Source organism: Thermothelomyces thermophilus, chromosome 4, assembly GCF_000226095.1.
Source record: "Thermothelomyces thermophilus ATCC 42464 chromosome 4, complete sequence".
In the NCBI taxonomy this organism is placed as follows: Eukaryota; Fungi; Ascomycota; class Sordariomycetes; order Sordariales; family Chaetomiaceae; genus Thermothelomyces; species Thermothelomyces thermophilus.
Genome location: NC_016475.1, coordinates 1,274,813 through 1,542,600, shown reverse-complemented (window position 1 = coordinate 1,542,600; position 267,788 = coordinate 1,274,813). Strand labels below are relative to the sequence as shown.

The window sequence follows — 267,788 nt, the reverse complement described above, 5'->3', positions numbered from 1 at the left end:
TTGACCCAGAAATCGGTCGATCACTTAAAGATTGGTTCCTGCATCTGCCCCTTGAGAATCCATCACGGGGTTGCATTCCTTGGCTTCGCTAGGCCCCTCTGTAGAACCCGAGTTTTTGGCATGCGCATGCAAGCGCTGAAGGTTCTCTTAAATAAGTGGGTCTGCGCCACGCGGGGCTGAGGTTCTCGACGCGCTCTTCGCGTCGCCCGTTCCCAAGCAACCGATTCCATTTGTTGACCTGCGGAAATTTAACCGTTGCATCAGCCTCCGCTCCGAATTCATCGAAGCCCAACAACTCTCGGACCACTGAGCACCAACCAACGACCTACAATTGTAACGAACAGTTGAGTGCTTTTTCATGGCGAAGCGCACCTGACGACTTCTGTCACTTCTGTCCTTGTCCTCTTTTCCATTTTTGCTTCCATTCTTCTCCGTCAGCAGGTTGTTTTTCTTCCTTGCGACGGTTGCCCCTCGTTCCCAGCCGCTGCCAACGCATAACCCCCACCCCCCATCCGGCACCGCCAACCCCCCGTCCCCGAGAGAGTGAAACCGCCGGGAATTCTGCACCGCAGCCGCCGGGGTTTCTGAGGCTTAGCGTTGTATTTCGACCGACCCAAATCTCCCGACCAATCGACCGATTGACCCAATCGTTTGGACATTCACCGTTGCGTCAACAGCCATGGAAAACTACCAGAAACTCGAAAAAGTCGGAGAAGGTAGGGCTTGCCATCTCCTTTCCCCTTCTGACCTTGTTTGTTATTGTTAACGTGTGTTCCCCTTATAGGAACGTACGGTGTGGTATACAAGGCTCGCGACCTCAACAATGGCGGTCGCATCGTGGCCCTGAAGAAGATCCGCCTCGAAGCCGAGGACGAGGGCGTTCCATCCACCGCCATCCGGGAGATTTCGCTGCTCAAGGAGATGCGGGACCCGGCCATCGTGCGCCTCTACAACATTGTCCATGCCGACGGCCACAAGCTGTACCTTGTCTTTGAGTTTCTCGACCTGGACCTCAAGAAGTACATGGAGGCGCTGCCCGTCAGCGAAGGCGGACGGGGTAAGGCGCTTCCGGAGGGGACCGGCGCCCAGCTGCAAGGCATGGGTCTCGGCGCGGCCATGATCAAGAAGTTCATGCGCCAGCTCTGCTCGGGTGTGCGCTACTGCCATAGCCATCGCATCCTGCATCGTGATCTCAAGCCGCAGAACCTGCTGATTGACCGCGAGGGGAACCTGAAGCTGGCCGACTTCGGCTTGGCTCGCGCGTTTGGCGTGCCGCTCCGTACCTACACACATGAGGTCGTCACCCTGTGGTACCGCGCCCCCGAGATCCTGCTCGGCGGGCGCCAGTATTCGACCGGAGTGGACATGTGGTCCGTCGGATGCATCTTTGCCGAGATGTGCACCCGCAAGCCCTTGTTCCCAGGCGACTCGGAGATTGACGAGATCTTCAAGATCTTCCGGTGCGTATCGGTCTTTTGATTTCGGCGCTACCCAACCACATGCTAACATCTAGTCCTTTTTTTTCACCCTTTCCCTCATATTTACAGCCTCCTCGGCACTCCGACTGAAGACATCTGGCCCGGCGTGACCAGCTACCCCGACTTCAAGTCCTCCTTCCCGAAGTGGGTGCGTGACCACTCGGTACCGCTGTGCGCCAACCTGGACGAGGCGGGCCTGGACCTCCTGGAGATGATGCTCGTCTACGACCCCGCCGGCCGGATCTCGGCCAAGCAGGCCTGCAATCACCCGTACTTTGAGGACCTCGAGCCGGACCCGCGCACCGCCCAGTACAACTACCACTAGGACCGGGAGTTGGGCTGCATGGGTATCAAGACGGTCCATCCTGCGGCTCGCCGGCGGATGGTGCCCGCCCCAAGCCACAACCTCTAGAGGGGTTCAGCCGGGTCGAGCGAATCGCCGCCACCGGCTACGGCGTTCCTCGGCCAACCTAGCCATAGCCTGAAGCATACGATAACGCGCTCGAGTTCAGGATACTTGTCGACCATGGGCACTATCTCTTCCTCCAAGAGCATCTTACAGCGGCGTTGCAGTGGGTTTGAGGCTGCTCAGCATGGATAGGCAAGGCTCGTAGGCGTATGATGTTTGGGGATGGCATACGGGGGGGAGAGAGAGAGGATGGGGTTGTTCATTAGAAAAGGAACCGTGTGGCGGAGAGAGAGTTTCTTCTGGGGGGGTTTGCTCACATCGCTGGGCTCCAGCCGCCGTTTGGCAGACCAAATCTGAGACTTTGACCTTTGGCCATTCTTAGCTTGCTGTCCGACTTGGATCAGCCAGCTTCCTTTGTTCTTAGATTTATTGCCGTGGCATGGCGCATGACTTGATGTACCGAGTAGCGACAAAGGATTGCGTAGGTACGAACTCGATAAATTGTCTTCCTCTGGACCCAAGGGCATATCTTTCCATGTGAAGGAACAAAAATTTGCCTACCTGAAAGAGTGTCGGAAGATGATCAATAGAACCGACGAGCGATGTCCTTGTGGTGGATTTTGACTAGCAGCAGAGTCGATGGACACATGGAGGTTCTCCTGATGAGGACAAACAGTGCAGTGCTTTTTAGACCTCATAAGCCTCCATAGGTATGAAGAGCAAGCGCTCTTCGTTCCTCCGTTGGTGCCAACCAGTCCCAAGAGACCTTCTGTTGACTTGCCCGGCACGTATCAGGACTTATCACGTTGGAGCTCAAGGTCGAGGAGCAGTTTGGCCATTGCAATGTTCAACCCCATAGCGAACAGCACGTAGTATACTAATCTGTCAGAGCGACATGGACACACACTGTTTGATGAAACCTCCTCACTCTTTCTTCCTCCCTTCCCCCACGATTTGCCGTGAGATGGGTATACATATGTACGTGTGGCACAGCACGATTGTGGTTTTGGTCTTGATATCGGACACCATGCACTCACTCGCCACTAAGCATCCATCTGAGGCGCTACATGGCCGCTGATACCATGCAAGACGATGGCGCGGTGGGTGTCCTTGTCGCTATACCTTGCTTATGTGTGCGGTTCTGAGCTCAACAAATCCTGTCCTCATCATCCGTTCACCGTCCGTACTTTGGGGTCCCGGGGCAGTGGATTCAGAACAAAATATCTCGTACTCCGTAGTAAACCGAGTTGACGAAAGAAGGGTGAAAAGGGGGGGTAGGGGGTGGTTAGGGGGTGTGGGGTTGTTCAGCGCGCGCTCGGGGCACTCTTCTGGGAGCCGTGTTTGCTCAAACAGGTCTCGACTTTTGATTCTCTTTCCCAAAGAAAGAAACAAAAAAAAATTAATGTCAACTGGCTGTCTCACTTGGCACCAACCGATCACTCATTTTTTTGTCGATCTGGTTCTTGGAGCAACTGAATCAAGAGCGAGCAAACACGGGACATTGCGGCCCATGGGTTGGTGAAGGACAATCCGTGCCATCTTGATGCCTACCCAAGCGTGTTTTGACCGGTCTCGGCGTAAAATAACTGCTTCGCGAGCGTAGACCCCCACGGGCAGGAAAATGGGAGAGGCTCAACCGCGTTAGTTCAGCCCTGGGAGACGGTCCGCCGTCGCACACCGAGTCCCTCCCGCAGGCCATAATTGGAACATCAACCTCTGCGGCTCACGACGATGCTGCTGTCCGCTGGCACGGTAAACAAGTTTGTTTTGAGACATGCAGGCTGCCGATACACATACCAAGTAATCCGCGCTATTGACGTCGGATGATTGCAATGTTCCCGTACTGGTAGAGCGGCTGGGCCAGAGAGAAACCGGGTCAATCCCTGCTTAACGGTTCTGGCGCGACTTGGGTCGTAACAATAACTAAGTTATTGCCAATCACAAAGCGGGAAAGAGCATCAAAATTAGCATCGCGGGTCGTTAGCACAGCCAATTGGAACTCGGAGCGAAAACCTTAAAAGGAACTCAAACTTCTCAAGGCGCCAAGGCGCAGTCGCCGCCAGAGGGCTCTGCTGCTGGAGTTTTTAGTTTTTTGCTGCTAAGCGCCGCTGGGCCTTCTTGCCGCGCCTGTCTCTTTGCCTGGCGGCGGCAAAGACGGGCGCTTGCACTTTCCCCTGCGGCCGCGCCATACATTGTTCTCTGGCGAAGAACATCTCGCGTCGTTACCTGATCTAGTGTAGTGTAATCTGTCCTGCGGGCTACTGACCATTGCGTCAACGAGCGTTTTGCGGCACGAGTGTTGCAGTTCGCTTCGCTCTTGAGCAACGCCCTTGATCTGTTGTTTTTCTTCCAGTTAACATGGTTGTCTCGCCACCCTCGGATTCGCTTGCCGCCTTCAAGGCCATATTTAGAGCTTGGAAACACTTGTAACTTCAATTACGGAGGTAAGACGGGTCCTGTTTTGCGGCCACCTTGTCTTTCATCGTCATCTGATAGTCAGGCCCTCGGTGGCACGGCCGCGGCTACTGGACCTGTCGCCCGTTACGCAGGCGGAAGCTGCCGAACCTGCAAGGGTGTGTGTTTGTTCAACTACATGGTACTGAATGATGCCGAAAAGTGGTTTGCATTACGAAGTAAGGAGGAGTTGTATACGGGATATTCGGTCTCGGATTCGGTTCGCCCTTTGGAACCTCGCCAGGAACGCGCGGCAGTTCCACTGTTCAGCTTGAGGAGAGTGGCTGGCAGTGTCGGACGCTCCAGTTATTTGGTTTAGCAACAAGCCACGCGCTGTTGAGCCCGGGAGCTTTGTCATCGTCGGATGACGCCGACTAATCCCGATGACGTAGTTCCCTCTCAGCCACAGCCAAGTGTTTGCCAAGACCAAGATCAGCCCTTAACAGTTTAGGCTTTGAGCACACCTGCCTTTTGCTAGCACAGGCACATTGCGCGTGAGCCTCCACGAGCATGGAGTCATCCCCGCTAGCACATGGAGCTTCTCGCACCTACTGGACCGTATTCCGGCGCTCTTGCTCGAGCTCAGCCATTTCACAGTGGCGTTATCCGGATCGGCCTCGATTAGCAACCGAGGTATCCTAGAAACAGCAGGTCCATTAAAAAAAACATCGTCGGCGATGGGAACTTCCACAAGCGACACACCGATGCACGGCAGTGCTGAGGTGGCTTCGGCCCGACGGACACGCCGTCGTCGCCCCTGACACCTCTCCCTCTGCTAGCGCAAGCGCGAGCCCGAGCAGCGGATTGTTTCTTCTTCTTCCCAATGATGTGTGCAGGTGCAACGTTACCGGGCAAGCGAAAAGCTTTTCCCGCGTACTGTGGTAGTTGGTGTGTGAACACACATACATTACGAAGTAGTGCCATTACGAAGTACGGCCCAAAGTTGCTTTGCGCAGTCCCTGTAGCGCGATTGGACCGCGAAGCAAATTTTCCCAGCACAACTTGGGTGCAGCCCAATCACGGAGCCCGGTGATGCCGTCGCGGAGCTGGAAGAGGTCGGCGGCGCCGAACCCAACCACCTACCGCGCCCAACTGGCCATGTTCTCGGTCCTGGCGACGAGATTCGGAAGCGACGTAGAGCGGTCCTGCCGGTCGGGCCCCTACCGTTTTGTTCCCTCTCCCCCGCTCCTTTCTCGGGCCATGTCTCCGCGCCAAGGGCGAGGGAAGAAGGATGCCGATGAAGGATGGGCGGTGTGTCTGGCAACTCGGTCCCTTATTACTGTCCTGTGCAAGACGGATGATGCGGGGACGGGAGCAACGCGGAGACGCGGGGTATCAACAGACGTTATTCGCCGCTCGCTGACCGCCCCGTCGGTCAATAGCGGCTACTTCAGATGCACGATCCAGGGGGAGGGGATGCTTTTGAAAATCGCCACCGGCTGAGAGTGTTTTTGACGTCTCGATACCGCCATTTCAAGTTTGGCTTCTGCAGTTGAGTGTATGGATATACTGTTAGCTGTTCTTTTGAACGGATTATACGGTGCTCAAGTACGCGGTCAGTATTTTTTTTTTTTTGGGGGGGGGGGGGGGGGCAACGGGTACCTGCAGCGATTTGAAACTCGACGTGAATGTTTGGTTGCAATGGTTCAACCAGCCTGGGTGAGGCTTGTGCGAGTCTCACTTCCAAAGCTTGCTTGATGGCTTTTGCATTTTTGTCTCCTCTTGTAAAAGACGCTACTCCTCCTAATCCAGCTCGGGCAAAAAAGCACCTGCCTCAGACCGTACACACGCTAACACTCGTAGTCGTAGCGTTGTTGTCCACAATCTCCTGATGTGTGCATCACGCTCGTGGAGTGCAGAGGCAAGGAAGGCATGTGGCCCCTGTCTCGGTCGTCGTTTCCCCACATGACACAGGTCCCCGCGTTCACAAGCAATGTCTCGATGTCTGTGCACAAGCCCTGAATCTCTTCAAATATCTAGATTTGGCATCAGGATCGGGTACAAGCAACCGAGTGTTTGAACCAAACGCCGTCAGCGTTGTTTCGTCTGTTTCGTTTCATCGCCCTTGCTCTGTCACCTTGCAGACTCTTGGCAACCCGGGGTGCGTGCCAGGATTGCGAGGGTACGGAGTACGGATTACTTTCAGGCGTTGAGGCAACGTTTTGCAATTGCAAAACACCACTCGCGTGTTTCAAGTTTTGGTTGACACCCCGCCAATGGCAGCCAGAGGTGGCTGAATTGCTGGCACACCAACACGCCGCGTGCCATGGGTTAGAAGAGCTAGCAGCCATTCAGCAACCTTGTTATGCACCCTCTCGGATGCTGCACTGGATCAAAATGCAAACTAACACCCACACTCATATCAGGGTGGCACAGTGCGAAAGCGCAGACTTGGACGCGCGGGTGAATGTCGACTTGCCAGCGTTGAGGAGATGGGTTGCGCGTTGTGCTGTGTGCTGTGTGCTGGCGGTGGCCACGTCGCGTGCGACCCCATCTGTCGAGGAAATGGTGTTCATGATAAAGACACATGCTTCGGGATTGTGATCATTCCTCCCTTGACGCGGCAGCCAGACCGCTGGAGATCTCCCACCCGACGTTGCATTGTAGTGGGTTGCTACCCTGTAAAAGTCAAGTTACCAAACTCGGTAAACCCTTCCCTGGGATAACACTCCGTGCTCCGTTGATCTGATACATTTGCGAACGACCTGGTATGTGCGAAGTGCCAGCGACGGGAAAGGGGCATATTGGACAAGATTGATCTATCACCGCGATTTTGCGCGATCTTCTTCTCTGTTCGTTTGCTCTCTCTTTCTCTCTCTCTCTCTCACTCTCCCCCTTCTCCCTCGGTAGCACGTCTCTTCGTGCAAGTCGCCAGTTTCAATATTCTTTTTCTTCTTTTTTCTGCCCCTTGTCAGGGGATTGCAACCCAAGAATCTGCTTTACCAGAAACGACCGCCGGCCGCTTGTTTTAAAAGGCGCAGTATCACCACAAGCTGTTTGCAGACCGCTTAAGAAAATCCGCTTGGGCCGATACCCGCAACCCCCTCGGGTGAATCCTTGGACTCACCGCCGGCAAATCGACTAGAACCCACCATAGTGTATTTTGGATCGCAGGGCCCATTTCCAGTCTACCGACAAGATACCACCAATCTTGGCCCATTTCATTGGCTCAGAGGAATTCCTAGCACAAACGTCTCAACCTCGAGACACCTCTTCAGTTTCTTTTGCTGTCCTTATCGAAGGCAGCCCCACTCCGCTTCGCCCCCCTTTTGCAGCTGCAACAGGAGAGCGAATCATTCTCGAAACGCCGACTTGCGGGTTGCACTGGGCGACTCCTCGAACACGTTTGCGCTTCTCAACTGGCGCAACGCAGCTCCAGCCGACGCCCGTCCTCATTTTTAGCGCGCGACTGAGAACCCCCGGCCAACTTCACCGCGCTCCTGCATCTCATTGCCGTATTAAACCTTCCTAGAGCCCTCAAAGGCCGGATCCAAGATTCTTGACAAGTCGCAGCATTGCAACTTCCACGGCAGCGCCGATTCTTCTTTTGTTTGCGACTTTCTCTTCCGCTGGATCGGATTCTGACGCTGTAACGTTAATTCTCGGCATCGTCGACCGATCCCGACCGCATCGACTCGACGATTTGAAGATCCGGGCCTGCCAATGCGCTAGTGCACAGACCAGAACCCGCTGAATTACGAAGCTACCTACGGAGTACACCTACTATACTTCGCGCCCCAAGTTTGGCTTCTGACTCGACCCCCGAATCAAGACTTCGCAGCCCTGCGACGAGATCAACCCATCGTGTGGCCGTTCTCAGCGCGATTGACTCTGCGGTTGCCACCTTTTGCTGCTCCCCAACCGCCTCTGAGGCCTGATCTGTCTCGCACGCAAATTCGGAGCGCTAGACCCGCTTTTCCCGGATCGCCACCGCTCCGACCTGCTCGTTCCTTGGCGCGTTCGTCTTCCGGACCCTACGCGTAGCATCTGTTGCGGGTTGTGGGGAAACCGGCAAGTGCACTTTACTCTGTTAGTACGAAGTACGTCGAGCAGAGGAGCCCAAGCTTGGGACATTTCCGCGCAGCTCTTTTGCCAGCCCATCTCTTGCCCGAGGCATTACCAAGGCATTTCTCGCTCGAAGCCGGAGTTGTCCGCCAGGACCTGCGGCTCCCTCGCGGGTTATTGGCCAAATTTTGCTTGTCATAGTTGCAGCTGCCAAGTTGCAAATTTCACTCGCCCTCCACCTCCCCAAAAAGAATAGCCTGGACTCGCTGATCGCGCAACCCGGCCAGCGGCGACCAACACTGCGGGCCAGCGCAACACTGCCAGATTGTCCGGCAATCCCTGCAAACCCCCACCCCCTCCACCCCTGTCCGTCTAGGCGGCCACCCCTGAACGCCTACTGCGCTCAGCCTCGTGGACGGGCACACCTTGCCTTTTTGCAAGGAAAAGCCACCGAGACACGCATCCAAGAGGACGCCCATCAGCCTTCTGGCCGCTCCGCCGAGCCCGCCGATTCGGCCTCCACCCCCGGCTTTTTGCCAAGCGACTTGCCCACCTGAGCTCCGCCGCGACAGGGCATCTCGTGTAAGCTCTTCAACTTGTTGATGCACACCCTTGTGTTCATCACTTCCCCTTCTCCACATCAACTAGCGTGGTGCCCCTTTGGGAACCTCCTATAACTCTTGGGGCATTTCCCTGATCTCAACCCAAGTCTTGAAACCCGTCAACTTTCTACCCGTATACCCGCATACAACCTCACAGGAGAGAGGCAGTCCGGCACTTCTCTCCCTCCTGTCAGCGGCACTACCAACCATATATCCCTAATCATCACTCAATCGCCATCAACCAAGAGCCCCACCCCACCTCACCTGCGGCACTCCGCACAAGGGTCTCTCTCTCATTCACCACCTCAACGACATGGACTCGATGACACCCGATGTCAACATGGACGGCATAACCTTGCTCAGCCCAGCTGAGCTCAATGTCCTGGCCATGGAAAGGTTCATCTACAAGCGCGTGGATGAAGACATGGTGAAGTACCTGGCAGAAGCCGCCGCTGGTGTCATCCAATGCGATTCAGACATGATGCCTCCGCCGACGCAAGTATCACGACGAGGATATCCGACGAGAGCTGTCAGGAGCACCAACACCCCGCTTCCCTCTCTCGAGCAGTTCATCTGGCAGCTGGTCGATTCCTCCAACGTGCAGGTGCCCACCCTCATGTCCACCTTGGTCTACCTCCGCCGCCTCAAGTCTCGCCTCCAGCCCATGGCGAAGGGCCTCCGCTGTACCACGCACCGCATCTTCCTGGCCTCGCTCATCCTCGCGGCCAAGTACCTGAACGACAGCAGCCCCAAGAACAAGCACTGGGCCCACTACAGCGTCGTGTCAACAAAGGATTACATTTTCGGCTTCAGCCGCACCGAAGTCAACCTGATGGAGAAGCAGCTCCTCCACCTGTTGGACTGGGATCTGCGCATCACCGAGGAAGACCTCTGCCGGGAGTTTGAGCGCTTCCTGGCCCCGCTCCGCATCGAGATCCAGGACGAGCACATCGAGATGCAGAAGGAGCAGAGGCGGAGACGCCAGAAGAGGGAGCAGGAGATGCGCGAGCGCAAGTTAGAGGAGGAGCGCCTCGCCCGCCAGCGCGAGCGCGAGATGGAGGCCGATCTCTGGCGACCTCTTGCCCAGTCCCAGGCGGCCTGGGTGGCTTCTCGGGAACACACCGCCTACGTCACGCCCCCATCCTCACGCGGCACTTCGCGCTCTCGCCAGGCGACTTACACCCCGTCTCACTCCCGGGGAAGCAGCCGCGACGTGTCGCCGCCGGGCCTCGAGTCGAGCGGCTCGTCCTATGCCGGCTCGACCACCTCGCGCGCGACCACCCCGCTCAGCGAGGCCGACATCACCACCGCCCACCAGCCGTCCATCTTTGACGGCCACGAATACGGCGCCGGCGGCGTCTACGACTCGCCGATGGACGTCCAGGAAGTCTTCGACGAGAGGCCGCCCAGCGTGCCCGAGAAGGACGTCGTCTACCTCCAGCAACAACAGAGCCGCGGCAGGATGCACCACCACCACCACCACCACCACCACCACCAACCCCAGGTGGCGGCCAAACAGCCACAGATGCTGCCGTTCGAGATTACGGCGGACCAGCTGAGGGATCTGGAGCAGTCGGGCAGGAACGCATCTGCCAAGAAGTTCAAGGAGATCTTTGGACGTGTGTTTGGTACCGCACGGTGATCCAGCTCTTTTGCGAGCGGATGGATGATGATGATGATGATGAATGACATGAGCGGGGCGCTTTGGCACCCTTTTCTGTCTTGTCTGTTTATTTATTTTTTTTTTTTTTTTATATTTTTTTGGGTCGCATACGGGACGTTGGCAGCCTTCTGCATTCCTGGTGAATGCATTTGTCTGCTCTAACATGCCCGACACGGAGTTCGGCGGTCACCTCGGTTCTCATTACTCGGCGCGCTTTGCTATGTTGTGTTTTCTTTTACACTCAGCTTTGCTTGCGTGCAAAGGCGAGATGCTACACTTTACTACGTCGGCGGTGCATCATCATAACGGGTAGATCTGGATAGATCTGGCTTTTGGGCGTGGATATGTCTGGTATCGACCGGAGGGTTCGGTCTGGCGTTCTCGTGTCACACAGCATCATTCATCAGAGCATCATAGCATGGGCATCTTGGGGACATTTGGGGCGGGCCATGATGGTTTGGGTCGGAAACCTAATCACGAAGAATGTCTGCTTTTATTCGGCTACATTTACGAATAGCTATGAAAGTGGCGGAACGGCAATAGCTGTAATAGTGTAATGATCACATGCATTTCGAGATGCCACCTTTTTTTTTTTTTTGGACTCTTGGCTTTTTGGATCATTGTGATAACCCCCTGGATGGCTTGGCGAGGTGGCGATGGTACTCTGTGGGTACCTCCCGACCTTAGCTGTCGGCGTCAACCAAGAGAGCCCCCGCCGCTCAGGCAGCCCCCATGATCCCCCCCCCCCCCCCCAAACTTCTCCTTCCCCTCTTCGGCTTCACGAAGAGAACGCTTTGGTTGCGCGATGCGCGGGGTCGGGCTGCATTTTGGGTCTGTTTCTCCTACGTGTAGGCACGGAGGGAATGTGTTTTGTGCCTTACATGTTTATTTACGTACAGTACATACGTATGGACGGAACAGAACGCACTGGATTCTGTGCATCTCCCTCCGCGTGCCACGTTTCCCATGCGCGATTTACACGACAAAGAGTCCATGGGCAAATGGACTCTCCTGCGAAAAGGTCAACATTACAATTTTTTTTTCACCTTTGTTGATCACTCAATCAACACATTCGTATTGTGTTGCCACAGACCGGCTGCTTTCCCCGCCTTGTTGCTGTTGCTATCACCAAGTACTCCGTACCTTGCTCTATTCGCCTTTAGGCTGAGCTAGCGACTACACTACGCTACGAGCTAGGTACTAGTTGATGGATGTACTGTGCTGTATTAGTATGTATGTATGTACGGACGGACGTACAATACTAATATAGTTACTCCGCAGAAGGCGAACCCCGCAGTGCGGGTCGGCTCCGCCTCTGGGGCTGCTGTTCCGGATCCGCTTGCCCGACAACTGATTCAGTGCGCCTTTTCATTCTCACCGCCATGTGAGGTGACAACTGACTAAACCACTTGGTTTAGACGTGAAATGTTGTATGATTGACGGGGAAAAGAGCCGGGGCCCTTGTTTGGTCTTCGTTTCGCCACCGCTCTGCAACTTTGGTTATTTCCCCCCCCCCCCCCCCGCTTTTTTCCGCTTTTTCCCCCGCGTGGTTTGTTTTGTTTTGGAATCCTCTGCCTGGGGTGCTGCTGTCATCGTCAACGCATTGTGATGAGCTATGGTTGATGGGCCCCTGATAAGCGTCGGATTAGCTGGCGTTGATCCGCAGTGGCCTCCCCGGAGCGACCTGGTCAGGCTGGCGGGCCCGCTGGCTGGTTGGGCCGGACGGGATGGGCCGCCGTTGATGCGGCCTGGTGGATGGTGAGATGTCGCGCGTGTTACAGAGTTATAGAGCGTGTCGGCGGTGGTTGGAGGGAAGATGGGTGAGTTTGCGGTGGTTTTGGGCCGGTCCGGGCGGTCGGGGGGGCTGGTTGGGTGCCGGGGTCACCCGGGCCGGTGCCGGTGCCGGTGCCGGACAATGCAGGGAGTCGTTGTTCGGACGGGGTTTAAGCCATTGCCGTGCATGCAGATTTCGCATACACTCGTTTCCCACCTAGCACACGGAGTCAGCCTGTGACAGCTCCTGCATCTCACATATGCAGCTAGATTAACTGCAGATTGACCGAACCGTTACTCACCTATTACTCGGTCTTCGGCAAGCCCAGGCTGAAAGGGGCTGCGCCTGATGACAGAAATAGAAGGATGAGCGAGGCTCAATTGAGCGCCAGGCGGAATGTATCTTAGAGTGTATGTATGCGTCAGCGGCATCTCTGATCCGAATGCTACATTATTAGTGTGTTAGGCCTTCCCCGGATTTGCATCACCGTTGCGCGGGTTTGACCGCGAGGCACAGTGCTGCGCCGTCATCTTGCTGCTCAGAAGGGTTGCCCGTTTCGGCAAGTAGCCAAGGGCCACGGGCTTCCCGCGACCGACCTAACTGCTCGATAAAGGTACACTGCACTAAGCAACGAGGCTTGGGTTGCGCAACCGTTGTGTCAGCTGAAACTGGCTCCCCTCCCCCCAACAAAAAGACTGGCAACTTTCAAAACCAACGGGTCCGGCGCCAGCTCCGGTGCTACCGAAGACGAGCGGGAAGAAGCGGCCGTGATTGGCTTGGCCGTGCTCGGGTTGCACAGGAACGACTGGCTGTCAGAGGTCCGGGTCAAAACAAACTTCAGGTGGCCTGCTTTTTCAGTTCTCTCCTTCCAACTCAACAAGCCAAGCCTCGGGCGGACCGCTGGGTGGACCTGGTGCGATGGGACGCCTGGCTTCTCCAGCGACTCGGGTGCACTGCCTCAACTTCCCGAGAGTCCGAGACTTTGCAGGAGCATGATATGGAGGCATGATTCAATGCACGCGCTAGCTCAAAGCGCAGTATCGCCATGTGTTGTTGAGCGATGAATCAGTTTTGAGGGGGTCCCTAGTCGACACTGGGCCGGGTGTCGTGGCCTCGCGACGATGAATATCGGTTTGGAGCGATTGATGAAATGGAGATCTTGTCGCTTTGTTCCCGGGATGTGGCCAGTTGATCGATCAGTGGAGTTGGATGACAAGCCAGGCATAACCCTAACCCACTCATTCCCGAAAACTCCTCCAGCAGAAGGCATTAATACCATGTACGTTCTCTTCCCTCTCTGGCGGCATCAGCCTAAGATATCGAGACACGAACGAATATTGTTTGCTCTTCAGTGCCGCTTCTTTGTACTCGGTTTTCTTGTTCCTAGGAAATTGCCGGACTTGATCTATTTAGGAAACAGGCGAGGACAGGGCAAAAGAGCAGATAATTAAGTGAAGAAAGGGGCCAGATAGGGAGTTCAGGTAATTAGAAGTAAAATCCTTTTGTTCAAGACATTGACAAAAAAGCAAAGCGACACGAGAGAGCCTCCCGCTTGCTTGGTAAATACCTACCTATATAGAAACTAAGGTAAAAGATCCTTTTATTTGGTTACTATCATCTACCTGATGCCAATAACGTACTCGCTTAACCAAGGTAAATTGTGTAAGAGTCGCCTTATCTGGAACAGGGTACATTGAGTATGGCATCAACCCGCAAATAATTAAATCAAACGCCGTCGCTTGCCAGCAACGCCCAGAACATGGACCCGGCTTGAGGCTTGACAGGGGCCGTCTCTGATGTCGCCGCATCCTATTTTCCCATTCCCTAACTGGGCCACTTCATAAAAGCGTACCTATCTTCCCCGAGCCATGTACGGAGTAATTAATGGATTGAATTGGGGAAGCTCAGGTAGGGATATGGATAGCTAATTACTACCTGTATATCTTGGGTGGGTCTGAGACTCTGACTTATACAGCCTTTTTTTTTTCCTCTTTTGTCCCACAGCTTAGGTACCCGAGCCGTGGCCCTACATAATGCGGAGGCGGAGAGGAATATACGAGTTCTAGGATTGGGGATTTTGAGGTCAAGTAGATATAATTAAAGCCGGTGGCGGAGTGGAGGCAGGACAGCCGATGTCATGATACATGGGAGCGCGCAGGGGCTGTTCTGAGCGGAAGAATTGGCGCTTTTTTAAAGACATATTAATAATTACTCTCTTGCTGCTTTACTTTTCGTCCTCCATGTCAGATCCCCGAGATGTTCAAATCCAGCCAAATTCTCCCGTCCAATTGACAGAAGAGTGCACAGTCTGACTGACAACATCAAAGGATTTTAGGACTGCGGAGGGACTAATAAAGGGCGTCCAACACTCGGAGGTTTGTCAAAACTCGTCATAGGTGTAGCACAGGATTCCGTTTTCGATGTCGAGAACGTCGCGGACCTTCATGTCGGGTATCAAGCCATATCCCTTCAGTACCGTGTCTAGGGTGAGCTCCACACATTTGCCAGGGACCGGGGAAGGCTCGGAGCAGCCGGAAACTGTGTGACACGAAAGGTATTAGTCAGGATGTTCTCTCACACATAGGTCTTCCTTTTTCCCCCCCTTAATTTCACTAAATTTTAAAGATTTCCCGCATGGAAACAGGAAATCAGACTTACTTGTGGTCTTGCGGCTGGATTCGACGTTCTGCCAGCGCGCCCACTGCCAGTCGACGAAACCGTGGTGGAGGTAGAAGACGGGGTCGCTCGGGGAGGCGCTGATGCTTTCCATTGCGCCGCCGACGGCCCGGTGCGTGGAGGAATGGATGGTGGCCTCAACGCAGCGACGGTGCCTCTCGTACTTGGTGTCTCTGTCGCCTTGGCACAGGTCCAGGGCGGCCGTCGTCACCTCGGCGGCGATTCTCTTATCCTCGCCCCGGGCGAGGCAAGTCGGAGCGCCGGGCCCGAGAAGGACCGTGGTGTTGGCAAACCACTTTCAAGGTTGTTACCGGGGATCGATTAATTAATTAGCGGATGCCGAGTGGTTATGCTTGAAAGTACCAGAGAAGAAGAGAGGGAAGAAAAGAGAAAGAAACAAGTATAATCAAAGAGGATATCTTATACTTACGCCGTCGGTAATGCATGTGGTCTTACCGTCTTCCGTCCGGGGGGGTAGCGAGCCGAAGTAGTTGGGCGAAAACAGATTGGCCCCGGCCAAGTTGCCGGTGTCGTCGGTCTCGCGCCACCAGGGGATGGGCCCCCGGTAGGAGCAGTGCTTGCTGAGGAGCGTCTCGAGCATGTAGATGTAGTAGCGGTGCCAGGGCAGGAAGTTGTCGGTCTCGTGGATGTTCCATTTGGCCTCGTTGTGCGCCCATGCCATCTCGTCCCAGATGCTCGTCGCCTTGGACCAGACGCCGACCGGCTTCGTGTCCATCAGGCACTTGACCGCCCCCAGGTACGCAAACTTTTCCGACTCTTTCAGCTTCTTCCACTCGACCCGGACCTTGGGCTTCCCGCAGGAGGACGCGTGGGGGACGTAGGCGGGGGGGTAGGCGGGCTTGGTCTTGTTGCTGTAGTTGTTGACCGAGACCCTGTTGTTGTCGGGACCGCGACCGCTACCGCTGCTGCTGCTGCTGCTGCTGCCGCCGCCCTCGTCATTCCCCGTCATGATGGCCACAGCCTCGTCCCACGATAACACTGGGAACGCGTCCATGTCCTCTTCACCCATGCGATGAGCCAGATTCTTGACAATGTCGAGATTCCCGGCTGCCGGGACTGAGGCCGCTGCTGCCAACACGGCTGCCGACAGCACCGGGGCATACCTGGTGAGCCTCATGGTTGGCGATCCGGCTGATACCTTGGGAGGGAATGGAGGGGAATCCGTATGGTGTCCTCTTGCCACGTTCTGGGACCGGGAAAGGCTGTGGGAATCGACTTGTTATTTATGCCCCCGGATTCTCCTTATTCGCCCCGACCCAGAGAGAGCAAACAACCCGGTGATGGGTGAATCACCAGGGGGTCGACCGTACACGACCGGTCGGGAGCACTCTCTCATGGCCTGCCGGGTTAGCCTGAGTCTAGACCGCACCATGACGGCGTGGCATCGAATTCGGGCAGACACGAGGTTACACGAGGTTACCGTGTTCGGATGATCTGCCTGCCTTAACCTGATAAGGTTCGGTTCTATACAAGGGGCTCTGAGACACTTGGCGGGCCCGGGCTTGTTGGGAGCAAACGCTTTTCCACGCTGATTTGCGAATTACAGCAACCGTATTCGGGCGGGACACCAACATAACGTTAAAGCCGAAAAGAAATTGCCGTGCTTGGGTCATCGTGGGCGCGTCCGAGACAACTTGACGGAGCCTTGACACAAGGTTGACAGGAGCATCAAGTGAAGTCGCCTCGTGCGCTTCCCAGCGGTCGCTCTCTTTTTTTTATCGACTCAAACTCAAAATAGGAACCTTTAGCTACGGCCCCCATTTGGTCTGTATGTCTGTTTGCACCATCGCGCTTCGCGCTGATTGCTACTCGCGGGCGGATCGAGGCGGATTAAGTCAGTGTTGCCTCAACCAGCTCCCGTTCGCACTTTTATCTATCATTTGATGATAATGGAAACACGGTCGCATGATCATGGAAGCCCAAACTTGTACCGCATCAGGAGAGTATTTTTCTAATGTAATTGCTCCGTGAAATGTGCTCATTTCTCGCCTGTTCACTATAATATCTGGAAGATATCTTCAAGATATCTTCGTGTAATCAGGTACCTAAGGTAGTCCTGGTGGTAGAACTGCGCAAGAATTTCCACATCACCAGGTCGGTCCTCATCAGGCGTCTAAACTCGACTAATCAGGTATAGTTGTGGTATGGCACTCGAAGGGAGGCACCTGAAGGAAATGGCCTCCTGATCGTCCAATAATTAGCTGATCATAATTACCTACTTACACTATTAACTACTATTCCTTGATGGCGAAGATCTTGTACGAGCCTGTCAAGAATAGGTTAGCCAGCTCGACCGCCCCAGCACCCGTTTTTCTTTTCCTTTGGATCCCACCTACCGACAAACTCGTTCAGGTCCGTCTTGCCCGGCACCACGACAGGGGCAGGGGCAGGGGCAGTCTCGGACCCCGCACCGCAGCACGCTCTAGCAGCGGCGGCGGGAGCCGGCGCACAACAACTCTCGGCTGCCTTCCTCTTCCCGTCCTGGTCTGTCTCCAGGTAAACATTCACATCCGCCACGGTATCGACAATTGTGACATCTGATTACCTACCGTCAGCATGGAAGGAAGGAAAACAAGCGCGCCGAGAAGAAGAGGAAGATAAACAAAGTATTAAAGAACAAAGAGAGGGGAGGTGGGGATAAAAAGAAAACAAGAAGAGAACGAAATCTTACCGCGGAACCCGGCTGCCTCCATCCAGGCCTGATACTCGGCAACCTGCGCGGCCCCGGCGATGCAGCCGACGTACATGGCCAGGTCGGCGCGCAGGCGCTCCGGCAGCGGGCGCTTGGCCAGGATGTCGGACAGGGCGACGCGGGCGCGGGCGCGGGCGCCCGGGCGGAGGAGGCGGTACATCTCGGCGAAGACGGCGGGCTTGTCGGCGTGCGGGACCAGGTTGACGACGCAGTTGGAGATGATGCAGTCGGCCGTGCCGTCCGGCAGGGGCACCCCCGAGGTGATGTTGGCCTTGAGGAAGGTGATGTTGCCGTTGTCGCCGCCGTCGTTTGCCCGGGAGGAGGCCAGGATCTGGTTGGCGCGGGCGAGCATGTCCTATTATAATAATAAAGGTGTGTTTAGTTTGGTATGATCTTATGAGAGGGAAAGAAAAGACAAGAAAAGAAAAGAAAAGTGGTGACTCATTCCCAGCTCAGAAAAGCATCCTACAGTTATGTAGTGTGGCAGGTATGCGTTATCAGGAGAATAAAACTAGGGAGGGACTTACCTCGTTCATATCGATGCCGATGGCCCGGCCCGAAGGCCCTACTTTCTTGGAGGCCAGAAAGACGTCGAAGCCGGCACCACAGCCAAAGTCCAATACCGTTTCCCCCTGGGAACAAACAAAACAGAGAGAAAGAAAATCAATGTCAGCTATTGTTGAGAGATCAAGCTAACAGAATGACAGGGACAATCTTTCACTTGCCTCTTTCAGACTGGCAATGGCCAGGGGGTTGCCGCAGCTGAGGCCCAGGTTGGCGGCTTGCGGGATGCTGGCCAGCTCGTCGGCACTATAGCCGAAGGATTTGGCCACGGCCTCGCTGTACTTGACGCTGGTGCCACGTGAGGCAGCGCTGTAGTGCTCACGGACTTTATCGTAGAGGTTTTCGGCTGAGTCCATGATGATAAGGTAGCTGTGGTGATAATAGTAGGTTCAGCTCAAGTAATTAACTGAATCAATGCGCCTTGTTAGTGAGCGCCAATCTGGTGTGATGATGGCAGTGGTTTGATTGATTTGGGCTGCCCCAATAATTAATCAAAAAAAGAGAAACATTGACGATGAAAAGTTAAAGAGAAATATAGAGGATTTGGGCCTATTTATCCTCACTTCTGAGGGCTGGGCGGATATCATGCACCCTCAGCTTCTGGAATCTAATTTGTGTAGGTATTCTACTTGTACTGTTAACGTGGTTGTCTGCGAGTTGTCATCGAACGCTTTCCTGATCAGGTTATTCCAGGGTTTCCCTGGCCTGCCGCAGCGGAGCGAACGAGCTAACCAAATGAAGCATGAAATCGGTTCGTCATCGAAATATTTCCGCCTGTAGGCAGTCCCGTTCCTTCTAATTACGCCCTGGCTCCCATCTATCTGCAAGTCTCATATCACCTATGATCCAAGTAGGTCTATTTCTTAGTCATAGCTCTCTGTTCCTTTATTATTCTGTTGACGTATGGACGCCGTGAACATAATATGGATTCCAGAGCGTTCCGCTCCCATATCCGCAGGTTCTCGTGCAAACCGCCGGGTCATGACGCAGCTCGCCAGCGGGAAAACCAGCGACGGCACCGCGCCAGAGTCAAGAGCCGGATCGCCGAGCTCGAAGCTGCGCTTTCAGACGCACAAGCGAGGCTCGATGAAGCACTACAAAGGATCGATGCTCTGACCACCGAGGTCCAGAGGCTGCGTGCTCTCAGCCCGAGCTCGCTCACCGCACCGCAGCCGGCGGACCGGGCAAGGCTAGGCGATGCTGCCGCCAAATCGGAGCTCCCGGAGAGCCCCGGGTGTTGTCTCTGCTCCCAGGCCGCGGGTAGTCTCACTGCCAATGCCGCCCCGGACTCGCGCGACATGTTCAGAACGGGACGAGCGAGCAACGAGGTCAGCACTCCACAGCCGAAAGGCCAAGCCGAAACCGTCGACGCCACCGCTCCTCCAGCAATGCGCAGCACGGAGCCGGTGATTACGGGAGGAACCCGCGGCGCCGCCGAGCCGGCAGCGGAAATCGACCTGGAGGATCTCAATGACGACTGCGCGCTCCTCCCGGCGCCGGGCGAGGGGGAGTCGACAATCCCCTGCCGCGAGGCCTACTCCATCATCAAGGAGTGGAGCGCGTCATCGGAGTTCGATCTCGCCGTCGCCAACGAGTGGCTGAGGCCGGGCTTCCGCAGGGCCATTGCGCCCGGGACGGGATGTCGTGTCCAGACGCACATCTTGTTTGCCTTTGTCGACCATCTCACGCCCGGCTAGTTACGCCCGTAATTAGAACTTATCATCGGTAGACGAATCAGATGTCTGTGAATCGCCACTATCTTTTATTCCAATTTATTTTCTGTCTTGTTTCTTTTGTTCTTCTTGATTTGTTCGTCTCTCGGCACAGCTTCAATCCAATTAGCTTTTTGTTACCCGTAAGCAGCGAGTCATGAACTGATTGTCGCCGGCCTCGGTGTTTAATAATTAATGGATAATTAATTAGCACCTTAAAGGCTGGCCGAGCATCCTCTTGCGGTGAACTTTTCGTTGGAATGCTCAATTCGCTCACCCGGAGGCCGAATTCTGTAGGCTTAGTGTTGTAGGAAGTCCCGACGGAGAAAGAGCGCTTCTCTTAACTTACAACGGTCACTCCCTCGGTGTAAATGGAGGTATGAGGCCGGCTCAAGGCTCCCCTACCACCAGCATTGTCCGGGCTGCCTCAAAATCAGATGTCCGCATTCTCAATTTTGGGCTGAGCCAAATGTTTTGGACGGGGTCGTCGTTTGGCCGGTTCCATGTGAAACAAAGTTCCATTAGGGTGCCCGGTGTGATGAATCATATAACAGTAACCCGCGTTCCAACCCTACCCAGCTAGGAAGCCACCTGCAGATTGTTGAACTGGCTCTGGCGTGCCGTGCTTCAAGCAATAATTTTGATGTAGCCCACGGAATCTTGATCTTGGTTCTTAGGTCTTGCACTGCTATAAATAATTACGGCAAGGTAGCGTAGCAGGCTCGGTTCTGGTGAGGTCTGCTGCGGCGGAACAACATCCCGGGCGACCCGGTTGGTGGCCCGGGCTCGGCCGACCCCCTCTCTCTGAACCCAGCCATTAATGCGTTTTCTGGAAGGCTTGCGTTACCAGCTTGGTTGCCTGTGCCGTCGTCCGGTTTCGCGGTGCGCCCTGCATAAGAACTGCCGGAAGTCCTGCGCTGCCAGGATTGAAGAGGCCCCCGCGTCTTGAATGCCGTTTGGACTCTCGCCGCAGGCTCCAGTTCATGTCGGCTCCTGCTCGTTTCTGGCCGATGCGAAAGTGTGTACCTGATATCTTAACCCTGGGGAATTTTTTTTTTCAATAGTTTGGATTCCATTCCGACATTCTTCAGCAGGACACAGACCTCAAAGACTGACATTCGAGGTGTCATCCAAGAACCCCGCAACCAGACCCTTTGTGGAATGTTGAGCAATTGCCACCCAGAAGTCAACGGAGAGCGCAGAGTAGCATACCCTGCAGCGAGATCAGGGCCTGTGCAACCCCTGTTCAGCGTCGCCAATTTGCTTCCGGTTGGTTCAACCAAAGTTGGTCCAAGCTTGCAGCTCTTGGATCCCCGTCAAGACTGAGGTACGGAGTACTGATCCGACCTTGAAGATCCAGCACTCCTGCTGTTTGTCTTTGTTTGGGCCTCAGATTGGGACACAGAGCCCAATCGTGTATCTCCGGAGACCAGACCGGCTGCAGCTCGACTGACGACCCATTGCGATCTGCCAAGGCTCGCTCTCTGGTCTTTTCCTGACGGTGAGTTGCCGCCAACTTGTTCCCCGCGGGACCTGGGAATGGCTAGCGTCACAGTTCCCCATCCCGCCCCAAAGTCGAGGTCTCGCGCAGTTGCAGCAACCGCGGCGCCTACAGTTCCCTCGCGTTTCAAACTCGTCATCTCCCGCCCGTCTTCGCACGAGTCAAACTGACCGCTGTGTTAACAGGACCAGGGTCGTCTGTCTGACCAGCTTGAAAGCGGAGGTCGGCTTCGGGACCGACCAGCGTTGCGCGTGACAAGCAGAGGCACGCAACACAGCCGATTCCCGTTACCCTCCAGGGGGCGAAAATGATTTGAGACGGCTAACCGCAACAACCGGCTCAGCTCGCACCCTTCCTTCAACCCGATTCCCATCTTTTCCCCTCCGCCAGAGCACCATTTCCAGCCGTGACATCGCGGCGCACACCTGCGCGACGCTTGCCGATTCTCCCAGCACCGAGCACGACTCACCGTGCCGCGCCGACGGCGTCATGCCGATGATGGACGAATCATTAGAAAGACACACGGGCTCGGATGCAGGCTTTGCTGCATCAACCGGCGGAGCCGCGCCTCCGTTCTCGTCGGGCCTGCTTGCCTCGGTCGAGACGATTTCGCGGGCAACTTCTCCGGGACTCCCATGCGGTGAGCACCAGCCAGAAGATGACAAGAAGCGCTACCGCCCCCGCACCTTCAGCTATTTCCGCCTGCTCCCGTTCGATGTCGAGGACGACGCGCGACGGGATGCGGCCCTCCGCGGCATCCTCAAGAACCTCTACATCTCCATCATGGCCGAGGACTTTTCTCCCGGCGCCCTCCACTGGACCCGCGAGCTCCAGGGTTGGCTGAATCTCAAGTTTGAGATGACCCGGGAGCTGCGCGCTCGTCTCGCTCATCTCTACTATCACCTTGCGCTGGCGCCGGGTTTGGATCACAATACAGCTGACCGGTTCTCCCGCATGGCCATCACTCTGTCAAAGTTCGTTAGACGTCCCCCGCCTGCTCCTTGCTTCCCTCGTCCCTCCCTCCCCCAATACTCTATCTACTAGGAGATACTGAACCTAGAAAATTCACTAACCCCTTCGGCTTTTTTTTTTATTTATTTCCCTGCAGGAAAAAGCACTACCTAAAACCGGGCGAGGATCTCATATTCGATTGGCGGCCGATGTGGAAAGAACTGAAAGCGCTCGTTCTACCGTCAGAAACCGCTTCGCATCAGGGTTCGCGGAGGAGGTCTTCGAAGCACCTTCTGAAGCTCTGTCTCCACGCGAGCTCGTACTTTGACCCCCGAGAGCGCCGGGCGATCCTCGAGGAGCTATTGCCTTACTTTAGCACCTCGGCCATGTCGAACGCATATATCGTTGCTGCCGCGCTTAACGCCATGCTGCCCACCAGCCCCGCGCCCCCGAGCGCGCCCCAGTCGCAGCCGTCAGACATCTTCCCGACCTTCTTCCACCTCTGGTCGCTCATGAACAGGTCGAAGGCCTTTGACGTCTGTTTCATCGACATCTTTTCCCGCATGGCTCGGGACCACCTTGGCTGCACCCACGTTCCTTTCACAGAACACGGCATCTTCGCTCGCGAGCAGGCAGACCTCATCTTCACCGCCATCCTCCGGCTGACCGAGATCCCGGTCGGGCAGGCCAACTCGCCATACACCTCACTGGACTACGGCGCCGGCTTGGGAGTGCACTTGGAGAAGGACAAATCAAAGTACCCCGTCCCGTATATGGTCGCGCGCTGGATTGTACACTCCTTGTCCCCGCTCTGTCTCGACCGGGAGAGCTCCATCCTCGCCAACCTCGAGGGTCTGATGGAGTCTATCGACACCTTCTTCCACCCGTCGAATCAGGGGACCTGGACCGGCTTCCTGGCCCAGCTCACCTACTTCCTCACTGACATCTTTGTCTCCCGCTGGAACCGCGAACAGAGTGGCGAGCTCGAGGTACCCCCCGAACGCCGGATCAATGGTGAGCTGAAGAAGCGTTTCGTCCTCGCCTTGAAGGAGGTGACCTTCATGGGCATCTTCTCAAAAAGCTCCAAGGTCGTCAACTACTACTACTCGGCCCTCCAAGGTCTCGCCTACCTGGAGCCGGACCTGATGCTGCCCGGCGCCCTTCAGCGGTTCTACCCGAGCTTACAGGGGCTTGTCGAGGTCCATCGCACCACGTCGAGTCTTTGCGGGCTGCAGATGATCGCCAACATCATGGCGAAGCAGAAGGGTTACCGCTGCCACATCACCGCGCTGCTGGCACTTGCCCTGCCCGGCATCGATGCCAACGACCTTGGCAAGACGCAGTACACCCTCAACTTCATCCAGAGCGTGGCCTACAGCATCCCGTTCGTGCCCCTGGCCAACCAGGACGACAAGATTCACGACACGAGCCTCGCTATGAACTGGGTGCAGGCAGAGATGGAGAGGATGGAGCGCGAAGGGCAGGACGTCAAGATCTGCTACGACAAGGAGCTGACAGACGAGGACGAGGCTAACATATTACGCTCGTCCACGGCCGGTCTCGGCGAGTTCGTCCTGGCCTTGCTAGGCAAGGTCTTCGCGCTGCTGGAGAACCTTCCCGATGCGAGCCACCTCCGCTCGGGCTCACCCGAGGACAATGTCATCAATACGCTGCCGGCAGCCCTCACGCCCCTCTTCGCATCGCTCTCCCCGGAGCTCTTCGACATGGCGCTCGATAAGCTGGCCGCCTTTGTCTCGAGCCATGTCCTCCACCAGGCTCGCGATGCCATGGCGTGGATCTGCAATGCTCTGTGCAAGGTCAACCCGGAGAAGACCCTGAAGGTCTTGATCCCGATGTTGATTGTCAACATCAAGAACGAGATCGAGTACAACGGCGCGGCGTCGGATCGGAGCAGCGGCACCGAGGTTCTTCCCCGGGATCGCGCGCTCGTCTGGCACGTCAGCATGCTGAGCATGTGCGTCGTCCACGTCGGAGCCGAGGTGTTGAAGTACAAGGACGAGCTCTTCGGCATTGCCGAGTACATGCAGGAAAGGTGCCGCGGGTTGCCCACCATTCACATCTCTAACTACATCCATCATCTCCTCCTCAACCTGACGCACACCTACCCCATCGATAACGCTCTCTATGAGCCTGACCGCATTGCCCGGGGCCTGGACGTCGACGACTGGGGGCGCACGACCCCCCCTTCCGAGCTCACCATCAAGTGGCATCGTCCATCGCATGCCGAAATTGTCTTCGCCCTGGAGCTCTTCGAGAGCCAAGCCAAGAGCGCTGCTCGGCGAATCGAACAACTAATGAGCGACGATCCTCCAGTCAGCAGGAAGGGAAAGAACAAGGAGTGGTCGGACGAGCTGTCACGGAGCCTGACGGCGCTCCGGTTGATCATTTCGGGTGTCGCCACCCTGTTTGACCCCGCCCGTGCCTCCGGGAAACGGGGCGGTCGGGGCGCCAACGGACGCGTCAAGAATGACGCAGATGGCGATGCCATGATGGAGGAAGACAATGACCCGCTCGCCGAGGTGGCCGACGACGACGAGCTGGAGCGCCAGTTCCACTATCCGGCCGGGTACCTGCTGAGTCCCAAAGATCCGGTTTACGAACGCATCCACAGCCTGCGCGAGGATATCGGGAGGTTGCTCTCCCGCACGCATGCCTTCTTGAACGCGAACCAGGAGGACGACGTCGCATGCTTCACGGCCCTGTATGCCACCTATAGGACGTGGATCACGGACGTGGGCATCGAGCGGTCGGCCCATCCGCTAGAACGCCTTGTGCGCCTCTACAAGGCCGACATATCTCCGTTTAGGATCAGCGGGCTCCGGAAGGTCTACCCCCGGCCGCTGCTGATCAAGCGCGCGGACGCGTACCAGCTCCAGCGCGTCAAGTACAACTCGGCCTATCGCAAGAAGAGCGAGCTCGACAAGCAACTGCTTCTCGACCTCGCCGAGTCATGCACCTCCTCATACTCGGACGTGCGTCGCGTGGCCCAGGGCGCCCAGGACTCGTCCCTCAAGGTGCTGCTCGGGGGAAGGCCGCTCGTCATCCCCGTTGTCCTGGATCGGCTGCGCAAGGCACTGGAAGAGAACGACCATGACCGCATCAAGGGCGCAATGTATACGCTCCTCTTCACGACCCTGATCAAGACCGCCATCCGTGATTGGCGTTTCGCTCCCGACTTGATGCGCCTCTACATCGAGACGGCCAGCGTCGACAAGGCGTCGATCCAGAACCTCGGCTCCTCTGCCCTCTATCCGCTCTTCGAGTTTGGCAAGCCGCTCGAGCGCATGATCATCTTTGACCGGGATGTCGTCGAGGCCATCCGGCCCGATGAGGATTGCTCGGCCACCATCAAGCGCCGCCACGCCTTCATCAAGGAGCGCCGCACCAAGGTCGAGGCCAAGAAGGCCGCGCTCGGCTTGGAACTGACCGAGAAGGCCCGCGACTCCCACTGGAAGGTCGCAAATCGGTGCATCGTGTTTGCCCTGAACTGCACTCTCCGCTTCGACAGCCTTGGAAACCCGGCCTTCGTGGACCTCATCGCCAATGGCGCCAACGATCAGCACCCGAGCATGCGGATGAATTATCTGTCCGCCTTCTCGGCGCTCTTCACTGCTATCGACATGCGAGCCGTCTACGGCCACGACTACCGAAACTACCTCATCGAGAAGGAGTATGACGAGAACAAGACTCAAATAGCCGTCCCGACCGACGATCCTAACGTGACGGAGAAATTCCTCGCCCAGTTCGAGAACTACGATGATGTCAACTACTTTGTTGACTGCGACCATCCCGGCTGGCTGGTGTGGGGGAAGGAGCTCACCGTGTGCCGCGCCGATCCGAAGCCGTTCTTGGCTTACGACGAGGTCGAGAACCGGGTGAGGGAGCAGATCGGAAAGATCATCACCAGGGACTGGTTCAAGAAGTGCTTCGAGTACCTCAAACAGGAGCCCAGAGATGCCGGGTCGGACCGCTTCCGCATGCAAAACGCCGTGCTGCTCATGAACGTCTTCGACCTCATGCATTACGGAAAGACGGCCGCCACGTTCGAGGACGTCATGGAGTTGGTCAAGGAGGTCTACGGCGACGGGGGTGACAAGCACCAGCACCGCGCGACCGCCGAGATCCTGGGCGCGCTGCTCACGGGGAGTGTTGACGACCCAAAGGAGATCCGGGACAAGGTCTGGAAGTTTGCAGCCCCGATGATGCTCAAGATCATCGCGGACGATCTGACGCCCGACACGCTGTCGTACTGGGTGTCGTGCCTCCACGTCATCATTGACGGCAAGGACCCCAGGCGGTTTCGGGAGCTGATCGAGGCTCTGGCGGCGTTCAGGCTGGACCTGAACTCTAATGCCGCGTTCAAGGAGTCTGCCAAACTCCAGCTCATCGATCTGATCATAAGCGATGCCGGTTGGCATTTCCGGCACGAGAAGCCCATACTCGAAGACTGCCTCGCCCATATCGACCATCCGTACAAGGCGGTTCGCGAGTCGATCGGTAGGCTCATCGCCTCCATCTTCCGCACTCAGTACCACGAGTCTTTCAAGGACGTCACGACGCTGCTGGAGCAGAACAAGGCCGAGTCCGCCATCGGCGTCCGCGCATACCGGCCATCCCAGCAGTTCGCCGACACCATCCGAGACGTCTTTGCCCGCATCGAGAAATGGCGCCACGAGCGGACTCCCGGCCAGCACACCCCTTCCAGCTACACCTCGGGCTCTAAGACGGTCCTCATCTGGCTCGACTGCATGCTCACGTCACAGGAGTGCATCCAGTTGGTGCCCTTCTTCCCGGACCCCTTCATCGACCAGCTCCTGCACATGATGGACGTCAAGGAAGACCCGGAGCTGATGAAGCTCGCCTACCACGTCTACCGCCACCTGCCCAACATTCCCTTCCGCTCGGGCGAGGACGACGCCTTCATCGCGGCGCTCATCCGCGTCGGCAAGACGGCCACGTCGTGGCACCAGCGCCTGCGCGCCCTCGTCAACATGCAGGTCGTCTACTTCCGCCGCCTCTTCCTCACCCAGCCCGCCCAGCGCCGCATGCTCTTCGACGCCGTCGGCGACATGCTCACCGACCCGCAGCTCGAGGTCCGCGACTGCGCCAGCGCCACCCTGGCCGGCATGATCCGCTGCTCGCCCGCCAAGATCCGCAACCCGATCATCTACCAGCTCAAGGAGCGCTTCGAGCGCGAGCTGCGCCTCAACCCCATGCCCAAGAAGAAGGTGCCCGGCACCGACACCCCCGTCGACGCCCAGCGGCAGATTGTGCGCCGCCACGCCGCCGTGCTGGGGCTGGGCGCGCTCATCGAGGCGTTCCCGTACGCCACCCCGCCGCCCAAGTGGATGCCCGAGGTGCTGGCCGGGCTGGCCACGCGCGCTGCGAGCGACCCGGGCGTCGTGGGGAAGGCGACCAAGGCGATCTTGGCAGAGTTCAAAAAGACGAGGCAGGATAGCTGGAGTGTTGATCAAAAGGTTGGTTTTCTTTTTTCTCGTCTTTTTTTCCCTCCCTTTCCCATACTTCCCCTTCTCCTTTTTTATTCCTTGGCTTCTAGCATGCTGACGTTCTCAATTCTTTAGTATTTCACGAGTGAGCAGCTGGAGGATCTGGAGGGCGTGCTTTGGAAGAGCTACTTTGCTTAACAATGCGGGGGCCAAATAGAAGGTTTGAATGATTATAAAGAGGATGGCCTAGGCAGAGGACTGCGTCACCCGGGTGGTTAGATAGGGAGGATGAAACTGGGATTAGCGCTCTATCAGCGGACGAGATGGTTAGCATTTGGCATCGAACGGGGGTGCTTTGGGAAACAAAGACATCGGATATGGGCAGAGGATGGAGGAACACGGTTGGTCTGTATAGCCTGTAATTCTCGAGTTTGGAGCATGACCAGATAAAAGAAGCGTAATGCTGTTGTTGAGCGTCCGTGGAGCGTCGAAAGTTAAGAGGGGGCGGCAATTGATGGGAGCAAAAAGTTCTGATCGACCCAGGGATCGAACCTGGCACCTTCTCGGTGGGATGAACCCCAGTTTATTCAACTTTGTGAACGAGACGTGATAACCACTACACCAGTCGACCATCTTTTCATTGGTGGAGAATGGGAAACAAGCCGAATTTTGAGAGTGCCAAACGTTGTTCGGAGCATCTTGGCAGGTCACTATAAGAAATGACTTCAGCGCCCATTCTGGGGTGGTGTATGCCTTGGGAATCCCGGGGGGAAAGAGAGGAGGGTGCGACTTTAATAGTACCGCAAGATGGCGGAGCCATGGTCTCTCGGAGGGAACTTGTGTTGCCGAAACTGGATACCCCTTGGCAGGCATCACGACAACATCACCAGAAGCTGTCTGAACTCAGCTGGTCGTCAGAAGTAACCTGGACAGAGACGACGGTCCTTGCTGTTGACGAAGAGCAGAAGAACCGGATGGCGTGGAGGATGATGACTCGGACGAAGAGCAACGATTGATGGAGAAGACTAACTGGTAGAGACGAGAGAGATGCATGCAAAGTTGGAACGACGAGTTGTCGAGAAAGGAGAGAGAAAAGAGGTAAGGAGATGGAGAGAGGGTAAGTACGTTTACCAAGTCACCCAAATCGTAAGATATCTATGCGAGACGAACAAACAAGCTCAAGCGGGTTATGGATTAGTTAAGAGGACAGACAGGACGACCATAACGGCATTGCTTGCCTACTACACGTCGGTTAGGGAGCTCTGCCAGCAAAATATCTGGAACCAGACTCGAGATTTTGGCCCGTCATGGCCAACGTCATTTCTCATTTTTTTTTCTTTTCTTTTTTTCCTTCTCTAGACCATTATCATGTATATCCAAAACGGTGCTCGTCTGCGCCCTGCTGCCTGACCGTCCGCGCGTGACCAGCGGTTGCATAAACGAAGAACGACCTGCGAACCCTTGTTGTCCGCCAAACGCCTTGGTGATATCTTCCTTTTTTCGTCTAATCCTCTTTCCGATTCATATGTCCATGGCCATCCCACTCTCACGCCTACCTTTGTTTCCCGGCAGCAACCTCAGCCCAGCTCTGAGCCGTCGGCAACCGTGGCACCCTCACGCCCGCTCGCACGGTAGCCTCCATGGAAGCATGCGTCGTCCTCGGCGATGACAGCACCGATCCGCTCGGCGCCGAACTTAGCGCCCGCGGCGATGAGGGAGTAGCAGCGGCAGCAGCGGCCGCCGCCGAAGAACTGATCACGCTCGCCGTATCCCGTACACTCTCGTCTCCGCCTCCTCCCGTGCCAGCACTGGCAATACTCTCCCGCCGCTCCAGGTCAGTAAGGCCCAGCCCCAGACCGTGCGGAGGCTCCTCGGGCGATAACGGCGAATGTTGACCCGGTTCTCCGTGGCGCGGACTCGAGGGTGACGCGTTCTGGTTTGCAGCTTTCTGTGTGTCCACCATGGCCGGGCTGTGGGTTGAGGGTGTTCCGGCGACGCTGGTCCCGGCGAGCGAGGCCTTGGACAAGCTCAAACGGCTGAAGACGGAGTCGCTCATGCTGTACTGGGTGCTGTCAGTCGACGAGAGATCGCCGTTGAGGACGGGTGTGTTGGAGCGGATGGGCGTGGTGGGATTGATAGCACGGGGAAGCCGCGAGCCAGAGTTACGGGACCGGAGCGGGAAACCTGGTTGGTCGGGATTTGAGCTGTGGGGGGGAATGGCGCTTGGAGAAGGCGATGGGATGAGCGAGTCGCGTCTAGGCTTTGCGGTCACCGTTGCAGCTTGGGGAGTGGCGGCGCCTTTGACACATTGAGAGTAGCTCGGCCGGGGACCCTGTCCCACTGATGGTGCAGGACGCGGTTGCTGCACCGGGGTCGCCTGTGGTCGCTGTTGAGGAACGGCATGAGCGGGCAGTTGCGGTTTTGGTTGCGCTTGGGGACTGGAGGTGCCGGAAGTGCCGGAGGTGGGTTGACGGACGGCGGATGGCCGGGGGAGAACAGGACGGTGTTGCTTTCGGCTTTGCTGCATTTCGGCAAGGAGGGTTTCCAGTCTCTGCCGCTCCGCCCGCTCCTTGTCCAGCTGAGCTTGCAATTTGACTAGGTTATCGGCATGGGCTTTCCGCTCGTTCCGCAGGCGGTGCTCATATGTTTCGTCCTTAGCTTCAAGGATCTGTAGGCGTTTGGCCATTTGGCCATGCTCCGCTCGCAATCGGTCTCGCTCCTCTGTCACGGCTATGAGCTTGGCGTTCATGCGCTCTGTCAGATACCGACTGCTCCGTTTGCAGCATTTGGAGTGGTAGATCTGGTCGAGGCCGCCAAGCTCAACGAGCTCCGAATCGACTTGGAAGATGACCGGCCGTGAGGATGGATCCTGGGACACCATTCGAGCAGCGAGGCCGATGATGTGTTTCGGGCTGAACGTCGCCGCGTTAGCATCATCCACTTCCCGCGAAGCCAGTACCAGGCGCTCGAGCTTCGGCAGATACTCGTCGAGTTTCATGGCTCTGCCGTCCGCGGAGACGTCTTCCAATATGGCTTCGAACTCGTTCAAAGGTGCGTTGTAGATGACGGTGAAGATGTTGAGCAATATTAACCCGAGAGAGTAGACATCAGCTGCCTTCATGGACCAGTCAGCATTGTGCTGTTGCACCTCTGGGGCCCTCCATTTTGGCGTCCCTTGGACCCCGATTGTCATGGTGTTGTCCCGATCGTGGACATCTTTTGCAATGCCAAAGTCGGCGAGGTAGACGCGGCCTGGGTTCAGAAGAATATTGGAAGGTTTGAGATCCAGGTGCCGAACATTAGAGCCGTGGCAGTACGCAACAGCCCTCGTGATACAGCCCATGACTTGGCGGAGGTACTCGAGCGGGCAGCTATCCCGACCGGCAGGGTTTCGCACGGCGGGCGCCGGTCCTTCAATGGCACTCAGATCTTTGAGGTCCAGCGCATGCAGCCTGCTGATGATGTCCTCGCGATCGCCATGATTTGTCCTCAGGCAGTCTATGTCGTTAAGCAGGATATCGAGATTGCAGACAGCGACAGGCCACAAGAGAAAGTAGAGACTGCTCTGAATGCAGTACGTCCCGACCAGCTTCACGATATGGTCGTGATCCAGATTCTCCATCACATGGGCCTCTTCGCGCAGTTTGTCCATGGGATACCTGCGGTATGGCGGCCGGACCTCTTTGCGCGCCAGGCATATTGACCGGTTGTTGCAGTGGAACTTGACTTTCTGGACAACGCCAAAACTTCCCCAGCCGAGTGGGGTGTCGCAATCGAGCTTGAACCGATCGTGGAACTTTTTAGCTTCGGCGAGATCGTTCACCGGCAGGTGTTTGCCTCTGAGGAGCGAATGCGAATGTTAACCTCTGCGACGGCAGTTCGTCAAGGTTTGGCATGTTCGCGCCGATTGGATTGACTTACATGCCGGACCAGTGCCGGTGGTGTCCCGAGGCTTCCCAGTCGCGCAGGATCTTGAGCTCGAATTCCTCCAATTGCGAATAAGGGAGCCGCTTTATCCCGGCGTGGGATGTCGGCATCACGGTTTGCCATCCGTCACCGGGGTCGCCCATGACTGCGGATGCGGGTCCCCGTGGGGAAGGCGTCGAAGAAGGGACGAGCCGTTGTATGTATGTATACGCGTAGATACGGGATAAAGGAGTTATCGGGTGGTAAGAACGTTGGCCATGACAGTTCAATCAGGGGAACAGAGGGACAAAACAGTCGGAGTCGGTATTGATTGCCAACGGCATGGGGTTTGGGAGGAGGGGTTTGGTATCCCTCCTGGGCGGGATACGGAGAACAGAGCAGAGGGATCGACTTTTCTCGCAGCTCGAGCGGTGGAGTTGAACGTGCCGGACGGAGCACAGCCCTGCTCGGCGCGGCTTAGCTCCCGCAGGAAAGCGGAGATGTGGGCCGACGTACGGAGTACTCCGTAGTTAGCACTGCAATTGAAAACCCGTTGAGTGCTCGCAATACTCCATACCTACCTAGTGCTGACATGCCCCACTACGGAGTACGGAGCAGCCAATGCTTGATTGCGAGGCCGCCAGATCAGCGCCATGTTGAGTGGGTTAGGGTTGAGAAGCTACTTCGATCGAGCATGGATTAATTATCAGTTAGTGGCCTGAACAAGAGTCGGGGACGGACTCGGAACGAAAACATTGCAATTTCGTACAGTAGAAATAGAGCTCACGCGGCTTTAGGTACTGGGTTGTTGTGACGTTGATGCAAAGCTGACGAAGCACCATACAAAGTTGGGCTCATTCGTGTGATTGGGAATCGAGCCCCAGAATGCTGAGAAATGCGGATGGTGAAGAGGATGACAAATATGGTTTAGCTCAACTCAACGCAGCCCCGCCTCTACGAAGTACAGCACATGCCAGCAGCAACCTCTCATCGCAGACTAGCGAGCGCAGGCCTAGAAGCCAGCGTATTTAGTTGCAAAATGTTAGTGGCGACTTCTCCCACGAGTAAGCGTGATCCTGGCCACCTCCCCAACATCGCATTACAAGTACACTAGGCGGGCAGACGTGGAAGTCATTCCATCCGAGATCGTTCATTTTATGAACTGGCTTCTCCAAAGCGCGCGAAATTGAGTCCCCTAACAATATTGCGTATAAGGGCCGAGGATCGGCGTCCAGGAGTCGCCGTGTCTTGCGCCTCGATATACGGATACACATACTGATTACACCGACCAAGCTCGCCGAGGCGCTGAACGAGAGGTCACGGCGTGGATTTAGTAATCTGGGCACCAAAGGACACGCCGCTTTGGAATCAGACACAATGCGGTACTCCGAGGGCGACCTCCCAATCCTCAACGCTGAGGTTTATCACGAAAGCCCCGCCTTCGGCTCGCCGAGGCGACTAGCGCAGTCACGGAAGAAGCAGGCGTCTTCCTCGCTACCCCGCGGCTCCGAGGAAGGCCCACGGAAACGAGCCCGAACTCAGGCCGTGGGAGTTCCTGGTCATGGCGATGAGACAAAGAGAGCAAGAGGCCGTCCCCGTATAGACACCAGGGACGAGATTGCCGCTGATGTGAGTTGACTTGAGCCTGCATCATCTATCATTATCATCTATTGCCCGTTCTTCAGAGCCGGATAGCACCGTGTTATCCTCCCGCAGGCACATCAGAACCACTCCTTGATCCACTCTCGCGTCTGACTTCTGGTTGCAGCGGCGGCGGACGCAGATCCGACTTGCGCAGCGGGCGTATCGCGACCGCAAGGAAAACGCTATTCAGACGCTGGAGAAGAAGGTCCGGACCCTCAAGTACGCCAACGAGGAGATGAGCAACGCCTTCATGCAGCTCCACGACTTCGCATTAAGCAGTGGATTGCTCGACAGACTACCCGACTTTGGCCACCAGCTACGTCAAACGACTGAGAGGTTCCTCTCGCTTGCTCGAGAAGTAAGCGATGACGATGCAGATGATGACCAGCGGAATGGAATTGCCAGCCAGACGAGGAGGGAGCCGAATAGCCATCGTGCTCAGCCTGGTTCCCCACGACAACCCGACGCCGTGGCATCGTCGCTGTCGGCGACAAGCTCGCCAGAGTCCGCTGCTGAAGGGGGTCCAGTCGCCCTTTTCGGAGAGCCGAACATCCCCTTAAACACGGTTACCCAGGCGGACCTCACTCCGCCACTTACACTCGCCCAACAACAACAACAACAGCAACAACAACAACAACAACCCCTTTTGGCCCTCCCACCGCCTGAAGAGCCCCCGAATTTTGCCTATGAAATCCTCACCCAGCCCACCTTAGAAAATGCGAGCTTTCCCTTCCAGCCCGCGCCCTTCGCGTGCTCTTCCCACGATCTCTCGCTCCCGCCCCTCATCGAATCCCCGCCAGTTCCCCAAACCTACACCAACCTCGAAGCCACCTTTGGCCGGCGCCTGCAACGCTACTCGCTCGAGCAAGTTCTCGCCTTGCTGAGCATGCCCGACCCGCCCCAGCGCCTCGTCAAGCGCATCTTCGGCTTCTGCCTGCTGCTCGAGTCCACCGAGACCATCCGGCGCCGCCTGCGACGCATGCTCCTTCGCGAGCCCCAACAGTCGCTTTTCAACTGGCAGTACCCTTTCTTCCATCTCGGCGGCGCCGGCACCCACTTTGATGTTTCCGCGTCCTCGTTCTCGATTCCCACCACCACCACCACCACCACCACATCGTCCTCCTCCTCCGCCCCCGCCCCCGCCCCCGCCCCCTCCTCTTCCTCTCTCCCCACGACGACCGCGCCCGGAAAGCCGCACAGGGTCGGCAACCAGGGCACGGTGGACGTGCTTAAACCCCAGGAGACGGCCGGCTTCGCGATGGGCCCGTTCTCGGCCGAGGTCAACTCCGTGCGGGACCAGGAGCTGGACGAGGACATGCGCATTATCCTGGACGGGTTTGCCGGCGAGTATTACGACTGCGACGAGGCCGAGCTGTATCTGTACCAGCGCGGCGTGGTCATCCCGCCCGGGGCAGACCTCGTGACGGTCGACGTAGACCTGTCGCAGATGGAGAGCTACAAGGAACGCGGGTGGCGCGTGGAGACGGTTGACCCGCTGCTTGGCGACGGCTCCTCCTCCTCCTCCTCGTCGTCGTCGCAGTCCCGGGGTCTGCTTTTGGATGGAACCAGCAGCCCCGGGAGCGGCCGTTCGCTGGCCCAGCAAGGGGCGGGCGCCCGGTCGTGGTCGATGGGCGACGGTGGTGGCATGGCTGAGCCGGCTCTGGCGAGCGTGTTCCCTCCAGGAGATTCCTTTTTACCGGCCACGACCGTGGCTGAGTCTTTGGCGGCCCGTAGAGGCGATATGCTTCCTTTCGGATTCCTGCCACCGAGCGAGTTGGGGGATTCTTCTGGGTACCTTCCGAACTGTCAGCGAGTGGTGGTGGAAGTGATGACACTTTTGAGACGTAAGCGGGCCATTCTTTTTTTTTTTTCCCTATCGGATTTCCTTTTGCTGACGGTTACGCTCTCCAGAAATCACCAAGCGCGGGATATGTCTGGGCCGAACACCCGGGTTCAAGGCGTGTGACATTGATGATGCGTTTTGGGAGTCGGTAAAGGCTAGCTTGATGTAAGCGCTGGAAGGGTGGAAAGACGGGATTCCCAGGTTGTACGCGTCATTGAGATGCTTCCATTTTTCAGTTAATTTTGTCACCGCCACCTCTGCAGTGAGAGGGAGGGGATTGTTTTGAAACGTGTACATCCGCGGTGTTTGCTTCATCCGCACCACTCTCCACTTCCGGGACAACAGTTTGTGGCTCATTCCTCTAAACTGATGCACCATGAATCTTCAATAGAATGGATTCCTAGGACCCAGCTCCTGATGTGCCAAAGAGCAGGTGATGTCAGGCACCAGTGTTGTGAGGGCACGGTGCTCACTGCTCTCTGCCTCTCGTAGCTACCGCGAGGTTGTATTAGCCTGCTCCAACAGCATGCTGCCGCCACCTTTCCCAACGTTCCTTACTGACCCTTGGGGGCCGTCAAGGCAACGTTTGATGCTCCTATCCCTGCCGATTGGGCGATCTATTTCGCTTGTTTCGGCCTCTCCCCAGTCCTCTCATCCACTATCGCTCCTCAGACGAGGTCTTGGTTCCTTTTTTCTTGTTCTTTCTTGTTCTGATCAGAGCCCCCATTGCGGGCCCTCCTCCTCATACCTGATGGCTCGAAGCTTTGCGCCGTGGCTCCTCCGCTCCCTTTCCCTCTTTCGCGAGCCCCTCCTTCTCCTCCTTCAACGCCATCTCCTGCTCGGCCAGTACGATCTGCCACAGGGCCTTCGCCCTCGCAACCGAGTCCTCCCTATCCCTGTTCAGCGACTCCAGCGTGAGCGTCACGGCCTCCGACAGCGAGTCCCTGTACGTCTTTTCTTCCTTATATGCCCCGCCGGGCTGCTGCCCGTTCTCCGCCAGCATCTTGGCAACCAGCCTCTCCCATTCGTCTTCGTCGCTGGCGTCGATCATGCCCTCGTTCTGCATCTCCATGATCTTGATCGCCTTCTTGGCCCTGCGCTCCACCTTCTGCCGGATGACCCGCTCGAGGAACCGCGGCTGCGGCTTCTTGAGCCGCAGGAACGGTACGGCCGTGGCCGCTGCCAGCGTCGGCGGCTTGCGCACGCCGCTCTTGAACGACGAGAGCGGGCGCGGCGGGCCCGTCGGCACGTACACGGGCGGCTCGCCCTCGGCCGACACCTTGGTGATGATCGGGGTGCGGCCGGGGATCGGGGCCGTGGAGATGCGCTTGGCGGCCTCCTCGGCGGCTTTGGCCTTCACCGCGAGCACGCGGGCCTCGTTCTCGCGGAGGAAGGCCAGGACCGAGGCGTGTTCGGGCGTGGATGCGTCGGCGGCGCGCGAGAGGAGGGCGAGGAAGCGATAGCCGTTCTTAAGGGCCGACACGGCTAGGCGTGGGGACGTGTCCCGCTTGTTGCGGCGGAAGCCGTTGCGGATAAGGGTTCGGATGGGGTTGGCTGGCCCCAATGGGGAGTCTTTGGAGAGCTCATCGGGAAGCGGGACCCGAAGGCCCTGCCGGATGAGGGAGCGGTAGAGAGCGAAGCCTTGAAGGGGGAGGGGAGAGGCGTTTAGGAGATAGGGGTCAGCAGCGGGTCTAAATTGCTATTATGGAGTTGCGCGGCATTCTTACATGCTAATCGGTGCCGCGACGAGCGGGCGGGAACGAAAAAAGACGGCATTCCATTTGGTGGCGGATGTGGCGTGCCCAAAGGAGCTGCTGATCCGACATTGGCTCAAAAGGTGCAAGGTGCCCAAAATTTCGGGATCGACAGGAACGCGACCGGAGACAGGTCCGCTCCGCGAGGTCACGTGCGCCATTTAACAGACCAAGGCGTTGCCCATGAAGCATTTGGCAAAACTGATGTGTTCATTCAGTGACATCTTGTGCAAGATGCTAAAAATGTCGCGGAAACGACCTCGGTGCTAGTCTTCAGTACTGTCCGCGATGCTTGGCGTGACGGGTGTGCCTCTTCCTGTCCTCTCCTCTCTGCTCTAGTTCGTCATATGCGTCAGGCTAATCATCCCTTGCCCCCTTCCCAAATACTTAGTTGTTGTAGATCGGGTATTTAGATCCCTCCGGCGGCTGCGGCAGCTTCTTGTGCTCGTCCATGTACCTGGCGTTGGGTCAACATCCGCTTTCCCCTGTATGCCGCTTTCATCTATATGTACGCCAACAGTTTCTGCTTACTTTCGTATCGCGATGAGAGCGGCCTCCAAGCTCAGGGGGTCTTCCTTTGGCCGGGCATTCTTGGAAAGCTCAGCAGCAATCCTGGTCCAGTCCCGCAGGATGCCAACAGCATTCTTGTCCACCTTTCCATCGGTCGGGCTCACACCGGGGAGGTTGATCTGGCTGACGAAGTGAATCTCAGGAGGCTCTTTGGGGTAGTTAGGGCCGCACTCCATCTTGAGCTCGTAGATCCGGTTCTCGTGGTTTCCCTACGTCGCGTGGTGGCGTCGCGTGGTGGTCAGCGTGGGTTCGAAGACAGGCAATCGCGGGGGTTGCCGGTGCGTGACATACATGCGGAGGACCCCAGATAGTTCCTCGCCAGTGTGTCATGTAGATGTCCTCAGGATCCTCCAAACCATACGAACATGCACCTATACAGCGCGAAACTTCCCGTCAGCAGCTGCAGTCAACGCTGAAAGCGCAGCGGGACTGCGATTAGGCAACCCACCGGCACCCAGGCCCTTCTCGCCCTTTTCCAGCTCCGCAAGGAGCTTGAAGTTCCGCGGGACCTGAGCCGCCATGGTTTCGATGCTGCAAAAGGTGTCTCGCGGTTGTGTGGTGAGAGAGTCGGAGGCCCGCTGTCGGTTAGAGAACGTAAGTGGCAGTCACAGAATAGGTTATAGGTAGTGTATGTTCGTAGGTTCCTTTGGAGCTACCGTCGTTTGGGCAACCGCGGCCGAATGAGCGAAGGTGGGGGCGGGGACCCCTGTCATGCCCGACCCCTCGGGATGTGGCAGGGTTAGTCATCAACGAAAGCACTTGGCTTAGGTGCACGCACGCACCTGAGCAGTGGCTCCCGGGTTCCAGGCTTGCCGTTCCGTACCACTTTCCAACGAACGAATCGCAGTCCTGGGCCAGCTCCCGCGACACGTCTTCAATACTGTCCCGTCTTCGATTGAAGTCACAAGCACGAAATTGCGATGAGGTGACGAGTTTCCAGGGCCATTTTCCATGAGATGCAAATATGACCACTCAGCTGTTGGCGTCAGAACTCGCCAACCTGATTCAAGAGAGCAAACGGAAACACAATGACTTGCGCCAGGTGAGTATTGCGCTGCTCCACGCACTGTGCCACGTCTGCACCCAGCCGGGTCACCTTCATCCTCATTCCTCGCTCGACCGGCCCAGGCTCACACCGAGCTCAGGCTGCCGAGAAGTCCCTGGACGAATTGAAGAACCTGAGGGCCTCCACTGAAGTACAGGCCTCAGAAGGTACGTCGAGCTCACAGCATTCGGGCGCCATTGCATCTCGCTTATACAGTGCTAGAACTCGCCCAGCGCCCAAACTTTGTCAATCCTTTTATCATTGCTTGCGGCACAAAGAATGTCAAGTTCACGGGGATTGCCATTGTCTGTCTCCAACGGCTTATTGTGTCTCGGGCCTTACCGCGAGCCAGATTGAGTCAAGTCTTGGAGGCATTGCAGCAGGCAACCTCCGCCGGCCTTGATGTCCAGCTCAAGATTCTCCAGGCTCTCCCAGCTTTGCTGTCCAATTACTCGGCTGACGTGAAGGGCGACCTCCTGGTTACTGCACTAAACGTTTGCTTTATCCTACAGTCTAGCAAGAATGCCATTGTCAACAACACTTCGGCTGCCACTTTGCAGCAGCTGGTAGTCTCTGTTTTCGACAAGGTTGTTGCTGAGGATAGTAAGTGGTTCTCTTATCCTCGGAACGTTCAATGAATGTATCAGGGATGCTAAAACAACTGTAGAGTCTGGGACTGGCCACCCTCCAGTTGGCGAAGTCCCGGGTAGAGATGGCAACATCCCGCTCCCGGCCGCGGCCCTGGATGCGTACAGGGTAATTCTGTCCCCTTATCCCGGATATTGGACTCCCACTCATCTGTCCAGGTGTTCAACGATATCTGCCTCCTGACTGAAGGTCAGCGACCCGAATATCTCCGAGTCTCCAGCCTCTTCCAAACGTTTGGGCTCGAGTTGATCGAGTCGGTCTTGACCAACCATGCCGCCATCTTCACAACGCACCCAGAGCAGGCAGATATCCTCCGGATGCGAGTGATGCCCTTCATCACCAGCGCTCTCCGTGGTCGGCCAAACTTTGCAACAAGCGTCCGTCTTGTGCGCATTCTGTACACGCTCCTCCGGCGCCATCTTGCAATCCTGCCGACCGAGAGCGGGGACGCACTCGAGATCCTGACCCACCTCTTGGACCAGGACACTACCCTGTGGAAACGAGCGCTTTGCATGGAGGTGTTCCGAGGCATCTTCGCAGAACATGCCTTGCTTCGCCGCATCTTCATGCTCTACGATGCCGAAGAAGGTCAGAAGAACATCCTGAAGAACCTGACAGCCACGTTCGTCCGCGTTAGCACGGAAAAGCCATCCGTCATTGGACTGGGCCATCAATCTACCATCCCGGTCGCCGCCTCAAACACCGGCGCTTCCAGCGACCAGGTGATGCTTGAGGCGAGCGGCGTGACTGGCATCATCTCCAGCTCGGTGGGTCCCGACGGCAACAATACGGGAATCAGCTCACAATGGAGCACCATGCGGGTGCCCTGCATCGACCAACTCGATAAGGCGGACGCTCCCACCATTCCAGAATCTTACATCTATAGCCTTACTCTGTCTTGCATCACGTCTCTGTCAGAGGGCCTCGCTAAGTTCATCCTTCCCCTCACTGTATCGAGTGAGGGGAGGAGAAAGCGCGTCCCAAAGCCCGAACAGGGACGCAACTCACCCGCTCCCCAGTCTGACGAGACTCCTGACAAGCTGGATCGAACTGCGTCGTTCAAACGGAATCCTGTCCCGGTCAACCCGCTTACCCTGGAGAACCATCCGCTCTACGCAGAGATTAAGATTTGCGCTGCGTTTATCGAGGAGTGTTGGCCCGCCGTCCTTGCAACTTGCTCTACCTTCCTCTACGCCGCTTTGGACTCGGACTACTACCATGGCCTTGTCCGGGCCTTCCAGAAATTTGCCCACGTCGCCGGCCTGTTGCAGCTCGCTACGCCCCGTGATGCCTTCTTGACGACCCTGGGCAAAGCCGCCGTGCCACCGAACGTTCTAACCGCATGCATGAACGCTGCTGGCCCAGCCCGGCCGCCACCGAGCCCGGTTGCTGTGGAGGGATCTGGTAACATATTCAGCAACGCCAGAGGGCTCCTCAGTGTCGACAGTCTTGTCAGCCCTTCGCTTCTCTCATCAGAGAAACAGAGGCAGCCTTCAATGGACGCTAGCGGCGCCACGCTCAACACGCGAAACCTGCTGTGCCTGAGAGCACTGCTGAACCTCGGTATCGCCCTGGGTCCAACGCTCGCATCATCCTGGAGCATAGTACTAGAGACTCTTCAGCAGGCCGATTTGGTCATGTTCTCGTCCGGTAAGGCCGCGGGGAGGACGCCATTGGCAGCCAAGGGTCCCGACCCCCAAGCTGAACAAGAGGCCAGTGCCCTCCTCGCCAACTTCAATACCGAAATTCGAGCTGTCGAGACGGCCGCATCGCGTCTGTTTGAGAGCACTGTTGATTTCCCAAATTCCGCTTTTGTTGAGATTGTTGGGGCTGTCTGCAACCTGCTGGAACATGTTGAACCACCCTCGGAGCCGAGCAGTCGTCCACAGTCGCCCCCCTCTACCGGCAGCCTTAAGACACCTCCACTTCCCTCGAAACGAGTCATGAGCATCTCGGTTCCTTCCTCGGCGGCGCCGAACCAAGAGAACCAGTTTGGTTTGTCGAAGCTTGGTGACCTCGCTTCCATCAATATCGAGCGCTTGCTAGCTTATCCACCGGACGAGTCTGGCTGGACGCGCTTGGTGACCGAGCTCATCGATGTCCTGGGCTCTGTGTCAAATACGGCGCCCGTAAGAGCCCGAGCGGCAGAAACGTTGGTCCGCATTCTGCTAGAGGAAGCAAGCGCCGTCGCTTCCCAGCCAGATGAAGTTCGGGGCCAGATCCAGCATCGCCTCCTTGAGACCTTCCGTAACTCTCTGGCTCCCCTCCAGGCGACCGAACGCCAGGTGTCTTTAGCAAAGCACGCTGTCGATGTTGACATTCATAAAATCATCCTCGAAGGGCTCAAGAGTCTCCTGGAGAACTGCGGCGAATCGCTCATCAGCGGCTGGGAGCTCATATTCGAGATCATCGACACCGTCTTCATCGAACGCAACATCAGCGCCACCGGGGCAGAGGACAATAATCGGCCCAGCCTGCGGCCGAACCTTCTCACCCGCGCTGTTAAGCTAATCCGGCCATCGTTTGCTTCTCTTCAGCTAATCTGCTCCGACTTTCTGCCTTCCTTGCCTAATGCCTGCTTTCTTAACCTTGTCGATACTCTCTACAAATTTTGCACGCAAGATGACGAACTTAATGTGGCCTTAACGGTAGGTAAATGCTTATTTTTCTTCGTGGGTGAACTCGCGCTGACATTTGACAGACTGTTACCTTTTTCTGGGCTATCTCGGATTTCCTCTCCGCCAACAGAGAGTCGACGTCGATTACGGAAGACATGATTTCCGCCTCTGGAGAACAGTCGCTAATCAAGCTCGCCGTTGAGCCTGTAGGGGAGGGCTCGGGCGCGGCATTATGGATGCTTCTACTCCTTCGGCTCACATCCGTCGCGACCGATCAGAGACTAGAGCTACGAAATAGTGGGTGGTGACCCCGGCGCTCAAGCTTAGGATATACTGACCTAGTAGGCGCTATTCAAACCTTGATGCGAATAATGTCAGCATATGGCGAGAGCCTGAGCCCGGAGGCTTGGTCCGTATGTATGAGGGCAGTCATTTTCAGTCTTCTCTCCTCAGTTGAGCGCGAGCTGCGCGCCGTTGACAAGCCTTCTGCGAAGGAAAACGGCCCCGAGGAATGGAGGGAGACAGCGACTGTCGTTATCAAAGGCGTATCTGACCTGTTCGGCTCCTACCTGTCCCTCCTGACTTCGCACCAAAGCTTCTCGGAGATCTGGCGGAACCTCATTGGCCATTTCCAGGCCCTCATAGACCTTGAAATGCTTGACATCAATTCCGCGACCTACAGCGCCGTCCGAGACATCCTTCACAGGTGTACCGAGCAAGAAAGACTAGGCATTGGAAAGGAGAGCCTGGACTTGGCATGGGAACTGTGGTCCCAGGGGATTCCCGTTCCTAAACACGAGACAGACGGCAAAACCTCGGATAACCAGAAGTGTTTGCTGGTATGGGTCGAGGCACTGCTACCACTTTACGAGTTGATCCGAGAGGATTTCACGGTGGAGCGAGTTCGTCGCATGCTTATCTTGTTCCGCGATGCCATGCAGCACGCGACTCCGGGAGCTTATGCCAGCGACATCGAGTATGTCACGCCCCTTCAGGGTAAAATTCTGGAAGTTTTCCGCATGGTACGTACGGATCTACAAGGCGTTCCGTCCGCGATGGTTGCACAGGTGGCAGAGTTCGTCTCCCTCGCCTTCAATCAGGAGGATGTGGCCAAGGCGACCTCCGAGAAGCGCACGTATGTCGCCATGTCGAAAGAAAGCATGACGATCTTGCAGTCGTTGATTGTCAAAAACGCCGGAGAAAGAGACATATACGAAACCGGCGCGTTTGCCAACGCTTTGTCTGCCCTCAGCCGGCCAGTCATCCTCAAGTATCAGTTCAGGATCGTTACCAAGTCGGTCCAGCCGTGGAGGGTTGCGACGCAGTCGGCCCTGGAAGTGCTCAAGGCAGCACTTCCTCGTCTCGCTAGCATGGAGTTTCCGCGAGAAACGGTGCAGAACATTTGGCGGACCATAGTCTCGATCGCCAACGGCATCATCAGCGCTGATCTGAGCGAACCCACGGCGGCGACCGCGGATATTGCGGGCGACCAAGCATTCGACATTGCGTCATACCGCCAACTGCGCGGGCTTATCATCCCCGCACTCGGTTCCGAGGTTGTCCTTGACGAGACAAGAAGAGCATTCGCCGAGGGCCTGTTTCGCACTTCGATAATACACAGTCCCTCGCCGGCCGAGGCGGCCATCATCTACGGCAAGCCTGGAAGCGACCCTGTAGGGCTCAGCTCCTTCCTCAAGCCGCGCAACGGGCGCACCATTGACCCGGCCCCGACGAAGCGCAGCCTGATGAGTGAAGTCTGCCTCGACGAGCTATTCGCGTTGGTGGAGGTTCATGACGACGAGGAAACGTCGTCGACCGCTGGGACCGCTGGGACCGCTGGGACCGCTGAATCCACCCACGATCGGCACGTCCGACTAGCCCGCACAGTAGCGCCGTACCTCATCCTCCGTTGCGCTTTGACGCTCCGCGGCTACGTGGCCGACCAGCCGCTCCGAGGGCGGATGCCACAGCCGATGTCGCAGCGCAAGGAGCTGAGTCGCATCTTGCGGTGTCTCGTTGACTTGCGTTCCGAGCCGGGCTCGATACCGGACGCGCCCAACGTAGATAGTGAGACGAGGAAGCACCTGCTGAGGGTGTATCCGCTGCTGGTTAGTGCCGTGCAGGTTGCGGGAACAGCGGGAGACGTCGAGGTGCTAGGGTTGATTCGGCAGGCACTGGATGTCGTGGGCCAGGAATTCGGTCTGTGACACAACAACGAGGATTTTCAAGTCGGCAGTCGACATGATCTTGTGGATTTGGAGTGTTTGGTAGAATACATTGAGCGGTTCATCAAAATGGTTCCCTATCCGACGCCATGCCAACGCATTCCCCTCTTTAGTAAAAGCTCCAAGCCGAATGGGGATCGGAAAATGATATACAGAGTCAGATGTTGTCCCCTCCCCCCCTTTTTTTTTCTTCCCCCTTTCCGTCCATTCCTGGGACAACTTGCTGCTTATGCTGCCTTGATTGTCCCTTCCCCAATTTCCTATGCGCGCCAGGTCCTCTTCCATCACCTTACCCTTCTTACGCACTCTTCTCCGGTGCCGGAGCGGACTGCGAAGCGGAATCTGCTCTCCCCTCGGTGGTGGTAGTGGTAGAAGTAGTAGAGGAGGCCACCGCGGGCGTCTCGGCATCGATAATCCCGCCCTTGGCCAACAATTCTTTGGCCATGGTCCTGGCCTGCGCATCGCCCACCTTTCCGTACACGCTCAGGGCGGTGGCGATCATGCCGCCGATATCGCCGACGTTGCCGGGCACGACGACGGCGGTGCCCTCCTTGGCCAGCTTGGCAAAGGCGTCGACGTACTTCTCGGCGACCGAGAGGCTGACGGCGCCCTGGGCGGCGTCCTTGCCCTCTGCGATGGCGCGGGCGACGGCCTCGATGCCGGCGGCGGTGGCGCGGGCGCGCAGCAGGATGGCCTCGGCCTCGCCGGCGGCGCGGTTGATCTTCTCGGCGCGCTCGGCCTCGCTGGCCAGGATGGCGCTCTGCTTCCTGCCCTCGGCGATGTTGATGGCGCTCTGGCGCTGGCCCTCCGAGTCGAGGATCTCGGCGCGCTTGGAGCGCTCGGCCGTGACCTGGCGGTGCATGGCCTCGACGACGGGCTTGGGCGCGTGGATGTCGCGGATCTCGTAGCGCAGGCAGGTGACGCCCCAGGCCTGGGCCGCCTCGTTGATGGCCGCCGTGATGTTGGTGTTGAGCGCCGCCCGCTCCTTGAGCACGTGGTCCAGCGTCAGCTGCCCGATCTCGGACCGCATCGTCGTCTGCGCCAGCTGCGAGATGGCGTACTCGGCGTCTTCGACCCCGTAGCTATATGTACACAAGAAAAATGGAGATATGCCATTAGCCATTATTCATTCCCTTTTAACGATGGCACCGACAAGCCGAACGGTTAGGTATGGGGAAAGGGCAAAGGGTAAGCTTTACCTCGCCTTGTAGGCGTCAAACACGCGGGTGTAGAGGACGCCGTCCAGCTCGAGGGTGACATTGTCGGCGGTGATGGCGCTCTGGGAGGGGATCTCGATGGCGACCTCCTTGAGCGACTTGACGTAGGCGATGCGGTCGATGAAGGGGATCAGGATGGCGAGACCCGGCTGCAGGATGCGGTTGAACTTGCCCATGCGCTCGACGATCCAGGCCGTTTGCTGCGGGACGAAGCGGATGATGGTGTTCATGGGCAGCGAGCTGGATTTCTGGAAGTAGGTCGGCGGCATCAGGCCCGAGCCCATGTTGCTGGGAAGGCCATTCCGTCGTGTGCTGTGGAAGGGGCGAGTTTGCGGCCGCGGGCCCCGTGTCTGTTGGAGTTGTCGGCTCGGTAATCGGCTGCTGATGCTGCTGCTGCCGCCGCCGCCGCTGCTTGACGATGCGACGACGGACGCGAGAGCTCTCCAGGTCCCGGTCGACGGGGACAAGCCGGCCCGGATTGCGGGCATGAGCGCCCTCTGTGTGGTTGTAAGGGGCATTGTCGGCGACAAAGCTCACATCTGCCCTCTGGTCGGCGTGGGAGGTGCGAGATTCCAGTGACTGATGTGGTCAGGGTTCGGCGCCGGAGCTGCAGAAAGTTGAGGCGATCCCGAGAGCAGCCGCAGCAGCAGCAGCAGGGTCGACGTCAGTGCTTGCAGCTGTTGGACCCACTCGCAGGCCCAGTCACTGGAAGCTTCTTTTTCCTGCGTAGCGTTCTTGAATAAGCGGGGCCCCTCAGTGTTTTGTTTGTGCCTATCTGTATGTACGTCCGTACAGTACGGATTACGGATTACAAATCTTATTACGCCTTCATCGGTCAACCTAGGCTTCCGACTCCGAATTCTGTTCCTTGTTGACCACAACTGTTTGCCCCTTCCCTTGATTCTGCCTAGCACTTCTCTGTTTCCTTTTCTCTTCCGTTCTTCCTTCACATAATGGAAATAGTTTTCAAAATGTATGGCGCTCTTCCCAAGCATGCTTCCGTACAATCTTCGAACCATTTAACAAGCAATTCTCGTGTCACACCTTAACCTCTCGGCTTGGCTTGGTTTGGCTGCGTTTTATGAAAAGCCGTAGTCACCGGATCGGGCGTTCTTCTAGAAAATCTCTGATGGCAGATATCTTAGTCCTGGTAAACTGTCGCCGCGGTGACGGTTGAAGTGGTCAACCGTTTCATAATTAATTATCCTCTTCGTTCTTCATTGCTCTCCACCCACCCTCAAGATTTGCAGGGTTATGAACAGGAGTAACTCTGCACAAAAGCTGGGTGAGGCGTGGATGGGAATTAATAAGACTAAGCTTACGACATGGCCGATATTCTCACCATGATTGTGAAAAGGGTTCCGATTTGCGAATTTTCGTGGCAATGAGGGTTGCACGAAGTTTAAATCGAGCCAGTCATTGCCATTGTCTAAGGCTCCTCAAGCCGAAGCCTGCAACGTCACGAGGAAGTGATTCGGATAGATATTTCCGAAGGATGTGATGGCAACCGCTTTTGTCTGCCACCAAGGGAGTTCTAATTACCTCAACAACTTGCCTCTGATTTATGCCGGACAGGAGCTATCTCTTTCATCCTTCTGAATACTGACACTCTGCGGGGTCGCTGATCATCCCTTTCCCCCGCATCGTCATCTGTCATATTGCCGAAGGCCTTATATCCGAACCAAAGCGTGAAGACCAGGCCCAAGGAACTACTCATTACTCCAGTTTGAGAAGTTGCAGTTAAGTCGTTCACTCAATGTCTCTTAAGATGTTGCAAGTTCTTTGCTCCGCTACGTCACTCGTGCTGCTCGCTACCGCCCTGGTGCTGGCGATACGGAGAGTCTTCTTTCGCGGCCTTTGGTCCGTCCCGGGACCGTTTGTTGCCCGGTTCACGGATCTGTGGTATGCTTACCGTGTCTTTCGTGGCCGGTTTGAGAAGGACAACGTTGAGCTGCATCGGAAATATGGTACGCTCGTCCCTGCCTGGAGCTTCATCGGCGATGGATGGGCTACATGGCCTGCCTACTGAAGGTCAGTGAAGCTGACACCGCCTGGCAAGGCCCCGTAGTGCGGTACGGCGTCAACCGGTACAGCATCGCCGACCCCCTGGCAGCCAATGCCATCTACGGCCCGGGGAGCAAGTTCACAAAGTCCTCCTGGTATCAGCCCTGGTCTTCCCCCTCTCCTCAAGACTGGACCTTGTTTGCAGATCAAGATGCCAAGCGGCACGCGTCCAACCGACGCCAGTACCAAAACACGTATAACATGTCCGCGCTCGTCCACTACGAGGCATACGTCGACGAGTGTGTGGAGCTCCTGTGTCAGAGGCTGTCCGGAATGGGCGCCAACGCGTGGAGCCAGCCCGTGGACATGGGCCACTGGCTGCAGTGCTACGCCTTCGATGTCATCAGCCTGGTGACGTACTCGAGGAGGATCGGCTTCCTCGACGCCGGCCAGGACGTCGGCAATGTGATCCAGAATATCGACGACGCTCTGGCCTACGCCAGCGTCGTCGGGGTCTACCCGTGGCTTCACCCCATCCTTTTCAGGGTGCGCAATTGGCTGGCCGGGTCGCGCGGAAAGGGAAGGCAGTACATCATCAATTTCACCAAGGAATGTATGGCGGTTCATCAGGAGAAGCCCAGCGGACAACCGGTTGCCGAAAAGAACAGCAACTCTTCCGAGGACCAGTGGCAGCAGCAGCAGCCAACGACGATGGACTTCCTCAGCAAGTTCCTCCAGAAACACACGGAGACGCCCTCCGCATTTACCCGGTACCACGTCCTCGCGGGGTGCGTGTCCAACATGATGGCGGGCTCCGACACCACGTCCATAAGCCTCAGCGCGATACTGTACCACGCCCTGCGGAACCCGGCCGTTTTCCGACGGCTGCGCGAGGAGGTCGACCAGCTCTGCCCCCGCGACCACGACGAGAACGCGGCGTCGGCTCGCGTCACGTTCGCACAAAGCCAGGACATGCCCTACCTCCAAGCGGTCATCAAGGAGGCGCTGCGCGTCCATCCGGCCACCGGTCTGCCCCTCGAGAGGGTGGTTCCGGAGGAGGGGCTGACCTTCAATGGGATCTTCTTCCCGGCAGGGGTAAGTCTCCCCCCCCCCCCCCTTTCTCCCTTCCTTGGTTTTTGTCCCCCCTCCCTCTCGGTTCCGGGAGCCGCTGGCTGCGAGAGTTACTAAGAGGAGAGACTACAACCGCCAGACCATCGTCGGCATCAACAGCTGGGTTGAGCACAGCAATAAAGGGATATTTGGTGACGACGCAGATGTCTTCAACCCAGACAGATGGCTCCATGGAGACAAGGAGAAGATCCGTGTCATGAACCGGCACTGGATGCCGGTAAGTTTTCCCTTTGTTTTTCTCCCTCCTGTCCCTCCTGGACTATTATTTGTAGGTAATTACACCCCATGTTTGACCTCGAGCTGACGGAGAAACTCTCCTCAGTTTGGGCTGGGCTCTCGCACCTGCATCGGGCGCCACATTTCCATGCTGGAAATGTGCAAGCTGGTGCCGAGGCTGGTTCGGGATTTCGATTTCGAGCTCTGCGACGAACAGGAATGGCGGACCCGGAACCATTGGTTCGTGAAGCCGGAGAACTTTAAGGTGCTAGTTCGGCAAAGGGTGGCCCGGGGTTGATTAGATATTAATTATCAGTTAGCGGAAGAGAGGCTCACAGCTAGGTAGTTAAGGTAGTCAAAGCTCCGCGGGCCGTTTATTGTGTTCTTCTGTTGTCGACTACTGTTGCCTGGCATCGAGAACGAACCCCGAAGAGAATTTGATTATTCGAACATGCATCAACAAGAGCAATACAATAATAGTAGTTACGGAAGACTGTTCCGCCGCCGAACGGGAGCTTGAGTATGAAACATTTGTCCCCGCGCTGGAAATTACCTATTAATTATATTCTGTTTTGACCTGAATCGAGCCCAATGTCAGTTGGATGGCTGGCTAAGGGGAACTCTTCTACCAACACTTAAAAAATAAATAAATAAATAAATAAATAAAAAGGCCCGTGCAAGGCACAGCCAGAAGAATTGACTCTACTCACGGGATCACAAACGGCGGGTTCCAATGAGTAATTAATTAAATACTCACACGACAACACCGGCACCGTGATGGAGCGCCACAAACACCAGCCCCCGGTCCCGACCGCCCGTATCCTCAGCGGTCGCCTGCCCCTTGCCCCTCCGCAGCTCCCTCGCGAACCTCACCCCCTGCTTCCGGCAGGCCCACTCCAGGGCGCCCAGCGTCCTCAGGACCTCCTCGGGGTCCGGGACGAACGTGCCCCAGTGCATGGCAACGGCGACCGCGCCATCGCCGCCGCCGCTGCCGCTACCTGCCTCGTCACTGACATTGCCCCCGTCACTGTCCCCGACACCACCACCACCACCATCATCATCATCATTGCCATCATCCGGCCGCCCCTCCCCCCCTTTTCTGCTCCGCCTCCTCTGGCGACGACGACGACGACGCGGCGGAGGCCCGGCCATGACGCGCAAGACGCGGACAGCGTCCCAGGGGGCCAAGTGGTTGGCGGCGGTGACGCCGGCGCTGTGGCGCGGGAAGGGGTTGAAGCGGGTGTAGGAGGAGGAGGAGGAGGAGGAGGGGAAGGAGGAGGCGAGCCCGAGGGGAAAGGAGGCGAAGAAGCTGCGCAGGTAGGAGAAGGTGGCGCCGACGGAGACGGGGAGGAGCAGGAGCTGCGGGGCGCCGATGCGGGCGCGGATCTGCGCGAAGGCCGGGCAGGCCGGGGACGGCCCTCCCTCCTCGTCCTCGTCCTCGTCCTCCTCCTCCTCCTCCTCCTTGTCCTTGTCTTCGTGGTCGTGGTATTCACTGCCGCCCGGGTTGTTGGGGGACGGCGGCCAGGAAGGGTCCGGGTGGAACTGGTAGCCCGTGTCGCCGGCGAAGAAGACACGGTAGGGTTGTTGTTGTTGCTCCTGTTGGTGGCGGTGGTGATGCTGATGGTGGTGGTGGTGGTGGTGGTGGTGGTGGTGGTGGTGATGGTGGGTGGCCGGGGAGAGTTCGAGGAGCCAACTCGACCAGAGGGCCGTGTTGGTGTCGCCGAAGGAGCGGGAGCTGTTGTGCTGGGCCGGGGTGCAGTGGACTCGGAGCATGTTGCTATTGGTACTGCTACTACTACTACTACTGCTGCTGCTGTTGTTGTTTTTGTTGTTGTCGTTGTTGCTGTCGTTTCCGGCCGGGGTTGGAAGACCGCATGTGAAGTCGGCCGAGTCCCACCAGTCCAACTCGACGACGCGGTCGGCAGGGATGCCCCATCCGAGGAGACACTTTGCGTTCCCGAGGGGCACGAAGAAGCGGGCCGAGTCCCGGCTGTGGTCCCAGACGGACAGGATGGAGCCGGCATCCATGTGGTCGAAGTGGTTGTGCGAGATGAGGACGAGGTCGATCGGGGGAAGGTCCTGCACCCGGCACGGCGGAGGGTACGAGCGGACCGGGCCGGCGAACCGACTGGGCGAGCACCGGTCCCCGAACAACGGGTCGAAGAGGGCGCGCACCGGACGGCCGAGCTTGGCGTCGTCGAGCGGTGGCAGTTGGACCAGGACACCAGCGTGACCCAACCAGGTCGTCTTGGCCGTGGTGCCCGGCGGAAACGAGAAGTCGGGCGTCTCTACGCGCAGCAGGCGGGCCGCCTTGGCCCCTACGGAGTCCGGCCCTTCGCGGGCGTCGGCGAAAGAAGGCCGCATGCTCTTGGGCGGGTCCTGCGGCTGTGCCGGGTCATCGTCGGCGTCGGCGTCGGCGCGATCGGGCAGATGGGATGCGGCCAGCTCGACGCAGCCGTCGCCGTCCCCGTCCTCGCCCCATCGGAAGCTGTTCCACGTCTCGGCCAAGGTCGGCCGGTGCCAGGACGGCCAGGGATTGCGGAAACCGGCCACCCTGGCCTCGCTCAGCGACGGACGGCTGCCACCGGGAGAAGGGGACCATGACGGGACGTACGAGGCCCATCCCGACGCTGCCTCGGCGCTGCCGGCCGCGGCGACATGGTGCTCGGGGAGTTTGGTCGCGGACTTGGACCTTGTTATCCTGTCGAGTTTGAGCATGGTGAGGACACACTACCTATTGTAGTTGGGCATTATAAATAGAGACAAATCATTCGGTTTGGTAGGGGATTACCAAGTTATTTGTGCTTGAGGGAGGTAGGTAGTACTATTTTGATCTCTGGCTTGGACATAATAATTAAAGGACTGAAAAAGGTGGTTTAAAACGGCGATCCAGGTACACACTACTATACATCCGTACAGTAATCAATCCGTATGAGCCTCAAGTGTTTCCATACGGCCAACATTACCTTTGCCTGATACACACACCAGTAATCCGTACGGATTACAGTGGGGCGATCTGGGTGTTCTATCTGCTTACCAACCGTGACGTCAATACAGGTACTGTGTAGTTCAGTTTCGGTACAGCTTCCCTGCTCTAGAAGCCAGCTGCCCGTGTCAGATGGTTAATCCTTTTCTTATTCAGATTGTTGAAGTTCCTTCTCGACACCGTCTCTCTCTAGTGGAAGCAGGCATTGGTGCACCACCTGTAGATAACCCCCCTATGACCGTCATCGCATTGGGAATAACGCGGGAATGGCAGTAAACCAAAGCCGCGCCTCTACTGATATTATTGCTTGCACCAACGAAAAAGAGGAAAGAGACATGCGTGAACTTTCCGAAACATTGTGCCGCGTCCATTTGCTACCTTGCCACAGAAAAAAAAAAAAAAAAAAAAGAAGTACATCCCCATAACTCAGCCCACATAGGACTCTTCCCGTCTATCTCTTGCGCAGACCTACTACTTTGCTCCAAACTGAGTAATAACAAAGAATAACTGGAACAGACCACCGTGCGGGCGCTCGAAGTGGCCGGCGCACTTAGGCCGGGCTCGAGGCGCACTCACCGCCGCCCAGGGCGTTGACGCAGAGCCTAGTGCAACCGGCGCTCCCCAGGTCCTTCTCAAGATTGTAGCACTTGCCTGTTTTCACAAAAGAAGAGGGGAAAAAAATTAAGTCAGCCCATTCGCACTCGTCCAAGGGTGGGGATGGCGGAGGAGAGAGCAAGGGGGCGGTGGCACATTATGTGCTGTTTTGGGCGAGTCACGCCCAGATGATGGATGGGGGAAAGTTGGATAACGGAGGAAAAGGGATCGTGTAAAGTAAAATAAGAGTAGAACAAAAACTTCAGAGTATGCAAAGCATCCAAGTCTGACATACCGTTGTCGAGCCTGAGGATGAGGTCGCCCTGGCAGTTCTTGCCATCGTTGCGCTGGTACGAGTACCAGACGTCCATGATGGAGTCGCTCTTGATGGCCACAGCCTCCTTGGGAATCGGGGCGTCGCCGGTGCTAAAGCCGTTGTATACCTTCTTGCCAATCTCGTGCTCGCTGTGAAGCCGGAACAGAAGGGTCGAGGAAGACTGTATTAGCCAGAAGTTTATCGGGGTGCAGAGTGAAAGGAGAGAAAAGGGGGGGTGAGGGTAGATGATGATCGAGTAGGTAGGTAAGATAAATCATTACGTACCACTTGTCATCGGAGTAGAACTTGGTAGCAGCGCCAAGTGCGGTGCTGGCCAGGGAGGCGATGAAGAGGACGGTGGCGGTGGCACGCATGTTGTCGGTTGTTAGATAAGAATCGGGTAACGAGACAATGAATAGCTGGCTGGTCAAGTTATGCCAAAGTTGAATCAGAACTGTCTTCGTTGCTGCAATGCTGATGCTGTTCTCTGAACTGCTGTCATTCGGGAAGAAGGAGCCGGCCAATTTATGCTCTGCGCCGATGTCATCCAACTTGCTCTTTCCACTGGTTTGCGAGACCTTCCTTGGGGCCTCGAGCTGGCCGTAACCAGCTCCAAAAAACCATCGCGCCGCGGATTGATGTTGTTGTTTCGTTTCGACCGGGCGGGCCGGCCCAGCCATTTCCAGAATGGTCCGCACAGGGCGCCAACCGGACTTCCGAAAACAACAGCCGGCCTGCATCGTGCCATTTACCCAATCCGAAACATTAGACTTGTTGTGCCGAGCAATGAGAAGATCGGATGGCGAGCGGCGCAGAGCCTCAGGTCCGGCTAAGGAGATCGGTTTCGGCCAAAAAGGGAGGCCATCACTGTATTCCTTAGAGGATCCGAGAAAGCCCAAGATTGCAACCAGCCTTGAATCAACGGCCAGCAGACATATTACAAAGGAGCCACAATCAAATGTTACCATGAATGTGACAAGTTCGCTGCCGTGCTGCCTCCATGTCGACAAGCAAATGCGACGCCGCAATTGCCCGCCAGCAATTGCACCTTAAGTATGGGTATTCTGACCATCCAAAACTGCGTGGTTCCTCACTCACTTGATTAGGTAATCAACAGTAATAACCAATAATAAAATAATATAATTAAAATAACCCAAAAAAAAGACATGGCACAAGGATAGGAAAAAGGAAGACGTTAAAGAACAAGGATCCAAGGCCGGAAGGCTAATCCGAGTCGAGTGTCGAACCCTCCATTGTTTGACCACTCAATGCGGTGTGGGTGAGTTGATTAAAAAAGCCTATATGTAACTTCCTTTTCCATGTAATTACAGAACATAATGTTTCCCAACGCATGCATTCCGAAGGATTCAAGATTGGGCCATATGGGGAAAGAGTTGGCCACATTGTTTCCCTGACGCGATGTCTTCTATTATACCGACAAATCGTTTATTCCTTTCTTCTTCCCTTAGTATCTTGAAGGCCCGACCTACCATTCGTACATGGCATGATTGGCAATTTGGCGCCTTCTAGATCACTTGAGATGGCAGAACATGCAATGGAACAGCAATGGCGCGATTCTCTTGAGTGATATTTTGATTCATCTTATATAACCTGTTATTATCTTGTTTTTTTCTCTTTCATTCCCTTCTTCGTTTCCCCCCTCGCTTTTGCAATTAGCATTCGGCGGCGGAAAGGGGAGTTGCTGGAGAAACTTGGCTAAAGTGGGCTGATTTGTATAGCGTCCCTCTGGTAAGAACTCGTGGAAGGCATGATACGTACCTTACACGCAGGCCGGGGGCGGCTTCGATGCATTTTGTCCATCGCCTGCTTATACTCCATCGCAATTGCTCTTAAGAAGTAGACTCGTCCCCTCAGATGCTCCGGTCTGAACCCACCGGGAATCTGCAGGCCTGAATAAGCAGCACAAAACACACACGCTGCGGCGACTCGGCTTCCGACCCATGGTCATGATGTTCCTGCTCTCCTCTCCTTGCTGTCTTAGACAACGGGTAAGGAGCCCCTTTCATTGGCCGTGTTCTTTCCGAAATTGTTTCACCACAAACACGTTGGGCAAAAAGGGCTTAACATCGGAAGCTACGAACCGCGCCGAGCGGGGATCCCTTCACTGAACACAACAGCATTGAGAGCAGTCTTACACGGAATATAAATAGTGCCCCTCGAAGGATGGCGCATACGTTTCCTCTTCCCCCTTCTTTTCTCCTGTAGTTGCTAAAAAAACAAGAAAAACCGGACTTCTTTCTTTCGACCAAAGGCCACTCATACAAGTCACCAGCAAAGTGCAAAGGAGAGAAACCGAAAGGAAAGAATCAATGACGGCCACATCCAAGCCCGTTACTGCCTCCGGCACGGCCCAAGACCAAGCCCAAGAGGCCGCGTCGGCGTCGTCGTCCGCGCCAATCTCCGACCTCCCGCAGCCGACTCGCTTCATCACGACCCACAACGAGGCCGGGCAGGCCGTGGTGCACTCGGAGACGAAATTTTCGTGGGCGCCGTACGACGAGGGGAACCTGGCGTTCGCCGTGCCGTACACGACGTCGGCCTTCCCGCCGGAACTGAACGGGGAGGCGGACGTGGCGGAGCACGAGCGGGTGGTGGCGTCGGGGACGCTGGGGCTGGTGCGCCCGGGCGGCACGGTGCTGCGGTTCGTGGACTTCGCGCCGGGCTACGCCTGCGGCATGCACCGCACGCTCAGCCTCGACTACGGCGTCGTGCTCGAGGGCGAGGTCGACATGGTGCTCGACAGCGGCGACCGCCGCACCCTCCGCCGCGGCGACGTGGCCGTGCAGCGCGCCACCCAACACCAGTGGGTCAACCGCAGCCAGACCCAGTGGGCGCGCATGCTGTTCGTCCTGCAGCACTGCAAGCCGCTCGTTGTCGCAGGCCAGGATGTGGGCGAGGACCTGCCGCCCGAAAGCGGCTTGCCGCCTAGCGGGAACACGGGGGAGTGAAAAGTGGAGGAGGGGGGAGCGGAAGAGAGATGTAAGGTGTGAGGGAGAAAGGGGATGGAGAGCGGGAGTATGAGTGCTGACGTGGGCCGACAAGAAAGTGCATGCGAAGGTCATGAAGGGGGATCCTATGATCACAAACAGAGAACGCCCCTGAGCTCCCCGATGGATGTGTAAGCAGCAGTTACACGATGATAGAATCGAACCATCAAAACACCCTGACTCTCGTTATGAATATTATACCTACTGGCTAAAGTCATGATACATATCCTCACCTGGATATATGCTGAAGAAATAACCCCCTTAGATAGAGTTTGGAAAACTTCCCAAAACAGGGGGGATATTTCGTCAGTCCCCCCCTTCCATAACACGTCATCCTCACCCTGCAAGCCCCCAATCACTCTTCTGTTGCCTTCCTCAACTCCCAATACAACTAGTAAATGGCATACATGATTATACGGAACACACTCCGGTGATAGGGGTGGACGTAAAAATATTGCAAACCATGCCGTCGAACTAATTAGACTCCCCTCCCCTCATATGTCGATCCCCTGCACCTGCGCTTCTCGATAATTCCTTAGTGCCGCCCAGTGACGCGCATCCAGAGCTCCGAGTGATAGAAAATGTTGAAGTTCAATTCGCGCCAAGGCCGCTTGGGGTAGAGGATCTCGAAATCGAAGCGTCGCAGGAGCTATGATTCAAGTCGTTAGTCCCCTGCTGTAGCTGATATAAGGCAAAGAGAAAGAGAAGAGAAAACGAAGGGCACAAGAGATGGAGAAGATGAGAGATCGGAGCAGAAAGTCAAGAAAGAGAAGATGGAATGATAAGCGTGAAAGATTACTAATAGAAAATGGGAAAGAAGAAAATTAACACATACCTCGACAAAGACCTTGTTCAGCTCAATAAAGGCGACGGGCTTGCCGAGGCAGCTCCACCGGCCGTAGCCAAAAACGAGCTCGGTTGTCTGGACCATGAGCTGCTTCTGCTCCGGCGAAACACCCAACCAGCGTTCCGGGCGGAAGACGTCGACGTCCTGGCCAAAGATCTCGGGCCGGCGCATGATGGCCAGCGTGTTGTGCGCAATGCGGCTGCCGCCAGGCACGAAAACGCCGTTGATGGTGTCCCCCTCCGGCGGCACCTCCTTCATGAGCAGGCCGGAGAAGGGGATCTGGACGCGGATTCCTTCGTAGATGACGGCCTGTTAAGATTCGTGTAATTAGCAACATGGTTAACGTTAGTGTTCAGGCATCCTTCTAACCACACTCCTTCCTTTTTTTTTCCTTGTTCTTTCTTTCTTTTTTTCTGTTTGGTGGTGGTGGGGGGCAAAGGGTCCCGGGGGGAGAGAGGGGTCTGTGTTTGATTTCTGAGACAACACAGCACTCACCTGAAGATATTCGAGCTTCATTGCCTCCTCGACCGTAACCGGGCTGGAGATGCGACCCTCGGCCACAGCGCGGTCAATCTCATCCCGGAGTTTGTTGTACGCGTGCCGGGTGGTGGCCAGATGAAGCATGGTGCCGCGGATTGCCGACGCGGTCGTGTCACTTCCGGCGACCAGAATGAAGGGGGTGTTGACCTCGCACTGTTGCTGCGTGACTCCGTGGCGAATGAAGGAACCCATCATGTCCATCTCGTCCTTTGCGTCATGGCGGAAGCGCTTGGCGACCACTTCCTCGGCCGTCCTGCATACACAGATCTTGAATTAGCATCAGTAATGAAACCCAACCCCCCACCCTTTGATTGATTTCCCGAGAGAGAGAGAGAGAGAACCGTGGAACGAAGGAAGGAAAAGGGTAAAACAAAAAGCGACTCACCCCAAGATTCGGCCCAGTCCGCCCGCGTTGGTCTTCTTCGGGCCGAGATTCTTCAAGACCCAAGGCTGGCTAAAGATGCGCCCAATCAGGGGCATCTCGCTCTTCAGCACCTGAAGCTGCAACGGGCCCTCAGAACTGTGGATCAGGTTGTATACGTCCGAGTCGGTCTCTAGAAAGCCGAGCTGCTTGCCGAAAACGAGCTTGGTGATGACGTCCATGGTGAAGTACTGGGCCGTGATGGCCATGTCGAAGGGGCACGTCACCCCGTTCTCGTCCGACAGGTATTTTGACCGGATCAGGTGCACGAGCAAGTCCACCTGCGCGTCGATGTCACCCTCCACGTCCGGGAGCTCCTTGCCGCCGAAGCCAAAGGACATCTTGGCGCGCAGGAGGTCGTGCTCCGCCGTGTCCGCCATGCTGAACAAGTCCTCCTGGTACGGGTCCAGGCGCATGGCCGAGTACCAGGAGCTACGCCGGTAGGGGCTGCGGGCCGCGTTCATGCGCCGCACCACGGCCGGGTCGTCGATGATGAGCTCGTTGGGGCCGATGCGCGCGAGCGAGCCATACTTGGCGTTGATGTGCGCGTACCGCGCCGACTGCTCGCCCGACCGGGCGATGCGCAGCATCCAGAGGTAGGAGAGCGAGGCAAGAGGGGGTCCAGGAATGTGCGACAAGCGCCGCCACGAGAGGCCGTACCAGATGACGAGGAAAACAAAGAGCAGGAGGGAGGCGAGAGCCGGAACCTGGTAGGGCCCGGGTATGAAGGAGAAGGCTTCGGGGAGCATTTCGTTCTTTTTTTTTCCCTTTTGGTTCTTGCGATCGGCGGTCTGTATGTGTCTCTGAAACGTTGATGATGTTTTCGTGATGACTCAAGGTCGATGGTCGATGGCCTCCAGCTGGTCTGCCGTCTGCCTTCTCCCTTGGCTCAGATTTCGCTCCCTTTATGTGTCGCTACGACTCGCATAAATACGGGTCAATTTGAAGCAATATCACTAGGGCGCCTGTTTATGGGGGGCGATGAACCTTGGAGGGGTTCGCTCCTCCGTGTTCGTGAATCTGACGTACATCTGGCGTCGGCAACACCTTGCCACGCCGATGTCCTCCCTCCATTGCGAACCGCATCACCCATCTTCATCTGAGTTAATTGCATCTAGATGATAGGATTTGTCAGCGCCAGAAAACTCGAGCTCTTCATTGGGAATGCAAAACGCTTCGAAACACAGATGGTAGGCGCGCTGGCACTAAGCTGCACTGCAACAGCGGGCACTAATGTGTTCGAGACATGCATGATGAGTCGACGGCCCGTGATCTCTGCCAGGCTTTCCAGATCCTACCACGCTGATCAGGACATAATGTATTTGTTGTAAGGTAGGTATGAGTGGTGGTTCTGGAATACCCAGCATGCAGGGCGGTTCGGCAGTCGGATGAGGGTGGTCGACCACGATGTTCCCAGTGCGCTGGAACGATGTCTAGGTAGGCAGGTAATTAGGAGATGCTCGCCTTTGTTGAAGTTCCCTTGAAGCAAGCCTGTCGACTCTGGCAGCTTCAGCCAGCCTCTAACCTCACAACGAAAGCACTGCTCGTATACATGGCCTCCCACCAGCCAGTAGGAGTCAGCGTGACCTGCCGCCGGGGGTTAGCGCTGGAAACTTGATTGTCGTTTGGGAAGTTTCGAGACCTGCCGACAAAGGTTTGGGTATAATATGAATGGCGGAGGAAACCACTGATTGGCGCCATTGCTTCCCCGCTAATGCCCGTCATCCGGCCGAAGTTGCATCCCGCAGTTGCAGTCTCGGGCCGGCAGGTTCCACCCAAGGTGCCTTGCCCGACCTCGGTTGCGATTAAGTTCTGAGAGAGAAAGGAATGACGAACTAAATACACTATTTACGTGTTCCAGGCATGGGGACAAGCCAATGTGACCAAACACGCGTACTGTGCATATACCTATACGTGCATAGTTAGATTTGGAAACCTTGAATCCACACATTCGATTGATAATGTTGGAAGTCGGCCGAGGAATAATGGTGGTGAGTTCTGTGCTGTTCTTTCCCAAACACAAAAAACAGCCGAAGACCGCCAAGCGATGCAAGGTAATTAGGTACCTGCAGGAAACCGAAGACAATGCTCGCCTGCATCAAGCTGAGGTTATCGACCCCGAAGCGAGCATTACAAGGATTATTAATCATTGCCGAATACATGTAGTATAGACAGGTATTATGTAGTTGGTGTAGTGTACGAACACAGGTACCTGATGATCACGACTGCCTCTTTTACTCCACCATTTCGGTGGGTTCGGGTCAATTTCGATCGTCTGCTCACTTGCTCGGGGCTCTGGTGTTTCGTTGTCCAGCATCTTCGATTTTGTCACATCAAGTTCGATGGTATTGTCGTGCAGTTCCAGTTGTTGCTTGGATCGGCGGGGAACTTCTCCTCCGTATTACAAACTCGGGTATCATGACCGTCTCGGCGCCTTGATTTCGTATGGACCGTTTATTGCTCTATATTCAGTGATTGAACCATCCAAAAGCAAATGAAGGCAAAACTGCGTTCCTAGGGTTTGACTTGGTGGATTAAATGCGCTTGGTGATGCAGCTCCGCAATGATGCATAATTAGTACGGAGGAGCAATCCGTAGTCCGTAATATACTAAGACGCGTATGTATGTAATCCGTATGTACATACAGCGTGAATCCTGATAGGCTGAATCTCACCTTAGCTATGTCGTCAACGCTCTCAAAACTCATCGCTAGCCGAGGAAGCTCTACTGTCGGAGGTCTTCTGCGGCAACAGGGCGCCGAAGGAGCTGTGGGGAGCATAGGATAGCTTGCGTTTGCTCTAATTACTTCTTTCTGGTCGTTGTTGCGGCGCGCTTTGGGGCACGGCTCGGTGGTTTGGCCCCGAGGACCGAAGTGTGGCCCACTCACACACTGCTTTTGCAGAGTGGCCGAAATTGCGACTTACCGTCGACAGTGGGCCTTTACACCACCTACCTATTTACAAAACCAAGGGGAGAATGTGAGTTTATCAGGTTGCTCTGTTCCTTTTTTTTTTTTTTCGGGATAAAGTATCCGCTTTTGAGATGACTAGGGCTCGCAATAATGCATCCTCGCTGATAGTGGTGGCTCCCAAACCGAGCTTTCGACAATTCCAAAACACCCTTCTCGGGTGTGGTGTAATGGCCAACATCGTTGACTCTCATTGCTCAGCAGTGAATTTCCTCAACAGCTCCGGGTTCGATTCCCGGCATCCGAGTCACTTTTTGGAAATCCCTTCACTCGGGCGAATTAAGATCGCCCCAAGAAAGCGGCCTGTACTTTGAGAGTGTACGCTATTCCTTTTTGCCAGTGTTTTTCTGTATTCTCTTCTGTTTTGCCTATGCAGGTTTTGTCACCGCATGCCCAACGCAGGCAGAGCGACAGCAGCCAATCATCTTCGCAGTTCAGTCCCGTACGCTTCATAATTAATCCGCACCAAAACCTCCGTTACCATTCAGGTTATGACGAGACGCATAATTACTCCAAGCGGATGCCCGACTCGAAGATGCCATGGTAAGCCAAGAGGCCTTGATGACCGCCGCGTTGTTCGAATCTTTTATACACCTCGCGCTCCCTCTACATCCGTAGAAGGTACTCCAGGTTGTTATAGTCGAAGGGCGCCTTGAGAACAGTATTTGTCAGAAGCTATAAAGCTTCTAAGAGTATTAGCCACATACATGCTATAGCTATATAAGGCTGTTCAACATATTGGCCAATTCCTTTGTCTATAAATATCAGTCATTTTATCTTCTTTATAGATAGTTTAATAAGGCACTCTTTTCCTTCGTATAGCTACCTACTATAGACTGCTTTTAACGCTCCCAGAAGCTCATTTGTCACGAGCCAACCATATACCGCGACCCGGTGGGGCGCAGAGGGCTGAATGAGCCACCAATCAAGAAGGGCACGAAGCAAGGCTGACACAGATCGCCAGGGAGCGCAGGCTACCACGGGCAAATAAATTGCCAAAAAGGGAAAGATAGCAGAGGATAGCTAGCTACCAAAGGCGATCCAAGGACAGGATCGAAGAGGGCTATAAGCAGCCAGAAGGAATATATATATATGTAGATAGTCATTCGTTATAATAGACTCCAGGAGTTCACCAGTGGTAACAATCACAATTACAGTACTTATACCAAGTATTGCTAATTACTATAAGAGATAACTCTAGTATTATTATAAACCCTTTAGCTTTACCAAATCCCTTAGACGACCTGCCTACTTGTCCTACCCAATCTACCTCCGTCTAGACCCTTTTAGAAGAAGTCTAAGTTAGATTCGTTACACGTTATTACTACTCCCTTTGTTCTATCATGGTTTAGAACAGAGGTGACTTCGACCTCGATATCGACATGGCTACCAACGTCACGGCCGAATAGCTGCTCGCTTAGCTTAGTTAACTCTAGTAGCAGATCTAGGAGTTAGACTAGAGAGATAAGGCTGCTTAAGCTCGAATTAAGGAACTCGAGAACTGTGAAAAGTACTTGTAGAAGTTGGTTAACGAGGCCTACGCTAGAATCAAGGTACTCGAGGGCGCTAAAGCAAAGCGTATTAAGATCGAATTACCTAGCAAATATAGAGGAACTAAGGAGGATCTTGTAGGATTCCTAATAAACCTCTAATCCTACTTCTAGCTTAATGACGACAAGTTTCCGGACAATAAAGCTAAAGTCCTCTATATAGCTATAAGACTAGAGGGCAAGGTACTTAGATAGTTTAAGCCTATGTAGAACGACTATTTTACTAAGGAAGATAAAGATAAATAAGATATATTTATATAGATAGTCTTCCGATCTTATAACCGTTTTAAAGAAGAGCTTTGGAAAGTTTTTGGCGATAAAGATAAGAAGATTTATATATAAGAAAGACTTGCTAATCTCTGATAGACTAAGTTAGTAGCCTCCTATGCTATATAGTTTAGATAGGATATGCTTAAGTCTTAGCTTAATAATAAGGTATTAATATAATTGTTCTATATTAGCCTAAAGGAAAAGGTTAAGGATAAGCTATATAAGTATAATCGGCCTAAGACTCTAGATAAATATATTGTATAGGCTATTAGGATTAATGATTGACTCTATATATAAGAGTAATAGAAATAAGGTCAAATAAATAGAACTATAGTTAAGGCTAACAATAAGAAAAAGCGAGTATACGTTAGTACCTTATATAGGACATACCCTAGAGCTATAGATATAGATATAGCGTAGAAGTAGGATTAGAAGAAGACGACTAGAGACAAGTCTAATGTTACCTACTATAACTACAGAAAGAAAGAGCACTATAAGCAAGAATGCCGAAGCCTAAAGAAAGAATGGAAACTAACCCCTAGAAAGGAAATTACAACTATTAACGAAACTACTAAGGACATTATTAAAGTAGTAGCTACAAGCTACGAAGACAAGGGCAGTAATATAGATAGTCTTGGACACGATAGTAATAGTAAAGACAAACAAGCACTATACTCCGAACTAGTCACTATAGACCTAGAGATAGGTCTTGCCAAATAGGATATAGTAGGAGAATATACACCGCCAGTTTCGATTCTCCTAGCCTTAAGGCAATAGGGTCTTATAGTTACATAGAGGTGGGATGGATCGTAGATAACTAATACCTAAGGAATCGAAAGACCTAGACCTAATGCTCTATTCCTCTAGGAATAGATTAAATAGTACTATAACGAAGTTTTCTAACTTAATATAGAATTGTGTAAATAGGATAAATGTTTGACTTGACTTGCCTAGTAGAGTATTAAGATAAGGGACGAAATAAGGGAACTCTAATATATTATAGAAACTATCAAAGGAGAACCGCCTATAACATATAATAGACCTAATAGCTATACCAAGTATCTTAACGATTAGTAACTTAGTAATGACATATAGAACCTAGAATACTAGTTTATACAAGCGAACCATAGGAAAGATAAGCGTATATAGGAAAGCTACTAGAAGAAATACTCCTATACTAGCACTAGAGTACCTATAGTCTACGTATAATAGGAAGGATTTAGGAAAGAATTCTAATACCTCCTAGGCAATGCTACGTAACTATACCCTTAATACGAGGTATATACGCAAGTGCCCTAGTTCTAGTATATGGTATATAAATGCCGATACCACTTCCACGACAAATTCGAAAACAATCACTAGCCGACCTGACAAGGAAATAAGGACAGAAGCTTACGCCCTGTGGAATAGGTCTACGATATAGGAAATAGAGCGGCCGAATTGCTCTAGAAGATCGAAACTTATAATCTAGAAGGTATTACGGTAGTTCCAAGACAAGCCTAGCCTAGGTACTATGGAACCGGATGAGATATATAGGACTCGTGCTAGAGTAACGATTACCTCTATCATATAGACGAAAAGAAATTACGAATTTGGGAGCTTCAGACAAAGCTATAGTATATATAATAGAAAGCAGAATAGACCTAATAGTAGGAAGCCGTAAGCACCTAATAGCTTATAGAAATAAGCACGATTGACAAAGCTGCTATTAGCTAAATAACTAGAGAGGTTAGTACTAACCTAGGAAACAGGTTAGGGCCCTTTGAGGGGCCCAGAAACCATTAACGCCCGTGTAGCGGCAAGTGGTAGCGTAGTATAGGAGGAACTAGCGTAAGAGACCACTATACCAAGACCTCCCGGCAGAAACATAGGAAATCGCTATAATCTTTGGATAATAGTAGTAAGACAAGTAACTATAGATAATAGCACAATGGAAACAGCACGAAATGCTTGTACTAGTGGATAGTGGAGCAGAGATAAACCTGATTTCGCCGACGCTTGTAAATTAGCTATAGATACCCTAGAGAATAAAGCGAAAGTATAGTATAGTCAAAGGGCCATTTCTAATGTAATAGGTATATAGAGAGACCGAACCGATTGATATCACTATAGTAGGAAAGACTATAGTAGTTGTATTTAGCATTATAGATATAGGCAATAATAAAGATATAATATTAGGGTTACTATAGTATGAAGATTATAACCCGGACATTAGCTAGAAGAATAGTAGCTACCTACGACCCTAAATAGAGTTATATTTGACTAGTAAGATAGGGAGTATACAAGGATTACGAGCAGACAATGCTTAGAGAAAGGTATATCCTATAGATCTACTATAAGAGACGGACAGTGGTAGGCAGACTACTATAGACTCTAGAAGAGGTAATATAACAATATCGATATTATAATAGGAGGAACAAGCTAAATCGCCAATAGCTATTCTCTCTATTAACGAATGCGGAGCACTATAATTAGAGTAGTAGGTCGAGATAGGAGAAATCGCTAGTATCACTATAGACAGAACCAAGTTTATATACTATTAGAAAACCGAAAGACAAGACAAGACTAGGGAAGTACTAAAGGAGTACGAGGGACACCTAGCATTCGAACCGAAGCATCTAGAAGGATTACCAGAATACAGCCTATAGGATCACAAGATTAAGCTCAAAGAAGGAGCATGACTAAAGTTCTTTAAGATTTACTATATAAGCTAGACATAGAACGAAGAACTTAAGCAATATTTAGAAGAGAACCTTCGAAGAGGATATATCTGCCTATTGACATTACTAGCAGGCTACCTAATCCTATTTGTGCCTAAGAAAGACGGAAAGCTACGGTTATATGTCGACTATCGGTAACTTAACGAACAGACTATGAAAAATCGATACCTGTTACTACTAATCTTATAGCTCCGAGATCAGTTAATAGGAGCCTAATATTTTACATGTCTTGACTTACCATTGGCCTATAACTATATATAGATCAAAGAAGGCGATAAGTAGAAGACAGCCTTTAGGACACCTTATAGCCACTATAAGTACCTTGTCATGCCATTCGGACTTACGAATACACTGGTAACGTTCTAAGCCCTAATTAATTAAGCTATCTAACCCTTTCTTAACAAATTTATAGTATATTATCTTGACGATATACTTATCTTCTCTAAGACAATAGACGAACATTAGAAATACGTAAAAGTAGTATTAGACGTGCTATATATATATAAGCTATTAGTTAACAAGGAAAAGAGTAAATTCTATATTAGGAAGATAGTCTTTTTAGGATACAAAATATCCCTAGGACAAATCTAGATAGAACCTTTAAAGGTTAAAGCTATTAAGGATTGGCTACAACCGACGTTAGTTATAGAAGTACGAAGCTTTATTAGATTTACAAACTTCTATCAAATGTTTATTAGGAACTTTAGAGCGATCATACGACCTTTATATAAACTTACCAAGAAGAATACTAAATTCTAATAGGAAGAGCGATATAAGCAAGCATTTATACAGATCTATAATGCCATCACTAAAGATCTAGTACTAGTACTACCAGACCCTAAGAAGCTATTTAAGGTGGAAACGGACGCTTCAGACTACGCTATCAGAGGATAATTAGGATAACGAGACAAACAAGGGAAGTTATATCCTATAGCCTTCTTTTCAAAGAAGCTTGATAGACTATATCTTAATTATCCAATCTATAATAAGGAACTACTTACAATTGTCAAAGCTTTCAAGGAATAGCGACTATACCTTAGTAGCACGATTAAACCAATACAAGTATATATAGATTATAAGAATTTACGATACTTTATAATAACGAAGGAGCTTAACAGACAACAAATATAATAGGCAGAATTCCTTACGGAATTTAACTTTAAGATCTGCTATAAGAAGGGCAAAGAGAACGTACGAGCGGACATCTTAAGCCGACGAACGGATTACACGAAAGGACGAACGGGAACAACACCACTATTGTTTAAGGAATAAACAGACAGAACGCTATATTACGAAACGTAGATACCCGTAGAAGATAATCTACTTAACTCGTTCCTCGAATGCTACGTAATCTTTCGAGAGGAAAGGATTAATAAGGTATAATATTAAGTAGCACCTAGACTAGTAGTACCTAACGAAGTAGAAGAGAAAGATAGGAAACTCTAGTACCGAGGCAAAGTATACATCTATAACAAAGACTAATAACTACGAATGATTCGAGAACTCTACGAGTCAAAACTCGGAGGATATAAGGGAGTTACAAAGACTGTCGCATAAGTCAAGAGACATTACGACTTTCTATAGTTAACGGTATAAGTTAAGGAAGTCGTACGGAGCTACGACATCTATAATCGAAGCAAAACGGTACAATACAAGCTATATAGGCTACTTTAGCCACTGCCAATAGCTGACAAACTATAGAGTTTAGTTACGATAGACTTTATTATAAAGCTACCAGAATCTAAGGACACGGCCACAAGAGTAATCTATAATAGTATTCTTACTATAGTAGATCGCCTAACTAAATAGGCATACTTCTTTCCCTACAAGGAGTCCTAGATAGCTAAATAGCTAGCAGATGTAATCTATTGGCAAGTTGCATTAGTACATGCTTGGCCACAAGAATGGATCACCGATAGAGATACCAAGTTCGTATTGAAGTTCTGGCAAGCGTTAATGTAACGATTAGGCATTAATAGCAAGCTGTCAACGGCATATCACCTACAGACCAACGGACAAACAGAGCAACTAAACCAAGTTATTAAGTAATATCTCTATTCTTACGTCAATTACTAGCAAGACGACTAGGTCATGCTATTACTAATAGTATAACTTGCCTATAATACGATGCCGACAGAAATAACTAAAGTTATACCGTTCTTCGCAAACTACGGATATAAAGCAGACCTTAGGCAAGGACTAGAGGTCACAGTGCCGAGAGCAGCAGTCAAAGTAGAACAAATATATACACTATATAAAAAGCTTAAAAAGGAACTTAAGTTTGTTAAAACTAGAATGAAGAACTACTATGACAAATATAGGCTCGAGGGACCTTACTTAGAGAGGGGAGACAAAGTCTACCTAATCGTACGAAACTTATAAACCAAACGACTAAGTATAAAGCTAGACTTTAAGAAGGTTAGACCCTTTGTTATTAAAGAACGAATTTCGATATCTAACTACCAACTATCATTACCGTCATCTATACACTTACAGATAGATATTTTCCATATTTTACTTCTCGAACTAGTACCAAAAAACGCTAAGGTTGCTACGTATATCGAAGCAGAAGACAAGGAAGAAGAATAGGACGTCAAAGAAATTCTAGATTTATATATCATTAATAGAGAACTATAATATCTAGTTAAATAGCTTAATTTTAGACTAGAAGATAACTTATAGGAACCCGTTAAGAACCTAAATTGCCCTGAGAAACTAGAGTAGTTCTACTAGCAGAATCCTAACCGGCTATAAGAACCAGCTCTAAAGCCTACTCCCCGACAGAAAAAGAGGGGAACCCGCCAGAATTAGGACTAGGATCCAACCCGATCGACTCCTAATCAAGCATATCAAAAGTACCTAACGCCTGAGCCTAACCCGTAAAGGTCTATGCCTCTGACATCGGCAGAGGAGTATCTGGTTCTTCCTCCTCTTCTAGACAAGCTATGCCATGACGAAAAACTTCGGTACCACGATCGTGTAGGGATTACTATAAATGACGTAATCGACTTAAATGGCTTAGTGTTTAAGTAAGTAACGCCTTAGTCTTAGTAATCTCTTTTGAAACCTTCTCCTGCTCTAATAAATTCGAAAGGACTAAGACAGTTAGTAACCCAAGACTATAAAGGAAAATAATAAGGAACCTATAGGCATCTGTGACGTTCGGACTACTATACTTCTTACCTATACAAATATAATTTTGACACTTATTTAAACCCTCTATTATTATATAACGCTTCTACAGCTTTATATTCTAATAACGCTTATAAGGTATGGCGACTTTGTAACCCTCTCGCTTAATCTTGATCGTAATAGCGTGTCGTTCGTATTTAAGATTACGACGATTCCTAGAAATACGATCAGCCATAACAAAAGGAAGTTAGCGGAAGAAGGATATTACCTATTAAGAAAAGAGGGGGTATTAGTAGTATTTAAAACAAGTCATAAGAAGCTTTCAGGTCGAAAGCCCTAAAGAGGGGGCATCGTATTACAAGCCAACCATATACCGCGACCCGGTGGGGCGCAGAGGGCTAAATGAGCTACTAATCAAGAAGGGCACGAAGCGAGGCTAACACGGATCGCCAGGGAGCGTAGGCTACCACAGGCGAACAAATTGCCAAAAAGGGAAAGATAACAGAGGATAGCTAGCTACCAAAGGCAATCTAAGGACAGGATCGAAGAGGGCTATAAGCGGCTAGAAGGAGTATATATATATGTAGATAGTCATTTATTATAGTGGACTCCGGGAGTTTACCAGTGGTAACAATCACAATTATAGTACTTATACCAAGTATTGCTGATTACTGTGAGAGATAACTCTAGTGTTGTTGTGAACCCTTTGGCTTCACCGAATCCCTTAGACGACCTGCCTGCTTGTCCTGCCCAATCTACCTCTGTCTGGACCCTTTTAGAAGAAGTCTGAGTTGGATTTGTCATATCATTACTACGTTTGGCAGTTATAAGCCTGGTGCCTTAACTACTTCTCTACCGATATATCTTTAATAATAGTAGTAGCTTCTTCTATTACGAACTTTCTTACTTTGCTTTAATACGCTTTCGATGATATGTCTATTATATTCGAGATCCTAGTCAAGACTTCTATATGCCTTATAGGGCCTAGTTCCTAGAACTTGTAGTATATCGAACTATAATTATAGGCTAAATTCGCTAGTATATAGGGATTCGTTAACCCTGATAGCGATTATAAGCTAGATCTAGAAGTTCTATAGTACTTAACCTATAAGTAAGCTAGAGATAACCTTATCCTAGCTTCTTAGGAGTAACTTTTAGAAGGATTATTACCTTTAATATCTATAGATTTAATGCCTTCTAATATAGCCGTTATAGCTAAATTTATATAATTATAAGACTCCTTTTATAAAGATATTATATATACTATAGATATTAGTAAGTAGATAAAATGGTTATAATGTTAGCTAGTATATACTATAGATCCTAAACTTTATAAAGCTATAAAAGTATATAAGAAGAAGAATATTAACCTTATTAGGGAGATTATCTAGGTGCTTTACTTTATATTTATACTATTTATTATAATGTTCTATATAGTAGTTACTATATAATATATAGCTAGTCTTAATATAGCTAAGCGTTTAGGAGTTAATCTATAGTGCTAGATTTATAACTTTAATATTACCTTCTAATGAGCTATCTAATATAATATCTTAGAAGTATAAGGTATATAAGGACTTTATACCTTTCTTAACGTTATTACTATATATATCTTATTAATCTAGGTAGCAAATAAGAGGATAGAAATCGAGTTTACTAATAGTATAGGATAACTACTTCTAGAGCTTAGTACCTTTATTACGATAGCCGAAATCCTGATTAATAACAACGTATAATCTAGAGTCTCTCGGAAGTATAGAATCTTCTTAATAACTTATATACTAATACTTCCTATAGCTTAAAAGAGTGGTAAGGAGAGAGGTAGAGACTTGTATACTTAGTAGTATAATATAAGATGTCCCTATAAGTATCTAGAATATCTATAGGATCTAGTAGATTACTATACGCTTAAGCAAGCTATCTATGGTAATAAGTAACGTTTATACCTTTCTAATAAGGAGTATAAGAGGATTTACTGGGAGCTTGATAAGCTAAAGTAGGCTAGACTGAAAAATTAACTTATTATTAAGTAAGGGGAGCTATCTTATTCTAGGTAGTTAGGGGTAAGATACCCTAGTTCTCTTAATATATTAATTATTAGCCTTTAGCTACTTAGTAAGCTCTTGACTTACTATAGGGCATTTAATATAGTTACTCTATAACGTTATCCTCTTTTGGAAAGCACTTTATTAAACTTATATAGCATGACCTACTTAGTTAATGATAAGAAGTTCCTTTTACCTAAGACATTTATTAAGGTAGATAATCCTAAGTTCGTTAAAGTAGATATAACGACCTTTTCTATTAGTAAGAAGGGTACTTAGGTGATCGAGAACGTTCTAGATAGACTATATAGACTATATACTAAGAACCTAACGCTTAAGGATATCGCTATTATCAAAGGATTCTGTATTAATATTGTCTTAGAAGCTCCATTACTTAAGGTAGGCGCTTAGTACTATAGCTTAGATTACTTACTACATTTCGGAACATTAGAAAATAACGTTATTCTTGATAAGCTAGAATATAAGTATAATCTTACCTTCTTAGAATATAAGCTACTTTCCTATCATTTAAGCCTCCTAGACTACGTTTAAATTAGTAGAGCAGGTACTATAAATGTTTATATATCCTTATAGAATATATTTACCATATATAGTGGAAGGTCCTAGATATAAGTATTACCTACCATAAGAGAGGACACTAAGGATCTTTAGTACTTAAGAGCTAGTTACCTCGGACTAGAAGCATTAAAAGTGCTTATTAATAATACTAGAAATGTCTATATTAAGGGGATAGCGTATATTAAGTGTAAGAGTTACACTTATACTTATATAAGTAAAGTTATCTCTAGTAAAATACTACCTAAGTAGAAGTCTATATACCTATTCTAGCGAATAGCCTAGGATCTATTTGACTATCCTAAAGTGATTAATAGATCACGATAGCTACTTATAATTGTTAATAAGTATAGTAAGAAGCTCTTCCCTTTTCTTTTAATAATAAAGTCACTAGATTAAATTATAGAAGTTATCCAGAATTTCAAGCGCTAGGTAAGATACTAATATAGGCTTACTATCTATAAGATTAGGTAGGATAATAATATTATAACGATTAGTTTAGCAAGGCATATACTAATATATTACTAGATTTAGGCTATAGAAAGCGATATTAATTTTAAACTCTTACCTTTATATACCTATAAGCCTAATGAACTAGTAAAGCAAGTAAGGTAAGAATTAATCTTATACCTAATTAAGATACTTATTAGTGTAAATCTGCCTATAAAGCTCTAATTAAAAAGTATATAAGCGATAATATACTTATATACGATAAGCCTAAGCTATACTTACTTATTTAGAACTTCTAATAAAGTACTCTATAGCTAGTTTAAATAGTATTTTTACTAGTACAAACCTAGCTTGACAATTACATTAATTAGTAACTTATACCTAGACTAAAGTAATATCTTTATATATAGATACTAGGTATATATCCTCTATAAGGATAGGGAAGCTAAGTAACGTATAAAGGACTTTAAGATACTACTATATAGGCTAATAGGGTATCTTATAAGATATTATATATTCAATATCTATTATGTTTAGATACCTAAGCTTAATAAGGTCATTATAACTCGTAACGTTTGCTTCGATAAGAAGACTTTCTACTATCTAGATAAAAAGTAGCCGATAGAGTCATCGCTAGCGGTAGCAAGCTAGGAAGTTAAAGTTCGATCTTAGCAAAGATTCCTAGGATAGCGATTTTCTCTAGGAAGCGTTATAATAGACCTAGTAACTAATAGAAGACTCTATTATAGTGGCTTAGCTACCTCTATTGTAAGAGAGTCCGGCAGTAGACCGACCTCTCTAATAGGGTTAAGACTTAGGGGTAAGAGAGCTCTCTAATATATAGCCTATAAGCGAGCAATTAGTTCTAGAGACTCTTCTAGTAGAGATGCAAGTAACAACCGAACTTACCGAATGGATAGGGAGCTTTAGAGGACTCTTAACCCCTAAATATACGCCTAAGCCTTTAGTAACTTACCTTATACTAGCTAGAAAAGGGGATGTCTACTAGGAAGTAGGAAGGTTTAAATTAGGGCCTTCCTAGTCACTAGCTAGCTAACTAGATACTAAGGAGAGTAAGGGAGCCGTCGGATCTAACGGAGAAATGTCTTCTATAAAAGAGTCAAGTATATATAGTATATTAATAGAAGAGCTAGGAGCTAGGGATAGTACTACTAATATATTATACCTTGCTATGGAATAGGAGGAATAGGGTATTAAGCAAAGTCTAGATTAGCTAATATATCTTTTAGAATATAAGAGCAAAGGAGAAGCTATTTGGTAACCTCCTATAAGGAGAGGCAGAGGTAGGAGGAGAGCTTACAAGCCTAGGGACCTTATCTGGTCAAGCAGAAGGCTATAAAATAAAGAGAGAGTTAATTACTATTACTCCTTTATCTATATAACTGAGGAACTTTAGTAATAGTTCTATAAGACTTATCTATCTAATTAATAGGAAGCTTATTTAGAGGACTGGAGTATAAGAACAATATATATAGTATTTACTACTACTATATAATAAAGGGATATTATATACCTTAGAATAGCCCTAAATAAGCTATATTAATATATTAATGATCTTACTTACGTTCTTACTAATTAGTAAGACCTATATAACCACCTATTGGAATAATAGTTTAAAGATATAGCTTACAAGGAGATATATAACTTAGAGAGCAAGGGAATGTAAAAGATCGTACTATATAAGTAGGCGAAAGTGCGACCTATCCTACTAAAATAGGTCTTCGTATATGAGTTTAATAAGGACGGTTTCTTAGAGAAATACAAGGTAAGGATCTATATATAAGGAGATCTATAAGATATTAGCTTAGTAAAAAGTACGTATATAACTACTTTAGTAGTATAGTCATTCTATATAATAATAGCGATCGCTATATACTTTGACTTGGAAGTTAAGTAGTTCGATATAGCGTAAGCGTTCCTTAACGCCGAACGACCGGAAGACGATCCTATCGTCCATAAATTACTAGAAGGATTTGAATAGCTAAGAAAATATATAGAGTTATAAAGAGCTCTATATAGCTTAAGAGACTTGCTACTCTTATGGTATAAGGGGTTCTATAAAACGTTATTAGATCTAGGTATAGAACCATTAGGGGAAGAGAAGTAGCTCTTCCTAAGCTATAATGAATAATTTATTCTAATCTTCCATATTAATGACTTCTTAGTCTTCTTCTATAAAAGTAATACTATAGCGGCTAAGTATATAATAGAAGGAATTAAAGCTTAATATAATATCCATAAGTAGAGTAATATTAATTAGTTCCTTGGCATTAAGGTAATTTAAGACCGACCTATATATAAGATATAGTTAGTCTATAACTATAATATTAGAAAGGTAGTAAGAAGATATAGGCTAGATATACTTACTATATATAAGCTAACTCCCTTAAGCTATAAAGAACTTAAGAAGTTCAAAGGGAACGCTACTAGTATATAGATTAAAGAGTATTAGGAGCTTATTAGATTAATCCCATACTATATAGTTATACTATATCTGGATATTATATATACCTATTTAGTACTATCTTAATATCTAACTAACCTAGGACTAGACTACTTATTAAAGGTATAGCAAGTAGTAAGATATCTATTTAAGAGCTCTTACCTATTAATCTAGTATAGAGGCAAGCAAGCGTTAAAAGGTCTAATGTTTATAATCGTTAGGGACGCTTTATATATAGATAATCTAGATACGTAGTATTTATTATGAGGATATATCTTCTTCCTATTTAGAGGTCCTATTATATAGAAAGTGTCGTATTAGGATACTATTATAATGTTAAATACTAAAGTAAAACTTCTAATGCTCTCTCTTTACCACAGAAATATATATACAGATGCCGCCTAAGCCATCGGCACAAACAGGCTAATCAAGTCAAAGGAACGAAAGGACCAATTACAACATAAGAAGCATAGTAATCACTACGCTTACCAGTGATCAGGGTGATTATCACTATACAATCACTCATAATTACCATGATCAGGAATGATCACTAGGATTATATATATATATAGATAGTCACTCGTTAGGTAGACTCTAAGAGTTTACCAATGATAGTAACCTATCTATAATTACAATACTTATACTAAGTATTACTAATTACTATAAGAGATAACTCTAGTATTATTATAAACCCTTTAGCTTTACCAAATCCCTTAGACGACCTGCCCGCTTGTCCCGCTTAATCTACCTTCATCTAAACCCTTTTAGAAGAAGTCTAAGTTAGGTTCGTTACACGTTGCTATCACTCTCTTTGTTCTATCATGGTTTAGAACAAAGGTAACTTCGACCTCGATATCGATATAGCTACTAACGTTATAGCCGAATAGCTGCTTGCCTAGCTTGGTTAACTCTATTAGCGAATCTAGGAGTTAGACTAAAGAGATAAGGCTACTTAAGCTCGAATTAAGGAACTCGAGAATAGCGAAAAGCACTCGTAGAAACTGGTTAACGAGGCCTATGCCAAAATCAAGGTACTTAAGGGTGCTAAAGCGAGCTATATCAAGATCGAACTACCTAACAAATATAGAGGAACTAAGGAGGATCTTGTAGGATTCCTAATAAACCTCCGATCCTACTTCCGGCTTAATGATAACAAGTTTCTGGATAATAAAGCTAAAGTCCTCTATATAGCTATAAGACTAGAGGGTAAGGTACTTAGATAGTTTAAGCCTATATAGAATGACTATCTTACTAAGGAAGATAAAGACGACCGAGACGTATTTATATAGGTAGTCTTTTAATCTTACGACCGTTTTGAAGAAGAGCTTCGAAAGGTTTTTAGTGACAAAGATAAGAAGATTTATATATAAGAAAGACTTGCTAATCTCTAATAGACTAAATTAATAGCCTCTTATGCTATATAGTTTAGATAGGATATACTTAAGTCTTAGCTTAACGATAAGGTATTAATATAATTATTCTATAACGGCTTAAAGGAAAAGGTTAAAGATAAGTTATATAAGTATAATCGGCTTAAGACCTTAGATAAATATATTATATAGGCCATTAGAATCGATAATTAACTCTATATATGAAAGTAATAGAAATAAGGTCAAATAAATAGAACTATAATTAAAACTAATGATAAGAAAAAACGAATATACGTTAGTACCTTATATAAGATATACCCTGGAGCTATAGATATACATATAGCGTAGAAGTAAGACTAGAAGAAGACGACTAAAGACAAGTCTAATATTATCTACTATAACTATAAAAAGAAAGGGCACTATAAGCAAGAATGTTAAAGCCTAAAGAAAGAGTAAAAGATAGTCCCTAGAAAGGAAATTATAGCTATCAATAAAACTACTAAGGACATTATCGAAGTAGCGGCTATAGGCTACAAAGATAAGGGCAGTAATATAGACAGTCTCGGACACGATAGCAACGGTGAAAACGAATAAGCACCGTACTCTAAACTGGTCACTATGGACCTAGAGACAGGTCTTGCCAAATAGGATATGGTAGGAGAGTATATACTGCTAATTTCGATTCTCCTAGCCTTAAGGCAGTAGGGTTTTATGGTTATATAGAGGCAGGATAGATCGTAAACAACTAATATCTAAGGAATCGAAAGACTTAGACCTAATGTTCTATTCCTCTAGGAATAAATCGAATAGTACTATAATAAAGTTTTCTGACTTAATACGGAACTATACGAACGGGATAGATGCTTAACTTGACTTGCCTAATAGAGTGATAAGATGAAAGATAAGATAAGGGAGCTCTAATGTATTGTAGAAACTATTAAAGGAAAATAGCCTATAATATATAATAGGCCTAATAGTCATACTAAGTACTTTGATAATTAGTAACTTAGTAATGATATATAGAACCTAGAATACTAGTTTATATATACAAACTATGGAAGAGATAAGTATATATAGGAAAGTTACTAAAAGAAATACTCCTACCTTAGTATTAGGGTACCTACGGTCTATATATAATAGGAAGGATTTAGGAAAGAATTCTAATACCTCCTAGGTGACGCTATACGACTATACCTTCAATATAAGGTATATACGTAAGTGCTCTAGTTCTAGTATATAGTATACGGATGCCGATATCACTTCCGCGACAAATTCGAAAACAATTACTAGCCGACCTAATAAGGAAATAAGGACGGAAGCTTATACCCTATAGAATAGGTCTATAATATAGGAAATAGAGCGGCCGAATTACTCTAGAAGATCGAAGCCCGTGATTTAGAAGGTATTATAATAGTTCTAAGACAAGCCTAGCCTAGGTATTATAGAATAGGACAAGATATATAGAACTTGTACTAAAGTAACGACTACCTCTATTATACAGACGAAAAAAAATCGCGAATTTGGGAGCTTTAGATAAAGCTATAGTATATATAACGAAAAGCAGAGCAGACTTAATAATAGGAAGCTATAAGTATTTAATGGCTTATAGAAATGAGCACGATCGATAAAGCCGCTATTAGCTAAATAATTAAAGAGGTTAGCACTAACCTAGGAAACAGGTCAGGGCCCTTCAAAGGGCCTAGAAACCATTAACGCCTATATAGCGGCGAGTAGTAGCATAGTACAGGAGGAACTAGCATAAGAGACCACTATATCGAGACCTCCCGGCAGAAATATAGGAAATCACCGTAATCTTTAGACGATAGTAGCAAGATAAGCGACTATGGATAATAGTATAATAGAAATAGTATAAAATGCTTGTACTAGTAGATAGTAGAATAGAGATAAACCTGATTTCGCCGACGCTTATAAATTAGCTATAAATACCCTAGAGAATAAAGCAGAAGTATAGTATAGTCAAAGGGCCATTTCCGACGTAATAGGTACGTAGGAAGACTAAACCGATCAATATCACTATAGTAAGGAAGACTATAGTAGTCATATTTAGTATTATAGATATAAGTAATAATAAAGATATAATATTAGGGTTATTATAGTATGAAGATCATGACCTAGACATTAGCTAGAAGAATAATAGCTACCTATAACCCCGAACGGAGTCGTATTCGACTAGCGAGATGGAGAGTATATAAGGATCGTAAGCAGATGATGCTTAGGGGAAAGCATGTCCTATAGATCTACCGTAAGAGACAGACAGTAGTAGGCAGACCACTACAGACTCTAGAAGAAGCGGTATAACGATACCGACGTTACAATAAGAGGAACAAGCTAAACCGCTAATAGCTATTCTCTCTATTAACAAATACGGAGCACTATAATTAGAGTAGTAGATTAAGACAGGAGAAATCGCTAGTATCGCTATAGATAGAACCAAGTTTATATACTATCAGAAGACCGAGAGACAAGACAAGACTAGGGAAGTACCGAAGGAATACAAAGGACACCTAGCATTCGAACCAAAGCATCTAGAAGAATTACCAGAGTATAGCCTATAGGATTATAAGATTAAGCTTAAGGAAGGAGCATAACTAAAGTTCTTTAAGATTTACTATACGAGCTAGATATAGAACGAAAAACTTAAGCGATATTTGGAGGAGAACCTTTAAAAAGGATATATCTACCTATTGACATCGCTAGTAGGCTACCTAATCCTGTTTATGCCTAAGAAAGACGGAAAGCTATAGTTATATATCGACTATTAGTAACTTAACGAATAGACTATAAAAAACTAATATCTATTACTACTAATCTTATAGCTCTAAGATTGGTTAGTAAGAGCCTAATATTTTACGCGTCTTGACTTGCCATTAGCCTATAACTATATATAGATTAAAGAAGGTAATAAGTGGAAAACGGCCTTTAGGATACCCTATAGCTATTACAAGTACCTCGTCATGCTATTCGGACTTATAAACACGCTAGTAACGTTCCAAGCCCTAATTAATCAAGCTATCTACCCCTTTCTTGACAAATTTACAGTATATTATCTTGACAATATACTTATCTTCTCTAAAATGATAGATAAACATCAGAAGTATATAAAAGTAATGCTAGACGTGCTATATATATATAAACTATTAGTTAATAAGGAAAAGAGCGAATTCTATGTTAGGAAAACGGTGTTTTTATGATATAAGATATCCCTAAGACAAATTTAGATAGAACCTTTAAAGGTTAAAGTTATTAAGAATTAGCTATAACCGACATCAGTTACGGAAGTACGAAGCTTTATCAGATTTGCAAACTTCTACTAGATATTTATTAGAAACTTTAGAGCGATTGTATGACCTTTATACAAACTTACTAAGAAGAATGCTAAATTCTAATAGGAAGAATAACACGAGCAAGCATTTATATAGATCTACGATGCTATTACCAAAGATCTAGTACTAGTACTACTAGACTCTAAGAAGCCATTTAAGGTAGAAACGGACGCTTTAGACTATGCCATTAGAGAATAATTAAGACAATAAGACAGACAAGGAAAGCTATATCCTATAGCCTTCTTTTTAAAGAAGCTCGATAGACTATATCTTAACTATCTAATCTATAATAAGGAACTACTTATAATTATTAAAGCTTTTAAGGAATAGTAACTATACCTTAGTGGTATAATTAAACTAGTATAAGTATATATAGATCATAAGAATTTACAATACTTTACGACGATAAAGGAGCTTAACAGACGATAAATATAATAGGCAGAATTCCTTATAGAATTTAACTTCGAGATCTGCTATAAGAAGGGCAAAGAGAACGTATAAGCAGATATCTTAAGCTAATAAACAGATCATATAGAAGGATAAACGGAAATAACACTACCGTTGTTCAAGGAACGAACAGACGGAACGCTACATCACGAAACGTAGATACCTATAGAAGATAATCTACTTGACTTGTTCCTAGAGTATTATATAATCTTTCAAGAAGAAAGGATTAACGAGGTATAGTATTAAGCAATACCTAGACTACTAGTATCTGATAGAGTGGAAGAAAGAGATGGGAAACTCTAGTATTAAGGTAAAGCATATATCTACGACAGGGATTAATAGCTACAAATGATTCGAGAACTCTACGAGTTGAAACTCGGAGGATATAAAGGAGTTACGAAGACTATTATATAAGTCAAGAAACACTATGACTTTCTATAGTTAACGGTACAAGTTAAGGAAGTTATATAGAACTATAATATCCATAATTAAAGTAAAATAGTATAATATAAGCTATATAGGCTACTTTAGCTACTACTAATAGCTAATAAACTATAGAGTTTAGTTATAATGGACTTTATTACAAAGCTACTAGAATCTAAGAATATAGTTATAGAAGTAACCTACGATAGTATTCTTACTATAGTAGATTACCTAACTAAATAGGTATACTTCTTTCCCTATAAGGAGTCCTAGATAGCTAAATAGTTAGTAGACGTGATCTATCGGTAAGTTACATTAGTATATGCTTAGCCGTAAGAATAGATTACCAATAGAGACACTAAGTTCGTATCGAAGTTCTAGTAAGCGTTAATATAACGATTAGACATTAATAGTAAGCTATTAATAGCATATTACCTACAGACTAACAGACAAACGGAGCGACTAAACCAAGTTATTAAGCAATACCTCTACTCTTATATTAACTACTAGCAAGATAACTAAGTTATACTATTACTAATAATATAACTTGCTTATAATATAACGCCAATAGAAACAACTAAAGTTATACCGTTCTTCGCGAATTATAGATATAAAGCAGACCTTAGGCAAGGACTAGAGGTCATAGTGCTAAGAGTAGTAGTCAAAGCGGAATAAATATACGTACTATATAAAAAGCTTAAAAAGGAACTCGAGTTTGTTAAGACTAGAATAAAGAACTACTACGACAAACACAGGCTCGAGGGACCTTGCCTAGAGAGGGGAGATAAAGTCTACCTGATCGTATAAAACTTACAAACCAAATGACCAAGCACAAAGCTAGACTTTAAGAAGGTTAGACCCTTCGTTATCAAAGAACGAATTTCGATATCTAACTACCAATTATTGTTACCGTCATCTATATAACTATAGATAGATGTTTTTTATATTTTACTTCTCGAACTAGCACCGAAAAACGTTAAGGTTGCTATATATATCAAAGCAAAGGATAAAGAGGAAGAATAGGATATCAAAGAAATTTTAGATTTACGTACCATTAATAGGGAACTATAATACCTAGTTAAATAGCTTAATTTCGGACTAGAAGATAACTTATAGGAACCTATTAAGAATTTAAACTGCGCTAAGAAACTAGAATAGTTCTATCGGTAGAACCCGGATTAGCTAAAGGCAAACCTAGAACAGAACCGAAAATAACGCCCTAGTTAATAATATTAATGCTACCGTTAAGTTATATAACAGCCCCTAATTCCTGCTATTCTACTGCCTCTAATTCGTCTAGATTCGACAAACCCTATATAACTATGTCTGCCCCCTTCTCTACTAGGAACTCTCGTTATTCATAGACCCGAGTTAGATAGGCCAATGCCTTAGAAGCTTTATATTAATATTCTCGTAATAAGGCTTTGGCCTCTTTCTCTTTAGCCTTTAAATGACGTTGCTTGTATATAATACGATCTACTACGTTACGATTAGAGACGTACCCTTATAAGGAAATAGGAACTTATAAGAAGAAACTAGAACGCTAGAACTATTATAAGTATAACCCTGACGTATATAAGCCTTGTAGCGATAAGATTTTTTAATCATTTTATATACTTGGTTATAGTCTATATAATAGGAATATACTATCATTACAAACCTATAATCGGAAATGAACTAAGCTAAACGCTTATAATAAATAGATACTAGGGATCTATATATATTAGATAGTATAATTAATAGTATGAAGGGTAATAAGGGGCTAAGGAGAAAAATATATATAAGGAATATAAGGGATGTTAGCGCTATTTAAGACGACCTAAAGAGGGCTTTTAGGTCGAAAGCCTTAGAGGGAGGGCATCGTGTCACAGAAATATATATACAGATGCTGCCTAAGCCATCGGCACAAACGGGCTAATTAAGTCAAAGGAACAAAAGGACTAATTATAATATAAGAAGCATAGTAATCACTACGCTTACCAGCGATTAGGGTAATCACTACCATATAATCACTTACGATTACCATGATTAGGAATGATTATTAGGATTATATATATATATAGATAGTCACTCGTTAGGTGGACTCTGAGAGTTTACTAGTGATAGTAACCTGTCTATAATCACAGTACTTATACTAAGTATTGCTAATTACTATGAGAGATAACTCTAGTGTTGTTATAAACCCTTTGGCTTCACCGAATCCCTTAGACGACCTGCCTGCTTGTCTTGCTCAATCTACCTTCGTCTGAACCCTTTTAGAAGAAGTCTGAGTTGGGTTTGTTACACTCTTATAGCAAAAGAGGCTATAGCATTTAAAAGGCTATTTATAAATATCGATCTTAAGCTTAGAGAACCCTAGAATATCTATTATAATAATTAGTAAATAATAAGACTAGTAATAGCTAAGAACGAATATATTAATACTTGCTTATAGTATATAGATATCTATAATATATAGTTATATTAAGAAGTAGTAAAAGAAACATTTAAAGCTATATATTTACTAATTAGTTAGATACTAGTAGATAGACTTACTAAATAATTTAGCTAATAAGCCTTTAAGCGCTAGAAGGTTTTTTTTAATCTTTAAGATATTGGTTATAGGCTTATATAATTAAGGGGTAGAAAATAAGTCAAATTTACCAAATAAAATACTACCTAATACTCCTTATCTACTATTATTAGCTATTGCTAGGATTAATAGCCTTACCCTTGCCTTTATCCTAGCTAGGTAACAATATAGCATCTAATGTATTATTAGATATGCTAATATAAGCATTATAAGCCTTCTTAATCTTACCTAACTGGTAGAAGATATTATATATAGAGCAGGTAATCTTTATAAAATACGTAAGTTTAGCTTTATTAACCTTATACTCCTCTATATCATCTATACTAACGCGTTTAAGGTTATTCCGAAGAACTATATATAACTTTTTAAGATCCTATATATAACTATTAGCGATTTGCCTATATATCAAAGGTAAAGGTTTAGGATCCAGGGACTTATAGAAGCCTTAGCTCTATCTAATAAAGCCTTTATTAAATTCTTTACTAACCTAATATGAGAAGTAAGACTACTATTATGATTAATATAAGTATTATAAAAGCTATTAGATATATAAGTAATTAGTATATATATCCTTATACTTATAGGAACTATAGGTATAATAGTAATATTAAGAGCTAGTACTAGAATAATCGTAATATTTACTAAAAGAACATCTTACTAGAGCTAACTATATATATATTCTATAAGGCACCTTATAAAGCTTACTAGCTTTAATATTACTATATTTAGTTAGCTCAAATAATTCTAATACGACTAGTAAGGCACTAGAAAACCATAAAACTAGCAATAACATTAATTAAATAGAGACAATAAAAATACTTATAGTATAAAAGCTTTAGTACGCTTATACTTTCAAGGCATTATAAGAGTAAGAGTCGATCTATTAGTAGTTATAATATTTATAATAGGTATACCTAACAAGTTATCCATTAATTCGAATATAAAAGATATTATCCTATTATTACTATAATTAAAACTAATAATACTATTACTACTATAGTTATAATAGCTATATTTAATTTATAGCATTAAAGGAATCGCTCTATTATACTTGACTCTTTCAGACTTCCAAATATAGAAGGTAGGCTCCTAAAGGAGCCATCGAGGTAAGAGTAACAAAGGATATAACACTAAGAATAGTATCACCATAAAGCGTAGTTAAACAATTATCGCGTTTAACTAGGGGGTGTGTCAGAAGCTATAGAGCTTCTAAGAGTATTAGCCATATATATACCACAGCTATATAAGGCTGTTTAACGCATTGGCCAGTTCCTTTGTCTATAAATATCAGTCGTTTTGTCTCCTTTGTAGATAGTTCAATAAGGCACTCTTTTCCTTCGTACAGCCACCTACTGTAGACTGCTTTCAACGCTCCCGGAAGCTCATCACTGCGTTCGGCAGTATTAGAGGACTTGTCGAGGACACGAGGCCGGTCGTTCCCTAGCCGACGACGTCGTGTAAACTGGATCCCGCGGGATATCGGATCTTGTCCTCTGTAGCAATGCTCGGCATCAGTGCTTGCTCTCGAAGAGTCCAGCTACGTTAATTAGGCTGGCGAAGTCCGAATAATATATTAAGCTTGAAAATCGGCGAATACGGCGTCATGACGACCGCTTGGGCAGCGGAAGAGATTCGAGAGGTTAGCCAGTTTAGAGGTCGTCTCAGGGTCGGCCATCTACATTTTGCGGGGCCGCAGAATGAATCACTGAGATCAAGGCGTCCTGTTCTAACTAGGTCGTTAAAACACGGGAGAGGCGCGTCTTGCGGCACTCTGGCTGCTTACACCAGCCACAATGGCCACTTCAACGGGATGTATGTACAGAAATTACCTCAGGTATTGTACATACATACATATATCCCATTACCCAGTCCAACCAACAGAATTGTTAGGTCGGTTATCGCCTATCCCAAGCGATGGCCTCGTTTGGTTTATTTAATACTTGTTTTTGAGACCGTCGTGGTCCACGATGTGTTTAAGCCGTGGCGTTCAATGACCCTTATCACAAATAAGCCTGAGTCTTATCAACTTCATGGAACAAGGAGCTCTTCGCGCTTTTGCTTTGGTTATCGGTTAACACAGTTCTTGCCAACTCTGGACATTGCTCCCAGACGTCTCAATGGAAAAGGCGTCAGTCTGGACATGCCAATTTTTCCAATGCACTCTTGCGACACGTTCAACATTCGGAGCCATCCCATCAGCGTTACCAGCCTCAGCCTCTGTCAGGGCACCCTCGCAACAGGACACATCCCGACAGCGATATGCACCAAGCTATTGATCTCGTAAACTCTATCACTTTCTGGAACGTAATTAGGGTCCATCCTTCAAACATGCCCCACTATTTCGGCGGACAGAAGCACTTGCTGAGCTCTGGTAGAGACCTGGTTCCTTGTACGAATTTCCATGAATGACAACTTCTGGTTATATTACATACCACCGACAAGAGACGTGCATGTGGGCCCCTTCATCAGGCTTAGGTATGTACGGATTACATATAACTACCTTATGCGTGTACGGATACACTGCATGATTACCTTGCCTGAGGCATTAGGCATTCGAAATGGGTTGTGGATCACTGATTGTTCACCTCGCCTCTGTAGCACCTACCTTAACATTCGATCTTTTGAAAACATTTACTGAGAACTGCCACATCAACCAATGGCCAATTAGTGACCATGGCTGTCGTTTCTTTTCTTTATCGTTTGGCCATGGCGTCTTGATCACGGCGAGACAATTGTCTCCCCACTGTTAATACCCTTCCAAACCCAACCCCCCCAACCTCTCTTCCTTCCAAATTTCATGGAATGTTCTGGCCTTGGTCATGAAACACTGAGGACCACTCTTCTCGGAAACCACGGTAGTGTAACAAGTGCTCCATGTATGTACCTTCCTGGCACTCACTACCCGACCCGGGAGGCATCCTCCGTGGTATGATGCGCCTGACGATCCTCAGGTGTCCCTCACCAGTGACCACGTTTCAGCAACCGGGCTCGGCACCCCCACTCGCGCAAGGTACTCTGTTTTGGGGAATGCCAGCGACCACCACTTGACACCACCAAAAGAAGCAACGCCATCTTGCTGACGAGCCTCGGCAGCTATCCACTTGGCACACGGCTACAAACTCGTTGATCTAGTTGTAAGGTATGCAAATCTAGTCTAAAGTATACAACGGCACGACGCCAAGAGCTGCACCCCGCAAAAGCCACCTGTTGAAGACTGCGGGATACCTTACCTTAGGTAGTTAGTCTAGATTGGGTTGAGTGTCTTCCAACGGAAGACCTCGTACTTAATCACGATCCAAGTATGTATGTATCTAGCAGTGGATGGATCGTGCTGAGTGGCATCCGCTAACCGGGGTTCCCCGGATCCTGCGGCGGTACCTGGTCAGTGGGACGGAGAGATGTTACAGTATATTTAGCGCGTCTCAGGAGATCCGAGGCTCCCCCGATCGAAGGAGGGGCCGAACCGCCGAGCCCAACCAGATTTGCGTCTTGAGCCTCACCAGCGAACCCTTGGCCGGCGCTTGACCCCCAAAACGGAAATGCTTGCGGTGACCTCGGCATTTGAATCCGAGAATACGGCGCTCTGAGGAGGCAATGGGGATGCCCAGAGGCTAGGCGTGGTGCCTGTGTTTCCTGCACCAGACGCACCGCCATGAGATGGACCTTCGTGATGGTTGACGGGCACCTCTTGGGGCCCTCGGGTTCAGGTATAAGTTAGATGTCGAAACCCTGTTCGAAATGACACGAATGTTCGCTCTCCCACCAAGCTTCATCTCTTCTGCAAGCCCAAACCCAACTGTCTAGGGAACCGCCAACATGAAGTTTCTCTCGCTCCTCACTGCTGCAGGCGTCGCTGCCGCGCTGCCCACTTCCCCGGCTGAGGTCTCCAGCGCCGGCGAAATCGAGGCCCGCCAGCTAGCATCTACCCGCAACGAGCTGGAGAACGGCGACTCAGCCAACTGCCCCAAGGCCATCTTCATCTTTGCCCGAGCCTCGACTGAACCCGGCAACATGGTGAGTAGTCCCGGAGGAGCTTGCACATCTCACACACACACACACACACACACACACACACACGCGCACACACCCACACACACACCCCTACAAAACCATAAGATCGACCTACGTAAGAGTACTTGCAAAGACTGACAAAGTCTCAATACAGGGCATCTCGGCGGGCCCCAACGTCGCGTCCGTCCTGGAGGCCGCCTACGGCGACAATATCTGGGTGCAGGGGGTGGGGGGCCCGTACCGGGCAGGGCTGGCCGACAACGCGCTGCCGGCGGGCACGACGCGGGCGGCGATCGACGAGGCGAAGCGGCTGTTCAACCTGGCCAACACCAAGTGTCCGGGGGCGGCCGTGGTCGCGGGCGGCTACAGCCAGGGGACGGCCGTCGTGTCCAACGCGATCGCGGAGCTGCGGGGGACGGGGACGGCGACGCAGGAGCAGATCCGGGGCGTCGTGCTCTTCGGCTACACCAAGAACCTCCAGAACGGCGGCCGCGTCCCCGACTACCCGACCGACCGCACCAAGGTCTTCTGCAACGTCGGCGACCTCGTCTGCTCCGGCACCCTCATCGTTGCCCCGGCCCACTTCCTCTACACGGCCGAGTCGCTCGGCGAGGCCCCGCGCTTCCTCCAGAGCAAGATCGACGCCACGTAGACAGCGTCTGGCCCGTTCGTGGCTGAGGGAAAGAGAGGGAGGACTTGGGAGCGGCTTGTGTGGTTTTATGACTTCTTGGAAGGAATTGAGACTGACTGTGCTAATAATATCCGTACCGTGAAGGGCAGGCCCTGTTGAGTGACGGAAATTGAGGGAAAGGGGGAGGGGTGGGGCATCGTGATCAGTCACTCGTGGCCCGCCAAAGAGAGGGGTGGGCGATGGCGGCGACGATGATGATGCTGCTGGTGATGACGATGATGACGATGATGACGTGATTTCCTTTTTTTGAGCTCAATCCATATCTCGTTCATGTAGATAGTCTGCTTTCACTTCAATACTCACCCATGGGTTAAAAGGGGCTTGTCCCAACTTGGTGAAGAGGGCACTTTATTATATCCCGAAAGGCAGTAGGGCCGACGAGTGTAGGCCACTACCGGTAAGCAGCATCAAGCAGTCGACTCACCGGGAATCTTTTACCCTACCAGATTTGAACTTTGGTAGAAAAAAAAAAAGGAGGGGGGGGGGTCCAGAAACGCAAACTTACATGCACCAGACCTGGTAGAAACGCAGTAAAAAAAAGCTTACCGGGAAATCCACGGATGATCAGAAGCATTGACCGGAATATCCAACCAGTTGAGGGGCCGATGTATCGGGACGGATACAGGAACAACCAAAGCCTCAAGGCCCAGCGGATCGAGGACGCCGAGCACTCCGTCGATGTCCTTCTCGAAATCGTCGGCTGTGAGGTCGCCGTGGTTTTCGACGGCGATACCGAATGGGTGCTCCAGCCGATCGACGAAAAACTTGGGCAAGGAGGCGGCAGGGGCTTGGGGGTCCAGCCTGGACCCCAATGGCAGCACGGCTTGTTCCTGCATCGGTGGGAGAGGGACCGAGATCCCTAATCGGTGCTCGAGCAGTGTCGCGACGCGCGCCTTGCGGACGGCCAGTTCGTTCATCGCCTCCGGCAGCAGGTCGACCAGCCTGTGGCCGTAGTCCCAGTGGAGAAAGACGATGCGGCCGATCGGGACCAGGGTCGGTTCGGCGTTGCGGGAGAGGCGCGAGAGGAGTAGGTCGTCTGCGTGCGCGCCGTGGTCGAGCAGCACGTGTACCAAGTCCGGGCTGGCCGAGAAGGCAGCGAGAGACAGCGGAGTCCAGCCGTTGCTGGTCCTGGCACGGACATCCGCGCCGCTCTCCAGCAGTAACCGCGCGGCGGCAACGGCTCTGTCGCCCGGCTCGTCCCAGGACCTGAAGAGACAGGCGTAGTGGAGAGGCGTCCAGCTCCTGGAGTCGAACGCATCGATGACGAGCCCCGAAACTGCAGGCCCGCCCTGGAACTCGATCAGCTCCCGCACCTGGTCGCCGCCGCGACTAAATGTGGAGGCATGGTGGAGTGCGGTGCGGCCGTGGGCATCCGGGCTGTTCACGTCCGCCCCGTAACGCAAGAGAAGGCGTATGAGAGATAGGGTACCCACGAAGCCGGGCGGCCGACACAGGTAACGTAGCGCTGTCTGCCCGTCGGCAGCCACGGCTAATCCTATCGCGGGCGAGGGAACCCTGACCACGGAATCAATGATGGATGACTTCCGGATGGACATGGTAGGGTTTTCTACCACAGTCGCCTCGGCTAAAAGAGTGATGAGCTCGCAGGCTTTGTTGAGAGCGATCCAGGTCTGGTGCACTGCGCCATTGTTTTCGCACAACCAAATCGTTTGCTCTACCCACCAGATGACGGAGATGATGGGGGGAATCAACGCCGCAGCCCAGCTCGCCACGTCTACCTTCTGGGCGATAAACAGCTTGAGAACGGCGGCTATCTGGGGATGGTTCCAGTAGCGGTACAAGATGGGCAGGGGATGTCTCGTATCCGGGCCGCCGGAGATGTAAGAGACTTCGTCGGCGGCCCCGTGCATGAGGAGAACTTGTATCTTTTCCAGATCGAGCGGAAATTTGTTGTACTTCTGAGAGCAGTACAGAGCCATCCGGAGGGGAGAAAGTTTATCAAAGCGGAAATCGAAACCGGGCCGTAGACGGTCGTGGATAAGTCTGCCCTCATAACTGCCCCGCGCTGTTGGGTCCGCACCATATTCTAGGAGCAATTCGACCGTCTCAACTGGTACCTGCGGCTGCATAGCCATCAGCAGCGGAGTAAAGCCCTCGAATCCGATAAACGGATGGTGCGGGGTTGGGCCAAAAGTGGACTGGTTAGGGTCTGCCCCGGCTTCAAGCAGGCGGCGGACGATCTGCGTGTTGCCAGGTTGGAACGCGGGGTAGTCGAGCATGTCGGGAGTGCCCATGGCAAGATTGATGGGGAACAAGATCTCGAAGTACTGACTATACCCCATATCCGATGCTTTGGGATCCGGGGCGTTCACGTCGGCGCCGTGCTCGATCAGCAGCCGAACGATCTCGGGCTCGTTGGCGACAATAGCGGCGCTGAGCGGAGTGCCACAGAGGATATGGGCGGAAAACGGGGAGGTGACCGGCTCGGTGAGTACCCAACGGCATTTCACATGCGAGCCAGCGGAGAAGACATGACTAGGCGAGGCCCCGAAGCTGAGGGACCGTTCCAGCGTGGCGACGATGCCAAACGTGCAGGCCCAGCGAAGCGCAAGGCAGTCAAAGTCGGCGACGTCGCGCGTGTACATCAAGGGTATTGCGATGTTGGCGAAGGTGCGGCACGTGAGCGCCAGGTGAAGGAGGTCGGTCTGGTACAGTCGGTTGCAGATGAGCAGCACCAGCTCGAGGGGCAAGCCGATGAGCATGCATCGGCCGTGCGGCCACGTTGTGGGCGCGTACGAGTCACGGCTCGTGCCGTTGAGCCAGCCCTTGTAGAGAGACTTGTACTCGCCATTTCTCTGTTTCAGGTAATGTAGTAAGGGGCAGGCCGTATTCCACGGCAAGGTGGTGACGTCTGTATTTCTTTCCATGGCGGAAACCGGATACGTTCCAGGCAGAGGATTTGGTGATGTGGGAGTTGAGGGCCGTCAACGGGTGCCTAAAATCCATCACAGGCTGCCAGGGTCGCTGCCGCAGCATCACGTGCTCGACCGTTCAACAGGCGATCACATCCTGCACAAGCGTCCTGGAGAGCGGGAGGAATGGAAAGAGGTCAAAAAATTGAAGAATAAGGGTATCATTAATTTAGATCACTACGTACCATGGGTGGAGGAGCAACTCTACTTCTGCCGTATGTTCTTGGGCTTTCGCTTTTTGAACACGACTGCGGGAGCTCCAGAATCCGCCACGCTCGACGGAGGCGGTGGTGAGGTCTCTTTGTCTGCCGCCGTAGCACCAGGCCCAGATTCGTCCTCCTCCGGCTCCTTCTTGATCGGGGGCGATGTTTCCTTCTTGACCGACTCGGGGATATCGCTTCCGGCTGCCGGCTGTTCCGGAGCCTCCTCGGCCTTGATTTGGGGAGCCTCGCTCTCTTCCTTCTTGGTCTTCACGAGCGGCCCACTGAGCAACGCATCCAGTTCGGCGTCCTCCTCGGTCGGCATGGTCTTGGATCCGATTCCCCACTTTCGCGGCTTCTTAAACAGCCCCTTGATGGCCTCCTCTTGCTCCTTCTCCTCCTCTGCCCGCTCCCTCTCTCGTTTTACGCCGGTTGCGCGGGCCTCCACCGGCACCGATTCTGGATCTGTCCCGTCCGTCTTCTCGCTTCGCGGCTCGATGACCCTTGTGGAGGTCACGGTCCACTCGCCCGCCATCGCCATGCTGCCCCTCAGCTCGGTCGGGATGTTGACGCCAAGCTCGGCGAGCTGCTCCAGCTGCTTCTGCCTCTCGGCTTGCGATACCTGCGGAGGTGGCGCGCCGTACGCTCCACCGCCTGGTTTTGTTGTCGATTTTGATGCGCTCGACGCGGCGCCGCGGACTCCCGAGACGACCCCATTCAGGCGGTCGACTTCCTGTTTCGCTCGCTCTTTCTCGCGTTCTTTCTGTTCGGCATTGCGGTGGATTTCTCGGAGGGAGCGCTTGACGGCGCTTTGATGCTTCGCCGTCGCCTCATGGTTGGCACGCTCGAGACCGGTGTCGCGAACGTATACGCCGCAGTGCTTGCACCAGTATTTCGGCGTTGATTTCCAGTAATCCGCCATACTTTTTGAAGTATCAACAGGGTGTTTTTGGCGTGCAGGTGTAGAGGCGGGCTAAACGCGGAGATTTTGGCAGAAGACCGTGGCATGCGGCAAGATAAGAGACGGACTTCAAAAAAATACCGAGTTACGGATTAACTACACTGCAGTTCTTTCGACCCCACTGAGCTTGGGCCCCCTGCAGCGCCACCCCATTGCAGCGTAGCGGCAGGTGCACTCAACTGCAATCCCGATATATTTAAGCTTCAGTGGTAGCTGACATCTCGTCCCCGGAATCTGCTGCTGCTGCCGTCGTACGGAGTAAACAACTCTTGAGCCCCAAGGACGATATTTCAGAGAACCTACAAGAGCGATAATGAGTGAGGCTTGCAAAGCTGGTCATTCGGTCAAACCCGGGTTTTCGCTTGACATCACTAAAATACATCTCGTTGAATCAGTGAACGAGCAGCAGGGCAGGTTCAATCATCACTCGGCCATGACTAGATACCGTGCCTTGTGGTACATGGCCAGCCATCTTCACGTCACTAGAAGCAGATTTCATCAGGATGACGGTAGTGCCTTGCGACGAGAAATTGTCTGATTTCCCCTGAATATAATTACTCCCATTGGTGCCTCAAAATGCCGCGCTCGACCGAAAAGCCCACTGCTGGAACCGCGAAGCACAATCTACCCTCCGCGCCCAATAACGCCGCTCGGGTAGCAGCCGCAGCCGGCAAACTGGAACTCCATCGAAATCTCGAAGAGAGAAGAAGACAGCGCAATGAAAAAAAGGCAATCAAACCTCCAGAAAACACCGCACCATTCCCAACCCATTTCAGCCATTCCCCATGAGGCTCAAGTCGGTTTGGTGAATCGGTCAGTCAGCCATGCCATCATCGTCGGGGCCGACTCCATCCATTCCAAGCATTCTTAACTAGACCCAACCCATCCAAGCAACACCCAACCAGGCCATCGCTGCGGCCGCCACAGTGCGATACCCGGCGCCGCCGCCCGGAGCGAGGACGGCAGAGGCAGCGCCGGTGGCGACGGGGGGCGCGCCGGTGGGCGCGGACTGGCTCGAAGTCGACGCCTGGTCGGTACCCGAACCCGGAGCGGATGCCGAGGCCGAGCCGGTGGCGGTGGCAGTGGCAGTGGCAGTGGCGGTGACGAAGCCGGTGCTCTCCGACGGCGGGCGGGCCGACACCTGGATCTGGCCGTCCGAGATCTGCGAGACCACGGGCGGGCCGGGAGTGACTTGGATCTGGCCGTCCGAGATCTGAGAGACGGGGGGCCGGTTGGGGCTGCCGGGGGCCGTCGTCGGGGCGGACGCGCACGGGGTGGTGTGGCCTTGGATCTGGCCTGCAGGTTTGTGATCAAGGGTTGTCAGCCTCTCTTTCTTCTCACTCACCTAAGAAAAAGAAAAAAGTGGGAGGATGGGACGTGGAGTGTGAGGAGGGAACGCACCGTCGTCGATCTGGCAGATGGGGATGACTGTCGTGGTCGTGATGACCTGCGGCTGGCCGTCGCTGAGGGGCACGACGACGGTGGTGGTGATGACCTGACCGCCGACCGTGTTCTGGCCCTCCTGGCTGCCGGCGCCGGCGTCGCCGCCGCAGGGGAGTACGACGATGTCGACGGGGGAGCACTGCTCGGCGGACCAGCGGTCGTACAGGTTGTAGAAGGTGCCCGAGGCGCACTGCCAGAAGACGGCCGAGTCGCCGAGGGCGAGCGAGCCGTTGGCGCAGGCGGTGAAGCCGGCCGTGTAAATGGCCCCGGCCTGCGGCGGGCCGTCGAACTGGAACTGGTAGTTGGAGGCGATGTAGCCCGTGCGCTCCTGGGCGTCGGTCAAGACGCCGTCGGACAGGCGCAGGACCAGGGTGCCTTCACCGGAGCAAGTGGCGCGGGTCTGTTTGGGTTGCGGGAGGGTGCCCTGGTTAGCAATCATCTGACTCTGCTGTCGTTTATCGGAGTGCGCGTTTGATCTGGACCCGTCGGATTGGTTCTCCGGGTTGGAGGTCACGCCCAAACCCCCCATCCCCCCTCGTCGACCGGATCGCACTGTCACTCTCCGGAGGACCTGGAAGCGGCCGACACGTCGGCTATCTGACGTTGCCATAGACTGCCACGTACCTCGAGAGCCAAGTCCCTCTTGGCTTTGTCAGTCAGCGGGACGACCGTGATCTGGAACGGGCCGTCAAAGTTGGGTCTGCAACCGCTGGGAGCGTCGCCCTCGGGTGCAATCTTCTCGGTCACACCTTGCGCGACGGCAGAAGCCACCATCGCCAAGGAGGCGACGATCTTGAGCTTCATCTTTTGGATGTTCTGATCCGTAGATTTATGTTTCTTTTGTCTGCGTATTAATGAGCCAACGTTGTCAACAACCTCAGCTGGCCTTCTAGAAAAGATCTGAGCGACGGGAGACGTTACCTGTATTAACGAGTGGAAGGGCATAAGCGAACGAAAGGGCACTCTTGTGAGAATAATGCGCTGGGGTTGTCGTTCCAGAGGGCTTGAACAGCAGTGGGTGAACAAGAAGAGGGGAAGAAGAAGAGGAAGAGGGCCGGTTCGTAGGGCAAGAAAAGGTTCACATGGTGGGATACGGAGCCAGCCTCCGCATTATTGGCCGCCTAATGCGCGACAATGCCCATCTCTGTTGTTTCTTTTCCATGGATGGGATGGTATCCGCACCTCGCCGTTGCCACCTGCTCGGCGTCGAGGGGCCGTTGGGTGGGTTGGGATGCGGCAGCTACCCCTTGCTAACCCCCCCTGCTATCTCTTGTTCGGGCGGTCCGATGTGCCGGCATGCAGGTACATACGTGTATCCCACCCGCCGACGATCCCTCTTCTGCCAGAGATCCCCTTTGCCTGCATTGGGCGGGTATGTGCGCCTTCTGTTCTGTCTCTGATTATTATCTTGTGTCTCAAGCCTTCCCCCAAGTAAGCGCCGAATTGTGGCCTCAGGAGGCGGGGAGCATCGACTTGATCGAGGGTTCAGGGCCTATAACGGACGGATGGGAAACGACCTAATAGGGTCCGAGTTCACCTCGTTCAGACCACAATATCATCCAGGTGCTTGGGCGTGAATATTTCCTCTTGACCAACGCCAGCGATCTGTTTGGGCCTAAGACCGTGTATGTGTGGCTCCAAGTACATCACTAAAACAGGTCAAAGAACCCGTACACGTCATGAAGGGATGAGAGGGAAGTTTAAGACAACTGCTCCACTCGCGGCTTCGTTGTCACGGCTCCTGCAGCTAGTCCAGCTGTTGTTATGCTGCGCTGCGATAAAGAACCGCGGGCAGGACAGGGTCGCGCAGGGAATGGTGTACTCTGGTTGGGTGGACCTTTGAGACCTACGTATGCGGGAATGAGCGGAACAAATCAGAGAAGGACCTGGAAGCCGCCGGGGGCTGGGAGATCGTGCGGAAACTTGATTTGGTCCCGGAAACGCAGATGCGCTACCCGCAAAGAGTTACCGTCACACGTGGACCAAGGGGGGATCTTGGTATAATTATGCTTGACTTAACCAGGTTATATCGAGGTTCCGAGCACTCGGAGGAAGAGTGGAAACGGGCAAGGATGAAGTCGTCGCACGTGTGTTTGTTTCTGTCTTTCATAAAAGTAAGGAGCAAAACATGAAAAGGATAGATGAAATGCTGATAATTTGTTGTAATTATATATATTGGCGTGAGATACCTAGAAGGGAAGGTCTCTGTTTTATCGAAGTGTGAAGTTCTCGAATTACCTACCTCTGAATAGTGCAGTTGATTGTCATTCTACGAAGAACGCTTGCATTCTCCAGATTTCATCATTTTGTGCTGTGTTAATCAGTAGATAATCCGTACACATCCGAGAACCTAGCATGTACCTACATTGCCGTAGGGGCTCACGGAGTATTCTTAACAGGATAGCTCTACTCCGTAATGCATACGCAAATGCAAAAAGTACCTTAGGTACCTAACCGGTACCTAGGTACCTGACCTAACCGACCGAGAGTTAATTACTCCATATAGAAACATAGGATTCTCGATATGATTAAAAGGGGTTCCAAGAGCTTAGATCATCGATCTAATCAGGTACAGATTGCTCGATTTATTTATTCATATGGGAACTAAGTTATTAGCTGCTTAGAGCCAAGTCACAAGTCGCTAAGATATTTCATCATGAGGGACATAGTCACTGCCTCGCAATTGTAGCGTGTAATGTAACTGCCCGGGTATCTACGTTCCGTATACGCTGTAGGGCTGCTACGACAACGGGTACAGTTACCGTTGGTGCGTGTATTGTGGGTAGATGACGGGCTGGCTGCTTCTTCTGCTTTAAAGAGGCTAGGGGAAATATACCAGACCAGACTACTACGGGTGGCTTGAGAAGCAAGTAGACAAGCAATCCGAGACTACCTTACCCTAACTCATACAGCCTAGGGTAAGCACCGTAATCATTGAGCAATACTAAAGTCGCTCCCGCTCGTACTCATTTTCTAGTACACTTTCCCCCAAGCTCGTTGTCACTAATGGAATAGAATATATGAACTATTATTGTATGGAGCCCACTTTATAATAACGGCTAGAGAGATTCAGGGTTCGTTTAATGACAACGTTCCTAAACGGCATTGGAGCAATACATATACCAAAGCGAGATCATCTTATATGAATTGTAATGAAGTAGTGAAGACTATTATACCATCGTAGAGGTTATATTATATGAAGTTTTACAATGATACATATAATATCAAGGTAGATTAACCCCTGGAAGTGGTAGGTTCACCTTCATTCCCGTCCCTTCATGAAATAAGAGGTTTGCTACCTCTAGGTAGGGTGATCCTAAAGACCAATGCCTGGCTATTGAGGAAGGGAACGGTGGCAGAATCATCCACGTAGTGGATCTTGCCGAAGTCTGCGTAGCCTTCCCCGGTGTTAACAACAGAGTCACATATATTTCTTATACTCTTTTTTTTTTTTTTGAAGAAACAGAGAGAGGGACCTACCATTGTTGGTGATGAAATCATTATCGGACAGCGTGAAGAGGTAATACTCGTCTCCGTCCCTCTTCCCTCCGCAGGTCCCGCCCTCGTCCTTTCCCTTTCCCTTGGTGTCCGGGATGACGGGCACCAATGCGAGGGCTTCCCACTTCTCATTGAGGAGCCCGAGATTGACCGGCTCGCCATTGTGCACAAGGTCGCCCTCGGCAGTCCTGAACTTGTTGAGCTCGGAATTGAGGTTGTAGTCGATGAAAGGGCATAATTTAGCCGGGGTGATGCCATCTACGAGATCGTCGGCTGTCACACCAGTTTTGTGATTAATAATTACCCAACATTAGCAGGTGATCACACTTTTAAGTCAGCGTTGGATTAAGAGAGAGGAACTTACAAGGATCAGACGTGCCCCCCACCGTGATGTTTCCGTTGCGGACGTCGTCAAACCTGGGACCCGCGATGTTGGTCGCGCCCGAGATGTCGACGATGTCGACGTGGCGGTAGCGAGACAGGGGGTCGTCCCGGCCCCGACCGGCATCCGAGTCCCGGGCGAGGACGAGCAGCTGGCTGTCGGAGACGTAGTGGATCTCGGACTGCGCGGCGACGCGCGTCTTGCCCTTGCTGTTCTCGTAGGTGGGCAGGGGCACGGCGTACTCTGCCTCGTACGTGACCTCGACGTCGCCGCCCTTCTTCTTGTTTTTCGTCTTCTTCTTGTCGGTTCGTCTGAGCGCGTACTTGAGCAGACGGGTGTTACGGCGCTTAGAGGACGAAGCGCCGCCGTCCTGCTCGGCGGCGGACTGCAACATGGCCCAGAGCGTCTTGCCATCGGCGCTGATGGTGAGACCCTCAAAGCCCTGGTTGTTCTGACGGCCGTGGTCGGGGTCTTCTGGGCTCGGTACCAGGCTGCTGTCGTAAATGGGTGGAGTGTTGGAGTTGAAACTGCATGTTTTTGTTTGTGAGATACGATGGTTCGTGGAATTGCTTAATTATCCTCTTCTCGCAAGCGCATCTCACCTGACGTTGCCATTACGAATGGGCAGGAGGGCATCGGGTGGCTGGATGGCGGCCGTCATCCGTCCCTTCTCGTCGAATCTGTACAAAAATGGGCCATACTCGTCGCTGATCCAGAAGGACCCGTCCTCCTCGACAACGAGGCCTTCGGCGTCCAGAGAGATGCGCTTGTCGCCCGGACCGGGACCGCCAAATCCATCGCCTGGGTACGTCGCAGCGGGCATTGTGGGAAATCCGGGATAGGTCAGGCCGCCGGTGAAGTCAGGGTCGAGGCCGGTCATCGGCTTGCCGTCGGGTCCGTGGAGCAGGATGGTCCGTTGGTACTTGAACTCGACGTTTGGGCCAGACGGTTTCGACACGGTCGCCTCCGTTTCCGTGAGGCTAAGCTCAAAAACATGAACCCTCGGGATCGTATTCTGCGTCCCATTCGTGTTCCATCCGCGGTCCGGAAGGCCGTACATGGTGCCCTTGTACTTGTTCCCTGTCCTCGTCCAATTCTTGATGGCCATTGACGACCCGAAGCTGATGGTATCGCCATACTGATCTCGCGCATCCGAGGGCAAGGAGCCGTATCCCGCAAGGCCCTGGTACGTGTACGAATGTTCGTTGCAAATAACGGAAGCCGCCGGAGGAGTAGTGTACTTGATCGAAGTGCAGGCGGCATGGGAGGCGAGGCCCACGACCGCGAGGCGCCTGAGGGACGGCATTGGCATTCTTGCTGCAAAATCCGCGAGAGGTTCTGTGACTTGGTTAAAGAGGCAGAAACCGGTACCAGGATCCCCTCATCAAAGGCATCTAATTACATGAATCACGGACTCTGAGAGCGTCACAAGCTGGAGGACTGCGATTGTCAGGAAGTCTTAATATAGACAACTTCGTCCACGAGCACGTGGCCGAGAGAGGAACTTTCACGCTTCGTGCCTATCGCTCCATGTTTTGGGTAGTACTCGGACTTCGCAAATGGATTCGAGCGAGCTGCAGGTAAGGCAACATTCCTGCGCGAGGTACGGAGTAGCTTGTGGGGGGTGGTTTGCATTCCCAGAGCGCACATGTTTCGAGGGCCTGTTATGATTGGATGGCCGAGGTACCGAGTCCATTGGTACCTTATTAATCTTCTCCCCTGGTTTTACGAGGTACTATTGCTCCATATGAGTACTGGCCCGGTTCGTGACCCAATCTTCGACTGAAAGGAATCAACAAGAAGTGCCTTCGTTTTGACTGACCGAAGGTAGGTGACTTATTACGTAGTGCAATTAGATAAGGTAAGATACCTTAGGTTGAAGTGAGACTCGGCATAAGCTTGTACTATCATCTGCTTCAAACAGTTCACTTGACAACGCAAATGCAATGAACTCAGTGCAAACCAAGGCTCGAAACAATTCAAACAAAGCACACATAGGGCAATATTTGATTTTCTTCGCCACACAGCCGAATACATGTGCGTTGTTTCTATTTGTTCAAATTGATTGACATAAACGGCGGGTCTCATATGTAACCATAGCCTTAACCGCATAAGAGTCTGCCTCCCGTCTGCCTCCCTTTCCTTAGGCCTCACGACTCTCAGAAGCGATCAAAGTACATATTAAAAAATAAATATAGGATTACAGCTGGTTTAAACTATCCGTCAGATGCTGTGGGCGCCAAATTCTGGGGTCAAGGGTTATTTACACAGGGGAGAGTTCTTTGTGGCCGTTGCCGTGGTTGAACGCATCCTCGTGCGAAGTCGGTAGAGGTAATTTTGGGGCACTCAATAAGCCCAATAGTCAACGCAATTCAAAGCAGATATTCCTCGAAGTTGTTTTACAGGCTGTCGGATTTGCATTGAATTGCGTTGATTTGATTGTATTGCTTTGACTGTATTTGAATTGTTTCAAGTCTTGGAGCAAACGATGGAACTTACAGGTAATTACCTAGGTAGTCAGCTGGAAGATCAATTTAATAATTATTACAAGACACACCATTGTTTCGGACCTTATACAAGAGTGTATCCGTCAAGTCTGCTGGAACTCCCACGTCCTGAGACCATGACTTTTGCCGGCCTGCTATTTCATCCAGCGTCCTCCCGGGTTTTCGGAAACTCGATCCATGGAATTGCTTGTATTTAATACTGCAAGCGTGGGTGGACTGATTGCATTCGCCTGGTGGTGTGATAGCTGGATATTTGAACGGAAAGAAAACCTCGTGTCCTTTAATGAAAGGCAAGCGAGAGCTGCTCGCTCGCCGGACCGACCGCCATTTAGTGGTTTGGGAGTTTTGAGTCATTCCTCAAAACGGCTCGCTTAACACTATTTAAAATCAGATGAGTTTCAGCACCGAAACTGATTAAACAGTTTCATCAAAATCTTTGGCTCTTATACTTGCGTCGCGTCAACAGTATACAGGCTGACAGGAGACTACCCAAAGACCACGCTAAGGCCCTCGAGCTAGGAGGCAACAGCACGTTTCAGCTGATACGCCCATTGCTGTCAGCTGCGAGGGAAAGCTATCGGAATATAAAGATTTCAATTCCAGGTCCGCATAAGGATTGCGCATTCTTGGGAGGGTCTAAATTAGATTCAAATCGCGCAAGCCACTCAGACGGGCTCTAATTGTCCATCCAAGAGCATATACTAGACGATGGTCAATTCTGGTCGCTTTACCAAGACTTGGCATACAGCCCTAGAGGTCTCTCATTCTTTGATAATATTTTTTTTTTGGTCTGCTGCGGGAAGGATTCATTGAACCGGGTGGGACACTTGACGGCTATTAATTACAGGATTTGATTACCAGGGGGTCAGATCTGACTAACCTACTAATAGGAATGATAGACTACGGCTCGATATATATTTAGACAGTACCTTCTAGCATCTCCGGCACTTAAGAGAGTTAATGCATTTTATCACTACTCCTAACGCTTATATAAGAGTTTTAGGAGTGCCTGCTATAGCACTTATACCGCTATGTACAGCCGATCTTGCCCCATATCTGACTCTGCTGTAGCAAGGGCGATGTGTTCAGAGCAGATTCGAAAAACAATACCCTCCGCTCTCCTGCCGACAACTTACTTAAACGTGGCGCTACCGGTCACGGCATGCTGAGGGGTACCCTGGCGACCTCTAATTACGACCTAGCTGTTCGTCGTTTTCGCGCGGCCGGTGGTGCACACTCGCAAGAATCACGAACCGTTGACAGGCATTGATGTCATCGCCGCCATTTTCGAGGTATGCTGCTGCCTCAGGAAAAGGGATCCAGAGGCTTGCTTCAACTTTAAGACTGTACCGCATTGCATGATTTCTATTACTTGCTAGGTCGGGAAAGAAATGAGATAAAGAGGAGAGGAAGGACTGCCTTTGTTTGATGAAAATAAACCCCAATCTAAACCTTTCAGCAAACAAAAGGGGCATTCCTTGCTGCAAGTCACACGTAGCTGTGATTTCATACGACATTAAGACGTGACAGCAAGCAATCACCTGCTAAATTGACGATTGGCTGTTAACTTTGGTAACTCTGCGGCGAGCTTGCGGATACCTGAGCAATGAGGCGACAGCTGAGCCTACTGGCAGCTACACAATCGGGGAGTCAACACCTTCCTAATAATGCTTCAGCACTTGGTCAGCCCCAGAATAAAGTTTGACTGGGGATTAACAAGCTCGGAAAGTCCACCTATTATATCCGGCTGCGAATACGCTATTAAAATATCCTTACTGTGGTAATATACGCTTCGCGCACCCCTCATCGAGGCCCACAGTGGGCATGAAGCTTCCCTTCAAATGCACCTTCGATTGTGATAGAGAGGGAAAGAGCACCGCCGGATGCCAAGAGTGTCGCATCCAATGGGTGTATTAATTACAGATTAATCAGGACGATTAGCCGTTTATATAGAAGCGAAACTCCTTCCTTCGCTCTTCAATGTGTATCGTTTCAATTATCTACCTACATATATCCTGTTTCACCTATGAGTTTAATTCGGCCGACCTACTTTGTAAGATTCTTATGGGAGAGAGTTGCGAATAGTTTTGTCTACCAGTTCTGTCAATTGGGACTTGGGATCGGATCAGGCGACCAACACGAAGGTGATCGACGAGCAGTTCAAAACACAGTGGGCCTAATATTCTCTACTATCTGCAAGTCGCCAGATGAACGTAAAAATGGTTCTCTCTGTCAAAGTACCGATAATGAAGAAACAGAGGGACGATTATTAGGGATGTTTCAGTCTAGCAATCCCTCAAGTATTAATCGTCTCAGTTTCCCTGCCCAATTGGGAGGATCAGGATAGGCGCATGCTTCATCACGTCGCTTGACCATATCAAAAAGCCCGAGGAGACAACGCTCCGGTTAGGCTGGGTCATTATGCCAAGTAAGGCATTAATTAGTATATATATCTGGGGTCAGACTTCTGATCATTCGTATTTAATAGGGGGCAGATTCTATGAGTTGACGGTGAGCAGTTGGCCTTTCCTAGCCCTTTTGGATCTGCAAATTCTCCTTCTACGTGGAGTAGTGTAGTGTGGCGACTGCGTAATACGTTGTTGACTTGACCAAGGGGCTGTGATTACGGACAGAGGATTGAAAGCCGACTGCTAAGCTTCCCAAAAGGTAGGTACGTGGAGTGTCCACGCCTTACCTTACATAAAGGAAACCAAGATGTCTCCACGTTAACTCCACACGTACCAGTTTGGATGCTCTTGGCTCACCTATCACCGACTAAAGTCATGATCGGCGCCGTGAGGGGATGAAGATTCCGGACTGGATTAGCACCCGTCTTACAACCCTACAGAGGCGACCAAGCCACCCTCAGCCACGTTTTGACCTGCGACTTGGCCATCGATCAGCAAGATCGGCAGATGCCGCTCCCTGTTGCTCACCTACCTATGTAGAAGCAGTCGCTTTGCTGGCTTTTTTCAGCAACCCGATCACTTGGGCCCAAGAGATGACGGTGATTGGCTCGGACTGGATACTTACTTTAGTTTTGGGAGTTGGTTTGTGTTGAATACCAACACTACATTGGTAGGAGAGTGGTTTGATTCGGACTGAATACCTTCCTCGTATGCTATAGCAGCTGGAACGAGGACGATCAACATGATGAACCACTCCAACACCCTGTGGCGGAGCAAGAGAGAAAGAGATGGAGATGGAGAGAGAGAGCCGAGACTTTACCATTCTCCATTGTTTCTGAAGCATAAATAGCCCGGGCCCCTCGCTCGTGATTGCACACGAAAAGCAACACACAACAAGGCCACTTCAGACTTCTTTCCTTCTGCCTCTGTCTTCTCAGCTCGGGAAAAGGAAAAGCCTACCTCAAAAGTTTTCATTCATCATAATCGCCATGCATTTCACTTCGATCGCTCTTCTCCTCGCGGGCGCCGCCTCAACGGTCCTCGCCGACTGCGGCAACCCTTCGGCGCCGCCGTCCAATGGCGACATCGCCCTGTATTCCGGCGAGGACTGCTCCGGAGGTTACCTCAACGTCGCGGCGCTCAACTCGTGCCAGAGCTGGCCCAACTTCGACGCCTGCTCTGCTATCACGCGGAAGGGCGTCCGCTGCGACATCTACAAGCAGGACAGCTGCAAGGATGGCTTTATCGCGACGATCGATGAGACCGGGTACCGCAGCTTCTGCGGCTGGGTCTCCGATACGGTCCAGAGTGTCAGGTGCTACACTTAAGCGTGTACGGTATGTGCCTAATAAATTGATGATCCAGTGTGCTGGAGAAGCTTGTCCTGCTTCGCTGACGGCCATATTGTTCATTGACAGACAGTTGTGTGGTGTCTTGCAAATCTCTTTGCCGCCTGGCGATTCTGGTAATGCTTCAGCAGTGAAGGAGAAAATGAAGGTTCCACACGTATCAACGAGCCAACCTGCTGTCGGAATTGTACTGGGTCTAGCAAACACATTGGCATGGAAGAGGGATGACACGGTGGTTGGGTTGAAGGTGTATTGATCTTTGAGTATGAACTTTCAATTACCACTTCAGAATCGAGACAAAATAGCCAGCGTGGAATTGAGATGTATGTTTATCACCTATACCTAGGTCTTCGTCGATGCATTCTCGTGTCGAGCAGCTTACCTTACACTTGGTGCTGAACTTCCTAGCCCTCTACCCCCAGCGTTGCTTCCGTGACATATTGTAGCGGCTTTGGTGCAATAATTCCCTGCATTACCGTCTAGGTTACCACTAATGCTGCGTAAGATCGATTATGGATGTACATACATACATACATACAGTACGCCCGTTTTTTACCGTTACAAGAACCGGACTCTCGGTTGTCGGATGTCATTCGCCCAAAGTTAGTCGGAACTAACTCGACATTCAGACTTATAATAGATACCACCGAGGAGCAATCGTGTTGATGTTGCAGGGGCGGTGCATCGTGCGCACCCATGATGGCAGTAAAGTAGTCTCAGCTCGACGTTTGACCAGATCGGGGGAGGTTCTCTTTTCCGAATAATACTACAGCGACAGCGAAATCACCTCTGAGGTAAATGAGAGGTACGGATTGATCGATACAACTCTGTGATTCATCGTAGACTGTATGTATTAATTACATCTCATACACCTTAGCAAAATCAAACCGCACGAAACCTGCTGCCCCTGACGCTGACGCGGACTCATCCCCCGGGTCCGTCACTCGAGGAACTTGGCACGGTTGGCCTCCACCCACTCGACAAGCCTGCCGGGCTCCTTCCCGCCATACTTGAGGATATTGCCCGCGGCCTCCCCGTGCTCCTTGATCTCCTCCGGAGAGGGATCCTGGGCGCGCCTTTTCAGAATTTCCACCAGGTAGCGCGCCACGGGGTCCGGATAGCCCACGGTCTGGATCAGGTAGCCGGCGGCCTCGTCGGCCGAGGCGAACTCCTCCACCACCACCGGCTTGCCCAGCGCCTGTCCCACGAGCTCCAGAGCCTCCCGCAACGTGTGGGACTCGGGCCCGAACAGGGTCACGGGACCGCGGGCGTCCCGCGTGACGAGCAGGCGGCCGGCGACGCGACCGATGTCCTCGGGGAGGATAAAGTCCAGCCGCGCCTCCGCGGCCGGCACCCGCACCACGCCGTCGCCGTCGCCCGAGACGGCGGCGGCCAGGGCGGCCTTGTACTGGAGCAGGTTGCTGGCGAAGAAGCCCGGCCGGACGGCGACGTAGCCGGCGGCGCCGAACACGTCGTCGAGGGCCGCCTCGACGCCGGCGTGCTGCCAGGGGAGGAACTGGTCGGGCGTGACGGCACGCACGTCGACGCCCGGGCGGAGCGACGCGCTGCTGAGGAAGACGACGTACTCGACCCCGGCGTCCCGGAGCGCCTCGACGGTGGCCCGCATCCGGTCCGGCAGGCCGATGACCAGGTACAGGAAGGCGGCTCGCGCGCCCGCCTGCGCCGCCGCCTCCCGCACGCTCGCCGGGTCCGACAGGTCCGCGCGCACCCGCGGCAGCGTCGCCGGCAGGTCCGCCGCCGCCGGCTTGCTCGGGTCCCGCATGGCCAGGGTCACGCGGGCGCCGGCGGCCTGCGCCGTCCGCGCCACCACGGAGCCGACGCCGCCGGTCGGACCGAAGACGATGACACTGGGAGAGGCCATGTTTGTTGTTGCTGTTGTTGTTGTTGCTGTTTGCTGATGGGTTCGAGACGGCGCTCAGCGAGCGTTGAGGCCAATCAAGGTAAATCGATCTCTGTGTGTGTTCGAGGTTCTAGAGTGCGAAGTGGCCTCCAATAGGACCTATGAAACCGCGAGCTTGGATGAGTTGATGTGATAACACCGCAACAACAAGAGAGCGAGAGCATGTGCCATTTTTAAAGACGTCCCAGGACAAAGTTCTTCCCGGAGGCCGACGGAATTCGGTTTTTGGCTCGTGCCGGGCTGACAAATCTGGTCGATTCCACCATCCGAGGCCGCGATGCGTTGCTCTCGTCGGCGTGGCGATGGGATGCCGAAACATAGGATCATGCGTATACCCTTGCTCTTTGTCCCTTCTAGCCTGTGCCCGTGGTTGCATCGGTCGGCGGGAGCATTGTCCGACCTCCGACGACCGATCTCCTGGATCGCTCCAATAAAAGTCTGCGCTTGTTTTAGTGATTAGTAATTATACAGTACATGTACATGCCCTACGTTTTGCGACAGTTTTGCAAGCCAGTTACATAATTATCATACTATGTTACTCTCCTAATAGTTTCCTATATAAAGGTACTTACAGATAAAATCCATAGGCGAAGTACTAGAATTAGCCTATATTAACAGGTCTATAAACAAATTCGCCTAGTTAATATAGTCAAGTTTACCTTCGGTAGCTTCTATTTCTCTGGTGGGTGCACTAGGGGTTAGGTTGGTCTAGGCAAACACTTACTAAAATGGCCTAAGGTTAGGCAAGGTATCTGAGCTGCCTTGTCGCCACGAAGTTTAGGCTGGCCTAAGTAGGTACTCCTGCTCTCGATCGACGCTGTGCGTTTGTTTCAAGGCCTTTGGTGCATTTCCGGCACTCCAGACACCAGCAATGTTAGCAAACGAAGAAGCAAGTCCGGAAGGACATCCAAGTGCATCGGCGCAACCAACCATTGAAATCATGTGAGGCATCTGTGATCCCACAAGTTCGCACTGGCACGAAACGCTGCTGGTGCCCTCAACGGGCCAGGAGTGGTTCCTTCCCATGCCTCCAACCCTCACATTAGAACCTTAGTGGCCATTGGTAATTAGGTACCTGGTATGTACCCCGTGGCGCCTGCCGCAATTCAACTTTCAACGATCAATACTGAGTACAACGTAAGTTCCTGAACCTAAAGCACTCACCGTACTCTGATTACTGCTGCATGCGTACTGTACATGCAGTGTATAATTCCATACCAGTAACCATTGGGTGGCCATTCCTTTTCCCGTCCCCCAAAATCAGCAAACAGCCGGCCGCCTTCTTATAGTGTCGCTATCTGTGAATGCCTGCCTGCACCTTGAACGGTTGGCGAACCAAGGTTGTTCTGGGGTTAGGGTTATCATCAGGTAATTATAAACCCAGTTTCCTCCTTCGCATGCCCGCAGATTGTTTGGGCATTTCCGATTAATTAAACTTAACCCTTACTCCTCTTCTTCTCACCCGTTGCATCTCTGATTGAAATTCGCTGAAACAATGGAACTGGACCATCAAGCTGGCCCGATTGGGCTTGCCAGCCTTCCAGACGAGTTGATCTCGCTCATTCTCCGCAATTTCTGCCTGCACTGTCGCCAAGGAACACGCGAAACGCCGCACGCATACTTCCCCGCCACCGGGCAAAAGCGGGAAGAGCGCTCCTGGTACGCGGTGGACGTTTCCGCTCTGCATGCCATGTGCTTGGTCTCCAGGAGATTCCTTCCTTTTGCCCAAGAAATACTCTACCACGAGTTTGCGTGGGCCTACGGCGACTCGTCGGCGTCGTTGATGGACGATTGGAGTCATCGCCTCACAGCCTTCCTCCGGACGGTGGCACGGAAAAAGGACCTCGCTGCCCTGGTGAAGAGGGTGTATATATGCCTTACCCACTTCTTCATCATCCCCGAGACCGAGGCCGACTCCGTACTGGAGGATGCTGCCCACGCTCGCGGAATCCGGCTTGCCGATTTCCTTGGTTCTTTCCGAGATGTGAAGGATCCCGATCTCCCCTTGCGCGAACCAGGATTGCTCGCTATGCTCTTGGCCTGCCTTCCTTGCCTCAAGACTCTTAGCGTCTTAGGAGGCGTGCGCCTGATGGCCATCCCTGCGGCATCTTTAAGGGCTTCCGGCACTCTAGCCTTCCTCTTGAGACGCTCGACATCCCTGTTGCGACATACACACAGGCAGCCATAACGGCATTCTTGACCTGGCTTCCTTCATGATACGAAGCTTGTTCCTTGACGTGTGCGACGATGATATGCTGAGCGAGCTGAGCAATTATACATTCCCGAGTCTTCGAAACGTATGCATCGCCCACAGCTCTATCAGCCACTCGGGTCTTGAACCATTTCTTTCCCGCTATGTTGGCCTCGAGGTCCTTTTCTTGCGAGTCTTGTAAGTCAGAATTTCAAAAGGCTGGGAGTATTAGCTTAGCCACAACTCCTATTAATAGTCGTTATAATTATCGTAGCATGGCCATGACTAACATCCACCCTGACTGTGCCTGTATGTCGCATGATTAGACACCGAGTTCCTGTCATCCGACATCATCGCGTGTCTGGTCAGGAATAAGAACACCCTGCACACCCTGCACCTCAAATATGATGTGGATTCGCAAACCCAAGACGGGAGTGCGCGCTCTCTTGCCGAGCTCGAGAGCAGCTTGAACACCTTCCCCGCCCTCCGGAACTTGTTTCTCACCACAACCCTGCTGTACCAGATGATAGACGGATCGGCGGAGGATGATAGCATCCTTACTCGGCTTCTGCCCCCTTCCCTCGTCTCGCTGCAATTGGCTGTGGTAGATGACAATCCCTGGCTGAACTTACGCCTCGAGATCAGCGTTATGGCCGACCTTGCTCGTGCCGTCTCCCAAGGTCACTTCCCCCATCTGAGACGCGTCAGTTGTATTCCCACCACAAAAGGACGACTCGACATGCACCGCCTGGAAGCCATGTTTTCCTGCGCCGGCGTCAAGTTCGGATACGACGGTTGGCAATTCCACGATGGGGTGGCAGGCGAACGCGTCTACTCCTTGGGGCCTTCTCCGGCGTATTCCACGGCTCTTACGGTGGGCTCCGATGACGAAAGTCTCCAGAGCTGGTGATTACCATAGCGGGATAATTACAATACATGGCAAGAAGCACAAGCCTGAAACAGGTTTGGAAGCACATTGCCTTCCTGGCTTGATTACCGGAGGTAAGTAGGGTGATCTTTTTTAAGATCGAACCAGGGAAAGGCTGCGCTGTTTTCTGGTTTAATTCTAAACGGGAGATGAGGTTGGACCTCTGAGACTCTAACGCTTTGGGCCGTTTGCTGCCTAAAATGAAGCATCATGAATACCAGTTGATCCATATGCAGGGCAGGAGGTCGCTGTGAGGTACGGATCACGCGATCGACCCAGTACAACAGTCAGCATATCCTCTGTTTTACGATGTCGGCTTGTTGAAACGTAAATTCGTATCGGTCGTCGTCCAAAGTCGGACCTGCGCATCTCTCTAGTGTCTACCATAACGTAAGATTCATAATGCTCGCCCTTATTTTCTGCTCAACCACAACAATGTACTCATCATAACTTCGTGACGTGGGGTAGAACCAAAGGCAAATCTAAATCTAAATAGTGAAATCAACGATCCGGCGTATTCAGCAGTTTAAGCATATCGATCCGATGCTGGTGTGTCGTCTTTCATGATCCACACTTCGCCGATGAGCACCACGCAACCAACCGTCATGGCGATAGCGATGATGGGCAGGTTGATCGTGGCAAAATCGAGCCGCTTGACGTGGATGTGCTTCTTGGCAAGGATGTCGCGCCAGAGAAGGCCGGCCAGTGACGCGCTGAAGGCGGTGCTGAAGGCGCCGTAGTTGACACCCAGGGCCATGGTGTAGATGGTTGCCGACAAGGTCCGGTCCGAGATCTCGGTCTCTTTGAAGTGGTAGAGAACTTGCCAGGCCTGGATCACGCGAGACAACAGGATGGTAGTGCCGATATTGGTGCCGGAGAACTGGTGCGAGTTGCGGGTTAATTAGTACACGAACACAGAACACCAACAAACGATGGAAAGAAGAAGAAGAAGAAGGAGAAGAAAAGGAAAGAAAAAAAGAGGAAGAAAGGGAGTCTTACATTGCATAAGATGACGGAGAGAAACGCCATGCCGCCAATGGCTCCTATCGTGCCCGTTTTGTTCACCCAAGCGTCCCACCCTTTAGCAAAGATCGGCACCCAGCCCTTGGTCACCAGCGCCTGAACGAGAACGAACATGGAGAAGGCGAAGGGCACCAGCGCGAACGGCAGATGAGCTATCACCGCCGTCGCGGTTGGAAACGTCTCCTGTGACCACGTGAACGCATCCTTCGCAAGCGATACCAGCGTGGCTCGCCGAGGCGGTTTCTGGAGCTGCGATTCCCCAAGAGACCCGTGTGCGGCGCTCTTCTCGTTCCCCGCCCCGCGAAACTCTTGCGTTGGTGACTTGCTGGGCGTCGTGCCGGTCGTAGTCACGTTGCCGTCCATGCTATCCTTTCCAAGCACATTCCCACCAGGCTCCAACCCGCCGCTCGGCGCACCCACCTGCGCGGAGACCGATTCGTCAGACGACGCGAACCGCTCTCCGGGGGCCGCGTGAGCCATCCTCTCCCGTTCCCTCCGCAAAGCCTGTTCCAGTTGAAGGCGCTGTAGCTCCTCGCGTCCCTTGCGGGCGATTTCGCGAGTTTCGTGTCGATGTATCCAGCCGAACGACAGATCCCAGATGAACAGGACGAATGCGGCCGGCAGAGTGACCCAGTAGACAGGGTTCTCTTCCGTGATCTGGGCAGAGGCATTGAGCGCCAGAACAGAAATCAGGGTTACTGCCATGACGAGAGCGCCAAAGACGGCGCCCTTGCGATCCAAGAACGGATTGATAATCTCTTCGAGGGACAACAACTTTCCTTGCTCGCCGGCTGCGTCCTCCTGCTGCTCCGCGGTTCCTCTGGCGTGTGGGATGTTTGGGTTGACGGGCTTGCGGGTCCTCGCTTCCGCGGGGAGCTCGTGCATCTTGATCACACGCGGGATGAGTGCCTCGTTGTTGAAAACAATGTAGAGCAAAAAAGGGAACAGGATAACACCGGTGGCGAGAACGGGAACGATCATATGTGCCGTGTAGACGATGAACTTTATATTGAAGGCACCCGCCAGCACGAGATTGGTCGGGTTGGACGAGACCAAGATGGCAGAAGCGGTGTTGGCCACGGCGAATTGGCTGTAGATCCAGGCCCGCGGATGGACTATGTTGCTCGAGACGCGCGTCATGTAAGCCAGGAATGCGGTGCCCGACAGAATTACCGGGTCGTTCCCTACGAAGCTGGTAAGGGCGAACCAAAAGGCGTAGAGGTAAAAGAAGAGACGATGGCCGGCGTCGCCGCCCCATTGTAACACCTTGAACGCCAGGTAGCGGATGATGCCGGAAGCGTCGATGGAGATAGCGATATACGCTAGCGAGAGGAAGAAGAGCATGATGTCGAGCGGGAAGATGTTGTCGGCGCCATATGTTCCTTCCTTTACCTCTTTGCGGCCGATGGCCAAAATTGCCAGCAGGAAGAGGTCGGCAATGAGGGGTGCCGTGACCATGTTCATGGGGAAGTTGAAGCGCACAAAGGACGAGGTGACCTTGCCGGCGCCATGTCGCGATTCGGTCTTTTCATCATCTGCCTCTCGGGGCGAAATGATGCGCAAAGCACTCAGGCCGTCGCAGATGATGTTGAAAACCCTGCGAGGGATGTAGAGTGGTATGTGGAAGGGAAAGAGAACGACGACATCTAATTAAGCGAGGATCGGTGTGAGCGGTCAGAGCAATATACCGTGCCAGAATCGACCTACTTGCGAGAATGAAGACGACGAGTGTGACAATGGACCTCCACGACTTGATCTGTTCATAGTCCGGGCGCTCGACTTCTTGCGGCTGGTCCCCTGCCATGTCGTCGACTCTCTTGTGCCGAAATGTGACGGCACATTGAATTCGGAGTGCCGCGCGAGCAGTCGCTTCGGTGTCAGGTCGCCACGATAAAACTCGTTTTGTCTACCATGATTCTGAGGGGCCGGGGGGGTGGGGGAGGCGGTGACAGCGAAAAGCCCAACAAGCCGCAGGTGGGGCGCAAGCCGTACACTCCGTACACAAGGTCGGATTGATCTGCCATGGGGTCCACGTGCATCGGCAGGGCTTGTAGGTCCTTCGGTGGAAGTACTGTACAGTACATACATACGTAGTAAGAGGTGCGGCTCGATGGCTGGCATCCTCGTTGCACCTTGCATCTGCATCGGCCAGACACTCATTCGGACACCGACCTCTCACAAAGCCCAAAGGTAAGCACAGCCACGACCGATTCTGGGCAAATGGCAAGGGCCAAGATTCGCATGCATACCTTCCCCCTTCTGGAAGGATTGCGGGGTCCGACAACATCGGGTTCGATTGGGGCTGAGTGTTAATTATGCTCTCTCTCCCCGCCGAACCCTTTGCGTCCACCGACTTGCCCAACTACGGTGCATCATACGGTGCATCAATGTTGGCTCTGTCGCGCTTGGCGCGAGCGTGCCCGTCAGCAGGGTCTCTCTTATGAGGCTCTTCTTCCCAAATTCGTGGTTTGCCGAGTCGATCACGGGTTCGGTGTCACCGCGGTACCGGTCTGTTCCGCACAGCATTCTCGACTTGTCGGAGAATGAGCACGCTAGAAGAACGAAGGCTGAAGACCAGAAGCGATGGGCGAATAGCACGTGTTGCCACGCTCTGCGGACTACTCTCCCCGGAGTTCCAGCTGACATTCCCCAAGCCTCTCGCCCTGTTTTACCCTTTGATACCAACCCCATCCATCGTTCCCCGTCGGTCCTCCCCGCATTCTCTCTTCCACATTCTTAGCTCGATTGTGTGACCGAATGCGCACACCTTCAGCCTTGCGGATTCGTCAGCAAGATGCCGTGGTGGTCGAAGCCGCAATTCCATTTATCCACCCTTTCCCATTTCTTTAGGAAGCACTCAGCCAAGCACAAGGTTTTTTTTGTTTTATTTTTTATTCTTTAATCTTTTATTCTTTTACACCTTCATCGACGCGAAGCTGCTTCCCCAGGATTCAAACTCGACTGCCCGAGCAACGACGGGCACCGTGAGCTAATTAAACCCTAAACCGAATGCCGGTCCTTCCTCCTCCCAGCTCGCTGGATATTCTTGTCGGCCGGACCGTCGCCAACGCTTCCGATCCCGAACCCCTTCAGGTTGTGTGTAGCTGGCCGCTAAGCGGACAATATGGTGGGGGTTCTCGAATATTGTTGGTTTCTCCGCAGAGTGGTGGGCGATGCTGTCGGTCCGATACCGCGGGGCTGACCAACATCCCAGGTATTACGTCTTGGTGGCCGCCTGTGTTCTCGCCCGGAAAACAGAATGGCTGCGGAACGCTTGTTTGGCAGCTGCCCTGATTTTTCCGGCTACTGCAGCTATTCACGCCATCGTGCTCGCGTCGCTACATACGGATGGTAATATGCACTCCCTGCGGAATCCTGTCTTGGCTCCACCCCTTCCCCTTCCCCTCCCCCTTCCCCTTCCCATGGACTGTCACTTAATTAACCATGTCCCCCAGACGCCATTGATATGGACATCTACGGGGCCCTCCAAATGTGCTCCATTGGCATTCTGACAGCCCCCGCCACCGTCCGTTTATCTCGAACGTATTTCAACAACCCCGGGCGCAATGTTCTCTTCGTATGGACCGTTTTGGTCGTAGCTGGTGAGTGGCTATGCTGCTGTGTGATTGATGTTGCTCAGCACTGTTTCAAGGCTGACCCTGATCCCAACAGGTCTGTTGGCCCTGACCGTCGAGTTTTTCCGCACTGAAGCGAAAGATTGCAGGGATAGCACGGGGAGGCCAGTCTACCATCTGGACAACTTCCCCGGCGACACAAAGCAGAACTGCAGCCTGGTTTGCGAGGAGGGGAATCCCTTCTCCCCCATGAGAACTGGGTCGGCCGACAACATCAACTTAGTTCCAAAACCATACTACCTCACGTTTGGGGCTGCTACCCTCGTCGCCGCTGCCTCCTGCGTGCCCGGCATCCTATCTATGGTGTCGATCTGGAACAAGATAGCGAAACTCAACTGGAGCAAGCAATTTGGCACGCCTGATGTCGACGAGGTCATCGAAGGAACCAACGGTGCCACTCCAAGAGGCATGAAAACTGTCAATGATGTGATCAGACGGCTGCTCAGCGTTGTTGAGATCCCGGTGGTATGTGCTATTCCGTCCTTATTTGCTGAAGAAGACTAGAGAAGAACTGACCATCCCGCCAAGTTTGCCGGCGCCGTGCTGACGCTTATTATCGTCGGCGAGCTCAACTTCTGGAGCCCACCGCTGTTCTACCAAATTGAGCCTATTGGAAACATAGGCCAATGGTCCAGCATAGTAGCTTCCGTGTTCGCTGCGATTGGTTCCCTGTACATGTTGTTGGCAAAATTCCTTGAGAAAGCTGAGAAAGAGGGATCGATCGAAGAGCCTCTGAGCCACTGCCATTGCCACTGCATCTACCATACGCACGGCAGCAGCAGCCCCAACTCGCTCAACGACAACCCAGAAAACGCACAACCACCACACCCTTCGCCAGCCGGGATGGGTAACGCCGACACGCGAATCGTGAGGCACGACACAGAACCTGTGCATGTGCTCTCGCCGACCCGCACCGAAACATTCCCGGACAACGAAGACGGAGCGCATGGGCTCGGTATCCACCCAATCGATTCCAACACCTCCGCCGGAACGAACAAGCGCGGATTCGCAGAGAAACTAATCCGAGTGGCGACTGCCCTCGAAAGGGTTTCACCAGACCGGTTTGACGATCATTTAGCCTTCAAACAGGGCAAAGCGACCGGGTTTCCCGAGATTCCCGGGGAACCTGCTCGGAACAGAAATCTAGCCCAGATAAGGCGACAATGGGGAGAACCCACTGTCGACCCCGAAGACAGCCTGGCTGCCCCCCGAGGCCGGCGTTCAAGAGCAAGCAGCTTCAGTGGTAGCGTATCTAGATCCAACTCTGTCGACCCTCGAGCACACTCTCCCAAACCACCGCCGAGAACACCGACGAGTGGGCCTGAGTCGTCGATGCTCGGGCTACCGACCACCCACAGTCCTGAGGGCACCTCCGAGTCCGTCTTTCCGGCGCGGCCGTCTGTTGAACTTGAGAAGACAAAGTCTCATGGTACAGTCGTTACCCTCCATGAGGGGCCAAACTCGCCAGCGATCGTTCTCTCGTCGGACGACCAGGAGAATGAAGCCCAACCACCGACGACAGTCTCTTCGGTCATTGAGTCAACACAGGCATCAGAGCAAATGGAGGACTCAAGGCCGGAAGGACGGCTAGCGGTTCCGGCTGGTGAAGGGTCGGCACAGCGTATTACAGCAGCAGAGTACCAAGTGCCGCCGCGAGCAACCACGAGGTTATCCCCATTGGATCGGCAACCGGCATCCCATATTATCGAACAAGCAGGGAGACCAGGCGGAAGCCCAAGTAATCAAATAAGCGACGCCGCCAAACATGATACGCCACCAACGCAAGTGGCCTCCCCCCCGACCACGAGTTCGCCTGCTACTGAGCAGCAGCTGTCATCGAGTCGTACCAAAGAGAAGAGGCAGATTGAAGCGCCAAGCATTGAGACGGATGACGCGACTCTAAAGAATAGGGCACTGCAAGCGCCACAGCCGGCAGCCGCGAGCTTGCCTCCAGTAGAGCAGCGGCCGCCACTAGACCATGTCGAAGTCGAACGAGTGAGGCATGCAGAGGAACCAAGCGTTCGGACAGGTTATGCCAGTCAACAGGATACGGCACCGCAGCAATCGACCCCGCCCACACCCGCCACTTCAGGTCTTGTTGTGAGGCGGCCGCCATTGCATCGCATTGAGGATTCGGTGTCAGATGGGAGGAAAGAATCTCCCGCAAGCGAGTCCGCCCAGCAACATGCGACGCAGAAACGAGCGCCTCAGCCGGCTGATGGCCGGCCCACAGAGAAGGCGCCACTTCCATCATCAGGGGACCTGAAAAGGAACCAGGAATGAGGCAGAAGGCGACCATGTCCGGCAACCTGTTTTGATGAGATCTTGTAATGAGAAATGACTTATGAAATGATGTAACGGACACGGCAAGGGTTCATTTAATTAGTCGAGAAATGGCAATGGCGTTGGCGTTCTCAGAGGGTTAGGGGCCGAGGCTCACGTCAAGTCAGTACACTTGTTGTATCAACTTAGCGAAGTGTTTAATTAGATGGTGATAACAGGCGGTACTATGTAGATTGGGCGCGAGACACAGTACAGGAGACAAGAGGTGAAAACTAGGTACTGTACATGGGAAATCTGCTACGCATACCAGATATCTTTTACAGCATCATTTATAGGTATTAGCTTATTGCTGTTTTCATAGTTGAAGCTTCGTTCCGAAGTTTTGTTGCCTTTTGAGAGGTTATTTCTTACCGTTCAATAAGTATCCTCCTCGTTTGATCTTTTCGTGTTTTTCTCTCATACCTTCTCAACTCAAGTCCTTTCATTACGTACCTGGTACGTTTCCCTTGTCTTCCGACGCTTGGTACCCCACATAACACCCACCGAAGCATCACCCCGCCTTGCGGAGACGGGGTACCATAGCCGGGTCGTTGAGCTCGGGATCCACCATGCAAGCGATTGATTTGAGTTCGGCGGGATCCACTTCTACAACATAGCATTTTTTTTTTTTTGCAGAAACGAAACAGAACGAGCAGGCCACGGGCGTCCCTTTCGTGACTTTGAAGCCTGTGCGAGTCAGCAGCAGGAGCGGCTCTTCAGAAGTGAGCGCGCCGATGCATCTAATAAACCACTAAACGACGAATCGACGACCCTTTCGCTAGGCCAGTCGCCGACCACCATCACTTCCTCACACACACTCGCTCTCTTCTCACACTCTCTCAACGCTCAATGGACCCGACGATCCCCGAATTCCGTCCCCAGGCGCTGGCGCAGCCAACTGATGAGCCGCGGCCAGACACGTCCGAGGAATCCCAGTGGCGGACGACCTGCCGAACTTGCGGGGAAAAGTTCAAGTCACGCAACCAGCTCATGAGGCATCTGTACAAGAGTCATCCAGGAAAGCCTGCGAAATCGAAGGCATCTCCCAAGGCGACCCAGCTGCGTATCGCACCTCAGTCACCTGTTGCCCCCAAACCAGGGCACTCGCAGCCGCACTCACAGTCGCAGTCGCAGTCACGGTCACGGGTCCACCCTTTCGCTCTTCTATCGTACCAGCAGCAGGTCGCATTTGCCGGGCATGTCCTGTTCGCGATTTTCTCCATTGGCATGAAGCAATTGGAGGAGGAGGGAAAGGAGCAGCAGCAGCGGGAGCGGCACCAGGAGCAACTCCAGAATCATGGAGCTCTTTCACTCCAGGGAGCCGGTGACTGGAAGCCGCAGAAAGGGCCAACGTCTGCCACACCGGGTCCAGAGGCTGCGGTTCCGTCGCAGGCTAGCCCTGACCGCACGCCCAGCCCGGACCAGATATCTCGCGGGAAGCCGGAGAACGGTGCAGAGTCGGAAGACTCTGATGACGAAGACGGTGGCGTTGCCCTCTTTGGACCAGCCTATGGCGACTTGCCTTTTCGGCCGGGAGAGAAGGGGAACGTAGCCTTGGAGGATTCAAAGGGTGCCTGCGAATTGGATTATTACGACTGGGATTTGAGTTGAAAATTCCAAACTCTTGCAAGCACTTATGCCATGAGACCAGAATCCTTCATCCTACCTAGACGGCCGCGAGCCAGGACCTCCTCCAGGGACGAAACTAGGCCGCTAGAGACACGCCGCTTCGAGACAGCGAAGGTTCGCAACTGCACCTACCAATCGATAACATCTGCTTCTATAGGTAATTTAATAACCACTGTGTGTGTAATATCCCACCACGGCTCGGCTAAAGAAGCAATCTCACAACGCGGCGATGGCCCGAGTCTATCTCTTGTTAAAGCGAAGCTTTAGTGACCGAGTCTCAGAAATGTATCTACACTAAAGAGCGAAGGAAGGAGCTTCGTTTTTATAAAAAAGCTAATCCTCCGATATTTCTCTGAGCGGCCACTTGATGCCGCACTTCTAGCCTCCCGCGGTGCTCTTTCCCCCCGTTATCGCCTACAGTTGAACGTGCATTCGCCACAGAGGTGTTACTAGGGCTGTATGTCCCTCGCGGTTGGTATAGACATACCCTGACAAGGTCGAGCTCACGGGTTTTGAGGCGAAGCTTCATGCCTATTGTGGGCATCGACGAGAGGTGTGCGAAGCGTAATACACCACAAGTCGGGGTGTTTTAGTTAGTATCAATTACTTGCGATTTAATTCCACCATGACAACAGGGAGCTAGACGGTGGTAAAAAGCTGAGATCATACTACAACAGAGGTGGGCAAAAATTGCAAACTGAATCATGGGGAAAAAAAAGGAGGCCGGTGTGGCGCAAAATAGTATGGGAACTGTGAGGCTCGAACTCACGACCTCAGGATATCCTGGTGCTTGAGGGCACCGGGTCATACGATAGTATGAGACCTGCGCTCTTCCGACTGAGCCAAGCTCCCTTGCGATTTGTTGGCAGTTTTGGACTGGAGACCAGGTTCATGAAGAGGAACACGGTCTTGGCAGAGCCGCCCGAGTCGTGTCGTTACCTAGTACGGCATAGAGGAGGCGGTTGACAGCGGCAGAATTTCGCGCTTGCGGCCTTGAGTTGTCGCGAAATTTGGCCAAAGGCCGAGGCAACTCTGAAAGAAGATTGCCAATCTGTTACCAGTTTGCCATGCTCAAAACCAGCGAGTTGTTCGTGGATGTAGCTGTTGAGACCGCCAAGGTGCACACCTGCAAACCGCGATTTCCATCCGGTTGTCGAAGGTTTCAAAGGAAGGCAGAGGAGAGCAATCTGGAAAGCACGACGAGGTGGAAATTGGCATCTTTGCCTGATTAACAATGAGCAAACCCGCACGATTGATACTCTAGAAATTGCCATGTGTGATATTGTTCCCTAGTCTACAGCCAACTGAACGTCTCCTCGCACTCATTGATTGATATATAATTAGGTGCAATTGCTGGAAACAGCAATTACGGCGTCCCTTCTGCGTTTCACATTGATAACGCGCCTCGTCCCGCCCAAATCAAGAGCATCGAAATTTCGACATAATTACCGCAACCCTTCGCGATACACAAAGACAACAATCGTTAATTAATTATTAGTCACCGCAGCATAATTATTCTTCCGTCCAACCCCCCCTCTCTCCCCATCTCTGTCTCCTTCCACCACCGTCTAACCTTTTAGTCCTTCTAAATAAATAACCCATCCACTATCCCGCTCCTCCTTCTACGTCAACCCTATGCAAGGTACCTAGCTAGGTACCTTAGGTCGGTAAGTACATACATCGGCATACTGAAGTACCGGGGTAAAGCGTCCCCAACAGGGCCAATTCAAGCACCCATCAGCTGCTGCCGCAGCAGCCTCTGCTTGAACGACTCGGGCGAGAAGCCGCCGTCTTCGCCGCCGCTGGACCCCGTGTAGCTCAGGCGCAGCTCTCCGGTCTGGATGGTCAACCGCGACCGGCGGGCCGGAATGCGATGTTCTTGTCCATGGCCATGTTGGTGTTGGTATTGCCGCTGCTGCTGCTGCTGCTGATGATGATGATGGTGATGATGATAATGATGTTGGTTGTGGTGGGTAGTGGTGATGGCAGTGGCGGTGGAAAGGGCGGCGCTCGTGTCGGGGGCGGCCGCCTCGTCGCAGCGGCACGGTTCGAGCGAGCATGTGTCGCAGGGCAAGCCGATGCCGGAGTCGCGCGAGTCGCGCGGGCCGGCGGCGGAGAGGGAGCCTCTGGCGTGTAATAATGGCGATGGTTTCCTCGCAGAGGGGTGGTGCTCTGCACTCCGGAGGAGGGACTGCTCTCCGAGCTGGTGACTCTCATTATTAATATTCCTGGTTGTTGTTCCGCCTGCCGAGGAGTCTCTCCGGTACGGGGCGTGAGTGCTGCGTTGGAGCGCCTGAAGCACGGTGCTCCGCCTGGACCTGCGGCTCGGCTTCTTGGGTACGCTCGGTTGCTCAGCTGGCTGCGTCTGCGTCCGAGAGAGCTCTTCTCCGCTTATTAACACATTTGGACGACAGCGGGCTAGGGTCCGTTTTATGACGTCGATCCGGTGCGTCTCAAATACGAGTTCCAGCTGCCCGGTGAGGAAACCGAGATAGCTTGGGTCGACAGGTTCGGGCAGCAGCAGCTCGAGCTTCTCCCGTAGCTCCTCTCTCAGACTCCCTTGGCCCTCATCAAAAGCCTGCTCTACCTCGGCGAGCTCGGCCACGGGGTGAAATTCTGCGAAGAATGAGGCTTTGTTGCTGCAAAGGTGGGCTAATTACCCAAGGTAGTTTTGGCAAGATGACGTACCTGCGTCTGGTATTTCGGGGTCACCTGGGAACAACAGACACCATATCGTCTGCCAGGTCCATGACCGAGCATCATCACCATCTGTTGCGGCTAGTATGCTTGCTGTCTTTTCCGTTATTCCATCTTCGTAGTCATCAAGACATGGTTCTTTCACATCGCATATCCGGTCCTTGGGCAACAGCAGGTGTTCTTCGAGCTCGGCCTCCGCCCCGAATCGCTCCTTGCATCGCCGGCATTGACGGAGAGCAGGTTTCCTTTGGTGATAGTGGATGATGTGCTGTCTAGTTAATTAATAGGTATTCATTTGTTAGCCCACTCAACCGAGAAGTCCGGCGCCCGAACGTGCTCACTTCAGCGCTCGAATGGAATCGAAGGGGGATCGGGCACAGTCCTCGTGGTCGCGGATGTTGAATCTCGCCGGATTCCGCTTTCTATAGGGGCAGGGATACGATGCCATGCCGTCCGGACCGGTACCGTTTGGGTCCAGCAGCGTCTCCGTTTCCCATTCCAAGCTCTGGCGGCCGCGTGCAGTCAATGCCGTTGGTTCCCAATCACCAAATCGGTGTGGTGCAAGGGGTGGGGTTGCGAGTCGGGTCGCCACTCTGGCATCTTCGGACGGCGCGATCACAGTCCTCTTGCGCACGTCATGATGCACATCCACCAGCGCCCTGGGTATATCACTGTGTCTCGCTGTCTTCTCAGAACGGGTGATCTCCGCATCATCCGTGCTCTGAGTGGCCAACCGAGACTCCCGTTGCCGGCCCGGGGGCGACAACCTCGGCTGACGATGAAGAGTACGCTTATTCAAGCCTGGACGGTCTTGGGAGGGCATCGCAAATGCATTCTGGGAGCGATTCAGCATCTCCGGCCTGTTGGGGGCGCGGTGATGGCCATGGGAGCAACCTGCACGCGAACAGGAACCACAGAAGTTCTCTAAGGCCCGCTCTGAGCAGTCTGTCTCTCTCGACATATACCCGGATTGCAAACGGTTCCGAAAGAAGAAAGGATGATGAGGTTTGTGTATGCGAATGTCAAAACAGGAGACAAGAGAGAGAGAAGACGTGGATAAAACGCGGGGATTCCCGCGCGACCACCACAGCTGCCATCATAAGAAACCGAGCCTGTGGATCAGATCGACTGATCGGGCCAAAAAAAGAATACATTGGGTTGGGACACCCGTTAACTGATGGAAATCAAGGGAGAGGGGGGGGAGGGGGGAGGGGGGAAATGGAAGGCCATGAGCGCCCGTCAGCATGGAATTGAAGGCAATGGAAGTGTAAGGGACGCGCTCGTGTAATCACTAATTAGGTCAAGGGCGCATCTCCTTGTGCCGCCATTTGTTCTCGGAATAGTGGAGTTGTGCAGCCAGGCCCTTCTCCAAACCCCCGTTCGGCTGTTGATGCGTTGCTATTGGTCGGCCTGTCATTTCAGCGCCGACATATCAGCTGGCTCGGAGGCACAACGCAAGCGCTGATTCGACTTGGCGCGCAACAGGGGTAATTTCCCTGTGTGGACGACACAGGACGTCACCAACTGCAAGTACTGATGTTCTTTAAGATATGAAAGCGTTCTGTATCATTCCTCGGTCTGTTCCCGAAACGAGAGGCGTTCAAGGTACTGCAGGGCTAATTACCGCTTCCCAGTCCGAGGAGCCAGGTTGGACCAGGGGACTCCTGCAAAGCACTACAGACATGGTTAGTCCCACCAAAGAGCAAAGGAAAGAATTGAATTGGCCTTTTATGATTCAAGCTGTGGTAATTGCTCGATTAATTATCAGGTAAGGACACCTGCCACCGGGCAGTGACTATCTAGCTAGGTACTACTTAAGACAAGAAATCCTGCACCCGATACAGAATCGGAATGATAGTGGCAAGTATACTCCGTATGAGGCGTAATTAGGATCTGTCTGCTCATGTAGACTTGTTGTGCTTCCTCTCCTCTCCGCGCGAGGGCTCCCCAGCTGTCTTTGCTGCTTTGGCGCATGTACAGGCGGTGGCAACAAAGCTGCTCACCTCGTACTCGACCCAGAATATTGTACACTTGTCTCCCAGACTGCAACGCCTTTTCAGTTTCCACTGGACATCAAGGCACCTGTTGCAGTAGATGCAACCGAGGTTCACCTGGTCGTAGACGCACATCTTGAATAGATGGAGTTGGGATCGAAATGTGTGGCCAGGAGCGGTGAGTGGGTGTGAGTGGGTGCCGTGAGAAATGGAGTCGGGACAGTCAAGCCAACATATCTGACTGGCTTCTTAAATACTTAAAACTTGCTTTGGCCCTCTCGCGTTCAGGTACAAGAAGGTGTAAGACTGTTCTGTTGCAATGCAGCTGATCTCCTTTGTGAAACGCGGTTGGAAGACTCGATCAGCGAACAGTATGGAGTGAAAGCCCGTAACAGGGGCTTCAAAGGTTGAATAAAGTGCATTGTGGACTTCAAAGGAAAGAAGAATGAGGGAGCCATATATTTGCGCAGTTTAGATCGTCCATGTTCTTAAGGAACATCCCTAACGAAACCTACTGATGCGGTACTCTAGAGCTGTACCTCCCTCCGCATGGTGCTTGTGTAGCATTCTAGAGATGCTCGTAACGCTTTTGGCATCCTTTCAATCTCTGTATGACGGTGCCCGAATCTCGACTGGAATACGGTTTGACGGGGAGGTATTGTTCCTCTCGTGAGAGATGGAGACGTTCCCCATCAAGATATTCCCGGACTACATAATTATACCTTTAACTTTCTGAGATCGGTAGCGCAAGGCGGAAAGGATATCTCTCAAAATAGCCCTGGACTGGACCAAGCATACACTATTATGGATGAACCTGCACTAGATACCGAAACAGCATCGTGAAGCAGCGGACATAACACTCTAGGATTCGCATGCACTCGTCTGCTAATTATGCCATCTATAAACTCCACCGAAGGTCGATTCCGTCCCGCCCACGGCCAAAAAAACGGATGCTGCAACACCTAAACTGACTAACGGGTAGCAATCGGACTCGCGTTAACCTGCTGCTCTCCGGGGCGCGGCCCGATCGCCCGCTCGCGCGTGGTCAGCGCGAGAAGGGCCTCCTCGCTGCTCAGGCCTCCAAACGAGGCGACGCGGGCGAGCTGCTCTCCCATCTTGATGAACATGTCCTCGAGCGCGTCGTGCGTGTCCTTGACTTGGTAGCCCAGCTCGCGGAGCTTGTTGACCAGCTTGGTGGTGTCGAAGACGGGATTGCACCGCGGGGCCTTCAGCACCGCCTTCTGGTCCTCCAGCTCGAAGTTCTCCCACGTCAGCGACGGGTGGACGTACTTCTTGGCGAGGGAGAGGATCTCGTTGTTGGTGAAGGGCTGGGGGCTGATCTGTACAAGAAGAAATAACTACCGTCAGTGTTCCCTCCCGGATTGCGACTTTGGCGGCTGCGCATGTCAAACCGCATATTAATGCTCACGTACCAGGTTGTAGATGCCCGTCTCACCATGCTCGGCAAGCAGGATGGCGCCGGGCAACAGGTCGGGAAGGACGGTCCCGGACTAGTAATTAATGATACATGTGTTATTTAGTCTTTGCTCAAAAAGAAAAGAAATTAGAACTTTGGCGATCTCTTCTCTGCTTACCGCCGGTATGTTCAGGATCCTCTTGTAGTTGAAGAGCTTGGTGAGAAGGTTGTTCGGGTCCAGGTTCGCCGCGATGGGGGCTCGGACGCGAAGGATGAGGAGATTCGGATAATGGCGGATAGCCTGTCGACGCGTGAGCTTCCCCGTCGAGTCCGGGTGGGCAAAGTATCTCTCCAAATTCTAGGGTTTGTTTCACTAGACGTACCCATTCGCTGACAAGTCTCGTGTGGGAGTAAAACGAGGCATGATAGAACGGCTCGTCATCCTCGGTGAAGTGATGGTCCGGCGGGTGGTTGGCGTCGTGTTCGTATACACAAGCCGAACCGAAATGAGTGATGTGGATGTCGAGCAGGTAGCAGCAATCAACGAGATTCATGACGCCTAGAACGTTGGATCGAGCCGTCTCGACCTTATGGTCCTCGCACCAGTCGGCATTTGGCAGGCCACGGACTCCAGCAAAGTTCATGACACGTCTTGGGGCATATCGCTTCAGATCCCTGAATATGGAAGATTAGTTCTCTTGCCTTTCAGGACAGTACTAAATCGACACATCAGTCGGAGAACGAAACTTGACTAACCTCATCACATCCTCCCTGTTCTCCAGTCGCGCGAAGGACGTCGCCACGACTTTCCCCTGCTCCAGCAGGAGTTGCTTGACTTGGCTGGCAATCCAGCCATTGCCTAATTACATGGAAAGTTTGTTAGCCCTGCCATCCAGGCTGGTGTGCAGTGCAGGGGACGGCATCAAAACTCCATTATTCCCAGATAACGTACCAAAGAGGAGGTAGTCAACCGGCGTCTCCTTGTGGCCGTTCATCTTCTCCCGGTGGTCTTCCAGAAGCATGTGTGGCATTCCTGTTTAGGTTTTCTGTCTCTCTGTCTCTCCCTCTCTTGCTCTTCCTCACTGGGGTCACGGAAGTAAGTGGTCGCCGTTGTGGCCAGATGCTAAACTGGAGAGAAGGGGCACATTTGACAAGCAGACTCTCAGATAACAGAGAGTTCGTATCTTGGAGAGATGTGCGTGACGACTATCAGCCGAAACGGACGGGAGAATCGTGTACGTACCCTGAATCGATTGCTACTGGAGCGGGCTCGGCGCCTGACATCCCACGGAGTTGACTTCGGGAGGAGTCAACTCCGACACTGACTCTGACTCCGCCACCCGATGAGGCTCAAGCCAGGGTGATGAATTCTAGACCGTGCATTTCGGGGACTTTCCCCTCGCTGTTATTTCCGGAGTTGTGCGATAGGCACTTCAACTCCAAAGGCTTAGAGGTTCACCGACGGTGCTGACGAGGTGACCGCGGCGGCCTAATCAGCACTTGCAGCGTAATTACCCACGAGATGCGTATGGGGGGGAGTGCCGCTGACGAGGCGAGGGTTTACTCCGGTTACAAGTCGGCTAGATGAGCGAAATTGGGTCAAGAATTGGAACTCTTATGTATGCTCGGCTGAACCAAAGGCCGTCTTTTCCATGTTGATCGAGGCGGCGGGAACATCTAATTAACCTCTGAACTGCAAAAAAATCATCATCCACCGAGCGGATTGAAAATAGCTTTGATCAGGTCAGGCCGACTCGGGGAACTAATTCGTCCTTCTCGCCCTCAGAACTTTTCTCCAGCGCTTGTTCGTCCTTCCGTGATACCCCTGATGTCTCCATTCCCAGCAGATCTCAAGACGGCTCGGTCCGACGACAAGTTCACGCCGCCCGACAGCCCACGATGGAAAGAGCGCGTGAGCGTGGAAAGCATCACGCTCACCAGCGATGACAATGATGCGCTGAAACTCATCGGAACCACCAGGTTCGAGCCGAGGAGCGACATCAAGAATATCCTGATCACCGGGGGTGCTGGGTTCATGTAATTACCCCTGACTTGCCTCCCCCTTTCTTCCCCCTTTCCTCCCTCTTCCCCCAGCCAGTGCCCAACATTTTCAAACAATTCCCAGGTGTGCTGTGCTGACACGAGAAAAAAATGAAAACAGCGGCGGCTGGGTGACCCGGCACCTCGTGGTGCAGTATCCCGAGTACAACGTTGTCTGCTTCGACATGCAGAACTACGTGTCGTCGACGGCCAACGTGAGCTGCCTCGGCGACTTCCCCAACTTCACCTTCGTCAAGGGCGACATCACGTGGCAGAGCGCCGTCGACCGCGTCCTGGCCGAGCACGACATCGACTGCATCATGCACTTTGCCGCCCACTCGCACGTGCAGAACTCGTTCCACGACCCGGCCTCCTTCACGCTCAACAACGTCGTCGGCACCCAGGTGCTGCTCGACAGCGCCCGCCGCCACGGCCGCGTCAGGCGCTTCATCCACGTCAGCACCGACGAGGTGTACGGCGACATCGCCGACGAGTGCGCCGACGAGAACAAGCAGTTCCTGCCGACCAACCCCTACTCGGCCTCCAAGGCGGCGGCCGAGATGTACGTGTACGCGTACTACAAGTCGTTCGGCATCCCGGTCGTGATTGTCCGGAGCAATAACGTTTTCGGGCCAGGCCAGTACCCGGAAAGTAAGTTGTCTTTGTCTTCTCTCTCCTCCTCGAGTCGTTCCGCGCGGGATGACTTGTCGGTGATGTTTTTTTTTTTTTTTTTTTTTTTGAGATTTTGCTCCTTGATCGTGTCACACACGCACACACGCGCGCACACACACTTATTATTACAGAGATCATCCCCCGCTTCTTCACTCTCCTGTCCAAGGGCCAACCCCTGACCATCCAGGGGTCCGGCCTCAACAAGCGGCGATACCTGTACGGGGCCGACGCGGCGGACGGGTTCGACACCATCCTCCACAAGGGCGTCGTGGGCGAGGCGTACAACGTCGAGTCGGAGTCGGGCGTGACCAACATCGAGGTGGCCGTCCGCATGCTCGGCCTCTTCGGCTACACGCCGCACGCCGACTTCTCGACCCGGCTGTCCTGGATCCCGGACCGGCCCTTCAACGACCACGACTACCGCGTCGACGGGACCAAGCTCCGGCGCCTCGGGTGGAGGCAGAAGGTGTCGTTCGAGGACGGCCTCGCGGCCACGGTGGACTGGTACAGGCGGAACCTGAAGGTCTGGTGGCCGGACGAGGGCAGCCTCGACAAGATCGCGGTGCAGACGCCGGCGGTGATTATTAATGATACGGGGGACGCGAATCCCCTCGGGGCTATCGACGCCCGGGACGGAGTAGACTTGAGGAAGGCTATCGCGGCATGACGATTGATGACTGGGACTTTAAGAAGAAGAAGAAGAAGAAGAAGACGCGAGAAGCTGCGGGGTTTACGATATGATAGAAGTGTGTGTCCGAACTACTCGGGTGTGTGTACGGAAGCGAAAGCAAGGCGCCGGAGGCGCGTGAAGAGGGCGGGGCACACTGGGCTTGCGGCTGTTATTTCTTGTTAGGCGGCTTCGTGGTACTCTAGATGATTTCAGGTCACAGAATGCGGCATCTTAGAGCTAAGGTACATCTAAGGTACCTAACCTTCACCGAGTCGGCCTGGTGACAGCCAAACCCCGACGCTCTCTCCTATGTGGCTTATATGGCTGTGAAGTTGTCGATAAGAGTCGAGGGCGGTTTGGACTTGCAGGGCTCCGTATTGTTCCTCCCGGTATTGTTAATTAGAGAATCCTGTACGGACCCGTACTGTCGGGGAAATGTAACATGCATCATCTCTCGACTGTGGTATGTATGGCAAGCCATGCCATAGTATATACACCCGCAGAAGGCTTTACAATCATCTGATTTAGGCATTTCTGGGGTAATTGTACTCGGTCTCTAGTGTTAGTGCATTGCAATGAGGTATGCTGCTTGCTTGTAGTAATGTAGGTATATTTAGGGGTACTTTAATGGTTATGATCATAACAAGGAGACAGACTACTATCAAACCCAACCTAGACCAACGGGAAAAACAAAGGAAACAGAGGTCTAAGAGCCAACAAAGGAAAACAAAGGAAACAGGTCTAAGAGCCAACAGCGACAATTTCAAGCACTCTCACAGCGTCCTAAGCCAACCCCTTGAGCAACTCGCTCTTCTCGACCAGGAGGGCGCCAAAGTCGTCGAGCGAGGGCGACTGGAGGATGTCGAAGATGGAGACCTTGGCCTTGAGGCAGCCGACGAGCCAGTTGCGCAACTCGACGGCGACGAGCGAGTCGACGCCGTAGCCGGACAGGGGGCGGCCGCCGTCGATCTCGTCACGGCCGAGGTTGAAGATGGCGGCCGTCCTGGCGGCGACGGCGTCGACGACCAGGGGCGCCGCCTCGGCCCTGCTGATGCTGCCGTCCGCGGCCGCCCTAAGCAGCTCCGCGACGCCGTCCTTGCCGCCGCCGCCCGACCCCGACGCCGCAGCCCCCCCTGCGGCGTCGTCGTCCGCCCCCGCCACCGCCCGCTTCGTCGCCAGCCGCAGCGTGCCGAACCGCCGGTCCGCCTTGGTCACGGACCCGTCGGGGATGCTCGCGTAGGTCGACAGGCCGACGACGACCTGGCTGTCGGCGGCGGAGGCGCGCAGCGGGTCGCGGATGGCGGCCTCGACCAGGTCCATGACCAGGTCGATGCCCGCGGGCGACAGGCCGACCTTCCGGATGCGCCGCACGACCTCCTGCTGGGCCTCCTCGTCGCCCTGCTGGGCCATCCACCCGACGCCCTCGATGGCGGTCAGGTCGAGGGTGACGGCGGGCAGGCCGCGGACGGCGCGGTGGCGGGCCAGGGCGTCCTGGAACGTGTTCCCGGCCGCGTAGTGGGCCTGGGACGGGTGGCCGGGGACGCCGACGGCGGAGGACAGCTGGACGAAGAAGTCGAGGTCGGGCGGCGGCAGCAGCAGGGCGTGGGCGTTGGAGCTGCCGTCGACCTTGACGCGGATGCCGGACCGCCAGAGGGCGTACGACATGTGGTCGAGGACCGAGTTCCGCAGCACCATGGCCGCGTTGACGACGCCCCGGATCGGGGGCAGGCCGCCGCCGCCGGCGGAGGAGGAGGCGGCCCACGCGAGGAGGTCGGCGAAGGCGCGCGCGTCGGTCACGTCGCACGACCGGATCGCCAGCTTGCACCCGTCCGCCTCCGCCATGGCCTTCATGGAGGGCACGTCCGGGCTCGCCTCGGCGCCGCGCGAGACGATCAGCACGTTCCTGGCCCCCTTCTCCATCATCCAGGCGGCGATGTGCTGGCCGATGCCGCCCATGCCGCCGATGACGAGATAGGTCGCGTCGTCGCGGTTCAGATTCAGGGGGGGGAGATCGGAGGTATCCTTTTTTTGGTCCTTTCTGTTAGCCGCTATGTCCCGCGATAGTTTAACCAACATCATTAAATATGTGTAAAACTCACCCGAGCTTGCAGGACGGGATAGGCTCTCGGCACGAACACGCCCGAGTCCTTCTTGACCGAGTACTCCCAGTCGTGGTCGGGATAGGCAGACGCGAAGCCCTTCTCGAAGGTCCGCTCGAACACCTCGACGATGTAGTCGATCTTGTCGGCCGTCCAGGGGTTGGGGTTGTCGTCGCCGTTGGCGTCGGCGGTCCGCGGAAGGTCAAAGTCGAGGTGGGCGATCCGCTTGCCGGCGTCCTCCTGCCGCAGCACGCGCAGCAGGCCGTTGGTGGCGCCGACCAGCGGCTCGTCGGCGTCCACGAGGCCGCCGCTGCTGAGCCAGAGGATCAGCTGGGCGTCGAGCAGGAAGGCCTTCAGCTTCTCGAACGAGGCCTCGTCCAGCCGGGCCGTGAAGGGCGCCCGCAGCTCGGGCGTGAAGATGTACGCCGTCTCCGGCGAGACCTCGAGCTCGTCCAGGTTCTCGACCGCAACAACCGACGACCCGCCGGTCCTGGCCCGGATCGCCTCGCTCAGCTGCTCCGTCCACGACTCGGGAGGAGGCGCCCGGCCGGCGTACACGATGGAGACGGAGGACGGGTACGACGGGGCGGCGGCCCCCTTGCTGGCCAGGATAATGCTGATGGAAGCGTCGTCGGAGTCGTCGGCGCCACCAACCGGGAACCGCGGGGCGGTGAAGCCGGTCTCGCGCAAGATCTCTTCCCACTCCCGCGCCGAGAGGGTCGGGCTCTTGCCGCCGGGCAGGACGCGGAAGACGAGCTCGCGCTCGACCGGGTCCCGCGTCGTCTCGACCAGGAGGAGGGTGCCGCCCGGCTTGAGCAGCTTGTTGACGTTGCGGAGGGCGTCGCGGCGGACCGCCTTGTCGTGGAGGGCCTGCGAGGCCACGACGAGGTCGTAGCTGGCCGCGGCGAACCCTTGCTCCTCGGGGTCCGCCCCGATGTCGAGCTCCTTGAAGGTCAGGAGGTCGCTCCAGGGGGCGAGCTTCTTAGCCGCCTCGTCGAAGAAGAGCTGCTGCTGCTGCGAGCTGCTGCCGCTGTTGTTGTTGTTGTTGTTGTTGTTATTATTGCTGTTGTTGTTGCTGTTGTCGGTGAAGTCGTAGTGCCCGAGCACCGACCTCGCGCCGTCCGCGCCGTGGCGGGCTCCGAACGCCTCGAGCACGGCCTTGGAGACGACGCCGGAGCCGGCGCCGATCTCGAGCACGGTGGCGCCGGGGCGGTCGATGGCCAGCTGCTCGGCGACCCTGGCGATCTGCTTGAGCGTCGTGCCCTCGAGCGTCGGGTGGCCGACGTAGTACCGGCTCAGCAGGTTGTCGGCGTTGACGAGCTCGGCGACGGCCCGGTCGTCGACCTCGCCGCGGAGGATCCGGGGCAGCTTCTCGCCTACGCGGACCAGGAGCCTGCCGGCGGGGACGGGCTTGGCGTTGAGGTCGTCGATCAGCAGCTGCTTGGTTCCGCTGCTGGTGCGCGCCCAGGTGTCGCTCCGCGGGCCGAGCTCGCCCCTGGCCGCCGTCGCCACGACGCCCTTCATCCACCCGAACAGGTCCCGGTACTTGGGGCTCAGGCGGTCGGGTGTCTTCTCGATCTCCCGCACGGCGTCGTGGATGAGGTGGAAGGCCACGCGCGGCGCCTTGCGCTCAAAGTCGGCCTGCTTGTCGTCCGGCCGGAAGACCAGGGGTTGTTGTTGTTGTTGTTGTTGTTGTTGTTGCTGCGCGGAGGTGGCCGGCCTGGCCGGGACGACGGGGAACGTGAGGTCGGGCTCCCACTGCAGTTTCGAGATGATGCCGGGCTGCTGCTGCTGGGCGTCCGAGTCGTCGCCCCCCTCGCGGGGGATGGCCTGGGCGTAGAAGTGGTCGACAAGCAGCGAAACGCGACCGCCCGTGCCGCTTCCGTTGCCGCCGTTGGTGTTGGTGACGGCGATGGTGGCGTCGAACCCCCTGGTGTCGGCGCTGTGGACCTGCGAGAAGCAGTCGATGTCCTGGCCGCCCCTGCGGTGGAGGTCGCGGCGGATGGTGATGCCCTTGATCCTGCGCGGCACGACGGTGAAGGCGTCGCGGATCTTGCGCGGCAGGCCGTTGTAGGCGGCGATGAAGATGCCGTCGAGCGTGGTCGGGTGGATCACGTAGTCGTGCGCCTCCTCGACGACCGGCTTGAGCGTGATGGACGTCAGCGCCTTGTCGCGCGCCGTCTTGATGCTGTTGATCGGCCGGAACACGGGGCCGTGGTACATGCTCATCCTGCGCAGGTCCGCCCACAGGGACTCCGGCTCGACGTCGGCCCGCCTGGCGCCCGGGTGGAAGAAGCTGTCCGGGCTGACGGTCGGCAGTGGGGAGTACTCCTCGGTATCGGCCCGGATGAAGCCCGTGCAGTTGACGGTCCAGGTGTTGGAGAGGGTCAGGGACGAGACCCGGAACTCGTACCAGTCGTCCTTCTCGGTCGGCCGCAGGTTGAACTGGACCTCGACGCCCGCGCTCGAGTCCGGGATGGTCAGGGCGTTGAGGACCTCGATGTCGCGGAGCCGGAAGCCCGTGATGCCGTCGTCGTCGTCGTTGTCTCCCACCGACCCCGGGCCGCCGGCGCCGGCGCCGAGGTGCTGCCTGACCGCCTCCACGGCCATGGCGACGTAGCCGGCGCCCGGGAGGACGACGTAGCCCTGGATCTGGTGGTCCACCAGCCACGAGGAGCCGTTCTGGCGGAGGAAGTTGCGCCACGTCGGCGCCAGCCCGTTGTCGCCGGGGAGCAGGCTCCCCAGGAGCTCGTGGGGTTTGTGCTTCCTGGACCGGATCTCGCGGTTGACGCGCGACTCGGTCCAGTAGCGCGTCGTGTGGTTCCACGCGTACTTGGGCAGGTCGTACACGAGGGCCGGCTCGGCGCCCAGGGGGTCGTTAACGGCCGACAGGTCGACCGGGTAGCCCTGCTCCAGGAGGCCGACGGCCAGGTTCTGCATCGTCTCGACGGCGTCGACGTTGCGCGAGAGCGTCGACACGTACGGGAGCTCGGTCGTTCCGCGTCTCTTGAGGATCTGCCGGATCGGCCCGGCGAGCGTGCCGTGCGCTCCGATCTCGACGACCACGTCGACCTGGACCGTCCCGTCCTCGCCGAAGCACATCTTGTCGAACGCCTCGCTGAACAGGACCGGGCTGGTCAGGTTGCGGACAAAGTACTCGGGCCCGAGCGCCTCCGAGTCGGTGACGATGTCGCCCGTCACGGGCGACGCGTACCGGTACCGCCTCGTCCACCCCTCGTCCGGCCGGCTCCTGACCGTCTCGACGAGCCGGGCCGTGTACTCGTCCGCCAGGAGGCGCATGTGGTGCGAGTGGTACGCGAGCGGCACCTTGAGCTTCCTGGCGAAGAGCTCCTCCGCCCTGAGGCGGGCCTCGACCTCGTCGATGGCCTCGATGTCGCCCGAGATGGTGACGCTCTCGGGCGAGTTGACGCAGGCGACCACGACCCGGCCGCTCCTGGTGTCGGCGATGAACCTGGCCGCGTCTTCCCGGCTGACGCCGGCGGCCAGCATGCCTCCGCGGACGGCCGAGAGCTCCTTGCTGCGCGACGGGATCTGGCCGCGGTAGTAGCCCGCCCCCAGGGCCTCCTCGAAGGTGAGCACGCCGGCGGCGTACGCGGCCGCGATCTCGCCGCTCGAGTGGCTGCTGAAGGCGGACGGCCGGACGTCCCACGAGGCGAGCAGGTCGAGCAGGCAGAGCTGGAGCGCGATGGTGACGGGCTGGCTCAGGGCCATCTCGCCGACCCGGGTCGTCTTCGCGTCCCGGTTCAGCTCCTCGAGCAGGGACCAGTCGGCGCCGTAGCGGCCCCGGAGCACGGCGTCGGCGCGCCGGACCGCGTCGCCGAAGACGGGGTAGGCCGCGATCAGCTCGCGACCCATGGCGTGCCACTGCGCGCCCTGTCCGTTGAGGACGAACCCGAGCCGGGGCCGCTTGCCGCTCGTGACGTGCGCCGGCTGCGGCTTCGGCTTCGTCGACGGCTGCGAGAGGCGCTCGGCCAGCTCCGCCCGGGTGCGCGCCCGCACGGCCGCGAGCCAGCGGAACCGGGTCCGGCCCTCGTCCAGCGTCCGCGCGATCCCGCCGAGCGTGCTGTCGTCCGGCAGCTCCCGGACGTAGGCGGCAAGGTTGGCCATCAGCCCGCTGGTGGCCACCTGGTCCTTGCCGCTCACCAGGAAGATCCTGCTCTGCTCCGACTCGGCCGGCCCTTTTGGTGCTCTGGCACGCCGCTTCTCCTCGTACTCTCCGGGTGGCGCCTCGAGGATGACGTGGGCGTTGGCGCCGCCGTAGCCGAAGTTGTTGACCGAAGCACGGAGCGCCTTGTCCGCCGGCCAGGGGACGAGCGAGGTCGGCACCGCCAGGTTCCACTCCTCCAGGGGGATCTCGGGATTGGGCGTCTGGTAGTTGATGTTGGGCGGGATCACCCGGTGCTTCAGGGCGAAGAGGGTTTTGATGATGGCCGCCAGACCGCTGACGGCCTCGGTATGCCCGACGTTGGTCTTGACCGATCCCACGTACACGGGGTCCCCGGGCTTGCGAGCTCGGCCAAAGGTCCTGGCCAGCGCGGTCGCCTCGGCCAGATCGCCGGCGCGCGTGCCCGTCATGTGTGCCTCTACGTAGCCGGTGTCGGCCAGGTCGAGGCCGGCGCGGCCGTAGCACTTTTCGATCAGCTTGATCTGGGACTCGACCGACGGCGACGTGATGGTCTTGGTCAGGCCGTCCTGGTTCAGGCCCGTCTCGCGGATGACGCCGTACACCTGGTCGCCGTCCCGCAACGCCGCCCGCAGGGGCTTCAGGATCAGGGCGGCAACACCCTCTCCCCGGCCGTATCCCTGCGCTCGGGCGTCCCAGGCGTAGCACTTGCCGTCCGCGCCGACCATGCCCAGGGTCGACATGGCAATGTACATATCCGGGTTCAGGATGACGCCGGTGCCGCCGACGACGGCCATGTCCGACTCTCCGGCCAAGAGGCTGTGGCAGGCTTGGTGCAGCGCCACGAGTCCCGAAGAGCAGCCGGTGTCGATGGTCATGCTCGCGCCCTGCAGGTCGAAGAAGTGCGAGATCCGGTTCGACATCATGGCCATGCCGTTTCCCGTCAGGAACGCCGCCGGGAGCACTTCGGGATCCCGAGTCTGCAGCTCGTGGTAATCCTTGCCGTACACGCCCGTGTAGACCGAAGTCTCGGAACCGGCGACCTTGTCGAGGGGAATGCAGGCTAATTAACGTACACAAGGGAATGATCATGTTAGCGGGCGGCTCCGAATTTTAACATTTACACCAGTCTCTGGGTCTCTGGAGAGAGAGAGAGAGAGATGATGATGATCAACTTACCATCTTCCCACGCTTCGTACACGGATTCCATCAGCAGGCGAAGTTGAGGATCCATGGCCTACATTGGATATTTGTTAGTGAGCCCCTTTTTGCTTGGCCCTGTCCTGTCTCGTTGGCAGGGGAGCCGAGACTCGGCGGTCACTTACACCGGCCGCATCCGCCGACAGATTGAAGAAGCCTGCGTCGAAGAGTCCGATATCCCCGGGAAAGAAGTACCCTCCCCTAGCATGGTTCTGTGCAGATGGATTGCATTGATTAGCAAAAAGGCAAAAAAGCTCCCGAATTATAAAGTACGTACCCTGCCCGGCCTGTCTTTGTCCGGGTGGTAGAAAGAGTCGACATCGAACCGATCTTTCGGGATTGGCGACCATGCGCTCTTCCCATCCCTAACCATGTCCCAAAGCTTGGAAGGACTGCTGGCAGACCCTCCAAACTTGGCGCTCATGCCGATGATGGCGATGGGCTCCCGCGGCCGAGGGCGCCCTGCGGCGTGACCGTTAATGCCATTTGCGGTGGTGTGAGAGGCAGAGCCGTTGGGAAGGTTGTGGTCGGCAGTCATTTTTTTTCTTTCTTCTTTTTTTTTTTTTTCGGGTTGTGACTTAGAAGGAGTCTCGATCTCCTGCCTCTGGGAACGGGAGCAACGATGGTGATGCCCAGCACTCTTAAGAGCTCAAGCGAGGCAGACAATCTGGGAATGGGAACAGAGGAGCAGCAACGAGGATGGTCCGTCAAAGCGGAACAAGCAAGCCCAGGAGGAGGACTTCTTCATTAGATATTGACATCATCGAGAATACCTGCCTAATTACATGTTGCCATCGTCGCGGTCTTTCCCAGTAATTCGAATTAGGCCGTTAGCGTATACGGTATCATTGCTTATCCCGTTGATTGGCCCACGCCGCTGGTTCTGACACTGGAAAGACCGAGTTTACTGTGTCCTTGCACACTCCGCCTACTCGGCCATGGGTGACGCACTCTGTCGCCGCCGCGAGCCTGCAGGTCGGAGAGATGGATGACAAAGGCACCAAGTTAGGTACCTTGCGCTGCGGCAACCATGACAGACTGCGTGCGGTCAGCTCCATCTGTGGGGTAACGAGGTGAGATTTGCAAAGTGTTTGTACGGACTACTATGTAGCGCGTGCCGGAGTTATGCGGAGTAACAGGGATGTTGAGAAGGGGGGGGAGGCGGGGGCGGAGTTAACTCTGATTATTAGCATTAGTTAGACACAACCAATCCCGGACTCGCATTTGACACGGAGATACCGCGACACAGGCGAAGAAAGAGTAGGCTCCCAGCAAGTCGGAAACCCCAAGACTCTGCAGAGTCTGCTTACCTTCCTCGGTACCTTACCGTGACCGCAGGGACTCGGGCCGCGTATGCAACATAACGTGGTCGCCGTTGGCATGGGGAAAGGATGATGTCGTCCACGGAAGCCTGGCTATTTAGCTATGTTGGGGGTCGTTGAAGTGTCAAAAACAATCTTAAGAGCGTGAGGATGGATCAGTCCCAACCCTAATGAATACGCGAGCGTCCTGCCCCAGTCAGCACACACCCCAGACCCCCTACCCTAGGTACCTATTACCTATTACCTATTAATTTACCCCCCGTCTCGATGGCTCCTCCACGAGTGACCAAGGTCCCCTTGACCCCGATCGATCACCTCCACCGGCCCAACTACATCAAGATCTGCTACTGGTTCCCGCTCCAACCGGATGTCGACCCCAAGGACGTCTACAACTACCTCGGCCAGGGCCTGCGCAAGATGTTCTCGCGCATGCCGTGGCTGGGCGGGAAGGTCTACCTGCAGGAGCCGAACACGCCCGGCTGGCGACCGGGACAGCGCGAGATCCGCTACGAGCCCTGGGACGCCGAAGGGCCGGTCCCGCACCAGCTGGTCTACAAGGAGCTGGACACGGAGCTGACGTACGCCGACTGGAAGAACGAGGGGTTCCCGCCCGAGGCCTTCCCGGACGAGGAGCTCCTGGACGTGCCGGTGGAGGGCGACATGGAGGCGGGCTGCGACATCTTCGTCGCCCAGACGAGCTTCATCCCCGGCGGCGTCATCCTCTGCATGTCGACCTGCCACGCCGCCGTCGACGGCACCGGCATGGTCATCGTCATGAAGGCCTGGGCCGACAACTGCCGGAGCCTGTACGACGCCTCCGCCTCGGCCGAGCAGGACGACTTCCCGCCCGAGACGTACGACCGCGCCCTGCCGGACAGGCTCTGGGAGGAGGAGGCCGGCGCGCCCGTGCCGGAGAACCCGGACGACTGGACCAGGGGCCTCGTCGGCCTCGAGGGGCCCCAGACGGCCGCCGACGACCCGGCCAAGCTGGCGTACCGCGACCGCAAGGCCGTGCACCGGACCTTCTACATCCCCGCCGCCAAGCTGGCCGAGCTGCAGAAGATCTGCGACGAGCCGGGGGAGCCGGGGGAGTCGGGCGCCGCCGCCCTCTCGACCAGCGACGTCATCACGGCCCTCATGTGGCGCGCCCACCTGCGCGCGCGCGCCGCCGTCGCCCGCGAGGGCGAGCCCCTGCCCGAGCAGACCGTCCTCGAGGGCGCCGTCAACGGGCGGCTCGACTTCTCGGCCTCGCTGCCGCCGCTCTACCTCGGCAACCTGACCTTCTACAACCAGGCGGTCCTGCCGACCGCCGACGTGCTGGACCCGGCCGTGCCGCTCGCGCGCCTGGCCCGCGCCGTCCGCAAGGGCGCCGCCCGCGCCAACGCCGCCAGCCTGAACCAGGCCTACGGCCTGCTCAAGACGGCGCCGTCCTTCGGCCTGGTCCGCCCCCGCTTCCGCCGCGTGCACGGCTTCGACCTGCTCATCTCCAACCTGCTGGCCTTCCCCGTCGACGACATCCTCTTCGGCGCCAGGTTCTTTGCGAACTCGGGCAGGGCCGAGGCCCTCAGGGCATACCTGGGCAAGTTCGGCCGCCACGCCCGCTGCTCGCTCGTCTTGCCCAAGAGGCCGGCCGGCGTCGAGATCTCCATGAACCTGTTCGAGGACGAGATGGAGCACTTGGAGAGGGACGAGGCGTGGACAAAGTACTGCATGCCTCTTTGATGGTTATTAGACTTGACGTTTTTTTTTTTTTTTTTTTGGGGGGGGGGGAGGGGTTTGTTTTTCCTGCTGGATAGCGTAGGAAGGAAATGTAACGTGGTCCATGCTAGTTAACTTCTTCCCAGTATCATCAGTGCAGCTCTAGGACAAATACCCCTAAAAAAATAACAAAATACAAGTCTTGTCGCGTTCGAATTTCAGCTCTTTCCTATCTACAGGCCTTTTAAGCTAGTTAACTATCTGGATGAAAAAGAATACTCTGTACACAATTTACCGACTTTACCCGTGGTTGCAAGTGGAGATATCTACTCTCAAGTAGGTAGAAACTAGCGAGTTGACCGACGGCCAAGTCAAGGTAATTCGTGCCGAGCCTTCAGTGTATGTACATACGCTGCGGAGTATACTGTGAAGTATATCACTCAAGTACGTCCGTACATCCACTACACTAGTGTAGTGGAGCGTAGTCTGCAAGGCATACAGCCTTGTGGAGTAGTGTACCTGTAACATGGATTGTCCTTGTTCACCCAGACTCCGTCCCGTCCAGGGTTAACTTCAGGGGTTTGAGGGCTTACACAGTACGTGCGTACAGAGTAATTACATCAGACGCTAGTGTATTTCGAAAACACGTAGAAAGTGATTCTATCCAAGTCCTGTATCGTTTATTATGACTGGGTATGTGTGGGTATGTGTGTATGTGTGTGTGAAGATCCATGGTTCTGTTTCTTCGAAACAACGCCCAAAAAAAATCGGACTCTAATAATTCAACTCGTCGTCTCACTCCGCCATCGACAATCTCGATAACGATGGGTATCGAAATGCAAGTTAATAACTATCAACCTTCCAAACTCGAAAATACATCACTCCCATCTCCCGGATGCGACACGGTCCATCGTCCCCTTTGGGGTTTGAATCGAATTTGTCACGGGATCAGGATGGTGACGTCGCTGCCGACGCAACCAAGTAATAATGTGTGTGTGCACTGCAGGGATACACACCACTCAGGCGAACACTGTGCCAACCGTGTGTGTTATTCGATTCAAGCTTTACTCACGCCTTGTTCTGCACGTTCTTGCTCATCGCCCGAACCTTGTGGCCGTAGCGGTACAGCACGAAGGGCAGGGGCGCCATGACGGCCGCGACGGCACCGATCCAGGTGAGGGTCAAGTGCGGCCCGAGGTTCTCGTACATGGGCACCGAGGCGGGCAGGAGAGCGCCCGAGATGACGTAGCGGCTGAAGGTCATGAAGGAGAGGGCGGAGCCGGCGTACTGCAGGTAGACGAAGACGATGTAGATGTAGGTGGTGGTGAAGATGGTGACGAGCGAGTAGCCGAAGACGAAGACGCCGACGATGGGGGACCAGATGCTGATGCTCGGGTAGCACGTCCAGCCGATCCAGAAGAGCGAGACGGGCATGAGGACGGAGCCGCCCAGCATGGCGAAGTAGAGGCACACCTCGGGCGCCAGGGGCTGGCCCGCCTCGGCAGCCCTGGCCGCCGCCTTCTTGGTCCAGCCGTAGACGATGGGGATCAGCGGGATGGCCACGACGTCGCCGGCGAGCAGGGCGGTCCAGATGATGAAGGTGAGCGACTCGGAGATGCCGTACGTCTGGGCGAAGATGTACGGGAAGCCGTTCAGGAAGGTGAAGAGCACGATGTAGAGGATGATCAGGTAGAAGGAGAAGACCAGGATGATGGGCTCCGTGTACGTCATGGCGAAGGGCCGCAGGCAGTTGGTGAGCAGGCGCCGGCCCAGCGACCCGGCCGAGGCGTGGCCCGGGACCTGGTAGCGCGAATCGCCGGTGAGCGTGCGCAGGTGGTCCGCCCGCCACTCGAGCAGGGTCGGGCCGAAGGTCTCGGGCTGGAGGAAGAAGATGATGGCCATGACGGCGCCGGCGATGATGATGGAGATCCAGTCGGCCCACCGGAAGCCGATGTTGGGGAGATAGGCACCGATGATGGGCCCCAGGATGGGGCCGGCGTACGACGTCATGGTCACGAACGGGAGGCTGAAGGTGATCTCGAGCGGACCCCAGATGTCGGCGACGGTGCCGCCACCGACCGTGAGCGGCGCGGCGCCGAAGAAGCCGACCAGGAAGCGGAACACGATGGCGGCGCCATAGTTGGGCGCGAGTGCCTTGCCGACGCAGAAGAGGATGAAGACGGTCAGGGTGCTGAAGTAAACCCAGTTGCGTCCAAACGTCTCCGAGAAGGGCGCGGCAAACATGGACCCGACCCCGATACCAATCAGGTACATGCCTATGGGACATGCCGTTAGTTTTTAATAATTCTTCTTCTTTTCTTTTTCTTTCTTCCAGGCTCCCAAGAGGGAAGAGGAGGGGTCCCGCAAGGCGGTAAGCCATTACCTGTAGTCAGAGACCCAGCAATGGGCCCGACGCCATATTCCTCGTTGAACTGGGGGGCGACCGGGGCATCGATCGAGGACGGGATGCTGACGGCAATGGCAATCAGACACACCGCCGCCGTCGCCCACCACTTCTTGGCCGCACCCCAGTTCTGCGGATTTTCGGGGTCGCCGTCGGCCCAGCCGACCTGGTACACGGTGCCATCTTCGGAGAGCTCGACGCCGGGTATCAGGTTCGGCTTGCCGTTCGCCTCTCTCCCTGCCTCGAGGGATGAAGACTCATTCTTGCCGTTGTCTGTTGGTGCGGGCGAGCCGCTCTGGGGCTTGCTCAGCCTCGCAACATCTCGCTCGGCCGCCAGCCGAAGGCGGCGGTGCTGAAGGAAAGACTGCATAGGGGAAGGCCGCGGAAGGATCCGGCCGTTCAGGCTGTGGACGACTGAGGATCAAGTACCAGGTATGTTTTTTATTTTGGGGGGGGGGGGGGTCAACAAAAAGCCTCAAAAGTTGTCGAGCGACTTCCCCGGGCCAGAGAAACGAGCACGGCTGGTGGTGGTGTTTGAATAATTACACATGGCTGCGAAAAGTGTGAAGGCCGCTAGCGCGATGCGAATAAATATCAGCCTTGGCTTCTCTTACTATGTACATAATAGGACACGGTGATGAGTCTGCCTTTGTTGTACTAGGTTACTCCGTCGTTTGGTGCGGGCTTAGTCATGTCGGGAATGAAGCGAATCGCGGTTGGGAAGCTTGGAGCAACCATCGTTCCGCGACCGTGGCCCCAAGCAGTCACTCCGAACGAGAAAGCCTGACTCTGCTCGGAGCAGGGATGCACCGATTAGAAATTCGCACGAAAGTTGCTCCGTTCGCTTAGTAATATGTTGAGGCAGCAGGGGGTGAAGGGGGGGTGGGTTTGACGCATGCTCGAAGATCGGACAGATGTATGTACGGTCCGTACTCATACTACTCCGTAGTAGTAACGTGATTGGCAGGGGTCTCCTGGCAACTGCAGAGCAAAAGCCGGTTGCAGTGGACGTTGGCAGGGGTATCTGCGGTCATCTACGGTCATCTACGGATTACGAACTGCAGAATAGTGTAAAGGCGGTTGGAAAGGTTTCATTCACGGTGCATGCAAGATGCGAGATGCTACTGGCCCAAGCAGCCGCGGACATGAGAAGGAACTGAAGCTGCTCCTATCCCGTACTGATGATGTCGACCCAAATCACTTTAGTGTCCAAATGCGGGCCGAGCCCGAATATTTCCGATCTCCATCCTCCGTTCTTCTGTCTGCACTCCCACGTCCAGAGTTTGTTTACTAAACACACCCCCTCCCCCTCCCCAACAAAAAGAAACGAAGAACATGAAGAACAAAAACGGCTGACGGGGTGGAAGTGGTGAGGAGGGAGGATAGAGGGGGGAAGGGGGTCGACTCTCCACCACAGCACCTCTGCGTACTACACTGCTTGTACAGAACAGGCACAAGGTCGCAATCGTTGTAGTCCTTCGGACCCGGAGTATACAAACTCGGTCTCTGTGGGATGCGGAAAGCGAACTATCTTCGTATAATCCGTATCTGCTATTACTGCTACCATCGGTGGTGGAAGGAAGCGAAGGCTGACTGGGGTCACCCTGCAGAAAGATGTGGATGGCTGCAACCCTGGTGGGGCCGGGAGCCCTAGTGGGGCCGGGACCACCAACAGTTCCCGAAACAGCGCCCGGCAAGCCGCCGCATCTTGACTTTAGTGTAATCCGTAATCTGTACACTACGGAGTAAAGGCCCCTCCGCGGCTGCGCTACGGCAGAAACGGGTGGCACCCGCAGCGCCACCCGTCAGACAGACGCCTGCCATCCCAACGCTAATGTAGCACACCCGCGATGAGGGCCGGACCTACTTTGTACTCCTGACTTGTGTCTTGGCAACCTTTACCCACGCTCTGTACTCTGTAGTCCGTACCTTACTCTGACGTGTCCCGTCCTCCCGCGGTAAACACCTCCATTCTACACTTTCCTGTCTACCGTTGATCTCCTCGTTCTCGTACTCGATAGCAGGTATTTCATGAAGCATGATAAGAAACCCCTTCCTGACACCCCCATGTACACATCGTGAGGAAAGCTTCCGGCTCTTCCCCATGGAAAGAGATGCTACCACCTGATTCTCCATCCACCTTCTCTACAACTCCGGGCAATGTCAGGACTAGTGAGGCCCTAGGAGGTTGAAATTAGACTAAAGGGGTATAAGTTGCGCTCGCAGGCACTGAGCATGGCGGAAGCTACTCCGATGCGAAGCAGTAAGTGAGCGATCGCCACTAACATCGATGCGACTAGTGCTTACTGCACAGAACGTATCGTACGAGGCGTGGGGGTTTCGAGGAAGGCCGGGAAAGAGACAAAAGGGCAGGAGGAAGGAAGATTGGTAGTCAGGTACCTTAGGAAAGAGTTCGCACACTCCTTGGCCCTGTTCCTTCCTTCCTTGGCTCTGACAAGCAAGGGCAAGGACCAAATCCGGAGCCCGGATCGTTATCATCCTCCGCCGTTCTCTTGACATGTGTCGTTATCTCCTACTTTTGCCACTTGCAGCATCCTCGGTTGGGAAATAAGTGGCCGACTCTAAACCGCATTTTAGTCGTACATCACAGTAGGTAGTCTGTACATTGAGATCCTGATATGCGGGCAGGGATACAGATGTAATTAATTACCCTAGTTGAGTAACTACCTGCTTTTCTGACTATTACACGAGACGCACGCTAGCGTAGAACATCGCCCCACACGAGGCTACGTAGTGCTCCGTAAAGTAGTGCTCCGGGTGAGATGAGTGCTACGCAACGTAGCTTCGTGGGTTTCCGTGGGTTTCTCCTCGCCTAACGTTAACAAAAACTTACATACTGCCTGGTCCGTTTGACTCAACATTACCGCAGTATGTTCGGTCTGCGGCCTGTTTGCTTACCCGGCCCAGCGATGGCGTGATAAGCAGTCTCCCGTCTCCACTCCCCTCTATCTTTTACAGACCTCCTCCTACCTAGGTAGTCAACAGCCCGACCCTATCACACACGCGCACACGCACACACGCACGCCTGTCTCCACAACCTAAACAGGAAACTAAGCCCTGTCAAGCCTTGCGGCTGCCGATTCAGCGGTTTCCGCGATGCCGCTGTTTAGTTGATTTTTACGTTCAAAGTCTATGCGAGAAGGAAGGATCAAGGTGCAGATCCGCCTATGATTGGTTCGAAGATTGCGAAAGCAGGCTCCTCGGACCACGTTTCCGAAACCTAAGGTACTTCACCACCTCATCAGAACCTACATCAGCACCTACGCAGTACACGTATGTACCTTCTCCTGCAGTGGCGTGCCACAAAGTTCTCCCCCCCTTTCCCAGGCACCGACCCGGGGGGGGGGGGGGAGGATGCATGCATGGAACACAACTCCCAAGCTTTCCACGTCCCTGGTTAATTATCTCAGAATAAACTCTGGAGCCTTCACCACGTTCAAAGTCAACTTCGTAGATTATCATACGTAGAGAGAGCTAGATTGCAAGTATAATCCTTCCTCTCATGGATTATCCCTCATTGCTTATTAAACCAACATCCGGCCTTTTCTTGCAGTATTCTGCTGTCTTGTTCTGAAATGCGGTGTTCTATGTCGGGACCCTTGTCAGGACCCTTGCAGGGTGAAGAAGCTTACCCGTAACACGGCGGAGCTTCCAGGTAGCATGAACATGCTCGAGACTAACCTCTGCGGCTGCACCGCGGGCTGCCTGAACCGGGCCTTTCGTGGCATCATCTCTTTCTCGGTTCGAGGGAGGCTGTGCCGCAGCTTTGCTTTGGTGTGGCTCAACCGGTAAGCGCTGAGGTCAGACGTTAGCCAGACAGTTAGTCCGATAGGGTGAGGCCATATACCGGCTCGCCCGCGGTTAGGCGTCTGGAGAAAGCAAATAGAAAAATAGGGGGCTGCCGAGCCGCCACCGCCGCCCGGACATTGCGGTTTCATCAGGGACCATGAAAAGGCACCACCAGGTAGCGGGAATGGGCTCGTCTTCGAAACCCCTCAAGACAGGAACTTGGTCGCCCGACGAGGACAAACGCTTGCGGGAAGCCGTCGCGCAGTACGGCAACAGCTGGGTTGCGGTGGCAGCCAAGGTTGAGACTCGCAATGGAGACCAGTGCGCCAAGCGCTGGAACGAAAACCTGAACCCCGAGCTCGATCATAGCCCGTGGTCTCCACACGAAGTGAGTGTTGGTTGACGCCGGCGGCCCCCTCCCTTCTCCCCAGCTACGCGGGCACCACAACCTCCTTTTTCGTAATTTGGAACCGAGAAACTGCTTGGTGGTTGGTTGCATTGACGTCAACGGCGCCCGCTAACACGGTCAAACCCGCAGGATCGGCTACTTCTCCACCTGGTCGGCACGTTCGGCACCAACTGGAAATCCATCGCCGACAATTTCCTCGAAGGACGGGCGCCGCTGGCCCTCAAGAACCGCTATTCCCTCTTAATGCGCCGCATGAGGCGCAAACGCGGCGGCGCGAAGCCGCTATCCGGTTCCAGCGCGAGCGCGAGCGCCAACGCCAGCGCCAACGCCAGCGGCACCGCCACGGCGGCGTCGTCGCCGCTGCCGTCCTCCACTTTCGGTGCCCCGTTCGACTTCACAACCGCCGCCGCGGCCGGGCTCCCCACGCCCCCGAACTTCCCGCTCGAGGACGGCGAGTCGAGCGCGACCAGCCTCTCCGGACCGCAGTCGCTGAACGGCAGCACCGAGGGGGACCGGACGAGGTCGCCGACTAGCCATGCCAGTCCGGTCGACGACGTGGCGAACCAGTTCATGGTGGCGACCACGGATGCGGGGAACTCCAGGACCCTGGTTATTAGCGACGCATGCCCGCCGGGCAACCCGTCCGAGGCCGCAGATCTCCAAGGAGGGGGGGACCAGAGCGCGTGGCAGTCGTTTCTCAGCGGCGCGAATGCGTCCTCCTTGTCCGGCCACCAGACAGCCGGGTTCCACAGCAGCAACGGCAGCGGTGATCTGCTGCTGGACAGCGCCTTTAGCTCGCGGAGCAGCACCGCTTTCTCCATCGGCCCGCCCCTCGGTGACGGTCTCCCGGACCAACCACGGGCAACCCTCACCGACAACGACGGCGACGGCAACGGCAACGCCATCGACTTGACGCTTACCTGCCAGCGGGGGAACCTCAGGACGGTCGCGTATCATCTCGTGGATGCGGCCATGTCAGAGATCAAAAGGCGGGCGGTCGAAGAGGACCAGGTCACGCTGACGCTGCGGTTGAGGGCTGGGTAATTAGCAAGCACTCGGACCGCCGGGAGGACAGGGAGGGAAGGGAGGGATACCAAGGCGTTTAAATATAATGGATTTTCCGGGGTGGCGGATCCACATGCGGTATTCCGGGTAGATTGTCTCAGAGGTCACTTGTGGGCGCCGTTCGATCCGAACGAACGCGGCCGAGGAACATGGGGAGCACAGCGGCGTTACACAGGAAGACGGAATGGATGGTTACACGAACGTATATGAATTATTGGCGCCCTAGGTTGCATTCTTTCTTTCTTTCTTTCTTTTTTTTTTTCTATTTTTCTTTTCTTAGAAAGGTACTCTGGAGGTCAATACAACGCACGAAAGTCCAACTGCTAATTAGATGGCGTTTGCTGCCCACCCTCCCGCAACACCATGCGCCAACTAATACCTACCACCTTACCTGCAACCTACATACTGAAGAGGGGCAAGTTTCCGTCCTGCATAGGGTGTCATGTCCTGCATCTATGTACGGATTACACGAAGATGTTCCACACGCGATACTACGTACATAGGTACATACCTATATAATGGTTCATCGCCCGGCCCGGGTTATACAAAAGTCTGGTGGGGTCTCCTAACTGCCGATGCGGTCATATCTGAGTAAGTACAGGTAACCAGAGTTCGGAGACGGTGCAGCTGACTGAAAGGGGGTTACACGGCATGAACATCCCTTTTTTCCCCTCGCTGGTTCAAGACCTCTCGGAGAAATGCGCTTGTAAATCGTCAGGAGGCCCATCGCCATATCTCGGCGACTGCGGAGCGCAACGGAAAACCGCTCATTGCGTCGCTTGCTTGCCGATTTTCTCTCTGTCCGATGTCCAATGCCAATCCACATAAGTAGTACCTCACCTTACCTACGCTAGGTAAGGTAGGTACATGTCTATTAACCTATACTTAGTTGCCCAGCGGGACCGCTGCCCTCTCGCAGCTACCCACTACCTATCCTTGAACAATTTTAAAACTACCTAAGGAATGTTTCCTGCCGACAAGGACCAATATCTAGAATTTGGGTCAATCATAAGATTGCCAAGCAACTCACATACTATGAACCACCAGAGAGGGGTGAGAATTCGGACACAGATCTCAACATTCTCTCTAGTAGTCATAATATAAGGGCTCTTGGCCGGCTGGGTTAGTCGGGAAGTACAGTACTCAAAAGTAGGTGGACACAAGGCAACCATTAAATGACCGGGCCGTAAGTTGGTATTCGAATTGGGAGCTTGCCGTAGTTCATCTTATGATTCTAGCTCCCCTGCTACTTCTGAAAGATTTAGTCCACGTCATGCCAATGACTTAAACAGACGAGGCAACCTCCGCACTGTAGTAAAGGAGTGGCTAGGCGGAGGGATGCATGACTCGTCTCGACATCACACACGGCAGGTTGTTATATATTGGGAGGCATGAGCAGTCCGACGGAAAGGGGGGCGGGAACATCGTTGTGTATATACTTGTTTCCATGAAGCAGTCCACTGCCCGTGGAAGCCGTACAGCAGTCAGGCATTGCTTGTCAAGCACGCACCCGGTTCTCCCGTTAGCTCACCATGGAACTAGCTAATGGCATGACGAGAGGTATATCTAAACACGCGCCCAACATCTAAGCCACGTCCGTCCACTTACGACGGACGGACGGACGGACAGACGGACCGACTCCAAATGGGTTTAGGCCGCCGCTCCAGCTCCCGCTCCCGCGATAGCCGCGACGGCCGCGGCGGCGGACCCGAGGGCCGAGACCATGAGCAGGTTGGGCTCGCCGGGCTTGTTCTGCGGGAAGCGGGCGTTGAAGCCGATGACGTCGCGGGCCTTGACGAAGGTGGCCGGGGTGATGCCGAGGCGGGCGGTCGACACGTGCCAGCTGACGCCCTCGCTGCACGGGGGCGTGGTCAGGGAGCCCGAGTAGATTTGGAACGCGTTGGCCTTGAGGACGTCGACGACCTCGGACATGACCAGCGGCGGCGTCGTCGTCTTGGTCCCCGGGACCGCGATCTTGTCGACGACGGAGAAGATGGTCTCGAGCAGGGTCGTCGCGGCGACGGCGCCGGTGGCCGGCGGCTTGGCCTCTTGCCGGCCGAAGACGCGGGAGCGCTTGGAAGGGGCCGCGGCGCTGGTGTCGGCGATATTGATGTACGTGCCGATCACGGCGATCTCTTGGGCCTCGGACTGGAAGACCATGTGCATCTCCACTAGTAAGGGGTGTTAAGTTCAGTCTTTCTTGCTTGCTTGCTTGCTCCGGAAGTGCCGGCCCGGGGGGTGCGGGGAGTCTTGGTGGGGAGGAGGAGACGTACTCGCTTGGCTTGTCCCATTGTCCAGGTGCTCACTGGGGAGATGGAAGTGGAACTGCTGCAGCTCGAACTGCTTGTCGCCGACCTTCAAGCTGCCCCCCTGGGTGATGACCTCGACGGTGGTGCCCAGGTTCTCAAACTCGGCGCCTTCAGGCATGTCGTTGACCGTCAGCTCCACATCGGATCCCTGGAGAAGCTCGAAGACGCCGTCGACCATGTCGATCGGCGACTGGCGGGTGCCGGTTGCGCAGGCTCCGTTGGCCGGGGAGTCGAGCGCTGCCCAGTTGAGTGGTCCCTGGTATCAGTGTCAGTTTGACGGCCTCGGTCGACCGGGAGCGGGGGAGGAGCCGCCGTACGATGGTGCCGGTATATCCGAACTTGCCGACCTCGACTGTCCCGTCCTCGGCGCGAGGGCTGAGGAATGTCCCGTGGGCACAGGATGCGTAGGCCGTTCGCGTGGCCCATGCCGCCAGAAGGAGAGCTCCGAGTGTCAAACCCATGTTGAGAGGAGCGGTACAATACGATGATTTGATGGACAGAATATCCAGAACAGAAACGTGATGAAACAATAAGTTACTTAATAGAAAAACATATACAGAAGCGAAAGAGGTTCCAGACCTTCGATCAAGCGAAAGAGAATAATAACCAAACGCCACAAGAGAAAGAACACCGTACGATTCATGATCTGATTTCCGGCCCAAATGGAGTGGGAGAGGATCGCCTTTGTACACTCGGTAGACACGGCCAACCCGGTGGCGACCCCGAGTTCCCGGTCTGGGGGAGGTCGCTCAGGGGCCTGCCTCCTGGCCGTCAGTGCTTTCCCTTAACCCGCAAAGGAACTCTGAGCATCTCGCCTGCCGTCATGGGCGCATCGCCAAGACGCCTTGCTAACGGTATTTTGGAAGCCAAGGCCGCTTGGGCCCCCTTATCTTCGGAAAATTTCTGGCTTCATCCCTCAAGCCAAGAAAGGGGTCCGTGAAGCCGCGACAGCCAAGCAAAATGCGTAATGCCGCACCACAGAGCTTGGCGAGCTTGGCGGGCCTGGACGTGTCTGGGGAAGGGCCTCCTGGGGCTGGCCAAGCGATGCGGCTCAGTCGGTAGTTGGTGTGCTATCGACAACGAAACGAGGATTGCAGAATCTCGACCTTGTGATATAAAGGTATAGGGAAGCCGCAATTGACTAAAGCGAGCTTATCGAGACCGACTTCCCGGCTTTTGTTTAAGGTTGTCTCGCGAAAGTTCAATAGCTCAATCATCGATGCTCTGGTCTGACTCGTGCCGTTACATAGGTAATTGCCAAGAAATACGGGGTCGTGGAGATTCTCATCATCTTGCACTGCCTTGCTCACCCACACTTTGCCATTCAATACCCCGGAGAAACGCCAGGCACCTTTCCACGTCAGAGGTCCCTGGCAAGGGAGCGGGAGTGTTACATTCCGAACCGTCCGCGCTCGGTTGAGCTTAGGTGGTAATGAAACAAACCGCCCGCGACATGGCGCTCAATACTTCGTATGGTTAATTAAGGCTTAATCTGGCGCTCTGAAACAGCCCAAACGAACAGCACGTTACCCTGGGAGACATCGGCAAAACTTGCTCGTCGTCGTTAGTAGGTTTCCTCAGATGTCGAGGCACGAGAAGGGGCTATTGGTTGTTGATCTGGCCAGCGGCTTAGAGGTTTTACTTTATGAGATGCGAAACCGAATATAACTCTGAAGTGTGGGTGTGATGCAATATGTATTCAGTGAAGTGACGTACACAGTACGGATGTTCTGCTTCTAGAGAAATAGGGCTGGGAACAGCGCCGCATGGAGACGAGGAAGGGAGGACCCCCCCGCGCCAAGACAATGAAGAAGGGGCAAGAAGAGCGGCCGCCCCACGGGTCCATTCACCACGCTTCGAAGGTTTTGCGCCAACAAACCATCAAACTCAGCAGCTCCAGCGGCATCAGCGGACGGGGTTTGACACCGAGCCTGGCTGGTGAAATGATGGTATATCCCCATGCCAAAATTCAGAAAGTTCAGTAACCTGCTGGAGTTCGAATTGGAACGCCTCCAAAGGCGCAGACAAACATCATTTGCCCGCAGCAGGGTCCTGACTGACCTCGGCCAGACGGCCGACACAACCGAAAGAAACCCTGCCGTGACCCGATTTCGAACGCCAAGCAAACCCAACGAAGCTTTCTCGCATAAAGGCGGTTTGTTATTGCTCAGCTCCAGTCGAGTCTATAAATGGCGGTCGCGGCAGCAAGCAAACCCCGTCTCATAACCGGGACTGGCACATTTATTTTGTGTTGGAGATTTAAATGGTCCGACATTGATTATATAGGAAAGGCATTTCTATTCTGGTCTTGGGGTGTCGCTGCCCGTGCCAAAGGTGATGCCACGATGCTTGGTCATCTCGACCTTTAAGTTCCCCATGCAAAGCCGCTGACTCACTGTGACCGCCAAACGCCAAGTCCTCTTTTGCAGTTTGTTAGGCCTGCACACCCCCTTCAAATACGGCTCGAGCCAGAAATCAGGGGAAGTTTAACATCTAGTTCAACAGTCAATATTAACCCACCATCTATATACATGCAACAAGTATATACATAGATATCTATATACTTCAAGACTCGTAGGTTCTTACTATACTACTAGTTTAATGATACACATATAAGTAATTATTATTATTATTATTATTAGTCCTACACCATCATACTAATAAGTATGCCAGAGCCTCTCTAGTTATATATAAAGGAAACTATACCTAATAGGCCAGATAAAAACCTCTGTCCCTCCTTTAACGCCAGATCCAGAATATTAATATACTATAAAGAAAAGGAGAAGTAGCTAGAGTAGCTCTAAAGAAGCCTTCCTTCCCGGTCTAACCTCCTTATAAGGCGGTATTCCGGGAGCCTCCCTAGGTCCATTAGCTACTATAGAACCCTCCTTGCCAAACAATAGTTATAGGCCCCTATACCCCGTAAAACGAGGTCTAGGTCCCTTTACGACCGTATTTCCTAGGATTCCCATGTTCGGCTTCTTAGTAGGTTTAGGCACTAAATAACTAGGTGCTTGACAGTCTCCCTCCCCTAGTTATAGGTATAGTAAAAGGTACTAACCCCTAGGACTTAAACCTTAAATAGGAAGTTATAGAGGCTAATAGCCCCTATATAGGCCTATACTAATAGGGAGCTCTAGGCCTTTGTTAGGCCCTAGTACCTTTATAGGCCTTCCCCTATAAAAACTAGGTAAGGGGGGTCCTTATCTAATATATACTATATCCTCTTACTAGCTTGGTTAGCCTTCTAACGGTAGCTCTAGCTAGCTACTATAGCTAGTTCTATAGCCTATAGCCTTCTTTATAAGGTCTATAGGGGGGGTTAACCCCCTCTATAGCCTTCCTAAACCTATTACTGGACTATCGACCTTATTACTTTAAGGGCTATAGGCCTTGGCTTCTAGCCCTTTGCCCTAGCCCTTCTCTTTTAGAACCTCTGGCTTAGCCTATTATAGGCCTGCTAGATAAGAGCCTTTATAGGGACCTAGGAGGCCCCTAGGCCTACCCTAGTCTATAAGAGTGGCTAGTTAAGTTTAGCTTTAAAGTCGGCTAGCCTCCTATTAAGATAGAGGTTAAGGGGCGGTACCTGAGCTTCCGTTTTAAGGCACTAGATAGGGGTAGCCTTATAGGCTCCGGTAACTACCTAAAGGGCCCTATATTAGGCCTTTAATAGTTCCTTAGCAGGGCCTTCTAGCTTACCCCCTAGCTTAGTAGGCTTATAGAAGTTCGAGGCCCTATAAGCTAGGGCACTATAGATATACTTAGTATAGACCTCGTAAGCCCGTAGGAGGCTAGGACCCTAGGTCTTTATAGCAAGCCTAGTTAGGGCAAACTCTTAGGTTCTTAGCTTCTTAGCTACCTTTATATAATAAGGGCCCTACTATAGCCTCTAGTCTAGCCAGATCCTAAGGAATCTAGCCGACTTTAAAGAGGCTATAGTAGTAGTACCCCCTCTAGGCCGTAGGAGCTCTAGCAGTCGCGACTATTATTTCTAGCCCCTGTTAAAGTGGATAAGCTCGTATTTTTCCGGGGCAAAAGCTATACCCTAGGTCCTTACTAACTAAAGGTAGGCCTTCTAGGCCCTCTATAGCTAACCATTATAGGCCTCTTCGGCCCTCCTAAAGGCTAAGAGGTTAGTATCGTCGGTAAAGCCTATTAAACTAACTATAGGGCTAGCCTAGCGAATGGCCTAGTAGAGGGAGGCTATATAGAGAATAAATAGTATAGGGGAGAGGGATAACCCCTATAGAACTTTAGCCCTTACTACTATATCCTCTATTTCCTAGCCATTAAAGTAAAGGATAGCTACCCTATCCTATAGCCACTCCCTAACCTAGACTACTAATCACTTCGGGAAGCCCTAGCTCTGTAAAGTGGCTAGTAGCTAGGTATAGTTAACTATATCGAAAGCCTTTAAGATATTAAGCTATAGGAAGGAGGTAGCTACTTTATACCTCTAAGCCTTCTAAACCTAAGCTATAACAAGCCGAATAGCTAGTTCTATAGACCTATATTCCCGGTTACCTATCCACTCGGCTAGGAGAAGCCTATGGGCCTCTATAACGGCCGTTACCTTCCAGGTAACTATAGCCTCTAGTACCTTACCTACTATTAGTAGGAGCGCTATAGGCCTATAGCTACCTAGGGTAAAGTAGGCTTATAGGGGTTCGCTAGGCTTATAAAAGACCACTATCTTAGCCCTTTTAAACTAGGCTAGGAAATAGCTAAGCCGTAAGCTCTCTAAGGCTAGTTTAGCTAGTATCCGGTAGAACGGCCGCCTATAGGCCTTTAGTAAGCCTATAAGGAGGAGGTCCTCCCCTAGGGCCTTCTATAGGGCCGCTCTAGCTAGTACTACTCTAACTTTGCCTACCGTAACCTCCTAGCCTATTTCGAACTTTGGCTCCTAATGGTCGTTTAGTTCTAGGTTATCAATATCTAATAGGTCTACTTCTAGGTTCGGAAAGAACTTATCGGCCAGGGCCTTAGCCTTCTATTAGTAGGTTATAAGCCTTCCTTCGAAGGCTAGGAGCTTTAGAGGGTCGACCGGTAGGTAGCTTTATAGCCTTGCCTACTACTCTAGCCTCTATAGTAGGTCCGGCCGGTTAATTACCTCTTATAATATAGCTCTCTAGCTCTTAGTCTTTATAGCTATAATAGTCTTAGCCTGATCCTATAGGGCCTGCCGAAGTGCCTCTTATATATAGGGGTTTAAGGTGCCCTTATAAGCCCTCTCTACCTCCTTGGCCCTTTTCTAGGCCTCTCGAACCTCCTTTGTCTACTATCGAGCTCGTTTACTACCTGTACTAGCCTTCTTTACTAAAGCTAAGACCGTAGCTATTTCCTCGAGGGCCTCTATAAGCCTGTCGAAGGCCTATAGAAGCTCCTCTAGGCCCTAGAAGATAGGCCTAGCTAGGGCCGACGCCTACCTACTAAGCTAGAGTAGGAGGTAGGCTACCTTGGCCCGCGCGACCTCCTCGTCTAGGCTCTGCTAGTCCTACCCTTTACTAGCTAGTATAGGCCTATTAGTCCTCTAGAGGGAGACATTTAGGGCCTATAGGTAGTAGTCAGATTTCCTACGTTCTACGATATCCCTATAGGTTGCTTCTAGCCTAGCTAAGGCCTAGAATAGGTCTATCATAGAAGGCTAGCTACGTTAGTCCCCCTAGGGGGCCCTAGTAACTTAGCCGTAGGGTATATATAGGTCGAGGTCCTATTAGTCTATAAGGCTAAGAAGGTCCCTAGCCCCTAGGCTAAGCCTATTAAATAGGTCCTGGACTAGGTAGTAAAGGTTAAAGTTACCTATAAGAACTAGGGGGTAGGTTAGCTAAGGTAGGGCTAGCAGGTTCCGTAAGAGGGCCTGCTCCCCCTTGCTATTATAGACTAACTAGAGCTCGAACCCCCTCTCTTATAGGGCCGGAAAGGTCACCTTATACTAGTTCTCCTCTGCCGAATAGTCCTACTAGCTAACCGGGAAGCGCTTAGCTACTAGAATAGCCGCCTTGCCCCTAGGCTTGTAAACTAGGTAGTATTTCGAAGCCTAGGGGTAGTATATTAACCTTATAAACCGGTTAATCTACAGTTCCTAGATAGCTAGTAGGTTATATTTAGCCTCCTCTAATAGAACCTTAAGGGCCTGTTTATTATCTTAGGTATTCAACTAAAGGATCTTAATTTATATTCGAGGTAGCTAGAGTAGAGGCTAAGGGTATAGTAGTTAGCTCTATAACCGTTACCCCTTTAGCCGGTTACGAAAAGGAGGGGGTCCTAGGCTATAGAAAGGAGATATAGGTCTGTCGGGTGTCGAATAAGGCGCTCCTGGCCGCCTGTTAGGCTAGGGTAGGCCTCCTATAGGGGCGTTTAGCCCTAGTTTGATAGTAGTCGTCATCTTCTAGCTAGTTACTGAACTCGAAGGCTACCTTCTAGTATAGTTACTCTAGTGGTTAGAAGGTTTAGGATCTATACTAGTAGGCCTCTCTAGCCCTTTCCTAGGCCTTGACTTTCTTCGGGTAGCCCCTATATTAGGCTATATGAGGGCCTTTATAGGCTATATACCTATAAAGGAGTTAGTTAGAGTAGGTAAGGCACTAGGCCTCCCTAGCCTTCCCCCCTTCCCTATAGGCCTTTATACCGTAACGGCTATAATAGGCTAGCTATTAGTAGTACTACTAGGTATAGCTAAAGCTCTAATACCTATAGTATTACCTCGGCTCTAGAGCATCCTAGTAAGGCTTGTAGTCTAGTACCTAGGCATCCTAGACTATGCCCTTGTTATAAGCCTTCTAGGCCTCTTTAAGGTCTTATAGGCCTAAGAGTACTATGGCCTACTTTCTCTATAGGCTCTTTAGCAGCCGGAACTTAACCGTTTCGATCAAGTGTAGGCCTATAGCCCCTTTAAAGTCTTGTTTGCTAACCCCCTATAGCTCCTCCTTCTAGACTCCTTTAGCCAGGACTATATAGGCCTTACTAACCTCCCTAGCCTCCTCTCTAAAGGCTATAGCCACCTATTGCTTATTAACTAAATACTAATCCTTAGTAGCCTTATCCTTAAAGACTACTATCATATCCCTACTTAGGAGCTTCCTAGCCGTAACGGCTCCCTAGCGGCTAGAAGCCCTATTAATTACTTAGACTATCTCGGCCAGGGTTCGGGCTTTAAGGTCCTCCTATAGGCTTATATTCTGTATCGTAACCTCTTACGAGGCCCGTAACGGCACCGCCTTAGCCGATGGTAGGCCTCCGTAGGGGCCTATTACCCCCTATTATAAGCCTATAGCTACCTATGCCTAGGTAGGGCAGGGGGTAGCCTTAAGGGCTTCTTTAAGCCCCTTTTTAACTTCCTTAGCTATAAGTTCTTATATGTTCGGAACTAGGCCTATAATAGTAGTCGTAAGGCCCCATAAGAGCCTATTAGCAAGGTCCTATACCTTATCCTATTTAGGGCTTAGTATAAGGTTAACTAGTTATATAATAAGACCCCTTAGCTCCTTAATATCTAGGGCAGGGTAGGCCTATAATAGGCCCCCCTTTGATTAGTTCGAAGCTATAGGCCTCCCTACTTAGTAGCTTGGCGTTAGGCCTTAAATCGACATCGCGTTCAGGGGCGCTAGGTAGTCTATATGGTGAAAATTTTGACGGGCGTACGAGGTGTGGTCAGATTACGGTCGGGTCTGGTTCCTACACCTGCGATGCCTGTTACACACCCGTAACGGCTCGTACACAGTTGAAAGTGGTACCGTTAGATAGCGTTTTTCGAGAGCTTTCTAGCGATGGTAGTTTCGTATATTTTGGTAGGGTATTCGCAAAGATACAAGAGAAGCGCTTGTTAATTTCTTTTCTATATATAAGTAATATATATAGAGGTATTAATAGTTAAAAAGAAATACCTACCTTTTGGTTAGAAAGATGCTAAGGAATGCTAATAAGAAGTGTTTATACTGAATATAGTTATAAGCTTAAATAAGTATTTAGGAGGCATTAAGAGTAATAGCAAGGAAGGAATAGAAAGAGTGCCTTATTAAACTATCTATAAAGGAGGGAAAGAGCGATATAAATAGATAAAAGAAAGATAATCTGTATATCTACAAGCTTATGAGGTAGCTTATATTACTTGTAACTAGAGCTTTAGAAGCTCCCTAGCTTCTAATATACCCCCTAGTTAAGTATAGTAGTCGCTTTAACTACTTGTTATAATATTATTTCTAGTATTATATCCTATATTATACCTTCCTTAACCGATCATTCTAGGCATTTACCTTCTTAATTTAGTAGTTTTAAAAGAATTAAAGGTATTTAAGCAATTCTTTTAAAATAGCAATTTAAATACTATTACTACTATAATAATATATCAAGAGGGCCTGCCACTAGGCTAGTTATCAAGAGAGGTAACACTATTACAAAGGCCTTTCTAAGCGAGTTTACACTAACCGCAGGGGCAGGGGAAGTCAATTGTTCTAGGGCCGGCGGGCTGCCTATTCGTATCCCTCCCGGATCATAGTTATATAGACTAATCCTTAGGGAGGAAAACCTCTCTTTCGGATCCATAGGCTAATAGGTACATCTTATATTATAGATTGGCTATCCCCTCTTCCCGGCCGTACCCTGATCATGCCTGTCATAGCAGGGTTATACCCCTTAGTACCTAGGCATAGGCCCTCCGGCCGCCGCAGCCCGGCCGTAGGCACGGATCGGCTTACGTTCGTAATAACTTACTCTCTCCCTTAGCAGGCCTATCTATAGGCCTATAGGCTCCATTAGAATAGCTTCATTCCGGATACTTATTTAGTAGTAGCAGGTTGCCGTTATTTTAGCGCTTTATTATGGTAGCTTTATTTACGATTACATATAGAATAGGTAGGTACTAGGCGCCTTTGTTTTTATATATGTATTACCATTATTATAGTTACTATTCGAATGTTTTCGTCTGAAGATTCGCTTTATTATAAATATATCTTATAGTTACTATAACGTTAGAAAGGTCTCTGCTATAGCGACAGAAATAATATTTGACTCTCTTAGAGGGCCGCTCTTTGCTCTCGATTTCCTTTTAATCTTTAACCTTATCTTCCTTATATCGTTCGCTCTTTAGCCGCCTATAATTTAATTTTTTTAATCTTTAAATCTTTATTCTTACGTCTATAGCAATATTATAGAGATTTAGTAGCTTAGCGTAGCCGACTTACTGCTATATATATAGTATTTATATAGTGCTATTAAGGAAATCAAGGCAAACGATAAGGTCCCCCTTGATATTTAGTATACGTATCTTACTACTAGCTCGTTTAAGTGTTTTTAGTGCTACTAGGGCCACTAGATGAGCTGCCTCCTAGTAAGTATACGTTTTAAGAGCGATTCCCTAGGTATTAATGATTGTTTAGGCTGCCGGTGCTATGACTAGGGATATAGTTAATCTTATAATTATGATTTGGTCTGTCTATAAGGTCATTTCGGCCCTAAAGCCGGATATAGCCAATTCTAAGGATTTGCTTACGCTTAGTAAGCGCTATTACTACTATATTACTATACTTACAAATGATGTGGCTATTACCTTTAAGGTAGTTAAGAAGTATTATTAGTCTAATATAGGCCTTATTAATAATAGTAATAAAAAGATTACTTCTATAGGAACCTATTTATATTTGCTTACGATTTGGCATAGATATTAATATATTTATGGGAGTAATAGCTAATATATAGTAAGTTCATAACTAATCGTAAGTAGGCGATCGCGGCCGCTAACCTACGGCCTAAGTTTAACGCTGGTATAATATATTTAGTCGCGTTTCGGTCTAGCTAATTATTTACCAATATAATATAGGTACTATACGATCTCGTAATCCAGTAGTATTTACCATTACCTTGCCTAGAGCCTATTAATAAGGGTTATGTTACTTAGCAAATAGCTAAGTATAAGTTTATAACCAAACTAGGCACACTTATAATAAGGGCCCTAGGTAGTAAGGACAAGGTAGCCCGATTCTTAGGTAAACATATAGCAAACTTAGAATTTATTTTTTATAGTAGGTTTTAATAGGGTTTTTAGGGTAGTGAAATGTTATCCTATTTTCATTTTTTTTGATCATATAAAGTAAATACCCTTTTAGCCCTAAATTAGTATTATAGATTCGCTTTGCCGGTTCGTAGTACCTATAATATAAATATTTTTTACTAATTTTAGTATCTCTAGTAAGGCCTTCTTTGCTATAGTTTCGGTATAATGTTAACTTAAAGTATAGCTCTCCACGATATAGCTTAGGGCCCCTCCTAGGGTACCCTTCTCTAGGCCTTTTCTATAGTATTTCGATCGCCGTCTCAGGGCGTATTACTATAGTAACACGCCACTCTACCCTACGTCCTTTTCCCTTAAAATATATATCTAGGCGTTTTTCGTAGGCGCCCTCTTCCTAACCTCTTCTCGTGCTTCTCTGTATCGTGTTATAGGCGCTCTATAGTCGTAGCGCGCTTTCTGAACTTGTATACTTCACCTTATATATTAGTAATGTCGTCTTTATTTACCTACTGGTTAAATTTAAAGGGCTATCCCTTCTACTTTACTAGAAACTAATAGGTCTTGTCGTCGGCCTATTCTACTAAAACTTCTTTGACTTCTTACTTATCATTATCTTTTAACTTAGGTATTAGTATCTATTTAGCCTTATCCTAACTATATAGGTACTATGGTTTAAGTAGGGAAATAGGGAAGATATTATATAATTAGGTATACTACGTAGGTAACGCTAGCTAATATACTAGTAAACTAACTAGGTCGAATACCTAAAATAGGCCGATAAATTTAGGGGTTAATTTTTTTAGTATTTTCAGCTTAAGATTCTAGGTCGAGAGTAGGACAAAGTCGCCTCTCCTAAATACCCTTCCCTAATGCCTTTAGTTATAATAAATTTTATAATTTTAGACGGCTTCCTCCTAATGCTCTTCTAGTTATTTTCGTAATACTTGTAATTTTCCGATTTGCTCTACTATATTAGGGTAGTACCTCCCTTTTAGCGAATCGTCCCCGATTTATAATGGAATCGTAGGGTCGTAGCCTATTAATACTCGAAAAGGGGGTAGTCTGGTAGTCGTATTAACTATATTATTATATATAAACTCCGCTTCTAGTAGGATTCGTGCCTAAATTATAAGGTTTGCTATAACAAAATAGCAAAGGTATTATATAAGTGTTTAGTTACTTTGCTCGGTTTAGCCATCGGTTTAGGGGTAAAATGCTATAGAAAGCCTTTTATTAACGTGGTTTAGGTAGCAGAGATCTACCTAAAATTGTAAAGTAAATATAGAGCTATAATTACTTATATAGCCTTCTAGTATACTATATTTAAGTTCAATCTCCTTATAAATTAGCTTAGTAAACTGCTAACTTGTAATGTCTAAGTTAATAGCAAAGAATCGGTTTATTTTAGTATAGTAGTCTACGACTATAAGTACTATATTCTTTTCTTCTACTTGGAAATTTACTATCGGAAAACCTATAATCATATCTATACTAATCTCTTATTAGGGTCGGTTAAGGATTAGTGAGGATTCTAAGCTACTATAACCTTAATACTGTTTTAGCTCATTCGTTTAGCAAATATAGTAGGTTTAGCACTAATGCCTAACATCTCTTACTAGGCCTTGCTAGTTAAACTTTCTTTAGATAAGTTCATTAGTTCTTTTAGGGCCAAAGTGCCCAGCTCCAGCATTATTATAATGTAACTAGAGGATTTCTTACCTTATAGTTTCTTTTATAGAAACGTAAAGCGCTCTCTTATAGAGTAGCTTACCACCGTATCCTAAGGACTATAGTTCGGCTTCGCTAGTACTTTGCTAGCCTTTTATTATATCCTTTTCTAGGCCTTCCCTTACTTTCTAAATTAAGGGGTCTGATCTTTAGAGCTCCAAAATATACTCCCTAAGTATTTATAACGGCTAGATAGCAGAAGCTAATTCTAGTCTTACCGCCTCTTTAGCCTATCTTTATAATATAATCAGCTTTCTTTCGAGGTATACTTATTCTATATTATATAATCCTTTTAGATTAACTTTCAATAACTAGATTCTAATCTAGCATTAAGAAGATTACGAAACTCTCTATACTTCTTACGCTTTTTTATAGTTTACTATCTTCTTTTAGATTATAGGTAACTATTCTTAGTTCCTAAAAGGATTATCTTCCTTATAATCTGGTCTTCTTAAAGGGCTATCCATAGGATTTTATTTCCTAGGTTAGTGCTTAATAGTGAAATCGAAGCCTAATAGATATATATACTATCTAGCTTAGCGACCGTTAAGTTAGGTCCATCTTATAAATCCTTATAAATTATTATAGTCCGAATAGACCGTGATTTCGTAGAGATTTCCCATTAAATAGTATTACTAGTGCTTAAAGCCTTCTATAATTGCTATTATTTTCTTATTAGGGGTGTTATAATAGTAGGCTAGTCCTAAGAACTTAGCTAACCAAAATGTAATAGGATGTTTTCAAGAGTCCTCTACTTATTATAATAAGATAGCCCCTATCGTAAACGTAGAAGCGTCTATTTCGATAGTTATTGGCTTTTTAGGATTAAAATGCTAGAGAACTAGCGCCGATTTGAAGTGGTTTTTAATTTTTTAAAACGCTCTTTGCTCTTTAAAGTTAAACTAGACTCTTCCTGGTTTCTTCCCCTTTTCTAGCCCCTTTAGTAGACTTGTTAGGGGGTAGGCGATCTATGAAAGATTACGAATAAATTTCCAATAAAAATTAACAAATCTAAGAAATACCTAGATATTATAATAGGTCTAAGGTTCTAGCTATTTCTCTACCGTTTCGATTTATGCTAGGTCTATTATAATCCCTTACTAATTTACTATAAATCCGAGGAAGTTAACTTGGTCCTTATAAAATAAGCATTTACTAGGTTTATAATATAGCTATATGTCTTATAATCGTTCGAGGACCTTTTAAATATATTTTATATATATTTTATGGTTAGGTGAAAAAATTAAGATATTATCTAAATAAACTATATAAAATTCGTTAAGTAATCTACCTAATGCTTAATAAATATAATTCTAGAAAGTGGCTAGTACGTTTATTAGGCTAAATAGTATAACTAAGTACTTAAATAATCTATAATAAGTCCGAAAGGCGGTTTTCTACTTATCCCCTTCTCGTACTCGAATCTAGTAATAAGCATCTTTAATATTAAGCTCAGTAAAAAATTAAGCGCTAGAGGCACGGTTAAGAATCTCTAAAATAAAGGGTAATAGGTAGCGATTCCTCTAGGTAATCTTATTAAGTCCTTAGTAATCAATATAAAGATAAAGGCTTCTATCTTTTTTAGATATAAATAGTACTAGACTAGCTACCAAACCCTTAGAAGGTCGAATCCTCCCCTTAGTAAGGTTTTTATCTAAGTATTCCTATGGTATACTAAGTTTATACTAGGATAAGGGGTAAATCGGTCTAACTAGAGGAGTTATCCCTAGTTATAGATCGATCTTATAGTTAGTTACTTTAAACAAAGGAAGGATACTCGAATTTAATATATCTATTATGTCGGCAAAGTCTCGTAGCTTAGGGGGAATTTCTTCCGGGTTTCCTAAGGGTTTCGATTCTTCTTTGTTAAGGAATAGATCTATAGGGACATCCGAAATAATGGTTAGTAAAAAGACCTAGGCTCCCCTTTAGCAGTCCTTTTCCATTCTTTTAGGGTGCTAGAGTCAGGCTGTCTCGGTTTCTAGTAGAAACTACTAGCAATTCTCTATCGGGAATAATAAGATAGTAAGATCGCTAAGTACAGGCATCCCTAACAAGACTAGTAAGGTTTCGGCATTATAGCTAACAGTAATATAAGAGTAATTATATTAACATATAATTCTATATTCATCGCTTAGTATGATTAGTACTTAATATACCTTATAAGATACTATAACCGTTTTATTAAACTATCGAATCGTAGGTAGAACATAAGCAAGTTGTTTTAGTTAGTATTTCTAAATAAGGTCAAAGTCTATAATATTTACTTCTATATAAGAATCTAGGTCTGCTATCGTCAAAACGCCTTTATATATATTTATTATAATAGCTATATATATATATTCCCTTTTCAGGTTATCCCCTATAGCCATTCTTACGGTATTAAGGTCTACTATAAGCGACTCCTATTTCCCTAGCGAAAATAGCCTAAACCCTAGTAACTGGGGTATTAGCCCTATCGGTAAGAGGTAACCTACGCCATTTTTAGGTAATCTCTTATAAAATATCCCTCCTTTCTATATTGGAAGTACAAGCTACTATCTTATATCTCAAGAGTAGGGGTTAACGTAAAGTTTAAGGCGCCTTATAGGGCCGATTATAGCTTTGTCATAGGTCCGGTTTAATAGTAGGACGATAACGTACGGAAATATAGTATATTAAGCATATAATATAGTTAATCTTAAATCGGTAGCGAAAAAGGGGTAGTCTAACTACGATTCGGTCGCTAGAAGCTATACTAGATTTATAACGCTAACTATACTATTCCTTCTTATATCTCTAGGCAGTAGGCGTAGTAACGGTCGATATATTGAATAAGAAAAGGCGATAACTTGGTATAGAAGCTTAAAGCTTAGCTTTTCTTATCCTAGTAGGGAAATTACGCTTTAAGGGATTTAAGGTAATAGTAAAGATCCTATAGGAATTAACCGTTTTGTTAGTAGGCTAAATTTAAAGCCTTAGCTACTTAGAATACCTAGTCTATAAGGTTAATCATATAAGCGTTTGTCTATTCTTTGAATAAAGTCTAGTTATTTTCTAGCTAATTATACTCCTTAGATAATACATTCTAATAATAGTTATACTAGTAGTTCTAAGGTTACTTGTCTATATAATTAAGGGTAAATAGAATATAATTTTATAATATCTTAAACTACTTAAGGTCTCCCCAAAAAGCGCGTTATAAATCTTAAAGCCACTCTTACTACCGCTAGTAGGTCATTATATTAGTAAATCGAATTAGATTAATAACCTTAATAGCCTTAGGATGGTATTCTAAATCGTTAGAGTTAGAGGATTTGATAGGTAACTAGGGTCGTTTTAAGACCTTAATATAGTCTAATAGTCTTAGCTTCTCTAGTAAGAATTTTTCCTAGTCTTATAATAACTATAGCCTTTCTAGCTCCTTGACCTGGCCTTCTAGATTCTAGACAAATTTTTTGTAGTTAGGGCCTTATACCAAGGGCTCCGAATCAAAGGGTCTTAGGACGTAAAGAGGGGGTTCGGAATAGTTTTATAGCCGATACTAGGCCAAAAGAGTCTTACTCTAGCTCGAGGGTTCCTCCTCTAGTCCTATAGGTATTAAACGGCTAAATGACGGTATTATCTCGATTGACAAAGGGTAAGAAGGATCAGAAACTGTCAGGAGGGCCTGCCGCTAGGCTAGTTATTAAGAGAGGTAGTATTATCATAAAGGCCTTTCTAAGCGAGTTTGTATTGACCGTAGGGGCAGGGGAAGTCAATTGTTCTAGGGCCGGCAGGCTACCTATTTGTATCTCTCCCGGATCGTAGTTATATAGACTGATCCTTAGGGAGGAAAACCTCCCTTTCGGATCTATAGGCTAATAGGTATATCTTATACTACGGATTGGCTATCCCCTCTTCCTGGCCGTGCCCTAATCGTGCCTGTTATAGTAGGGTTATACCCTTTAGTGCCTAGGTGTAGGCTCTCTGGCCGCTATGGCCTGGCCGTAGGCACGGATCGGCTTGCGTTTATAATATAATAATAATACTAATAATAATAGTAATAATAACTATAATAATAATAATAGTAATAATAATAGTAAAATAGTACTCTTTATATTTAAATTAGAGAATAGCTTACTAGTTATATCTATTATATCCATTATGGCCTTGATTAAGCTTAGTAAGTCTGCTACTACTTCTGGTTTAGCTAGGGCTACTATAGCTAGTAGGCTAGCGCTTACTCCTATAACGCTTTAGAAGCATAAGCGTGCTAATGGCAAGTTATTATAAGTGCTTCTATTTTACCTTATTTACTTGATTTTCTTTAATTCTATTGCTAGTTTTACGATTTTCTATTGAATCTATTGATTTTAAGCGATTCTAGCGATTTATTGCTATTTCTTTATTATATAGTTTCGCTTTATAGTTTCCTAGTCGAAAAGTCGACTTTAATCATAGTTTCTAAGCGCTATATTAATCGTTTCTAGGTCTTACAAGCTAATAGATTATAGTATAATTAATGCTCTTAAGCTTTATAAGGTCCCTTATAATATATATATATACTTGGCATTAGCTAGTCATTCTCTTAGTAAATATTATAATCATTCTAGCCTTAGCTCCTATTACTACTATTACTATTATAGTAGTTATAAGTGTTTTAAAATATATATCCCTTATTTATTAATAACTAATCGCTTTTATTATACTCTTACTAACTAGAATATTAATCCTTCCTTTTATATTAAAGCGACTCTAACTTTAATTAAAGTACTATTGGAGGGTGCCAAGGCCTTTATAAGTATCTAGACCCTACCCCCTATATACGAGTATAATATATATGCTAACTTATATATATAGGATCTTAACAAGTTACGTATAGTCCTCTATAGCGACTTTAAGCATACTAGGGTTTCCCTAGACAAGGATAATAAGCTCGAGGGAAATACTTCGGAGCTCGTATACTTTATAAGGATTAGACAGTCTATCTTCGAGATTTTTCACTAGGTCGATAAAATTAAGGAAGAGTATACGGCTTACGCTAGCACTAGTAAGGACATGTTAGCTACTATCGAGTAGCCGGCTAATAGCTAGGATAAGGGTAAGGGCAAGGCGGTTAATAATAATAGTAATGCTTAGATAGAGTAGAACGTTTGCTCTAGTGTCTCTAGAAGCTCGGGATAGCGTTTTAGATACTAGTAAGTACCTTAGTTTGTTTTACTTTTTCTTAATTTGACTAGTTTTCTTTACTCCTCTACTTATATAAGCCTATAATTAATATTTTAAAGATTAAGGAACGCTCTTTATCGCTTGAACGCTTATTAGCTAAGTCGTTTTATAAGCCTATCTACTAGTATTTGACTAGTTAGTAGGTATATTACTTCGAACGCTCCTTTTATAACTTCTTAGTATAGCTATAAGTTATAGATATCTATATACCATGGGTAAGTATTAATACGTTCGTTTTCCATAACTACTAGTCGAATAGTTTGCTAATTATCGTAGTATATCTTCTAGGGCTTTCTAAGATTAAGAGTAATATCTTCGAATAGCCTTTTAAGCGCTATAGTCTCTCTTACTATAAGAGAGAGCGTTAAAAGTTCTACTTTAGTACTAGACGTTATAATAGTATTCCAATATAATGCTTTTTATATAATAGGTCTTCTAAATAGGAAGATAATATACCCTTATAATAAATACTATATGTCTAGATTGTCTATATACGATACATTACTAGCTATTAGGAGTATTAAATTATCTGGCGCTTACTCTCTATTATACCAAATTAATAGGTAAGAAGTTCTATATAGATATCTTATAACTTGTCTTACTTTTAATAAGTAGTCTAGACTTAAGTTCGTCAGGTATTAAGATAGTACTATATAAGCGTATACTATATTAGGTTATAATATTACCATATAATATAGGATTAAGCTAATAAGCTCCTAATACTCCTTAATCTATATATTAATAGCTATCCCCTTAAACTTCTTAAGTTCTTTATAGCTTAAAGGAGTTAGCTCGAACGCGCTAGGTACGTCTAACCTAAACTCCTTTACTACCTTTTTAATATATTAATCGTGGATAAGCTAGACTTTATATATAAATCTATCTCGAATTACCCTAATCCTAAGAAACTAGCTAATATCCCCTTACTTAGAGACGTTATAATAAGCTTTGATTCCTTCTATTATACGCTTAGCCACTATAGCGTTCTTTTAGTGGAAAAAGATAAGGAAGTCGTCGATATAGAAGACGAGTATAACGTGTTTATCTTAGCTTAGAAACAGATACTTCTCCTCCCCTAAAGGCTATAAGCTAAGCTTAGAAAGCGTTTTATAGAACTCCTTATACTATAGAAGCGGCAAGTCCCTTAAGCTATATAGGGCTTATAGGAATTCTATATACTTTCCTAGCTATTTAAAGCCCTCTAAAAGTTCATGGATAATAAGGTCGTTTTCTAGCCTCTCTACGTTAAGGAACGCTTATATTATATTAAACTATTTAACTTTAAGATCGAAATATACTATAAGCGCTATTATCATTTAGAACGTTTATACTACTAGTATAGTGGTATATGTATTCTCTAGACCGCTCGTATCTTATAGATCGCTATATATATATATCCGCGACTTGTACTTCTTAAGAAATCTATCCTTATTAAACTTATATACAAATACCTACTTTAATAGTATAGGATGTACTTTTGCCTACTTGTAGGGGATGACTTTCTACGTTCCCCTGCTTTCTAAGTTACGTATCTTGTCTCTAGTAGCTTCTTTAAACTATTCTCCTGATAGGTAGTTATATAGGTCCCTCTAGTTATTAGGTAGTTAGATAAATTCGTTAATATACTAATATAGCTTATTTAAAGATACTCCTAGGCATATAGTATCTTTCTACTATATTATAGCTACAAACACTATATATAGTGTTCTTATACTCTAGTCGTCTAGGCAAGCTTCCTATCAATTAGGTAGGTAAGTCGTATAAAACTGCTAGAACTCTAGAGTAGTAGTTTAAAAGGAGTAGTTATAGTTAACTCTTTCTCGATAGTATAGTCTTTCGCTTAACCGTATAGGAGCCTATAGCTATAAAGCCTTCCTCCTACCTCTACCTCTCTATATAGGAGGTTACCGATTTGTTTCTCCTTCGTCTACTTGCTCTAGAGGATACGCTAGCTAATCTAGACTTTGCTTAACGTCTTATTCCTCCTAATCCTATGCCTAAGAAGATATATCGGTAGTATCGTCCCTAGCTTCTAGCTCTTCCGCTAACTCGTTACGTGTATTAGATATATCTATAGAAGGTACTTCTCCCTCCTATAGGGGATCTTCCCTGCTCTCCTAAGTCATTAGTTAGCTAGCTAGAGTCTTAGGAGACCCTAAGTCTAAACCTTTATCTTAACGGTAAGCTCCTTTTTCTGCCGGCACGGAGTATACTAATATAGGCTTAGGCGTATATTTAGGGGTTAAGAGTCCTCTAAAGCTTTCTATCTACTTAGTAATTCCTTTAGTTACTCCCTCTTAAACTATAGGTAATTAAGAAGCTATTAGTTTGGCTATAGGCTACATTTCTAAGAGCTACTCCCTTACCCCTAAGTCTTGACCCTATTATTAAAGAGGTTCTTCTATTGCTAGACTTGTCCATAATAAGGTTTAAGTTATGGTAATAGAGTCCTATATAGGTTAATAGGTCTACTCTAACGCTCACTAAAGAAACTTACTATCCTAGGAATCCTTGCTAAGGTTAAAAAGGTCGACTTTATAGCTTGAGATAGTGACTAATTACTCCTTTGGTTATATCTCCTCTAGGTAGAAGAACATCTTCTTATTAAAGCGAACGTTATAAGTTATAATGACCCTATCAAGCTCAGATATCTATATACGGTAAATATTGGATATATAATGTTCTATAAGATACCCTATTAATCTATATAGTAATACCTTAAAGTCCTTTATATACCTATTTACTTCTCTATCCTTATAAAGGATATATACTCTATACCTATATATAAAGATACCGCTCTAATCTAGGCACAAGTTACTAGTTATTATAATAATAAATCTAGGTTTATATTAGTAAAAATACCATTTAAACTAGGAGTAAAGTATTTTATTAAGGCTCTTAAACTTATAAGCTTTACTTAGGCTAATTAAATATAGGTATGCTATAGCTTATATACTTTCTAACTAGAGCTTTTTAGGCAGATTTACTCCGTTTAGCATCTTAATTAAATATGAGATTAGTTCCTACCCTACTTACTTAGCTAGTCTATTCGGTTTATAGGTATATAGTAGCAATAGTTTAAGATTAATACCGCTCTCTATTAGCTATATTTAGTATTACGAAGGCGCTCGCCCTACGAGACTAATCATTATAATGTTATTATCCTACTTAATCTTATAGATAGCAAGCCTGTACTAGCGTCTTACCTAGCTTTCGAAGTTCTAAATGACTCCTAGGATCTCCTCCGATGTTTTCGTCGTTAGTAGGAAAGAGAATAGCTTACTACTATACTCGTTGACGATTATAAGTAACTAGCATGATCTATTAATTGCTTCCAGAAAGTTAAAAAGATCCTATATAACGCGCTAGAACAGACGGGCTAACTTTTGCTTAGGTAGTCTCCTTAAGATAATCTTCCTAGTATAAGTATAAGTATAGCTCTCGCACTTAATATACGCTGTCCCTTTGATCTTAACGTTCCTAGCGTTATTAATAAGTGCTCTTAACGCTTCTAGACTAAGGTGTCCTACTCTTAAGTACTAGAGTTTCTCGGTATCCTCTCTTATAATAGATAAAGCTTATATATATAACCTCCTTTCCTATATAATAAATATACTCTAGAAAGACATTCGGGTGTTAACTAAACCTATATTACTAATTATTATATAGCTTAGAAAGCTTAGGTAGTAGGAAAGTGGCTTATATTTAAGGAGCGTAAGGTTATACATATATTCTAACTTTCTAAGAATAATATTCTTCTCTAGCGTTCTATACTATAATAAGTAATCTAGACTATAGTACTATACTCCTACCTTAAGTAGTAAAGTCTCTAAGATGATATTTATATGGAATCCTTTGACGATAGTAATATCCTTAAGCATTAGACTCTCTATATATAGACTATATAGTCTGTCTAGAGCATTCTCGATGATCTAAGTTTCTTTTCCACTTATAGGAAATATTATTATACCTACTTCTACAAACTCTAGCTTATTAAGCTTAACGAAAGACCTAGAAATAAAGAACTTCTTATTATTAACTAGGTAGGTAGACCTATAAGTGTTAACTATAGTACTTTCTAATAGAAGATAGTACTACCTACTAATCGTACTAAATATATAATAATAGCTTATAAGCTCTCTAAGTAGCTAAAGGCTAATTACGAAAGTATTAAAGGAATTAAGGTATCCTACCCTTAACTACCTAAAATAAGATAACTCCCCTTACTTAATAATAAGCTAACTCTTTAGCTTAACCTACCTTAACTATTTAAGCTACTTATAAATTCTTTTACATTTCTTCTTAGAGAGGTACGTACGTTACTTATTACTATATAAGGCTTACCTAAGTATATTATAGTCTACTAGATCCTACTTATATCTAGGTTACTTATAAGGATACTTATAATCTTTCCAGTAAGTCTAGAAGCTCTTTACTTTCTCTTTACCACTCTTTTTGGCTATAGCAAGCTATAGAGTTACAAATACTAAATGCTTCTATAAGATCGCCCTCAAATTATCATTATTAATAAAGATCTCTATTAGGTATATAAGCTTTCTAAGCTCTAGAAGACTCTTACCTAGTATATCTATTACTTTAGCCTCTCTTCTCTTATATACTACCTAGTCTAGTAAAATTCGTATACTAATAATATTAAGGAAGGCAAAGATTCCTTAGGCACCTTATACCTCTAGAATATTATATTAGAGTGCTTACTTGAATATAACGCTAAATTTCTAGAGCTAGCGCTAGGGATTAACTCCTAATCGCTTAGCAGCATCTAGGCAGGCAATATACTAAGCTATAATCAGAGTATATATACCTATTTCTAAGGGAGCAATTATATCTCGGAGCACTTGTACTATAGCCCTATTATCGTTTATACCCCTTTCTTTCCTAGCTCTAGCTATATGGTAGAGATATAGTTCTATAGTCTTCTTAATCTAGCTCTAGAGCATTAAATAATTCCTAGAGTTCTTAGCGGAAAGGGTAATATCGACTCTCTACTGCTTATTTAGACTCGAAAGCTCTTTGCTAATCTCTTCTATAATAGGTATATAGTTAGCAAATAGAGTAGAGGTATCTACTATGGAAGTAGATATCCTAGAAGGTCCTAATACTAGTATAAGCACTTTAAGACGCTACTTTCGAACCGCTTTAATAATATTCTCTAGTACTTGTTCATAAATCGGGTATAGTGGTATCTACTTACTCGATTCGTAGTTATCTTCTAGGTCGACCTCCCTCTAAATCTTTAGGAATCTAACCTTTAACTCGGGAGTACTATACTAAGAAGGCTAGCTACTAGCATTAGTAAGGTATATAAAGTACTCGTTTAAGGACTTAGTTATAGTTAAACGCGTTATAGAGTAATAGTAAGAGCAGAGTATATATATTTATAAAGGAGTAAGCTCTTAATTAGTTAATTTAATGCTAGTTTAACAGAGGAGTAATTAAGGTATTAGGCTTATAACTACCGAACATAGTTATAAGCTCGAATAAGTATTTAGGAGGTATTAAGAGTAGTGGCAAGGAAGGAATAGAAAGAGTGCCTTGTTAAACTATCTATAAAGGAGGGAAAGAGCAATATAAATAGATAAAAGAAAGATGATCTGTGTATCTACGAGCTTGTAAGGTAGCTTGTATTGCTTGTGGCTAGAGCTCTAGAAGCTCCCTAGCTTGTGATAGTTTAGGAGAGACATTCAAAAGTCCGAAAAACTACGTTTTCTATTAATATCTCTATATATATTATCTGCATTATCAACCGGGTGGTATAGTTCAAATCTATGTATCTTAAAGTATATACCTTTCTATATGCATTGTACGTGTATAGGGGGTGGGCTAAATTATTAGGTGTTGAGCTTCTTGCTAGCTCTAATAACTATCTGGCCGGCATTTTTTTTGGGGGGGGGGGAGGGGGGAGTGGTGCGGCCGCTGGCTTCTGCCGCCAGAGGGGACTTGGCGTTTTGGCGGCCACAGCAGCAGGGCTTGCTTGTAACGAACGGTGATGTAGGCACCCTCGAGTCGCACGCCGACTGGGCCGCAGATTACCACGAAAACCGGGCTGTTTCCGGACTTACAACAAAATGCCCAGTATTGGAAGACCGGTCACAGAGATATGTTGTTGCTCGGTGGCGAGGGCTGAACCCATTGCAGCCGTACCCAGCGCGTAGTCCGGTAAGTACTTCATGGTTTTCTTCACTGGCATCGAAGAACGGGACTAAGCCAAGGCAGTTGCTGCCCGACATCCCCGTACACCCCGCAGCAGCAGCCTGGAGAACAGCCCAGTGGGGGTTCTGTCTCGGGCCGAGTTGCCTGCTTGAGTTCCGCTTCTTTCCCCGCACTCACTCCTCGCCCCCACTGCCGCTTCTCAACCCCATATTCACATTTTATAAATTGCGTCGAGCGTCGATACGATCAATCTCACGGATGTAGTTATTGCAAGCTGGTCCGTAGCCTCGGGTGCGATGTGCGCAACTGCAGCCGCACTGTCAACGCAAAAGGTTTGCGGGCGCTCTTGCAACGGGACGAGCTCATGAGCCTGCAGCGTCTTATTAGCAAAGGGTGGGAAATAGCCGATGCCGTGGGGTTCTTGACTGCCATGATTCGAAGGGTGCCAACTTGGTGGGTGTCTTTGCGCCAGGCACGTCCCTTGACCTGCCCAATCCAATCTCCCCAATAGCTGATAGTTGCTCATGGAGACCCTCCGGCTTGTTCTCCGGCCCGGCTGATGGCGTCAATTACTGCAGGGTACGCACCGCCGGGGATCGGCACCGAAACCGAAGCGTTACTCGAGCGGCTCTAAGATGCACGATCAAGCCGACGATCGGCCCCTTTTCCCCACAACGGCACTCTACCCGAACCCGGAGGCTCTGCCTTGATCGAGCCCATTACCGAGCCGGTTGACAATGCAGCAGCTCTCTCGGTTGCCCTGGCCGCAAGAACCCCTCCCTAGTCGATTACGAGAAATCTATCACTTGGCGACTGGTCCGACAATCTGGTTGCCGTTTATGTGGGCCATACTGAGGTCGCGTCACCTACATGGCGATTCCTCAAAGCTGACGTCCCTGATCGGGATGGAACTGAATGCCAGCCTCGACGAAGGGTGTCAGAGCCTCAATGTAAGAAAGGTGCGGTCACTCGAGGATGTCATCAACCTGAAACTTATTGGCACCCTACAAAGAGCTTTGTCTCGTATAAGAGGACTCGTTGCGGCTCACCCTAGAGAAGATAACTTCATCAAGATTTAGAGCCAAACCACTTCCCGCGGGTTCATGCATCACTGGTAGTTTCGGCACTTTAGGTCAGTCGCCAAAGATCAACAACAAATCATATTCTCGGGATGCATGGTGTCGCTGTCATCCTCGGGCCTACAGAGAACGGCCTCCTACCCATAGAGGCCGGCTGAAGTAAAAGGTGTGCTTGAAGGGTGACTGGAGGAATGTAATTATTCGACAAACTTAGGATTGTTGACTTGATACAGAACCTCAGACTTCTAACGTTCAAGGCTGCCCGCTTTGCGCAATGTCGTTGTCGTACCCGGACTACAGCGGACAGATGTTTGCGATTTCGGTCATCGCAGGGCGTGGCCGAGATGACCTGCTGTGTCAAAAACATGAGCGCCTAGCAATCACAGCTCCGCATCGCGAACCGCCTCCGCCTCCGCAGCTTGTGAAAAGGTCATATTATGTTATAGAAATTCAAGTACTATCGCTTGTTGCTTCCTTGCACGCATGACAGTGGCTAATATGTCATAATTAAAGTTCGAGTGGCCGTGTCGACTAGCGGGAGGAAACTTGGCACAGCTGCCCTTCACGACTTCCACGCGGCATAACGAGTGATTGCGATGCTATAATCGTTACCTACATTACCTTTGCATGGATTTCTCCAACTCCGCGTTTATACCCGGAGATAACGGACCTTGGCAGGCTCGAGTCAAAGTCGCGATTCCCGCTAAGATCACACCACACCAGCAAACTGCGGTATCGGGCAGTGCATGACACCCCTTCACGGGCGTATCGCGTATTCTTCGTTTCAATCCGGCAAGCCGGCATATGGCTCCCGCGTGGAGGAGATAACGCACGCCCATATCAGAAAGTCGGCACGCTGCTTCGCAAGGACTCGACCTCGCACGTCAGACAACGGCCATGTTCCACCATTGTCCTTAAATCACCATCAAGTCACAGAGGGCGCGGGATGTGATCAAAAATGGAAATGTCGGAGGTCTCGTGAGATGGCGCAACGGCGCGGGGGAAACGTGGAGAGAACCGAAACCGAACGCTAAGGTTCGGGAACTGTCTCCTATAATTCATAAATGTCGTTTGGCAAGTTCACCAAACCTCCTACTTCATGTCACTGTCCATCAACAATCTTCTAACCACAAACAAAGTGTATCGTTGCAGCTGGTTGAGACACAAAACCCTCATATTCCACATTACCCAGTCACAATGGCACCTTCTGCGGTTGAGACTGTTCAGCAGACAGTGGAGGACATCAAACAAAAGGTTGTCCCCGTCAAGCCTGCGGAGACTGTCAGTGGTCCCGAAGAGGTTCTCCCAGAGAGACTGGAAGGTCACCGGGAGCCACTGAAGCTCAGCGGCGCTCTGGACCACCTTGAATACTTCGATGTGACTCCTGTCATTGCGCGGGAGTACGTGAACGTCGATCTCGTTGAGCTCCTGCGAGCTCCCAACTCGGATGAACTGCTTAGGGATCTGGCCATCACGAGTCCGTCACCCTTTCCACCCAACGCCAACCCACAGTGATTCGGGCTTCTGCTAACTCGACGTGCAGTCTCGCAACGCGGCGTGGTGTTCTTCCGCAAGCAGGACAACCTGACGGACGACCTGCAAAAGGAGCTTGTCGACCGGCTTGGCAAGCTGTCGGGCAAGCCGCCAACGTCGGGCCTGCACATCCACCCCGTCAGCAACTCGGCCCGCGAGCACGGCACCAAGGACGACCAGATTAGCGTCATCTCGTCGGAGCAGGCCAAGAAACTGTACTCCGACCGCTTCCAGGGCTTCCTCGGCGGCGGCAAGTACCGCCAGAGTGGCAAGAACCAGTGGCATTCCGACATCACGTTCGAGCCCGTCCCCAGCGACTACGCCCTGCTGCGGCTGACCCAGCTGCCTAAGACTGGCGGTGGTGAGTAACATATATCCTCGGCCTCTCCTTTCGTTCCCCTCCCCGCTTCCCCTATCATACCGGAACCAAACCAAGTCCGGGAGCGGACGGTCGCTGACGTTCCTCCTTCCCCTCCACCCAAGACACCCTCTGGGCTTCCGGCTACGAGCTGTACGACCGCATCTCGCCGACGCTGCGGCGCTTCCTCGACACGCTGACGGCGCACTACGCGCAGCCGCTCTTCAACGAGACGGCCAAGCGCAACAACTTCTCCATCTACACGGCCGAGCGGGGCGCGCCCGAGAACGTGGGCGACTCGCTGGACGCGGTGCACCCGGTCGTGCGGACGAACCCGGTGACGGGCTGGAAGTCCGTCTTCGCCGTCGGCCACCACGTCCAGCGCATCCACGGCCTGTCCGAGGAGGAGAGCCGGCACTTCCTGCAGTGGTTCGTCCAGCTCGTCGTCGAGAACCACGACCTGCAGGTCCGCTACAGGTGGAAGCAGGTCAACGACGTGGCCATCTGGGACAACCGGAGCGTCTACCACGCCGCCACGCCCGACTACGCCTTCGAGGACGGCCTCGGCGAGCGCAGGGGCAGCCGCGCCGTCAGCCTGGGCGAGCGCCCCTACTTTGACCCCGCCAGCACCAGCCGGAGGGAGGCCCTAAAGGCGGAGGCGGCTGCGGCTGCGGCTGCGGCTGCTCCCGCATGAGAAGCCCAGGGACCAAAAGAGAAGAAGTGCTTGAGTAGGGAGCTAAGTGTGCGGAGGAACATCATGAGAGAGAAAGAGAGAGAGAGAGAGAGAGAGAGAGCAGCAGGCTGTTTTCTAAGCAAGCATAAAGTCATGAATCGAAATCGATATCGCATAATAATTAGTGCCCCTCTGCCAATGCAGTTCAAGATACTGTACGCCATCATTAGTCGAGACACACTTGCCACCTCTGCGGAACAGCTCAGCTCGGATCGTGCGGCGACTTGAAAGCCATGGTTAGAGAACAGGAGTGCGAGTTATTTTCGGAACCTTTTGATTTTCGCGGTCGATCTCCGCAACCACGGGTCCTTGCGCAGCTCTGTAATTAGCAGACACCCTGTATTCGGGCCGCCATTGGAGCGTTTTCCTTATGAAGGCCAAGAACTGCGCCTTCTCTTCTCCTTCGAAGATTCGCTCCTCTTCCTCAAGGCTGGCTTCGGTCACCAACTCGGGATGCTTGAACGTGCCTGTCAATGCGTCTTCACGTTAGCCCTCTTTCCGAGCTTAACAGTAAAGGCCTTCTGTTTATTATGTCTCGTTGCTGACCATCTTTCTCAAAGAACCGCTCTGTTTCGCCGCCCCAGAAGGGCAATCATTCTGGCGAGCTGGGCAGGACTGGACTCTTCGCGGCTGGGCAAGCACGTCTTGAAGAGACTCTCCCCTTGGAATAGATGCCACGTCTGCTTTGAGATTAGCAAACAGGTAGATACAACAACCTTGTATTGTCCTGTTGTACCATGAGCCCGAGTGCCCAGACGTCAATCTTCTCGTCCTAGGCGATTCCCAGCATGATCTCGGGGGCTCGGTAAACGTCAGCCGTCACCTCTTCACAGAAGGGTGGATCTCCGAGTTGCGCGTCTCCAAAGTCTGTGATTATTGGCTCTCTCCTCCGTCGAAAAGGTAGAAGGGAGCGGAGACTTAGATCTCGCGGTCCCCACGAACTTTGCTTGGTGTAAGGGATGCCCATTCCTCTTTAACGGAAACTCACCCTTTGCGAATCTCTCTTCCACCTTCTCATGCCATCCGTCTTCCCCGTCAATGATGTCCGGGAAAACGGCATGCCCCATCATGATGAAGTAATTAGATGGTATACCCCAGCGCAAAGAGCTCAACCCTCCCGGAACCTCTCCAACCTCGCCCTCCCCGTCATCAAACTCCACACCCACAACGCATCTACGACCACGATATCCACAAAACTAAACACCAAACTCCCACCAAAAACAAGACTGTGGTACGTCCACGCATTTCCCTCGTCCAAATCCCCCACCTGGCACACAATCGCCCACGGCAGAACATACAGCAAATTACTCGCCAGGCTCTGGTACAGATACCACTTCGGCCTCGTCGCCAGCACAACGCTCGCCAGCTGCGTCGACGCCGCATAAAATACGTAGCACCAATCGATCGTCCACCACATGTACGCGGTGACCTCGGCAACCTCGTCCGAATCGCTCAGATACCGCGCAAAGGACCTCGCGCCCCCGAGCGAGAGGGCGATGGCGACCGGAACCTCGACCGCTACCGCGATGCCCACGGCGAGGAGCGCGGGCTTCACGATGCGGAGAACGGTGCGGAACGCAACGCGGCCGGGCCTCAGCGTGTTCGTTCCGATCTCGCGCCGCCATGCGCCCCAGCGGTGGCCCACAAAGGCGAGACTCGCGGCCTCAAGCGCCTGCACGGGCACCATGACCAGGCCCCAGCGGATTGTGTTGAAGATACCCCAGGCGGTGGCGTAGGTTGAGCCGAGGGCGACGATGGTGGTGACCAGCCAGAGGTAGAGAGCGTTGCGGACGGCGGACTCGATGAGGGTGAGCAGGCCCGGGCGGAGGAGGACGAGGAGGGCGCGGAGGCTGGGGCGGGTGTTGGTTGGCTCGGTGTGATCGTCGTTGTCCTCTTCCTCGGGATGGTCATCGTGCAGACTGGACCTCGTTGTTGTCCAGAGGAAATATCCCAGCCCGACGAAGGCGGCCGTCATGTTGCAGGTGAGCTGGATCCCGGCCTGCATGTTGATGGTGGGCTGATAGCTGCCAACGTGGAAGCGGGATATGATCAGGAGATCCAGAATGATGTTCACGGCGAATTTGGTGGTGTTGATGACCAGTGGCACGTCTGGCTTGTCGAGCGCCCGCGTCGCTGCCGCCACGGCCGTCTCGATGGCGGAACTGAGAGCTGAAAAGGCGCTGATGCGCACGTAGGTGATGCTTGCATCGCGCACCCCGATGGGAACGAAGCCCTTGGCAAAGGTGGCCGCGCCGGCGAGGAAGCCAATGCTCATGATGAGACCGAGGACAGACTGAAATAGGATGAGGGTATGCGTCAGCCCAAGCCGTTGCGTCCAAGGCCTCGATGCGCTATCGCCGATAATGACCCACGCGGCGCGAGGCAGGCCCTCATTCAGTACCTCGGCGACGATACCGATATACGTATAGACGTCCGTGGTAACGACAAGGGACCGATCAATGTTGGCGACCCAGAGCTTGGCAAGCGTGCCGTACAAGGCAGGCAGAATGAAGGCAGCGACGTTGAACAGCAATGCGCCGCCAAAATGGTCGCGGTGCCAGCTCCAGAGGGGGCGTTTGGGACGAATTGGGTCATCTTCATCGCCATAGCGGGAGGGTCGCGCCGCCACGGGTCCTATATTGTCGATGATGTCGTCCTTTGGCAACATGGTATATCGTCGCCGGAACCTTTGGAAGATGGAGGGCTGTGATGTGTCCATTTTTTCTGGAACATGTCGCCCTGTTGAAGTAGAGCCTCGCTCTGGCTGCCGCTGTGAGGTCTGATTGCGGGGTGCAGGTGCCAAGCGAGGGTGACCGCGTGATGACCTCTTGCTTCTCGAGAAAAGACTTGGTGTGATAGGCCTAAAGGTTTACCGGACATGCTCCAAGGAGGCATGGCTGTCCTGAAATGACGATGAATGCGAAGAGTCTCAGGCCATTGATGCATCGTTGATGCGTGGAGGCCAACAGCGGCCTTGGCGCGCAAAATGTGCACAGATTACACATTTACATGCCTCCATCATGTGAGCGTTGCCGCGCATTCGGCGACCGAGGGTGGGAACAGGCCAAGCTCGCCTTGAGCGGTTGGGTGTAATGCCTTCTTAGAATTAACTCCATACTTCTATGGTCTGGCAGTGGGAGTAGTTGGGCGCGTGAAGAAAGTGGTACCTTATACGGAGTATTTGTTTGGTTGTTGAGCTGGGGTCTGGAACTGCCCTCTTCGCCTTTCGGAAGCTTTTAGCGTCTTTGAATTTTGGGCCGAATTTTAGGTGCGGTTGGGGTGATGTGCATTGTAGCTCTTCAGGCATTCAGGCTTGCTTCACGTGACGTTCACATAGGAGGGCCATAGGAGGGCCAATGCATCTCGTCTGCGCTCGGAAAATGTGCAGAAGATGATTTGTAGCATGCTGCCTTGATCATGCTTGGTGGAGCAGCAAGCCATCCACGGCTTTGCCTAGAGAAAATCTTGAGGTGTGGGAATAGAATATTCCGAGGAGCCGTTTCCGGCTCCAGCAAAGGCAGGGATTCAACGCAAAGCCGTTTCTGGCTCGACCAAGAGCAGGGATGCTGGGTATGATCCTTGTAATACTCCGTACCTGCCCTAGCCGGATGGCTGGGCTCTCGAAGCAGCTCTGAAAGCACGATCTTGGACTACCGGTGGACGTCGTCTGCCCCTCGGCGGGCTGATTTTATGTTTTTATCTTCTGTCGCCTACATTCACCGTACAATCAACTCTAGCTTTCCCTCATTTCTCCTCGGCTGTCCAGATCGGATCCCTTGGTTATGGCCTTTGCTTAGGTTAAACAGCCCCCTTCTCGTCCAGCGGTTCGCATGCCGCAGGTGTTCAGACAACAGAGTAGGATCAAGAAACAAAAACTGAGCTGGGAAATTTGTGGAGGGCCGCTGCTATCATTGCAAGACCGCCGAATGCTCCAGTGAGCGGCACGCTTTGGTAATACGGCCCGACACCACCCTTAACCCCCATCCACCCTTAGGAACGTTGCGTTTTTTGCGTGATGGGGGCCCCGACAGACGCCGCAATAACGAAGCAAGGTACCCTGGAGGCCTCTTTGCCTCGCGGATATCGATCCTATTTTCGTCTAGGAGGGTATAGGCGCGGAATTCTTCAAAGCTGTCCCACACCTTGACTCGTTTGCCCGTCCGCCGCGCATCGATGAGGTCAACAATGTTGACCAGCGTATTCTTCAGCTGTTTTTTGCACTCGGCGATCGAGTCGCTCGGATCAATGCCGACCTCGCGGCATAGGGCTTGGTAACCCTTGAGCGTCTTCTCTTCGGCGCTGAGCTCTTCTTCTTCGTTGATGTCGTCGAGCTGTTGCGACTGCGAGAAGTAGTGGAGTTCGAGTTCCTCCTTTATCGCGATGGTGCGCTGTCGGGTGTATTCTTGGGAACCAGGAACCCACTGTTGGGATGAGGCGAGGCGGGCGAACTCGTCGTCAAACGATGCTGCCTCGTTGGGTGTGAAATGCTCAAACTTGGCGAAGTGAGACTGCGAGGGTGGTGGGGCCCCTTCGTCTCCCTCATCCGCTGACAGGCCGGGCATTTGGGAACGGCATGCTATGTACGGATTAATCCGTAGAGGCTGGGCTGCCCAGAGAGCTCGAGCCAACTGGCCCATATGTCAACGGGCCGTCGGTGCAGGGGGGACTTGCGGATGGTTCTTCACCTCGGTGAAGGGACGGGCATTCGGCCACTGACCGCAGATCTTATTTTCCACACTCCGTTACCCATCTGATGGCAAGCTGGTTTAACAGAACACACTGACCGAATGTTGTGGATTAGAAATACACAATTATAGTGCTCCCTCATCACTCACAACCAACTCTCTCGGTCGATTGTGAAAACGAAATGGAAAAATTCCCCTTGGTTGATCTTAGCCTTCTCTACCGCCATGTTTACTAAGCTTCTATAGGTAGAGAGGACCCAGCTAAGGTGAATAGCGAGATCATGAACAGTCAAAAAGCGCACTCAAGTGGCAAAATCCATGAAAGTCCCTTGGCTCAGCCCAGTACCCAGTATGGAGGATTCGGAATTCTTTCGATCATGACTTCTAGTCTTTGCTTTCTTCCGTTTTGGTTTCCCTAGTCTCTCTACCCACCCCCCTTTTTTTTTCCTTCTTCTCTTTATTCTTCATTCAATGATGGATTCTGAGCAAAAGTAATCCGTAAAGGAAATTAGCCTATTGGAGTGGCTGGGGATGCTTCACCGAAGGAGGCCCGTTTTCGTTGTAAGGTACATTCTGCTTGCGCAATCTGTCCCTTCGGCTGCTTCCAAGCTCCGTGCTTCCCAAGTGCCGGTGGAATGCAACCTCAAACCCTTTCGGGTTGGGTTTAAAACACATTCCGCCGGAGATGTCAAAATCAAACCCGTGGTTTCATTGAGGACCTCGTGGAACGGCAAATTCGATTAGCCATGGACGAGCTGGATATTGGCCCCCCAATCGCGAGATTCGCAAATTTTCAGGGACTGGTGATCGACACTGTTGCTCGTCCCTAGAAGAGCTCAAAATAGATTGACCCAACAGATTACCTGGATTATGACCTTCGTAATGCGTTGTTGGAGTCACTAACGACTACTCTCCAAAGTCACGCCAATAGAAGGGGGGACGCGTGAATCAACCATAATTAGGTGTTTAAAAATGACCGGCTCAACCCTGGCATCGTTCGTTGTTTCTCGAGCAACAATTCATGCGCAACGGACTAAGCAGCGATGCGTCTCCTAGCTTTGGCATTCGCGGCGCCGGGCCTCCTCAGGCTGGCGCTCGCACAACTCGAGGTGTCCCCTGACGGAACATGCGGGCCCGGAAACCGGTACTCCTGTCTCGGGTCGTCGTACGGCAACTGTTGCACTGAAAAGGGGGAGTGCGGTGGAACGGACGAGGACTGCGGTCCAGGATGCCAGCCGGAATTCGGTCTGTGTGGAAGGGGTGTTGGCGGACTTCCGGGCACTACGGAGGAGCCGGATCCCACGAAGAGTAGTAGTCCCACTCGACAGACGGCTCTTCCTACTACCCTCACCACGACGAGGCGGACGGCCTTGCCCTCGACCATCACGACGCGTCTGACCGCCATTCCCTCGAGTCTTCTGCCTCCGTCGCAGTCTCAGGCGGTCTCGACCATAGTCGTGACCTCGATCGTGACCCAGAGCACGCTGGTGACCGTCTCTACAACAACCGCCCTGACCAACACGGTCGTCGTGAACACGACATCGGTCCACTTCACCACCACGACGTCAACCAGCTACTCCATCGTGTTCGCCACCGTCTACAACACCATCAATGTCACCCGCATCTCAACAGCCTGGGAGACGGCCACGTCCACGACGACCCAGACCATCGATACCACCCAGTACTTCAACCTGACGCGCACCTCCACGTACACCCAACCCATCACCGTCACCTCCCACACCAACGCTACGCGCTATGTCAATGCCACCTCGACGGACTTCATTACGCGCACCACGACCGTTCCGCTCACCATCACGTCCACGTCCACGTCCACCATAACCATCAACTCGACCCGCCTGACGACCGCGACCGAGACGACCGAGGTGCCCGTGACCGTGACCGCCACCGACACCGACACAGAGTACACGACGCAGACTGATTTCCTGACGGCGACGACGACCGCCGTGACGACCGAGACGCACGACGTCACGCGCCACTGGAACACAACATCCACCGCCCTGCGCACCGTCACCGTCACCGTGACGGCGACCACGGCGGCGCCAGGCGAGCCCGCTACCACCACCACCACCGCCACCGCCACCGTCACTACCATCGTCAACCCGTCCATCTCGACACCCACCGTCACGGCCACAGCTACGGCCACGGCCATAAGAAACGGAAACGGAGACGGAAACGGAAACGAAAACAGAGACCGAAATCACCACTTCTACCGTGACGGTGACGGGAGCCGACCCCTCTGAACCGAGCGGGCCGACCTCCACGGTCGGGCCATCTTCTGTGCCTTCATCAGGCACCACTGCGGAGACGACGAGTTCGAGTAGGGGACAGACGCTTACCGTGGGTATGTATTAGACAGTGGGGGAGAGGAACAGTTGGCAGGGTGTGGAGGAACACGGGCAGGAGGAAGTAGAGGGAGCGGATGGTTCACCTGATTAGTATTGCGGAGTGAGGACAGTAGGTAATTAAGGCAGAAAACAAAACGTCAGAAAACGGAAGGAAGCCGTTACTTGATTCTGCTTGCAGCTTAATGTTCAAGGAAGGAGGTTAGGAGGCATAATTAGGGCCTATTAGTCAACTCTCGGCAGAGTCGAATTACCGGGTACGTTAGTTATTATAGGACAGGATAGGGAGTGTTGATGCCATTACGTTCGCAGTCGGACAAGGGAACCTGCACACCACGGTTTTGTTTGTGTGACCGCAAAAAGACACATGATGCGGGGGTATCACGTTCTAAAATTCGGCTCTCCCCTCACGAGCTGCGAATACGCCATGAAGCAGACTAGAAGGGAATCGTACATCGTCTTTTTTTTTCTCCCACCGTTGATAACCGGACCCGAACATTGCTCTAGAGCTTCCTGAAAACCGTGCTGAAAATCTCCCTGCTCTTCATCAGATTCAGAACCCGCAACCGCTCATTGTCGAGATGGGCGGCGTCGCTGGCCTGGCCACAAGGCAGATGGGCCGCCGGGGCGTTGAACTCCTTCTCGAGGAACCGGATGGGCGGGATTGACCCTCCTTCGCGGATATACAGCGGCTTTCTCGTTTTTGGCCTATCCTCGCCGTCCGTCGCGTTCGCCGGCAGCGCCACCGTCACGCCATCCACCACGCTTCCCTTGTCTCCCGTATTCGATCCCTTGGCGGCGGCGGTCGGCGACGATGACGACGACGCTGATGAACCGGCGGCGCCGACCCCGGCCCACGCCCGCATCACGGCCTCCTCCAGAGTGCGAAAGATGTAGTTCCCAGGCACCCCCAGCCACGGCTCCGCCTTGTTATCGATGCTGATGGTCAGCGTATTGTCGCTGTCAAACCTGGCGTACTCGTCCTGAAGGTACTTCTTGAGCGCCTCAATTACGTCCTCGACCTCCTGGCCCGGCACCAGCCGCACGCTGACGTTGGCCGTCGCGTGGCTGCTGATCAGGCTGCCGTCCGGGCCCGAGACGTTGTACCGGTGGATGGTTAGGTTCGGCTCGCGCCACCGCGCCATCAGGCTGCGCTTGAGCGCCTCAACCGGCCCGTGCGACGGGTTGCGGCGGATCAGAATGCTCGCGATGTCGTCGTATCGCTGGTCCTCCTCGCGAGTAAGCGGGAGGATCCCGTCGTAGAAGCCGGGAATCTTGACGTGGTTTTTTGAATCTTTAAGTTTGCTGAGCAGGAGGGTCAGCTCAGTTAAGGGCTCGGAAACGAGGTTGCTGCCGTCGACGCCGGAGTGGAGGTCTGGGTGTCTGGAATCGACGCAGATGGTCGCGTGAAGAACGCCGCGCAAGCCGTAGGTGAGGCAGGGAACCTCGTCGTCGAGCCAGTAGCTGTTCGCGAGGAGTACATAGTCGATGTGGCCAATTAGGTGTTTATGCATCCGGATAGTCTCTTGAAACCCGCGCGAACCGGACTCTTCTTCCCCTTCGATAACGAATATAATGTCCGAGTCGAGGACCTTGGCTTGGAGCAGGTCGGAGACGGCGTAAAGCGCGGCGATGATGGGCCCTTTGTTGTCGCTAACGCCACGGCCGTATAGGTAACCGTCACGACCTTCGAGTTTGAACGGGTCGGTTTGCCAATTGCCCCCCTTCGTGTCTGCCGGTACTACGTCGTAGTGGCCATAGAAGAGAATCCGCTTTCGCTTCTCTACTGGCTCAAGCTTGCCGCTGAACTTGGCACACACCACGGGGTTATACAGCTTGCCAGTGCTTAGCATCTCCACCTCGGCGCCCAGTCGCTTGAAGAGCGAGCCCAGATACGTGGCACCTTTGCGGCAGTCCTCGGTGAATTCGGGACGGGAGGATATCGTCTTGAACGAGACGAACTCGCGAAGGGACGTAATCATCATATTCTCCGATCCGCCGACTTCCTGCTCGCATTCGGTCGGCATGCCGTTAACACGCCAAACGCGTACAGTGTTGTCGTTGGCTCCGGTGATGAAGAGCTGGTCGGCCTGATGAGTAGCTGTTGCCGAAGACAGGATCTTTGCGTCGTGAGCTTTCCACCGACTCAGACACTGATACTTTTGGCTAACGTTTTGTGGAAGACCATTCTTGTCTCGGCCGTAATGCACAGTGCTGTGTTTCTATCCAGGGATAATTAGCTGGTGACCCCTCGGTTGTAAAGCACTGGACGATATTCTTACCGACGCCGACCCTCCAGTTGCGCCACTCCATAGGAGGCCAAAACTCATCTTCAGGGTGTTGACGTTTCCGTCGTGCGCCTTGATGACCCGCAGTTTCTGCTTCGTATCGAGGTCCCACAGCTCAATAATGCCCCGTAGCTTCCCAGCGTACAGGAAGGACCCATCAACGGCCATGGACATGACGGACTCGCTGTCATCCTCGCCCAGAGTCATCATCTCCTCGATGTCCCCAAGAACGCCGTCGTCGTGGTCCGGCGCCTCGTCGGAGAGCCTCCACAGCTTGATCGTGCCATCCCCGCCCCCAGAAATCAGCACGTCTTCCTCCGGGTCACCGAGCACGGTGGGTCCTTTCGCTATGAGCATGCAGAACACCCAGCCATAGTGCGCATATTGCCGGATCGCGCCCGGATCAATCTCCAGCACCGTGGCAGCCTTGGGAATGAGGGCGTAGTGCTCCTCCATCCTCCTGGGTGTAGACGTGCCCCCAACAGCGCGCGAGTCAAAGAAGCGGTGTTGCCGCCTGTCTGGGTGGTTGGCAGAGTCGTGAGGCACCTTCCTCGCGGGATCCTTCAAGCTGACCCATTGTATATCCTGCGTCTGCGTACCGAGGTACAAGGTCTCGCGCTGCGAAGAGTAGGCAATGCTGAACACATCGCCGACGTCGTAGGTGCTGTAAATCTCATAAAGTCGAGCAAAGGTCTTGGGACACCAAACGCCAATGATGGGCTCGCACGCACTCGAGAAGAGGTACTTTTGATCCTCGGAGAGCACGAGGCAAAGGACGCTTCGTTTGTGGGCTTGAATCGTCTGGACGTGGTGGTACGTTCCGAGAGACCAGATTGCGATCTCGCCTTTGCTCGTACCAGCAAAGATGTACTTGTCAGAGACCGCGATTGTGAGAACGGACCCGTCGTGTCGGAGCTCGTGGAGCTGGTCGGGAGCGCTGTCGGGACAGCCGTCGTCGAGCTCGCGACCTTGCAGGCCGGCCATGGTCGGAGTTCTCTCCTCGGGCGCTGCGCACGACGGAAGTTAGCACAATATGAAAGCGGCGCCGGCTAGAGTCCGGCCCAATGCGATTGTCTGGTGGTGCTAGAGCGAGTTCAATCCATCAATCCATCAATCCATCATCCTCGGGATCGGTGGACAATGGAAGGCGTTGACGGCATTTTGGAAATCCGTTTGAGCGAAGCTGGAGGGACCCGACACCCCGCGCTAGGTCAAGCCTAGAACCCGCCTATTTAGGGAAGGCTGACTCCACGTTTTAGGGCCTAGGGTGCTAAAATACCCCACTCCATGTGATGCGATCCTCGACCATCAGGAAGCACCCCACGAAGCACGCAGTTCTCCATCAGTCCGCCTTTGTCAGTGTCGTTGATGCTGCACGGTTTCTGCACCCCCCCTGGTCAGGTACCAGTACTGTATGTGCACGCGTATATGCACCCGTACACTACACTGGTCCAAGCATACGGACAGTACTTGCACGCATGTTCCATCGGGCGGGACGGATCGCCCCGTTTCGTGTGGGGGATCGCTGGGGAATTGTTCCGGCAGCGTCTTGATCGAGATGTGGGAGTCACACATGAGGAAGTAGCAACAACTTACCGCGTGGGAGAGCGTGGGGGGACCTCGCATCCGCCTCCCTGGCTCTGGATATCTTGCTGCATCCCTGACAACGCCTCTGCTGACCATCACGGTCGTCCTCTCGAAAATCGCGGCGCCATGGATCAAAAGATGCACGAAGAACGGGCACTCCTACGGCCATTTCTCCGTCTGTGACCTCGTTGGTCGGGCTGGTTGAGCTGCTGCGCTGGCAAGCAAGACGCCAGACAAACTTGTGTGGAGCAAGGCGAGCCTGGCTGGGAGCGCCTTGTTTTTGTACCTCCGGTTCGCTGAGAGTTCCGATATCTTCCATTTTGCGCAATGTACCGCCGGAACCAAGACATGACGTGAGATCAGGGGCAGTGTGCGCCATCGCGAGCACTTTTCATATCCCGGAGCGAACAGGTCGGAAGAAGAAGGACGGAAGCATCTCACCGCTTTTACGGCTCAAGGCAGTGGAGAGGCATAGTTAAGTGACACGGTGTGTTTCTGGCAAACCGATCGGCAGCGCGAGCACGAGAGCTTTGCGAGGGGGGCCCGCTGCTCCTGATATAGCTCATTGGCAGTGGATTCCGAGTCGGCGACAGAACGGATGCCACGAAGCAAAAAGGACAAAGTCTCTGCTCGACCTTGGGGGTGGTCACAGGACTTCCCGGGGTCAGAGGTTGGTCCCTCCTTGGCGGATTCGGTTGGTGGGGGGGCTGGCGGACCAGTGCGTAGTTCCGGGGGGAAGCATACCACGTATGTATCATCCCTGCCGGTGCAGTACACTACTGCGTAGGGCTGCCGTTCCGAGAAGTTGATGCCGCGATGCAACCTGAAGAAGACGTGGTGAAAGCATCCAGAACTGTATCTTTTGCACCTCCCGTCGCGCGGCAAGGAAAAGTTGGACAACATGTTCCACTAGCAGAAACGTTCTATTCTGTTGGAATCGAGTCAAAGCAAAAGAGAAGGACCAAGTACACAATCTTGAACATTGACAGCGGTTTGCACATCGGGTACACTACCAACTACATACAGTACTCCGTAGTGTGGCCTGATAAGCTCATCGCGCAAAATCATTAGTAGCTGGTTCATGGGTGAAGCCCAAAAAACGATTCATCGAACTCTCTCGGCTCTGAAACTCCGAGAACCGGTGACCCACCAAAAGCCCACTTTATCTCGCAACTGCGGGTCCGAGGCGTGGTGAAATGGCCTGTGCACAACATCCCTGTCACGGAACAATTTTCTTCGGTTTCCATCATCATCGCGGCGAATTTGCAGACATCACCACCGATAACGACCCCTTACCGCCTTACCCATCGATCGACGATAACCGCAAGCGCGCCGGCTCATCGACATCGGTCTCCACAGATCTGGAGTCTGCTCGGCTGCCTTCTTGTTTGCGACATCTAGACACAGCGACGCGCTGACCGTAGCCGTCCTCCTCCCTCTCCTCCGTTCGATTTCAGACAACAGGCCAAGATGGATCACACCCGCGACCCCTGCCCCTGGGTCATTCTCAATGACTTCGGCGGTGCTTTCTGCATGGGTGTATGTCTTCCTTAATCCGATTCTCGGCATTCGCTTCGATGCGCTTTAGCCCACGAAGCGCGCTGTCATATTGCCTCGGTTGCGCCACGGAGTCGGTCCGCTAATGTGACGTTTCCCAATAGGCTGTTGGAGGCACGATCTGGCATGGTGTTAAAGGGTTCAGGAACAGCCCGTATGGCGAACGGAGGCTAGGCGCCATCACAGCGATCAAGATGCGCGCCCCAGTTTTGGGAGGCAATTTCGGCGTTTGGGGTGGTTTGTTCAGCACGTTCGACTGCGCAGTCAAGGGCATCAGGAAAAAGGAAGATGCGTAAGTGCTCCAACTCCGGCTGGACCCTGAATCCCGCTGCCTTACCCCAGCGAACGGCGGTCGCGTGGATCTCTTCGTTGCTTAACGACTCTGCTGACGTCGTGACAGGTACAATGCGATTGCAAGTAGCCCCGTGTTCCGTCGCGAATATTCCATTACGAATGACAGGCTCTAACACAACAACAGATTGCCGGGTTCTTCACGGGCGGCTCGTTGGCTATCCGAGGCGGATACAAGGCGGCGAGGAACGGTGCCATTAGTTGTGCGATCCTACTTGCCGTCATCGAGGGCGTCGGTATTGGATTCCAGAAGATGTTTGCGGGTGCCACAAAGCTGGAGGTAAGTAAACAAATTGTTTCGGTTCAACTGTTCAGCGTGGGCGTGGGCTAATGGATCGAAGGCGCCGCAACCACTTCCTTCGGGCGAGAAGATGCTCGCGTAGAGCGCCACGATTCGGAATGCTTAGTGACGGCCTTTCAACACACCCAACTCTTCTCCGTGCGCTCGGCAATGCCCGGATGTGTATTTTTGTATGCATTTATGACGGTCAGCATATTGGTGGCGGCGTTCGCTGTAACATAGAATCGGTCGGCTACGCTTGCCACGGAGTTGAGCGGCAGCGGCAGCCAGCGGGAATATCTGCAAAGAAAATAATATCCATCTTGAAGCCAGGCGACCTGTCCATCTCCCAATCTAAGGATTCTTTACTGAACTTGTCAGACTAAGCCCACCTTCTCCCCAGACCACGCACGAGGGTTCTCGGGTCTTCCTTCGCCGGCGTATGTGTCCGGTACTTCCTCTCCCTCGCGGAATACCTGAGCGATGGCGACACCGCGATCATCGATCCACGCTCGAAACATACCGCCGCAGTTGAAGTCTTGGAGCAGCTCGGACCGGACCTCAACCACGCTGCCCTCGGCGTCTCTCACAACGACACACTCGACACCGATCATGCCGCCCTCACCCTCACCGGTCTTGCCCCATCTATCCCCAGCGCTTCTCTGGACTTCGCCGCCTGGCCCAACGACCTTGGTCACTGCTTCGCGGGAGGAATCGCCGGCAAAGCGTGCAAGGGCGCCGACTGTTCTCGCGGCCGCGGTCCGAACGAAGGAGTCTCCGTTGCCGGTGCCCGAAACAGCGACCGATCGCGTGGTGACTAGCTCACCCCTTCCGGCCGGAAGAGGCGTATAGAGCCAGGGCGTGGGCAAACAATCTGCAACCCAGCTCCGGAGCGCCCCAGCCAACGTTACGACCGGCTGCCGACTCCATCCCCCGCCGGACTGCGCGCGCTCGACCCACTCCTCCGCCCAGAACCCCGCTCCAACCGTGGGCGTGTCCCCGATACGCCCGGTTACTTTGTTCGTCAGCCCGCCCGTGCTCGTCGCGACGCAGACGATGCCGTCCTCGTCAAGCGCCACGGCGCCCACTGTGCCCTGCGGCACGTACTCGTCCTTGCTCCATGTGGCCGCCCAGCCGCCGCCCCCGCGCCTCTCCCTCTCCAAGCCCCCTAGGTGCTCCTCCCACCGTCTCTTCGTCCAGAAATACCCCTCGTCCACCAGGGCCAGGCCGTACTTCTCCGCCAGCTGCTCGGCCGTCTCGCCGTGCAGGTGCGTGTGCCCCTGCGCGCTGGGAACGTTCAGCTGCGCGCTCGAAGCATCATCATCATCATCATCAGCAGCAGCAGCAGCAGCAGCAGCAGCAGCAGCAACATCAGTGGCCAGAGCATCGGCGGCAGCGGCGAGACGGCCGGGCTTGGATGGGCGGAGGTCGGCATCGCCGTGGCGCAGCACCTCGCGGGCGAGCAGGATGGGGTTTCGCACGCGGCGGAGCCCGGAGACGGCGGCGGCACGCTTGGCTCGGCCACGGGAGACCATGACGGAGGCCTCGAGCTCGTTGAGCCCGTCGCGCGTGAAGACGGCACCCCGCCCGGCGTTGAAGAGCGGGTCGTCCTCGAGCAGGGAAACGGCGTGCGTCGCCACGGCGAGAGCCGAGGGTAGCTTTTCGCCGCCGCCCCCGTTGCCGTCGTCCGGGGAGGGCGTCGTCATATAGGAGTGGGCTTTGGAGATCTGGAGACGGATGGCACGGTTAGTGGGTTGTAATAGTGCTCTCAGTGGTATGGAGAGAGGGAATGGGCAGAGATCTTACAATGGTTAAAAGGGCAGTACGAAACTCGGCGTAGCGGTCCGGCGTCAAGTTCGACGGGGTGATGTTGCCCGCCCCGCCGTGAATTATCAGCCGAGGGGGAACTTTGGGCGAAGAAGCTTGCTGCCGCTTGTACTCCATAATTTTACAAAATGCTAAACCTGCAACACTCCGAAGCGGGGTGAAGGACAATGGGTAACGAATGCGTGCCAAAAACAGACAAAGCGCTAGGAATCAGAGGTTGACTCGCGAAGGCGGTGTCAGTCGAACCAGCGAAAGCCGGGGACTCCGCTGAAGATAAGGTCGTGCACATTGACAATGCTACACGAAAGTTCCTTGGTTCCTTCACACTACACTTCGCACTACGAAGTTCGAAACTATCTGGCCAATAGGCGAGCTTCCGCCCCTGGCCGCCAAAGCTCTATGCCCAATCACGGCATTGCGTGCGAAGCAAGGGGCACAATTCACTGGACATGGAATCCCTTGGCAGATTCGTAATCGAGAGAGTCGGACGGGCATCTCTGTACGGAATACATACGGATTACAAATTTCGACATGCATCATTCAAACAACACTAAGATATCGCAGTCGCGAAAGACTACGGACCTTAATACCCAAGCAGCACAGAGACAATGGACATCATGCCAACCCAGATCGCCAATATTCCACTGTCCGACAATTGGCGGCAGCGCTGTCGCCATCTCCGTCTTTCGCTGACTGCGTCTCATTGGTGGCCGTGGCCAAATCAATTGCCTTCACACATGTCAACTGCCCCTTCGTCCCCGACACCAGGTTGTCGTCGCCGTCGCCAGGGGAGAAGACGGTTAGGATCGGGGCGATGCTGAACAGGTTCTTGATGAGGGTCGACGCATTGTAGTCACCCTGCCAAAGACAACCAACAACCGTCGGTTTTTTCCGGGGCTCAGGTCAAATAGGGTGGAGGGTGTGAATGGACACTAGGCTTACCGTCGTGTTAACCCGCTCGACCAGAGTCAAGTCGTTGCTCTTGGGCAGTACTGGCCAGCAGTTTGAAGTTTTGTTCTGCCGCCTGGAGATGGGTTCGGGAGATTCTTTGCCGGAGAGGGCTATCAAAGAAACAACAGTCAGAACCCTCGGAGTGCTCCTTGACTCTAGCACGGACCGGAACACACTCAACCTTGGCCGTGATACCAGTCCAGCGGTCTCCCGGGACAGAGGCAGAGCAGTCTGAGTCGAAGTTGTCTAAGAAGTCCCTCTGCAGTCTCTCGCAGGCTTCCCTGCCCGATAGACCATTAAGGTCCACCTTCTCGGCCCGGTTGGTCAGGGCGGAGACGGACGAATCCGACAGGGCTTGTCCGCAGGTGCCCTGCGAGTTGCGGGCGTCGCCGTCGCCGAACTTGATGCGGTCGCTAACTTCGGTAAAGAAGGCGCAGACCCCGGTGTCGTCCAGGCCAAAGGTCGTCCGGCGTGCCGAGGTAGAAGGTCTGGCCGTACACGCGCTCCCGTTCGCCGACTTCCTCGGCACCCACGGCCTTGACCTACGAGAGACTGTCGAGGCTGTCCACGTCAGTGTCGAGGCTGACGATGCCCATCGCGTTGTTAAACCTACTACTAGGCCGTTACTCTAAAGGCCTCAAGGGCTACAGGCCTTAACCCCTGACTCTTTGCCCTCTGTCTCTGAAACCTTTGGCTAAGCCTATTATAGGCCTATTAGATAAGGGTTCTTGCTAGGACCTAGGCTTAGACTTATATAATTTACCAATTAACCTAGCTATTAAGGCTTAGTATCCTTCTATATATGTGCTCCTATTTAGGAAAGTTAAAACACTATTTGATTAGCAGGACTTTAAACTAAATGAAGCTCTAAAAGCAGAGTTAGAAGCAGCCTTGCCGTCGAAGAGGAAGAGGGTGATTACGGATCCGAACGAGCAGTCAGCTTCGATTGAACAGATCTACTAGGCCCTCATTGAAGCCGGCAATATAGAAGGCTCTATAGCTAAAGAGAGTAGCTCGGAAAGTATAGAATCAGAAGCTTCCTATATTGTGCTGGGTTCAACAGACTGTTGTATTGAAGGTTGAAGAAGAAGGATAGGGATGAGTGCCAAGGTTTCCCAAGTGGTCGGAGCATTGGGGGGGGGGTCCGACTTATACATTGCCACTCGCTATACAATCACGTTAACGTTAGGACTCTTTATGAATCTGATCTAAGCCGCCTAAAGCTTCCAGAGCCGAGCGGAATTCCTATTGTCCCCTTCCATCTTCCACTGTCTCAAAACTATTCCAGATAGTGAGACTACAATACAACATCCCGCCAACTCTGCCTCTCTTCTTCCCTTCTTCCCTTCTCCGCACAAGTAGCAAACTAGCACAAATGCCAGGCAACAAAATCTAGCGTTGCCAGTTTTGGACTTGGCATTTTAGCCTCACCTGCGTCGCGGAAGACCACCGCGTCCAGCAGGAGGAGCAGCGCCACCACGGCCAGCGCCAGCAGCACCACCGCGTCCAGCACCAGCAGCACTACCGCGTCCAGCGCCAGCAGCACCACCGCCACGCCCGGCAGTGTTGCCAGGCGCGCCGGTGTTAGGCTGGGGCACTCTGTACGGCAGTGTATAACGCTGATGCCGGTCGGTGACATAACGCGAGAAGCCCCGTGCCCAGAACTTACCTTTCTCGACCGGGAGATCGCGCTAGTAGACAACTGAAGTGGCCGACCCGGTCGGCACTGGCCGCCCAAAGAACTTGCCAATAACGTCATGGAAGCCTGCATTATGCCAGTTGATAGGAGTTACTCGTGCCCCCTGCTCTGGACGCAGGCTCTCGCGTTGCATTTGTTGCCCGCTGGGACCAAGAATGCCCACAATGGCCCAGCCCACCACGCCTGCGGCATGCGCCCGGACAAAGACTTGAGCGCTGCAGTGGTCGTTAGTAACTTGAAATTTCGGTGCGTTTTCCCGGAGCAACAAGACAGGTAGACTTACATCCAGTCGCGGCATCCGTCAAAGTAACCGTTGATATCCACAAAGTCGAAAGGCTTCATGTCGGTTTTCATGGTGTTATCCAGCCCATCATACGTGCCATTGATCAATTGGATCATGTTGGCAAGGGTGATCGAACGCCGGAGCTCGAACTGGAAGCCAGCGCTTGCGCGCTCCGTCCGGCCCCTGTAGCTACAGAGCTTGATCTGGCAGGCTCCGGGGCCCTGCTCGCCATCCTTCTCGCCTTCGCCTAGCTCCATGGAAACGCGCGCAGAGGAGAATCGGTTGTTTGGGCCTATCGGAGAGCGGAAGTTAAGCTTGAACACGACATGGGGCTTGACGGGGTTGGTGTAGAGGAATTCGACCGTGAAGTGTACAATTTGCTTGTCCAGAGCTTGATGCAGATTTTTAAAGCGTTGGGAAGTTGCTCTCGGCACATCGCGCGCGTCGTAAACATTGAAGTCTTTGTTCGTGACGTTTTCCGCGGGATCATATGAGGGCATGATGGGCAGTAGGTTGTGATTTTGAGGTTTGCTATTTCTTTTAGGCGTGTTTTGTCAAATGTTCCTTTCACTAGTAGAGGAAGACTGGTAAGTAAAGGGGTAGGCACTGATTATCGATGCGAATGAAGACGAATAGCTAGGTCGTCAGTCGAGGTGTCACCAAGCCTACTTATAAGAATGATGTTCGTCATCTTTAGCAGCTGTCAAGGATTCCTGATAGTTATCTTGTTGGTTAGAATTCACCACTAAGGCACAAACTGTGCAGATGATGCAAAAATGAATGAACATGGCTTAGTATACTGGGGTAGGGAGCCAAAGTTAACCCCCCTGCCTAGGTACCGACAGGGCTCTCTCGGGAAAACCTCTTGTGCCTCTATCACCAGTTTCCCCTGCCTGCGCCCGCTTGTCAGGCCCCCTGTTTATACCCAGACAGGGGGTCTAACTTGCCCATCATACCTACTCCGTAGTAGACTGGATAATGCCAAAATTAGACGTGGCCCAATAGAAGCACCAGTATGTTGGTCTGACCAGACTTGGAGGCTGAAACAGAGACGAGGCCCTTAAGGTACACAGCCTAGCTGTTGGTGCTAAAATTAGTCCGGAATTGAGTTCTGCTTGGATTTACCAAACTTGGTCAAAGTAACTGCTTATAGATGGGATTGCCATTTGCTACCTAGATTATCGAGGTCAACGTGGTGTGTCACCTAGTTACCAGCTTCGGAACCTGCCGTGTGGGTCAGATAGGCCTACTGAGCCAATTAGCCACTGACCGCCATATGGCGCGGAACGCCACTTGACGAGTTCTCGGCAATCAACAGAATCAAACCGATGGCTGCATTCCATCAACATCGTGATATCTGACGTTCGACTTGAACCGCGCAGTGGTTCCAACAACCAATATGTTTTTATCTTAGTTCTCAGACTAACTACCAGGTATTATTAATCAGAGGGGGGAATATTAAGTTGAAGGTTTATTCGAATTATTTACGCAAGTGATTCTTCTTACCACATGCAGTCCTGTTTTTCATGTTCTCCCGCCGCAGCATCCTTCAGTTACAGTGTCATTTGCTGGTTTGAAACGGGCCATCTTAGTACACTATATAGTAATTATGGTCCGCAACTCGGACTTAGTACAGGGCGCAGTGAGGATAGATCATCTTGGTCTAAGTCTATGGTAGACTGGGCCTACTAGGGTTCCCAGACCTACCAAGGATTGCAGCCACCCACATCTTCCTGCAGGATGGCTCTGGACGCCTCCGTCCTTCTTCCTCCAGAACCATCGCCAATCCGCCAGTATAGCAGAGATACGAAGATCGTTGGTTCCATTCATCCATTCATCCACTGCAACAAAATCTGAAACCCGCTGCTGTCGGATCTAGGACTTAATCTAATCGCGATGACGTTCGAATCACCCTATTTCTGTACTACGCGGCCTTCTCGCTTCTCGCCACAATTCGGCTTGCAAATGAAGATAAAACGCGGATTTTGCATATAAATCTTCCTTATCTGCTCAAAAGGGTCCAAAACTAGTCGCTCAGAGGACAAGAATCCGCCCCCTTTGAATAATGTCAGAAGCTGTAGAGCTTCCAAACGTATTAGCCACGCGTTTGCCACAGCTGTATGAGGCTATTCAACGCATTGGCCAGTCCCTTTGTCTATGAATACCACTCGTTTTGTCTCCTTTGTAGATAGCTTCAACAAGGCACTCTTTCCTTCGTATAGCCACCCACTTTTAACGCTCCCAGAAGCTCATCACTACGTTCGGCAGTTATAAGCCCGGCGCCTTAACTGCTCCTCTGCCGACGTATCTTTAATATTAGTAGTAGCTTCTTCTATTACGAACTCTCTTACCCTACTTTAATACGCTTTCGACGACGTATCCGTCTATTATGTCCGAGATCCTAGTCGAGACTTCTACACGCCTTATAGGGCCTAGTTCCTAGAACTTGTGGTATATTAAACTGTAGTCGTAGGCTGAATTTGCTAGTATATAGGGATTTGTCAACCCTAATAGCGACCGCGAGCCAGATCTGGAAGTTCTGTAGTGCCTAACCTGTAAGCAAGCTAGAGATAACCTCCTCCTAGCTTCCTAAGAGCAACTCCTAGAAGGATTGTCACCCTCGATGTCTATAGATTTGATACCTTCTGACATAGCTATTATAGCCGAATTTACGTAACTATAAGACTCCTTTTATAAAGATATTATATATACTATAGATATTAGTAAGCGGATAGGATAGTTATAATACTAGCTAGTATATACTATAGATCCTAAACTCCATAAAGCTACGAAAGCGTATAGGAAGAAGGATATTAACCTTATTAAGGGGATTATCTAGGCACTTTACTCTATACTTATACTATCTATCATAACGCTTTATATAATAATTATTATATAATATATAACTAGTCTTAATATAGCTAAGCGTTCAGGAGTTAATCTATAGCGCTAGGTTTATAACTTTAATGTCGCCTTTTAGTAAGCTATCTAATATAATATCCTAGAAGTATAGGGTATATAAGGACTTTATACCTTTCTTAATATTATCACTATATATATTTTATTAACCCAGGTAGTAAATAAGAGGATAGAAATTAAGCTTGCTAATAATATAGGATAGCTACTTCTAGAGCTTAGCACTTTTATTATAATAGCTAAGATCCTAATTAATAATGATATATAACCTAGAGTCTCTTAGAAGTATGGAATCTTCTTAATAACTTATATACTAATACTTCTTATAGCTTAGAAAAGTGGTAAGGAGAGAGGTAGAGACTTGTATAGAGACTCTTATAGCGGTTAGAGATATAATATAAGATATCCCTATAAGCGTCTAAGACATCTATAGGATCTAATGGACTATTATATACTTAAGTAAGCTATCTATAGTAATAAATAATGCTTATACCTTTCCGATAAAGAGTATAAGAGAATTTACTAGGAGCTTAATAAGCTAAAGTAGGCTAGACTAAAAAATTAACTTATTACTAAGTAAGGGGAGCTATCCTATTCTAGGTAATTAGGGGTAAGATATCCTAGTTCCCTTAATATTAGACTAGGGCTAGAAGTTCTTGATATGACCAGAGGGACACAGGGTGCAGTTTTGTTTTTCCGGTTCTGTAGAGCTTTGCTATATACAATAGGCAGAAATAGGGGTTGCCTATCTAGGAGCACCAGACAGACAGACAAGGACAACAGATGGCTTTCAACACTCGTTTGCTCTGATGGATTGGAGTGACGAGATGTGGTTCTTCTTTCTTTTGTAAGTTGGAGTATCTTTTTCCACGTAAGTAGACTCTTCTACGTCTGTCCAGAGGGACATCGTTGCCGCCACCTTTGCCCCTATCGTCGTTGCCGTCCAGATGGTTGGACTTGCCTGCTGTGACCGCGAATACTCGGATGCCCTGGACATTTTGAGCCGACGCTCCTCCCCATCTGACCAGACGGAGGTTTGGTTTTGGAGGTGCTGAGTGGTGCCCTGGAGGGTTGGCACTAGCTCAATATATTAATTATTAGCCTTTAATTACTTAGCGAGCTCTTGACTTACTATAGGGCATTTAGTATAGTCACTCTATAATACTATCCTCTATTAGAAAGCACTCTATTAGACTTATATAGCGTGACCTACTTAGTTAATAATAAGAAGTTCCTTTTACCTAGGACGTTTGTTAAGGTAGAGGATTCTAAGTTCGTTAAAGCAGGTATAACGACCTTCCCTATTAATAGAAGGGGTACTTAGGTAATTAAAAACGTTCTAGATGGACTATATGGACTATATATTAAGAGCCTAACGCTTAAGGATATTACTATTATCAAAGGATTCTATATTAATATTATCTTAGAAGCTCTATTACTTAAGGTAGACACTTAATACTATAGCTTAGATTACTTACTATATTTCGGAACACTAGAAAATAACATTATACTTTATAAGTTAGAATATAAATATAATCTTACCTTCCTCGAATATAAGCTACTTTCCTACTACCTAAGCTTCCTAGACTATATCTTAATTAGTAAAGCAGGTATTATAAACGTTTATATATCCTTATGGAATATATTTATTATATATAGTAGAAGGTCCTAGACGCAAGCATTACCTACTATAAGAGAGGATACTAAGAATCTTTGGCACTTAAGAGCTAGCTACCTCGGACTAGAAGCGTTAAAAGCGCTTGTTAATAACGCTAGAAACGTCTATATTAAGGGGATAATATATATTAAGTACGAGAGCTACGCTTATACTTTTATAAGTAAGGTTATCTCTAGGAAAACACTACCTAAGTAAAAGTCTATATACCTATTCTAGTAAGTAGCCTAGGATCTATTTAACTATCCTAAAGCGATTAATAGATTGCGATAGCTACTTGTAATTATTGATAAGTATAGTAGGAAGCTCTTCCTTTTCCTCTTAATAATAAAGTCGCTAGACTAGATTATAGGAGTTATCTAGAATTTCAAAAGCTAGGTAAGACGCTAATATAGGCTTACTATCCATAGGATTAAGTAGGATAACGATACTATAACGATTAGTTTAGTAGGGCGTATACTAATACGCTACTAGACCTAGACTATAGAAAATAATATTGATCTTAAACTCTTACCTTTATATACTTATAAGCTTAACAGACTAATAGAGCGAGTAAGGTAAGAACTAATCTTACGCTTAATCAAGATACTTAATAGTATAAATTAGAAAGTATATAAGTAGTGGTATACTTATATATAATAAGCCTAAGCCGTATTTACTCGTTTAGAACTCCTAATAAGGTACTCTATAGCTAGTTTGAATAGTATTTTTACTAGTATAAACCTAGCTTGACAATTATATTAACTAGCAACTTATACCTAGACTAGAATAGCATCTTTATATATAGATATTGGGTATATATCCTCTATAAGGATGGGGAAACTAAGTAACGTATAAAAGACTTTAAGGTACTACTATATAGGCTAACAAGGTATCTTATAAGATATTATATATCTAATATCTATTACATTTAGATACCTAAGCTCGATAAGGTCATTATAACTTATAACGTTTACTTTAATAAGAAGACTTTCTACCGTCTAGGCAAAGAGTAGCCGATGGAGTCATTGCTAATGGTAGCAAGCTAGGAAGTCAATTAATTTGATCTTAGCAAAGATTCCTAGGATACCGACTTTCTCTAGAAAGCGTTATAATAGATCTAGCAACCAATAGAAGATTCTATTATAGTGGCTTAGCTACCTTTATCATAAGAGAGTCTGGTGGTAGACTAACCTCTCTAACAAGGTCAAGACTTAGGGGTAAGGGAGCTCTCTGATATATAGCCTATAAGCAAGTAATTAGTTCTAGAGACTCTTATAATAAAGACATAAGCAATAGACAAACTTACTAAATAGATAGAAAGCTTTAGAAGACTCTTAACTCCTAAATATACGCCTAAGCCCTTGGTGACTTACCCTATGCCGGCTAATAAAGGGAATGTCTACTAGGAAGTAGGAAGGGTTGAATTAGGGCCTTCCTAGTCGCTAGCTAGCTAATTAGACGCTAGGGAGAGCAGGGGAGCTATCGAATCTAATAGAGGAATACCTTCTATAAAAGAATCTAATATATATAATGAGTAAACAGAAGAGCTAGGAGCTAGGGACGGTACTATCGATATATTATATCTAGCTAGGCTAAAGGAGTGGAGCGTTAAGCGAAGTCTGGATTAGCTAATATATCCTCTAGAAGGTAGAAGCGAAGGAGAAGCTACTTAGCAACCTCTTATAAGGAGAGGCAGAGGTAGGAGGAGGGCTTATAAGCCTAGGGACCCTGTCCGGTTAAGTAAAAGGCTATAAAATAAAGAGAGGGTTAATTATTACTACTCCTTTATCTATATAACTAAGGAACTCTAGTAATAGTTCTATAAGACTTACCTACCTAATTAATAGGAAGCTTACCTAGAGGACTAGAGTATAAGAATGATATATATAGTATTTACTACTATTATATAATAAAAGGATGCTATATACCTTAGAGTAGCCCTAAATAGGCCATGTTGGTATATTAATGATCTTACTTATGTTTTTACTAACTAGCGAGACCTATATAACTACCTGTTAGGACAACAGTTTAAAGACGTAGCTTATAAGGAGATATATAACTCAGAGAGCAGGGGAATGTAGAAGATCGTACCGTACGAGTAAGTAAAAGCGCGACCTATCCTATTAAAATAGGTCTTTATATAAGTTTAACAAGGACGGTTTCTTAGAGAAGTGTAAGGCAAGGATCTATATATAAGGAGATCTATAAGATATTAGCTTAGTAGAAAGTATATACGTAGCTACTCTAGTAGCGTAGTCGTTCCGTATAATAATAGCAATCATTATATACTTTGACTTAGAAATTAAGTAGTTCGATATAGTATAAGCGTTCCTTAACGCTAAAAGACCTGAAGATAATTCTATCGTCTACGAATTACTAGAAGGATTCAAGTAGCTAGAGAAATATGTAGAGTTACAAAGAGCTCTATACGGCTTAAGAGACTTGCTACTCTTATAGTATAAGGAGTTTTATAAAACGCTATCAGATCTAGGTATAGAACTATTAGGTAAAGAGAAGTGCTTCTTCTTAAGTTATAACAAACAAGTTATTCTAATCTTCTATATTAACGACTTCTTGGTCTTCTTCTATAAAAGTAACGCTATAGCGGCCGAGCGTATAATGGAAGGAATCAAAGCTTAATATAACGTCTATAAGTAGGGCGATGTTAGTTAGTTCCTTAGTATTAGGGTAATTCGAGACCGACCTATATATAAGATATAGTTAGTCTATAACTAATATATTAGAAAGGTAACAAGAAGATATAGGCTAGATATGCCTAGTATATATAAGCTAACTCCCTTAAGCTATAAAGAACTTAAAAAGTTCGAAGGGAGTGCTACTAGTATATAGATTAAAGAGTATTAGGAGCTCGTTAGATTAATTCTATATTATATAGTTATACTACGTCTAGACGTTATATATACCTATTTAGTATTCTCTTGATACCTAACTAACCTAGGACTAGACTACTTGTCAGAGGTATGGTAAGTAATAAGATATCTGTTTAGGAGCTCTTGCCTATCAATCTAATATAAGAGCAAGTAAGCGCTAGATAGTTCGACGCTTGTAATCGCTAGGGATACTTTGTATATAGATAATCTAGATACGTGGTATTTATTATAAGAATATATCTTTTTCCTATTTAGAGGTTCTATTATATAGAAGGCGTTATACTAGGATATTATTATAACGTTAAGCACTAAAGTAGAACTTTTAACGCTCTCCCTTATGGTAAGAGAAGCTATAGTATTCAAAAGGCTATTTATAGATATCGATCTTAAGCTTAGGGAACCCTAGAACATTTATTACGATAATTAGTAAACGATCAGATTAGTAATAGCTAAGAATGAACGTATTAATACTTACCTATAGTATATAGATATCTATAATATATAGTTACACTAGGAAGTAGTAAAAGGAACATTTAAAGCTATATATTTACTAACTAGTTGGATACTAGTAGATAGGCTTACTAAATAACTTAGCTAACAAGCCTTTAAGCGCTAGAGGGCTCTCCTTAATCCTTAAGATGTTAGTTACAAGCTTATATAACTAGGGGGTGGAAAATAGGTCAAATTCGCTAAATAAAATACTGCCTAATACTCCTTATCTACTATTATTAGCCGTTATTAGGATTAATAGTCTTGCCCTTGCCTTTATCCTAGCTAGGCAATAACGTAGCGCCTAACATGTCATCAGACGCGCTAATATAGATATTACGAGCCTCCTTGATCTTGCCTAACTAGTAGAAGATATTATATATAGAGCAGGCGATCTTCGTAAAACGCGCAAGTTTAGTCCTATCGAGCTTATACTCCTCCGTATTATCTATACTAGTACGTTTCAGGTCACTTTAGGAGACTATATATAACTTCTTAAGATCCTACGTATATCTATTAGCAATTTGCCTATATATTAGGGGTAGAGGTTTAGGATCTAAGGACTTATAAAAGCCTTAGCTCTATCTAGTAGAGCCTTTATTAAATCCTTTACTAACCTAATATAAGAAGTAAGACTACCATTATAATTGGTATAAGTATTACAAAAGCTATTAGACGTATAGGTAATTAGCGTATATCTTCTTATACTTATAGAAACTATAGGTATAATAGTAATAGTAAGAGCTAGCACTAGAATAATTGTAACATTCGCTAAAAGAACGTCCTATTAGAGCTAACCGTATATACATTCTATAGGGCACCTTACAAAGCTTACTAGCTTCGATATCGCTATATTTAGTCAGCTTAAACGATCTAGATACGACTAGTAGAGCGCTAGAAACTATAATAGAGTCGCTATTAAATTAACTAGAAGAAGCTAAACTATATAAACTTGCTTAAATCGCTAGAATCGCTAGAAAACTGCAAAACCGGCAATAAAATCAATCGAACAGAGATAATAGAAACACTTACAGTCTAGAAGCTTTAGCGTACTTACGCTTTCGAGGCGTTATAGGACCAGGAGTCGACCTACTAGCAGTTACAGTGTTCGTAATAGGCGCACCTAACAAGTCATCTGTTAATTCGAGTATAAAAGGCATTATCCTATTATTATTATTACAATTAAAACTAATGATACTATTACTATTACGGTTACAATAGCTATATTTGATCCATAGCTTTAAAGGAATCGCTTTATTATACTCGACTCTTTTAGACTTCTAAATGCGGAAGGCAGGCCCCTAAAGGAGCTATCGAGGTAAGAGCGACAAAGGATATAACACTAGGAATAGTATTACTACAAAGCGTAGTTAAACGACTACCGTGTTTAACTAGGGGGTATGTCGGAAGCTGTGGAGCTTCTAAACGTATTAGCCACGCGTTTGCCACAGCTGTATAAGGCTGTTTAACGCATTAGCCAGTCCCTTTATCTATAAATACCACTCGTTTTGTCTCCTTTGTAGATAGCTTCAACAAGGCACTCTTTCCTTTGTATAGCTACCTACTTTCAACGCTCCCGGAAGCTTATCACTGCGTTCGGCGAACAACAATGAAGACAAGAAGATGTCGCTATTATAGGGAGGCCGAGAACGTGAATCTGGAACTAGATTTTAACTTTTATTTTGGGTTAGGTTGCTAACTTAGCAGAGTCCAGGTTACGTGCTAAGACGCTTTCTGGTGACTAAAACGGTAGTGAACACGTTTGCGCTTAGTTTTCACCACTCTATCTTTTAGTTCCGTTTTCTGACTTTCACTATGGTATAAATCTAATATTGCCTTGTATGATTACAAGTTTTACTAACATGTTGTAAACCCTGCTCTTAGCTAACTAAACGTGTTTGTACCCTCCTTTATACGTCTTTAATAATAGGCGCTTTTATATTTATATATATATCGAAGGATACCATAGGCTACTATCCTTAACCAGCCTAATTTGACGGCTACACTGCGGGCGACCTGCTGGTCTTATCGGCCCGCTTTCTATAGTATACCAAAAGTAGGGTTACTATACAAGGGGCGAGAACGTAGAGACATAGACTCGGCGACCTAGAGTGCTCGTGCTACGAGTACCGGCTCCGGCGCTTGTCAATCTGAGCGAGCTGGTCAATATCGAACTGGACGCGACCGTAGCCTATACAGTCTGACCTAGCCGACCCTAATGCTCGTCATAGAAGGAAAGCCTCGACCATATAACAGACCTACGTAAGCCAGGAGCAGACCTAGTAACGAGTATACACGCTACTCTGAAGGTTTACAATGACTTGTAGCGCCGATATCATCCAAAGGCGGATTGCCGGTCTCCACGTCGTACGCTAGCGATAAGCGTAGGAACCGACCTAACACTAGGCACAGTCCTGTATCAGCACGGCTATAGAGCAGTGGCAAGGTAGACCATAGCTTGCTAGGATGTATATTCCCGAGCCAAGCGGTCGGTAGGGGGTCTAAACTATATCTAACTAATGTGCTACTCTAGAACGTACCACTTACAGACTTCCCGGAATACCTACCTAAGGGGCTATTTAAGCGAACTGGCAACTATTCGGCCTGACGATAGCCTTGCTAACATATATCATATAGTTAGCGACGTATTTCTGCCAATCTTAGTAAGATTCGCCATAAGGCTAACCGAGTTCCTTAACCTACGACCGACTAATCCTACATATAGTTAGAGCTCCTGCGGAAGGAGTATAGGTAGACCTTGCGTCGGTCTCGTCGAGAGAGCCTATGACAAAGGCGTTAGGCTGGGAGCTGGTGCGCCTCCATGGCGGTAGCAGACAAAACGGGCGACAAGGGGAGTGCTTGCTACGACTTCAAGTGGACTCTCGGCCACCCCTCGTCGGCACGATCAACCTAACCAGCCCCATCGCAATAAGCCCGTTTTTCGGTTCCTAACCTGCACATACATTCTTCACAGACACCGACGCAGCCATCCACTCCCTCCGAGAGGCATGGACAGACCGGTAGGTTGAGAAGAAATACCTAGGGGCTTAGTGAAATGGAGGGTTAAGACTCTCCGACTGGTCCATTTGGCCTGAGATCTCATGTACTCTCAGCTAACCTACAACTTCCCAAGTTACACTGCGACGCCGCTATACACGAGGCATGGCGAATGGACCGTACGACGATTCCGAGCAGCCTGCGGCAAGGGATGTAGGTCGTTGGTTGCAAGAAAGACAGCTTGGTGTCTCGGATTGGATCGGATCACATACCGCGACTCCGGCGGCCGCAGACAGGTTCAGGTGGGCGGGGGCTGGCGTCGACGACCATGAGCGCTCGGCTGAGCTAGGTGATCCGATTGGCAAGGGTCCTTGAGGGAAGGTCGTAGCGGGCTCAACTAGGGAGGTGACAAGGCGGACTCGACATAACGTGGCCTCTCCAGCTCTGTAGGCGGCTCGCGGGGGGTGAATCAACACGACGATAAGGCCTCGGTCAGGGGCGATCTAACAGGAAAGAGTCCCCTAGAGAAGGTCGCAGTGCGGGCCTAGTCAGGGGAGGGGACGAGGCGGACTCGACGTGACGTGACCTCTTCGGCGCTACGGGCGGCTCGCGATAGCTGAGTCGACACGACGATGAGGGGTTGGTTAGAGGCAATCTAACTAGGAAGAGCCCTCAAAGGGAGGTTGCAGCGCTTGCCCAAACAGGGGAGGGGACGAAGCGGACTCGGCATGGTGTGGTCTCTACAGTTCTGTGGGCGGCTCGGAGTCACACCATAGGATGAAGGCGTTAACGACAGGCCTAGGAATCTGCTTACGACAGGTGATTCGTTATCTTCGCTTTAGCTAGAGTGAGACGGCAAAGGGACGGGACTACCACACGTATCAAGTAGCTCGGTGCCCCCTATTTCTTACTGCTGGTGGCGCTAGGAATGTGACAACAGGGATAAGGAGCCTGGTCGTGTAGAAAGAGGAGGTCACGGATCGTTATATAAGGAGGGGACAAGGCATATACTGCCTGGTCCGAGCCGCCCTGTTGAGTAATTCCTAAAGAGATGTGGTAGATTATAGTATCAGGTCTAGGTTATAATTCGTGGCTCTAATAACATCCTGCGGAAGCTGCCTTTTCTAGCGTGAAGCAACGCCGTATGAGGGGCAATCCTTGTTATCGTCGCATTGACAGCGAGGCAGACACGGCCCTCGGGAAGGCCGACGGCGCGAGCTAGCGTTTACGTGTACAGCAGCTCGGTAAGGGGCCCTCTGCCTCGCGATTGGTGATTCCGGCTATATAGATGACGAAGAAGAAGGAGTCTAGTTCATGTAGCCATTATAGCAGCCGAGCCGGCCGGGTGCCTGAGGCTAGGGGTATAACGAGGCCCTTTATAGCTTAGCACGTTACTTAGTATTTGTTATAATTGGCAAAGTATATAGGAAGTGGGAGGCTGAGTTCTACTAGGTTTAACTTGTCTTGTACTTAGTTGCTAAGTCCAGTCTCTACGGAGGTATATATATTTCGCTTATTATCCCAGTTCTCAGTAGCATAAAGATGTCCTTAGTTTACCCTATACTTCTTCCGAACCTAGTTTCCCGTTACGGCCTTATAAACTATTCTATAATTTGGCAGCATAGAAGCACTAAGCAACACTATAGCAACAGATTGTTAAGAGACTCTTATCCCCTTTATAGTGGCAGGTTCTGACCGTCCACGCCTCAATCTTCTAATTCCAAAACTCCCCTCCTCATCCGTCTCCAACACACACGAGTTCAAATTCAAGAGTGGTGCCGGCACAGGTATGGCTTTGAATCCTCGTCATGACTAGACTATAGGTTGCTAACATACTTAAGCAGGAAACAATGTTGCCACCGCTCATGCTACTAGTGGCGGCAGCCGCCAGTCACAGTCTTTACGTGCCGGTCGACTACACTATGGTGATGTCGGTGGTACCAAGATACCACCAAAGGACGTGATTGTAATTTTAAGTGACGATAAGTCAAGCGATGGTAAGATTTATAACGACGAGTCTTACGATGCTAAGTCCTATAACGATAAGCCAAGCGACAATGAGTCGAGCGATGATAAGTCAAGCCACGAACAGCAGAAAAGCGGCCTAGGATGCCTGCTAGCGCCCTTGTCTATCTCACCTACGGCTCCCTCTACGAAGCTGTCCCAATTAGCCAATAGGGCCTCGGCTACATACTAGCTAGGATAGGCATCTACTCCTAATCACACCACACGTAATAACACCGCTCTAGCGACAAATGCCGCTTTTCTTGTTAAACACAAGGCCGCACGCCCTGATCACGGATGTCAACACGATCCCCGGCCGTTCGCAGAGCCATGCGAAACGATGTCGAAGGACGACATTTCGAAATGCCTCTTACACGACGAGCGGGATAAGTGACACTTTCGCCATGATGTCTAGGATCCGTATAGGGCTACCTCTAGACAAGAGAGGGAGACACAACAGAAATCAGATGGCAGCTACCGCTCTGCATCCTATGATCACCATAGCAACGGCGACCAGACGAGCAGCTCAGCCTACCGCCATCTGCCAGTTCCAGACGAGACCGGAGAGCCGACCAAGAATGATCTTGTCAGGTTGCTATATATTCAGGAGCAGCAGGCGAGCCCATCGGTAGTACCAGACCATCAGAGCATTAGCGAACCTAAGCTAGCAGATGCCCAGTACTAGAGTTTATCTAGTACTGCTTCCAAATATAGGGTGGAAAAACAGCACAAGTCCGGTAGCAGCGCCCTCTCTTAGCACCGTGATCACCATTACGATAGTAATCAAACTAACGACTAGAAGCAAGGTAATTCTTAGCTACTAGGTAATAGAGTAGAGCAGGGTATAGGAAGTCCTTTCGTGATGTCGCAAGTATAAGAGAGTAGGGCAAGCATATCGAGATCGTTAGAAGCCATAAGTAATGACGATCGTATACTAGCTAATGTCAGGCCATCTGTATAGCTATCCGCCAGCCAGGACCGCGTTAGCCTTTAGCATAGCTTAGGCCGTCGTCCACGTAGCGGTACTAATATAGGAGACAACTACAGACCTATCGAGGACAGCATCAGAGAGCACAGTCTAGGAGATGTCACCTAGCCACCATAGAAGCGCTATAGGATAAGCACTTCGACCCCGGCAATTGGCGAAACGGCACCTAAGCGGCCGGTAGATTCGTATTACGCTAGCTCCCGGTTATAATAGACTTATAAACCGACAACCCGCCACGTAATGCCTCGCCGAAGTCGGCTTAAAACTTCTAAGCCGCACTCTGCAGGGGTAGCTTCTATGACTAAGAAGCCTTAGGAAGAGTATTTAATGTCAAGCGCATTCTTAACTTTCAGGTGAGGTACTTGGTCGAGTAGGAAGGGTACGGACCTTAGTATAATAGTTAAGAACCTGTTAAGCATTTCGAGCGATGTCCTAATCTGCTGCAGGAGTTCTATAAGAGTACGGGATCGGTAGGGGAATGGATCGTGTAGGAGTTTCGGGCCCTAAGACCGTGTAGTACGGAGGCCTACCGTTTAGCATAGTAGGATGATAGGGTGTTGACGTGTATTTAGGGAAGTTTACACGAGATATTGCAGATTAGACGAGCCTGTGACGACGGAGTAAACCTAAGAAGTATAATAGGTTAAAGATCTAGTCACTATATGGAGAGTATACTTCCTTATGGTTTAGGGGTTTAGGAATGGTAGGAGGTGTAATGTATATAAATCGAGTATATTCCTTGGGCTGCCTGGGTATCGTATACTACTTGAAAGGTACCGTCACGTATCACAAATCACACCACTACCCGATAGCCATCGCTTCTCCTGCTAAGGCAATTGCAATGTAGCAGATCGGTCTGCCCCTTACCTAGCGTCTCCCATTGTTCACTCTATATTAGATCAATGTTCTGCCTAAAACCTAAGTCGGGCGCGGAATAGTGAGATGCTATTGTTCAGCATTGTTAGTAGGTTTGACGTTATAAGGGACTATAATCGTATATAAAGAGTAGAAAAAGTGACATAAGGCTTAGGAAAGTAGTTAACTATAAAAGGTCTGGGCTGGGCAGGACGTAAACACAAGCTATGGTAAGATATCTACTGCTAAACTAATTATATAGATAATATTACTTAGGTAAACAAGAACAATAGTTAAAAACAAATAAAAGCACGTAAACAAAAGCAAAACGACAAAGCAATATAGGAAAATGAGCCGAAACAGACAATAACAGCACCTGAAAAAGACAACCCCCGGCTACCTTTCTACTATATAATAGAACAAACTAACAGGGACCCCTAATAACAGAAGTTCGAGTGTCTAGCTCAATTCGTAAGCAAACCCGGCTAGAACTAGGGTCGCCAAATGGCGTCAAGATAACAGTAGCTATTAAACTAGGACAAACCGCTTCGCCCTCAAGCTGATTACCTTAGGCTAAGCCTCGCCTGTACCCTTGTAGCTAGACTAGCCCGTTCTGTCTATATACATCTAGAGCATCCTAGTAGCGGCGGCCCCTTTAAATACCTTTGACAAGGAGGTCTTCAAGAACATCAACATATAGCAAATATTCGTATTCTTTAGACAACTATATCTATAGCAGTAGTACGTCCTCCCCTACTTCATTCTAAACACACTATCAAGGTAGAAGTCTGCAATAGTTTAACATCCGGCGAGTAAATCTTTAGGCGACGACGACAGCTTTCCCTTTAGGAACGCTTTTATATAATCTTTGTATACCTCTAGCTCCTTTCCGCCTTTACACTCGACCCAGAGGCCACGCCCTAGATCTAGATACTGCTCTAACAGACTAGCGAGTCGGACTCCGAGGGTATTCTTTTTCGTCATATAGAGTCCGATAACCTTCCCCCTAGTCGGCATATTATCATAGGGATCGATGACGTCTATAAAGAAATCTTAGTCAGAGGTCGGATCGGACGAGGCTATAGTTATAGTCATAGCCACCCGAGCTACCTCGGGCGCGTCTAAGGCGAGGGACCAGAGACTGTCAAGGCGCTTGGCAGCTCCCTTTCTAGCGCCTAAGTTGCTGGCCTATACGTACCAACCTTCTTGGCAACTATCCTTGTCGAGGAGATAGTCTACGAAGTCCAGGTTCGGCAAGGATAGGTAGGAGTCGAAGAAGACGAGGGCAGGACCGATAGGGATGTTCTAACTCTTGGCCACCGATGTAAACTAATCTATGAGACCGGTTACTTTCTGTTTGAGGTTCGCCTGGCCGAGGCCCCTCTTGATTATAGGCAAACATGCCAAGGCTATAGGATATTTAAGTAGGAGCCGTCGCTCGAGGTCTGTAAGTTTGTTGGCTAGATCAGAGATACCAGCCTCCCTTGCCTTCTCCGTATAGCCTTTGTAGTCTGAAAGGTCGACCAGACGTTAGACTAACCTCGTCGTCGTAGAAGTCGAGTCTGAACCTAAGCCGGGACTAGGGCCGTCACCAAAGCCGTCGCCAGAGTCCTCGTTCATGCCGTCACCGGAGCCGTCACTGGAGCCGTCACTAGACTCGTCACCGGAGTCCTCATCTAAGCCGCCGCTAGAGCTCTTATCGGAGCCGAGAGGGGGATAATCCTAAGCAATCTGCTTAAGACCAAGAACTTCGACTATGCTAAGGTCTGGTGCTATTGTACTCTGCTATACTCGGTCTAGGGGGACCCCGTTTGCCTACAATAACGCAAGTAGGCTCTCCTTGTTAGCTTTCTTCCTGTCATACAGAATGCTATATCGATGAAGAAGCGGCTTAATCTCGTTATTAAGTCAAAGAGGTTTATACTATTTAGCGAGGGAGGGCATGTTTTCTGTTATCCAAGTGACAAGATTTCCATTCGTTAATAGGCCGATAATGCAAGAAGGATGGTAGAATCTGCACGTTTAGCCTAGCTATACTAGGTAGGAGGACAAAGAAACGGTAAAGAAAGGCGCTTATATATGCGGCTAGGGCTACCATAAACGTGAAGCAGGAACGCGAAGTAGCGACGTAAATTAGGATACACGAACGCGGCCTAGGTACTCTTAAGAACATAGACTCTTAGGACATCTTGCCCACCTAGAAAAAGAAAAGGGAATATCTCAATAGTCACTATATAAGGCTCGTACCTAACTTTAACGCTATCTTTAAATAAGTGTAGTATCACTATGTACTACTATCCCGAGTGGCTTTATATAGCGGCCTAGCCAGGCTTAGAACGTGGCTATCGTCTACCAACCCTGTGTCCGTATTGTAAGGAGCCTAAACCTCGAAGCCGCTACTCCGACTAGCACGTTGATGCCGCTTCCTACTAGTACACGGGGGACCTGGAGCGGAGGATCTATAAGCAGAACGCTAGAATCGCTAGGCGGCCGCCCTATACGCAGAGCCGCCATTTCGAGGTAGAGCAGCCCGTACAAAAGCGCGTGCGCTTCTCGCTGCCTACATTACGACGCGACAAAGATGAGCTGGATCGTCTTGCGTGGGAGTTGGCGAAGCTTAGCTTCCTCAACCCGTATGCCGGGCCGAGTCGGCGCCGATGTAGCCGTTGTAGGCAGAAACTATGACATGGGAGGGACGGGCTCTAACGCGTTTAGGGGTAGGGACAGGCTTAAACCCGTTTAGGGGAGGGGCAGAGGGCGGGGCTAGTAGGAACGAACGTAACGTTAGAACGTCACCTAGTTAGCGATAACACCGGTGCAGGTACCTTAGGCAATTCGAGTTTTCAATATATCGACTTTACAGCTTCTATTAGAAAGCTAATAGCTATGAATTTACCATACCATAGTAATTAGGCACTAAACGATAGGCAATAACTCAATTGATAATTATGTCTGTGTCCCCTTTTTCCAAATCAAGTTGAAGGCCTTTTCCTAATCCTAAGAATCCTAGTGCCAAGCCGCTAGGTACCCCAGAACTGCCCTTCCTGACCACCTGCTAATTCCAACAGCTTCCTTGCTCAGCTACCCTGCTACCGTAAGCTACCTCTAAGCTGCTCTACCGCTGCTAGACTACCACCGCGAGATCCAAGCCCAATTCCCTCAACCTCCTATAACTTAACTTCAAGACCCCTCAGGGCTTTGACCATAGGCAGGTTCTCAGCCCTCGTATTCTGATATAGCGGTAGAAACGGAGTTAGTACATCCGACTGTACATCCTGAATTGACAGCACTTCTTGATCTTAGATGCATTTGACAAAGCTGTTCGTGCTGCCCTTTTCGTCCCTGCACCGCGTTTGCGTCCACGCAACACGTTCGCGTTCTCACCCCACGACTGGTTCACCTCGGCGACTAATTTTGAAGGCGGGGACAGGGCTCGAACCTGTTCGTCAATCCCTGTTCTTGCCCCCCTTCTCGTCACAGGATTCCGATTTCAGAACACTGGTTTAACTATAGTACGCACTACGGGGATGCTGGCTGTTGGATGGTGAGAGTGTGTGCGAATATTCAACGCAGTCCCTAGCTAAGCTAGAATACTTAGTTAACTAAGCATTGAAGAGAAAGGCTTCTTTTGCGTTCTTCGTAGGCAGTTCGTTGTGGATATATCTGAGGCGCCAACAAAACTTTACGTGGAAACCAAGCGTCCCGCTTCCGAAAGCCGCGGGGTCGAAAGTAAGAGTCAAGAGAGATGTCTCCGAGATCCTGCTTGCTCCGGCCGCAGCGCCTTTACAATTCTCATCAAACCACGAGCAGCAGAGACCCGTACCAGACCACCTGAACGTGCCACCCCCGCCCCGCCCGCCGCGCCGCTTCTCCGTGCCGTGTTGCTCATCGTCGCCGGGACCATGCTGGTGGTCATACTGATTATGACAAGGTGTCAGAGTGGCACAGCGCTGGGCGTGACTGTTGGAGCGCCCTGCTCGTCGTCACAGGCTGTAGGGGTGACGGCGTGCTCGTGGCCCGCCCAGGTAGTGGGAGCCTAAGACAGCCTTCTATGAGCTCGGATATCGATCCGAGGCTCCCCTTACTAAGGTCAGACAACAAAAACGTGTTGATGGATGCTCCTGAACCGCCTTGATTCCCAGCCTCGAAAAGGACTGTGCTGACCGGGAGACTAAAGCATGTCAACATGGCGCTGTATCAAAGGTCACCGAGACAAGGTCATTTGCACCGCTCCCATCTGCTGCTCACTTCTGCAGCAAGAGGATCAGAAACACATAAGCTGCTGCACCCGTTCAAGGTCTTATCGCCCTCTAAACTCGTCCTATCCAGTTATCTCGCAGTTTGTAATTAGCCCCTACCGTTCGTAGCCCTGCGGTTGTTCATCGTCACCACTGAATACTACTGCGCCTACGCCAAGTCCAAATCTGGGCAATCCTTGGGGTTGGCGTAGAAGGTACCGCCTAGCTTCTCGATCACGTTGCAGCGCTCCTCCATAGTGTAGGCGTTGAATAGCATGCCGGCGTTCTTCTCGCTAGCCGCTTCGACATCCCCGCTGAGGACCCATACACCGCCTCCAGCCGGCCATCCGGTAGCGATAAATTTCTCCTCTAGGGGTACTGCGTGTACCTCCCTGAAACTCCTAGCCCATGCATGCTCGCTCTCCCACCATCGGGCACCCAGCTGACGCACTAGAATATCAGATTCACTACATTAGCGTCACGAGTCTCTTATAGTAGGATTCTCGCAAGGGGGCGGGGGAGGGGCGCAGGTTTTCCTACTCTTATTGCAGTGCGCCTCTTCGTCTGCGGCCGTGTTGGGGTCTTTTGGATCGGGACGCGGCACAGGTTCAAACCGGCCGTAGCCCAAGAACTCAAGGTCGACGGTAGCAGCTCGCATGGTGTATACGCCGCCCTTGGCGGGCCAGCCAAACACTCTAGCGCCGGGTTTGGTGCCATATGACACCCTCTGGAGAGGCGGGTCGAAATACCCTCCTTCCTCTGGTGCGTAGTCGCACGATTTTCCGTCTGGAGCGACTGAGGTCGCCATGGCAGGCTGAAATTGGGGCTCGGGTTGGGGCTTCACGACCAGTCTGAGGAGTGCGGCCACTGCCACGACGACAATCGCTGTTTCGATAAGCATATCCCAAGAACACGGCCGGCGCAGCTCTCCGAGCGGATGGCGGGTGGAAGATAGGTCCAAGGAGGGGGCCCGGAGACGTAAGACCGGACGGCCGTGTGACCGTGTCGCTCTTTTATGGGCCGAGTGATGGGTCTACTTTCGTCGTATAGGAATTGGAACCCTGCGTGGTACCTTATTTGTAATCGGTCCCATAAATGATAAAGTAAGGTACATAGGTGGTAGGTACGGATGACCCTACCAAAAGAAATTGCTTACCGCCCGATTTAGTCTAGTGGGTTACAGGCGGTTTTCTGCCGGGCAGAACCACTGGGCGCCGAAAGGCGGTAGGCAATTTCTTTTGGTAGGGTCGTCTGTACACTACTTACTGGGCCTCCTAAAACGGCCGATCCAGTTCCCCGCCAAGGCGGGGGACTGGGTTCAGCGACCTGTCCGAAAAAATCGTATACCTCTATTTCTTAGCCGGCCCCATACAAAATTAGGTATACTTGCCTTTTAAGCACTACGAAAGGGTTACATATTAATTAATTGCCTTATATCTATCCTAATACATCCTAAACAATTGAAGAAAAATAAGTTACCTATTCGTAATACCCTTCTAATACTATAGCTAGATTTTCCTAGAATATAAAAAGGCTTTATATTAGGAAAGAGTATTTTAATAGTTTTCCATAGTATAGTACTTGCCAAGGATAAATCGGAGAAATGAATACTTACGTGAATTTATAAATTTAGGCAAGCTATCTTAGCTTAGCAGCTACCTATAAGCATTTTCTAATGTATCTAGCGCGAAAACCCTCGGCGGTCTCGATAAGCGAGGTACCTTTATTTTGGTGGGTAGAGCTAAGAAAACAAGGTATACTTTTCGGATAGATCGCTAAATTTTGAGAGATTTCGGACAGGTCGCTAAACCCGGTCCCCCCCAAGGGGGGGACCGAATCGGCCGTTTTAGAAGGCCTAGTAAGTACCTTACTTATGTAGAAAATATTAGGGCTCGTAACTTGCGGGTGCTTACTAGGCTTAGTTAGCCAGGCCTACTATATAGTCGACCTACTGAATGTTCATTAGCTCGGTACTTTAGGTGGGAAATATAGCGATATCCTTGAAAAAGATCGATAATAGTACTATTCTACTTCTAAAATCACCCTCCTAGCTCCCTAAGTATAACTTCTACTAAGTGTTGATTTCTATAGTAGTGCTCTAATGCTTTAATGTGCTTAATAGCCCTAAAGCGAGGGTGAAGGAGAGAGATCGGGGAGTTATGGGTCGATTTTAAGGGATTTGGTTAGGTACATGCCTAGCAAGTTAGGTGAGATTGAGGCGGGGGGATGTTCCGGAGCCTGGCTATTCCTACACCCTCCTGTCGCGTCTTGTTCCTACACCGCGCTAGCCATCTTTGCATTTCAGTGCTTGGCTAACATGCACGCAGTAATCTTACCTGCATATCTGTTAGTGTCTAGCTCCACACCAAAGCTAAAGTTAGCTAACATCAGATAACATGCGGAAGCAATTCAAAATACCAAAATGCACCAAATACATAGAAGGAAGACAGTGGCTTTAAACATTTCTTTCGGCTATAATACACACTTTAAGATATATCAATTCTAATCGTAGTTTTGGAGGGCTTTTTACATATTACATATATGTCTTATGTCCTGTGTTAGTTTTCTTAGTTGCGATATTCGAGGGTTAGGGATATATATACGTAGCTTAGGGAAATAATTATTTTGAGCGAAAAAGCTACCAAATGCATAGAGAAAAGACAGTGGATTTGAAAGTGGTCAATTAGGCTATAATATGCACTTTAAAATACATATCCTGCATCTGTCCATTTGGCTAGCGTTTTGCATTGCGCGCGCATGTCATGTCGACGATGTCAGTTTTGGTGGTTTTGGTGTGGAAGAGCCGGGCACTAACAGATTTGCAGGTGAATCGCAGCAAAGTATGTTAGCTAAGCACTCTGCTCCGCGGAAACTCTAGAGATAGCTAGCGCGGTGTAGGAATAAGACCCGACAGGGAGGTGTAGGAATAGCTGGGCTCGATGTTCCGAGCTAACAATCATTCAAGGGTTGTCCTGTAAACACTAGCTAATGGTTGTTCACCGAAAGAATCCGAATTTTACAATATTTTTATAATTCAATGCTGGTTTGTTTGTTAGCTCGGAACATCCCCCCTTTTCCAGTCGCGGCTCGCCGGCAATGCAACCAACCAAATCCGTCGAATCCGGCCCACAACTCCTCGATCCCACACCCACCAGCTTGGGTAGGTACCAAAGAGTGAAGAGAAAGAGGTAGGAAGTTAGGAACCTGTGACTGACTGGGTGGAATGACTGGCTTGTTACGGAAAGTACGACCCCGGCGTGGACCCAGTATTAAACTGGGCCTGTGAAATCTCTGGAGCTGGAACCTCTTCTTCTCCAACATTCTTACCACCCTGTTTGGTCTGGGTCTGGGGCCCAGTATAGGACGACTCCAATTCAATTGAACGCTACCTGTTTGCTCCGATCAATCAGGAGCCTCTTTTCTCAGTCATCTTCTGTTTCTACCTGGAAGGTACCGAAGACTTTTTCATTGAACCGACACGACGTCTCTACACTGTTCGACGGCGCGCGCCTTCCATCGCCTCGGGGCGCGGGCCGCTCCGGTTTTGGCAGGTGCCGCCCACAGCCCACAGTTTAAATTCGCGCAAGCAGGTGGGCTTTTCCCCGCAGGCGTCTGTCCGCATCATGCCCGCATAACGTTACACTTCACATCCCCTCGTGGTAGGTAGTAGTATGTAAGGTAGTTAATGCCGCCTTCCAAGATTATGCTAAATTTAGGATTGTCGAATTTGGCTGTGTTCCTGACCGATTACCGGAACAGATACCGGCCCCCGGCGGCTTCATGTTACCTGAGGCGCTACGGTAGGGTTCCGGAATTTTAAGGCCTTGGCTGATATGTGCAATATCATAAGCGTATTATCACTGGAAGTCGAAATTCCTTGGCAGTGTCAGCGCTAGCTCATTCAGGCAGGCGAAGCTTCCCGGGTTAGGGCTATATATCGGACAGCAATGCGAGCCTCCTATAGCTAAGGTCCCTTACACATACAAACTTGTATGGGAGAGAACTCCTATGGTGTCTATTATATCATCAACTCCCCCTGCACTTTCATTTTTCATTTCACTGCTCTGATATTTCCTGCAGGTGGCCGAAAATGGAACATAGAAAATTCCATTCCGGAACCCTACGCTACGGAAAAGACTCGGTCATTTGCACGAGATCGGACCAGCCTGCCCGCACTAGCGAACGGCGATGTCACGATCCTTTGCTGGGTGCATTCGGATGTTATGGCAAGGGAGCGGCAAGCCGGGGCTGCAGCCGACTTAGTGAGGTGAGCCGCAGACGACTACCTAGTCTTGCAGCATCGCCATTTGCCACGCTAGCCAGGTGCAGAGCAATAACGCGGGATCCAGGCTCATCAACTCAAATCCATTGATAGCATGTCCCTTGGACAACATTCTGGTCCACTCGCGGATTCATCCCGTTCAATGGGAGCCAAGCGAGCGAGTGGCAGGTCAACCAGGAGTTGAGTGCGCGAACACTCCACTTGTTGGTGATATCTCCAGGGCTTCTTGCATCTTCAGGCCTTTACTATACTAGCGGATGCAACTCTGACGTCCGGACCGGAGATGGACGCGAAGAGGCATGACTGGAACGCCAAAGAGGTGGCAGGCAGCAGTGGGCGCAGTAGCCACCGTGATGCCTCCTGGCTGTGTACATAACAGCGGCGTTCGGATGGTGCCAGGCGAAGTAGCGGACCCTAGGCCTCGCATCCCAGTGATCCCACGGCTCGACCGTCGACAGACAAGATGGGTCAGACGTGCTCGTACATTCTCGTCCAGCCGGGCGACGGATGTGACACCTTGGCCGCCCGCTGCGGCATCACTGGCGCTCAGTTCACCGAGTACAACCCGAGCCCTACGTTGTGTTCGACACTTCAGCCCAGGCAACCCGTCTGCTGTTCGGCGGGCTCGGTCCCCGACCTCACTCCCAAGCCCAATGAGGACGGCACCTGTGCCACGCACCTTGTGGTCCCGGGCGACGACTGCTGGGCCATCGCCGACAAGAACTACATCACCGTCGACAACATCGAGCACTGGAACTTGAAGACTTGGGGTTGGGAAGGCTGTGCCGGCCTGAAGGAGGGCCCCATATGCATCAGCACCGGCGACCCGCCCATGCCTGCGCCCGTCGAGGACACCTTCTGCGGTCCGCAGGTCCCCGGCACAGCGCGGCCGAGTTCGTGGGACCAGATCAGCTCTCTCAACCCGTGCCCTCTCAACGCATGCGTATGTGGCTCCCCTTGATGGGTGCTCGTCCGGCTTCCTTTGCTAATCAGCTGCCAAATAACAGTGCAACAAATGGGGCCAGTGCGGCATCACGCCCGACTTCTGCACGCCCAGCGAGTCTAGGTATGCCAAACTCGTGCTCTTTATTTCCTCTTTTACACATTCAGGACGGGGCTGCATGGCATTGCTGTCACGATTTTCGGTGGTTCCCAACACATCGCCTCGCTCTCGAGATGCCCTGGGGTTGCTCCTAGCACCCCGGCTTATGAAACGGAACAAAGCAGCTGACTTTGATGGGCAGCACCGGAGCCCCGGGAACGTCGGCGCCAGGCCAAAACGGCTGCATCTCGAATTGCGGCACTGACATTGTGAACAATGGCTCGCCCGGCGGCTCTATGCGCATTGGCTACTTCGAGGCCTTTGGCGTGGACAGGGCCTGCCTAACCATGGATGCGTATGCCATTCCGTCGGGTTATACTCACATGCACTACGCGTTTGGTGACATCACTGCCGACTATCAGGTCGACCTCTCGCAGTACCAGACCCAGTGGGAAAGATTTGCCGCCATGAGGAGCTTCAAACGCATCCTGTCGTTCGGCGGTTGGTCGTTTTCCACAAAGTAAGTCAACCATCCCGACACAACCGTCTTTGACTTTCTCTCCAAACAGGCCGTTCTAACGCGTGTTAGTGTGGACTCGTATCCCATCTTCCGGGAGGGCGTGACCGAGGCAAATCGGCTGAGATTTGCGCAGAGCGTTGTCGACACGGTCAAACGGTACAACCTGGACGGGGTCGACTTTGACTGGGAGTACCCGGGTGCAGACATCCCGGGAGTCCCAATCGGCAGTCCCAACGACGGCCCGAACTACCTCGCCTTCCTCAAGACGGTCCGGGCCCTCTTGCCGACGGGCGTCTCCCTGTCCATTGCAGCGCCCGCCTCGTACTGGTACCTCAAGGGCTTCCCCATCGCGGAAATGGCCGAGGTCCTCGACTACATTGTCTACATGACGTACGATCTCCACGGCCAGTGGGACTACAACAACACTTGGGCCAACCCGGGCTGTCCCCTGGGCAACTGCCTCCGCTCGCACATCAACCTGACCGAGACCGAGTATGCGCTCGCCATGATCACCAAGGCCGACGTCCCCGCGAGCAAGATCGCTGTGGGCATCGCCGGCTACGGACGGAGCTTTGGCCTGGCAGACCCGGGTTGCACCGGGCCCCACTGTCTCTTCACGGGGCCGGAATCGACGGCCGAGCAAGGGCCCTGCACGGGCACCGCCGGCTACATCGCGCAGGCCGAGCTCGACTCCCTGGTGTCGGGGGGCGCCGCCACCAGCGGGCTGGCGCGCCGCGGCGCCGTCAGGACGTGGTACGACAGCAGCAGCGACTCGGACATCATGACCTACGGCGGCGGCACGTGGGTGTCGTACATGAGCCACGCCACCAAGGCGTCGCGCATCAGCCGGTACGCCAGTTACGGCTCCGCCGGCTCGGTCGAGTGGGCCGTGGACCTGGCGCAGTTTGTCCTCGGCCAGGACGAGCACAGCCCCGGCTTGTCGGTCGCCCAGAAGGAGAGCGAGTTCAATGACGCGCTAGCGCTCAGCAACTATGACACGTCGCTGTTCGCCGACTACAACTTCACCGACCTGGCGACGAGGCTGGAGAGCTTCAGGGGCTGCAATGGCGCACAGCGGCGGGCCATCTACTCGGGCTGGCAGCAGTCGTGGAAGATCATGAACCTGATACTCTCCGAGACGAAGAATGGCCTCGACCTCAACTCGGCGGCTGCGCTGGAGTACCTGGGTCCGCCGGCTGACAGCGGGTCCAAGAAATCCGCCTTTGAGACGATCTTCAGGACTCATGCCACGATCCAGCCGGGCTACATCACCACCCCGTTCGACTGGCGGCTGCCGGTCCGGTGTGACGATCCAAGCAACCTATGTCCATGCGGTAAGCCCAGCAACACGGCCGCCTACACGATGCTCCCCGGGGAAGACCCGACTTTCAACGGGCGGCAGAGCATCAACTTCTGCCCGCTGTATTTCGCTTCACCGACGCTCGACAGCGCGATGCAGTACGCCAACAAAGACGAGTGGCCGGCTGATATATACGCTGATGTGACCAAGTACTACCCCAATCAGGGCAGGACCTGGTACCACGAGCTGATGCATGTTGACTGGGCCACAGGTGCGTCGCCGCAAGGGGTGCCAACCGGCGTAGTCCACATCACGGACCTGATGATGGGCTACAAGTTCCGCGACGACGACGAGGGGATTGGTTGGACCTGGGTTCACGCGTACGGTGTCACAAACGTGAAGGCGCTGGCACGCGTCTACCTCAGCAGTTTCCACGTTGTCCGAAACGCAGACAGTCTAACCCTGTATGCCCTAGCCAGGTACATCCAAAAGGCACTCAACAACGTTTACCCGCATCTGCCCTTGGCTGGAAACCCGCCGAACAGGGTCAAAGGCAAGTTCGAGGTCATCGGCTACTTCACCGTCGACTCCGACGGCACGGCGGTGCTGGCGCCCGGCCGAGAGTGGGAGAGCCCGGAGCCCAATTGGGCGGCCAATGGTACGGATGACACATGCAGCGGTTTGAGCGACGTCGGCGGCGACAGGGGTCCTGACAACGCTGCTGTCACGCTCACGGCCGGCTGGGCCACGCAGTCGGATTACCCCGCCGACTACCTCTCGAGTTACTCGTCGTGGGCCAACCTCAAACCCACCAGCACTGCTCCCGCAGACCCGTCGCCCACCCCCAACCTGACGCCGCTGACGCGAGGTCGTATCGACTGCTTCAACGAGGCCGACTTTCCGGGCCACGCCGACATCCAGTCGGATTACCAGGACACGTTCTCGGTCGAGTTTAGCAGCCTCGACATCACCATCGGGCCGGGCGACGCGCCGATCCCGCTCCGCCGCACGGACCGCTACGGCGTCAATTACGACTACCGCGTCGAGTGGGTTGCCGGGTGTGTCACCACGGTCGAGAGGCAGAGCTTCCGTTTCCCGCTGGGCATGTCGCAGAGCCTGATCACGGCTTACTTGCTTGTGAGGGAGGATTATACCAAGTGTGAGTTGGGCTTTCCTCTTTCCTGTTTCATTCGTTTCTGCTATATGTTCTTCGAGATTCGAATAAAGATACGCCACTGACGCTTCTTATCCATAGGCAATAACGGCGGTGTCGGTGGCTCGTGTCAGGTTGGCTGTTTGTTGTACACCTTTGAGGGTGGGCGAGGTGATCAAGGCCGCTTCCGGATGCCAGTTGCGCCGTCACAGTATCCCCCCAGTAATCATAGTCACTACGTGCCGGGGGAGAATGGCGGGATTGTTATCGATGATCTGAAGTAGTATTGATTGACCAGGATTGGAGATAGGTACAAATACCCTACTACATGTAGGTCAGGCGTTTGAATACTTCTATCATTTCAGTGGGGGTGGCTCTAGGGGCATTTTCGGCTCGGCTCGGCTCGAACGAAGTTTTAGGTTTAGAACACGAGTGAGGTCAGACTTCCGTAACTACCAACGTCGCTTTGGCGGAGTTCCTTCTTGCTTTCCCCACAATCAGGCGTGCGAGAAAACGGTTGGTTGATTCCCAGAAACCGGGAATCCTTTGCGAAAAAAACCTGGGGTTAACCCTTATACACTAGGGTAGCGGCGATAGCGGGTCTAGGGGATGCACGGCAATTGACACGGGGAAGGAATCCCTTTGGCCCCAAAGGCAGTGTGCTCGCGAATTCGACCATTCTGTCGCTAGTGGCAGGATAATATTACCTCAGCTGTGCTTCCACGGCGCTTCCATAGCAAAGCTGGCTCTCCGGCTTTGAGTCTTGGTCTTCGAGCATCGCCATTTTCCTCGGGAGAGAATGGTCGAGCGGAGGCATCCTGAGATTTTGCAGGCTGTGCCGCCGTACATAGTACGGATTACACTAGGTCACCTCCTCCATGCCAAGCCACTCATCCCGCAGGCCCACTCCTTGATCAACCTGTTGCGGGGTCTATATGTTGGGCGGCTAATCGCCTTCTTTACACAACCCCCCTCCTATTTCCGTTCTTCGTACTCCTCATCTCAAGCGTCAGTTTTCTTTCTTTGCACCCCAGATACTAAATCATGCAACCGAGCAACGGCGCGGCACCACCGCCCTCTGGCGGCCCCCCCGACGCAAATGCGGCCGCGAGACAATTCGCCCAGACTATCTCCGAAGAGGATCTCTTCCAGCGGGCGCAGACGCTCTTTGCCCCATTCATTGCTTACCCGCCTAACCGCCCTATGGTTTTCGTCAAGTTTGGTGGCCCCGAGAAGCAGGCCGAGGGAGACATGCAGATGCTCGCGTTCAACTGGCTGCGCCAAGAACGCCAGAGGAACCCCAGCTGTAATATCCACGTTCCCGAGGTCTTTAAGATATTCAGCAGAGGCGGTTTAACCTTCATTATCATGCAACTTGTCGCAGCAACCCCGGTCCAGCAGTTTGCGACAAAATTCGACCCTCGTACTTGGGACCATAACAAGTCTCGCTACTACGATATAATTGCTGAGGGAGTCCGTTTGCTAAGCTGTATGCCTGTCCCAACCGGCGCAACTCCAGGCCCATACACGCGCGGTGAACGCCGCATCAAACACTTGCTCTTCAAAGACCACACAGCCCCAGTTGTGTACCCTACCATTCAGGATTTACAAGACCACTTAAATAGGGTATGGCTGCCACAATGGACATTGGTTATACCTTTGCTAAAGGCGCCTTGCAGGTTGCAGAACGCGGATACCGTAATAACCCTCACCCGCCAAAGATCGCTCTTGAGAAAGAACTCGTTTTTTGCTATACCGATTTCAATGACGAGAACTTCATGTTCACTACCGACCCCGATGGCCGTCCTCGTCTCTACATTGTTGACTTTGAACATGCCTCGTTTTTGCCGCTTAGCTTCCTCGCCTACGCTGTATTGGAACCCGACTCCCGCTGGTTTTTGTGTAGTTGGATAGCGAAGAAGTTTGGCGCCTCTCTTCCGCGGAATAATATTGCGGTTATGCAGAGATTATGTTACATGTTTCAAGTGAGTTCAGCAAATATTGGACTTAGGAAGAAACAACTAGCGCCAGACACCTTAGACCAATAGACTGCTTACTCCTGGGTTGCCGCTACTCTGCCGTCAATCAAATTTCTGAGTGGTGCAAAAGTTAGCATTGCAATGCTAGTCGCATGCCATCTCCAAGACTTGTACTAGTACCGGGCTGCTAAATTCCAGCATGGCAAGAGCATTTAAATTCTGCTCACCACTGACAGTCAAACCAGAAGAGCCTTGTCTCTTCTTAGCACCACAGGCGCTTCGCTTGAGCCGCTGACTGTTTGAAAGAGTGCCCCACGAGCACAAAAGCATTCCTGGTGCGGCGTGGAAAACGGCTCCAGGCCGAGTTGTATGCATTGGCGGAGATTTCGGCTTCGCAGCGGGTCATGTTTCTTACTAAAGTAATCATAATATCCCTTCCGATCTGAATCCATAGAAGCCAACCTCATGATTCACGCCCGGCATATATATAATTATATATCTCCCGATGCAAAAGGATGCTCTCTCACTAGCTGATTAATACAGGCATCAAGAATGAGAGGGGGAGAAGAAGAAAATAGGACACAAAAAAATTCGGGCCAATAACCCAACTAGAGCATCAAAACCAGCAGACTGACCACCCCCAGCACGGCGGCCACCGCTGCTCCCAGCCCAGAATCAACGCCCCTGCCGGCGGCATTTTGTTCCGTACCCTCTGATCCCTTGGGCGACCCCGTGGGCAACATCGGCTGCAATCCGCCGCCGGTGACGGTGGTGGTGCTGCCGTCCCTGGCCGGGCCGGGCCCGCCGGCGATCCCCGTCGGCAGCCGGCCGGTGAAAGTGTTGGCGGGCGGCCGGGTGGCCGTCATGTCCAGGTTGGAGCTGCCCGCGCGCGTGCGCGTGGGATCGCCCGTGGGCGTGGGCAGCTCGGTGCAGCGGCCGGTGGAGCTGGGGACGGCGTCCTCGCCGGAGCCGATGGCGACGAGGTTGGTGCCGCAGTCGGCGGCCTGAGCCAGGTGCACGTTGCGGTTGTCCTGGTCGTAGACGACGTAGGCTGCGCGGAGGAAGGTGTCGCCCAGGATGGGCTCGTCGTCCTCGGGCGCCACGCCCAGGATGCAGTAGTCGCCGCTGCGCCAGATGAACTCGCGCAGGGGCACCCGGATCGTCTTGCCGGCGAAGTAGAAGTCGATCGAGCCGGCCATGTCCGTGTACTCGCACGGCAGGATGAACAGGCCGCTCTCCTGGTCGAGCATGGCCTCGGTGAAGCTCGCCGCGAGAGCCTGGTGTATGACCGTCGGCAGGCGCGACAGCGTGCTTCCCGAGTCGAGAAACACGGGCACGTCGAGCTCTTCCGACCGCACCATGGTCCCGTCCGGGAGCGTCAGGCCGACACCCGTCATGGTGATGTAGTAGCGATCTGCGCCGCCGGGGGCGCTCGACGGCGCGATGATGGGGAGCTTGGCGAGCGTGCCGATGTATTTGCCCGTGTCGATGCCGCCGAAGATGACGGCGCCGGTGGGGTTGTCGACACCGCGCAGGTCGAGGCTAAAGGCGCGGCTCTTGATGAGGCCTTGGTCCACCATGGTGTCGAGAATGTAGGGGTATTGGTTGACGCCTCGGACCGGCGGTGATAGGCCTAGGATGCCAAGCGGGATGTCTTCCGACTCGAGGGCGATGCCGATGATCTGGTCCTTGAGCGTTGCGGCTGTGCGGGGCAACCACGTTGTGTTAGACACGGCGTATGCACATGAAACTCGCGACCCGGACAGCGGAGGCCCCATTCGCACTCACATCCTATCGACACCGTCTCGTAGACGTATTGGACTGTCGCGCTGCCCGAGCCGTACCGAAGGACGTCGACATAATCGGTGATGTTGATCGAGCTGCTCTCAGTGTAGTCGAACTGCGGGTATTTGGCGCAGTCGGACGGCGTGTTGGATGTCTCACATTGCGGGTTCACCCACGTGTTGGGCGAACCGGTGTCGACAATGAGCATCACTTTCTGTGGTGGGGTTCCGATTTCGATCTCCATCCCGTATCGGGTCCCGGTCCTCTGGTTGAGCACCTCCACTTCGTTCTGTCGGACCCGAAGTTTCGGACCCGGACCCGCGACCGGCCGGAGGGGGGACCGGACGATGCCATCTCCACGTGTAACGGTACGCCCTGACGAGGCAGTCGCGGCGGTCGCTGCCAGCGCCAAGATCGACGCGGCGAAAATGACCGGAAGCATGCTGCGCGTCTCGATCAGTCTCGCTGCCCCCCAGGGCAAGCGCAAAAAGAAAGATTTAAGAAAAAAAAAATAAACAAGAAAACGAGTGTTACCGCCCCAGGGTTGGAGAGGCAGAAAGAGGGAGAGCAGCAGATCACATCGGAGTCCGTTGATGGCTAGGGATCTCGCATGGTTTTAGATTTAGCGTTCCCTTCGTTACACAACACGAGTCCCGTCGTAGCACCAATCGAGGGTGGGGCGTGGCCGGGCGTGCCGGGGTTCTGGAATCAAAGCCTCCCAATGCCCCGAATAGCAACAGTGAGGCGGGGTGCGGCTGGGTCTTGGCCTGGTGAGGAGAGCCAGGATATCTCTGACGAACGGTTACTATTGGGCGGCAGCTGAGCCCGACAAGCTTGTGGAAGGAAGCTGAGAGGGCCTGTGATCGGTAAGCTCACCCGCCCCATTGACAATAGTCATCAATGGATTCATGTGGCGTAAGGACTTGAGAAGCGATGGGGTAGTCACTGGTGTAAGCAAGTTCGGTACGGAGTACACCACATCGGTGTGCTGTAGTGTATGCTGTGTTACGAAGTACGCAGAAACCAAACATGCAAGAAGCATGGCACACCCCTGTAGGCGCCGCCCTGAAGACCGGGACTTCGGGGGGTTGTTTGTAGTGTAGTGGATCTGCCTGCAGCGCCACGGCCAAGAAAGCCGTCTCGCTCTGGTGCCCTGTTTTACGGCGTTAAATAGAATCCTCACCCTTCAAGTGGTTTGCCAACACTCACTCACACCTGTGACCAAGCACTTCACTAACGGTTCCACGGCAAAGTCCTGAATACGTGGATAAACGTTGGCTCTCGGTCTGTGTTACACTATGTTCCCGTCAACTGCGCAGCGTTCCGCAAATAACCATCAGATGAACCCTGTTGAGGCGCAATCGATCCACTTCCGGATGGGGCTGATTGATCATTTCGCCAAGTACTCCGTACTCCGTACACCATTTGGAAGGGCGAGGCCCTTGCTTCTGACTAGGCTTGCAGTCCACTAACTAACTATTTCCGCACATGTCAAAGGCAGGCTGCTGATCTCGCGGTGGACATTGTAATGTTGACTGTCCTAATACGTAATTACGCACTCGATGCACTACGCAGTACGCAGTACGTCCGTACTCCGTACACTGTATGCTATTTCGTTCTTTGAACCCACTCTGACCGTGAGCTTATTCTGACCTCGTCCACACCTGATAGATGAGTGCTTTGGTCCGTTGGCCTCGGCCGCCATTCGATCTCTCCCCCGTAGAAACATGTTGTATCAAATTAACGGAGTTGTCTGCATTCGGCCTGCCGTGTCCAGAGACCGTTTCAAACCAAATCCACACCACGCGATACGCGCCCTCCAAGAAATGAAAAAGAATAATTCAACAATCGAACCAACTCTGAACGGCTGGACCAGGGCAACCTTCTCCGTGTCTTCAGCTAGCCAATTTTTCAACATCTTCTCTCAATCCAACTCCTGGATGGCAGATTCGTTCACCGTTGAAACAATGAATCAGCAACTGTCAACCAGCCCTCGTTCAGAGCCCGAGACCGCGAGACTTGCGATATCGTCGCCATTCGGCCGCGGTGGCTTGGTCGTTGGGAATCGCGAGGGGTCTGCTGGGTGGACCTTTGCTTATCTGGTCAGCAGGATTGCAATCTCGCCAGCCCACCAATACCCATCTTGGTCATACGATGAAGGCTCTGCCGAGTTGACTCGTGGTTCCCTCAAGGTGTTAAAAGCAGATACGTGAACTCCGTGTCCACAAGGCTTTCCGGCCAAATGCCGGCGAAAAGAGCCATCAGAATCTTTACTCTGGTAAAACGGGAAAACGCGCCAGTCATTGTTCCTGACGGTATTCACAGCGCCAGCGCCATTCTAAACGCCAGTCGCGAGCGCGGAATCGGAGGCGCGGAATTGCGATTATATCTCTCCCCCCCCTTCCTTCTACCAAAAGTGAGTGCTACGAGTACAGTGCTGAAGCAGCGAATCATCATTTTCTTGTTCTAATGCGGACACTCTACACTGCAGATTTGGCCGACTGTGTCAATTGAACTTGAGGCAAGGCATCGCAAGGTTGACTGCGGTATCCAGTTTAGTAGATTGAAACCAGCGTATTCTTAATAAAATCCGTTGCGCTTGATAATGTCAGCAGCGATAGAACGCAACCTTGGCGTTTTGCGGAATCTTCGGCGGAAACTCATGATGAGGCTCGCCTTGGTGGTAATCTCCTCCAAAGCTGGGGCATCCCTAGTCTCTTGTGGGTTCCTGCACGTGTCGATGCAGGAACATTGACCCGAGGAACATTGTGATTCGAAGTCTCGCCCATTGGAAACGGCTCTTTGGCCAGGCAACAGCACCCCACAATGGCCTGGGGATCCGCTGGCTGCCTGCTGTCTCAGGAGACCAGGAACCAATAGTTAGTGGGGGTCCCGCTACCCTAAGTGAGTCGGGTTCCTGCTAACAGGCTCGCAAGCAAATCACACTGCAAACTGTTAACCACGCAGCCCCTTGAATCTATTGTTGACTCCTTTTAAGGGAACTCGAGGAATTTATTTAAAAGAGGCGAACTTCTCCCACATAATCCTCAGCTCGCTGTCGGAGGATAGGATTCCAACCAGTTCTTTAATCTTGCATGAGTACGACTGCCCACAATGCTACAAGTAGACAACTTCCCTGCCGGCGATGGCGCTGAGGTGACTGAGGTGTACCAGCGATGCATTCTCGTGTCCGGCAGGTGCAGCACAAGCCTGGCTCTCGAACAAGACGAGGGTTATATCCGCGTCGAGACCAATGACGACTCGGATCAAACGCTGTTTCCCGAACAGCGGTGGCCAATGTGTCGTGGCCACTTCAAGGCCCTCGTCCTCCTGTCGCCCGGTATCAACAAGATCATCATCACTTCCGGCGAGGATGCCCCATGTCGCCTTGAGGTACGGGGGTTTATGAGTCCTCGTCCGGGGTCATCTGCTCTTTTTGCTCACCTGTCAGCAGCTCTCCATTCGCTACGTCCCTCTTCTCCAGACGCCGCCCCTGCACCTGGCTATCCTGATTGCCAAAGATTCCCCGTTGCTGATCGACTGCCCACCGGCAAAACTGGGAAGTCTTTCCAGCGCCCACTCCAGCCTGGACGCCGCCATCTCCAAGTTTCGCATGACTGCGTACATGTGGCAAGCCCTCACAGCCGAGGACCTCCGCGCCAAAGGCCTCGGTCGCCGGTCCTTCCGGCTCGAGGAAGAGTGGAACACCGACACCCTGAGCCAACGCTCCCTATACGTGCCGACCGCGTCTATGGTCCCCAAGGTTCATCTAATCCGCACCGAGAGAACGGTCGCCGAACTTCGCGACGCCCAGCTCGCGCAGCAGAATCCGCATGCTCGTCAAGCGAACGAGCTTCACAGAATCTTCTCCGATGCTCTTCTTGCCCATGGGCCGCCCTTCACTACCCATAATCGCCCCATCGTCGCCGGCCTTATCCTCGACAGCCACTACGACCTGACCGGCAACAGCACCAGCAGCAGCACGAACAGTAGCACAAGCAAACCGTACATCCTCGCGCACGCCGCCCTCGGCAGCCACAACCCGGCCGGCTTATCGCTGGGCATATTCGGCAGCCACCTGACGTACGCCTGGCCGCGCTTCTTGGAGGAGGTACCGGCGTGCCTGCTGGACGCGACGCCGCCGGGCGACACGGTCGGCAACGACAACGGCGAGTGCAACACCATGTGGCAGGCGTGCGCCGTCGGGCAGGGCGCGTTTCTGCACGAGGTCGGGCACGCCTTCGGCGCGCCGCACACCGAGGGCATCATGCAGCGCGGGTACTCGCCCGACTGGCCCAAAGCGTTCCTCGGAGGCGTCCGGGAGGCGGCGGGCAGGCTGGTGACGGTCGCGCCAGAGGCGGAGCACGGGTGCCGGTGGGCACTGAGCGACGCGCTGAGGTTCCGCGCGCTGAGGCATTTCTGGATGCCTGGGGACGTGGAGCTGTTGAAGGAGGCGCCAACGGTTAGCATTGTGGAGAGCGAGGACGGAGAGCTCGATGCCGCGGGCGTGGAGGTGCGATGCGACGCGGGCATTGTGCAAGTGGTCTTCTCGCCAAAGGGGGGAAAGAAAGAGAAAGATGACACACTCTCCATTGCCAACCCTCTCAACTCCCTCAGCTACTCGCGCATGGATCTCGTGAAGCAATTCGGCACAAAACGCCCCCTCGCTCTGGAGGTCACTGCCATGAACGGCAAGCAGTGCTCGATCGCTAACGTTTGGGAACTCTTCAGGACGCGGACTGTCATCCGGGTTCCCGGAACCAATATCCGCCTTATGAAACAGTCCGTGTCCTCGCGCCCTGATACCGATTGGGGCGATGAGGACAGCTGGGCATGGGGCGTAATGCTGAAAAAGCGGGACAGCAAGGGCAAGCTTGTGGCTGCGACGAAGATCGATATCCGCGTGGGCTGCGCCCTGGACGGCGCTGAGGTGTACTACGAGGACGGCACCAAGATCCCTTGTGGCCCCCGAGGTCCTGATGGACAGGACCCCGGCATGGGCGGCCACCAAGCCAGGAAGCTTGCCATTCCCCGGGACGTGGAAATCTCCAAGGTTGCGGTGACGGAAGGGGGTTCGTGGGCACTGCGCGGCTTGCGGATGTGGCTTTCCAACGGCAAAGCGATGGGGGCGCTTAACTGCAGCGGGGACGTCTCCAGTGTGAGAATGCTGGGTATGCTGGCTGATCCATGTCTATGGCTTGGAAAGATGCTAACAGGAGCTACAGTGCCGCCCAAGGACCACAGAATTATTGGCTTCTTTGGCACCAGCGGCAGATGGGGCATGTGCTATGAATTTGGTATCGTCACCGCTCCTCGGAACACAGTCCTCTCTGACTCCGTCTACGACCTGGAGGAGCTGCAGAACAAGCCCGAGCAAGCGGGCCACCGGAACAAGAAACGCCGAGTAGTACGTTACCGTTATTTTCTCATTATACCATGGAAGTTGCTGACTTTAGAATCTCCGCAGAGTGACCCAGAGAGTGATGGCGACGATGATACGAGCGACGACGAATGCAAGAACGCAGAGGAATATTGCACATCCGAGGACGAGGATGGCAATTACGATGACGGATCAGACCCGGAACTAGAGGCTGTATACCAAGGGTTGTTGTAACAGACGTCAAAATCGCACAGGTGCTGATGCGAGACCAGGGGAGAGGTGCCAGCATCGAGTGGATGGGAGATTGCAGATTGCTGTGAAAGGTGCTACAATAGATGCATTGATAGTTAAATTAATAAATTATGTCTTATTGTTCACGCTTGACTTCCACTCCCATATCAAACTCGGGTTTTCCATTTTACAGCTTGTTCTCCAAAACATCCGTTTGAGTGGTTTAGTGCTTCAACCAATTTTCTGTCTTTGAAATGCTGTGGTATGGCACATATTTATGATTCATTACCTACCTTGCAGGCTTCTTAAGTAGATCAGGAACCAGGCAAACAAAAGATGGAAAGGTCTTCACTTAATTATTGTCTAATTAACAGCAGCTTTGCGTAATTATCATGATGCGACGAACAGCGCGCTTAGTTAGGTAATTAGAGCGACAACAAACAGAAGGTTCGATCCTGTTTACCCACACAGCTAAAAGCACCACGCGTTGCGTGGAGTTCGTTTTGCATCGGCCTCAAATCCGCGTCCCGTTCCGTTGGAGGATACAACCCAGATGTGGAAAGAGCTTGTACCAAGGCCTCGCTGCTGATTGGTTCACTCTGGTGTTGATGAATGCTCGGCTGCTTTAGAGCGTGTTCCAATATCCTCGTTCTTTCCAATTTATCTGATTGCTGGCGCCCTCCGGCTGGGTTCAAACCCTCGAGGTTTAGCTATCTTCCCAACCTCAATTCCTTCCGCAAACTTCTTCCCATTCCACACGTTCCTTTCAGACCCAGGGAGCTTTACTCACAATCTCGGCGGACTTCAACGGGAAACAATTCTTCCACAAGGTAAACGACCAATACCGAGAGCAGCTTTCGATCTTGGTAATTATCTCGCTCGGACGAGATTCAGGTGAAGAATCCCCGTCTTTCGTTCATTTGCCGCCGCTTTCAATCAGCACGAGACAAGGAATCCCTCAAGCCCTAATAGCACCTGGCACTCACCTACTGTCGTCATCTACCCTGTCGTTCGTTCACGATGACCACTTACACCAGGGCGCGCCCCACGATGATGCGGGTCTTCCTCGTTCAAACCGCGCAGGGTCTGACTCCCTCGTCGGGTGGTTACAAGGCAAACGTCAGCCTTCTCCGCAGCCTGAGCATGCAGGGCCACGCGACTGCCCAGATCTGCTATGCTGTTGAGGACGAAATTGACCAGTACGCTAGACGTGCCGAGCTCAAAGGGATTAGCCCCAACATTACCCACAAGCCGCTGCCCGTCGTCGACCCGGCCGGCAAGGTCCATGAGCTGTATGTCAAGACGTTCACCGATGAGTACAAGGTTCACAACGTGGTCATTTCGCGCACCGAGTTCAACGCAGCCTATCCGGTCCGTGAGTTTTAGGAGGACACTCGTGCCTACTTGGAGGTACGCTACAACCACTCGCGGTTTTATTGCTTCGTTTTGTCTCCGCGAAGATGATGGAAACTGACGATAGCTTGCGCCAGCGTGACGAGCTCACAAGCCGCATGGCCACCCTTATCAACCTTTTTTCGGAGCACATCGCCAGTTTCCAGCCGACCCATGTCATCTTCAACGACCCGATTACCATGAAGATTACCGAGTCGCATGAGATTCGCGACACGTTCAAGCGCATCAACATCATCCACACGGCAGAGCAGCTGCCCTTTGGTCCGTTTGTCGCCGGTGTCGACGGCCATTGCTTGTCGCCGGTGGTCGAGAACAAGATGTTGCGAGAGCTGGATGGGATCTGGTCCGTTTCTAAGGCGGTCCAAGATTACGCCTGGAAGTACGGCCGCCTGAAGACCACATTCCTCGTTCATCCCTGCATGACCTACTTGGATCAGACGTCTGGGGGCATGCCTCGCATTCGCAACAACATCGACAAAGAAGAAATTGGCATGGTCAATCCCTGCCCGCACAAAGGCCTGTCGATTCTGATCGCGCTCGCTCAGAAGTTTCCCCACATGAAGTTTGTCACCTGGAAGAGCTGGGGCTCCAGAACCGCTCATGTCCAGCAGCTGCAGGCTCTTCCCAATGTGAAGTGTGTTTTATCGGTCCTTGAATGGACGGCTTCCCTTTCCGTGCTTAGAACATGCTAACTAGTCGAACTCACTAGAATCGAGCCGACTACCCGGAACACCGACGAGATCTGGGACCGTGTCAAGGTTCTCCTTGCCCCATCCCTGTGGTACGAGGCCTGGGGAATTGTTGTCACTGAGGCTCAGTTGCGGGGCATCCCCGTCATTGCGTCCAACGCTGGTGGCCTTCCCGAAGCGAAGATCGGCCTTCCCTACTGCATCCCTGTCAAGGAAGTCACTGGTGAGCGCCATGCCAACGGCGACTACGTGGTGCCTGATCAGGACATTGGCCCGTGGGAAGATGCTCTTCAAAAGGTCATGACCGATAGGGAGGAGTACCAGGCCCTGCAGATACTCACTGCCACCAAGGCCGGCGAGTGGCTCCGCAGTCTGGACCCTCGTGCTCACGAGAAGTGGCTCCTCTCTATGATGGAACAGGCGTAAGCATCCTATGGTTCTGAGATCCTCCTTAGGTCACTCCAACACCTAGAACCCAGCCCGCTCGGCGTGGCTCTTTGTGCATACCGGTCGCTTGGGCAGAGCCCGTTAGAGCGCCATAGGCAGTAGTACACAGAATGATACATACCAACATCGTTTTACTCTCTATGCGATTACATATGTGACTATTTAACAGTTTCTTTGCTTAATTTATAGATTACCTCGACATAGTTGAGACGTTAGATGAAGAGGGCAAGATTTTGTCAAGGCCGTGATAGTGTCTTTGAACAGAGGCACACCCGGGGTTCCTTCCTTTTAGTGATCGATGAAACTCGCTGGCTAGCATAAGGAATTAGAATTGTACCGAGTTGTCGAAGTTCCATCTAATAACGCGTAGGAGGCTCGTACTAATTACATGCTCTCGGCTCGAACTCAAGCTCATTGGTCTTTGGTCTTCTTCTGTGGCGGGGTTTGGGCGCCCTTATAGCCTACCATCCTGGCCGTGGTTCCCTAACGGGAGCCGGTTCTCCGTTTTGGTTTCGATATCTTCTTCCCTTAGAGCGTTCCTTCCCTCAGAGCATTCATTGCCCTCTCTCGGGTCTTGTCCCTACCTTGTTAGCTTATTAGAGCGAAGCTTCAATTGAGTAAGCCTCTGAAATATGTAGATATAATTAATTACACATTGAAACGCGAAGGGAGAAGCTTCGCTTCTATTATATACTGGGCTAATCCTCCAATATTTATCTCACCAGCCAAAAAATACCAACTCCTGGCCTCCCACTGTGCTCTTCCCCTATATATATTACTCGTAATTACCTGCATTCCCCACTGAGGCGTGGCTAAAGCTGTAAGTCGCTGCTTCGTATATGGCCATAGATCGCTATCGGGGCAGGCTACGATACGATGCTACAATACTACGATGGCTACGATAGTAACGGTGGCTCCGATGGCACGGTGATGATTGGATTTAGGTACCCTGGCACTATATGTATCAAGCCTATTACCTAGTGTATTGCCACAAGCGAAGTTTCATGCCTGCTGTGGGCCTCGATACGAGGTGCGTAAAGCGTATACCACAGTCTAGGTATTTAAACTTTACTGTCCTTCTAGTCACTTGCCTTTCCACTAAGGTTAGGTGTTAGTGCCACCAGAGTCAAGGCAATGGAGTCAGCGCCGCGAGCATTGCGTTCTCGAAAAATGTCTCATCTGCAAGGTACCGGAAAAAGAATGATCTTCTAGTGCTATTATTATATTACCTATATAATCTCTACAGTAAACATTCGTTTCATGACGAGCAAGTGGTCTGGAGTCCCACCGTGGTGACGTCGGCTGTAGGCCATTCCCACTAGCAACCCCTCGACGAAGGCCAACACACAACCGCACGATAACATAACTCGGAGAGGGTACAGTGAGCGTTATAAGAACAAAGGTAATCTATAATTCTCCCTCACCAAACGATAAACTCTTCCACATTTCCATTCCTGATATCTGGTCGATCCTGAAGTCCCAAGATGTCGAACGCGTTCAACTCTAACATCGGCTTCCCGAGCCTTTACGAGTCCAGAGATCAGCAAACTCACGCACACGGCGAAGCTAGCAAATTTCGAAGGCACACAGGCGAGAATGTAGAAGGGTTCCTACCCAGTATGTCGCCTATGCCGTCGTCACGGTGCTGCTTGTGGTATTGCCAAACGTAGTAGAAGCTCCGGGAGCGTTAAAAGCAGTCTACAATAGGTGGCTATACAAAGGAGACAATGCCTTATTAAAGCTATCTACAAAGGAGACAAAAACGAGTAATATTTATAGACAAAGGGACTAGCCAATACGTTAAATAGCCTTATATAGCTATAGCAAACGCGTAGCTAATACGCTTAGAAGCTCTATAGCTTCCGACACACCCCCTAGTTAAAGGCAATAGTCGTTTAACTACGCTTTGTAGTAATACTGTTCCTAGTGTTATGTTTTTTGTCGCTCTTACCTTGATAGCTCCTTTAGGGGGCCCGCCTTCCGTATTCGGAAGTCTAAAAGAGTCGAGTATGGTAGAGCGATTCCTTTAAAGCTATAGATCAAATATAGCTATTATAACCGTAGTAGCGATAGTATTACTAGTTTCAATCGTAGTAATAATAGGATGATACCTCCTACGCTCGAATTAACAGATGACTCGTTAGGTACGCCTGTCGCGAACACTGTAACTGCTAGTAGGTTGACTCCTACTCCTATAACCCCTCGAAAGCGTAAGCGCGCTAAAGCTTCTAAACCAGCTTCTAAACCGTAAGTGTTCTAATCGCGTTAGGATCGTTCGAGCTAACTAAAGATAGCAACATCGAAGCTAGCAAGCTTTGCAAGGTGCCCTATGGAATGTATATATGGTTGGCTCTGGTAGGACGTTCTTTTAGCGAATGTTGTAATTATTCCGGCTGTTACGGATAAGCATATAGACGGCCTGACAGGCTATAGCTAGGATATAGGACATTCCGATAGCTAATTACTTGATAGACTAATTAGAAGATTATTACTACTAAGACTAAGGTCTTTACTAGTGATAATAACATATTACCATTAATAACACGGAATTATAGGGTAAAAGGAGAAATAATACTAGTAATAACTATTAAAGAGGGATAGACAATTATATATATATAGCTAGCTAGTTACTTACTAGGTAGACTCTAAGAGTTTACTAGTAATAGTAACCTATAATTATAGTACTTATACTAAGTATTGCTAATTACTATAAGAGATAACTCTAATGTTATTATAAACCCTTTAGCTTTACCAAATCCCTTAGACGACCTGCCTACTTGTCCCGCTTAATCTACCTTCGTCTAAACCCTTTTAGAAGAAGTCTAAGTTAGGTTCGTCATACGTTGCTATTACTCCCTTTGTTCTATTATAGTTTAGAACGGAGGTGACTTTGACCTTGATATCGATATAGCTACTAACGTTATGGCCGAATAGCTACTTGCTTAGCTTGGTTAACTCTAGCAGTGGATCTAGGAGTTAGACTAGAGAGATAAAGCTACTTAAGCTCGAATTAAGGAACTTAAGAACGGCGAAAAGCACTTGTAGAAATTAGTTAACAAGACCTATACTAAAATCAAGGTACTTAAGGGCGCTAAAGCGAGCTATATTAAGATCGAACTACCTAATAAATATAGAGGAACTGAGGAGGATTTTATAGGATTCCTAACAAACCTCTGATCCTACTTCTAGCTTAATAATGATAAGTTTCTAGATAATAAAGCCAAAGTCCTTTATATAGCTATAAGACTAAAGGGTAAGGCACTTAGATAGTTTAAGCCTATATAGAATAATTATCTTATTAAGGAAGATAAAGACGATCGAGATATATTTATATAAGCAGTCTTTTAATCCTATAACTATTTTAAAGAAGAGCTTTAAAAGGTTTTTAGCGATAAAGATAAGAAGATTTATATATAAGAAAGACTTGCTAATCTCTAATAGACTAAGTTAATAGCCTTCTATACTATATAGTTTAGATAGGATATACTTAAGTCTTAGCTTAATGATGAGGTATTAATATAATTATTCTATAATGGCTTAAAGGAAAAGGTTAAAGATAAGCTATATAAGTATGATTAGCCTAAGACCTTAGACAAATATATTATATAGGCTATTAGAATTGATAATCAACTCTATATATAAGAGTAGTGAAAATAAGGCCGAATAAATAGAACTATAGTTAAGGCTAACGACAAGAAAAAGTAAGTATATATTAGTACCTTATATAGGATATACCCCGGAGCTATAGATATAGATATAACGTAGAAGCAGGACTAGAAGAAGATAACTAAAGACAAGTCTAATATTACTTACTATAATTATGGAAAGAAAGGGCACCATAAGTAAGAATGTCAAAGCCTAAAGAAAGAATAGAAGATAGTCCCTAGAAAAAAAATTACAGTTATTAACGAAACTACTAAGGACATTATTAAAGTAGTAGCTACGAGCTACAAAGATAGGGGTAGTAATACAAATAGTCTTAGATATAATGGTAATAGTAAAGATAAACAAGCACTATACTCTAAACTAGTCACTATAGACCTAGAGATAGGTCTTGCCGAATAGGACACGGTAGGAGAATACGTATTACCAATTTCAATTCTCCTAGCCTTAAGGTAATAGGGTTTTATAGTTATATAGAGGTAGGATAGATCGTAGATTACTAATACCTAAGGAATCGAAAGACCTAGACCTAATGTTCTATTTCTCTAGGAACAAATCGAATAGTACTATAATGAAGTTTTCTAACTTAACATAGAACTATACGAATAGGATAGACGCTTAACTCGACTTGCCTAGTAGAGCGATAAGATAAGGGACGAAATAAGGGAACTCTAATATATTGTAGAAACTATTAAAGGAGAATAGCCTATGACATATAATAGGCCTAATAGCTACGCCGAGTACCTTGACGACTAGTAACTTAGTAATAATATATAGAACCTAGAATACTAGTTTATATATACGAACCGCGAAAAAGATAAGCGTATATAGGAAAGCTACTAGAAGAAACACTCCTACCTTAGCATTAGAGTGCCTATGGTCTATATATAGTAGGAAGGATTTAGGAAAGAATTCTAATACCTCCTAGGTGACATTACGCGATTGTACCCTTGATACGAGGTATATACGCAAGTGCCCTAGTTCTAGTATATAGTATACAAATGCCGATATCACTTCCGTGACAAATTTAAAAATAATCACTAGCTGACCCGACAGGAAAATGGGGATGGAAGCTTATACCCTGTGGAATAGGTCTATAATATGGGAAATAGAGCGGCCGAATTGCTCTGGAAAATCGAAGCTCGAAGTCTAGAAGGCATTATCGTAGTTCTAAAATGAGCCTGGCCTAGGTACTACGGAATAGGACAGGATATATAGGACTCGTGCTAGAGTAACGATTGCCTCTATTACGCGGACGAAAAGAAATTGCGAATTCGGGAGCTTTAGATAAAACTATAGTATATATGACAAAAAGTAGAATAGACTTAGTAATAGGAAGCCGTAAGTACTTAATGGCTTATAGAAATGAGTATAATTAATAAAGCTACTATTAGCCAAATAACCGAAGAGGTTAGTACTAACCTAGGAAATAGGTTAGGGCCTTTCGAGGGGCCTAGAAACCATTAATGCCTGTATAGCGGCGAGTAGTAGCATAGTATAGGAGGAACTAGCATAAGAGACCACTATATCGAGACCTCCTAGTAGAAATATAGGAAATCGCTATAATCTTTAGATGATGGTGGCAAGATAAGCGACTATGGATAATAATATAATAGAAATAGCACGAAATGCTTATACTAATAGATAATAAAGTAGAGATAAACCTAATTTCGCCGATATTTATGAATTAGCTACGAATACCCTAGAGAATAAAGCGGAAGTATAGTATAGTTAAAGGGCTATTTCCGATATAATGGGTATATAGGGAGACTAAACTAATTAATATTACTATAGTAGGGAAGACTATAGTAGTTATATTTAGTATTATAGATATAGGTAACGACAAAGATATAATGTTAAAGTTACTATAGTATAAAGATTATAACCTAGATATTAGCTAAAAAAATGGTAGCTACCTATAACCCTAAATAGAGTTATATTTGACTAGCAAGATAGGGAGTATATAAGGATCGCGAGCAGACAATGCTTAAAGGAAGACATATTCTATAGATCTACTATAAGAGATAGATAGTAGTAGGCAGACTACTATAGACTCTAGAAAAGGCGGTATAACAACATTAATATCGTAATAGGAGGAACGAGCCAAACCATTAATAGCTATTCTCTTTATTAACGAATGTAGAGCACTATAATTAGAGCAGTAGGTTGAGATAGGAGAAATCGCTAGCATCGCTATAGATAGAACCAAGTTCGTATACTATTAGAAAACCGAGAGACAAGACAAGACTAGGGAAGTACTAAAAGAATATAAAGGACACCTAGCATTCGAACCGAAGTATCTAGAAGGATTACTAGAACACGGCCTATAGGATTACGAGATCAAGCTTGAGGAAGGAGTATGACTAAAGTTCTTTAAGATTTACTATACGAGCTGGACATAGAATGAAGAACTTAAGCGATATTTGGAGGAGAACCTTCGAAGAGGATATATCTGCCTATTGACATTGCTAGTAGACTACCTAATCCTGTTTATACCTAAGAAAGACGGAAAGCTACGGTTATACGTTAACTATTAGTAACTTAACGAACAGACTATAAAAAACTGATACCTATTACTGCTAATCTTATAGCTCTAAGATTAGTTAGTAGGAGCCTAATATTTTATATATCTTGACTTGCTATTAGCCTATAACTATATATAGATCAAAGAAGGCGATAAGTGGAAAACGGCCTTTAGGATACCCTATGGCCATTACGAGTACCTTGTCATGCTATTTGGACTTACGAATACACTAGTAACACTCTAAGCCCTAATTAATCAAGCTATCCGACCCTTTCTTAATAAATTTATAGTATATTATCTTAACGATATACTTATCTTCTCTAAGACGGTAGATAAACACTAGAAGTACGTAAAAGTAGTGCTAGACGCGCTATATATATATAAACTATTAGTTAACAAGGAAAAGAGTAAATTCTACATTAGGAAAACAGTATTTCTAGGATACGAAATATCCCTAGGACAAATCCGGATAGAACCTTTAAAGGTTAAAGCTATTAAGGAGTAGCTATAATTAACGTTAGTTATAGAAATACAAAGTTTTATCGGATTTGCAAACTTCTACCAAATGTTTATTAGGAACTTTAGAGCGATCGTACGACCTTTATACGAACTTACTAGGAAGAACGCTAAATTCTAATAGGAAGAATAGTATAAGTAAGCATTTATATGGATCCGTGACACCATTACTAAAGATCTGGTACTAGTATTACTAGACCCTAAGAAGCCATTTAAGATAGAAACGGACGCTTTAGACTATACCATTAGAGGACAATTAGGATAACGAGATAGACAAGGGAAGCTATATCCTATAGCCTTCTTTTTAAAGAAGCTCGATAGACTATATCTTAATTATCTAATCTATAATAAGGAACTACTTATAATTGTCGAAGCTTTTAAGGAATAGCAACTATACCTTAGTAGCACGATTAAACCAGTATAAGTATATATAGATTATAAGAATTTGCGATACTTTACGATGACAAAGGAGCTTAATGGATAACAAATACGATAGGTAGAATTTCTCGCGGAATTTAACTTTGAGATCTGCTATAAGAAGGGCAAAGAGAACGTATAAGCAGACATTTTAAGCCGATGAACGGATCATACGGAAGGATAAACGGAAACAATACTACTATTATTTAAGGAATAAATAGATAGAATGCTATATCACGAAACATAGACACCCGTGGAAGATAATCTACTTGACTTGTTCCTAGAATACTACGTAATCTTTCAAGGAGAAAGGATTAACGAGGTATAGTATTAAGTAGCACCTGGACTACTAGTACCTAATAGAGTAGAAGAAAGAGATAGAAAACTCTAGTACCGAGGTAAAGTATATATCTACGACTAGGATTAATAGCTATAGATGATTTGAGAACTCTATAAGTCAAAACTCGGAGGATATAAAGGAGTTATAAAGACTGTCGTATAAGTTAGGAAATATTACGACTTTCTATAGTTAATAGTATAAGTTAAGGAAGTCGTACGGAATTACGACATTTGCAATTAAAGCAAAATGGCACGATATAAGCCGTATAGGCTACTTTAGCTATTGCTAATAGCTGACAAACTATAGAGCTTAGTTACGATAGACTTTATTATAAAGCTACTAGAATCTAAAGACACAGCTATAGGAGTAATCTACGATAGTATTCTTACTATAGTAGATCGCCTAACTAAATAGGTATACTTCTTTCCCTATAAGGAATCCTAGATAGCTAAATAGCTAGCAGATATGATCTATCGGCAAGTTACATTAGTATATACTTAGCCATAAGAATAGATTATCGATAGAGATACTAAGTTCGTGTCGAAGTTCTAGTAAGCGTTAATATAACGATTAGGCATTAATAGTAAGCTATTAATAGCATATTACCTATAGACTAACAGATAAATAGAGCGACTAAACCAAGTTATCGAGCAGTATCTCCGTTCTTATGTTAACTACTAGTAAGATGACTAGGTTATACTATTGCTAATAGTATAACTCGCTTATAATATAACGCTAATAGAAACGACCAAAGTTATACCGTTCTTCGCAAACTATAGATATAAAGTAGACTTTAGGTAAGGACTAGAGGTCATAGTGCCAAGAGTAGCAGTCAAAGTAGAACAAATGTACGTATTATATAAGAAGCTTAAAAAGGAACTTGAGTTTATTAGAACTAGAATAAAGAATTATTATAATAAATATAGGCTCGAGGGACCTTACCTAGAGAGGGGAGACAAAGTCTACCTAATTATACGAAACCTGCGAACCAAACGACCAAGCACGAAGCTAGACTTTAAGAAGGTCAGACCCTTCGTTATCAAAGAACGAATTTTAACATCTAACTACCGACTATTGTTACCATTATCTATATAACTACAGATAGATGTTTTTTATATTTTACTTCTTGAACTAGCACCGAAAAACGCTAAGGTTGCTATATATATCGAAGCAAAAGACGAGGAAGAAGAATAGGACATCAAAGAAATTCTAGATTTATATACTATTAATAGGGAACTATAGTATCTAGTTAAATAGCTTGATTTTAGATTAGAAGATAACTTATAGAAACTAGTTAAGAATTTAAACTGCCTTAAGAAACTAGAATAGTTCTACTAGTAGAACCTAGATTGACTAAAGGAAAATCTAGGACAGAACTAAAGACGACGCCCTAGTCGATAGTATCGATGGTATTATTAATCTCTAATAAGAGTATAGTAGGCGCCTCTTACCGCTCTTACTACTTAATCGCCTCTAACTTATCTAAGGTCGACAAACTATATACTACTATATCGGTACCTTTCTTTACTAAGAACTCCTTCTATTGACGAAGACGCCGGAGCTATATAAGCTTTTTAGACAACTCGCGCTAGGCTTCTTCTAGACAGCGTTAGGATTTATCTAGCTTAAGTTTAGCACGACATTTAGTATCCTTAATATGACGCTACTCCTAAGGAATATAATCTACTAGAATAAATATTAAGAATTATAATATTAAATAAAAAAAGGAGATAAGCTTATAGAAAGAAAACAGGATGCTAGACCTATTATAAGAACGACCTTAACGAATATAGGCCTTATAACGCTTTATATACGCGATCATTTTATAGACAAGGCCTTGCGACGCGTACTAAGAGTAAGGCATAACGATAAAACCGTTCTTAGCAATGTTCTAAGTAAGGGAAGCACGATAACGTATAGAATACGACTTTCGTTTCTCTATCGGCATTTTGTTAACATGGCGACTATAACGTAGAAATAGGAAGAATGTAGTACTCACAAGTGAAGGGTATTAACACTATTTGAAACGGCCTAAAAGGGCTTTCAGGTTAAAAGCCTTAAAGGAGGGGCATCGTGTTACAGATAAGCATATAGACGGCCTAACAGGCTATAGCCAGGACGCGGGACATTCCGACAGCTAATCACTTAACAGACCAATTAGAAGATTATTACCGCCAAGACTAAGGTCTTTATTAGTGATAATAACATGTTACCATTAATAACACGGAATTATAGGGTAAAAGGAGAAATAGTACTAGTAATAACTATTAAAGAGGGATAGACAATTATATATATATAGCTAGCTAGTCACTCGTTAGGTAGACTCTGAGAGTTTACTAGTAATAGCAACCTATAATTATAGTACTTATACTAAGTATTGCTAATTACTATAAGAGATAACTCTAGTGTTATTGTAAACCCTTTGGCTTTACCGAATCCCTTAGACGACCTGCCTGCTTGTCCTGCTTAATCTACCTTTGTCTGAACCCTTTTAGAAAAAGTCTGAGTTAGGTTTGTCACACCGGCGCTGGCTCTTGCTACTACTATTGTACCTATGGTTCCTATAAGTGTAAGGAGATATATACTAATTGCCTATACGTCTGATAGCTCTTACGATACTTATACTAATTATGATAGTAGTCTTACTTCTTATGTCAGGTTGGTAAAGGATTTGACGAAGGCTTTACTAGATAGAGCTAAGGCTTCTATAAATCCCTAGATCCTAAACCTCTACCCCTAATGTGTAGACGAATCGCTAATAGTTACGTATAGGATCTTAAGAAGTTACGTATAGTTCTTTGGAGTAATCTAAAACGCGCTAGTATAGATAATATAAAGGAGTACGAGCTTAATAAGGCTAAACTCGCGCGTTTTACGAAGATTGCCTACTCTATATACGATATCTTCTACTAGTTAGGCAAGATTAAGGAGGCTTGTAATGCTCGTATTAGTATATCTAATGATACATTAGGCGCTACATTATTACCTGGCTAAGATAAAGGTAAGGGCAAGGCTATTAATTCTAGTAATAGCTAATAGTAGTAGATAGGGAGTATTAGGCGGTATTTTATTTAGTAAATTTGACTTATTTTCTACCCCCTAGTTATATAAGCCTATAATTAATATTTTAAGGATTAAAGAGAGCCCTCTAGCGCTTAAAGGCTCATCGGCTAAGTCATTTAGTAAGCCTATTTACTAGTATTTAACTAGTTAGTAGATATATAGCTTTAAACGTTCCTTTCGCCGCTTTCTAGTGTAATTATATATCATAGATATCTATATACTATAGGTAAGTATTAATACGTTTGTTCTTAGCTATTACTAGTCTAATAGTTTGCTAATTATCATAATAGATATTTCAGGGTTCCCCGAGCTTAAGATCGATGTCTGTAAATAGCCTTTTAAGTGCTATAGCTTCTCTTGCCATAAGGGAAAGCGTTAGAAGTTCTACTTTAGTACTCGACATTATAATAGTATCCTAGTACGACGCCTTTTATATAATAGAACCTCTAAACAAGAAGAAGATATATCCCTACGACAAATACTATATATCTAGATCATTTATATATAATATATCCTTAGCGATTACAAGCGTCAGACTTCCTAGTACTCGCTTGCCTCTATACTAGATTAATAGGTAAGAGCTCCTAAATGGATATCTTACTACTCGCTATACCTCTAATAAGTAGTCTAGTCCTAGGTTAGTTAGGTATCGAGAGAGTACTAAATAGGTATATACGATGTCTAGATATAGTATAACTACATAGTATAGGATTAATCTAACGAGCTCCTAATACTTTTTAATCTATATACTAGTAACACTCCCTTTAAACTTCTTAAGTTCTTTATAGCTTAAGGGAGTTAGCTCGTACACGCTAGGCACGTCTAGTCTATATCTTCCTACCACCTTTCTAATATATTAGTTATAGACTAACTATATCTTACGCGTAGGTCGGTCACGAATTACCCTAATACTAAGAAACCAACCGACGTCACCCTACTTATAGACGTCATATCGAGCTTTAATTCCTTCTATTACCTGCTCGGCTACTACGGCGTTACTTTTATAGAAGAAGACCAAGAAGTTATTAATATAGAAGATCAGGATAACTCGTTTGTCGTAGCTCAAGAAGAGGCACTTCTCTTTGCCTAATGGTTCTATACCTAGATCTAATAGCATTTTATAGAACTCCTTATACTATAAGAGTAGCGAGTCTCTCAAGCTATACAGAGCTCTTCGTAACTCTACGCATTTCCCTGGCTATTTAAATTCTTCTAGCAATTCGTAGACGACAGGATCGTCTTCTGGTTGTTCGGCGTTAAGGAACGCTTACGCTATATCGAACTACTTAACTTCCAAGTCAAAGTATATAGCGATCGCCATTATTATACGGAATAACTATACCGCTAGAGTAGCTACGTACGTACTTTCCACTAAGCTAATATCTTATAGATCTCCTTATACGTAGATCCTTGCCTTACACTTCTCTAAGAAACCGTCCTTATTAAACTTATACGTAAAGACCTATTTTAAGGGGATAGGTCGCGCTTTCGCCTGCTCGCGTAATACGATCTTCTACGTTCCTTTGCTCTCTAAGTTATATATCTCCTCGCGAGCCGTGTTTTTAAACTATTATTCTAACGGGTAGTTATATAGGTCCTACTAGTTAGTAGGAATATAAGTAAGATCGTCGATATACTAACACGGCTTATTTAGGGCTACTCTAAGGTATATAATATCCTTCTATTATATAATAGTAGCGAATATTATATATATTGTTCTTATACTCTAGTCCTCTAGGTAAGCTTCCTATTAATTAGGTAGGTAAGTCTTATAGAACTATCGCTAGAGTTCCTTAGTTATATGGATAAAGGAGTAGTAGTAATTAACCCTCTCTTTATTTTATAGCTATTCGCTTAACTAGATAGGGTCCCTAGGCTCGCGAGCCCTCCTCCTACCTCTACCTCTCCTAGTAGGAGGTTATTAAATAGCTTCTCCTTCGCTTCTACCTTCTAGAGGATATGTTAGCTAATCCGGACTTCGCTTAACGCTCTACTCCTCTAGCCTAGCCAGGTACGATATATTGGTAGTACCGTCCCTAGCTCCTAGCTCTTCCGTCTACTCGTCGTACGTACTAGATTCTTCTACGGAAGGCATCCCTCTATTAGATTCGACGGCTCCCTTACTCTCCCTAGCGTCTGGTTAGCTAGCTAGTAACTAGGAAGGCCCTAATTTAAACCCTCCTACTTCTTAGTAGACATCCCCTTTACTAGCTAGTACGGGGCAAGTTACCGAGGGCTTAGGCATATATTTAGGGGTCAAGAGTCCTCTAAAGCTCTCTATCTATTTAGTAAGTTTATTTATTACTTATATCTCTACTATAAGAGTCTGTAGAACTGATTACTTACTTATAGGCTATATATTAGGAAGCTCCCTTACCCCCGAGTCTTGACCCTATTAGAGAGGTTGGTCTATCGCTAGACTCTCTCACGATAGAGGTAGCTAAGCTACTATAATAGAGTCTTCTACTAGTTATTGGGTCTATTATAACGCTTCCTAGAGAAAGTTAGTATCCTAGGAATCTTCGCTAAGATCGAACTAATTGACTTCCTAGCTCGCTACTACTAGTGACGACTCTGTCGGCTACTCTTCGCCTAGACGGTAGAAAGTCTTTTTATCAAAGCGAACGTTATAAGTTATAATAACCCTATCGAGCTTAGGTATCTAAACGCGATGGATATTAAATATATGATATTCTACGAGATACCTTATTAGCCTATATAGTAGCACTTTAAAGTCTTTTATACGCTACTTAGCTTCCCTATCCTTATAGAGGATATATACCTAATATCTATACGTAAAGATACTACTCTAGTTTAGGCGTAAGTCGCTAGTTAATATAATTATTAAGCCAGGTTTATATTAGTAAAAGTACCATTTAAACTAGCTATAAAGTACCTCGTTAGGAGTTCTAAACAAGTAGGTACGGCTCGGGCTTATCGTATATATATACGCTACCGCTTATACGCTTTCTAACCAGAGCTTCGTAGGGAGATTTACGCTATTAAGCATCTTAATTAAGCGTAAGATCAGTTTTTGCCCTACTTACTCCGCTAGTCTATTAGGCTCGTAGGTATATAAAGGTAAGAGTTTAAGATTAATACCACTTTCTATAGCCTAAGTCTAGTAGCGTATCGGTATATACCCTATTAAACTAATCATAGTAATATCGTTATCCTACTTGATCTTATAAATAGCAAGCCCGTATTAGCGTCTTACCTAGCTCTCGAAATTCTAGATAACTTCTATAATCTAGTCTAGCGACTTCGTTGTCAAAAGGAAAGGGAAGAGCTTCTTATTATACTTATTAATAATTATAAGCAGCCATCGCGATCTATTAATCGCTTTGGGATAGTCGAACAGATCCTAGGCTACTTGCCAGAACAGGCGCGTAGACTTCTACTTAGGCAGTATTTTCCTAGAGATGACCTTACTTACGTAAGTACGAGCGTAGCTCTTGTACTTAATACGTGCTGTCCCCTTGATATGGACGTTTCTAGCGTTATTGATAAGCGCTTTTAATGCTTCTAGTCCGAGGTAGCTAGCTTTTAAGTGCCAAAGATCCTTGGTATCCTCTCTTACGGTAAATAACGCTCGTGTCTAAGACCTTCTACTATATATAGTAAATACGTTCTATAAGGATATCTAAATGTTTACGATACCCGCTTTACTAGTTAAGACGTAGTTTAGGAAGCTCGAATAGTAGGAAAGTAGCTTATATTTGAGGAAGGTAAGATTATACTTATATTCTAACTTATAAAGAATAACGTTATTTTCTAGTGTTCCGAAATATAGTAAGTAATCTAAGCTATAATACCAAGCGCCTACCTTAAGTAATAGAGCTTCTAAGATAATATTAATATAGAATTCTTTAGTAATAGTAATATCTTTAAGCATTAGGCTCTTAGTATATAGTCTATATAATCTATCTAAAACGTTCTCGATTACCTAAGTGCCCCTCCTATTAATAGGAAAGGTCGTTATACCTGCTTTAACAAACTTAAGATTATCTACCTTGACGAACGTCCTAGGTAAGAGGAATGTCGTTAACCAAGTAGGTCGCGTTATATAAGTCTAGTAGAGTGCTTTTTAAGAGAGGATAGCGCTATAGAGTAACTATATTAAATGCTCTATAGTAAGTTAAAAGCTTGCTAAATAATTAAGGGCTAATAATTAATATATTAAGGGAACTAAGGTATTTTACCCCTAACTACCTAGAATAGAATAGCTCCCCTTACTTAGCGATAAGTTAATTTTTTAGTCTAGCCTACTTTAGCTTATCAAGCTCCTAGCAAATCCTCTTATACTCCTATGACGAACCTAACTCAGACTTCTTCTAAAAGGGTCCAGACGGAGGTAGGTTGAGCGTAACGAGCAGGCAGGTCGTCTAAGGGATTCGGTAAAGCCAAAGGGTTCACAACAACACTAGAGTTATCTCTCATAGTAATCAGCAATGCTCGGTATAAGTACTGTAATTGTAATTGTTACCACTAGCAAACTCCTAGAGTCCACTATAACGAGTGACTAGCTAGCTATATATATACAATTATCTATCCTTCTTTAATAGTTATCACCAATACCACTTCTCCTTTCACTTCGTGATTCTGCGTTATCGACGGTGACATGTTATTATCACCAGTGAAGACCTTAGTCTTGGCGGTGATAATCTTCTGATTAGTCTATCGAGTGATTAGCTATTAGAATGTCCCGCGTCCTGGCTACAGCCTGCTAGGCTGCCTATATGCTTATCCGTGACACGATGCCCCTCCTTCAAGGCTTTCGACCTGAAAGCCCTCTTAGGCCGTTTCAAATAGCGCTAACAACCCTTCGCTTATAAGTATTACATTCTTCCTATTTCTACGTCGTAGTCGCCATGCTGACAAAATGCCGATAGAGAAACGGAAGTCGCATTCTACACGTTACCGTGCTTCCCTTGCTTAGAACATCGCTAAGAACGGTTTTGTTGTTATGCCTTGCTCTTGGTGCGTGTCGCAAGGCCTCGTCTGTAAAATGATTGTACGTATAAAGCGTTACAAGGCCTGTATTTATCGAGGTTGTTCTTACGATGGCTCTAGCATCCCGCTTTCTTCTTGTAAGCTTGTCTCCCCTTTTTTTTTTTTTTTTTTTTTTACTATGATTCCTAATATTTGTTCTAGTGGATTATATTCTTTAGGAGTAGCATTATATTAAGGATGCTAAACGTTATACTAAACTTGAGCTAGATAAATCCTAATACCGTCTAGAAGAAGCCTAGCATGAGTTATTTAAAAAGCTTATATAGCTCCGGTATCTTCGTTAGCAGAAGGAGTTTTTGGTAGAGAAAGGTACCAATATGGTGGCACGTAGTCTGTCGACCTTAGACGAGTTAGAGGAGGTTAAGCGGCAAGAGACGCCTGCTATACCCTCATTATAGATTAATAATACCGTCGATACTATCGACTAGGGCGCTATCTTTGGTTCTATCCCGGGTTTTCTTTTAGTCGATCCGGGTTCTGCTAGTAGAACTGTTCCAATTTCTTAGGGTAGTTCAAATTCTTAACTAGTTCCTATAAGTTATCCTCTAGTCTAAAATCAAGCCATTTAACTAGATACTATAGTTCTCCGTTAATAATACATAAATCTAGAATTTCTTTGACATCCTATTCTTTTTCCTCGTCTTCTACTTCGATGTATATAATAACCTTAGCGTTTTTCGGTACTAGTTCGAGAAGTAAAATATAAAAAACATCCGTCTATAGTCGCATAGATGACGGTAACGATAGTCGGTAGTTAGATGTCGAAATTCGTTCTTTGATAACGAAGGGTCTGACCTTTTTAAAGTCTAGCTTCGTGCTTAGTTACTTGGTTCGTAAGTTTCGTGCAATTAGGTAGACTTTGTCTCCCCTCTCTAGGCGAGGTCCCTCGAGCCTATATTTGTTATAGTAGTTCTTTATTCTGGTCTTGATAAACTCGAGTTCCTTTTTAAGCTTTTTATATAGTGCGTACATTTGTTCCGCTTTAACTACTACTCTCGGTACTATAACCTCTAGTCCTTGCCTAAGGTCTGCTTTATATCTATAGTTTGCGAAGAATGGTATGACTTTAGTCGTTTCTATCGGCGTCGTATTATAGGCAAGTTATACTATTGGTAATAGCATGACCTAGTCGTCTTGCTAGTAGTTAACGTAAGAGCGGAGGTACTGCTTAATAACTTGGTTTAGTCGTTCCGTTTGTCCGTTAGTCTGCGGGTAATATGCCGTTAACAGCTTGCTATTGACGCCTAATTGTCGTATTAACACTTACTAGAACTTTGATACGAACTTGGTGTCTCTGTCGGTAATCTATTCTTACGGCCAAGCATATACTAATATAACTTGCCAATAGATTACGTCTGCTAGCTATTTAGCTATCTAGGACTCCTTATAGGGAAAGAAATATGCCTATTTAGTTAGGCAATCCATTATAGTAAGAATACTATCGTAGATTACTCCTATAGCTATATCCTTAGATTCTAATAGCTTCATAATAAAGTCCATTATAACTAAACTCTATAGTTTGTCAGCTATTAATAGTAGCTAAAGTAGCCTATATAGCTTATATCGTACCGTTTTGCTTCAATTATAGATATCGTAGGTCTATATAACTTCCTTAACTCGTGCCATTAACTATAGAAAGTCGTAGTATCTCTTAACTTATATGACAGTCTTCGTAACTCCCTTGTATCCTCCGAGTTTTGACTCGTAGAGTTCTCAAATCATTCGTAGCTGTTGGTCTTTGTCGTGGATATACGCTTTGCCTCGGTACTAGAGTTTCTTATCTTTCTCTTCTACTCCGTCAGGTACTACTAGTCCGGGTGCTACTTAATACTATGCCTCGTTGATTCTTTCTTCTTAAAAGATTGCGTAGCATTCTAGGAACGAGTCAAGTAGATCATCTTCTACAGGTATCTACGTTTCGTAATATAGCGTTCTGTCTGTTTGTTCCTTGAACAACGGTAGTGTTGTTCCCGTTCGTCCTTTCGTATAATCCGTTCGTTAACTTAAAATATCTGCTTATACGTTTTCTTTGCCCTTGTTGTAGCGGATCTCGAAGTTGAATTCTACGAGGAATTCTGCCTATTGTATTTGTCGTCTATTAAGTTCCTTCGTTATCGTGAAGTATCATAGGTTCTTATAATCTATATATACTTATACTAGTTTAATCGTACCACTGAGGTATAGTCGCCATTCCTTAAAAGCTTTAATAATTATAAGTAGTTCCTTATTGTAGATTAGATAATTAAGATGTAGTCTGTCGAGCTTCTTTAAAAAGAAGGCTATAGAATGTAGCTTCCCTTGTTCGTCTCGTTATCCTAATTGTCCTCCGATGGCGTAGTCTGAAGCGTCCGTTTCCACCTCGAATGGCTTCTTAGGGTCTGGTAGTACTAGTACTAGATCTTTAGTAATGGCGTTACAGATCTATGTAAATGCTTGCTCGTGTTACTCTTCCTATTGGAATTTAGCGTTCTTCCTGGTGAGTTTGTATAAAGGTCGTATAATTGCTCTAAAGTTCCTAATGAACATCTGGTAGAAGTTCGCAAATCCGATGAAACTTCGTACTTCCGTAACTGACGTTAGTTATGGCCAATTCTTGATAGCTTTAACCTTTGAAGGTTCCATTCGGATTTATCCTAGGGATATTTTATATCCTAGAAACACCGTTTTCCTAACGTGGAATTCGCTCTTTTCCTTGTTAACTAATAGTTTATACGTATATAGCGCGTCTAATACTACTTTTACGTGCTTCCGGTGTTTGTCTATTGTCTTAGAGAAGATAAGTATATTATCGAGATAATATACTATAAATTTATTAAGAAAGGGTCAGATAGCTTGATCAATTAGGGCTTAAAACGTTGCTAGCGCGTTTATAAGTCCGAATAGCATGACAAGGTACTTGTAGTAGCTATAGGGTGTCCTAAAGGCCGTTTTCCACTTATCGCCTTCTTTGATCTATATATAGTCATAGGCCGATAGCAAATCAAGATACGTAAAATATTAGGCTCCTGCTAACTAATCTTAGAGCCGTGAGATTAGCGGTAACAGGTATCGATTTTTCATAGTCTATTTGTTAAGTTACCGATAGTCGACGTATAACCGTAGCTTTCTGTCTTTCTTAGGCACAAACAAGATTAGGTAGCCTGCTAGCGATATCGACAGGCAGATATATCCTCTTCGAAGGTTCTCCTCTAAATATCGCTTAAGTTCTTCGTTCTATGTCTGGCTTGTATAGTAAATCTTAAAGAACTTTAGTCGTGCTCCTTCCTTAAGCTTGATCTTGTGATCCTATGGGCCGTGTTCTAGTAGTCCTTCTAGATACTTCGGTTCGAATGCCGGGTGTCCTTTGTATTCCTTCGGTACTTCTCTAGTCTTATCCCGTTTCTCGGTTTTCTAATAGTATACAAACTTGGTTCTATCTATAGCAATACTAGCAATTTCTCCTATCTTAACCTACTACTTTAATTACAATACTCCGCATTCGTTAACGGAGAGAACAGCTATTAGCAGTTTAGCTCGTTCCTCCTATCGCGATATCGATGTCGTTATGCCGCCTCTTCTAGAGTCTGTAGTAGTCTGCCTGCTACTGTCTGTCTCTTATAGTGGATCCGTAGGATATGCCTTCCCTTGAGCATCGTCTGCTTGTGATCTTTACGTACTCCCTATCTCGCTAGTCGAATACAACTCCGTTTAGGGTCATAGGTAGCTACTATTCTTCTAGCTAATGTCTAGGTTATAATCTTTATACTATAGTAACCTTAATATTATGTCTTTGTTGTTACCTATATCTATAATACTAAATATGACTACTATAGTCTTCCCTGCCATAGTAATGTCGATTAGTTCGGTCTCTCTACGTACCTATTATGTCGGAAATGGCCCTTTGACTATGCTATGCTTCTGCTTCATTCTCTAGGGTATCTATAGCTAATTTATAAGTGTTAGCAAAATTAGGTTTATCTCTATTTTACTATCTACTAGTACGAGCATTTCGTGCTATTTCTATTATGCTATTATCTATAATCGCTTGTCTTACCGCCGTCGTCTAAAGATTATAGCGATTTCCTATGTTTCTGCCGGGAGGTCTTGGTATAGTGGTCTCTTACGTTAGTCCCTCCTATACTACACTACCACTTGCCGCTATATAGGCGTTAATGGTTTCCGGGCCCCTTGAAGGGCCCTGACCCGTTTCCTAGGTCAGTGCTAACCTCTCCGGTTATTTAGCTAATAGCGGCTTTATCGATCGTGCTCATTTCTATAAGCCATTAGATGCTTGCGGCTTCCTACCATTAGGTCCGTTCTGCTTTCCATCGTACGTGCTATAGCTTTATCCAAAGCTCCCGAATTTGCAATTTCTTTTCGTCTGTATAATAAAGGCAATCGTTGCTCTAGCACAAGTCCTATATATCTTGTCCGGTTCCGTAGTGCCTAGGCTAGGCTTGTTTTGGAACTACCGTAATGCTTTCTAGATCGTAGGCTTCGATTTTCCAGAGCAATTCGGCTGCTCTGTTTTCTATATTATAGACCCATTCTATAGGGTATAAGCCTCTGTCCCCGTTTTCCTATCGGGTCGGCCAGTGATTATTTTCGAATTTGTCGCGGAAGTGATATTAGCATTTATATACTATACACTAGAACTAGGGCACTTGCGTATATGCCTTGTATCGAGGGTATAGTCGCATAGTATCGCCTAGGAGGTATTAGAATTCTTTCCTAAATCCTTCCCACTATATATAGGCTATAGGTACTCTAATGCTAAGATAAGAGTGTTTCTTCTAGTAGCTTTCCTACATACGCTCGTCTTTCCTACGGTTCGCTCGTATAAACTAGTATTCTAGGTTCCGCACGTTGTTACTAAGTTACTAATCGTCAAGGTACTCGGCGTAGCTATCAGGCCTATTATATATCACAGGCTATTCTCCTTTAATAGCTTCTATAATACGTTAGAGTTCCCTCATTTCGCCCTTTATCTTATCACTCTACTAGGCAAGTCAAGTTAAGTGCCTATCCTATTTACGTAGTTCTGTGTTAAGTCGGAAAACTTCGTTACGGTACTATTCGATTCGTTCCTAGAGGAATAGAGCATTAGGTCCAGGTCTTTCGATTCCTTAAGTGTCGGTTGTCTATAATCTATCCTACCTCTACGTGACTATAAAACCCTACTGCCTCAAGGCTAGGAGAATCGAAATTGGCGGTATATACTCTCCTACCGTGTCCTATTCGGCGAGACCTATCTCTAGGTCTATAGTAACCAGTTCGGAGTACGGTGCTTATTTGTCTTTACTGTTGCCGTCGTATCCGAGACTATCTATATTACTATCTTTGTCTTCGTAGCTCGTAGCTACTACTTCGATAACGTCCTTAGTAGTTTCGTCGATAGCTATAATTTCCTTTCTAAAGGCTGGTTTCTATTCTTTTTTCGGGCTCTGGCATTCTCGCTTATAGTGCCTTTTCTTTCTATAGTTATAGTAGGTAACATTAGACTTATCTTTGGTCGTCTTCTTCTAGTCCTGCTTCTACACTACGTCTATATCTATAGCTCTAGGGTACGTCCCGTACGAGGTACTAACGTATACTCGCTTTTTCTTGTCATTAGCCTTAACTATAGTTCTATTTATTTGACCTCGTTTCTACTACTCTTGTGTATAGAGTCGGTTGTCGATCCTAATAGCCTATATAATATATTTATCTAGAGTCTTAGGCTAATTATACTTATATAGCTTGTCCTTAACCTTTTCCTTTAAGCTATTATAGAACAATTACATTAACACCTTGTTATTAAGCTAAGACTTAAGTATATCCTATCTAAATTATATAGTATAGGAGGCTACTAACTTAGTCTATCGGAGATTAGTAAGTCTTTCTTATATATAAATCTTCTTGTCTTTGTCGCTAAAAACTTTCCGAAGCTCTTCTTCGAAATGGTCATAAGATTAAAAGACTGCCTATATAAACATATCTTAGTCATCTTTATCTTCCTTAGTAAGATAGTTATTCTATATAGGCTCGAACTATCTAAGTACCTTGCCCTCTAGTCTTGTAGCTATATAGAGGACTTTAGCTTTATCGTCCGGAAACTTGTCATTATTAAGCTAGAAGTAAGATCAGAGGTTTGTCAGGAATCCTACAAGATCCTCCTTAGTTCCTCTATATTTACCAGGTAGTTCGATCTTAATACGCTTCGCTTTAGCGCCCTCGAGTGCCTCGATTTTGGCGTAGGCCTCGTTAACCAACTTCTACAAGTACTTTTCGCGGTTCTTAAGTTCCTTAATTCGAGCTTAAGCAGCCTTGTCTCTCTAGTCTAACTCCTAGATCCGCTGCTAGAGTTGACCAAGCTAAGTAAGCAGCTGTTCGGCCGTGACGTTAGTAGCCATGTCGATATCGAGGTCAAAGTTACCTCCGTTCTAAACTATGATAGAACAAAGGGAGTGGTAATAACGTGTAACAAACCTAACTTAGACTTCTTCTAAAAGGGTCTAGACAGAGGTAGGTTAAGCGTGACGAGTAGGCAGGTTGTCTAAGGGATTTGGTAAAGCTAAAGGGTTTATAACAATACTAGAGTTGTCTCTTATAGTAATTAGCAATGCTTAGTATAAGTACTGTAATTGTAATTGTTACTACTAGCGAACTCCTAGAGTCTACTATAACGAGTAACTAGCTAGCTATATATATATAATTGTTTATCCTTCTTCAATAGTTATCATTAGTACTACTTCTCCTTTTACTTCGTGATTTTACGTTGTCGACGGTGACATGTTATTATCACTAGTGAAGACCTTAGTCTTGGCGGTGATAATCTTCTGATTAGTCTATCGAGTGATTGGCTGTCGGAATGTCCCGTGTCCTGGCTGCAGCCTGCCAGGCCGCCTATGTGCTTATCCGTGACAACTCCTTATTAAAAAGGTACAAGCGTTACTTGTTACTATAGATAGCTTGCTTAAGCGCGTAATAGTCTATTAGATCCTATAGATATCTTAGACGCTTGTAGAGATATCTTGTATTACGTTACTAACTATTATAAGAGTCTTTATATAAGTCTCCGCCTCTTTCCTTACCGCTCTTCTAAGCTACTAGAAGTGTTAGTGTATAAGTTATTAAGAAGATTCTATACTTCCGAGAGACTCTAGGTTACGCGTCGTTATTAATTAGGATCTTAGCTATTATAATAAGGGTACTAAGCTCTGGAAGTAGCTATCCTATACTATTAGTAAGCTCGATTTCTATCCTCTTATTTGCTACCTAGGTTAGTAGGATATATATAGTAATAGCGTCAAGAAAGGCATAAAGTCCTCGTATACCCTATACCTCTAAGATGTTGTATTAGATAGCTCACTAGAAGGTAATATTAAAGTTATAAATCTAGTACTATAGATTAACTCCTAAACACTTAGCTATATCAAGACTAGTTATATATTATATTATAACCATCGTATAAAGCGTTACGACGGATAACGTAAGTATAGAGCGAAGTACCTAGATAATCCCCCTAATAAGGTTAATGTCCTTCTTCTTATACACTTTTATAGCTTTATAAAGCTTAGGATCTATAATATATACTAGCTAGCGTTATAGTTATCCTATCTGCTTACTAACGTCTATAGTATATACGATGTCTTTATAAAAGGAATCTTATAGTCGTACAAATTCGGCTATAACGGCTATATTAGAAAGTATTAAATCTATAGATATTAAGGGCGATAATCCTTCTTAGAGCTACTCTTAGGAAGCTAGGATAAGGTTATCTCTAGCTTACTTATAGGTTAAGTACTATAGAACTTCTAGATCTAGCTTATAGTCGCCATTAAGGTCAACAAATCCCTATATACCAGCAAATTTAGCCTATAACTATAGTTTAATATACTACAAGTTCCAGGAACTAGGCCCTATAAGGTATATAAAAGTCTTAACTAGGATCTCAGACATAATAGATAGATACATCGTCGAAAGCATATTAAAGCAGGGTAAGAGAGTTCGTAATAGAAGAAGCTTCTACTAATATTAAAGATACATCAACAGAGGAGCAGTCAAGGCGCCAGGCTTATAACTGCCGAACGTAGTGAAAGCTCCGGGAGCGTTGAAAGCAGTCTGTAGTAGGTGGCTATACGAAGGAGATAGTGCCTTGTTGAAGCTATCTACAAAGGAGATGAAAACGAGTGGTATTTATAGACAAAGGGACCGGCTAATGCGTTGAATAGCCTTATACAGCTGTGGTAAACACGTGGCTAATACGCTTAGAAGCTCCATAGCTTCCGACAGGTGTGTACTAACTAGAGATGAACCAGAGAGCTAAGCTGGCGAGCTTAACCGGCTCTATATAGAAGAAGTCAGTATTTTTAACCTCTTTGAGATTCGCACATCAAGAATGGAACCTGTCATGCTGACACGAGGTTTATGCGACATACAGATCTAGAGAAAACAAGCCGAAAACTTGAAGAAGGATCCGACTTTCGCCGTACGTCTAATTATCCACCGGACAGACGTATGCTGTCGACCATTTCCTCATCCGGGCAAGTCACTGACCAGGCAGACAGGCGACAATGCACGGCAATGCACCAAGTAAAGGCGCCATTATCGACAAGGAACTACAGCAGGAGGATGAGGCTGCCCTGAGCAAGAAGAAAGACGCGATGACGGGGAAGAAGTTTTAGGCTTTCAGCACTTCAGCGCCAGGCGTGCTCGAATTCGATGGGAGCTTGATCGACGAACCTTCAAAGAGCACCGCCAGCTCAATGTCGAGACTGTGATACTACTCCACGGATAATGCATCTGTAGGTAATCAGGTGGAGATGAAAACCAGCGACCATGGCAATTTGTGGTCAAACCGCCCAACCTGTCTACCTAAGCATCTACCTATTACAGGGTGTTAATATATCCATTTCTATCGGAACCAAAACGGAGAACCGGCTCCCGTTAGGGAACCACGGCCAGGATGGTAATTAGGGTATAAGCTTGCCCAAAAGGCATGCGTATTGTTAGCATAATTAAATAATTATAATTTACGCAGCTACTCTCACAAACACCGGCATGTAGTCGATGGGGCAGTCTGCCTCAATTACCTGGCCGCCCTCAATCTCCTCGCCGCCGCCGCCGCCTTCGAGCGCCGACCACTTGGCGCCGGCAGGCAGGTACACGGCGAGCTTAGCGACGCCCGGCTGCATGACCGGGCAAACCAGGTACTTGTCCCCGAACATGTACTCCTCGCCCGTGTTCCAACAGCGGGGATCGTCCGGGAACTCGAGGAAGAGGGGGCGCATGACCGGCGTGCCGTCCTCGTGGGCCTGCCGCATCAGCCGGCGGACGTAAGGGCGCATGTGCTCGCGGAGGGCCATGTACTTCTTGCAGATCTCGTACACCTCGGGCCCGTAGGACCAGACCTCGTTCGGGCCGCCGCTGAGGCAGGCGGCGCCGCCGGTGGTGCCGTGCTGGGGCTGGCGGGGCTCGCGGTCGCCGTGCAGGCGGAAGACGGGGCAGAAGGCGCCCCACTGGAACCAGCGGACGAAGAGCTCGCGGAAGGCCGGCTCGCGCGGGTCGCCGCCGTGGAAGCCGCCGATGTCGGTGGTCCACCAGGGCAGGCCGGCGACGGCCATGTGCAGGCCCGCGGCCAGCTGGCTGCGGAAGCTGGACCAGGACGAGGCGACGTCGCCGCTCCAGACCAGCGCGCCGTACCGCTGGCTGCCGGCCCAGGCGCAGCGGACGAGGCTGACGGCGTCGTCGGCGTGGCCCTCGCGCGCGAGGCCCTCGTAGAAGGCGCGCGCGTACTCGGCCGGGTAGATGTTGCCGGTGCTCAGGACGGAGCCGCTGTGGTAGCGGTAGTTGTCGAAGTCGTAGGCCGAGTACTCGGGCTCGGCCTCGTCGAGCCAGAAGAGCCGGATCCCCTTGGCGTAGTAGTTCTGGCGCACCTTGGCCCACACGAACTCGCGCGCCGCCGGGTTGGTCGCGTCGAAGTGGACCGTGTCGCCCTGGAAGTCCATCGTGGTGCGCATGCCCCGGTCGACGCGGACCAGCAGGCCGCGCTCGACCATCTCGTCCCAGTTCTCGGACCGCTTGTCGACCGTCGGCCAGACCGACACCATCAGCTCCACGCCCAACTCCTTGAGCTCCCGCACCATGGCGTCCGGGTCGGGCCAGTAGGCCGGGTCGAACTTCCACTCGCCCTGCAGGGGCCAGTGGAAGAAGTCGACGACGATGACGTCGAGCGGCAGCCCGCGCCGGCGGTACTCGCGCGCGACCCCGAGCAGCTCCTCCTGGGTCTGGTAGCGCAGCTTGCACTGCCAGAAGCCGAGGCCGAACTCGGGCATCATGGGCACCCTGCCGGTGGCGGCGGCGTAGGCGCGGACGATGTCGGCCGGGCGGTCGCCGGCCACGACCCAGTAGTCGAGGGCGCGGGCCGAGTAGGCCTCGAAGGTCATGAGGTTGGTGCCGAGGACGGCGCGGCCGACGGCCGGGTTGTTCCACAGCAGGCCGTAGCCGCGCGACGAGAGCAGGAAGGGCACGCTGGCCTGCGAGTTGCGGTGGGCCAGCTCGAGGTCGGCGCCCTTGAGGTTGAAGAGCGGTTGCTGGTACTGGCCCATGCCGAAGAGGCGCTCTTGCCGGTCCAGGCTCTCGAACCGCGCCGTGATGTGGTGCGCGTCCCCGCCCCGCGGCACCGCCTTGAACTCGCGCGCGGCCACGTTGAGCGCGCTGCACTTGGGGTCCCGCACGTCCAGCCGGTTGCGCGAATACTCCTCGAGCAGGACGGTGCCCGTGCGGGCGTCAGACACGGTGAGCTTGCCCCGCGCGCTGACGGTGGCCCTGATCTTGCCGTTGGTGAGCGTAGCCGAGTCCGGGGAGATGGTGATCTCCGGGCTGGTGGCTGGTTCGGGAGGCGGCAGGAGGGCCCAGTCCTCGGGCGGCATCGCGCTGAGCTGGGTCGCGCGGATGCGCAGCGAATCGGGGCCCCACGGCTCGATCCAGAGCTTCTCGGCGTCGTACGAGTAGACGAGCCTGTTGTCGTGCCTGGAGAACATGACGACGTGGGGTTTGCTCTATTAACGAATCTAGAACTATTATCGGGATGATATCAGAATGGAAAAAATGAGTGGACTTGTCAGTTTCTGATGTTAACTCGGCTCGTGGGATCAAATAATAATATTAATTAATTAACCAGCGTCGCGGAGAATTTGCTACCTTACTCAGGCAGAGTTATTATCATTGGGGAGGTTCGACGTGCATATTCCACGGTCGAACGAGGAAGGACTTGTTCTTACAGAAGAAATTTTAACCTGATCTCGGGGCACCTCTGCTCCCTCCGTATAAGACTGGTCCTTCTCCCCCGCCCTGCCGAGCGAAGAGCGGGACCGGCGAAGGAATGGCGCCCCGGAGCGATCCTATCGGACGCCGCATCGAGCTCGTCGGAGAAACGAAATGCACCAATCCTGATTTTTGGCAGTGCCCAATCGCAGTGTTGCCTGTGCCCAAGAACTCGGGAGATCTGTCTGTCTCGGAATCCGGTTGGCCGGTTAGTGTTGATGGGAGCAGAGGGCGAGAAATCATCTTGGTTTGTGGATGCGATGTTAATGTTCAAGTAATTAGAGTGCATATTGTATCAATCAGTACAAGAACATTGACACTTGAACCTCCGACCCTGCGTGCTTGCAATCCGGTTAGACTTGGGGGAATGGAACAAAATAACAGCAAGAGGCGCCCGAGACCGGCCAGAGCGGGCAAGGGCAAACGATGCCCAGGAGAACAACGCAAACTGAAACCCAGAAAGACGAGACGACATTGGAAGCTGTTGCTACCAGTAGAGCGCGGTCTCCCGAACAATAGAAAGTCAGTAGCTCTTCTCTGTATGGTCTCGGTAATATCAATGTATTTTGACTTGGGCAACTGCGGGGAACCCACCTGCAACCCACATGCGACTCAAGGCACCGCTCGCCTTAATTACAAGTCGTCAAACTTATCGGACCAGCACAAATTGCTGAACTCAAGCCATGTTCAAGCGCCCCCCTATATGACACACAGCGTATTATATTCTCTGTCTCCTCAATACCTCGGCTGCCGTGGTCATCCCCGCCCCCCGCCCATCGTATAGCTTATTACCAGCAAGCGATCCATAGCAGCCCAGCACTTGCCATTATTTCACCTCTCTTCTGCGGGTTGGCCCCTGCCAAGTGACCAGGAGAGGTGAACCACAGCATTGCTGTATGGGTTGAAACAGAAACCCGCACTGATAGGGGTGAGTTTTGTGCTAGCCCTTGTCGTTAATTAGTGGCAAGGCGCCTACTGGAACGCAGGGCTTGAAGAGACTCTTGATACACTCATTGTCTTGCCTGTAAACAGATTCCTAAATTGGCGCCATTTTCCGGTTGAGGCGAAAGAAAAGGAAATCGGGACACGTTGCTATAGAAATTAGCACATAATTATTTAACACCACCAAAGTACCCGAGTGCCTTGCTAAGCGAGGCTTCTTTCGTATCCCTACGGAACAAGCACCCGACTCTATAGAAGGAACTATTACAAGAGTTTCTTTCAATGGTTTCGTCCACTTATGCCGAACTAAAGCATAGAGTATTTCAAGGTTGCAAAGGATAGTCCCTGCGACGGGCTGGATGCTTGAGTCTCATTGTAGTTTCAAATCGTAGTTCGTGTTTTCCCGGGAACAGCTTGATACCGGTGCATGCTTCCGTCGAACAATGAGAATAACAATAAATGTAGATGACACTGATTAATTCCATTACTTTATTCTCTCGCTCCGTGCATAGTACTATGTTGTCTAGACTGCTAGAGAGCTTCTCTTGCGCTTACAGTGAAGTCGGTCCCCAAGTGATAATATACCAAACCCTCGTTCACTCGCGGTCTGGGGCCGATAACACGACTTGGGTCTTTTCATCTGAACCAGACGCGACCTACCCCCTTACTAACACCGCGTTCCGCGTAGGTTCATGGACGCTGGTTCCGCTAGTTAGACGCCCCTTTGTATACAACACCCCCCTGAGCCAGTTCACAACCCATCCTCCTCAGCATCCTCTGCTTCGCGTTCAAACTCTCAAGTTCCTTTAACAATTCCTCATAGCTTGCTCTGGTAAGTTTTCACTCGCGACTTTTCAACTCGTACAAGTCTTGGCAATATTTTGTCCCTTCCTCTCAAGTACGTCATTATAATATATTATGGTCATTGTTTTGGGATCGCAACTTGGAGGCTCCTATTTACACAACGACGCTGACTCTGAGGTCCCAGGAAAAATCACAGAGACAGAGAAGTTCGATAACCGACCTTTTCTTGTCTTTTTGTCAACCAGCCCGGCCAGCAAGACTTGATTTAACCAGGTTAGAGCGATTGATTCCTAGTAACACTCCCGACTTACACTAACACAGGTCAAAGTCATAATCAGCTTTCTCTTTCACCACGTGAAACCCGTGATAAGAGAAAATAAGATGCCAAAGTCCGCGTCAACCAAACGTTTCCGCGCTCGTGAGCGCATCCAGCCCTCCCGAGCATGCGCGCCGCGGCCCCGGGTTTTCCCCTTCTTCACAAGTCTGCCCGCAGAACTTCGCCTTCGCATATACTCCTTGATCCTTCACATCAGTCGCGCCATCGATGTCACTGGAATCTGGTAAGTCAATTCCTTCATGAGTGTACGGCACAGGAGCAGTCCAGGCTTGACAGTAGCATTGCTGCTGTCGGTCAAGTCCGATGCTGTTGAGTCAGGGGAATCAAATGGTGACGGTCTTGTAACCCGACTCGTCGGCACGACTCTGCGACGGTTGAGATACTACTGCCGCCGCCGCTGCGGTTGCTGCTGGTCCTAAAGGGACTGACCTCAGAGGGCCGTTCCTGATGGCATGAGAAGGCCGCGAGAACCCCCAGGAGTATGGTGTGATGGCGCGAATCTACTGCTGATAACCCAATCAATGCAGTACGACATGAGAAGAGAGACACTGGCGACACTGGCTAACATGTTTTCCCCAAACGTAGGCACCGAAAGCCCAAACTTGACCTCGCTCTTCTGTTTGTGAGCAAGCAGATCTACGCGGAGGCCGCCCATTACTTTTACAGCGTCAACACCTTTTGTCTGCTCGAGCACTGCGACGCGCACATGGGAAATAATTATGACTTTACTCGGAACCCCGGATACAACTGGTACGAACCTACACTGGTCCAAAGCTGGAGAATATGTGGTTTGGGACGTTGATGGGCTTTCTCCCAATCAGCCATAGTGCCCCCTTTCCCTCTCCAGAGAATCACACTGTCCTTCGAAACCCAAAAAACTAACATCATATTCTCGCCAGGCTCCTCTCTATCGGCATGAATGCCCTCTCCATCCGCAACCTGCGTAAGTCCACTTCCCAAGCATAACAGTTTTCCCTTTTCACACACACACGCACACACATGAATGCACACACACACACACATAAATGCTCTTACGTGTATATCATTATATACATGTATACAAGAAGTCAACGCGAAGTGGAGTATTATTAACTGGCTAACCGGAGTCACACACACACGCATCACACAAAAACAGACATCTACATGCGCACCGAGTGGCCCATGACCTACTACACGACCGCGCTGCTCCCCGCGCTGGCCAGGCGGGCGCCCAACGTGGCCCGCCTGGCCCTGATCGCCGAGTCCCACCGGGTGCTCGAGATGCCCTTCGGCCAGTGGGGCCCGCCCGTGTGGAAGATGCACCCCAACTACGTCGAGACGCTGAGCCCGCTCGACATGTACCGCCTGTACTGCGCCCTGGTTGGCCTGCCGCCGCCGCCGCCGGCAACCTAGGAGGACGAGGCGGTGATGGCGGCGCTGGCCGGCCACGAGGGGGAGAAGGAGGGAGAGGGAAAGATGGCGCAGGAGGAGCAGGAGGAGCAGGAGCAGCAGCAGCAGGCCTTGGAGGAGGGATCCGCTGCCGAGGCTAGCATGGACACGAACAACGACAAGAACCAGAACGAGGGGGAGGAGAAGAACAAGGAGGTGGAGAAGAAGCAGCAGGCGGCGGGGAAGGACAAGAAAGCGGACGAGGAGGATGGCAGAGAGGGAGGGGGAGAAGAAGCCAAGGGGAAGCCGCTGTTCCCCAGTCTGAGGCTGCTGCAGTTGGCGGGCCCGCAGGAGAGCGCGGCGCTGGACTGCCTCTGTGTGGAGCTGCGCTGCCGCGTGCAGGCCATCAGGGGGCTGGTCGACGGCCGTGAGCTGTCGGGAATCATGCGGCTGTGGAACGGCGTGGAGAGGTGGATGAGATGGTACGACGCCGTGCCCGGGCTCCTCCCGGACGGTACCGTGGGCGTGAGGCGGGCAACCAGGAAGAGAAGGGGTCAGGAGCAGGACGATGACGAATATTGAGTGGAGAGCGGTCGGAGATAAAGATTTAGGGAGAAAGGGGCGGAGCAGAATGCGCGATGACGAATAAGGCGGCTGAGAAGTAATTAGGCCCGTGGGCATGGGCATGAGCCAGACGCCTGGATGATGAGAGACGGCGCTCAAGAGCCGGGGCATTTGTGTTGGTCTTGTCTGCTTTTCTTTTTATCTTTTCTTTTCCCGGCAGGTAATTAGCTCGTTTCCTGGGACCTTTGGTTTCCTGACCCTTCTCTCTCCCTCTTCTCACTCTTGTCTCAGGGGAGCAAGGGATAATTATATCGAGAAGGACATGGAAACGGCTGGCTGGGTCTCATCAAATGTACAGATAGGTTGTAAGCTGCTTCGCGCATCCTCGGCCTACATTTTCTCGGCCTTGAATTTGAACTTTTTTTTTGCAATGTTCCTCATATCTACCTCCAATTGAAGACATGATGGCGTCTTGTCGTCTCGTGATCCAACCAGCAAACGTTCTATTGCTTTGCTCGTTTTCAGAAAGCTGACTTCATCAAGCTTGACGATGAATGCCAATGATGGATCCCTCATCCAAACCAAAGTGCTCCATCCATCTAATATTAATTATTGTTTTGGTTGACCGTGAATGCTATCCATCCACACGCTACCTGCATTAGGGAAAAGATCCACCTCCTCGTTCCCCCCTTTTTGAATCTTGGGTATCCTCCACATCTCACGACCCGCTCACATGATAACCTCATTGGCAACGTCCTGGGTGCGAAAGGTTAGCAAGCAGTTCACCTGGCAGCTTAAGATTATATGCTTCGCACTCACCCTCTTAAGCTCCTTGAACGGCAGGCACACGCAGTTCTGCACGCGGACCTCGTCTCCGACTACGCACTCCTTGCCCAGGATGGTGATGGCCTGCACCTTGACGCCGTTCTTGATGATGCTGGTGTTATGGCTCGTCACCGGGGTCGGCGTGCCCTCGACGCGGGCCCAGGCGCCGACGCGGCTGCTCCATCCGATGATGGAGTAGAGCACGCACGCGTCGTGCCTGATCTCGGCATCCTCCAGCACGATGGACTCCTTGACGCGGGCGCCCGCGCCGATGATGGCTTGAGGGCCGACCGAAACGTTGGGCCCCAGCTTGGCCGTGGGGTGCACCTGGGCCGAAGGGTGGATGTAGACGGGGGGGATGATGTTGGCCGAGGGCTGGGCGAGCTCCTTGGACCCGTTCTGCAGGGCCTTTTGCAGGTAGAGCGCGTTGGCCGGGATGGCGGAGCCGGCGGTCTTGATCTGGCGCCAGAAGTCCTTGGTCTCGTAGACAAAGAACTGCTTGTTGTCGGCCATGTCGCTGAGGATGTCCTGCTCGAGGCGGATGACCTCGCTCTTCTGACTCTCTTCCTCGTCGATCAAGAAGGAACTCGCCAGGTTCTCGGAGGAGCGGTACGAGGCGAGACGGGGCCTGTCGTTGCGCCGCTTGATGGCGCTGCGGATCGAGGGGAACAGCGCGTCGGCCGAGAAGAGGTAGACGCCACAGTTGATCAGGTTGGAGATGTAACTCTCGGGCTTCTCAACGTAGTGCAGCACCCGCCGCGTGTGCGAGTCGGACACGATGCAGCCAAAGTTGGTGGCGGCCTCCTCGCTCACGCGCGTCCCCAGGATGACGGCCTCGGCATCCTTTTCATCCGCCAGCTGGAGCATCTCGTTTAGCGGGAAGCTGCAGCAGACATCCGAATTCAGCACAAAGATGTGTTCGGGGCGGCCCTTGAGGATGGCATCGCGGAAGTGGTACAGGCCGCCGGCGGTGCCCAGGGCCTGATATTCCCGGAGGTACTTGATGGAGAGGTTGGTGAACTCGGTCGAGGCATCCTTGATGAAGTCGCGGAACACGGATTCTTCGTAGTAACCAATCAGATAGACCTCGTGGATCGAGGGGACCTTGTTGATGGCGGTGAGGCAGTGCCAGATGATGGGGTGGCCGGCGACGTCGAAGAGGGGCTGGCCGAAAGCGACAACGTTAGCATCGCCGGTGCGAAAGTCAACTGGACCGGGCGGCGCGCATTACCTTGGGGACGTCGAGGGAGAGCGGACGAAAGCGGGTGCCGCGAGAGGCGCCTCCGACCTGCATAAGTTCCTGTCAGCAACGCCGAACTCAGGCTCAGTAACTCGGTGAGGCAGCAATTGCCCGCCCTCGCTCCCCCCCCACCCCAGTTCCCCGCCAAAAACAACTGACCAGAATCACGGCTTTGGTGGCGCCGCCAGCGCCACTGGGCTTTTCGCGGAGCGGAATCTGCAGAGACATGGTGAATGGCTCGGTTAGACGGGACTCGGTGTTGCGTTTGAGAGCGTGGAGCAGCAGAGACTCCTTTTTGGCGAAGGAGGGGCGTAGCAGCTCGCAGTGATGGATGCCAGATGTGGATAGGTAGGGCCTCGACCACCCTGAAAGTGGTTAGCCATGTGAAGCGGTGTCAGCGGCACTGGCAGGGGTAAGGCCGGGGAAGCATTTACTTGGCCCGTGCGTTGCCCCTCGAACCAACACGAGCTCCCTTCGTGTAATTAGATAAACAAGTCAATCCGTCCTCGAAAGGTAGCCGGGTGTTGACATGCGAAGGACTGAGTAATCCGTACACAGTGCTGCTGCGCCAAATTCGTCCACGTTACAGACGTGCCGCCAAACATCCATTATTATTCAAGTACCGCCTGGACCCCAAGGCGTTATTGAAGACATAAGTATTTTGGGAATGTAGGTCAGCCTCTCTTTCTCGCTTCTCTCTCGGTGAACCCTTTCAAAATGGTACATTTTCTGCCGCACATCGAACATGGAAGCTGTGCCCGGGGCAGATTCCTTGTTGCATAGTAATGCTGTAAATAGTGACTCGCCACAATTGCTTCGTTCAACCAAAGCCATGGAAGCTCCGTGTGACTCTTTCTGGAGCTGTTCTCCAGGTAATCAGACTGGGGACATTCCTCGGCTCGAGCAAATTTTGTTGGACCGTCAGTATCGTTCATATCTGTCAAAACCCTAGTGAATTGTTTGCGAATCGGTCACAGAGCGTCCTAGCAAGACGAGATTGGCTTTGTTTGGCTCGTTCAATGATCGACGTCGGCGCGGCGGTCGATGGGGTCTGTATCGAACATGGACCCGGTAAGGCTGAAATAGGTACTTTGGAATTACCTGGTAGGTATTACACCATAAAGAGTGATGCTAAGGGGAAACGGAAGAGAACATACTCAACTACCCAACCCGGCATCCCAAATCTCAATTTGTTGACAAAACAGTGATGGCACATCTGCACTGGGCTGGGATATTGACACACAGTACATCAGAAAGGAGAACACTTGCTGAGCTGTTGGCATTAGCACTAAGGTTGATACGCTGTCTCTGATATAAGCGGAGAGACAATGAGACTTGCTCTACTGCCAAATCAGCTTGAAGATGCCGATGTGTGTGGTTTACTTTAGCAGTATCCGTACAGTCATTTTTAAATCCAAAAACCCGTTGAATATTAGACAATTTCCAAGACCCATTTCAAGACCCAAAAGCACTTGTAGAATGACTGCATAGGGCATGCACACTGTGGCGTTTTGACCAGGGTCACGTCACAGTTCCCCCGCAAATTTACCAGTGCTTGCGTGAATTGCGAAGTCAATTAATTAGTTAAAAGAGAACGCGTCGCGCTGCGCCGCGCGACGAAGCTCCAATCGCGGTCGGTTAGCCCCACATTTTCCAGCCCCTTTCAAACACGCTTCAATCTCTGAAACTTCTCCTGGCCAAGATCGCATTTGTTACTATGGTCTCTCATTTTCTCCTTCGATACTAACAGAAGCCATCCTTGGCGATAGTGTAGGCCGAGAAATGCTCGAGAGCCCACTCCTGGCCATTGAATCGTTCAACAACATCATCCATTCCTCATCTGGGCTCTTTGCGCTCCCTTCAGTTCCCTCACTTCTCTCCTTCACCCTCTCTTCGACCAATTTGAAAGTCATTCTCTTTCCACCCGCAACTTGTAATTCAGTCGCCTCCACAGCTATATGGTCTTTCTCCTTTGATTGTGGATTCTCCTTGTTGTCCTTGTAACCGGTTTCTTAGTCTAGATTGTTGCAGCCGATGCCATCTGGCGATTAGTTTCTTTTAAACCGGCCAGTCGGAACAGGCAAGTTTTTCAAACGATGCCTCGCATCAAGCAGGAGAGCGGCAGAGTCCGGTCCATCACAACGCCGGACTCGATTCCGGATGTCCAATCTGAAACGCCTAGCGAGCGAGATCAGAGGCTCCGTCTCATTCGTTCGGCAGCGCGTGAGTTCCTTTCCTCGACTTAATCAGTGGAAGATGGAACCGACTGACCAGGTCCAGCAAGCATCGACACCCGAATTCGACCCCCGACCGCTTCCGGCCCGCCCCAGTTCGAGGAAGACGAGGGCGACGACTTGATCATGATGCAAGTTCGACACAACCCTAAAGCTGAGCACGACATTATCATGGGTTCACAGAGTATTCAAGGCTCCTTTGTCGGAGCCAACCGAGCACTTCGCGGCATTGGCCAGAAACTAAAAGACATCAACGATGCCCTCGGCGAGCTGCAAGCCCGCGGCATCCAGCACGTCGCCAACCTCCCGGAGCTGGTTCTCGTGGGCGACCAATCCTCCGGGAAATCAAGTCTGATGTCCGCCATTGCCGGTCTCAGTCTGCCCCGGAGCACCGGAACCTGCACACGCTGCCCCATCCACATTCGTGTCTCTCGCGCGGACGAATGGTCCTGCCGTGTTTTCCTGAAAAATGACTACGAGTTTTGTCCGCCCAACCATCCCCTTACGGAGCGGGATGTCACTTCGACAAACAAGTTCCCTCCCTGGGTGAAACTCGACCCCAGCCGCCAGGCGCGGCGCGAGTTCAAAACGGTGCGAGACCAGCTCGACTCGGAGGAAATCGAGACTGTTCTCCGCTGTGCACAAGTGGCCATACTGAACCCGTCGACTCACTACCAGTTCTTCATCCCAAAGTCAAGGGGTGAGGTCCCTGATAGCACCCGGGAACAGCATCTGGAACAAGTCAGGAAGAAAGAGGAAAGGGCCGAGGCCCAGTTCTCGCCTAATACCGTCGCCCTAGAGGTCAAAGGCCCCGATCTCGCGGATCTCAATTTTTACGACCTGCCTGGTGTCTTCATGACAGCGAGGCGTGCTGAGGACAGCTTCCTGGAGCGTGTAGTGCAGAACCTGACCCGCGAGTACATCTCCCGCCAGAGCGCCATCATCCTGTGCGCGGTTCCCATGAATCAGGATCCAGAAAACTCCTTCGCGCTGAAAATCATCAAGGCCCAACGGGCCCACAACCGGTGTATCGGCGTTATGACCAAGGCCGACCTGCTGTCGAGCGAGCACGGTGCCGCCTCGAGATGGCTCGCCATGCTCAACGGCGAAGCCCACCAAACCGGTTTTGGATACTTCATCACTTCCCGCCAGGGTAGCGACCTGGAGGAGCAAAACAAGATGGAGGAGGCCTTCTTCAATCGTACCGCAGACGCTACAGGCCATTGGCCCGAAGAATTCGACGACTTCAAGGAGAAGTGCGGTGTGGAGAAGCTCAAGGCATTCCTCTCCAGGAAACTGGGAGAGGAGTTTGCCAAGATGTAAGTTGATCGACCCAACAACAAAAAAAGGGATTGCCCTTCCCCGCTGACCTAATTATCTTGCAGCCTCCCGGAAGTGAAACACAAGGTTGAGAGTCGTCTCCACGATATTGACAACCAGCTCAAGAAATACCCCGATCCTCCACCAAATCCTGAGCTCGAGATCGTCAAGAGCCTCGCAGAGTTTACCAACCGGGTCAAGGAACGGGTTACGAACCAGGACTTCATGAGCACCTGGGACGCCCGCTTCGGCGAGCCGTTCAAGAAGTTCATCATCAACCTGAAGCCCAAATTCAATGTTAGGGACAACGCCAAGGCTTCTTCAAGGCCGATCTACATCGACTTGGACAGCGACAGCCCTTCCTCGTCTCCGACCGCGAGGAAACGCTCCGCTCCGTCGACGGACCCGGCCGGGGCCGGCGCCACTCCCAAGCGCCCGCGCGCCCAGAATACCAACGGCGTCGTCAAGACCGAACCGCAGGACAGCCCTTTTTTCGCCTCGTCGACGACCCCCAGCCACGTGCGGAGCGGCACCCCCACGACGCCGTCTCGAGGCGCCCGGTCGAAGAGCCTGATGGACATCCGCAACCTTATCAGGCGCGCGGCGATCCCGGGGCAGCCCGGCCTCATCTCGGCCACCGTCTACGAGCCGCTGTACATCGAGGCGGCCAAGACGTGGGCCCCCCACCTCGAGTGGTTCATCAACAGCACGTTCGCGTTCCTGCAGGCCGAGGTGTTCGCCATCCTGGACGCCGCGTTCGCGCACCTCAAGAACCGGGCCGTGTACAAGGAGTCGCTCGAGCACATGCGCGCCTTCATCGAGGCGCACAAGGCCGAGCTGCGCGCGCAGCTGCTCTTCATCTACAACCTCGAGTCGCAGCGGCTGTGCACCAAGGACGAGGAGACGCTCAAGCGGCACCAGGCGGCCGAGATGAAGATCCTGGTGCGCCACCGCAACCACTTCCGCATCGCCGCCTTCAACGGCGAGGAGCTGCGTGCCGTCCCTAAGATGGAGGACATGACGGACGAGGAGCGGAAGCAGGAGGAACTAAAGATGGCCAAGGAGCTCAAGAACCTGGGGCCGGACCCGTTCGAGCCCGAGCTCGCCGTGGCCGCCTACATCCGCGGCTACTACCTGACGGCGGCGAACCGGTTCGTCGACTACGTCTCGATCCACGTCATGTCGGGCCTGCTGCCGCGCGTCGCCTCCGTCATCGACACGTACCTGCACGAGAAGCTCGGCCTGACCGGCCGCGCCACCACGCAGGAGGTGCTGCAGCGGCTCATGTCCGAGGGCCCCGAGATCGAGCAGAAGCGGCGGGACCTCCGGGCCGAGAAGGAGACGCTCGACGGCGCCATGGACATCATTGTCAACCTGGAGCGTCGTGAGCGCGATCAGGCTGCCGCGGCGGCCGCCGCGTCGCCCTCACAGTTCGGCAGCGGCTTTGACGCATCGCAGGCGGACGGCGTTTTCGAGGTCGGGCATGCAAATGGCGTTGCCGGCGACCGGGGGACCATCTATTCGGGCACCGCGTTCGGCGATGCCTGACGGCACCTTGTTATCGCCGATGTGGCGGAATATCACACTGCGG

The 267,788-nt window shown here is 50.4% G+C and overlaps 62 protein-coding genes and 3 non-coding genes across 65 annotated transcripts in view; 32 read left to right on the top strand and 33 right to left on the bottom strand.

The window, feature by feature from the left end:
• MYCTH_2306246 (uncharacterized protein) overlaps window positions 1-104 on the bottom strand; it is a 1,765-nt gene extending 1,661 nt beyond the window's left edge. The window contains exon 1 of the mRNA XM_003663928.1: window positions 1-104. This exon is cut by the window's left edge and continues 428 nt beyond it. The gene's annotated coding sequence lies outside the window, so the exon portion shown is untranslated.
• Window positions 105-515: 411 nt separating this feature from the next.
• On the top strand, window positions 516-1,954 carry MYCTH_2306244 (uncharacterized protein). The gene is made up of 3 exons (XM_003663927.1): window positions 516-716; window positions 785-1,460; window positions 1,548-1,954. The coding sequence occupies exons 1-3, from the start codon at window positions 680-682 to the stop codon at window positions 1,801-1,803; spliced, it is 969 nt and encodes a 322-aa protein (XP_003663975.1). The 5' UTR covers window positions 516-679; the 3' UTR covers window positions 1,804-1,954.
• A 3,284-nt stretch (window positions 1,955-5,238) lies between these two features.
• Window positions 5,239-5,922, top strand: MYCTH_2306243 (uncharacterized protein). The gene has a single exon (XM_003663926.1). It carries the CDS (start codon window positions 5,374-5,376, stop codon window positions 5,782-5,784), a length of 411 nt encoding a protein of 136 aa, XP_003663974.1. The 5' UTR covers window positions 5,239-5,373; the 3' UTR covers window positions 5,785-5,922.
• A 3,079-nt stretch (window positions 5,923-9,001) lies between these two features.
• Window positions 9,002-10,679, top strand: MYCTH_2306242 (uncharacterized protein). Its single transcript, XM_003663925.1, has one exon. It carries the CDS (start codon window positions 9,262-9,264, stop codon window positions 10,588-10,590), a length of 1,329 nt encoding a protein of 442 aa, XP_003663973.1. The 5' UTR covers window positions 9,002-9,261; the 3' UTR covers window positions 10,591-10,679.
• Window positions 10,680-14,765: 4,086 nt separating this feature from the next.
• On the bottom strand, window positions 14,766-16,031 carry MYCTH_53288 (tyrosinase-like protein; the record flags this gene model as incomplete). The annotated part of the gene is made up of 3 exons (XM_003663924.1): window positions 14,766-14,923; window positions 15,044-15,356; window positions 15,492-16,031. 3 exons carry the CDS (start codon window positions 16,029-16,031, stop codon window positions 14,766-14,768), a joined length of 1,011 nt encoding a protein of 336 aa, XP_003663972.1.
• A 1,605-nt stretch (window positions 16,032-17,636) lies between these two features.
• MYCTH_2306234 (uncharacterized protein) lies at window positions 17,637-18,808 on the bottom strand. The gene is made up of 3 exons (XM_003663923.1): window positions 18,500-18,808; window positions 18,302-18,406; window positions 17,637-18,129 (listed from the first exon to the last, which is right to left on the bottom strand). Exons 1-3 carry the CDS (start codon window positions 18,692-18,694, stop codon window positions 17,692-17,694), a joined length of 738 nt encoding a protein of 245 aa, XP_003663971.1. The 5' UTR covers window positions 18,695-18,808; the 3' UTR covers window positions 17,637-17,691.
• Window positions 18,809-19,080: 272 nt separating this feature from the next.
• On the top strand, window positions 19,081-20,390 carry MYCTH_2306233 (uncharacterized protein). Its single transcript, XM_003663922.1, has one exon. The coding sequence runs from the start codon at window positions 19,262-19,264 to the stop codon at window positions 20,033-20,035; it is 774 nt and encodes a 257-aa protein (XP_003663970.1). The 5' UTR covers window positions 19,081-19,261; the 3' UTR covers window positions 20,036-20,390.
• Window positions 20,391-22,040: 1,650 nt separating this feature from the next.
• On the top strand, window positions 22,041-28,507 carry MYCTH_108304 (uncharacterized protein; the record flags this gene model as incomplete). Its single annotated transcript, XM_003663921.1, has 3 exons — window positions 22,041-22,525; window positions 22,660-28,000; window positions 28,106-28,507. 3 exons carry the CDS (start codon window positions 22,041-22,043, stop codon window positions 28,166-28,168), a joined length of 5,889 nt encoding a protein of 1,962 aa, XP_003663969.1. The 3' UTR covers window positions 28,169-28,507.
• Window positions 28,502-28,601, bottom strand: MYCTH_t109. Its single transcript has one exon. It is a non-coding gene; the product is annotated as a tRNA-Val (tRNA).
• A 546-nt stretch (window positions 28,602-29,147) lies between these two features.
• Window positions 29,148-31,885, bottom strand: MYCTH_2306229 (uncharacterized protein). Its single transcript, XM_003663920.1, has one exon. It carries the CDS (start codon window positions 31,620-31,622, stop codon window positions 29,523-29,525), a length of 2,100 nt encoding a protein of 699 aa, XP_003663968.1. The 5' UTR covers window positions 31,623-31,885; the 3' UTR covers window positions 29,148-29,522.
• Window positions 31,886-33,253: 1,368 nt separating this feature from the next.
• Window positions 33,254-35,772, top strand: MYCTH_116510 (uncharacterized protein; the record flags this gene model as incomplete). Its single annotated transcript, XM_003663919.1, has 4 exons — window positions 33,254-33,505; window positions 33,711-35,006; window positions 35,061-35,364; window positions 35,432-35,772. The coding sequence occupies 4 exons, from the start codon at window positions 33,254-33,256 to the stop codon at window positions 35,530-35,532; spliced, it is 1,953 nt and encodes a 650-aa protein (XP_003663967.1). The 3' UTR covers window positions 35,533-35,772.
• A 333-nt stretch (window positions 35,773-36,105) lies between these two features.
• MYCTH_2064609 (uncharacterized protein) lies at window positions 36,106-37,139 on the bottom strand (the record flags this gene model as incomplete). Its single annotated transcript, XM_003663918.1, has 2 exons — window positions 36,106-37,004; window positions 37,091-37,139. 2 exons carry the CDS (start codon window positions 37,137-37,139, stop codon window positions 36,106-36,108), a joined length of 948 nt encoding a protein of 315 aa, XP_003663966.1.
• Window positions 37,140-37,306: 167 nt separating this feature from the next.
• MYCTH_111987 (uncharacterized protein) lies at window positions 37,307-38,296 on the bottom strand. The gene is made up of 4 exons (XM_003663917.1): window positions 38,136-38,296; window positions 37,979-38,058; window positions 37,649-37,896; window positions 37,307-37,574 (listed from the first exon to the last, which is right to left on the bottom strand). Exons 1-4 carry the CDS (start codon window positions 38,206-38,208, stop codon window positions 37,505-37,507), a joined length of 471 nt encoding a protein of 156 aa, XP_003663965.1. The 5' UTR covers window positions 38,209-38,296; the 3' UTR covers window positions 37,307-37,504.
• Window positions 38,297-38,651: 355 nt separating this feature from the next.
• Window positions 38,652-44,205, top strand: MYCTH_2139484 (uncharacterized protein; the record flags this gene model as incomplete). The annotated part of the gene is made up of 7 exons (XM_003663916.1): window positions 38,652-38,729; window positions 38,833-38,899; window positions 38,955-39,335; window positions 39,400-39,488; window positions 39,575-42,028; window positions 42,082-42,295; window positions 42,344-44,205. The coding sequence occupies 7 exons, from the start codon at window positions 38,652-38,654 to the stop codon at window positions 44,203-44,205; spliced, it is 5,145 nt and encodes a 1,714-aa protein (XP_003663964.1).
• Window positions 44,206-44,363: 158 nt separating this feature from the next.
• On the bottom strand, window positions 44,364-46,144 carry MYCTH_2306218 (uncharacterized protein). Its single transcript, XM_003663915.1, has 2 exons — window positions 45,423-46,144; window positions 44,364-45,305 (listed from the first exon to the last, which is right to left on the bottom strand). Exons 1-2 carry the CDS (start codon window positions 45,722-45,724, stop codon window positions 44,522-44,524), a joined length of 1,086 nt encoding a protein of 361 aa, XP_003663963.1. The 5' UTR covers window positions 45,725-46,144; the 3' UTR covers window positions 44,364-44,521.
• A 684-nt stretch (window positions 46,145-46,828) lies between these two features.
• On the top strand, window positions 46,829-49,413 carry MYCTH_2306216 (uncharacterized protein). The gene is made up of 3 exons (XM_003663914.1): window positions 46,829-47,407; window positions 47,500-48,539; window positions 48,655-49,413. Exons 1-3 carry the CDS (start codon window positions 47,209-47,211, stop codon window positions 48,877-48,879), a joined length of 1,464 nt encoding a protein of 487 aa, XP_003663962.1. The 5' UTR covers window positions 46,829-47,208; the 3' UTR covers window positions 48,880-49,413.
• A 131-nt stretch (window positions 49,414-49,544) lies between these two features.
• MYCTH_2065104 (uncharacterized protein) lies at window positions 49,545-51,509 on the bottom strand (the record flags this gene model as incomplete). Its single annotated transcript, XM_003663913.1, has 3 exons — window positions 49,545-49,793; window positions 49,947-50,554; window positions 50,663-51,509. 3 exons carry the CDS (start codon window positions 51,507-51,509, stop codon window positions 49,545-49,547), a joined length of 1,704 nt encoding a protein of 567 aa, XP_003663961.1.
• Window positions 51,510-52,237: 728 nt separating this feature from the next.
• Window positions 52,238-53,696, bottom strand: MYCTH_2306215 (uncharacterized protein). The gene is made up of 3 exons (XM_003663912.1): window positions 52,973-53,696; window positions 52,667-52,836; window positions 52,238-52,428 (listed from the first exon to the last, which is right to left on the bottom strand). The coding sequence occupies exons 1-3, from the start codon at window positions 53,059-53,061 to the stop codon at window positions 52,328-52,330; spliced, it is 360 nt and encodes a 119-aa protein (XP_003663960.1). The 5' UTR covers window positions 53,062-53,696; the 3' UTR covers window positions 52,238-52,327.
• Window positions 53,697-54,963: 1,267 nt separating this feature from the next.
• On the top strand, window positions 54,964-55,924 carry MYCTH_2306214 (uncharacterized protein). Its single transcript, XM_003663911.1, has one exon. It carries the CDS (start codon window positions 55,018-55,020, stop codon window positions 55,654-55,656), a length of 639 nt encoding a protein of 212 aa, XP_003663959.1. The 5' UTR covers window positions 54,964-55,017; the 3' UTR covers window positions 55,657-55,924.
• A 1-nt stretch (window position 55,925) lies between these two features.
• MYCTH_2306212 (uncharacterized protein) lies at window positions 55,926-58,349 on the bottom strand. Its single transcript, XM_003663910.1, has 4 exons — window positions 57,468-58,349; window positions 57,038-57,335; window positions 56,531-56,851; window positions 55,926-56,344 (listed from the first exon to the last, which is right to left on the bottom strand). The coding sequence occupies exons 1-4, from the start codon at window positions 58,250-58,252 to the stop codon at window positions 56,231-56,233; spliced, it is 1,518 nt and encodes a 505-aa protein (XP_003663958.1). The 5' UTR covers window positions 58,253-58,349; the 3' UTR covers window positions 55,926-56,230.
• A 2,278-nt stretch (window positions 58,350-60,627) lies between these two features.
• On the top strand, window positions 60,628-60,718 carry MYCTH_t128. Its single transcript has one exon. It is a non-coding gene; the product is annotated as a tRNA-Glu (tRNA).
• Window positions 60,719-78,101: 17,383 nt separating this feature from the next.
• On the top strand, window positions 78,102-78,260 carry MYCTH_36130 (uncharacterized protein; the record flags this gene model as incomplete). The annotated part of the gene is made up of 1 exon (XM_003663909.2): window positions 78,102-78,260. A coding segment is annotated over one exon (159 nt), but the record flags the coding sequence as incomplete, so codon positions are not given.
• Window positions 78,261-85,650: 7,390 nt separating this feature from the next.
• Window positions 85,651-86,497, top strand: MYCTH_2110987 (carbohydrate esterase family 5 protein; the record flags this gene model as incomplete). Its single annotated transcript, XM_003663908.1, has 2 exons — window positions 85,651-85,848; window positions 86,000-86,497. 2 exons carry the CDS (start codon window positions 85,651-85,653, stop codon window positions 86,495-86,497), a joined length of 696 nt encoding a protein of 231 aa, XP_003663956.1.
• A 519-nt stretch (window positions 86,498-87,016) lies between these two features.
• Window positions 87,017-88,119, bottom strand: MYCTH_2306209 (uncharacterized protein). The gene has a single exon (XM_003663907.1). The coding sequence runs from the start codon at window positions 88,090-88,092 to the stop codon at window positions 87,079-87,081; it is 1,014 nt and encodes a 337-aa protein (XP_003663955.1). The 5' UTR covers window positions 88,093-88,119; the 3' UTR covers window positions 87,017-87,078.
• Window positions 88,120-89,633: 1,514 nt separating this feature from the next.
• MYCTH_2306208 (uncharacterized protein) lies at window positions 89,634-90,676 on the bottom strand. Its single transcript, XM_003663906.1, has one exon. It carries the CDS (start codon window positions 90,589-90,591, stop codon window positions 89,674-89,676), a length of 918 nt encoding a protein of 305 aa, XP_003663954.1. The 5' UTR covers window positions 90,592-90,676; the 3' UTR covers window positions 89,634-89,673.
• Window positions 90,677-91,986: 1,310 nt separating this feature from the next.
• MYCTH_52496 (uncharacterized protein) lies at window positions 91,987-92,877 on the bottom strand (the record flags this gene model as incomplete). The annotated part of the gene is made up of 2 exons (XM_003663905.1): window positions 91,987-92,473; window positions 92,698-92,877. Coding segments are annotated over 2 exons (667 nt in total), but the record flags the coding sequence as incomplete, so codon positions are not given.
• Window positions 92,878-95,074: 2,197 nt separating this feature from the next.
• MYCTH_2306203 (uncharacterized protein) lies at window positions 95,075-97,538 on the bottom strand. The gene is made up of 4 exons (XM_003663904.1): window positions 96,556-97,538; window positions 95,936-96,480; window positions 95,554-95,844; window positions 95,075-95,471 (listed from the first exon to the last, which is right to left on the bottom strand). The coding sequence occupies exons 1-4, from the start codon at window positions 97,263-97,265 to the stop codon at window positions 95,350-95,352; spliced, it is 1,668 nt and encodes a 555-aa protein (XP_003663952.1). The 5' UTR covers window positions 97,266-97,538; the 3' UTR covers window positions 95,075-95,349.
• Window positions 97,539-102,959: 5,421 nt separating this feature from the next.
• On the bottom strand, window positions 102,960-104,444 carry MYCTH_2306200 (uncharacterized protein). Its single transcript, XM_003663903.1, has one exon. The coding sequence runs from the start codon at window positions 104,097-104,099 to the stop codon at window positions 103,158-103,160; it is 942 nt and encodes a 313-aa protein (XP_003663951.1). The 5' UTR covers window positions 104,100-104,444; the 3' UTR covers window positions 102,960-103,157.
• Window positions 104,445-105,633: 1,189 nt separating this feature from the next.
• MYCTH_2127753 (uncharacterized protein) lies at window positions 105,634-107,239 on the top strand (the record flags this gene model as incomplete). The annotated part of the gene is made up of 2 exons (XM_003663902.1): window positions 105,634-106,108; window positions 106,656-107,239. 2 exons carry the CDS (start codon window positions 105,634-105,636, stop codon window positions 107,237-107,239), a joined length of 1,059 nt encoding a protein of 352 aa, XP_003663950.1.
• A 396-nt stretch (window positions 107,240-107,635) lies between these two features.
• MYCTH_2306198 (uncharacterized protein) lies at window positions 107,636-110,241 on the bottom strand. The gene is made up of 3 exons (XM_003663901.1): window positions 109,988-110,241; window positions 108,257-109,926; window positions 107,636-108,137 (listed from the first exon to the last, which is right to left on the bottom strand). Exons 1-3 carry the CDS (start codon window positions 110,082-110,084, stop codon window positions 107,784-107,786), a joined length of 2,121 nt encoding a protein of 706 aa, XP_003663949.1. The 5' UTR covers window positions 110,085-110,241; the 3' UTR covers window positions 107,636-107,783.
• A 1,048-nt stretch (window positions 110,242-111,289) lies between these two features.
• On the top strand, window positions 111,290-112,419 carry MYCTH_2064480 (uncharacterized protein; the record flags this gene model as incomplete). The annotated part of the gene is made up of 4 exons (XM_003663900.1): window positions 111,290-111,426; window positions 111,495-111,631; window positions 111,736-111,882; window positions 111,953-112,419. The coding sequence occupies 4 exons, from the start codon at window positions 111,290-111,292 to the stop codon at window positions 112,417-112,419; spliced, it is 888 nt and encodes a 295-aa protein (XP_003663948.1).
• Window positions 112,395-114,510, top strand: MYCTH_2306196 (uncharacterized protein). Its single transcript, XM_003663899.1, has one exon. It carries the CDS (start codon window positions 112,591-112,593, stop codon window positions 114,196-114,198), a length of 1,608 nt encoding a protein of 535 aa, XP_003663947.1. The 5' UTR covers window positions 112,395-112,590; the 3' UTR covers window positions 114,199-114,510.
• A 576-nt stretch (window positions 114,511-115,086) lies between these two features.
• Window positions 115,087-115,848, top strand: MYCTH_2127750 (uncharacterized protein; the record flags this gene model as incomplete). The annotated part of the gene is made up of 1 exon (XM_003663898.1): window positions 115,087-115,848. The coding sequence occupies one exon, from the start codon at window positions 115,087-115,089 to the stop codon at window positions 115,846-115,848; it is 762 nt and encodes a 253-aa protein (XP_003663946.1).
• A 762-nt stretch (window positions 115,849-116,610) lies between these two features.
• Window positions 116,611-116,718, bottom strand: MYCTH_t108. The gene has a single exon. It is a non-coding gene; the product is annotated as a tRNA-Met (tRNA).
• Window positions 116,719-117,592: 874 nt separating this feature from the next.
• MYCTH_108314 (uncharacterized protein) lies at window positions 117,593-119,763 on the bottom strand (the record flags this gene model as incomplete). The annotated part of the gene is made up of 4 exons (XM_003663897.1): window positions 118,905-119,763; window positions 118,555-118,835; window positions 117,912-118,518; window positions 117,593-117,668 (listed from the first exon to the last, which is right to left on the bottom strand). Exons 1-4 carry the CDS (start codon window positions 119,522-119,524, stop codon window positions 117,593-117,595), a joined length of 1,584 nt encoding a protein of 527 aa, XP_003663945.1. The 5' UTR covers window positions 119,525-119,763.
• Window positions 119,764-121,528: 1,765 nt separating this feature from the next.
• On the bottom strand, window positions 121,529-123,155 carry MYCTH_82772 (epimerase/hydratase; the record flags this gene model as incomplete). The annotated part of the gene is made up of 6 exons (XM_003663896.1): window positions 122,927-123,155; window positions 122,731-122,833; window positions 122,358-122,649; window positions 122,153-122,275; window positions 121,991-122,068; window positions 121,529-121,897 (listed from the first exon to the last, which is right to left on the bottom strand). The coding sequence occupies exons 1-6, from the start codon at window positions 123,003-123,005 to the stop codon at window positions 121,529-121,531; spliced, it is 1,044 nt and encodes a 347-aa protein (XP_003663944.1). The 5' UTR covers window positions 123,006-123,155.
• A 498-nt stretch (window positions 123,156-123,653) lies between these two features.
• On the top strand, window positions 123,654-125,600 carry MYCTH_69746 (dTDP-D-glucose 4,6-dehydratase-like protein). Its single transcript, XM_003663895.1, has 3 exons — window positions 123,654-124,011; window positions 124,136-124,665; window positions 124,818-125,600. Exons 1-3 carry the CDS (start codon window positions 123,803-123,805, stop codon window positions 125,351-125,353), a joined length of 1,275 nt encoding a protein of 424 aa, XP_003663943.1. The 5' UTR covers window positions 123,654-123,802; the 3' UTR covers window positions 125,354-125,600.
• Window positions 125,601-126,139: 539 nt separating this feature from the next.
• MYCTH_108317 (polyketide synthase) lies at window positions 126,140-133,337 on the bottom strand (the record flags this gene model as incomplete). The annotated part of the gene is made up of 5 exons (XM_003663894.1): window positions 126,140-127,378; window positions 127,456-132,662; window positions 132,779-132,836; window positions 132,925-133,011; window positions 133,077-133,337. The coding sequence occupies 5 exons, from the start codon at window positions 133,335-133,337 to the stop codon at window positions 126,140-126,142; spliced, it is 6,852 nt and encodes a 2,283-aa protein (XP_003663942.1).
• Window positions 133,338-134,412: 1,075 nt separating this feature from the next.
• On the top strand, window positions 134,413-135,828 carry MYCTH_11658 (transferase-like protein; the record flags this gene model as incomplete). The annotated part of the gene is made up of 1 exon (XM_003663893.1): window positions 134,413-135,828. A coding segment is annotated over one exon (1,416 nt), but the record flags the coding sequence as incomplete, so codon positions are not given.
• A 1,059-nt stretch (window positions 135,829-136,887) lies between these two features.
• On the bottom strand, window positions 136,888-138,736 carry MYCTH_82782 (general substrate transporter; the record flags this gene model as incomplete). The annotated part of the gene is made up of 2 exons (XM_003663892.1): window positions 138,203-138,736; window positions 136,888-138,095 (listed from the first exon to the last, which is right to left on the bottom strand). Exons 1-2 carry the CDS (start codon window positions 138,591-138,593, stop codon window positions 136,888-136,890), a joined length of 1,599 nt encoding a protein of 532 aa, XP_003663940.1. The 5' UTR covers window positions 138,594-138,736.
• Window positions 138,737-142,217: 3,481 nt separating this feature from the next.
• Window positions 142,218-142,709, top strand: MYCTH_2064854 (uncharacterized protein; the record flags this gene model as incomplete). Its single annotated transcript, XM_003663891.1, has 2 exons — window positions 142,218-142,421; window positions 142,572-142,709. Coding segments are annotated over 2 exons (342 nt in total), but the record flags the coding sequence as incomplete, so codon positions are not given.
• Window positions 142,710-144,687: 1,978 nt separating this feature from the next.
• Window positions 144,688-146,445, bottom strand: MYCTH_2306185 (uncharacterized protein). The gene is made up of 3 exons (XM_003663890.1): window positions 146,134-146,445; window positions 145,781-146,072; window positions 144,688-145,678 (listed from the first exon to the last, which is right to left on the bottom strand). Exons 1-3 carry the CDS (start codon window positions 146,275-146,277, stop codon window positions 145,158-145,160), a joined length of 957 nt encoding a protein of 318 aa, XP_003663938.1. The 5' UTR covers window positions 146,278-146,445; the 3' UTR covers window positions 144,688-145,157.
• A 23,737-nt stretch (window positions 146,446-170,182) lies between these two features.
• Window positions 170,183-170,542, top strand: MYCTH_2306182 (uncharacterized protein). The gene has a single exon (XM_003663889.1). The coding sequence runs from the start codon at window positions 170,265-170,267 to the stop codon at window positions 170,475-170,477; it is 213 nt and encodes a 70-aa protein (XP_003663937.1). The 5' UTR covers window positions 170,183-170,264; the 3' UTR covers window positions 170,478-170,542.
• Window positions 170,543-170,969: 427 nt separating this feature from the next.
• Window positions 170,970-172,901, top strand: MYCTH_2306180 (uncharacterized protein). Its single transcript, XM_003663888.1, has 4 exons — window positions 170,970-171,064; window positions 171,143-171,467; window positions 171,534-171,884; window positions 172,007-172,901. Exons 2-4 carry the CDS (start codon window positions 171,188-171,190, stop codon window positions 172,573-172,575), a joined length of 1,200 nt encoding a protein of 399 aa, XP_003663936.1. The 5' UTR covers window positions 170,970-171,064; window positions 171,143-171,187; the 3' UTR covers window positions 172,576-172,901.
• Window positions 172,902-173,539: 638 nt separating this feature from the next.
• Window positions 173,540-175,476, bottom strand: MYCTH_2306178 (uncharacterized protein). Its single transcript, XM_003663887.1, has one exon. The coding sequence runs from the start codon at window positions 175,331-175,333 to the stop codon at window positions 173,723-173,725; it is 1,611 nt and encodes a 536-aa protein (XP_003663935.1). The 5' UTR covers window positions 175,334-175,476; the 3' UTR covers window positions 173,540-173,722.
• A 738-nt stretch (window positions 175,477-176,214) lies between these two features.
• MYCTH_2119021 (uncharacterized protein) lies at window positions 176,215-177,176 on the bottom strand (the record flags this gene model as incomplete). The annotated part of the gene is made up of 2 exons (XM_003663886.1): window positions 176,215-176,233; window positions 176,560-177,176. 2 exons carry the CDS (start codon window positions 177,174-177,176, stop codon window positions 176,215-176,217), a joined length of 636 nt encoding a protein of 211 aa, XP_003663934.1.
• Window positions 177,177-178,342: 1,166 nt separating this feature from the next.
• On the top strand, window positions 178,343-179,672 carry MYCTH_102849 (carbohydrate-binding module family 18 protein; the record flags this gene model as incomplete). Its single annotated transcript, XM_003663885.1, has 2 exons — window positions 178,343-179,440; window positions 179,487-179,672. 2 exons carry the CDS (start codon window positions 178,343-178,345, stop codon window positions 179,670-179,672), a joined length of 1,284 nt encoding a protein of 427 aa, XP_003663933.1.
• Window positions 179,673-179,917: 245 nt separating this feature from the next.
• MYCTH_2306177 (uncharacterized protein) lies at window positions 179,918-183,256 on the bottom strand. Its single transcript, XM_003663884.1, has 2 exons — window positions 181,945-183,256; window positions 179,918-181,884 (listed from the first exon to the last, which is right to left on the bottom strand). The coding sequence occupies exons 1-2, from the start codon at window positions 182,932-182,934 to the stop codon at window positions 180,166-180,168; spliced, it is 2,709 nt and encodes a 902-aa protein (XP_003663932.1). The 5' UTR covers window positions 182,935-183,256; the 3' UTR covers window positions 179,918-180,165.
• Window positions 183,257-185,012: 1,756 nt separating this feature from the next.
• MYCTH_2093591 (uncharacterized protein) lies at window positions 185,013-185,685 on the bottom strand (the record flags this gene model as incomplete). Its single annotated transcript, XM_003663883.1, has 3 exons — window positions 185,571-185,685; window positions 185,187-185,412; window positions 185,013-185,082 (listed from the first exon to the last, which is right to left on the bottom strand). The coding sequence occupies exons 1-3, from the start codon at window positions 185,668-185,670 to the stop codon at window positions 185,013-185,015; spliced, it is 396 nt and encodes a 131-aa protein (XP_003663931.1). The 5' UTR covers window positions 185,671-185,685.
• Window positions 185,686-185,760: 75 nt separating this feature from the next.
• On the bottom strand, window positions 185,761-187,834 carry MYCTH_2306173 (uncharacterized protein). The gene is made up of 2 exons (XM_003663882.1): window positions 187,532-187,834; window positions 185,761-187,452 (listed from the first exon to the last, which is right to left on the bottom strand). Exons 1-2 carry the CDS (start codon window positions 187,667-187,669, stop codon window positions 186,103-186,105), a joined length of 1,488 nt encoding a protein of 495 aa, XP_003663930.1. The 5' UTR covers window positions 187,670-187,834; the 3' UTR covers window positions 185,761-186,102.
• A 384-nt stretch (window positions 187,835-188,218) lies between these two features.
• MYCTH_15789 (uncharacterized protein) lies at window positions 188,219-188,993 on the bottom strand (the record flags this gene model as incomplete). Its single annotated transcript, XM_003663881.1, has 3 exons — window positions 188,219-188,302; window positions 188,486-188,613; window positions 188,678-188,993. Coding segments are annotated over 3 exons (528 nt in total), but the record flags the coding sequence as incomplete, so codon positions are not given.
• Window positions 188,994-193,451: 4,458 nt separating this feature from the next.
• On the top strand, window positions 193,452-194,456 carry MYCTH_95222 (uncharacterized protein; the record flags this gene model as incomplete). The annotated part of the gene is made up of 6 exons (XM_003663880.1): window positions 193,452-193,464; window positions 193,729-193,742; window positions 193,835-193,860; window positions 193,979-194,001; window positions 194,134-194,248; window positions 194,303-194,456. The coding sequence occupies 6 exons, from the start codon at window positions 193,452-193,454 to the stop codon at window positions 194,454-194,456; spliced, it is 345 nt and encodes a 114-aa protein (XP_003663928.1).
• A 6,298-nt stretch (window positions 194,457-200,754) lies between these two features.
• On the top strand, window positions 200,755-201,810 carry MYCTH_95223 (uncharacterized protein; the record flags this gene model as incomplete). The annotated part of the gene is made up of 5 exons (XM_003663879.1): window positions 200,755-200,805; window positions 200,988-201,101; window positions 201,190-201,249; window positions 201,413-201,458; window positions 201,572-201,810. The coding sequence occupies 5 exons, from the start codon at window positions 200,755-200,757 to the stop codon at window positions 201,808-201,810; spliced, it is 510 nt and encodes a 169-aa protein (XP_003663927.1).
• A 913-nt stretch (window positions 201,811-202,723) lies between these two features.
• Window positions 202,724-204,124, top strand: MYCTH_95224 (uncharacterized protein; the record flags this gene model as incomplete). The annotated part of the gene is made up of 6 exons (XM_003663878.1): window positions 202,724-202,796; window positions 202,910-202,933; window positions 203,118-203,222; window positions 203,280-203,432; window positions 203,685-203,829; window positions 203,866-204,124. 6 exons carry the CDS (start codon window positions 202,724-202,726, stop codon window positions 204,122-204,124), a joined length of 759 nt encoding a protein of 252 aa, XP_003663926.1.
• A 5,565-nt stretch (window positions 204,125-209,689) lies between these two features.
• MYCTH_52735 (uncharacterized protein) lies at window positions 209,690-210,328 on the bottom strand (the record flags this gene model as incomplete). Its single annotated transcript, XM_003663877.1, has 2 exons — window positions 209,690-209,970; window positions 210,061-210,328. 2 exons carry the CDS (start codon window positions 210,326-210,328, stop codon window positions 209,690-209,692), a joined length of 549 nt encoding a protein of 182 aa, XP_003663925.1.
• A 3,937-nt stretch (window positions 210,329-214,265) lies between these two features.
• MYCTH_95226 (glycoside hydrolase family 18 protein) lies at window positions 214,266-218,101 on the top strand (the record flags this gene model as incomplete). The annotated part of the gene is made up of 5 exons (XM_003663876.1): window positions 214,266-214,745; window positions 214,810-214,868; window positions 215,047-215,364; window positions 215,434-217,823; window positions 217,920-218,101. 5 exons carry the CDS (start codon window positions 214,266-214,268, stop codon window positions 218,099-218,101), a joined length of 3,429 nt encoding a protein of 1,142 aa, XP_003663924.1.
• Window positions 218,102-218,812: 711 nt separating this feature from the next.
• Window positions 218,813-219,936, top strand: MYCTH_2306164 (uncharacterized protein). Its single transcript, XM_003663875.1, has 2 exons — window positions 218,813-219,443; window positions 219,497-219,936. Exons 1-2 carry the CDS (start codon window positions 218,862-218,864, stop codon window positions 219,863-219,865), a joined length of 951 nt encoding a protein of 316 aa, XP_003663923.1. The 5' UTR covers window positions 218,813-218,861; the 3' UTR covers window positions 219,866-219,936.
• A 140-nt stretch (window positions 219,937-220,076) lies between these two features.
• On the bottom strand, window positions 220,077-222,174 carry MYCTH_2306161 (uncharacterized protein). The gene is made up of 2 exons (XM_003663874.1): window positions 221,585-222,174; window positions 220,077-221,498 (listed from the first exon to the last, which is right to left on the bottom strand). The coding sequence occupies exons 1-2, from the start codon at window positions 221,823-221,825 to the stop codon at window positions 220,405-220,407; spliced, it is 1,335 nt and encodes a 444-aa protein (XP_003663922.1). The 5' UTR covers window positions 221,826-222,174; the 3' UTR covers window positions 220,077-220,404.
• Window positions 222,175-224,695: 2,521 nt separating this feature from the next.
• On the top strand, window positions 224,696-227,195 carry MYCTH_2119011 (uncharacterized protein; the record flags this gene model as incomplete). Its single annotated transcript, XM_003663873.1, has 5 exons — window positions 224,696-224,974; window positions 225,066-225,809; window positions 226,095-226,653; window positions 226,807-226,988; window positions 227,049-227,195. The coding sequence occupies 5 exons, from the start codon at window positions 224,696-224,698 to the stop codon at window positions 227,193-227,195; spliced, it is 1,911 nt and encodes a 636-aa protein (XP_003663921.1).
• Window positions 227,196-228,212: 1,017 nt separating this feature from the next.
• On the top strand, window positions 228,213-229,720 carry MYCTH_2064957 (glycosyltransferase family 4 protein; the record flags this gene model as incomplete). Its single annotated transcript, XM_003663872.1, has 3 exons — window positions 228,213-228,515; window positions 228,683-229,239; window positions 229,315-229,720. The coding sequence occupies 3 exons, from the start codon at window positions 228,213-228,215 to the stop codon at window positions 229,718-229,720; spliced, it is 1,266 nt and encodes a 421-aa protein (XP_003663920.1).
• A 15,316-nt stretch (window positions 229,721-245,036) lies between these two features.
• MYCTH_69778 (uncharacterized protein) lies at window positions 245,037-245,902 on the top strand. The gene is made up of 3 exons (XM_003663871.1): window positions 245,037-245,095; window positions 245,157-245,354; window positions 245,429-245,902. The coding sequence occupies exons 2-3, from the start codon at window positions 245,231-245,233 to the stop codon at window positions 245,482-245,484; spliced, it is 180 nt and encodes a 59-aa protein (XP_003663919.1). The 5' UTR covers window positions 245,037-245,095; window positions 245,157-245,230; the 3' UTR covers window positions 245,485-245,902.
• An 8,368-nt stretch (window positions 245,903-254,270) lies between these two features.
• MYCTH_52064 (glycoside hydrolase family 31 protein) lies at window positions 254,271-256,280 on the bottom strand (the record flags this gene model as incomplete). Its single annotated transcript, XM_003663870.1, has 1 exon — window positions 254,271-256,280. One exon carries the CDS (start codon window positions 256,278-256,280, stop codon window positions 254,271-254,273), a length of 2,010 nt encoding a protein of 669 aa, XP_003663918.1.
• Window positions 256,281-258,690: 2,410 nt separating this feature from the next.
• On the top strand, window positions 258,691-260,596 carry MYCTH_95232 (uncharacterized protein; the record flags this gene model as incomplete). Its single annotated transcript, XM_003663869.1, has 5 exons — window positions 258,691-258,869; window positions 259,232-259,396; window positions 259,546-259,589; window positions 259,782-260,005; window positions 260,039-260,596. The coding sequence occupies 5 exons, from the start codon at window positions 258,691-258,693 to the stop codon at window positions 260,594-260,596; spliced, it is 1,170 nt and encodes a 389-aa protein (XP_003663917.1).
• A 351-nt stretch (window positions 260,597-260,947) lies between these two features.
• On the bottom strand, window positions 260,948-262,999 carry MYCTH_2306158 (uncharacterized protein). Its single transcript, XM_003663868.1, has 4 exons — window positions 262,803-262,999; window positions 262,635-262,691; window positions 261,398-262,567; window positions 260,948-261,334 (listed from the first exon to the last, which is right to left on the bottom strand). Exons 1-4 carry the CDS (start codon window positions 262,869-262,871, stop codon window positions 261,308-261,310), a joined length of 1,323 nt encoding a protein of 440 aa, XP_003663916.1. The 5' UTR covers window positions 262,872-262,999; the 3' UTR covers window positions 260,948-261,307.
• A 1,649-nt stretch (window positions 263,000-264,648) lies between these two features.
• Window positions 264,649-267,788, top strand: part of MYCTH_2306157 (uncharacterized protein) — a 3,531-nt gene continuing 391 nt past the window's right edge. The window contains exons 1-3 of the mRNA XM_003663867.1: window positions 264,649-264,866; window positions 264,924-266,196; window positions 266,263-267,788. The exon at window positions 266,263-267,788 is cut by the window's right edge and continues 391 nt beyond it. Coding sequence (XP_003663915.1) covers window positions 264,740-264,866; window positions 264,924-266,196; window positions 266,263-267,745 — 2,883 coding nt within the window. The 5' untranslated portion in view covers window positions 264,649-264,739 and the 3' untranslated portion in view covers window positions 267,746-267,788. The remainder of the gene's footprint in view (window positions 264,867-264,923; window positions 266,197-266,262) is intronic.

Excerpts from the sequence above, each read along its gene's own strand:
- MYCTH_2306244 (XM_003663927.1), top strand. The coding sequence starts at position 680 with ATGGAAAACTACCAGAAACTCGAAAAAGTCGGAGAAG. Across the intron at positions 717-784 it reads ACTCGAAAAAGTCGGAGAAG|GAACGTACGGTGTGGTATAC; the intron begins GTAGGGCTTGCC and ends TTCCCCTTATAG. Across the intron at positions 1,461-1,547 it reads GAGATCTTCAAGATCTTCCG|CCTCCTCGGCACTCCGACTG; the intron begins GTGCGTATCGGT and ends TCATATTTACAG.
- MYCTH_2306243 (XM_003663926.1), top strand. The coding sequence starts at position 5,374 with ATGCCGTCGCGGAGCTGGAAGAGGTCGGCGGCGCCGAACCCAACCACC.
- MYCTH_2306242 (XM_003663925.1), top strand. The coding sequence starts at position 9,262 with ATGGACTCGATGACACCCGATGTCAACATGGACGGCATAACCTTGCTC.
- MYCTH_2306234 (XM_003663923.1), bottom strand. The coding sequence starts at position 18,694 with ATGGACTCAGCCGAAAACCTCTACGATAAAGTCCGTGAGCACTACAGC. Across the intron at positions 18,407-18,499 it reads CCATTGCCAGTCTGAAAGAG|GGGGAAACGGTATTGGACTT; the intron begins GCAAGTGAAAGA and ends GTTTGTTCCCAG. Across the intron at positions 18,130-18,301 it reads TCGGCATCGATATGAACGAG|GACATGCTCGCCCGCGCCAA; the intron begins GTAAGTCCCTCC and ends TTATTATAATAG.
- MYCTH_2306233 (XM_003663922.1), top strand. The coding sequence starts at position 19,262 with ATGGATTCCAGAGCGTTCCGCTCCCATATCCGCAGGTTCTCGTGCAAA.
- MYCTH_2306229 (XM_003663920.1), bottom strand. The coding sequence starts at position 31,622 with ATGGACAAACTGCGCGAAGAGGCCCATGTGATGGAGAATCTGGATCAC.
- MYCTH_111987 (XM_003663917.1), bottom strand. The coding sequence starts at position 38,208 with ATGGCGGCTCAGGTCCCGCGGAACTTCAAGCTCCTTGCGGAGCTGGAA. Across the intron at positions 37,897-37,978 it reads CTATCTGGGGTCCTCCGCAT|GGAAACCACGAGAACCGGAT; the intron begins GTATGTCACGCA and ends CACGCGACGTAG. Across the intron at positions 37,575-37,648 it reads GCTCTCATCGCGATACGAAA|GTACATGGACGAGCACAAGA; the intron begins GTAAGCAGAAAC and ends ACCCAACGCCAG.
- MYCTH_2306218 (XM_003663915.1), bottom strand. The coding sequence starts at position 45,724 with ATGGGCTCGGGCCTGATGCCGCCGACCTACTTCCAGAAATCCAGCTCG. Across the intron at positions 45,306-45,422 it reads TTTGACGCCTACAAGGCGAG|CTACGGGGTCGAAGACGCCG; the intron begins GTAAAGCTTACC and ends GTGTACATATAG.
- MYCTH_2306216 (XM_003663914.1), top strand. The coding sequence starts at position 47,209 with ATGTTGCAAGTTCTTTGCTCCGCTACGTCACTCGTGCTGCTCGCTACC. Across the intron at positions 47,408-47,499 it reads TGAGCTGCATCGGAAATATG|GCCCCGTAGTGCGGTACGGC; the intron begins GTACGCTCGTCC and ends CCGCCTGGCAAG. Across the intron at positions 48,540-48,654 it reads GGATCTTCTTCCCGGCAGGG|ACCATCGTCGGCATCAACAG; the intron begins GTAAGTCTCCCC and ends TACAACCGCCAG.
- MYCTH_2306215 (XM_003663912.1), bottom strand. The coding sequence starts at position 53,061 with ATGCGTGCCACCGCCACCGTCCTCTTCATCGCCTCCCTGGCCAGCACC. Across the intron at positions 52,837-52,972 it reads TTCTACTCCGATGACAAGTG|CGAGCACGAGATTGGCAAGA; the intron begins GTACGTAATGAT and ends CCGGCTTCACAG. Across the intron at positions 52,429-52,666 it reads CATCCTCAGGCTCGACAACG|GCAAGTGCTACAATCTTGAG; the intron begins GTATGTCAGACT and ends TTGTGAAAACAG.
- MYCTH_2306214 (XM_003663911.1), top strand. The coding sequence starts at position 55,018 with ATGACGGCCACATCCAAGCCCGTTACTGCCTCCGGCACGGCCCAAGAC.
- MYCTH_2306212 (XM_003663910.1), bottom strand. The coding sequence starts at position 58,252 with ATGCTCCCCGAAGCCTTCTCCTTCATACCCGGGCCCTACCAGGTTCCG. Across the intron at positions 56,852-57,037 it reads TGAAGCTCGAATATCTTCAG|GCCGTCATCTACGAAGGAAT; the intron begins GTGAGTGCTGTG and ends GAATCTTAACAG. Across the intron at positions 56,345-56,530 it reads TGAACAAGGTCTTTGTCGAG|CTCCTGCGACGCTTCGATTT; the intron begins GTATGTGTTAAT and ends CTTGAATCATAG.
- MYCTH_2306209 (XM_003663907.1), bottom strand. The coding sequence starts at position 88,092 with ATGTCCATCCGGAAGTCATCCATCATTGATTCCGTGGTCAGGGTTCCC.
- MYCTH_2306208 (XM_003663906.1), bottom strand. The coding sequence starts at position 90,591 with ATGGCGGATTACTGGAAATCAACGCCGAAATACTGGTGCAAGCACTGC.
- MYCTH_2306203 (XM_003663904.1), bottom strand. The coding sequence starts at position 97,265 with ATGCCAATGCCGTCCCTCAGGCGCCTCGCGGTCGTGGGCCTCGCCTCC. Across the intron at positions 96,481-96,555 it reads ATTCGTAATGGCAACGTCAG|TTTCAACTCCAACACTCCAC; the intron begins GTGAGATGCGCT and ends AAAAACATGCAG. Across the intron at positions 95,472-95,553 it reads TGATTTCATCACCAACAATG|GCTACGCAGACTTCGGCAAG; the intron begins GTAGGTCCCTCT and ends ACACCGGGGAAG.
- MYCTH_2306200 (XM_003663903.1), bottom strand. The coding sequence starts at position 104,099 with ATGGCCTCTCCCAGTGTCATCGTCTTCGGTCCGACCGGCGGCGTCGGC.
- MYCTH_2306198 (XM_003663901.1), bottom strand. The coding sequence starts at position 110,084 with ATGGCAGGGGACCAGCCGCAAGAAGTCGAGCGCCCGGACTATGAACAG. Across the intron at positions 109,927-109,987 it reads CGTCGTCTTCATTCTCGCAA|ATGTCGTCGTTCTCTTTCCC; the intron begins GTAGGTCGATTC and ends TCGCTTAATTAG. Across the intron at positions 108,138-108,256 it reads TCTCCGTCATCTTATGCAAT|TTCTCCGGCACCAATATCGG; the intron begins GTAAGACTCCCT and ends AACTCGCACCAG.
- MYCTH_2306196 (XM_003663899.1), top strand. The coding sequence starts at position 112,591 with ATGTTGTTGGCAAAATTCCTTGAGAAAGCTGAGAAAGAGGGATCGATC.
- MYCTH_69746 (XM_003663895.1), top strand. The coding sequence starts at position 123,803 with ATGTCTCCATTCCCAGCAGATCTCAAGACGGCTCGGTCCGACGACAAG. Across the intron at positions 124,012-124,135 it reads ACCGGGGGTGCTGGGTTCAT|CGGCGGCTGGGTGACCCGGC; the intron begins GTAATTACCCCT and ends AAATGAAAACAG. Across the intron at positions 124,666-124,817 it reads GCCAGGCCAGTACCCGGAAA|AGATCATCCCCCGCTTCTTC; the intron begins GTAAGTTGTCTT and ends TTATTATTACAG.
- MYCTH_2306185 (XM_003663890.1), bottom strand. The coding sequence starts at position 146,277 with ATGGGTTTGACACTCGGAGCTCTCCTTCTGGCGGCATGGGCCACGCGA. Across the intron at positions 146,073-146,133 it reads TCGGATATACCGGCACCATC|GGACCACTCAACTGGGCAGC; the intron begins GTACGGCGGCTC and ends CACTGATACCAG. Across the intron at positions 145,679-145,780 it reads CAATGGGACAAGCCAAGCGA|TGGAGATGCACATGGTCTTC; the intron begins GTACGTCTCCTC and ends ACCCCTTACTAG.
- MYCTH_2306182 (XM_003663889.1), top strand. The coding sequence starts at position 170,265 with ATGTCGTTGTCGTACCCGGACTACAGCGGACAGATGTTTGCGATTTCG.
- MYCTH_2306180 (XM_003663888.1), top strand. The coding sequence starts at position 171,188 with ATGGCACCTTCTGCGGTTGAGACTGTTCAGCAGACAGTGGAGGACATC. Across the intron at positions 171,468-171,533 it reads TAGGGATCTGGCCATCACGA|TCTCGCAACGCGGCGTGGTG; the intron begins GTCCGTCACCCT and ends CTCGACGTGCAG. Across the intron at positions 171,885-172,006 it reads GCTGCCTAAGACTGGCGGTG|ACACCCTCTGGGCTTCCGGC; the intron begins GTGAGTAACATA and ends CCTCCACCCAAG.
- MYCTH_2306178 (XM_003663887.1), bottom strand. The coding sequence starts at position 175,333 with ATGGACACATCACAGCCCTCCATCTTCCAAAGGTTCCGGCGACGATAT.
- MYCTH_2306177 (XM_003663884.1), bottom strand. The coding sequence starts at position 182,934 with ATGGCCGGCCTGCAAGGTCGCGAGCTCGACGACGGCTGTCCCGACAGC. Across the intron at positions 181,885-181,944 it reads CAACTGGAGGGTCGGCGTCG|AAACACAGCACTGTGCATTA; the intron begins GTAAGAATATCG and ends ATCCCTGGATAG.
- MYCTH_2306173 (XM_003663882.1), bottom strand. The coding sequence starts at position 187,669 with ATGGAGTACAAGCGGCAGCAAGCTTCTTCGCCCAAAGTTCCCCCTCGG. Across the intron at positions 187,453-187,531 it reads GTACTGCCCTTTTAACCATT|ATCTCCAAAGCCCACTCCTA; the intron begins GTAAGATCTCTG and ends ATCCGTCTCCAG.
- MYCTH_2306164 (XM_003663875.1), top strand. The coding sequence starts at position 218,862 with ATGCAACCGAGCAACGGCGCGGCACCACCGCCCTCTGGCGGCCCCCCC. Across the intron at positions 219,444-219,496 it reads TACAAGACCACTTAAATAGG|GTTGCAGAACGCGGATACCG; the intron begins GTATGGCTGCCA and ends GGCGCCTTGCAG.
- MYCTH_2306161 (XM_003663874.1), bottom strand. The coding sequence starts at position 221,825 with ATGGAGATCGAAATCGGAACCCCACCACAGAAAGTGATGCTCATTGTC. Across the intron at positions 221,499-221,584 it reads CGAGACGGTGTCGATAGGAT|CCGCAACGCTCAAGGACCAG; the intron begins GTGAGTGCGAAT and ends TGCCCCGCACAG.
- MYCTH_69778 (XM_003663871.1), top strand. The coding sequence starts at position 245,231 with ATGCCTTGCTCTTGGTGCGTGTCGCAAGGCCTCGTCTGTAAAATGATT. Across the intron at positions 245,355-245,428 it reads TAGCATCCCGCTTTCTTCTT|TCTTTAGGAGTAGCATTATA; the intron begins GTAAGCTTGTCT and ends AGTGGATTATAT.
- MYCTH_2306158 (XM_003663868.1), bottom strand. The coding sequence starts at position 262,871 with ATGTCTCTGCAGATTCCGCTCCGCGAAAAGCCCAGTGGCGCTGGCGGC. Across the intron at positions 262,692-262,802 it reads CCACCAAAGCCGTGATTCTG|GTCGGAGGCGCCTCTCGCGG; the intron begins GTCAGTTGTTTT and ends GAACTTATGCAG. Across the intron at positions 261,335-261,397 it reads CGTTCAAGGAGCTTAAGAGG|GACGTTGCCAATGAGGTTAT; the intron begins GTGAGTGCGAAG and ends TTTCGCACCCAG.